The sequence below is a fragment of the Helicoverpa zea genome, chromosome 31 (assembly GCF_022581195.2).
Source record: "Helicoverpa zea isolate HzStark_Cry1AcR chromosome 31, ilHelZeax1.1, whole genome shotgun sequence".
NCBI lineage: Eukaryota > Metazoa > Arthropoda > Insecta > Lepidoptera > Noctuidae > Helicoverpa > Helicoverpa zea.
Genome location: NC_061482.1, coordinates 1,190,268 through 1,429,284, shown reverse-complemented (window position 1 = coordinate 1,429,284; position 239,017 = coordinate 1,190,268). Strand labels below are relative to the sequence as shown.

At 36.6% G+C, this 239,017-nt stretch overlaps 10 protein-coding genes across 20 annotated transcripts; 5 read left to right on the top strand and 5 right to left on the bottom strand.

The window, feature by feature from the left end:
• Nucleotides 1–3,630: 3,630 nt before the first annotated feature.
• Nucleotides 3,631–25,681, bottom strand: LOC124645417 (forkhead box protein F1-B-like). 2 transcript variants are annotated; one of them, XM_047185223.1, is made up of 3 exons: nt 24,803–25,681; nt 8,479–8,559; nt 4,887–5,020 (listed from the first exon to the last, which is right to left on the bottom strand). In XM_047185223.1, the coding sequence occupies exons 1-2, from the start codon at nt 25,521–25,523 to the stop codon at nt 8,510–8,512; spliced, it is 771 nt and encodes a 256-aa protein (XP_047041179.1). In that variant the 5' UTR covers nt 25,524–25,681; the 3' UTR covers nt 4,887–5,020; nt 8,479–8,509. The 2 variants fall into 2 exon arrangements, with proteins under 2 accessions (XP_047041178.1, XP_047041179.1); XM_047185222.1 differs by lacking the exon at nt 8,479–8,559 and having other exon boundaries at nt 3,631–5,020; nt 24,803–25,661.
• A 21,978-nt stretch (nt 25,682–47,659) lies between these two features.
• Nucleotides 47,660–50,408, bottom strand: LOC124645177 (zinc finger protein 26-like). The gene is made up of 4 exons (XM_047184942.1): nt 50,287–50,408; nt 49,362–49,535; nt 48,895–49,121; nt 47,660–48,626 (listed from the first exon to the last, which is right to left on the bottom strand). The coding sequence occupies exons 1-4, from the start codon at nt 50,347–50,349 to the stop codon at nt 47,789–47,791; spliced, it is 1,302 nt and encodes a 433-aa protein (XP_047040898.1). The 5' UTR covers nt 50,350–50,408; the 3' UTR covers nt 47,660–47,788.
• A 682-nt stretch (nt 50,409–51,090) lies between these two features.
• LOC124645308 (ubiquitin-conjugating enzyme E2 G2) lies at nt 51,091–55,618 on the top strand. The gene is made up of 5 exons (XM_047185108.1): nt 51,091–51,248; nt 52,403–52,484; nt 53,241–53,359; nt 53,855–53,995; nt 54,643–55,618. Exons 1-5 carry the CDS (start codon nt 51,206–51,208, stop codon nt 54,762–54,764), a joined length of 507 nt encoding a protein of 168 aa, XP_047041064.1. The 5' UTR covers nt 51,091–51,205; the 3' UTR covers nt 54,765–55,618.
• Nucleotides 55,619–60,757: 5,139 nt separating this feature from the next.
• Nucleotides 60,758–70,849, top strand: LOC124645273 (autophagy-related protein 13 homolog). Its single transcript, XM_047185070.1, has 6 exons — nt 60,758–61,196; nt 64,254–64,596; nt 66,801–66,987; nt 67,308–67,473; nt 68,253–68,399; nt 70,333–70,849. Exons 1-6 carry the CDS (start codon nt 61,023–61,025, stop codon nt 70,561–70,563), a joined length of 1,248 nt encoding a protein of 415 aa, XP_047041026.1. The 5' UTR covers nt 60,758–61,022; the 3' UTR covers nt 70,564–70,849.
• Nucleotides 70,850–79,340: 8,491 nt separating this feature from the next.
• Nucleotides 79,341–100,224, bottom strand: LOC124645124. The gene is made up of 20 exons (XM_047184875.1): nt 99,801–100,224; nt 97,900–98,051; nt 97,373–97,559; nt 93,986–94,231; nt 92,660–92,788; nt 92,117–92,246; nt 91,510–91,649; nt 89,290–89,444; nt 88,738–88,922; nt 88,135–88,298; nt 87,352–87,577; nt 86,869–86,980; nt 84,088–84,204; nt 83,586–83,697; nt 82,978–83,105; nt 82,443–82,550; nt 82,000–82,130; nt 81,837–81,897; nt 81,229–81,456; nt 79,341–80,612 (listed from the first exon to the last, which is right to left on the bottom strand). The coding sequence occupies exons 1-20, from the start codon at nt 100,222–100,224 to the stop codon at nt 80,511–80,513; spliced, it is 3,237 nt and encodes a 1,078-aa protein (XP_047040831.1). The 3' UTR covers nt 79,341–80,510.
• Nucleotides 100,225–100,517: 293 nt separating this feature from the next.
• LOC124644993 (nostrin) lies at nt 100,518–175,971 on the top strand. 4 transcript variants are annotated; one of them, XM_047184710.1, is made up of 14 exons: nt 100,518–100,710; nt 154,720–154,936; nt 165,251–165,336; nt 166,120–166,263; nt 166,351–166,432; nt 166,523–166,653; nt 166,851–167,051; nt 167,454–167,589; nt 168,166–168,330; nt 169,102–169,254; nt 169,762–169,914; nt 170,308–170,641; nt 173,799–173,954; nt 174,692–175,971. In XM_047184710.1, exons 2-14 carry the CDS (start codon nt 154,817–154,819, stop codon nt 174,805–174,807), a joined length of 1,977 nt encoding a protein of 658 aa, XP_047040666.1. In that variant the 5' UTR covers nt 100,518–100,710; nt 154,720–154,816; the 3' UTR covers nt 174,808–175,971. The 4 variants fall into 4 exon arrangements, with proteins under 4 accessions (XP_047040666.1, XP_047040665.1, XP_047040668.1 ...); XM_047184709.1 differs by lacking the exon at nt 100,518–100,710 and adding an exon at nt 107,019–107,163; XM_047184712.1 differs by lacking the exon at nt 100,518–100,710 and adding an exon at nt 154,095–154,114.
• A 3,110-nt stretch (nt 175,972–179,081) lies between these two features.
• Nucleotides 179,082–213,879, bottom strand: LOC124645182 (transmembrane protein 198). Of its 6 annotated transcripts, none has more exons than XM_047184951.1 (11): nt 213,776–213,879; nt 213,610–213,700; nt 210,445–210,680; nt 209,119–209,229; nt 207,831–207,982; nt 191,763–191,835; nt 187,295–187,386; nt 183,805–183,949; nt 183,034–183,170; nt 182,454–182,634; nt 179,082–181,580 (listed from the first exon to the last, which is right to left on the bottom strand). In XM_047184951.1, exons 3-10 carry the CDS (start codon nt 210,623–210,625, stop codon nt 182,458–182,460), a joined length of 1,068 nt encoding a protein of 355 aa, XP_047040907.1. In that variant the 5' UTR covers nt 210,626–210,680; nt 213,610–213,700; nt 213,776–213,879; the 3' UTR covers nt 179,082–181,580; nt 182,454–182,457. The 6 variants fall into 6 exon arrangements, with proteins under 6 accessions (XP_047040907.1, XP_047040910.1, XP_047040908.1 ...); XM_047184954.1 differs by having other exon boundaries at nt 213,804–213,822; XM_047184952.1 differs by having other exon boundaries at nt 182,446–182,634; nt 213,610–213,857.
• Nucleotides 213,880–214,132: 253 nt separating this feature from the next.
• Nucleotides 214,133–226,421, top strand: LOC124645181 (protein DDI1 homolog 2). Of its 2 annotated transcripts, XM_047184948.1 has the most exons (10): nt 214,133–214,639; nt 214,896–215,102; nt 215,741–215,807; nt 215,883–216,041; nt 216,828–216,926; nt 221,688–221,850; nt 222,405–222,594; nt 223,785–223,868; nt 224,512–224,606; nt 225,325–226,421. In XM_047184948.1, exons 1-10 carry the CDS (start codon nt 214,378–214,380, stop codon nt 225,403–225,405), a joined length of 1,407 nt encoding a protein of 468 aa, XP_047040904.1. In that variant the 5' UTR covers nt 214,133–214,377; the 3' UTR covers nt 225,406–226,421. The 2 variants fall into 2 exon arrangements, with proteins under 2 accessions (XP_047040904.1, XP_047040905.1); XM_047184949.1 differs by lacking the exon at nt 215,741–215,807 and having other exon boundaries at nt 215,912–216,041.
• A 944-nt stretch (nt 226,422–227,365) lies between these two features.
• LOC124645122 (breast cancer anti-estrogen resistance protein 3 homolog) lies at nt 227,366–231,553 on the bottom strand. The gene is made up of 6 exons (XM_047184871.1): nt 231,548–231,553; nt 230,511–230,738; nt 229,433–230,427; nt 229,192–229,360; nt 228,809–228,986; nt 227,366–228,622 (listed from the first exon to the last, which is right to left on the bottom strand). Exons 1-6 carry the CDS (start codon nt 231,551–231,553, stop codon nt 228,267–228,269), a joined length of 1,932 nt encoding a protein of 643 aa, XP_047040827.1. The 3' UTR covers nt 227,366–228,266.
• Nucleotides 231,554–232,864: 1,311 nt separating this feature from the next.
• On the top strand, nt 232,865–238,516 carry LOC124645179 (alpha-mannosidase 2-like). Its single transcript, XM_047184945.1, has 6 exons — nt 232,865–232,943; nt 233,053–233,861; nt 233,930–234,022; nt 234,936–235,130; nt 235,207–235,318; nt 235,412–238,516. Exons 1-6 carry the CDS (start codon nt 232,865–232,867, stop codon nt 238,078–238,080), a joined length of 3,957 nt encoding a protein of 1,318 aa, XP_047040901.1. The 3' UTR covers nt 238,081–238,516.
• The last annotated feature ends 501 nt before the right edge of the window (nt 238,517–239,017 follow it).

Sequence of the window (239,017 nt, the reverse complement as noted above, 5' to 3'; positions counted from 1 at the left end):
CCTCTATTTTTATAACTACGGGGTATAAAATTCTAAAAAAAATAGAGGTGATGCATGCTAATTAACTCTTTCAACGATTTTTGGTTTGATCAAAGTATCTCTTATAGTTTTTGAGATAGGTTGATTTAACTGTAATTTACGGAACCCTTCGTGCACGAGTCCGACTCGCACTTGGCCGGTTTTTAATGGTAGATTCTAATTTGTCTAAGCTCGTGGACGTATATACAGGTGCAAAAGGACTTGGTTGTGTGTGTGTTGCGTCACTGACCACTGCCGCCCAATCCCGTCAATCTCGAACGGGATCTCGTCATATGATGCGTCGGGATTGATCCCGAAAAATTACACGAGATCTCGCGAGATCGGGATCCCGCGGGATCGGGATTGCATTCCCTAGCCAGGATACAGTGGCTGCCTAGTGCGCCTGCTCCCATACAACGTCATACGTTTTACTGGCTGCCTAGTGCACGGGGGGCCTTACTCTGTAGATACTAGATACCTAAAGGTATGTTACCTCTTTGCATTCAGCTGACATATAACTCTTTGCGGACAGTATTTTACTAGGATTTTAGGATTTTATAACCAAGCGGGCCATGTCACAGTCACAAAGATGGGAAATATTATTGTTTTATTATAATATACTATTTTTTAGTACTTTTACCATTCAAGCTACTTATTCCTTTCCTGTTGCATAATACTAGTGCATAAGCTGCGTTACCAATGCGTGCTTTATCGAAGAAACTTTATTACGATGTCATGAAGAGCGGCCAAGAGGATACCATTCTGGAATCAGTAGGGATGGAGGGAGAGATTGCAAACGAAGCATCCCCAAGACCAACTACAGATGTGGGTTGCTCCACCAGAACCCACAGGAAAACGTACGCCGTACAAACTCAATGGAGTCGCAGTGACAAGAACTTTCGCAACGAGTACACGAACACAGAGAATGATACAGAAGGCTCAATAGCCAGCAGATACATTGCTGTACAAAAGACTGCTTGTTGCGCAAACTTGGCTATAAACAGAGTTCGCAGCGTTCAAACATCATCTGTAGGCTATCAGAACTCATTGGCCGAGACTCCACAAAAATCATTGTCAGACAGAAAGACACAAGTTAGTCAGAAGGTTGTGGAAGTAAGGGGTTTTCAACTCGAAAAAAGAGGTTTTGCGCAGCATACACTGTCAACCGCAAAACGTCCCATTGAAGTACCGGCACCTGCTGCTGCTGCACGGGCGGGACCTGCACCTGGACCTGCACCTTCACGTACACCTGTACTTACACCTGCGCGGACCCCTGCTCGCGCCTCTTCCCGAACAACTGCCCGTTCGCCTGCACGAACACCTGCTGCTGCACCGTCACTGCCAATATCACAACCAGCCACCATCAGGGCATACGATACAAAATCGACAAGGACGGAAAGGACGCAACTTCTAGAAGTTACAACAATGACTGAATATGATACAGTGGAAAGGGGCCATGAGACCTGTAACTGCGAAGAGTATCTGCCCATTCCTTGCAAGAGAGGACTGACTGCATGTCGCAACTTCACGCTAGGAACGGCGGAATTCCGCCGCAGTCAGAACGAACAGAATAGTACGAAACTCATTGGAGGGTGTCGTGTGCCCGTCACCAAGAACCAAAAATGCAGATTGTGACGAATTCAGTTATACATAAGTATATGACCAGCTTTTTATTTATTTTTTGCCTTATACCTAACTTTTATTTTTGCAAAAATGTGTTACAGCACATTCAATTTTATAGCACTTTAGAAAACTATAGTTTTCGTTAACGCATTTTTGTAAATATTGTTTATTTAAAAAACAAATCTATTAATAATTAGTTTTTTTTTACCCTCACCCTTTCCCTTACTTTCAAAAACCATGAGTTGAAGCATTCCTATAATGACATTTATTAATCCTTAATTACAATATTATCATTGATTCGGAGAGTCCTTGTGAGTAAATTAAAAAAACGAGTGTTAAAAGTACTTTCTCACTCCTTTTCTCAAAGTGTAAATGAAGTGTACTACTTACTGCCGGGTTGTTCGAAAGAGATACCGCGGCCCTGGTACATAAAGGCCTATGACGGAACACGACGGTTTTTAGTCAGTAAGAGTCTGACCTCACCGCTGCTAACCCACAGCGGGAGGGGGTGATTTGATGATTTTTGACGTCGTTAAAAAAAAAGTGTACTACTTACTCAGGAAGTAGGTAGGTACTTACCAAGTTTCTTACAAAAATACCAATAAAAATAGTAATTTTTAGAATCGACCGGCAACAAACGACTGCTCTGGTGTTGCGGGGAAGCAGCAACGCAAGCGATTATAATCGCTCACCATCAGGCTTATCTGCATATTTTGTCCCCAAGCCATTTGGTAATTCACATCACTTACGCTATAGTCATGGAGAACATAATCACTCGCGGAGGTGTCATAACGCCTAAAAAATTGACGCGCCAAAATGCGGATGAGCGGGGAATGAGGAACGATATAGGATACTGTTTCCGCCATTACACGCCTTGTTTGGACCCAACCATATTTTGTAATACCAAAAATCTTTGACAGATGTCTCAAAGAACGCGAACGCCTACTTAGTTCCCTTGTAACTGATCGTTTTGTTCATGCTCAACGTATGAATTTAAACTAGAAGAAGGCGCCTGACCTGCATGCATTACGGCATCTCTGCTCATATTTCCTTACTCCGTGTCAATTATTAGCTAGTCAACAAAACTAGCTCTGGTCTCTATAACTTTTTACTAAAAAACTTATAAGTAGTTAAAACTGGTTAAAAAACGTTTTGGGTTGTTGCAGCACTCATCGTTCGTTATCTTCGTTCCGTGGAGATATTTACGGCATGCCAGGGTGCACGGCCACTTATGACGCCCTGTCAACACCAGCCACTGTGGAACCAAACATAGATAATGTATTGTGCACTAATGGCTGCTCCTAATATTCTATCCATCCATTGAATTGGTTACTAGAGATAGAAAGACATTTACCCCCATGTACCACACAAGTAATGTCAAGTTCCTACACAGGAATACTTCGACGCCTAATCAATGTTCTTGTACCTACATAATTATGTTATTATTTTTTACATCGTTTTTTTAAAGATAAGTAGATTAAGTTTGTACCTCTATATATATAAGTGTGTACATATTTGATTTAACAAAATAAATGAAAGTTCTTATCTAGTAAAAGAATCAATAGATAGCTAGAAAATACGACGAAGACTAGTTTAAGTAACAGTGTTACTAAATTGTAAACACAAATGCTTGAACAATATTTATTTATACATTTTGTGAAATATCATAAATTCACAGTATTATATCATAATATGTTGTGTGTAAAAAAAAGTGTGTGTGTGTAAGTGAAGTTGGCAAGTACTGAAGATGTTAAATATTCGTATGTTTTAAGTATTTGTTGACTATTTTTAAGGGTGGGTGATACGCCCCATATTTTTTTAGGGATTTAGGTCATTGTAGGTATATACGGTTTCGTACTTTGTCCAATCTACGGATCACCTATCTTATTTATTAAAAAAATAATCTTCTGACCACAACCAACACCAAACGTAGTGTAAGGTGGTAATTAATTATATCAGAGAAAAAATAGGGACAATATAAAATAAAAATAAAATTATTAAGAGTTTATTTAAAAAAAAGAAACAGCTTACAACTAATAAAAATACACCGTCTTCATTTAGACACGAGAAAATAATACATACATATATATGAAATAATTAACATACTTAATACTTTTGTACGCTTACTATTATTATATTATTCTAGCAATTTACTAATGACTTTGATAAAATAATATCCTACTGGTTTAAGTTAACTCTAAGTCCTACTTAATGATCACTGCGAATATTTAAAATTAATTAAGAATTTGCAATTTATCATCTAAGTACATATATTAAAAAAAAAAAAACTAAAAATTTCAATTCAAAAATATCAAAGTGAAAACAAAATGATTTGGTCAAGTAACAAGCAGAAAATAAAATCAAGTTTACAAGTACAGTAGGTAGGTACCAATTTTCATAAAAAAATGGGTACCTAAGTGTCAAAGAACTCAAGATATTGACATTTTCGCACAACAGTAACCGAGCAACATTTTTTTTTAAACCTTTTATAAGTATTTATTTTTCAGTAATATAAAGGTGCAATTGAGTAAGATGGATAACCTTAATTATTAGAGTTGTACTTAAATTAAGGCACAATATTAGAGCCCTGAAAAGTCCTGTAATTTACAGGGTCTTACAGTATATTTTGCCTATTTATAACATTAAGCCAGCTATTCATTCTAAGAGTATAAAAGACTTTGAGAATTATTGAAAAGCATAAAGAAGTACTGTAAAAAACTAGCAACATAAAATGAATTCTGAAACCATTCAGTAATGATTCTTATGATAAATACTTCCATCTAAACTAAAATCTAAACAACTAACATAAAACTAAGCATAATTATGGTACACTAAGTAATTTCAAAACTGATGAAAAATACAAATAATAATTACTATAAAATTACATTTGGCGTTCATCTTAGCTATCGATGCGAGCGACGTTTTACCTTCAGTGGCACAAAGCTCCATTAAAGTTAAAACTTCATTAAATCTATTGCTGACACTTTTTATCTTGTTGACAAAGAAAGAGTCAGCAATAGTTAATAATTTAAAGAAGCTTTAACTTAACAGATATTTGTGCAACTGACGGTTAGACTATCTCATACCACCATACCTTTACAAAAGTTCATACTAGCGGTGATAAAATATCCATAAAGAATTAAGAAATAAAATTATTGGTAATAAGACGATGGAGGTGGACCGGGCGTAGGTACCGAGGCTGGTGAAGGCAGAGTTGGTAAGGGCGTCGGCGGTGGTGACGAGTAGACCTTGGATCTGTCAGCCGGGAGGGCTGGGAGTGATGACGACAGCCCGAAGCCTCCAAGACCGGTGATGGAGGACCCTCCACTCAGCATCTGGCCGTGCACCCCCCTCATCCCGGCGAACATGGGAGCTGAGCCTGGGGAACAAAGTTGTTATATCAGTGTGTGTCAGTTGGAGGCGCAGCGCATGATGTCATCACTATTTGTGGAGTTGATACATTTTTCATTGCACATTGTATGTAAAACAAGTGTTCGCTAAAGCTGGTTTACCTATAATATTCAATAAAATAAAGTTTTCTCGTATACTTTATGATGTTACAAGTATAAATGACAAGGGAACTTTATTTTTGTGACGCTAAAAGGGACAGATACATACAGACAGTTTGAAAATACTTAAAACCATTCTCAAGATTATTAGAGATAGAATTTTGACGTTAGCCCCATACAACTAATGTAGTAAAATATTGAAATTACGTATAACTAGCCCATTTCGCGCGGTTTCACCCGCGACCCGTGGGAGCTACTGACCGCACCGGGATAAAATATAGCCTATGTTACTCGCAGATAATATAGCTTTCTAATGGTGAAAGAATATTTAAAATAGGTTCAGTAGTTTTTGAGTTTATCCATTACAACCAAACAAACAAACAAACAAAGTTTTCCTCTTTATAATATTAGTATAGATAGTATAGATTATGAATTTAAGACAAATAACAAGCAGCAGAGTTGAGTTCGTGACGATCGTATTGTGAGAAAAAATCTACCCACGTACTATATAGCATAGTTAAAAAAGTGAAATTTAAGAGAATCGAAACACTAATGTTCGTTTTGCTATTTAAAAAGTTGTAGGCGTAGATACCTATCTGTAGCAAGGAAAACAACGGATAGATAGATAATTGGAAACGGCTGTTAAAGGTTAGAATCCCTCTTCTATTTTACGTACTTTCTGAATACACTAGAATCTATAGTGGTGCCAATATAGAATATAGAAGCAGGCCCGCCGTAAGCGGGCGTGCAGTGCGTGCACAGCACGCGGGCGGCACGTCCTAGGGGGCGGCAAATCTAGCGAGTTATCACGTAATATTTAAAAAATAAAATATCTTTTTACCAATGATTTGATTTCAATATATCCGAACACAGCAATAGCGCTAAGAATATTACTTAGGTACACTGTCGGTTTCAGTTAGGTACCTACATCTGTTGAAACTAGGTACATTTTCAAAATTAAAGATTCTTAAAAACGATTTAAGATCAACCAGTGGCGTAGCGTGGAGCAAATGCTATTTAGGGGGCGGCAAAATTAAACCAATAAAATTTCAGAAACAGCCGCCCTAGCTTTGGTCGTCTCCTATTAATTTTGACTGTTTCACCCTTTGCATACCCAAAAAAATTCGCGCTCGCTGCGCTCGCGGCTCCATGTCAGATATCGCATTTTATCTTTGTTTAATTGTTGAGGCATTCAATTCCGAAAAAACATTTTTCGCGCACGTCCATTATGGCTTTTTATGATATGTTTACTTCATGAAAACTCTAAGGAAAAAATCGCGCTCGCTTCGCTCGCGGCTTTTGCACTTCACTTCTGTGCACATTTTATTTTTTGGCTTTGCTTTGTTAATTTACAGTGGTTTTTATTTGTTTTGTGTCCTTAGACTAAAAAATTTTCGCGCTTCCTTACATATAAAATGTATCTTATAAGTTGACTTTTCAACGGGAAACCCACCAAATTACATATTTTACTGACTTTAACCATTGTTATAGACATTTAAGTGCGCTAGTTTAAGTTAATCACAATCTTTCAATACATAGGGGCCACTTGGGTAATGATTGCACTGCATTGATGCCCTAAGCAATTGCTTACTAATAATAATAATGCCCTAATTAATTGCTTAGTTTGCTTATGGGCTAATCCAGGACTGCTTAGGTTACTCTGAACATTTCAAGTAAATATAACGTATGTAGTCGTAGGGCGGCATAATCAGTTTTGCACGCGGGCGAACAAACAGCTAGCGGCGGGCCTGTATAGAAGCTTGGATGAAATACCGGCGCATGGGAGTGGTCAAAAGGCTATCAAAGTATTATTGCATATTAACGAATCAAACGCTAAAAGCTTATGTAAGTAATTCAGCAGTTAGGTACGAAGACACGTACATGAGTTTGCAACAATAAAAAGGGATCAATTTCGTAAAATAAATGATAAAATAACGACCAATTAACAAAAACATTTTCCATAGACAACTATACAAATTCGGTAAACGACGATCTCTGTGGAAAAAAATAACCAGTGCAGTACTGACAACACGATGATAATAAATGTGGAGCCGGCGTAAAACCTCACATACACGCGTGTTCTCATAAAATATGTGGATGTTAGGCTATAATTGCGCTTCACTGGTTCCCACCGCGGCGCCGCCTGTGCCTCGTCTGTTAGCGGCCACGTGCACCACCTAATCGACGTAATTTAAACAAACTAGCAACACCAACCAATTGCCCGCCTTTAGGAATAAAATTTTACTTCGACATAAAATTTTCTAAGAACTCCATCCAGTCTCACCAGCTATATGTATATGCAAGCAATAGTATCCCAATATCTCTCGATACAAAACTATTCTCAGAATTTTGTGGAAACCACAATATAAATTCTGAAATGAAATTGTTTGATTACGACATTCATCATTTCTACTTTGTTGAGTGAGACAGCAGAAGATTATCAATATTTTTCAATAGTTTACTTTTGATAATAAATATATTGCGGGCACTGTTTCGACTTCCGAGAATGCTAAAACTGTTTCTTATTTAACTGTTTATGAAAGACTTTTATAATGAAAAATAGAAGTGTTGTACTGTACGGACGATCATAAGCTCACATTCCGTTAGTTGTCATCGCTTTGTAGAGGCCATAGATTACGCCAGGGAGAGGGCCTCGGCGATGGGATAAATTGCTCTCAAGTTGGCAGGCGACGAGAGATGCGCGCCGGGGCGGCCGCACCCGCGCCGACCCGACACCGAATTACATTACTTTAACAGTTTAACTATAGATTTATTGGGATTTAAGTGGCACACGCAGGTACATACAGCGCCAACTATTCCTGGAGCAGATATAAAAGAATTCGCATAAGTCGCACAGCTATTGCACATAAAATTCATTTTACAAATGTAATATGTTCGCTAGCGAATTATGTGAATCCCGAATGCCGCAAATTTATGATAGTAATCAAAATATTTTTTATGTCATTGAAGCAATAAAACTGGATAATTCGTTTATATTAGTCTATGCATGTTTCCCTAATTAGATTCATTTACGACGTCGGATGTGTGTGAATGTAAGAATACTGTATCTGAAACGATAAGCGATCGATTCAAGTTCGTGAGTTAGGCAGGCATTAAGGATTCACGAAGACGCAATATTCCAGAAAACACGATGAACAAAGGAATCCGAGTTTTGTGCACTTCAGAGTAACTACTAACTTGCGTTACTGAAGAAAAGCTCCCACATAAGTTAATGTTTGTGAAGCCTAATGACGAATTACACTCGGATTGCTTTGAACACAGGATAGACACAATTCGCGGTGACACAAAGTTGAAGTTCTCATAATACCTGATAGTTATCATCGTAGGACGAAAATCTTTCAAGTCACAAACGTTGAAAGGTAATCTGGTATTGCGCCATCGATCCTCCCTAAATAAGAGAAATTATATCTTTAATATTAACCCTTGAAACTATCATTGAACATCTTTGGCAGTCGTTATGGTCAGAAGCCCGTAAGTCTGACAGCCAGTCTTATCAAGGGGTATTTGGTTGTCCGGGTAACTGGGTTGAGGAGGTCAGACAGACAGTCGCTTCGGGTAAAACACTGGTATTCAGCTGCAAACCCCAACATAGTTGGGAAAAGGCTAGGCAGATGATAAATTTTAACCCTTTAAACATAACGGCGGAGTTTACATGTGAAACGAAGGAAATTACAAGAAATTAAAAATACTGTAATGACTGTATATTTTTTAATTGCCGTTATAAATCTGTTTGAATTTGTAAAATTGTAGATATAAACTTTCGTGATACCTATGTATTTTATTAGCCAAGGAAATTATTGCCGTAGGGAAATTATACTGGTAGTGATTACAGTTATAAAAAAATGCTGAAAAGTCAATCGTAAACATTTTTGGTAGTACGTACTGGCAATTTTTTTTATATTGCTGTTTTTTGTCGGCCTGTTGTAAAAAGTAACCTCTTTTTTTTAAAGGTCAAGGTTGCCATATGAAAGGGTTGATTTTTTTAGCAAGTGTTAGGCGCAACTGCAATCAGAAATGTTCGGTTTTTTAGTTTTTTTTTGTCTTGCACGTTTATGGTAGAAGCTAAATCTGTTGGTACCGAGGGACCACCCATTAACTATGTTACGAATATTTGTGTCAAAATATTGGTGTTATTAAGTTAAAAGTTAGTGATGATTACAAGTAATAAAAAAAAAAAAACAAAATCTCTTTTGATAAGTACATTATGGTAGAAGGTAAAGCTACTAGAACTCATTTTGCTCTAGTTTGATCTGTGTATTTAAGGCAAGTTTATGTAAGTAGACCGAAATGTCCTGCTCTAACTTGAATAAAAAAAGTAAAAATATAATGAGCATATATGTGACATTACAGGAAACTGAAAGAATGAATATTAATGATATAAAAATCTACACAAAGTGCGAAGCAATCAGACAGCAATTTTCTTTTTTCTCATTACATTGTTACTGGATGCACCCTCGTTACCCGTCGGGAATCGATTTCAAATCGGACCGCACACGTCGAGTCAAATGCATCGATCTGTGTCAATTACAGGAGTTATTTATATCGAATACAAAATAGAACAATACTGAAGATGTGTTATTTAGAGAAACAACTGTTTTAACTGACACCGGAAAATGCTGTTCGGTATTTGAAGAATTCAAAATTAACTATGTACGATATGCGGCTGGTGGATACTTCTCGTGACCAAAAGGCTGGCTAATACATCGGACAAAGGATCAGCATGGCGATTCAACGAGGTAATGCTGTCAGCCTCTTGGACACGCTCCCAGTCGACAGCTGAAGATGAATTTTTTGACGGTTTTTTTTCTACTAACACTTACAGATGTAAATTAATGAACGGTAGTATGGATATGGAAAAAAATGACACCTGAAAAATAACTTTGTTCATGACACTGTGTGCTATGTGAAAATTAACAGGGCTCAAAAAGCTACTCTTTGCAACATGAAGCTTCGTAAATTTAACCTAGATACTATCAATCGATTGGCCTACTTCTGAAATGAATATAAACGTGATACTCTGACAGCAGTGTTTTGTAAAAAAAAATAAAAATTAAAGACAAAAGCTGCCTGTATCAGTAAGCCCAGTTATTACAGGTACATAACTAAAAAGAAAGAAATTGTTTAACAATAAGTTTGGAGAACTGAATATGTTGTGTGTATGAAAGAACATATGATCGTAATTCTAGATTCATTTGTTTCAAGAGCGGCAGAGCATGAAAACTTATCCAATGATAACGTTTTCACACCAAAGGGTTTTTCCATTGGGACTATTGTCGTCCGGAATGTGTCGCATATAAAAAGCCAAATGGAAAACCAGCTGATGTAAAAGTGTCTTTTAGGATAGGTATTTAAATATAGATATGGTATTTACTAATAAAGCTTCTCTCATAACAATAGACATAAATAGAATATCTTAATCTGCATAACAAAATTTGCATTATATTTCAAGTATCTAGCTCTAAAAGACTTTGTATACAATAAACGTTTAATCAAGAACAGGAAATCGAGTCCATTAGTGCGATCCAAAGTGACTACTACAAAGTTGGTTACTTCGCAGAAACAAAAGTAATCGCGATCGTACAAATAAACCCCGACTTCGCTCGCAATCGTAAATTAAAATGCACCTCATCTTTCGAGAAATTTGAGTCTTACTCATTCCCGTCAACTCAGTAGGGACAGCCCACCTTAAACCGTACAACGAATGTACTGAAATAAAATTTTCAAACACACGTCAGTTACGTTAAATCAAAAAATGCTCATAAACCGAGCACCCATAGGCGAGCATAAACACAGAATCAAGGTTGTCGTTCTTAAAATCATTCTCGATTTTTTTATTAAAGCCAGCGTTAGAGTTCCGCCGACGGCGATATTTTTGAAATACCTATTGCATTTATAAAGATCAAACGGTTTGAACAAACGGGCGTTCGTGTAAACACATCAGACGCGTAGCTGCGCGTACGCAGCGCCATTATCACACGTAAACTAAAATACATCACCACGCTCTCTCAGGAACTTTTATATTTTATGATCTTTTTGTGCTCAGGCGCGTAACTTTCAGTACCTAACGTGTATGTAGGTTCTATGCAATTGTGTTGTCTGGATTCAGGGACTGGATTTATTTAATAACTAACTAACGACCCGCTCCGTTATCACACGGGATAACAGTATTTCCCCACTTTTTAATGTATATTATTATGCATAAAAACCTTCCTCATTAATTACTCAATCTGTTAAAAAAACCGCATGAAAATCGGTTGCGTAGTTTTGAAGATTTAAGCGTACAACGGGACACGGGGACAGAAAAGGCGACTTTGTTTTATACTATGTAGTGATGACAAAATATGTGCACTGATATGTCTAACTAGCTTTTACCATAGGTTTCAGTATGGTCGTAGGGAAATTACTCCACCCTCCTATATAAAAAAGTAATCTATGTACATTCTCCATCAATAATAATAATTGTACTAGATAACACGGGAAGATATGTAGAATAATAATAATTGGGCTAATGTTTTTTATTTTTATATTTAATATTTAAAAATATAATAAATATGTGCAAGAATAAATAAAAAAAATATTGGGCTAGATAACACGGGAAGATATGTAGAATAATAATAATTGGGCTAATGTTTTTTATTTTTATATTTAATATTTAAAAATGTAATAAATATGTGCAAGAATAAATAATAAAAAAAAAATATTGGGCTAGATAACACGGGAAGATATGTAGAATCTAAGTTTTCAAACCTGTCCAGTTGTTCTTAGCGCTTTGAAACCTGCAGCTTTATGATGATAGTATAGATTTTTACCCTAAAAAAGCCTATGTCTATGTATGTGTATTTGGGACTGGAAATAAGTTTAACGATATCTCGCCCGATAAAAACAAAACTTATTATCACAATCTTCTTCTTACCGAGTGAGCTGCAGATTTGAAATGAAATGAAATACGTTTATTCACGCCTGTGACAAAAAAATAAAGTTTACAAACTTTAGAAAAAAGAAAAAAAAAGACGAATTACAATTAAAATACAGTAATTGGAAATATGTGTCACACCTCACGTGAAACGGCCCTCGCTCAGCATAATGCTGAGACCCTAAACGGGACAAAAGCCTCAGCGCTGATTTTCAGCGAGAGCCGATTTAATCACCTAGCAAGCCCTGGTGTCAAAATCCGGCTGACGGCCTCTGACAATTTATCACAATAAGGGTGGACTATACCTAATATAGTAAAATACTGATTAGCCTAGGGCCTAGATTAAGCTTTCACAATTATATGTAACATTCCAATGATTCAATTGCAAAGGCAATATTACAGCTTACAGCTAAAATGGTGTTTATTCTTGACTTCCATAAGTTCACATTAAGGTAAGTAAACCAGGAAACCAATTCGTAGGTAGGTACATAGGTACAAATATCGTAAGAATGTACCCTTATCTTAATTTATTGGGCTGTCGCTCTCAGCATTCACAATTTTTCACAAGGATGTGATAGATCATCTTACAACTCATTTATTTCATGTACTACTTAGTATTGGTACCAAAAATAAGAGGTCAAGACGTTCTTATCAGTAACTCGCTCCGGCTGGCGGTTTCACCCGCGTCCCGTGGGAAATACCCGCGCACCCAAATATAAAAGTAGCCTACAGCCTTCCTCGACAAAGTACTTTATGCTGGCTATAATGACACATAGGTACTGGTTACAAGGAGCATCATAGTTACACTTAGGGAATCAATATCTATTTTGTAAAAGAAAAACCTATTACAGACATTTTCCTAATTATATGACAGTAGGTATCATAAGAAATGCACATCAAATAGTGCTTATTTCAAGTAAAAAATACTACACAGTAAAATTATATTAACAGCTGTGGAAAACAATTTTTAACACACTTATATTAGCTTCACTTGTAACTAACTATGTATGTATGTAAGAAAATCTTGGAATCTTAATTCTGTGTACCTACTAGTGACCCAGTTGGCCACGGGGAGATAGCATAATATGATTGGGTGATCCGTGATATAAGGATAAACGCTTACCTATCCTTTCTATCGACATTTGAATTATCTGCAAAAACCAACTTCGAAAGTAAACACAAAACAATGATACAGATCATGTAAAACGAAGAACCGACCTTTAAGAGATGCATCACAGCGTCTGCCTTGCAACTGCACATGTTATACCACATTTTATGGGTCGTAAGGGAGTTCCAAGCTTCTAAGAAACCGGCCTGCGCACATGGGCGGCTATAAACTGGGCGATTATCCGGCCCTGCGCAGGAGTCTGTATTTATTGGCCGTCTATGTACGATGCGCCTTAATCGGACGCCATGCTGGCAGTTTGGCGATGTGCTCGGATTTGTTTGTGTTAATTTCGCACTGTATTTTCGGATGGTTTAGTCGGAATTTTGTAGTGTGTAAAAGAGTAAGGGTAAGATAGAATTAATCGTCTTTCTGTTTGTGGCCTAAAGACGTCAAAACTTCTTAACTGATTTGAAAAATTCTTTCACTGATGGAAAGCTACGCTCTACCGGAGCAACATAGGCTAACGCATAACCCGGTAAGTATAGGCTGTTGTTCCTACGGGACGCGGGTGAAATTGCGGGAAAACAGCTAGTATATTCGACAGTAAATATACTTATTTATTTTAAAATCAGACTCTTTCCGATAGTAGATTTTAAATTAATTTTGACAAAAGCACAAAGAAGTGTCGTTCATTACGTTTTGATTTACGAAACTCTATTTTTATACCTAAGCAAAGTAAGTTTGTAACTTTAGGGTAAGTTACAAACTTACTTTGCTTTTAAAAAAGGACTTAAATAGTTATTTCCAGAACTTATCAAATTACTTATCGACAAATTAAAAATAATCTTAATTACGTGACTGACTAATGAAACTATGTACTTGAAAGTTAACCTTTGAATTATTTCAAGACGAACTGAGCGCGCTTGAGAACATTTTCAAGTAGGTGCCAATCGTTTGAGGTTTTAAGTGGTAGTTATCGCTCACAGCTTCTAAGAATTAATATATTTTGTATGTTTGTTACGCCACCGTACAAAACCATGGATGGCAGAACATTGATCAATAAGTTTTGCAAACAGAGAAATAGGGAAAGTTTGCGGAATTAGAAAGCTAAAAGTAAAGCAGAAGAAAAATAACCAATGAAAACTGCAATTTTGGAAATAACTTACTTTAACCCTTAACAACCCACATGTGTCTCGCGGACACATTTTTGCGTTTATGTTTTCACAAAAACGAAAGTATTTATTTTTGCGAATCGGCCTTTTATCTAATTTATCACGGCTTATGTTTAAATGATCACCAGATATAGTAACAAATAGCAGACAAAAATAGTAAATGATCACCAAAATGAAACTCGCATTTTAATGTAAAACTATCACCAAAGTTTTAACACTTTGCTATCCTATTTAAGTGAAATTACTCCAAAATAAATCATGCGTAAGCCAAAAATAGTAAACGATCACCAAAATTAAACCACCATTTTAAAGTAAGATTACAACCAAAGTTTTTAAATTCTGCTATCCTATTTAAGCAAAATGAGTCCAAATAAATCATTGTTATCCCAAAAGTAGTAAATGATCACCAAAAGTAGTAAATGATCATCAAAATTATACCAGATATATTATATCAAAATGATAATCAAAGTTTTTACATCTTGCTATCCTGTTTAAATAAACTGACTCCAAAAAAATAAGTTCGGCCTGATACAATAAATGTAATAACATTATGGGGACCCTTTTCCTGCTCTAGGGTGGAAAATTGTCTATTGCATGCCTCTAAACAGTGCGATAAGAGTGTGTTTTCGAGGGAGTGTATTGAGAAACACATTCTTCTTCTTCTTTCTCCTGCCCTGTTCTCAATTTTACTTGGGGTCGGCGCAATATGTCATTTTCTTCCATTTTCCCCTGTCACTCGTCATACTGACACTCACGCATGCATTGCAAGCCGGACACATAACTTAATATGGCATCATAATACTTTATTTGGTAATAAGCCTACATTTTATGGCAATCACAGTGACTTATTTAGGCAAAAATAATACATTAATTTGGTCGTCAAGAGTTGGTGATCATTTACTAAATTTGGTGGTCGAATACAATTTAAAGTGAAGTCGTGACTAAAATAGCTGGTACTATTACATTTTTAGACTTTATTTTTCTGGTGTTCAGTAGATATTTCTGGTTACAAAACTTAGGGTATCAAAGCATTTTATGGTGGTCATTATATTTGTTCCCATTTATCACCAATGTTTTACGAATCTAAATGTGCAATGAAAATATTTGTAACACGAATAGTTTATTATTTTTGGTCAATAAACGAAAATAGTACTTCATCAACCCACAAGTGTCCAACAGACACAGTAACATTTTGTTTGATTCGAGTGTGAAGGTAAATTGTTTTTTATTTACATTTACTTATTATAATCTTATGGTGTCGGGTGCCATACAAGATGTGGCAGGGTCAAATCGGGAAGCTACTCAATCATCTGAACCTGCTGCGAAAAGGAAGAAACTTTCTTATATTTGTCCTTCGAAATTATCAAAGGCTTCTAAACAGTGCTGAGATAAATGCAATCCCAATGTCTGCTCTGAACATTTTGAAAATAAAAATATTTGTAATATCTGTAAGTGAATAAATGTAAAAAAACATTACTGAAATACAATACACTGTCTTTTTAATTCAAAATAACTTTCTTTTCTCTGTGATACCTACCTACATTTATAAAGTGTCTGTTGGACACTACTGGTCAGTTACGTCACAAAAGCATTCTGGATAGTTAAGGGTTAAAAAACGAACCAAGAGCATGTCGGGCCATGCTCTGTGTAGGGTTTCGTTTGTTTCCCATCCGACACAATAAATGTCACATAAATGTTAGACTTGTAGTAAAATTTTACCCACAATGTAATAGAACACTTAAATTACCACAATTATCAACTTTTCTCCGTACAAGTTAAAAATGTAACCCACAATATAATACAGTTAATCAACATTACAGATTCCCTCTGAGTACTTATGTATATGAGTAAGAACAAATTCTTACCACCGACCAATGTCAACGACAGGCCAACCAAACTGAATAAACCTCTGTTGATGGTTGATTTCCAAGACATTTCTATCAAAATGCAGCAAAATGGAGCAAGTACTTCCTAAAGTAAAGTACTAAAAAAATATATATAATAAAAAAACTATTTTAGTAAACCCCTATTATTTTTTTTATACACACATTAGGTCACTGAGACGAACCGTGGACAGACGGATAGACATGGTGAAACTATAAGCATTCTTATTTGACTTCGGACCCTAAAAAAAACATTAAAAAGTTTGACCTACTAGTAGTTGAGAAGTCGAAACACGCCAGAAGATTGTTGTAAAAGTCGCCAACTTGGTTTTTTGCGGAAAGGGTTGAAAAATGGTAGCTTCGGTTAATAATGCCATTTGCAGAAAATTGCTTAAATAAATTAAAAGGAATTTCGGAAGTTTGCTAACACAACTTAACTGGGTTGGTAAAAACATATAGGTACGCATTTGTGCTGTGAACTTGAACATCAAAGTTTCTGAGTAAGAAACCTTTTGTACATTTCAGGAATTTTCCACAGTTCAGCAATTTCATTTTTGTTTATTAGGTTTTATAAGCTGTCGTTATAAAATCATGATATCAATATGACCCATATTGATGGCATATTGGGCCGACAAAGTGTAGTCTCACTAAATGACATGTCATCGACACCAAAGAAGAAGAAGAATATAACCCAACATTTTTTTATAGCTATTTGAATTAAGAATAATAAAAAAATCGAATTATCTTTTTGAACAACGTGACATCAGGGTTCTAAATTCGAAAAAAATCGACTCACGCTCTATTTAAGACCTAACCAGCCAGTCAGAGACTCCAAATCTATACCCAGGGCCAGGATCTATGCTAGGTTAATATAGCCCTCGAACGCAGCTTTTCCTGCAATATTCTTACCTGAGATTTCCTGCAATATCATAGTATCCTAGTACCTCGGCCAGACGAAGTAATCAATACATTGCACGTTTTGGTACAGCGCCCCCATTAGTTTACTGCAGTATTGATTAGACTCAGTTATACAGAACCGAGATACTAGGAGTCTAGACTGATAAGAGCTAGATTTTATAAGCTAGAATTTAGAATGTGTGCGTGTACCATGTACGTCATCGTTGTCATATAATGTTAGGTTTGAATGTGTGGGTGAGGGATGTGACGGGTACTTTCACTTTTCTAGTCCAGTGCATTGTTAGGACTAGCTCCTTTTAGTCATGGAATCTGGGTGGAATTAGAACTGGCGCCAGATAAAATGTATCGTATATGTATAGGATATGATATGACAATGTTACGAATTTAAGGTTTTTTTTAAGGTTGTAAAAGTTGGGGAAGACGTAACTTTTAGCCCTTGAAATATGGTCTACAAGAAACGAATGTAAATACTGTACCAAAGTAGGTATAATCCCCCTTACTTATAAAAATCTCTAATCGCCTTCTTAGCAACATTTTAACTAATCACTACTTAAAGTCTTAAGTAGTGCTTAAATGTTAGTTAAGACATTCTTAAGCAACGTTTATAAGTAAGAATTTTCTTAAACAGCCCTTAAGTATTACTTATTATTTAATTCACGTTTATAAGTAAGGCTGAATATGTTTATAGTACCGCATACATAGTAATTTATTGCATTTCACTGATTAGATATTATTTACTAACACCAATCGACTATTAATTCATTAATTCGCATTTTTATATCGTGCTGTTAGACAAAAAAGAAACTCAAGCTAAGAACGGAAGAATCAATCAAAACTGACTGTTGATACCAAGAAAAGTCTTTATTATTATGCTTACATTATGTTTTCGTCTGAGTATAGTATAGTAGATATTGTATATCTACTTATATCCTAAGAGACAGATTAGTTAGTGTTCATCATTATCGTCATCTATCTTGTAAAATGATGTAAGGGTAGGCTGTCTAACCAAATGCAGCTGAGTACCAGTGGCTCACATGCCTGACTATCAAGCTGCCTCTACCCATTTACCTGGGAAACCTCCTCCTGAAATGTTCTTCAAGTCATCATTTAATTTCTCTACTGGTTTGTTTAATGTATTGAGTTTTTTTCTTTGAAAATATATCGGACTTAAAGGGCTAGACGGAGCCGGGATCATCAGAAGTAAGTATGTATATGTGTATGTTGAACATAATAAACTACATTACATAGATAAAAATGTTAAGGCAATTTTTTTCTTCTAACAGGCTTCTAACTTATCTCGAATTCGATTCCTGGGTTGAGCAGAAGAACATTGATGAGTTTTTAAGACACATCACAAAATAACCCGGAGTCTGGAAGTTCGTCATTAAACACGCGTGCTGCGGAGAACATATAAATGTTGGTCCTGATCTAGCGCCTAATCTGTCTCTGGTATGAGAGATCTGGTGAGATTACTGTTCTTGATCTCATCCCATTAAGATGAGATTGCACCAGCGCCTGCGCGTACGCTTGTCTACAATAAAAGGCTCTGAAACTACTGAACCCATTTAGGCAGCTACGCTATCCTCGAATAACACATGGGCTATATATGTACGTTTAAGGGAAGAAGTTCCCACCATAAATGTCGCACATATCATGGCAAGAACAGCCGCAGTGGCTTATCTGGAGCTGGTGGACACTATTGTTATTAATATGTACTTAATTAATTACCAACGATGGTCATATATATGCGTAAATCCAAGTTCTGTAACTTTCTAAGTGCATTGACAATATGACTAAAGATGAAGGAAAACATCGAGAAGAAACCTGAAATTAAAAGTTCTAGAATCATCCATCTGTGTTGATCAAGCGTGGTGATTAGTAATCTTCTTACAATTTTGTGTAACAAGAAGCCTTGGCCACTGTTGGTGATGAAAGAAATATGTCCAGGTTGCAGTAGCTACCAAACACAGCTAGTCGTACTAGGAAGGAGCACTGAGTCTATACCGTGAGTGTTATGGAAGGAGGTAGACACCTGTAATACACCTAAAACCTTATCATTTTAGTCAGCACTAAATTTCTCCAGTGTTTTCCCCCAGATCTCATGGGAAATTAGTTGCAAATCCGGATAAAAAGAAATCAGCCAATAACCTTTCTCGACAAATCGACTATCTATGTATACGAGGGCTGCCTTTTAAGTTGTGTCGTTTGAAATAAGTATAGATAATCCAATAGGTTATTACCGTTTATTATTTTTTTAAGAATACTTAGCGATATTTAATGCACTTTTGCATGCATTCAAATCAGTTTTTAAATATTTATTCCATTCCAAAGTGGGGGTAGTCAAAACGGCCGATTTGTATACGTCAACAGCTTCTTCAGGTGTGCTGAAAGGTAGTCCACGAAGAATTTTCTTAATTTTGGTTAATGTATTAAAATCATTAGTGCTTAAGTTACAGCTGTAAGGTGGATGATCCAATATTACAACATTTTGGGAACTCAAAAACATCGGTGTTTGGCGGGCGGTGCGCGAACTTGCATTGTCATGGTGCAGTATCATTCGAAGTCTTGGATAGTTTTTTCTAAATTCGGTGATGACTTTTGGCAAACAAACAATGGTATACGAGTCAGCGGTAACCATGTCGCGATATTTTAGTACAATAGTGGCGACACGATCACCCTTTGCCAAAAACGAGACAACCATTTTTTTTTTAAGTGCTTTGCGAGCGTACGACTTTGGTCGGTTTTGGCTCGTCTTGGAAGACCTAGACAGCTGACTGCTGCTTAGAATCCGGATCATAAGCGTATATCCAGGACTTGTTATCACTAACTATATCATAGACCTGCTTTGACTCTCCTCGGTCGAATCGCTGCAGAGTTTGACGTCACCAACTTACTAGGGCTGTTTCTTGGTCGTCGCTAAGAAAATGTGGTATCCATGGAGAGATCATCTATCTTACGCCAAGTTCTTCGTGTAGGATATTTTTGACTGTGGTCCCTGAAATGCCCACGGATGCCTCTATTTCACCATATGCTACATGTCCGTCTGCGAGGATTAGCTGCCGCACAGCCTCGATATAAACTTGCATCATGGCGGTTTTTGGACGACCTTCACGAGGCTTGTCACTGAAGCTAGAGTGCCCAGGTTGAAATTCTAAATATCAGCGTTCTGCGGTCCTAAGGAATGGTGCTACATCACTAAATACAGAATTAATCTCTTTCTAGTACTGAAGTCGCGACAATCCCCTTTTAAAGTTGTAGAAAATTATCGCACTCTTTTCCTTACACATTTCCATTTTTGCAACCGACCTGTCACCTTTGAATGGACGATACAATAAAACTATTCGACCTATTTAAAAACATTCTTTTGTTTTCGAATTCTAAATTCAAAAAGATTCAAATAGCATATATATATATTTTTAAAAATCGCGGGAGGTTACCAAACGACAGAACTTAAAAGGCAGCCTTACGTAATTGAAATATTTGTTAATATCGGATCAGGTTCCTGAGGTTAGCGCGTTCAAGCAAGCACACAAACTCTTCAGCTTCAACAAATACCGCTTAGGTCTGCTATGCTACATGAAATAACACCAATACCCAAGGAAGGTCACTAACTTGGTGTTCAACCAGGAGTAGTACAGCGAGCGTCTAGAAGAATATAACATTTATTACTAAATAGCAGCCGCAAGATTTGATCGATGGAAGGTTAAGCAACGATTGGTGCGGTTCATTCTGCCGTGTTATGGAAAGGTCAAATTGTGAGACCCGGCTGCAATTTATTCATCTTTAGTAGTACTTATGGGATGTCCGAATCTGGAGTGCCTGACAACCAATGTTATCAAAGTTGCTCAAGGTTGAGGAGGTTTGACAATAGGCAGTTGTACCAAGGCATAATATCCACCAGTGATCTACAGACAGGGACCGCTCTTACTGTCTTATGATACTTGTAGGTGCCTCATCCATTTCGTTCAACCAACAAAAGAATAAGGCTGGATATACTATTTTCAAACATCAACGTAATATAAGATTCATGTACCTAATGTGGTGTGCACCCTATTAAAAAAGCAGTTGGCAGTGTAACCGACTCATTACGATGGGCAGCAGGGTTATCGAGGCTGAAAAATATCCCACACTGTCATCGAGCTGATGTCATTGAAAATCTTTGGCAGCCGTTACTAACAGTCAGAAGCCGGTAAGTCTGACGCCAGCCTAACCAACGGGTATCGGCTTGCCCGGTTGAGGAGGTCAGATAGGCAGTCGCTCCTTGTTGCAACCGGTTACACTGGAAGCCAACCCCAACGAAGTTCAGAAAAGGCTCGGAAGATGATGCCACCAACACGTATGCCTAGTGCGGTAAGTTTTGGCAAATCACCGCAGCTGAAGACATCAGTCCAACAGTGGGAAGGAGACTCTCCAGAAGCCAGTCATACAAGTTTCTATCGGTACATGGCCCAGCATAATTGAACGCTTTGACAGTCGTTATTAGTATTCAGGAACTAGATTCTGTCAAACTTAGTACGGGTAAAGTAACTGGATTAAGAAATTCTGATATACTTAAAACCCAAACTCAAAATAATTTACTCTGTAAAACAGCACTTTTTGAACGTAAAAATGTACATAAGGCAGCCCCAAAACGGCCACCCTTCATCATATCCTATGTCTTTTTGCTGGGAAGTTACACTAAAAGGTACTTAGTAAAATTGAGAAAGAGGCGTATATTTTTTCACTAGCTTCATGAGACCCGAAGTAAGTTTTTAATGAATACTTTTGAGAACTTCGCTTTCTGGCTTGACCCACCAAGATGATGTCAGTAGCTTCGCTCAAGTACTCCACAAGAATTCCTGGCTAAGTATGTGACGATAGACAACGCGTGTGGTACTTATAGCGATTTTACTGGCCGAATAGAATGTATGTTTAACCTCCTTCGTTAGACTAATAGGCGAATTTAGTTTTTTTTTTACTTTTTAAATACCTACGTTCTGAATTTAAAAAATAATTAGGCCCGTTGGCATGTTAGAAATCATTGACGTGTACATATCGATGTTAGACGTATTTTATACCATCTCTTAAAAGTTTTCCAATAAGTTTACATACTAAAAGAAATGATTAAATAAACTTTTAGGATTTCCAAACTACTAAACTTTAATAAATAAATATATTTAACCTTCGTTACAAAAATTTAATGAGAAAAAAATCAAGATTTGACTTAACTATTTATAATTTTTTCGCTATACTTTATCAGTTAGCACTTAAATATCACAGGTATTAAATAATTAATAAAATGATGTGACAGTCTAAACATTAAATATTTAATTTAAAAAAAATCTCTGTAAATCTATGCGTAAAAACCAAAGAAACTTTCAAGTAACAAACCGCGACATAACTTGAGGAAACCTAACATAGACCTTCATGGAATGAACATCCATCATAGGTTTACCTATTAAATAGGTATTTTTTAGGTATTTCGGGACCGCCATAAGGGCGGTCAACTCAAAAATAGAAGAAAAAATAAAGTGGAAATTTCACATCGTAACCTACATAGTCAATTGGCGCCTAGATTAACCTAACCTAACCTACGACGTATAAAAGTACAAAAATATATCTCTGAAGCTTCGATGTTGCGTCGCTGGGGTCATGATTTCAGGGTAACGAAACCATAGCGTGATCTATTTCGATCCAAACGCCATCTAGAGAGATGAAATGCAACGGAGTGCAGAATACTGCATTATTATGACCAGTATAACAAGGCACACGTTGAAACTAGGAACTGAAGACTAACGTACTGAATTTCAGCCGTGAAAACCTTTTAGTAAGACAACTAGCGCCGCTTCAAAAGCTCAGGTAATTTAGACGCGATAGGACACACATTTTATTTATTTTAGTGGCTTAATCTACATTGAATTAAAGGTTTTATGTTTGGAATATTATTTTAGAAAGATAAAGTAATTTTTTGTGACATTAGCTTAAAGTTTGAAGTCCCTGATCGTTGTCTACGAACTTGGTAAAAGTCCAGCCGCCTCTTTCAAAGTAACATTGTATTTTGAAATGTTATCGTTCCTTCTATGAGTTCAGGATGAAGTCAAATGTATAAAATAAGAGGAAAAAACCAAAATATGCTAATTGACCTAAAGTATGTGTGATAATCATCCCCTTAGATTAATTGACGCTAAATTTTTAAGAATTATCACTCTAAAGTATAAGAAAATATAAACTGTCAACGTATTTCTTTTGTTTACGTACTAGTAATCATATTTTCTCGTTTAGATTCAAATTCTAAATCGAATTCAAAATCTTTGCCAATATTATAAAGCTGAAGAGCTTGTTTGTCACAATGTGATAATCTCGAGAACTGTAGGTCCTATTTAAAAAATATTTCAGTGTTATATAGTCCGTGTGTCGAAATAGGCTGTAGACCTCTTTTTGTCCGGGTGCGCGAAGTAGTTCCCACGGGATGCCGATGAAACCGCTAATGGAAGCCAATTCTGAACATTTTCTGCAGAATTATCTTCACATATAAATATTTATACGCATAAACATGTTAAATTACATTTTTTTTGTAATAGTATGTAAATAAATACGTGGTTTAACAACTTCAGAAAGTATATCTAAATAAAATCTTTCCCATTTAAAATAAAAATTGCAACTTGATTACTTAAAAGGTTATTCTAATTAAATAAAATTATAATTCAGTCTAATCCACAACAAAGGTGAAGTTAGCCTAGGTATACAAAATGAAAACAAGAACGTACGAGAACTTTATTCTTGGAAAAATCCTGAAAATTATTGATCCGAGGATCCCATATATCCTAGTAGGTTTAATTCTAGTTATTTTGACTAAAAACTTTAGATATTTAATTTAAATAGTGTATAAGAGAATGCAATTTGTCAATATAATTCAGAAAACATAGATGCAGTGATTCTGAAAGATTGTATCGCTTTTCTATACACGGAAGACTGCGCGCGCGCAGAAAATGATCTATGAAAACATAGGCTTTTTATTGAAAGTTTTTCTCAACTGAAAAATTATGTTTAGATTGTTGCAATTAGGTAAATGTTGAAAAATTGAAGAATCAGCTTTTTTGATGATTTTCACAATTAAATTGAGCACAAAATATTTTGTAATTGCTGGGCTCAGAACATTTTCATAGCATAAATAAAATATTTGTTTAAAAAGTGTGTGTTTTTGTTTACGAATGATCATAGTCGTCATCATGTGACCACAAACTCATTGATGCCTTTGTTTTCTCTTCTAAACGCATAAAAAATATGCGGTCCAAATAGTAATCAGTAGGTCAAATGTAAAACTCGTGGAGTTAAAGTACATAAAGGTAAGTTAGGTATGGTAAGCTAAGCCACTTCTGCGTCTACCACAGAAGTGTTTACCCAGTCGAACTGGATATGCACAATCTTTGATTAAATAGAAATAAATATATTGAACAACTATCGTAGGTCGTAGGTCTTATCTACTACCCCAGGTGTATATGGACAGAAATCAAATGATTTCCCATCTTTCAATAGGCAACAGCGGTCCACTGAAGGACCATTGCAGACACTGCTAGACAGACTCAACGCTAGGGTCTAGGCTGTTCCCTTCAGTTGAGATGCATGAAAGGAGAATAATATAATAAAGTGTGACTCACCATGTTCATTGGCTACAGCATACTGGTAGTTGGGGATGAGGTCGGGCAGGTCGTGGTGCGGCGGCGGCGACACGGGCGGCGGCCGGTAGCCCGGCTCCACGGCGCCGTACGGCAGCGGCCACTCGCGCTCGTTGATGGCACCGTACGCGCAGTACTCGCCGCCGTACGCCAGCTGCTGGCCCGAGCTCGCGTGCGAGTACGCGCACGCGCCGTATTCCAGCGACCCGCTGCCGCCCGCGCCGGCGCCGCTGCCCCCGGCCAGCTCGTAGCCCGGCGGCTGCGACGGAGGCAGCGCCGCCACGCCACCCCCGCACAGGTAGCTCCCGCTCCCGAACTGCGGCTTCAACGCCTGGCACTTCCGACGGAACCCGCGCGGTCGCCGCCTGAACGAACCCTCCTCGAACATGAACTCCGACGACGGATCGATCGTCCAGTAGTGACCCTTCCCCGGCCTACCGAGCCCCTTGGGCAACTTCACGAAACATTCGTTTAAACTTAGATTGTGGCGAACGGAATTCTTCCAGCCCTGGTAGGAGCTGCGGAAGAATGGAAACTGTTGCTGGAGGAACGCATAGATTTCGCTGAGAGTCAGCCTCTTGTTGGGCGAGTGTCGGATGGCCATCACTATGAGAGCGATGTAGGAGAAGGGTGGCTTCTCCTGGCGTCGCGTGGCAGGCGCGCGGCGCGCCGCCTCCTCGGTGGTTTGGTCCTCGGTCTTCATGCGTGCAGCGCGTGTGCGTCGGCGCGCGGGCGAGCTCACAGTGCGCGCGCGCCGCCTCCGGAGCCGCGCCGCGCCGCCTAGCCCCGCCCCACCGCGCGTCACCACTCCCACGTCCGCCTCTGCTCTCCAGCGTCTCGTCGAACCGAAGCTTACCGACGCGCGCAAACTCTCACACCTAACTGAAGCTTTAGTCCTAGTAACTAGAAAGTAATCTGGGCCTTAACGTTCTAACCGGGTTGAGCAACGAAATCATTTTAGGAAAACTTTCCTTAATACGAAGCCTAGTAAAGTTGAACTTGAATACTTTTCGTTGTGGCTTATTTGTGTAAGTATAATTTTTCTGCAGTATTGCTGAGAACACCTGGGCGCTATGGCTATAATGCCTGGTGGCTGGTGGTGGCGCGGTGGCTGGTGAGGCAGGCACGTATGTGCGTGCGGTCATTGCTCTGGCGGATCCCCGTCTGTATCATCCACAAACTCATACAAACACCCAAACAGCGGAAAACCCGCTTAGACAATAATATTTACCCGTCGCAAGGACGCCTGTCGAACGCCCGCTCTTGACCTAGCACAATTAAACCAAACATTTTACTAGAACTATAAAACAGTTATACGACGTACACCAAATATTTACCATAAAGCGTAAACCAAAAGTTTTGCATTAAACTTGCCGGATTTATTTACTCGCACACGTGTAAACTAAAGAGAGCAATCGAAAACAAACTTTATTGGAAGACCATACGACTCAGTTTACAAACCAGGAAAGTAAACAATCAATGGCGTTTGGCAGTTCCTCGGGCCATTGAAGAGGATCAAGAGGAAGACATTATAACAGCTTGATTACATAAACTTTAACATTATTGCCGAGATGTAAGTCACACATATATGCACTGTCATGAATGAGTTATGTTTTGATGCGACACTAAACCGAAACTTATTAATGAAAGGAAGTACAAGCAATAAGAGCTTTGCTTAGTAGACTTCGTGCTCAAAGAATAATTGTCAAAATATACCCGGGAAGTCCCTAAGCATTGGCAAGGTAAGATAAAAGAGATCAACCAATAAAGTTGCCTGATGACGTAAGAATGAGGCTTGGATCCTCATAAAATCGTTCAGTTTCACACGTTTAGATTTTTAACGTACACCCATTAAACGTACGTTATAGTGACGTCACGGGTATGTCGCGTATAATAAATAAATCATTATTATCGAATGGTGCTATAAATACGTGCAGAGGCAGGATGGCCGCGGTTGCTGATCTTTCCCATAAACAATACTGCCACTGTAGTAAACAACCACCATTGTATTTTTTGTTTACTACGATCAAACACGAAAACATAGTGCAGCTGCCATGAAATTTCATGCAATTTCCATCTAATTTCCATATCTACAGACGAAAAACTTAAAACATTATAGTTCCTCTACATACCTATAAAACCACATACTCGATTTGTACTTAACATTTTAGTAGATATCGTTAAACAGCTGCTTCCAATTTCAAAAATAATTCACAAGGTATATGGCAAATGTGTTGAACTCAACGTTCCAAAATCCGAAGCTACTCCTCTCTTTCCCACGCAGCGTTTTCAGGGAATACGAAGTAAAAAGGAAGATGAGCATCTGTGTGGCCCCGCCCATAAGATGGCGCGGGCGTTCGGACAGGCGCGCGCGCCGCTCCCGGAGCATTGCCTGATCTTGAACCCTCCATTCATCACCTTTTACGATCTAGAAATGTTTGCTTTGAGGTTTTTACGGTTTCGCCTTAATTTTTGGTGTGCAATTAGATATTTTATTGGTGAAGTTTAATTGATTTTCCGACCATTATTACGGATGAAAAATTCGTGAAATCGCATTGAGAGCGACGTGTAACGATTTATTCGAGTTGTTACATTGTTGGTGTAGTAAAAGTCGGCGTTTATTTGATTACTATGTAACGTTAGGCTGACGCGGAGATAACACATCCACAACAATTTGTGCTTATGTTTTGTCAGCGGTTTGGGCAACGCTTTTGATTGTATCTCACGTTTTGTTTTGCGTGTCGCCTTTTTAGCATGCATGCTAAATACAATGTCAGTTTTACAGTTCAGTTAATTAAATAAATACTAACTATATACAAACTATAATTAAATAGGCACTTTTCTACTCCCTACTTTAGCTCGGGTTATATTATTTTATTTTTATGAAAATTATAATTATTTAAGTTCAACCTATCTGTATAATGTAGAAAACGAATATTTGAATTCTAATTTATATTCATGAATATTTTAACTTTTTTTAGCTAACTACGTATAGCCTACGCGACGGTGCGCGTAGCAGTCGTAGCGGGCCACGGCGAGCGTCGTAGACCTTACGTAGCAAGTAATAAGTACATTTTTAAAATTATTTATATTTGAGACTTCTTGACCATTTACTATAATATATACTTTAAGATACTGCGGTTTATCTATAGGAATCAAAGGAAGGAGGGGAACGGGTCGTCCAAGGCATATAGCTTCATCAAGCAAATTAAAGAGAAGGTGAATGTTGTGGTTGTGACGTATAAGGAAGTTCAGGAGTTGACGCTAGATAGGCGCAAATGGATGGAGCTGCACCGACAAGAGCAGGGCCCTTAAATGATGATGATGATTTATCTATACCTACACTGACTACCAAACCGACAGATTGTCAAATTCACTGTCTGTATTTACTATTTACAAGTACAACTTGCTAGATCTTAATTATTATCAGATCTTAGCTGACAATAACAGAAGCGTTATAATGGCCGGATAATAAACTTTGTAGCGACAAGACCACCGACATAATAATATATGTAGTGTGCGGCCTCTTTTGTCACCTGACACGCACTGTTCGTCGAAACTTAGCTGTGACAATGACGATCTTGAACTTTTGTGTCAACAGTGTGTGTGAGTCTGGAATGTTCTTATTTTCGTTTTTGTAGGTATAGAATCAAATTTTATTGGTTTACACAATTACTGGTTTGATTAAGCAATTCTTTTTTTTTCATTTCAATTTAGCTTATTTAAGACACTAATATAACTGTCACAAATAATAATATTTTTTATTTTGTAGTAGAGTACACAATGTGCTGGGTATTATTTAGAAGCTTGGTAATTACTTGTACCATAAATAAACATAAAAATAAAAGACTGTCCTAAGAGCCAAATATCTACATTCTTCACGTTACGAGGAATATAAACCATTAAAAAATTCTTATAGTTCCTACACGTAGTTTTAAGTTCGCAACAAACCAACTTGTTGCGTGCTTCATTCATGCCTCGCACACAACTACAACCTTACACCTATCATACATGTCCTTCATACGCACGTATGTATACAACACACACAAACAAAATTAAAATTTCAAAAATATTTAAAAAATATATCACCGAACTACATCGCGCTACTGATTTACTTTAATTGTAAATTAAACATGTATAGTGATGGATATAGCCGTTGATTTTGACTGACGACTAGGATAGCATGTATGAAGAGAAGCTTCGACGATACTCGATCTCGGTTGGGTTACTACACCTCCTATGCGTCGCTGGTATCCTAGTACCAGGGTCTAGAAAAAGCGCGTTATTGACGTCTGAGTGCCGTGCGCATGCCTGTAGCTTGCAGCCGACAAAGACTAAATTATCTGCTATTTCAATTCTGCATCTCTTTCAGTGATATTGGAGTGCATTGCTCTCTAAAAGGGAGTTTTCTGTCTTTTGTACTGACAGCTCTATCGATTTTGTAGCCCGAGGTCCGGGCCGGAATATTATGATGATGATGTATATTAATTAAATGTATGACTGCCTAAGTTACCTTAATAATCAATCAGTTGCGATTTCTTGTTACGATTTAGCGACTGATTCCCGGGGGCCCAGTACCTAAGTGAGCTGGCGAGTCTCCACCTGCCATTTTTATATGTATTTATGTCATCGGCAGGTGCCATAGTTCTCACAGTTTCCCTCCCATACCTAATATACTAACATCCATCATAATAGCCCAAGTACCTAGTCTTCTTTTATAGTTAGCAATAATTTAGCACAGACACGAGGATTGAGTTAATAAAAGCTTTTGTATTTTTTAAATTATTAACAACGGGGTACTAATTAGGTCATTAGTTCGCTATACATGTAGCAAAAAACTCTCAAATGGGCCCCCTATATTCAAATGCGACTAAATCAATCCTCCGAGCCTTTTTTCCCAACTAAGTTGGTCGGCTTCCAGCCTAACCGGATGAAGCTGAGTATCAGTGCTTTACAAGGAGCGACTGCCCTATCTGACCCCCTCAATCCAGTTACCCGGGCAACCCAATACCCCTTGGTTAGTCTGAGCTTCTAACTACCCGTAACGACAGCAGACAAAGAGGTTCTATATTCAAATGCGACTAATTAACGATATTAGGGTTTTCAATAGGCTGTACAGATAAGCACCTAAGTTTCAACTCCCCCGTCATAATCAAAAATCAATTGTAACTTTTGTAACAAAATTGTTGTCTTTATAATATTAGTACCTACAGATTAGACCATTGTTTAGAAATACTCCGTCATAAACAAAGGATTTGAATTTCCTTTGTTTCAGGCTAGCTATTACATAACCAGGCTTCGAAATCTAGAGCAAAAAGGACGAGCATATTCAGGTCAATATACTTGTGTGCAACGTTTTTTGATGTGGGTGTAACATATTTAGACAGGTGAAATAAATCAATATTAAATTAATTTATTGGGCAAAATGTTGCCAGGTGCATCATAGAGAATGCATAATTTATGGCTTTTGCTTTGCCCTATGGTTTCAAACGAGGAGTGAGATTTTTCCGATAAAAACAAAGTTTGTTTAACATTTTTCTAATGATTAATCATGCGAATTTGTATAACCATTTTATTACCTAATTATGAAATTAACGATTAAATCTAGAATGACTTCCTTAATTGCATTGAGAATTTACAAATTATGTCGTTTTGGCGGGAAACTTTTTCAGGCTCAGTATTTTCAAAATACGTTTTAGAAATCTTAGTAAGCTAAGTAACTGCTTTTCTAAAAAATCTTAGACCTTTCAAAACTATTCATAAAATTGCAATTTATTACCATAAAATACAATAGTTAGTATAGCAACAATTTTGCCCGGGGCCCGGTCTGAGCTGAATCGAGGCACAGCCGACGCATGCGTACGGAGCGCACTGCACTTGCATTTTGCTGCGATTCCGTAATCGCGTCTTTTCCCAAGTGTTAAAGAAAACCGGCAAAATACAGTTCTTCAAGTGGGGTAACATGCGGCGCCTTATCGTGGCGTCCGCTAAAACCCTCTGGAGATGGTTTCTCCAACTGCTGAGTGACTTGAAGATGTTCGCAAGGATTGTCTTCATCATGCTCGAGATCCTGGTGCTGGCTGTGCTGGGGATCATCAGCGTGACCCTGCACATCATTGCGATCTACGTCGAGGAGCTGAACCGTCTCCTCCCTGCTTATTTCCGCAGCATCATACGTCACGTCTCCTACTACTGAATGGGCGGCTCCCCGAGGGTCTTCGCTCCGAGGAGTTTTCAAGATTGTGTTTGTTAACGGTTTCTTTCAAGTAGTGCGGTAGTGTTGTGATTGGTTATTTGTGTTCCAAATGTCGCATGTAAAACCTGTGTTTTTTTAAGACTTAAAAAAACCTTTGTTCAACGATTTGAAATTGAAATTGCCAGTAAAATATCAATAGTGTTTTTCACCCTTTTTGGAACTGTTTTATCGGCATTTTTTGTGTCTGACTGAGTATCGTGTATAATTATTTTTAAGTCTAAATAGTGTATGTATGGACTGTTATTATAATAGTATAATTCTGTATGTCAATAATGTGTCAAATGATAAATGTGTTGCTCAATTTTGGAACTGTTTCTATGTTTGAGACTGATTTTTTAACAACACTTTTAGGAATATCAAAATATCCATTTCGTCCATAGTATGATATCCAGGGTTTAAAATTCTTTAAAACTAAAACATTCGATTAACTCAACAAAAAATACTTTTTGGAAAAAAAATTGTAACTTAACTTTAGCATTGTTAATTTGTTTCAAAATCAGCTTAAAATATTAATGTAAATGGGTAAACTAAAAAAAAATATTTCTACCTTTACTTAGTTATAATTATAATGTATCTCTCTACCGAATTATATCTTAGATTATTTTGTATTTTCACAATCTATCTGTACCGCCTCTCTATAACTTAAAACGAATTTACCATTTACACTAAATTGTAATTACAATGTGACATTTTTCATTCATTTCTTTATTAAATGATTTGGTTATATTAACTCGTTTTATTACCGACTTAAAAAGACCCCTCCTTGCTACTAAAGGCTTTTCAATAAAGTCCTAGTACCTACAGGTACTTGGATGAAGCAAAACTGGCTAATATTTTTTGTGCGTTTATTGCACAGCAATTATTGTAGCTTTCCTGATCTTTTTGTTAGGTTGAACCACGTTAATCTCGGATATACTGATCATCATCTCCCGAGCCTTTCGGCTTCCAGTCTAACCGGATGCAGCTGAGTACCAGTGTTTTACAAGGAGCGACTGCCTATCTGACCTCCTCAACCCAGTTACCCGGGCAACCCGATACCCCTTGGTTAGATTGGAGTCAGACTAACTGGTATAATAGTTTAACGTGCCATCCTAAACATAGTAATTGGTGTCCAAAATATAGGTAGGTAGAGGTACTTAGAAAGTCTCAAATCTCTGAAACACTGAAACGACTTAAATTTTTTTCATGAAACTACCCAAGAATAAAAGAATACTAATCATAGGTATATTTATTGGAGAAGGCTTATAAGCTAGTAACCACTGACCAATAAAGGTATTGTTGCTACCTATTCTATCGTTACAGTTGCTATCTATAGTAGGTATCTATCTACCTGAGTACCTATATATCGGGTGTGTCGTTCATAATCACATTAAATGAAATGCGTTAATATACTGGTTAATATATGTCGATTAACACCAAGAAAAAAGAAAAATACGTGAAAATAAAAAAATGCATTTTTCAAACAAAGTAAATAGGATAAAAATGTGCGAAAATTAGAACACCATATAGAAGTCAGTCATTACAAACAGCTGAAATTCTTCCTTGAAAACTGACAGCTGTCAAGTGATCAAAACATTCGATACTCCTTACTTTATCTCTGCTTTACACATGATGTTATAAATTATGAAAACGAAAAATGAGTCCTGTGCCTAAACCATTGAATGGATGCTGTTATTTTTTTTACAATTCGCTATAGAATATCATGAAGTACATGTGATAGAATTAAATGTGATTATGAACGACACACCCGATATACATAGGTACATATTCGATTTATAAATAAAATTGGAAAAAATCTTTTGTTTTACTACAAAAGCTGATAAGTATAAACAAAATCTGTACGTAAGTTGCCATCTATGAAATGTTGGCAAAATCCAACGTAAGCAATGACCTTTGAACTTTCAGACTCTACGTTTGCAGATTTGCAAAAATAGTCTAGATGTCGCTAAAGCAAGACTGAAAAGTTCAATAGATGTCTCTGTTGTTGAGCCAAGCCTGAAAAAGTGCCTTTTATCATACAACTTAATAATAATAATGGCGGGACCTTTTCACACACGGTCGGTTAGCCCCATGGTAAGTTATTAATTAACTTGTGTTATGGGTGCTAACACAACTGATAAACTACATATGGCTACATATATACAAATTTATAAATACATATTATAACACCCAGACCACGGCCAACAAGCATGCTCATCACACAAATGTCGACCGAACCGGGAATCGAACCCGGGACCTCAGGTTCGGCAGTCCGGCTTGGTGACCTTTGCGCCGCAGAGGTCGTCAAACTTAATTACGTAGCATTTAATTTTAGAACTGTTTATTTAATAAAAACTGTCATCGGCACTTGGTCGTATGATAAACGCTCTCACTTGCAAAATAGTAATAGTTATTTGTTATACAAGAGTGCAAAGTTGCTTTTTAACCGCGGGCTCAATTTTGATGACCGAGCAAGCGAAGGATTCTAAAATTGAAACACGAGCGTAGCGAGTGTTTCAATAATTAGAATCCTGAGCGATAGCGAGGGAATCAAAAGAGCACAAGGTGAAAAATCTTTGCACTCGAGTGCAACACGTAACTTTTCATCCCACCTCATCGAGGAAATTACAAAATGCAAAAAAAAACAAAATGGCGCGCACAAATGAGTATCAAATTAAAAAGAAGTACCTATTAAAGTTCATTTATTTGAAAACTCAGTTTAAAAATTAAACGAGGTTAAAAAGCTATGTAAAAACAATAATAAAAATTACTTAATTATTTGAATAATTATTTTAAGCAGTATTTTATTTGTTTAATATGAATTTGTTTGAAAAATCTTATCAAGATTGTCACAAATGGAGTGTTGCACACGATGCTCTAAATTCAAATCACTTTGCCGCTCTAGAAGATAAAAACGGCTTTTGCGCTCAGATATCAAAGGGTAAAACTACTCTTTCCGAGATGGTAGGATGAAAACGTTATTGTCCGGCAAAATATATTTAGTTATTTATTTACCATCATTACCACTAACATTACAAACTTATGCATGAATGTGTGTCCTGTAACATGAATGTGTGTCCTAACGCGTTAATGAAGCACTTAACTAATTTAATTTAACTAATTAAACATTATTACAAACATAAAATACATATAAAATAAAAAATATTATATTAGGGTTATACAGGAATTTTAAGCAGTGCAAAAAATACTGGTGGTCCAGCATCATTAGCAGAACATATCTGCATCATCAGTAATATTTTTTTTGTTTTTTATCCGCCCTTAAATCAGGAGGAGGATAAAGGACGATGGGCGTTTTGGTACCCTGTCCAACAGTGTTGAATCTAGTACCATTGCGTAGGTCTTGGCAAGGCAAAAAATGTTTACTATGACGACTAGTCCGAAATCCTTGTCCATTTCCCGTGACATCGACTAATAGAATGTGTAATGTTCATAAATCATCAACGTAGATGAAGTTCTTAAATCCAACTGTTTTGAATAAAAACTGGTAAAGTAAGAAAAAAACAGGAATTTGGCCTTTTTAGAATGTTTGCCTGCCGATTGATTTAAAAAAAGACTGTGCAAACCTTTGCAGTTCACGCAGAACCAGCTTATGTATTTGATGAAAGTCTTTCAGTATTTACAATCAATTGAGGTTAAAAAGTCATCAGACGATGTTTACATAGTCCATATTACGACTCAATCTTGCTCCTCAAGAGGTGCTGAGATAATGGTGAATTTCTTCTTAAAAAAAGATGAATAGAAATGTTTTGAACTTTTGTCAAATCAGATGACGATTGTGTTTCCGTAGTATGACTCCATAGACTATTACAACCTTTAGATTATAATAGAGTGTATCAATCAATGTAAGATGTCTGTTAACTGAGTTTAAAATTATTACATTGACGGCATAAATGCCTCTTAATGAATTTGCATATATGGATGACATATTTGTTTCTATGTCGATTCAATTTTTATCGTTCTTGGATCGGACAGCTAATTGAGGCAAGCTCCATAGTTTTTATTATTCTTCACGTAAATACCTTTCTAATGATATATAATACGTTGCTGTTGGAGCGGGTACCAAATCCCATACAAAGTGCCCATTGTCCTTTAATGAGGTGTAATATATAAATCGTGTGATAATATAGCATACGACTATATTTCAGCCGAGTTATAATCACTTATACATATGTATATCGAGTGCAATAAGTTACTAAACTCGGAATAAGCACTCAGGTGCCGGTGCCAAAAAGTTACTAGGAGATCATAGGCAGTATGAGATGCTACTCTCTACTGTCCAATTTTAGTTGACCCCTAAAAGTTTGCTGATAGCTGTTAACTTTTTTTTATATTTTCGCGCTTTTTGGATGTGGTAAAAAAATAATAGAAATATGTATATATTAAACTGGAGGCCCGCCCAGCTTTGCTGATAATAAATAAACTACATTATACATATAAACCTTCCTCTTCAATAACTCTATCTATTAAAAAAAAAACGCATCAAAATCGGTTGCGTAGTTTTAAAGATTCAAGTATGCATACATAGGGATATAGGGACAGAGACAGACGACTTTATTTTATACGACTTATGTAGTGATAATAGTAAAAGTTTACTGACTGTTGGTAGCACGAAATACAGGATAAACCATCATGCTTTATTTCGTTCTGTAACTAGGTTGTTACAGAACGAAATGAAGGATGATATTTGACCCCTATACAGGGTACTATAGCTCTGAAACTACTGCACCGATTAAAAAAAACAAATGTACAGTCGGAAAGCTGCACTCTTTCCGAGTAACAAAGGCTATATTTTATACCGGTACAGGCAGCAGTTTCCACGGAATGCGAGTGAAACCGCGGGAAAACGACTATACCTAAATAATAAAGTGCGAGTCGGTCATGCACACCGAGGGTCCCGTGCACCCTCATCCTCCGAGCCTTTTTCCCTACTATGTTGGGGTCAGCTTCCAGTCTAACCTGATTCAGCTGAGTACCAGTGCTTTACAAGAAGCGACTGCCTATCTGACCTCCTCAACCCAGTTACCTGGGCAACTGAGGGTCCCGTACAATGAGCACAAAATATTTCTTCGCCGATAAATAAACATCACAACACGAAAATAAAAATTCTCCGTTGGCCTGCTCATAAACGATGACTTTTGAATCTTTTTAAAATCGTTCATTGTGTCTAAAGCCAGAGATCAGAGATTAAAAGAGATCAGCGTGTTCAACCAAACAAAAAAAATAAATTCTACAGCTTAGAAAGAAAAGTGAAAATGATTTTCAGTAAAAAAAAAATCTAATTATTAATTTCCATAACATCCATGATACTCGCTTTCATAAAAGTCATTTTAAGAGAAAGGGGTGGTGTGAGTGGGGGGGGGGGGTGCATTCATATGAATTTTGAGTTATATATAGCTATTCAGCCTAGTTATCAGGTACCAACCAAATTGCCAGGTTGGCACCCAGTAACTGACTGTCGTAAAATGCGTTGGTCCTCAGTTTTTAACCCCTAACTTGTGTATGTACTACAATATTTCCAAATAGATATATTTATGCAAGCGAGAGAGATAACCATTGCATCTTTGTTCAACGATCGAATACTTCCCCAAATTTGTGCGATCCTGGTAGATAGGAACGTGGATTGTATATACATTATACAATTTGTATATATTTGATTGGATATAGGTATCAATCGGGGTATGTTGCGCGCGTTATGTAGCTATAGCGTAAACATCACAATACGCGTTGTTACATGTACCCTACTCGTTACATTGTTCGTTCTTTAAGCTTTTAATCAGTATAGTTTTTTGTCTATTCTTTTTATACAATTTAACAAAATTACAAAAGGGGAGGTTCGAAATGACTAACAAAAAAATCTACCTGTAGGCAAGTAGGTATTTCTAAATCAAACCAAAGTAGGGCTTGAGATTTCCTTTCAACTCTCAGTAACTTACTAATTTATGGATATCTACTGTAATTAAACTACATAGCTTTTGTATTATTTATATAAATTCAGTAGTAGTTAGTTGGATATAAAGCTCTAGTTTAAAAGATGTCACTATAATCTGGTATACAGACAATGGATCCTAAGTTTTGAATGAATGAGGAAAATGATTAGGTATTTTAGGACGTATTGAAGCCGCTACATAAAGCTCTGCTATTGCATCAGGCCTGAAATTCAGGTGCCTCCCTAAAATACTAGAATTATCTAATATAATTTACCGGGCTGCAAATCAGAACTTTTCATTGTCATGAATGAGTTTGGCTATACACATAATGCCTTATATAATAAGTAGTAGAAATAGATAGCTGAGATAGGTAAGGTAGGTTAGCTGGAGATTCTAACAAGTAATTTACCTGCTATTACTAAGCAGCTAACCATTTAAGATAAAGTAAATGCTGAAACTTTTGAATGAGATGTAGAGCTTTCGTTTCATAAGACAATATGCCAAAATGTTGTGAAACAAGAGAATCAAACATTATTTACCCCCTAAATACCTCATGTATAAATATAGCGTAAACTCAAAAACGTGGTTTGTATTTCATGTCATACACTGAAACTTTTCAAAACTTTCCCGCCATTGAACTCTAGCACTTTGGCAGCTAGGGTCGGGCCAAGTAAGAAAAATTCCAGATTACGCATGCGTAGACCTAGGATACCTGAAGTTCGTGTATGACCTCTTCAGCACTTATAATGTCCTAGTAAGTTATTGTTACTAAAATCAATAAAGTGCAATTCAGGGCGTGGCCCAACCAATCAAAATTTTGTAAAAAGCTTATCGATGTCGAATCTGGCAACACTTGATTTTTTAATGTTGGCAATAATTAAAAAATCCTGTGTAATGGTTAAATTTTTCTTCATAAACATTATTTATTTTTATTTTTCGTTATAAGTAGGAAAAAATATTCGATTTTACAAGTGATTAATTAGATTTATTTTCAAAGCGTTTTAAGAATTTGGTTTTTCCCTCTAGCAACATTTAAGTAGACCACGCATGCGTAGTGGGGACTACATTGCCCAATATATCTAGGCACGTGGCAAAGTCTAGAAACTACATTAAGTCCCCCTATATTCCTATACAAGCGCCAGCCCCAAAGAGTTCTAGATATGCTAGACAAAATGGCGACTCAACTTTTCCCAAACAAATGAATGAATGCTCGTGTGATTTCCTATACTAAGTCTAATGATGTATTCCTTAGTTAGAAATCCTAGGGAATGATTTGTATCTCAATCAGTTGCATAGCTGTATTTTTACTGCATTTCTTAGCTCAGCCTGGTTGTCAGTGTTACGGACCCTACTTTCATTTTCCGATATCCTGGTTTTTGTAAAACTAACTTTAGGATCAGGATACTAGGTAGAATTCACACTATTATATACAAACGCAAGCTTAAATATTATTCGCAATGACAGCTTTATCTTAGGCCAGATTTTGCAAAAGCTGCGCATAGCACATAACCATATTAATACCCCAAAGAAATTGCCATTCTCTTGTCCCATGGGATTCCATCTTCATACACATAGAAGTTTTGGTTTTTAACACCATCACTGTTGTAGTCTCCTTGGTGGGAAAATCGATCGTAACCTCTACATTGAGTAGTCTATAAGCTCTATAGAGTCGGCAATGCTTGCCAATACTGGGAATTTGCCAGTGTGAAAAATAGTTGGTCTTGTTTGCCTTTTTCTTTTTTGTTTAATAATTAAAATTGCTTCTGCGATAATTTTAAAGAGCAATTTTTTTTGTAAGTATTGGTTATCGCAATCATAATGTTGTTTCACTTTGATACGTAACCATAATTTCAAGCTACTGACTAAACTGTCAGAAGTCATATAGGTAATATACTTACCTACTTATTCTATTCATTTTATTTTTGGTTTTATTCCAAAAGTATTATACTAACGGTACTCGTTAGTATTCGTAATTTTAAGTAATTATGCTAGATTAAAAGATTGTAAAACTGAAACTTACGTCATGTTTGTAATAATAGGTTCCTACATATACGTATGTTACCTACCTCAGATGCTGGCTAGCCTTTTCCAAGACGGCTGTCAGCCAACTTTCTTTCCCTTACGAAGTTGCCTTTAGGAATTGGCAACTATGGTTAATCTTATTTTTATATTCTGGAATAAGTTCTTATGAAGGCCTAAATGAATTTTTAATAAAAGCTTTGACTAAACGTGGCTGATCAGCCGACTTTTACCTACATGCCTATTTGACTTCCAGCCAACTTGAATACCCTCACTCTCGTTAGAATCAGTAAAGCCATTTTTAAGTTTGGTGTTTGGTGAAAAAAAATCTTACATAACAAAAACTACAACTTTGTTTATAATATTTTATCATCGATCTGTACATATACACAATGTTTTTGGCGGGAAAAATAACTTCTTTATTTTCACATGGCCGATACTTTTTACTGCATCATACTACGTGTAAGACCATGGCTAGACAGGACGTTACTTGTGAGATGACGGCAGACATAAGAGTATGGAAGAAGAAAACATGCTGCACCGATCCCAACAAAAAAAATAATGGGATAAGGGCAGGAGTATGATGACTTCTTGTAAGGCCAGTTTTTTTTATTTGTGTGCATAATATAATTACATAATTTAATTACACTTACTGCCTACTTGAAGATAAACAATATTACCAGAGTTACCAATGCTGCATCATTATTAAGTGGTATGAAAGCTTCTTTTCGGATTCATCATAAGAAGTTACTAATTTTCAATCAATCGTGGACATTTTTCATTGAAGAAATAACATGAAATATATATATAATACAGTTTAGTTTTGAAAGATCATAGTTTTTCCCACACGCTTTTACAGTAGCTCCACGCTCTCCACTAAGCGTGTAATTAAATTGTTAAATATTTTATAAAGTTATTTGAAAATATTCTATTGTTATATTTTTATTTTCAGTTTAACCGTGGTTTAACCTTACAGGCTTGAAAATTATTTAAAGCGTCGATATCACACAATAGCCCGCGGGAGACTCAGACAGCTGCGCAGTTTTCAATACAATTTTGAACAATTAAAACTCAAGACACTTAAGACCATCCCTAAGCAAAAAAAAAACTTCCCATTGCAGTGGGGGTAAAAGGACCATTTTTCAGAATAATAAAATCTACTATTTACCAAAAACTGAAACTTTTACAGGCATGTAGACTCCCTGAAACATGAAATATACTAGCAGTAAATAGTAGGGATGCATTTCCCACCCCAACACGCATGCGTTACTGACGCCGTAACCTAGGTTACCTGCATAAAATACTAAATACTGAAAGCACGCTACTTGTCATTTATGCTACCCTAGTACTTTCCGTCTTTGGAATGCAGAGGAATGCACTGAAGATGCACTTAGGAGACGGAAACGTGCTGCAACGAGTGTTGAAAGAGTCTTGTTTTATATGCTATTTTTTTTATTATTTTGTCATTTAATTAATCTAAGAACCTTGCTATTATCTACTACCACCTTATTTAATACACATTATATACCTACTTAATTATATTCGTGAAAACTTAAATTCGGTGACGCATCCCATTAAGTCAAGCGTAGTATTGAAAGTTCACGTAGCTTGCTTCATGCATGTATGTACGTAATTCGACGATCTCAGATTCAAGGACTGAGATTTCCGCAGACGTTGCATTAAAAAATATGTGAACCGTTCTACTGCTAAATTCTTATTTATTTATATTAATTATTTTAGAAAGAAATCTCAACTTAATTAGCAGGCAGTTTCAAATTGACTTACAGGTAATTGAACCATCTTGAAATTTGTATTGGCCAACTCTTGACCTAAGCAATTAAAGTAAATTGAGTCACCCAATGAGGAGTTAATCACATTTGGTATTTGATGTTTCTAAATAACGCTCAAGTGTTCACAACATAGGACTAGATGATAAAAATAAGCTTTAATTTCAAGAATTACAGTTAAATAATTTTTTTATACCTTGATGGCGCTGTCCCTTTAAACAAAATTGCAGTTTCTGACTTGCGTATAAAACACTATATAGCTACCAGGGTAGTATAAATGACGAAGAGGTGGGTGATAGCCCGTTTATACACAGGTAGTCTAGATATTCAAGGTTTCAGGAAGGAGTTGGGGGTGCATTGCGATTGCAATGTGTTGAAATGGGAGGGGCGGGAGCAACGTGCGAAAGGGAGGCAATATTGAAACATCCACCGTTTTATGATATCATAATACTATCCCTCTGAAACACGAGATATTGGTAGTACATTTACCTATGTTTGTAGTGGAAACTGATATTGAAACAAACTTGGTAAACTTTTCAAAACTTTCAGACTAGTAGCGCATAGTTGTTATGAAACTTAACAATAATTACGTTTTATAATGAAGTTGTTAAAGTTTACAAACTAACTTTAACTTAGGTATTTTCTTTCATAGATAGGTTCGTATATTATTCATACGCCTATTAGGATTACAGTTGCGTACCCGTTTGAAATGTTGTACGTTGAAAAATATTTACAATAACAGTGGCGTCGCAAGGGCACTTTAAAAGGGAGTAAGTACGCTCTTTTAGTAAAGGTTTGAAGGTCACATCAAGCGGTTCGAAAACAAAAGTTCATTGCATCTTATTAGTTAAGAAATATCATGCGTTAGTCTCGTCATCAGCCTTTTATCGTCCCACTGCTGGGCTGCGGCCTCCTCTCACACGGAGAAGGATTGCGCATTAATTATCACGCTTGCTTATTGCGGGTTGGTGATTTCAGACATTACCAGTCCAGGTTTCTTCGAGATGTTTTCCTTCAACTTTGTTTTCCTTCACCTTTCATCGTCAGTCATTCTACAGTATTGACGTACACCGAGTTTTCTCTGGACAAAAATAATGAATTCTAACTGCCATTATATCCAAAAAATCCTTTAAAATAAAATTGACTCACACCAAAAAAAAAATTAAACGCCCCCTATAAAACAACAACAAAAATTGAACAGAATCAAAAACCTTACTAAATACAATATTCCGACAATACATGAAAGCGTTGCGTGCGCGCATGAAGCTCGGTTGTAAATTACACGTTTATGACGCGAGGCCATGTGGCGATTGTCCGTCATGAGAAGGAAGCTTGGCCAGACAAATTTGCGCGACCAGGGCAACGAGAAACAGAGGCTGTTACGTTTCCATCATGTTTTATTGGGGTTTGAGGAAGCAGTTCACTGGTTTGGTTGGTTTTCGTAAGTGGTCGGGTCAGATACCTATGTAGCTGCCTAAAGGTATCTTGGTAGTGGTGCGCCAGGAACCGGGGATCCTCAGGATATTAAATTAAAACATTCAATAATAACTTTAACTTTGCGTTTATTCGCTGACTCGGGGGTGAAGTGACACACTTCAATATAAAAAACTTATTCTATGGAACAAATCGAATACATTTGAAATGATTGCCCGGTCAGTATCAAAAATATCTCACGAATAAAACCTTACAAACGAAAAAGTTTCTAACTACGTTACAGTACTTATTGTTGCATAAGGCGACTTCGAATTAATGAATCAGGAAAAGAAAGGCTTTCATGTTTAGAAAAGAGTTAACCAGATGAGTTATTTTATTTTGATTGTCAGATACATTTAATAAAACTATATTTCGCCTGCGGCTTCGTACGCGTCCTACACCAGCATAAAACTTTCATTCGCCGATCTCTGCCTATCTCCATGCAAGACTACAATATCAATCTAATCAGCAGTTTTAATTTGAAAGAATAACTTTCACTTGTAATGCGAATAAATATTAGCTATATAGATAAGGAAGGGCTGTTGGCTCGAACTTATGCGAAGTGAGACATGCTTAAAACTTATTTGATTGGCCAACATAAAGGATCCGGAAATACCAAATCCAAAAAAGTTTATTTACGCGTGCCTGAAGATACGGTTGTATTTCTTAAAAAAGCTATTTTCGACTACTTACCTGTTCCCGTATCGGACATTCTTAGCAATTTTCTCGCCTGTCTTATTTTAAACTGAAAATCAATCAAAATGGCTACTATTTTGAAAGAGATTTATTATAAATACCGAATGAGCTTTTTTCAGTGATCTTGGTATTTGGAAATAAAGAAAACTTCTACTATGCCGTGTAAATTGCTCTAAGAATATCAATTTGAAATAATGTCAGTACTTAGTTTGTGGCTCGACGTCAACTACCAGAACGTTGTTACTTTCTTGTGTTATTTTATTTTTTCATACAGCTGTTATCTTATATAGGAAACAGTTAAGTGTCCGATTCGATTTCTGACAGCAAATTATTTTCATAAATTCGGCTCTAGCACCTACATCATTACTTTGTAACTAAATATGTACTTACAAGAACATAGGCTCCACCGGACTTCATTCGTAGTGTGTTCCTTCCAAACTAATATTATAAATGCGAAAGTAACTCTGTCTGTCTGTCTTTCTGTCTGTCTGTCTGTCTGTCTGTCTTTTCTTCACGCCTAAACTACTGAACCGATTTGTGTGAAATTTGGTACAGACATAGTTTGAAACTTGAGAAAGGACATAGGATAGTTTTTATTACAAAAAATAAAAAAAAATAAAAAAATTATTCCGGAAATATAGCGCCATCTATTGGTCAAATCAAAAATCTGCTGGTAGTCACTATTCCACGCGAACGAAGTTGCGGGCAAAAGCTAGTAAGTTATAAACAACTCAAATTGTTGTATATTGGGAAGTACCTACTTACATTAAAAGAGTGTTACAAAACACAGAAAATATATACTCTTAAAAATAGCTGTATATGCTATATTATACAAAATAATTACCGATACATCTTCATCAAAGAGCAAACATTTTGATTTCTTAAGACCTATCTAGCATTCCCAGTTGATAGTGAAGAAAACTTAAGTACAAATTAAAAGTGCTTTCAACGTAACGTTTACGCATCTAGACTGGTTTATTTTTCTTTTCTACGAGCTAAAACAACTAACTAAAACCGATTTATTAAACACCTACACTTTTGATTACTTGTTTTGACTGCGTTTATCGAAACAGAATTTCTAAGCGTCTGCCAAAAACACAAAGTATGAGAAATTCTTACATTCTATTCTAGATCGTTGCATACCATGGCCATGGCAAAACTGTTGCTTTTTGTAACCCGACTGCCAAGAAGAGTTATTTCATTAGTTATTTAGTTCTATGTGAATACTGGAATATTAAAGAGAGATATATTTTTTGGAGGTATAGGGGGTGTCTAATGTCTATCGCATTTCAGTCAAAAAGATCCCCGAAATTCAGTGAAGAAATCCTTAGGATATAATAAGAAAAAAAATTAATATGGTTTTATCCTAAACGTGGATAATGGATAGGTAATGAATTCAGCAATTATAGTTCGGCCATTCAGAGAATGCGTTCCTGACACGTCGCGATTGAACTGACGACGTAATAACATTCATTGATTATTGATATAATAATGTTGTTTTAATGCTCCTCAATTGTTAAAACGGTAAACAACCAGCAAAAATATTTTTATCGTAACTGCAACGCCATTGCAAAGTTACGTCGTCAGTTCAATCGCGACGTGTCAGGAACGCATTCTCTGAATGGCCGAACTATAACACAATAAAAATAACGAAGATTTCACCTTAGTTTTCCACTTACAAAACTACACATCACATTCCCTCTAATCACACCTTATTCACCCAATCCCAGCAATTCAAAAAAGTCCGCGTTACCAACATCTAATGTCTTATGTTCCCGAGTAATATTAGACGTACTTCTATCAGTACAACTACATTTGCTGAGCTGCAGCCATTAACAGCCGACGAATGTAAACAACGCCGGACGCTGACGGCGACTTGAAAGGCGTTAGGGGGAATTCGAATCCCTAGTAACTTTTTGTTCACGCCGCTCGAAGACAATGTACCTACTTACGATGAATTACGAGTATTCATAATTTTAATGTTCGCTATTGTTATGAGAAACCCTGATAAGCTGTGGTAGGTGTTTAGCGGATGATTAAGCGTCATTTTGGTGACGTTTGATAAAGGCGGTTGAGGCAGTGGATTGGCACGTGATGATGCGAGAATGTTCTTTGAAAATGTACTTATATAACCATTCCGTGCTAACCCACAGAATCAGTTTAGTTACTGAAGTTTTATTTTCAAACTATTTCAGCTTCTTAAAAGACAACAAACAAACAGCCGGACAGACTTAAACGATTCCTATATCGGTAAAAAAGGACACCCATTTTTACACACACATTTTGGGAGTCATCCCTTACATAGCATAGGTAAAGTTAACCCTTGGACAGCGGATGTAAACAAATGTAAATCTCTGACTGCCACATGTGTGTCGGGGTTAAAAAACATACTAATTGGTATCTGATCTGACACGTACGTAAAAAATCTACGACGTACAACATGTCTGGTTGAAGATAACGAAACATCGGGTGCGAAAATATAAAAACCATGTTTTGGTAAGCAAAAAATGTTGGCTAAGATAATGCTGATCTTTTGCACCCTTTAAATAGTTTTTAAGCAGTTACTGTTATGCTTGTTTCACTACCGTATTGGAGATAAATTTTGTAAGAATGTATTATCTAACTTAGATTACAAAATTAATAAATTACTTGGTAAGTGTGTAAGTTACTAGAATGATGCATGAATAATATATAATAAGCCACTTTTTCTAAAAGCATAATGACAATAAGTGTACTTCATGTAAGTATTAAAAATATTTCAAATTAAGTTTGAAATACAATTTAGATATTGATCCAAATTGTACTACAAAGGATCTGAATACCAACTTTGATAACTTGTGTGACACTAAACAATGAAACTAATATCCAAAATAAACTAGAAAAGACGCATTAAAAAGGTCAGTTCAAAAACAAAAGGGTTGCCAGGATGCAGCCATCAGTTGGCTTTGTTTTCACGGCTTGCCATACGCGGCTCTAAGAAAATATACACAGGACCAAATTGTAACCACGTCGCGGCCACACGCCGACTCCGTGTTTTGACGAAGCGTCATCGAAGCCATACCTTTGTCTAAACCGAACGATGGTCTGTATAACTGTATATCATAACACGCTACACTGCTAACTTTGTATTGTATATATTTCCGCAATTTGTATTTCGGGCTTGCAATTTTCGGCGTTCAAAAGCTGGAAGATGTAGCTGCCTATCTATTTCAGTTACAGAAGCGATTTTGTTAGAAAGGGTTTGAGTACTGAAAAAGTTTTGCGATTGTTATCGAGGATCAAATAGTCAGTTAAAAATATAGGTATGAGAAGTTAAAGCTTTTTCATTTATACTTCTGAAAAAGTTTTGATATTGTTTCCAAGGATTAAAATGGAGTCAGTTTAAATATGGATATTAGTAGTTATAGCTTTTGCTTTGTTTACTTGGATTTAATAGCGACCAGACCCATTTTTTTCACACCTAAACATTCCTCACGATTTTCTCGGTCTATCTGAAAACCGTGAAAAATTTATAGACCTCTTAGTTCTTGAGTTTTTCGGGTATATAAAACGAGTGAGGCGAGGTGTTGTTTTTATAATAAAGAGTTTTTGGAAGAGTTTGTAGGTCTGCACTTTGTTGGGCTAAATATGCGTCTTGTTTTAACTTGTAGAAGAATACTTACCTACGAACCTATGCACTATGGGAATTTCTTTTAGGTATTTCCGTTTTAGGTACCTACTAAAAAGTTTGCTCGAGTGCGACAGTCTTGCATTTACAAGTTAATATAATTTACAAATAGGTCAGGAACCGTATCATTATTTACATAACAGAGTATGCATAAAGACCAATAATACGAATCATAACAATTCGATATCAATATCAAGACGACATTGGGAATATTATGCACTATATAGATAGATAATGATTTTCACGTGACACAAAAAAATTAAACTCGTATTTAACCGTTCAAAAAAATATGTCACAAAATTCCCAAACATTTCCTACCGAGGCAAAGAGGGCACTCAAAAAATAATTTAAGGTTAATTTACACGATTTACGGAACTTAGGTTCATTCTCAATGGCATGTCAGCTCTCTCCAGGTTCTGAAAATAAACTGTCATTGTGCGTAACTGAAGCTCTCACTGCGCATTCTCCAATGCACCCGGCAAATGGAAGTAGGAACTCCGAAACTAGTTGTATCCCCTACAAACGAGTAGGAAAGCCTAATTAACACATGTTCTAGTACTCGATGCACTGTTGACATATATTATCTCCTCCGTGATATGCTCGCCTAGTACTTCGGATGAAATCATTGCACTTTCGTGTACAATGTTGCATATTGCTGGTTGGTTGGTTATTGCCTTGATAAATCTAACTTTTTGTTATATTTTTTTATCAGTAGAGTACCTACTTTGTAATTTTAGTGCTTAAATAATTTTTAATTGGCCCAATCCAAAATAATTAAAAAAAAACACGCACACACTTAGCTTATCAAAAGCAGCAATGTTTTCATCGCCGTTTTTGTACCTATTAGTTGATCAAGATTTAATAGTACGTTATGTAAAACGTACCTATGTTAGTTTTCAAGGTATCCATGGACCAATGTAGCTTGAAAATAAAGGTTTGAATTTGATTATTGATAGTGTTCAGAAATAAAAAAAATACTTACTTCCTTATTTAATTGATTTATTTATCATGCAATCTTAAACCGTAATTAAGTAACTGAATCAAATTAAAAGTTAACAAGCTAAATAATAATATGATACGATGCTTGGTGCCTATTTCATACACATATTCATCACACAGGTAAGTAAAAAATCTGAATCAAAGTCACATCGAAAGTACATTTTCAGGAACAACTTGAGCTTGGTAAGAGAAAGGATTTTGACTGGACGCCGAGCCCACCGCTAGCTCAGTAGCATAATACAAAGTGTCGCCATCTTGCACTCGCTGCAAGTTAGCCAAGTCCAGGAAGTCCATCTGGGCATCTTGGCCCTCGCCTTGCACAAAGTTCGCCATAACGAGAGAATTCTCGGCAACATGCGACCGCATATGGAAATTCAAGTGACTGCTTTGTTTGAACCTCCGACCACACACGGTACACTCGAAAGGTTGTATGTTTGTGTGTGTGCGCATATGCTGACGAAGGTGCACCGACTGGGAGAAGCACTTGCTGCAAATGACGCATTTGAACGGTTTCACTTTAGTGTGTGTGCGCAGGTGCTGGTCCAGCCCTGCCTTCTGAGTGAACGCCTTGGGGCAGTAGGTGCACACGAACGGACGGACCCCGGTGTGCATCCTCATGTGTTGCTGCAGCCCGCCCTGCTGAGTGAACCGCTTGGCACAGATGGAGCACTGGTGCGGCTTCATCTTCGCGTGCACGATACGGTTGTGCTCATCGTATTCATTGCTATTCAGAAATATTTGGTTACAAATGCGACAAGAGAAGGTGAACCTATTGGGAGGCTGGTATTGTGGGGCGATAGTGTCGGTGGGGTAGAAGTCCCGGTCTAGCCGTTTCTCGCACACTTGACAGCGCAGCGCGGCCTTGCGTCTTTTCGTATGCTCTTCTCGATAGTGCACTGAGTAATCACAGCAATTGAAGAATATCTGACGGCACTGCAGGTCCGGCCGCAGGGTCGAAGGGAAAGTGCAAGTAAAGGGCCCCCTGGTTGAAACAAATTAAAAAAATAAGACCCCAGGTTTGTTCAGCACACCGTCTAGGTTGATAAAAAAAGTTTGCTAAAAGATAAAGCTCAATGATACCTACTAGTAAATAAACGAAATGTTTATAAAATTTAGCACTGCACAAATACGCTATGGTGTATGGTACCAAACCATATAAGTTTACCATTGTTAGTATTGTCTCTTTTCCTTATGAAAAAAGTTTTTACTTTAAGATCTATTACTCAAGTATAAAAACAAGACCTAAGTACCTCAAATCAATCGGCAGTTTTGGTTTCATCTGTGTCCTTTTGACGACACCATCTAGCCTGGACCGCTTTATCGTCTCAGCATCCAATTCGTTCCTCTCAATCTTGATGATCAAGTATGAGGTATCTTCGGTGAAACATCGAGTCATGAACCCGTCACTATCAGTGGTCACGCCATCCATGTTTTTATCTAGAGGAATGAACTTGAAACCGCAGAGGCCGTTTATATCCTGCGTGAGATTAAAGTAGTTTAGTAATATCCTTAGATTATTATTATTGTACAGTAGGTAACTACATAAGATCAAGATTCATCCCTACTAATATTATAAATGCGAAAGTAGGTAACTCTGTCTAACATAGGCTATATTTTATCCCGGTGCGGGCAGTAGCTCCCACGGAACGCGGGTGAAACCGCGGGAAAACGGCTAGTAAAAAATATACTTAAAAGGAAATGAAAACAGTTATCTTACTTGATCACTAAAAGGGGTTGGTTTCTGCTGGAATTCCCCATCACTACCGGACCCTTCTTCATCATGTTGTGTCTTTTTATGATTTTGCAAAGCCCTCCTATTGTAAAAAGTTTTCATGCACAGCTTGCAAGTGTAGTCGGCCGCAGATTCCCCCCAAATTAGGGGATACTGTACCTGGTGGTTTGATTAATTTATTTCGCTTTGTGGGTAAGTTTAGAAGTTGGTCATTGATACTTTCGTTCATTAATCGAATAAGTAAATGTCGGCCATGCGCCTGGGGCCCGATTCTCCTAAGTTAATAATGTCAAAATCGAGTAGAAATCGAATCGCAATAGCAGTTTTAACCATATCGGGCATTCTGCTACTAATAAAAGACCAATCGTATTCGATTGACATTTGATTGGTGTGCGATTGGTCTGCTATTTTGGTGATTTTCGGGATCGGATCTCAGTCGAATCGAGTCTAACGTGAATCGTATGACGCTTAAGTAAAATTAGGAGAATCGCGGCCCTGATCTCTCTCCGGTCGTGTCGGATTGCCATACTCGGGCTATGAAAATGAGAGAATAGAGAGTGCACCTGTGTCTGCGCACAATTTATCTATCACACAGCTGGCTGATCTCCTTAAATTAGAGCAGCCGCCGTGGGCTAGGACGCCATTATTCAATCATAATATTTTTAACTTTTATTAGAGTTAAGGTGAACGAAAACTTCTTGATGAAATCTAACTTTTAAGTCTGAAAGCCAATCCGCTTTGAACAAGCGCTGTGATTAACGTTCATTCCTTCTTTTTATAAGGAGAGGCCTGTGGCCTGCAGGGAGACTATGTACAGTCTGATGAACAGAAGATGTTAACTGGATTAACTAGTAGGTAAATTGTAATGCGTGTTAATCATAACGATAGTGTAATTAATTGTATTACTCACAGAAGATCCAGGCACGATTAACAATGGTTGCGATGGTGATACATTCTCTCCCACTTTTTCCATTCTTTAAATTGCTGCCTGCTTGGTACATATATATTACAGACTTTTATTCAACCGGCTAGCTAAAAACATCTGTTACCTGATAAAAACGTATGATTATTTGGTTAGTATTGAAGTGGGCAAAATACATTCTCACCTATTTTCTTAGAAAATTCTAACTTACCGTTGAATACTTTTTTAATAATCATACCCAAATTACATGCGATTAGGGCAAAACTTACGATTAAAACATAAATAAATAATTTTTTATTTCAATGACAGATTCATTTTTAAAATCACCGCTTTTCTTTTGATTTGTGTACAGATTAAATAATTTGTGCACAGGTAACATTTTTGCTGACCAACTGTGTGTTTCACGTTTTATTTTAACAACTAAAGTGTTTATGTGTATCAAAAAGCCACCCGGAACAAGTTTCACAAAAAATGAATTTCTCATAATCTGCTAGCTGACTTGAATCAGTGGTTTGAATCCTATGCTGTGCACTGCACATGGTGCAGTATGGTCACGTTGGTCATCAAAAAATATATTAAATATCACCGCCTAACCACCTAAAGACAAAAATAAAATGAGTCAATTCCTGCATAAACATTTTAAGCGCTAAAGTAGTTGTTGTTATTTTCCTTTTCCTTACCTTGCTTTTCTATGGCTTTTCTCACTAGTGACAACTAAACGTGATAACGTAGGAAAATTGTCATGCTTTATTTACCCACTTTGTGTAGCTGCAACGCGTCTATTTTCAGTAGTTGTCATTATACAGTCAACGCACTTTTCTGTCATCAGCTGTGGTCATCATCAGATTTTTGGGCAAAAATTTGATTCAATGATATTATTTACATTCCCAGCTAACGAATAAAAATCATGGCTGGATCAGCGCTAAGGCGCCTCATGGCTGAATATAAACGTGAGTACGCATAAAAAGGTATTCTCAATATTTCCTTATAAAGTAAATTTTCACAATCATCTAAATAATTAAATTGATAATTAGATGGAGATTGGTAAATTTTAATCGGTTCTAATTACTTATTGAGCATTCTTTTCTTTACTATAACTTATTCTCTTGAGTGAGCAGATAAAATATTGGTTTAATTAAAACTAGTTCATTGCTCCTTGCAACAGAAGGTTGTTAATAATTGATGCAATAATGGTTATTTTTATCGGTATCTGAACCTATGTGCATACAGGCGGTGTGACTGCAAATTATTGGCAATTCATTCTGTACACAGTACTTACCTACTATAATGTGACGAATTTGAAGTCTCATTAGCAATAAAATTAATTAATGATAATATTGGTCTTGATTACTTTTAATAATCATACCTGTCACACCATATCACATTAAATCATTTACATCTACTTAAAGGTTATATCACAATCTGGACTTAAGAATTCATGTCATTATTTAAGTCTAACATAGAAATTTATTCTTCAATTTGTGATTCCTCTATGTATCATTTCGATGGGCCTTGATACTCAATTTGTGATATAAAATTGAGTATCAAAGCTCATCAAAATAATACATAGATAATTAAACAAAACATACCAGTATTCTGGCCATAAACAAGATACCATTATGTTTTATAAGTAAAAATATTCAAACTCAGCCAAAGTAAATAAATTCTTGCATAACTTGACATTGTTTGACCCTAATAAAGGTCATTATACATTTGGTAATACAGATTGGTTTCAAGTACATACTCTGTTTACCTAACTGTTGACTTTTGTATGAACTGGGTATAGCCACCACAACATCAAGTAAATATTGAATAACTCGCTCGGAGACAGCCAGCAGCATCTCTGTAGCTAAGAAATATCCCTGACTGCGCTCACCAACATGCATACCCAGCACTGTGTGTACGAACATACCCCTAGCTTGGAGAACTGTGTATTTTGTGATTAATTTATTCTCTCTCAACTAGAAGTAGATTCTACTCAAAAAGGTTTATTCAAATTAAAGTTGGGCCTTTTTATGGTGACATGACTATGCACGTATCACACATCAAGTCATAAAATAACAGCTATATGGAACTATGTTAAAAACTTATGTTCTCATTTCAGAGCTAACCCTAAATCCTCCAGAGGGCATAATAGCTGGTCCTATCAATGAAGAAAACTTCTTCGAGTGGGAGGCACTAATAACGTAAGTTTCTATCTACATATTGTCCCTGTAGAGCGAAAAGTCCGAAAAACATCACGATGATGATGATGTCCTCCTAGCTGATTATTGGCTACGGCGGCTGTTCTCATGTAAAGAGATTAGCCAACTGCGCAGGACATATTATAGTGCACAAGCATTTGCGCAGACACAGGCGCACTCATTACTCCTCATCAAAATCACAATGCCATCAAGATGACAATGATGACTCATTTTCGACTTTTTCGGACTTATTGACTTTTCGCTCTCTGGGTACGTTATACTAATATTATAAAGCCGAAGAGTGCTGTTGGATTTTTGTTTGCTTGAATGGTGTGCAATCACATTCCAATAAATTTTTACTAATTTAATATTTAATCAAAATATCTCTGACCGTGTAAGTCAATCAATCACATATCACATATTATTTGATAAACATAGTGAATGAGGTCAATCACCTTGCTAAATTATTGACAAAGTCTGTTTTGTTTCTACTTTGAATTGGTCAGGTTTATGTCCCATCTACTTTATAAAAGACATTGTACTTACACAAGAGAGGTCATTGATTTTGCACAACCATTTTAATAAAAGTGTAATACATAAACCATCCTCTAAAATAATTTGTAATTTAAAAAAGAGTAACCATGGAGTTTCTTACCCGTTCTTCTCCATAGCATTGACGGCTCCTCTATTAGTATAGAGGTTTGGTTGAGAAATAATAGGAGAAAATTTTAAATATAATTTAACTTATATCTTTTGCAGTGGTCCCGAAGGAACATGCTTTGAGGGTGGAATATTTCCAGCGAAACTAGTCTTCCCCCCGGACTATCCTCTCAGCCCTCCTAAAATGCAGTTTATTTGCGAAATGTTTCATCCAAACAGTAAGTTAATATATTTGATATTTGTAATTTTATTAAGAACGTGAGTAGGTACATATTTATAAAAAATGCTTGAATGTGCTATGCTGCTTAAAATTGAGAATTTAATTTCACAGTCAGTCAACCCTTAAACACTACCCGAATCTGCACTTGTATAGAAATTCACTATAATACTTGCATGTAACTCTTTTAAAAAAACATGAAATCAGTACAAAATTACTATAATCCTACTTCCTACTAATATTATAAAAGTGAAAGTTTGTGAAAATGTATGGATGTATGTTTGTTATTCTTTCAAGCATAAACGGCTGGACCGATTTGGTTGAAATTTGGTATGTAGATAGGTGATACCCTGGATTAACACAGGCTACTTTTTATCAACACACCACGCGGGCGAAGCCGCTGGCGGAAGCTAGTATACAAATATTTTATTAGAAATAAATGTACAATGAATATGTTATTTTTTTTTCTAATTAAATTTTTTATTTGTTTTTGCAGTCTACGCTGATGGCCGCGTATGTATATCAATTCTCCATGCGCCTGGTGATGACCCAATGGGCTATGAGAGCAGTGCCGAGCGCTGGTCCCCGGTACAAAGTGTAGAGAAAATATTACTGTCCGTTGTCAGCATGCTCGCTGGTAAGAATCAAGAATTTGTTTTATTAAATGTAGAAAGAGACATATAGGGTAACTGGGTTGAGGAGGTCAGATAGGCAGTTGCTCCTTGCAAAAGACTGGTACTTAGCTGCATCCGGTTAGACAGGAAGCCGACCCCAGGATAGGATAAGGAAAAGGATAATATAGGAAAAGGCTCAGGAGATGATGATGAAATGTATTGATCAATATACTATTTTTGTACTTCTACAAACATACAGGTTGTCATATGTGATGTGAGTGTGTTTATTTGTTACTTGTTAACTTGCAAACAGCTGAATGGATTTGGATGAAACTTGGCAGTATGGTTGGTTATATGCCAGAACAGGCTATCTTTAAACCGGCTGCTGAAAGTATTTCGTTCAGGAAGTGGGTGAAACCAATGGCCTAAGCTAGTTTGCTTTGCTTATGAATTGAAAACAATTATATTCATATCCAAATCAAAATGTGTATCATGTCTTTACTCCTGATATGAGATATTTTCAATGAATTGTGTATTTTGCATTGCAATGTAGCTAAATACGGAGTCAGATCTATGTTTAGCAGAAACCTGAAGAAATTTAATATAATGATCTGAATGATCTTATTTATTTTAATGAGTTTAATTTTAATCAAAAACTTTGTCATTTCAGAACCAAATGACGAGAGCGGTGCTAACGTGGATGCAGCCAAAATGTGGAGAGAGGATCGCGAACAGTTTAACAAAATTGCTGAGCGACTTGTTAGGAAAACCCTGGGTTTGCCTCCGCCGTAATATCATAGCAATAAGGTCGAATTTGACCACTTTTCTGGGAGATGGTGATTTTAACTTATTGATTCTATAAGCGATGTTTAGAAATCTTATAGATAGCTTATATATACCTTTTAGCGAACCTATGGCGTTAATGTGAAATTATGCAATTCTGCCGTGATTTTACTGATAGGTATACTGGATTCGTTTTGTGGAAAATATTGAGTGTAATACGCCAAAGTAATCTTAAACGGCACAGCAATAACTTTATGACTGATATTAAAGCACTGAATTACTTAATTGTATTGAATAGTGAACTTACATAATACTAATTATTGTTAACTGTTTTATCCATTCCTATTATACCTGTTATTTTCCATAAAATATCCAATGTCAATTTTATTATCCATAGTATGATCGAAGGTCTTATTACGTGCAGTTGTCCATTGCAATCCTTAAACCATTTGGCGTAATATTTGGTAGCTTCCAAAGCACTATAGTTGTTTTATGATAATAGATGGGGGAAAGGAGATACATATCATACTTCCAAAATATGACAAAAAGATAAACATGGGAATATCCCATAGACAACGTGAGCTATAAGTATCTTCCTTTTTAAGTTATCCGGAGGAACAATGGACTACTGTATAAAATTATAAGCTATAACCATAGCGGCTCATAATATTACCTCTTCGTAGTTTCAATGATTATATCGAATTTAAATCTTTTAGCAATTTTATTAGAGGAGTAGGGGAGATTCCATAAACATGTTTTACAAATTGTATTTATTGTTTTAACAGAATCGACTTCCTATAAGACAAGGCATAAATGAATATGACTCTATTGTAAACTTTTTAAAAATAAATATTTATAATTTATTTAATACTTTTTATTGATATTTTGAAACCCAATCGAAGATCGTTGGACATTCCAAAACTGTTCCCTGGAAATGTCATAAGACCTCCATGGTATAGAATTCATTTGTTTATTCCTTCTGCCACGGCAGCAATTATTGTGAAATTACACGTCAATAACCAGAGTTCTCAATGGAGAAGGAACAATTCTTCTTCAGTGATGCATGATGATTTTTATTTATTTTCTTACAAGCTAACAGATAACACATCCAAGACGCTTATAGTAAAAGAAATAAGAATTAATTAATTTACCACTGCAAGTGGCTATTCAGTGGCAACAAAGTTGTTACTTCTTCGTAACAAAATCAACAATTTTGTCATTGGTTTAATATACATTGCTGGTCTCGACATATCCTATCTATATAAAGTCGGTAAGCGGTATTGAAACTATCCTAAGTTACCAGGACAACATGAATGAATAAGAGGTGTTTCTGCCAAACACCAGGATTATTTGCATAGAAAGCGACATCTAATGAGATGCACGTTTATCTTCGAGTTGGGTATCAATGTGAATCTGAGTATCAAGAGATGGCGCTAGATGTTTTTAATGCTTTATTTTGTTGGTAGAAAACGCACTGGCAGATAGAGTAGGTATTACCCACGAAGGAGAAAAGACTAGCGGAGATGCCCTAACGCAGGTAGGTCACGCGCCTTCAGGTAGGTCAAATACGTCACGACTACGTCACGGCAGGCGTGGCTGGACACCGCCCATATACCGTCCTTTACATCAAACTGACATCTTGTCATGGTTGTATTTTTACCACAATTTCAACAGATTTTATTTGTTACTCGATTAAAACGATGAAATGCGCTATCATTAGTTGTAGAAATTGTTCAGGATCCAAACTCAAACATACCATAGGATAACATTTCACGTGTAAGTAATATTTTAACTTTAAAACATTTTTTTTGCTAGAGACATCTGTCGTCGAATAGCTGCATTTCTAGAACCTCTAAGTGAATTTGTATTATTTTCGTATCAATCTTGTATCAATGTATATTATTGGTACCAATTTTTGCCTTAAAAAGCAGCTTCATTTTTCCTTGCATTCTACAAGTTTTTTTATAGATTATTTACAAACCAAAACATATGATATATTATCATGAAAATTTAATATTATAAAAACACCATCTTTCGGTAAGTAGTCGACTTACGTATATTTGAAGTAAAATTGTGTTCATCAAGACAGAGAGACCCGTTACTTAAGTGCTACCAGACATCGAAAATGCAATCACCCATTCTTAAAAAAGGTCTTATTTAAAAAAGCTGCAATTATCTTAAAATTAATCATAACTCTAACTATGTAGATTTATTTATATTCATTACTAGCTGTTTTCCCGCGGTTTCACACGCGTACCGTGGGAGCTACTGCCCGCACCGGGATAAAATATAGCCTATGTTACTTGCAGATAATATAGCTTTCTAATGGTGAAAGAATATTTAAAATCGGTCCAGTAGTTTTTGAGTTTATCCATTACAACCAAACAAACAAACAAAGTTTTCCTCTTTATAATATTAGAATAGATCAGCAATGTTTTACATAGATATATCTCTCTTGCCGTACATACTTTTTGAATGTACCTTTACTCAGAGCAACATCCGACTCACATAAAGTCTGCTACTTATTTAGTGGATGCGCCGTTATGATACAGTTGTGAAAACTCTAATTTGATAAACACTGTCCCTATAATTTTAATTCCCATTTTTCTTGGTGAATTTCGTAATGTGGCAACATCGAAAATAACAACAGTCATCGCAGCACGGTTCTAGAACAAATAGAACGAATTTTCGTGCTTGTGATGCCATAGTGGCTAGTAGACGAACTAACACAATGCCATAAGTTGATACTTAAATTACACCATGGGGGTATTTTAGACCCGTGGTGAATAAAAATGATTTTTCATCGAGTCTCCGTTTAATGGTTCCTAGATACCTATTTCATTTCTGGAGGAGTAAATAAATTGTTGTGGGGCAAGTTCTCTGCACAAAATAATACTTATATAACAATTAATTTTCTAACTTTTTTATCTCTCTCTTTTTCTTCGTTCATTTCAAATGAATGCTTCTTTAAACTTTATAATTGAATTACTATTTTAAAAGAATTATTAATTTTGAGTATTTACTTTACTTTTGAGTATGTCACTAGTGGTCGATGTTAGTTTAGGGTTAGATTTTAATCATCCTATTCCACGCTAGATGGATTTACAAAAATGGGTGGCTTCCCATAAAAGGCGTATAAAGGTGGAGCACGGGTGGAGACAGTAACGTTCCTCGTCCCCCGCTCACCCGAATTTTGGCGCGCTGCTTTGTTAGGAGATTTCTCGTTAGGGCATCTCCGCTAGTCTTTTCTCCTCCGTGGTATTACCAAAAGTAGCAATTAGGCCCAGGTTTCAACAACGACTAATCATGAACTAGCGAACACGGCAGAATAATGCAGTTGCTTAATGCAGGTAAATCAGCAAGGAAAGAAACCCGGTACAGCACATTCAATTACAAAATACTTTTAATCAATCATCTAATATAGAAAATACCTGAATACTACAATCTCAGATACGAAAGCTGTGTTTAGTTTTGATTTATCATGATATTTTTTTTTCTGTAATTTATATAAAAGATTTTAGACAGCAAGTATTTTTAAAATTTGCTTGAATTTGGTTACTGACTGTCCCTACTTTCTGTACAACTGCAGATTCCGTTGATTTGTCTTCAGAGAAACTGAAATAAAAACAATGAAGGTACCTACCTAGCTAGAAACTTGCTACTATAAACCTGTCGATGTCGTAGGAAGATAGATTGACACCGTGACATATCGGTGTTAAAAGCTTTATTCACATGGTAGGTGTACTTACTTTGTCTAGAATCCGACCCCAACCCAGTTAGGATAAGGTGAGGTAAAGGATGACCTTTTCTAAACAAAACAAAGGGTAAACTTTGGGGTTCTGCACCTCAAAACTTCAAACCCAAAGTCTAATCTTATTTTGGATAGGACCTACTACCTGCATACCTGCTGAGCTCAGTGATAATATTTTCGAAATTAAGCGCTTAGTTCTAAAGAGATGACCAAAACTTATCAAGTTATGAGTCAAGCAAGGCACGACAAGGCATAGGCATTTCAGTATCTGACTATACAATACGAATTATCTACTAAGTATTCATGGCACCTACTACTAACATTGTAGTCGATTTGGGAAATTGAATAGATTAGTCTCTTAAAAAACAAATTGCAGCCATACCAGCTTTTGCCACCCTATAAATTTCATCGCTAACGTATAGACAGAGTACCTACGGAACCTCGAATCGAGTTCGAAATGCTCTTAGCCAATTTATATCAAAGGGATTACTCCCACACATCGACAGCTTTATACATTGTCTCTTATGGTCATTAGAAGACCATCATTTCATTTCAACAGACAGCTACTTGCATTGTACCTAAGTACCTAGGTACTACTTACCAGGCATGATTATATAAAATCATAGAATGTGAATATATTTTTTAAATCAGTAGGTACTTCAGTTCATTGAAATAAAGTAAAAAACTGCCAATTAGCAGTAATTGGATACTTATGGAATATTTTCAAGTGGTCTGGCGCTCGAAAAGAGTATTATACTCCTGTTCAGAATATTATTCTATCAGAAAACGAACTATAAGTAGAGGGCCTGACATACTAATTGGAATCATTCCGTTTGTAAGACTGCCTGAGTGCCTTAAGTACCTTTCACTCATATTTTTTTACTTAAGTATCTTTTGTTGATGTTTACAGGCGTAGCTATTTTTAAAATGTTGTTGTTATTGTTAATGTCTCAAGTCCCAATTACGTAGGTATACCTACCCATTATCAAAATTCAATAGCGCTGGATGGCTTCACTTTCAATGTTATCTCTGAAATATTAGTTTGGAAGCCACAACATTTAAAATACCCCTTGCTTAGCCAGTCCGCATAGCTGAGCATTACAGTTAAAACGCCCCTAAAATTAGGTATGATTCAGAGTTTCCCTTTGCTGTTAGTCAGCGACGCCTTGAGCCGAGGCTCGTACTCCACAGGGGGTGCCCTTAACGCAGTCGCTTAGTTTGTAAGCTTTTTTGACCCAGGCTGGAGGCCTTAAATTCTAGGCATCCACTGGGATTTGTCCGGTTGAGCCGTCAACACTTTCCTAGGCTGAACTGCGAGACGCTATTCAAAAAAAAGGTCATCAAAATAAGTATAAACCAACATTTCACAAAGAAATCGTTTTTTTTTGGTTAGTGAATATATTTTTTTGCACGTGATTATACCTACCAAGATGGTTTTGAGATAGGTACCTACGCCGATTCTAAGTATTAGTTTAGGTTCCTAGAGGTACTTGCAAGTGCCTACCTATTTTATGTATGAACCTACAGGGTATCTAGTTTAAGTCTGCGTAGTTTGAACTCCCAGTGCGCAAGTCGCAATATATTCGATTACTTGCAGTCTCAGATACCAGGAGCGCAGACTTACTTAGGAGCTTGGTAGAAGTGGCCTAACACGAGACCTAGACACACGTCGCCAGCGCCCTTAGCATTTTCGATAAAGTCCAGATAACGAAGTGAACTTTACAATGTGTAAGTTTAAGTTCTATAATTTTTAAATACATTTGGTTATTATTACGTGTAACGATTTTTATTCGTAGTGCAACTAATTAAGTGTATAGTATTTCTAAAAAAGGGAAAGAAACCATTTTATAAGACTAGGCTCCTTAATATTCAGGAATCGCGCCAAATCCAAGTGCGCTGATTGGCCGAAAGTTAACACCGCGTAACTTTACTAAGCAGTGAGAGTTTATTTGTGTAACGAAATATCTTCTGGGGATAAAACAATAAATGATAGAGGCCGAGTAACGTCGCAATGTATTTTATTAAAGCTAATATAATAGTTTTGTACAAAATTGTACTGAATTTGTTAATGTCAAAGTTTAGATTACCGCATAGAATGAAACGTATACGGCATGGATTGACAAGTAGTTGCCCAATAACAAACAGCTTCCAATAAGTTTTGTCCAATCAGATAAAAGAGATTTGTCCACATGTGACAAATGAAATGATGAGATCTCAACAAAGTTTCTGTGTGATATGATTTTTTTTTATAGTCTGGTGGCGTTTACGTATCTGCAGTGCTTTGCGTTTCATAGTTTCATCTTCTAATTCTTACGTTAATTCGTTTCAAAATTGCAATTACACTATCAAAAACTATTGTTCGATTAATAAAATATAAGATAAATTATTTGAGACAAACAAGAACACAGTGTTTATTTGTAAAAATGTTACTTTACGATCACATATACTTTTTAACGCTGCGTAAATGATCGAAATAACATGAAATTGTTGCTTTAGCTGTAATAAATGATAAGAAAATGGCATCTTCTAACGCGGAGTTACAAGAAAGGAGTAAACTGTACTATAAGTTTACGAAGGTACTGACCCTGAAGGTTGCACAAATAGTGGTTCAGAGCAGGCAAGGGAAAAAAATAACCCACGAATGTAATGCCAAGTTTCCGGACAACGGAGTGGAGTCTTCGCCGCAATGGGTAAGCTTTGTTTTGGTACAAAACGTCGTAAAAACGCACGTCCTTAGTTATTCTCGTATGACCTGCCTGCATATGCATGGCACATGGTAATGTAATTGCAATAACATGTTAAAAATATGTGTGTGCTCATACTATTTGAGTTTTATTGTTTGTCTGTCAATTGTGTTTATTGCTCTGGTGTAACTGCTGTGCTACTTGTAGTCAAGTGGGGACAATATTCTCAAACATTGAGAGATGTTTGATTATCACTGAACAAAATCAAAAAATGTAAATATAAGTTTTGTAATAAAAAGTTACCACATCTATACTAATATAATGAAGAGATTTTTTGTTTCTTTGTACCCGCTCTGCAACTACTGAAACAATTTGAAAAAATAAAAAACCACTGTTGAAACTATGGTAACCTAGTCTTACATACTGAGACTATTTTATTATCACTGAACACAATCAAAGAATGTTAAAAGTTTTGTAATAAAAACTTAACACATATTGATAAATAGTTTTTTGACCCCAGTATTATAAAACAAGTAGATAATCCTTCACTTGATGTCAATGATAGCCTATTTTTATTTATTTACATAGTTGTTATATTCAATATACTTACATATTGTTTGCTTAGATTGTAAAGATGATTTGTCTAGAAGTATGTGATGCTACTTTGTTTTGTTCAATAGATAGGAATAATGTTGGGCATATCAATTCATTATGTTTTCTAATAAGTTGCGGTAGGCTCGTAATTTAAGTTGCTGATTGCTATTTTACTTTTAATTTATGCTTTGCTTGCTATTTAGCGACTTCTATTTACAATTTATTTTTAGTGTAATAATATCTTATTCTGACTTTTTTATTTTTTTGTCTTATGTTATTTACAAAATAATGTATAGTGTATGAATAAGTTACTGCTATGCAACCTTTGCTATTTACTCACAATACAAGTTTTTTTTTACATAATATTTTGTACTATTTTTTTTTTTGCGAAAATATAATATGTCTATATGTACTCGTAAATCACCTTACTTGTACCAAGACCTTTTAGAGTAATATAAGACTTACAAGCCATTTAACAGTTCTAATTATTATTTTTGTAACTGTAAAAGTCATAAATAAAATCAAATTGGACCAAGATTATGTAAGCCTTAAGAAAATCGCAGTATAGTTTTTGACGCATGTGTATTGATAAAGAAATCACAAAACTTAAATACAGCAAATTACCAATCAAGATTCTTGTACAGATACCAGCAGGTCAACCTACCTGAATCTGTAAAATATTGCCAATCAAGCATAAAACTTCCACTATTGTGATAAGGTCCAAAATCTATTGAAGAAATTTGACAGATTGAGGTAGGCTGATGTGCTGTTGTTTGTACATAAATAATGAACAAGTAAGAGCTTGCAAAAGCATTAGCGAATGTCATTTAACTGGCTCTTGCATGTCATAAAAATGTTTTAATATTTTAAACTGCAGAAACTCGTTGTCAACGTTAAATTATTAACTCCCAATAGTGCATAACCCAGAAGTGTCAACTTGTCAACCCGTTTTAAAATGTTATTTCCATTTTAAAATCAGCACTTTATGAGTGTTTTCATAAAGTAGGGCACAGCTTCAGGGAATTTATCTGTCTCTCAAAGGTTACTGAAAATGGGTGCCGCTGAAAATAGTTACACAAATATGGAACATTTTGAAGCCCATTATTAAATATGTATGTTCCTAATATTTGCTGGAAAACTGAATGTATGCAGAATTTAGTAACTCTGAAAGTCTGAATACAGTAGGCAAATAGTTGCAGGAGAGTATTTTGTCTACGAAAGGTTGTTAATAGTTGGAATAGTTGAAAACTTTGTTCGCTTGTTAAGCTTTAACAGTTTAACCACTTTGAAATCTGAGCCTAACTATTAAATGCGGGTTTAGCGAATTTATAGCTTGTATTCCGTCATAAATGGTATGATGTTTTGGGGAGTGGATCATACGGACTACCTTAGACTACTTCTTTTAAAAAGAGTAACCATGGGGTTTCTTGCCCGTTCTTCTCCATAGGAAGCTACTTTTGGAATGGGCAACTAGAATCAACTTTATTTATATTTTTTGACGTTCATAAGTGCTTGTGAAGGCCTAAATGAAATAAATGATTTGACTTTGACTTTGACTAGTATGACTAGTGATCATTGGGGGAGTCCTATGTTCAGTAGTGGACGGCAATGTGATAAGAAGTATTAGGTAAACAAGCATTTACGGGAATCATATATGCTGTTTACCATGATTTGTGACGATCTTTCTGTTTCGTCTCATCTTTGAAATGACTTGTCCAATTTTTTGGAACTCTATATAGTGCTGGGCGCCAAAACTGAAGAAACTGCACTGCAAGCTATTCTTATTTCGTAATCTTTGGATGTTTATAAAAAACTTATTTTGCTGCTGTGCATTTTTTATACTATTCTGCATACTGAGCGAAGTAGTATTTACTTTATGCCATGTGAATTTATTACTCATTGTGTGCGAGCATTGATTACTATTTGCTTATTGCATCATAAATTATAGATCATTAACTAGCTCCAAAGTTTACGCTGTGCAATATTTGTGTATGATTTACTATATAGCTTCCGCTCGCGGCTTCGCCCGCGTACAGTTCGATTATATCGCGTTTCCAAGAGATTCTTCAAAAGTCCTTGATAAAAACTATCCTATGTTCTTTCTCAGCTCTATCTCTTTACCAAATTTTCTTAAAATCAGTTCAGTGGTTTAGACGTGAAAGCGTAACAGACAGACAGACAGAGTTACTTTCGCATTTATAATATTAGTAGGGATTTTGAAGGGGCAATTCCTTGAATATAACTAAACCTAAAAACCATGTAATGGTCAAATCATTAGACCATTTATATATAATGAAATAGATATCTATCCGTCTCACTATTCTTCTGCATAGAAACTATTCCATAAAGGATTTGAGTTTGATACAGAGGACTATAAACTTCATCAGCCCACATCAATCGGTCACTAGACCTTTTGGTCCAAAAAGGCCACAGCGACCTCCCAACATAACATTCAATCTACTCTTCCAGTTCAATCTATCTATCCCCGACGAGCCTGGAGTGACAGAAGACACCAAACGAGTGCTCAACGGCGAAGTAGTGGACGCTCTTACCAAAGTCCTTTGCATCGAGATCTCTTTACACACAGTCGATGGAGACGATATGGTGCTGGAACTATGGACGGTCAAACTGTCTCCTGGCAGCGAGGTCTGCTCACCTTCCACCGTGTATTACCGCATGAGCGTGATGCTGAAGTCTACCCTGACTATATCCAGGATAACTCCGGCTTATAAGCTCTCGAGGTCACAGCATAATGAGTCGTACAAGATTTCCCATAAGATCTACGGCGGGGAACCTGATTATGATATTTTAGGTGAGTTTTTTACCGATTTTCTAAAAAGGAGGTTTTCAATTTGGATGTTTGTTTTTTTTTTCATTGTTTGGTTACCCATATCTCGGTCGTTTACCAACCGATTTGAAGTATTCGTTTTTTGTTTAAAAGAGTATACTTCGCAAATAGTCCTTTTGTCATCAGGTCTAGGATCTGATGATGGGAACCCTGAGAAATCGAGGGCTGTTTTCGAAAATTGTAGGCATGTTTAGGGTACAAACTTGTAAGGATGCTTAGAACTCTCAGAACTATGTGTAATAAACGTTATAAAACAGTCATGAAGAAACACTGAAAAGTTAACAATAAAAAGTTTTTACGAAAGCAACCTGACTTCTAGACCTGCGCACCTAAAAGTTTTTTTTCTTTCTAGTGCTTTTAAAAACAATAAAAAGTTTTTGTTATTGTACTAATTGTATTCACTTCATGTTGAAAACTGCGACTTGTATTTTTGAGGCTTGCTTCTTTGTCATAACAGGAAAACTTTGAACTTTTGTTTCTGAACTCTTTCGAGATGAATCCGTATAAAATGACGTCATGAAAATTCAAATATCTAGATTTTAGGTCTTTAACATACTAATTAAAATGTAATGCTTAGTTTTTGTAACTAAGTACTTACTAATCTATTACGTTCATTATTACTAGGCATTAAACAGCAGTTTAATATGCTAATAGAAATACCTGAGAATCTATGATATCCTGTACATTTATGGAAATAATTAACATGCCACGTTTTGCTGACAAAGATACTGTTAATTAGCATATATCCGTCTGTTTCATATAGTTGAGGCTTGCTTACGTAATATGTTATTCATAACATGTAAGCCTAACAAACTTCTATTGGCCGAACAAACTTAAAGTTGGGTTTAGATAGAGACTATTTTCATCCGCCTTAATGATGGCACTTAAAAAAAAACTGAGCACAATGGTTTCCCATTGTATAAGTACCTACTATAAGGATAATCGGGACCGGTGGGTGTAGGTCCATGAGAATATTAAATTCTTTAATACGTCTCCAAACCATGAAAGCCCTTACAGGTATTCGCGAACTTCGCTTAATAGCTTTGGTTTTCGCAAAACCTGAAATTTTCAGTATCTACGTAACTTTGGTCAAAAATTTAGGCATTGTAGACTTCCAAAATGATACAAAATCCATTCAGAAACTTAGGCATTGAAGAGACTTTACTTGAAAAACAATTACATGACATTAGGGTGCCTTTTAAATGCGCTTTCTATTCTTTTTTACGACTTAAATGTCAGGGCATCAATTAAACTAAATTGGATCTCCACAACAAAGTCTTCGATTTAATTCGAAAGTTTCGTAACAAAACAGTATCGATTATTGGGGCTTTAAATATTAATGAGAAAAGGCTGGAAGTAAGGAACTTTACTGCAGTCGTACATATTTTATTAGGTTTCATTTAAAATTATCATTAGAACATTGGACAGTTACTTAGGAGTTACTCCTTCTTACTTTACTCGATAGCTTTGAGTTTTGTTCCAATACGGCACAAAACTTTCTCGAGTGCCAGACTCGAGTGTTCAATATCAACTGTCATATAGGAATTGTAAGCATCTTAAATAATTTTATAGGCATATCGTTTTTGAAAGATGGTCATGAGTTCTTATTATGGCATGTGAAGTTGGATGTATTATAATGAAAGCTGTTGTCCTTGGTACCACCCGTGTCTCGGGTAACAACTTCCCGCACCCGGACAAAATATATGTATAGCCTATGCCCAGGCGCTAGAATATTTACCTCGATACCTTTCTTACATACGTCCAGCAGTTTAGACGTGAAAACGCTACATGGGTACAGAGTTACGTTTCCATTTCATCATCTGCCTAGCCTTCTCCCAACTATGTTGAGGTTGGCTTCCAGTCTCACCAAAATTTTTCAATATTATTAAGGATCATTCCTTTCCCTCGTCTTCTTCCAATTTTATTTGGGGTCGGCGCAATATGTCTTCCGCTTCCATTCTTCCCTATCACTCGTCATACTGACACTCACCCCCTTCTTATTCAAAGTCTTCTTTCAGGCAATCCATCCATCTTTTCTTAGGACTTTCTTTTCCTCTCCAACCATCTACATTCATACTTAAGTCACACTTTATTACATGGGTGTACATCCCATTCCTTTGTCACATATGTGGTGATGATTAAATTAAAAACTTTTTTACCAATTTCAGGCGAAAAACGCAAGACTGTGAAAGTGAGCGAACTACACACGCCGATAGGAACATTAATGATAGAGGTGGTATACCGGACGAAGATGACGTTCATGCCGGAGACCAGACAGAAGATTGAGTATGAAGCCTCGCCGGCCACTACCGGGATTATGGTTAAGAGTGACCATTTTTACACTGAGAGCCCCAAGTAAGTTGTTGACAACAAGATTGAAGAACAAGAAGAGTGTTTTTTTGTGTTGAGTGTAGGTCTAGAAATGATTCAAGATATTTTCCACTCGCGTCTTGTGGGGTGGGGACTACTGCGTACGGGATAAAAACTTTTTTTTGCCTTCCTAGGTGCATAGCTGTTGACATTGAAGTAATTTTTCGGATCGGACCAGTAGTTCCCAAGATTAGTACGTACAGACAAATAAACTCTTTAGCTTTATAATATTGACATAGATATGATTGTACCTATCGCTCTTTAATTTTCTTTATACCTAGTAACCTTAAATAATTTCCTTTCAGAAAAAACCGCAACGAGAAGAAAGAGTTGGACCTCTCGAAGCCGCTGACAGCTGGCGCGTTTGTCGACCAGAAGAAGATCCAGGAGTTACACAAGACCCTCAGTGAGCAACTGCCTCCGGAGCCGCCCATGGCCTGGCTGCTTGCTGAGAAGGAAAAGATGGAAAATGTAAGTTCATCATCATCAGCTTTTACTGTCCTTTCACTACTAGTCCTCTGTAGGTACTGTTTTCATACAGAGGAGTGAGCGTTAATCAGATCAATATCAGACTTAATCAAGGTTTCTTCCAGATGTTTTTCTTCACCTTTTATTAGGGTTCCGTACTCAAATGGTAAAACGGGACCCTATTGTTTTCGCTCCTCTCTCCGTCCGTCCGACCATCTGTCACCAGGCTGTATCTCATGAACTGTGATAGTTAGAGAGTTCAGCTATAACAACAAATACTGATAACTAGAATAAAATAAATATTTTGGGGGGCACCCATACAACAAACGTGATTTCAAATAATGGTACGGAACCCTTCATACGCGACTCCGACTCGCACTTGGCCGGTTAGTTAGCTATTGTTGTCCAAGATACCTACTGTCTATGTCGGACAGAAACCCTTAGGTATACTAGAACGCAATACGCGACTATTTACTTCTGGCTCTGACCGCTCACTGACATTATAGATATTGGCTGACGGTCGTGACGTAAGTAATTGTAAAATATTTTATTTTTCTTTTCAAGTAAACCTTTAAAGTAAGCCTCGAGGTCAGTCTTTTATTTATGTTTACATATTTTTAGTTTGAAAGTCCATATAACCGGCTGCGTATCATTGCATCGAATAAAAATCAGACTGACGTTGACACAATTTACTAAATTGATATTCATTCCTAACTTGATCTCTCTCTGTTTTTTACCAGAAATACTTCAACTATTTAACGCAAATTCCCTCAAAATTTCAGAAAATGAAAGCGCTAACGATATCAGACCACGAGAACGCGAACAAACCCAGCTGCAGTACTAGTGTACCGACTTCCTCAGCTCACGCCGTCAGCCGCGCCATCGAAGTGCCCAAGCCTAAGAACGGAGACAGATACTCTGGGCTTATGGTAATTATTATTAAATAATATTGATTTTTGACACTTATTATAGTGCTAGTATTAGACACTTCGCACGGGATAATAATATTTCCCCACTATTAAATAGGTGTTATTATACACATAAACCTTCCTCCTGAAAAACCGCATCAAAATCTATTGCGTAGTTTTGAAGACTTAAACGTACAAAGGGAAACAGAACAAGAAACACGAGACACAGGGGGTACAGAAAAAGCGACTTTGTTTTATACTATGTAGTGATTTAAATAAAACTACTTTCACGGATTTTATCGCGGGATCATTTCGGATCCGAAACGTTGGGATTTAATATTACTATAACTACCATAAAATCCGTAAAAGTAGTTTTATTTAAATATCTTAGAATTTTGTTTTTAGCATAGAGTAGCTCGGTGGTCTACAGCCATTTCCCATTATTCTATCTATCTCATAATTTCCCATTATTCTATCTATCTCATCATTTCCTGAGACTTTTACCAACTATGTTGGGGTTGGCTTCCAGTCTAACCGGATGCAGCTGAGTACCAGCGTTTGGCAAGGAGCGACTGCCTATCTGACCTCCTCAACCCAGTTACCCGGTCAACCCAATATCCTTTGGTTAGACTGGTGTCAGGCGTACTGGCTTCTGACTACCCGTAACGACTGCCAAGGATGTCACATGACAGCCGGAATATATAGAATATATTTAACGTGCCATCCGAAACACAGTCATTGGTGACAGAGTGCCTTCCAAAACACAGTCATTAATGTCCAAGATATACTTTGAAAGTACACACACAACCTTAGAAAAGTTACATTGTTACTTGTCTGACTTGGTACATCCTTTGTTTTGTTTTTATTTCTTTAGAAAAGTCGATTCCAGATTAGGATGAGTTTTAACAAACTTTCATAAAGCAGCCCATAGTCTGGAAGTTCGTGATTGATACAGCCGTGCATCAGAAAGCATGTTGATATCGGTTCTGCGCCTGATCTCTCTCCAGCAGGTGGCTAATCGATCTGGTCACATAATGAACATACACTTAGAAGCTGAAACCTCTAATTTCTCTCAAATGTTTAGCATGGCCCAACTCCTTATCAATAAATGTAATTACATACTATTTCCAAGTAAAACATTATGCCTTGATAAGGCGCGTAGTTGGAATTTCTGGCTGCCCATTCATACTTATACACTGCTCGCTGTGACGATCACAACTGCAAACGTTTTTGTAAGTTTTAATGTTTCTTGATGAATTTCAAAGACATAATATGCACATTATAAACTACTTATTACCGACCTTAATCTACAAACCATTTCACACTTGTTGACCATTTTGATACAGATTTCATACAGATGATTGGGATGATTGGAGTGGCATAAACCGCAATAACACTCACTAGCCGTTTTCCCCCGGTTTCACCCACTTCGCCTGCGAACTACTGTCTGTGCCGGGATAAAATATAGCCTGTGTTACTCGGGAAGAGTGTAGCTTTCCAACAGTGGAAGGATATTTCAAATCTATTCAGTAGTTTCACAGGGTACGAAAAAACAAACAAAAACCTGTTTCCTCTATTGTTGAGTCGTCCCACTCGCTTCGACCGCGTCCACGACAAGTGGGGCGACTGTGACGTCGTGGTACAACGGCTCGCCGCGTATGCGCCGAGTCCAGAGGTCAAAGCTTGCTTATGCGCACCGGCCGCGCGCACGCGTTCTTTAATTTTTATAAGCTTAATTGTATTACCTATATTGTTATTCTTAAAAGTCATTATACGTATTCACATGTTATACAGTCCACTCTTATTATTTACTCCACCTGCTGAGCTATCGTCGCAACATCTATATTATATTAATAGTATAGATTAATTTGTTTCTTCGTAATTATAAAGCTTAAATACTTACAGATAAACACCATACACCTCTCACATTAACATAAAAATTCACATATTCCAGGAGTTCCCCTTCGCCGATGGCAGCCCAATAGCAGAGCTAGCGAATTTCTACCAAGAATGCTTGCAAGCCAGATCCATTAGTGACGAATGGACGGACATTGTCATCGAAGCTTCTGGAACCGACTCCGAATCTTTGTCCAAACAACTGAAGATGTTCGAAGACGCTGTCCCCGAGTTCGATAACATGGTGGCATCCATGTTCAGCAACTCGGAAGGATCAGACCGCTCTTAAATGGCCCGTAAGACTGTTGAATGATATTAGAGTAAGGTATAGCAGTGCGAATGGAATGGTATATATATGTATATGAATATACAGATTTTTAAATGTGTTGCGTATTGCTAAATATACAGCTAAGTCTTGTACAGGGTGTCTCAAAAATCAGAACTGGTATAATTTGTTACCAGGTGTTGTGTTTTGGGACACCCTGTATGTTTAAGAAATGTATAGGAGAGAAATATAGTTTTTCATTGTCATTTTATACGGTTTTTCATCACAGTAATTAAATATTTTAAATCAAGCGACTTTATTTAATTCGCACTGCATTGATTGATATCGCGTGATGTATTCGAGGGTTTGTAGATAGCTTTATATTATCATGTTATTACCATTTTATTGTAAGCGCCATCTTCTTGTCTGACCTGAAACTGAAGTGTAGAGTAGTATTGTTTGTCTATGGTCCGGCGATATTCAACCTTTGCTGATTTAGTCTATGATAATATATCAACCAGTGATATCAATTTTATAGGCCTTAAACGACTTTGAAAATAGTTATTTTGAAGTAAAAATAAAAAAATTCCCGCAGTATAACGGGATCTTGTTGATAAATCAAACCACTCACGACATTGTTTGTCCTCACTAACAAAAAAACACTTATCACGAATGTTCTACAGTAATTGTTAAAGTTCAACACAAGATTAGACCGCTCGTATTCGGATCCGAGATGGATGCCGACCGTGCTAGCCGGGGGTGCGCCCAACTGCCCGAAACTGTTCCAATGGAAGCAGTCCGTGCTAGCCGAACTCACGAAATGAGCGCGCGCGCGGTCTTATATAGTCGTCGCGGGGAAAGTTAAAAACCACATAAAGACGAGCTAATAAATACGAAATATATAAAAAAAAAAAGTTTATCACATGGTTTCTTTATAGTAAAGGTTATGGCACACATGAACAGCATGACACGGGTCAGCTCCAACCCAGTGCTTCACTTGTCATTTAAATTTGTCCCTTTAATCGTATCTCATACTAACTTCAATTCTTTTGCCAGCGGTTTCACCCGCATCCTGTGGGAAACTCTTCACGAAATGGGGTATGTAACACTGAAACAATTTTTCAAATCGGACCAATGATCCATGACATTTAATTGACTAAGTAGAGCTACTTTTAATAATGTAAAACTGTATGTATGCATAAAATTTAACTCGTGAGATGAGTTGGTAAAAGTTGGCCGTTTGAAGAATTAGCTACTCTACAAATTCATCCTTTCACAAATTAGGCATTTTACTACTTAGTCCTTTTGAGAATTAGCCATTTCGGGAGTTAGTTTTTTCGTGAACTAGTCCATTCGCGAATTGGCCTTTTAGCGACTGTTTGCCATTTTACGAATTAGGCATTTTACTACTAAATGGGCCCTGAAATTAGCGTGTTCAAACAAACAAACAAACTTCAGCTTTACAAAATATATCAAGCCAACGGCGTTCATGTGTGCCAAGACCTTTAATATATTGTACAGTTTCAAAGGCCAACACTATATAGTGCAAATTAGTGTAACTCACTTCACAATGCTCATATTTCGACTGATGCTTCTAGGCTAGTTTTGTATCATAGATAGATATTTATACATACAAAAAACGCAAATTCTAACGAATATATTGCTTAGTGCAAGCTTCTATATAACATAATCTTTTAATACACAGTACGTTTGTATCTTTTCGCGTCTATAGTTAACGTTTGATCGGCGCAGTGATTTTTCGGAATAAATTGTCAACTGCGTCAGCTTTAATCTGAATTCACTGGCAACAGAAACATCCGTTTTTTTTAAACTTGGCAAACTATAAAATTTATGTATCTAGGACCCCTGTATCACCTGACGTGATTGGTTAACGCACAGGCGCCCGCGCAGCAGCGACATACCCGATCCGCTCACAGCTCTCGCGTTACTCGTGTATCTACTTAGGTACAGATACCACAAACACTACAAAAACAATGTGATTCATTATTGAAGCACAGAAAAGAATAAAAACGTCTATTTAAAAGAAAAAATAACAGAATACCACATACGCTTCAATCATAATCGATTCGTGATTGAATCTTAGTCAAATAGCAATCGTATGTCGTTTAAATAAAATTAGCAGAATTGAGCCCCTGTTTACTTTGAAACTTTTACGTGAAAATTCATAATAAGCAGTTGTTTTATGAAAACTGACGTTTTTTGCTGTCGGTGCACTCAGAGCTAGACGCGTCAAGATATAGTAACGTATATAGTGTAATAAACTGCGGATTGCAATATTCGATCCATCCATTGTTTCACAATCGAGAGATTAAATTTTGACATTAGCTTCATACAAATGATATCAAACTAGCTTCCGCCCGCGGCTTCGCCCGCGTAGAGTTAGGTTATATTGCGTTTCCAAGAGAATTCTTCAAAGTCCGGGATAAAAACTATCCTATGTTCTTTCTCAAGGTCAACTCTATATCTGTACCAAATTTTATTAAAATCAGTTCAGTGGTTAACACGTGAAAGCGTAAGACGTAAGACAGACATAGTTACTTTCGCATTTATAATATTAGTAGGGATTTCAATCTCTAATCGAAAACTGAAAGATAGAATGGTTATTGCAATCCACAGTTAAAAGACAAGTTTCAAACGCGTACGATATAATATGTAACGTATGTTCAAACCGCTTCAAAGTTTTAAATAATCGTTGATTAGATAAATCTTTTTACTGCTGTTTGAATCGATTTAATAGAAATCGTATGACATTTTATCGATGTTCGTGGATTTAATATAGAATGTTAGGACTTGAATAACGTAAGACTCATTATAACGCGGTGTCCTGCGTGAGCGACGAACGCGACGCGACGCGACGCAACACGACGCGACGTAATGCGACGCGATGCTATACGCGACAGATGTCCTACGTGATTTTGGTCATTACTTCTCAAATCATGGAGAAGTTGTGTTACAATTTTGCTTGAAAGTTCATATTTAAAGTACAGACAGCAACAATCTTCCAACTTGTTTGTACTAATAAACGATTTCTTTAATATTTATGTTTTTTTTGTCCCACAACAATCAACGCTTCTGAATAGTTCGCGGTGTCGCGTCTGGTCGCCCTCAAAACAAGTACGCGTTACGTCGCGTCTCGCCGCAGACTGTCACATAGGCCGCATGTAGGGAATTCCTTTGAGTTGATCGCGTTCGTCGCGTTCGCAGCGTCGCGTCGCGTCGCGTTCGTCGCTCACGCAGGACACCGCGTAAGACTTGGTTGGAAAAGCGACTGACATGAATTGACTTTACGATAGTCGTGAGGGTTGTGCTGAGCGCGATTTTATCGATAACCTTTATCGATATGTTAATCACTACACTACTGAATTATATACTTTAGTTCACACTCTATCTACACGAACCAGAGAACAGCCAGGTATTATCGACGAATTGAGGATCTCCTTTTTGGGGGAGTCGGTTAAAATTAGTTTATGATTTATTAGTATATGATAATTTAATTCAATGGTATTGTGATTTTCATATCGATAAAGTTTCTAGTAATATTCGCATTCGGATCTAAGAAGGCTTCACTCGATATTTGCACTTATTACGTTTACACATACAGTCACTCGTTCAAAGCGTTTGTGTAAAGTTTATGCGCGTTCATGTTTCATCAAAAAAATATTATTCGATTTATATGAAAATGTGAAAAATTCTAATATTGTTTATCGCTTTCCAAAGTAAATATGTAAAAAATATAATTATTTCGCTTCTAAGGCTCATCGGTATGTACGATATATATCATTAATTAGTGTACATATGAAAAATAAGGTTTTAATTTATTTGATAGTAGAGGTCACTGTAGACTAAATATCAACATTATCGATTGTTGCTTATTGAAACTTTTGTAGGGTTTTGTGTCGAGTAGTTTGTAAGAAAAAGTAACGTAAACGTGTAGATTTACGTACTCTGTATGCGGTTATAGTGAATTCGACTTATTCTTATAAACTTCTACCTATACACAAAGTGGAAAAGGTGGATCGAAAACTGATTTTATAAACAATTAACAGTTTTGCAACTGAAAAAGTCAACAGTGCAGTCGATATTTATCCGAGAAGTATCGGTCCGATGTAGAACAATTATTCACTTAGATGTTTAAATTGATAAATCTTAACTTCCTTGGACCGTACATTTCCAGATTTGGATCGAACGCAGTGTGAAACCTTCAGGCTTTAGGCTCTTACTGTCAAAAATATCAATGAAACATAAGCTAGCAATACTTCAGTAACTTTCTGCCTATTTATACCACTTTGATAATTCTACCTTATCAGACTTCCATACTGACAGAATAGTTCTAAGTTTCTCTAAGCGCCCATTCAATATAGCACGATAATATTTAGTTATAAATAAATAATCATAGAACTTTAAATATACATAACTCTATGGCATCAACAGAGGCCTTTTGCAACTGTAAAAATATAGTGCGGTGTAGTTTCCATTAAATAAAATAGTTCACAATTTAAGTACAGTGCCTTCGAACCAACGACTGAGATTGAACGTCTCAAAAAACGTGATAAGTGCCAACTCTCGTTTTTGATACATTTTTAAACTGTAAGGGATTGTTTCACTCCTTCAAATATATAAAATTCTGCAAGAAATATAATATTTGCCATAAAAACAAGGGGTGAAACAGACTGTACAAATAGTCTCGCTTACCATACATATGGCCATCTATACTCCAATTGAGTCAGCACTTAACTATAGCTAAACAATCTCGATAGTTTTATCACAAATATAACTTAAACATTAATCAACTGACAGCCAGTTTCTTTATCAAAAGTTAAAGCCAAAGTAAAAGTCAAAGTAATGTCTAAAGTAAAAGTAACGGTCAAATTCAATTTTTCTATAAGTTTTGCTGTCACTTTAGCCTTGAAAAAACGTATTTGACCGTTACTTTTACTTTAGACATTACTTTAACTTTAACTTTTGATGAAGAAACTGGCCGTGAATAAAATAAGCATTAAATTAACAGTTTTTATTAAAAAAGTGATCGCAAATACAATGATTTTAGCCGCATTTTATTTTTAAATATAAAGTTATATCAAGATTGAATATCTATAGATAAGTGCCGACTCCAATAGAGTATATTTAATGTATAGTGTTACATTGCATTTTATTACATTGGCAAATCAAATGTAAATAGTTTCGATTTTAGTTGTAACCAATCGTTTCGCTAGTCAAATCGTTTTGGTTAAATTACTGTAGTTTTTTTCATCACATGTTTGTTTAATGTATGTAAATCATAAGTTTTATTATGGCTACGCTTTCATGAGATGTGTATAGAGAAATATGTAGGGTGACCGGTAATTAGTAAGAGATACTTATAGATGGGTTTCTACCTATTACAATCAATTTTCCCAAGGAAACTTTTTATTGGCATATTTAGTTTTATCACAATAATGTAACAGCTGTTTAAACATTTGAACTTTGTGCTTCTTAGTTCTGCTTTTCCCAACTATGTTGGGGTCAGCTTCCAGTTTAACCGGATGTAGCTGTGTACCAATGTTTTAAACCAATTTAGTGTGATTGAACCAAGGATAATATAAAAGTTTATTTGAGAAAGTCGTTTGTAATCATGAGTAGAAACGCGTTCAAGTATCGTTTACTAATTACTAGTTAACCTATATTAGAGCATACCACAGTCTTTTGTGTAGGATTTAAACCACTCTACAAAAAAGTAAGTTGTGATTTGGCAATATTTGCTGGCGGGAAAACAAAACTTTTACTTAAAAGCGTAGCCTTAAATAAAAACTAAAGCTGCGACGTTGAAGTCCAAATTCTACCAAAGCGGAGTGTAGAAGCTTTTAACTGCTTGTATGTCGCTTATTATAGAACAATAGAATATCAACTGTGTCTCGCGTATATCTGCCCTGTACAACGGGTGCTACGGATACATATTTGAATAACGACATTCAATTGATATACAGTAAATCTATTGCTGACACTTTTCATCTTGTTGAAAAAGAAAGAGTCAGCAATAGATTTAAAGAAGCTTAACTTTAATGGAGCTTTGTGCAACTGGCGGTTAGACTATTGGTTATCCAAAAACGCTTTGGTCCGCTTTGGTGGAGTCTGGTTTTCATTAATACAATTATTTTCAGCAGTAAAAATCAAGACCTAAGTTATTTCAGATATTCCCTTCACAATTTTAAACTTTTTAGAAAAAATCAAATCCTGAAATTGCATTTTCAGTTTACGTTTTAAAGTAACAATCAGAAATTGCAAATCATACAACATAGTGTTGTTATTTATTAACTTTTTAAATTAAGTTATTGCTCACTATAGTTTAATATTCCTTTTAACGTTTATCATTCAAGTAATGGGTTAGCCGCAGTAGGCTAAAGTTTTCATATATTTTAGTAATAGTTTTAATGCGTTTTCAGTTTAAAATAGTGTAGTTTTGTGGGAGTTAGTCAACACTGAGTCTAAGTAAACGCCATATAAATAAGCAAAGTATATTCATTAAGACACACTTATCATTAATAATATATTCATATCTAAGACCAGAAGACATAAATGGCCTTACTACAAAAACTTTAGCAACTGTTTTACACTTGTCTAAAAAAATGTGGCTCCAAAATGAACCATATGTCAACGTCATAATTTGTCATTTTTTTAGACAAGTCTTAAACCGACGTTAAAAAGTTTTTTGTGGTAAGACGGGTAGTGTTCATGACTTTAAAACTATTTGCAAGAAATAAACCTTGAAGATACAGTTAGTTTTGAAAAAACGTTACATTTACTTCTGGCCAGGTATATTGATACATATGTATATCAAATAATAAATATCCCGTCACGTACTTATTTAAGCAAAACATACTATAAGTATACTAGTTTATACTACAAATATATAAAATCCTTACCTAACCATTGTGTGTATGTTATCTACTGATACCCATTTTCACCGACGACGTAACAATCAGTTTTCTTAAAAAAAAACTGTCTACTTTGAAAATGGAAAGTGAAAATTCATAGTAAGGGACCTTACTAAAGGTATTTAAATGAAGTGGACTGTAAATACTTGTGTGTGCGTGTACAAAGTTGTTTTAAGAAAACTGACGCTTACGTTATGAACTTGGGTTTAATTTGTGATAACTTTGCGATTGCATTTAATACTACAGATCATATTTATAACAAACTAAAATATATTATAGAATCCTTATCTATTTGTGACACCAACTTTCTGGGTAAATCGATTTAACCAATGTGAATGGAATTTGGATGGGTAATTTGCTCGTTTTCCTTCATATACTTATTAAAGGCCTTTTACCATAACTAGTATAGACTGGTATAAACCATAGATGTAAAAAAAATGGAAGATGCATGATTATCATTAAGACTTGAATATCCAGAGTGAATGAGATGTCTCTAAGAACTCCTAAATTGAGAATTACTTGTCTTAAATCTACCATTATCCATATTTAAAACATGGCTGTCATTGAACATCCTTGGCAGTCGTTACGGGTAGTCAGAAGCCAGTAAGTCTGACACCAGACTAACCAAGGGGTATCGGGTTGCCCGGGTAACTGGGTTGAGGAGGTCAGATAGGCAGTCGCTTCTTGTAAAGCACTGGTACTCAGCTGAATCCGGTTAGACTGGAAGCCGACCCCAACATGATTGGGAAAAGGCTCGGAGGATGATGATGATCTATATTTAAAACATTATAATTTACAGTTAATTATCATTTTGGAAGCAAAAGTGTTAAATCATGATTACACCTTACTTACTACTTTATAAGTTCTCCAACTTATATGCCACACTTTCTCGATCAATTACCGATTCTAGTACATCTTCCTTTTAGTTTATATTTATGGAATCACTCAATATGGCCGACAATACATTGACAAACATCGAAATAACAATAGTTTTATACTTACATGACTTTAAGTTTTAATTTATCCTGGTATAAGTACTATAGCGGGTTCATCTGTAGATTTTCCTAAACTTATATAGTAGGTGTAACGTAATGGCATTATAAATAATAGATATATTTTTCATACGGATGCATCATTATTTATATTTAAAGTCTGTTTCACAATGCTCGGATTAACAATATATCCCAAATTGTAAAATTCGCTTTCAAAATCAAAACAACCGAACATTGTGAAAAAGATTTAACATTGTATTCTCTGTGTGAAATAACAATTATTTAAAAACATTGTATAAAATCATTATACAGGAACATTATCATCCTATTTCCAATAATAAGGGAATTAATTTAGACGCATAATACATAAACATAATTTTGGGTGTATATTTTTTCATATTACTTACGTATTTTAGAACGGTACTCAAGGATAGGTCTTGTCATAAGACCCTTGACCCTAAATAAAATTACATACGTTAAGAAAAATTGTATCACTGTCAACTTCATACAATTAAGGTTATTTTTGAAAACTAGCTGCCGACTGCAATTGCCGACCGCACATGCTGCGACTGCATGAAGTCGGCCGCAGCTGAATTTCTGGTTTCTATGTATCTACATGAAACCGTTTTGGATCGAAGCGGCAACAACATGTGAAGTCGCTGTCAGATATCTGATGTCGACTGCATGTGCTGCTGCCGCTGACTTCATGCAGTCACGGCATATGCAGTCGGCAGTTGCAGTCGACTCTAACAGCCTTACTACAGAAACTTAAACATCTGTTGAACACTTAAACACACAAACAGACCTTATTTCAACGTCATAATCTTATTTTTTTTTAGTCAAGTGTTCAACAGACGTTTAAAAGTTTTGTGGTACGACGGTAAGAACTCAAAATAGTGTATGCACTTTGTTGCAGGCTCGATATCTTCTACCAGAAAAGCTGAAATTATTTTCTACATTAACCATGTGTCGCTACTAACTACGCGAGTCTGGCAGAAATTGCCGTTAATTGCGGCAGATTGCCATAAAAAAAGGATTCAATACGTTTTGAATCCTTTAAACATGATGTTTAAAATATATTTAGAAGTACTTTATGGCAATATCTATCCTTGTATCGTTCTACAATACTGGCCTATAGTAGGTAGGTATTTAATGTAAAAATCTTGAAACTTTATGTACCACCTGTAGCGGTTTGTATACCTATTAGATAAGTTGTGTCATTCTCATTATAATTAAATCAGTGTTGCAAACACCATTTCTATGTTTTGTTGCATAAAACAAGCTTCATTTAATTACGTTTGTAACTAAATGTTCACACATTGTCATTAACGGCTTCTGAAATAAAATACAGATGTTTTACAAAGAAAAACGTTTTATTTCGTTCGTCGTCAAACGAATTTTACAAGCATTACATAATTATTGCTTAATCTCTCACAAGTAAAATAAATATTATCAAACAAATGACAGAAATGTCCTAATATACACACTCACACACTCATCACCTCTTGTCAAGTCTAGAATATTTCGCTTTCCTTCAAAAACTTAAATTATACAGGAACGGCTCTAGCAAAGATGGATGTTGTCCGAAAAATGTCATAACTGGAAATAATGTTCTATTACATCAAACATAGAAGTATGGTAGAAAACGTGCCAATCTCTAATTAATAAATGTTAAATAGTTTGTAAAACACTAGAAAAACACGCTTTTAGCATGCTAATCGTGGTCAAAGTTCATTGCAAGACTTTTACAATAAGCCCAAACACAGCTATGATACGATATTCGTTCACGAAGTTCCAGTCCATCATCAGATCAGTTCGACAGTACCGTAGCATAGTTTTATCATCGGAACTACATACAGCTGCCAATTTTCTAGACGCTACGATCCTCGTGAGATGCTTAAATTGGTTACCTACCTTAGATTCCATTACACAGTTACATTACAGGTCAACCTATAAAAGCGTGATAATAAAATAAAACAATATCAATTAGCACTCCCTTAGAAAAACTGTTGCATCAGAAAGACTGGTCTATTATTCAATAGACGGTCTATTCGCTAGCCTGTGATCCAGTTGAAGAGCCGTGGACGAGAGCTTTCGGAACGTTCGGAGGGTGTATGCTTCTTATCTTCACGTTCTGTCCAGTTATATTCTGTAAGGAGAATGTTATGAAACTGTTGAAGGAATCGTTCGGTTTGGCTACATTTTGTTAAGAGGTTTTGTCCCAGCTGTTGCACAAAACTACGCAATACTGAATTCTTTAATGCATACCATAATGTTTACAGTTGTTGTTCTACAGGTAATTTATGTCACAATTATGGACCCTGTCGGGCACAGCACATACAATAGTAGGAGAGAGGAGGAAACGCACTGAGTGTTTCGTTTGTGTCTCGGCTATAGCGAGAGACTAATGATACTAGGGCACGGTTTCACTGGTTACCGATAAAGTGTCAGTGATCTGGTTGTTAATCCTATCTGCCAGATATTGTTATCTAATTAAAAATTATGACCTGTGAAATCAAGTCATAGTTTATCGGTCAGATAAGTTCCTGTTAAGTTATCAGAGACTATCATTAACCGGTGAAATCGGCCGTGGATGTTTTTGAAAACCGCTTCATAATTAGTAAGCTCACCCATGCAATAGGCATAATTACCAAAAAAGGTGCGAAAATCTGAGACATGAACCAAGTGTTTGCACCTTTCATAACAACACTCAACATTTATACTGGACTATTATTATCAACCCAGTTCATTTCCCTTCTACTAACCTGATCATCCAAAGGCGGGTTAAAAGTCCTCAATAGCGAAGTATTCGTTTTCTTCGCGAACACGCTTCGCCGATGATGAGCGAACACTGCGTCGTGTATCAAGGCGTGCGTCACGCGGTGTCGGTCCGTAGAACGCGACACGCAACGCACGGCGCGTAACGCGTCGAGAGCTATATTCAGCCGAATACGGCCGAGGAACGAGTAGAGAGAACATTCTTCTTCGCGTTCCTGGTGGAAAAAGGAGATTGGAGTCATTGGAAGACGCTTTGTAGTGTATATCTCCTATCAGCAATATATTCTACTAGCTTCCGCCCGCGGATTCGACCGCGTTGAGTTCGGCTGTATTGCGTTTCCAAGAGAACTCTTCAAAAGTCCGGGATAAAAATTACCCTACGTTCTTTCTCAAGGTCAACTCTATCTCTGTACCAAATTCTATTAAAACCAGTTCAGTGGTTTAGACGTGAAGAAAGACAGACAGAGTTACTTTCGCATTTATAATATTAGTAGGGATTTACAATGCATAGCAGTGAGTATTGAAAATACTGCGACCATGAAAAATGTTCCTTAGCACATATTTATATGGGTTAGATTTACTGTATATTATTTACCTTTTTCTTATCACGCGCGAAGACATCTTCTTGCTGTCGTTTTATTTCTTTGGCCCAACCTCTGAAACAATTATTGTCAAAACATCAGTTTCTGAGCCTCCTCAATTTTCAGTTTCTTCAGAAAATCCAGGGAAAGTTAATTGACACCTTTTAGAGAGCTTACCTGCCAACAGCTAAAAAGTCGTCGAGAAGTATGTCATCCTTGGCAAATATTTCAACGCTCTGGAGTTTGGTCTCCCGCCAAACTTCGGCTAGTTTCAACGTAAGATAGTGGGAGACGAGCACCAAAATCACCTGGAAAAACAGTATATGTCCTGCATTTAATTATGGTTAAAATACCTGTACCTACCTTTAGGTACCTACTATACTATTTACCGGTTTCGCTCATAGCAGCGTCTAAAAGTCTGACAATCAGTGTAACAAAGCGGTTAGACAGGCAGTCGCTCCATGTAAAATACTGATACTCGGCTGCATTGGTAAGCCTGGATGCCGACCATAACATAGTAACGATAAAATACAGATACACATTCCTTTAATTTTAAAACCAAAAACAACAATAAATAGCCTAATACTTAATAAGTTTTATATTGCACACGAAATACCAACCTCGTCTTCCATAGCCAATTTAATGTTCTCATACAGATTATACGCCTCGTCGGCCAGAGCAACTCTGTGTTCCAAATCCTCAGACAGCATGTGTAATATTGCAAAAGCCTGTTATTATGAAAAAATAGATAAACATATGATACACGTGTATGCACATAGATATAACAGATATGATACTTATACATAAAAGGATATAAAAGAAAAAAATCTGGAACCTACTAAAAGACTCATCGGAAATAAAAAATAAACGAGGCACCAACGGGCTGGTTGTTGCATACCAGCTTTTCCCCTCTGTTTCACCAGAGTCCTGGGGGAACTTCTTCCCCCTACCTGGGCAAAATGCTTGTAGCCCATGTTACTCAGGAATTCGGGAAGTCTAGCTTCCCAGCAGTGAAAGAATTTTTTATATCGGCTCTCTTGTTGAAACCTCCGAAACTACTATTTATACAAATATAAAGAAATGTCTTATGAGAGATCTCAACATAGTTGGGAAAAGGCTAGGCAGATGATGAGATAGCCGTAACAGGAAAATTACCTTAGGCATACAAGAGCCAGCCATATCAGCCGCTGCAGGACACTCGGGTGTGGAGTGAGAGCGCGCCAGTTCGTCTATCTTACCGACGGCGTTTCGGGCTTCCAGCGACACGATGGGACATTCCAAGTCTATGTAAACATGATATATTTGTATTTCTAACTCCTTTTAAGGAAGTCGTCAAAAAATGGTCAAAAAAGTAAGATTTTTTATTTACACGTAGTCAAAGTTGCGTCAATTTGCTTATTTCATCATCGGATTGCCGTCCCACCGGACTATGAGAGTAAAGGAATAGTGAGTGCACCTGTGTCTGCGCAAGTGCTTGTTCACTATAATATATGTGTATGTACTATAATATAATATGTCTTGCGCAGTTTGCTAATCTCCATACATGAGAACAGCCGCCGGAGTCGATAATCGGCTAGGAGGACATCATTTCATCATCGGCCTTTTTATTGTCCCATTGTTGGGCACAGGCATCTCCTTAGACAACGAAGAGAGTGATATTAATTATGCCTCTTTATCAAGGCGGATTGGCGATTTCATACTTATATTTCATTCAGACAGACTAAGCCAAATTTCGACGGTATGCAAGGACTTAATTCAAAGACCTTGTATGACTCCATACTCGTTCAATTTCACTCCTGAGGACCGACAGCTCTCGCGGAAGACAGCGGCTAAAAGGCTGGCTATAGTAGCACCACGCTTCACCACAGTAGGATTCTAGAATGAAAAGCTACTTTTAATCAACTTCTAGAAAAGAGTATAAATAGGGTCAAACCTTTTTTAATATTCAGCTAACGGCCTATTTTAAATTATTATTATAACTACTGCTATAAACGAGCACACGGCTCGCTTAGTAACGATTTTCGATACTAAATCCAAACCTTTTACCTATATTTTACCACACTGGCACCAAAATTAGACAAACCAGGCCAATTTCCCATTGGTCGAATGTCTACTTATTCATGTATAGTTTATTGTTTACTTTCCACAATATTTTGATGGGTGTAACAATGGCTTATAGCTAGGACAAGTCATGGACCCTGCTGAACGTAGTCTATAATATGTATACTTATAGTATACTTATCCATCAATTATTTGAATACTTACCGCATTGGAGGCACCAAGATGAGCCCGCCATGACACAAGCTGACCGACCGCATCACCGGCACGGGTGATGTCGCAGACCAGCGCTAGTGCGATACACTGGACTGGGGGGCGCGTCATCTGAAATGAATATTATGTATAGTTGACGATGAAGATATTTGAGAAAAAAAAAACAATATGATGGCTATATGAAGACGATATGGTTGTTTGCGAATCGTGCTAGAAGAATGCGGATTGATGCAAATGCGTTAAGAGATACAGCTTCGCTATAATGTAATATTTAATGCCAGCCTCTTGGGTATGCTCCCAGTCGACAGCGATGGGGATGAATTTTTTGATGCTTTTTAGTTTTTTGTTTTTACTAGAATAGTATTTTATCTTTAGTGTAAATATGTAAATAGGTATCTTTAAAGACCATTATTTAAGAAAAAATAAAAAAGCTTCCTTTATGCAGATAGTCCTAAGTCTTATCGATACCAGTAAACCGATAGTTAAATATTGCAGTGTGGGGTATTCTTTCCTCAATTTACCCTGTGTTAAAAATCGCAATGATGGCAGTCTGTCCGTTAGTTAGATATAAGTGACACGTGAATGTATTAGATCGTCCGTTCAAAATGTATTTGGGCTTCCTCTCGCGATTGACCTGTTTAGGTACAACCGTTGAAGTCCAGAGAATTTCAAAGTATTTAAGGCACAGGATTATCGGAATTATTTCTACAAATTACCACCATATTAACTGGCTTTTCCCTAGCCTTGGATGAACAGGTTTAAAACATGAAGATAATAGATAAGCTAGATTGCAAGATTATATTATTTAAGGGAGGTTTTAAAAACTATCTCATGTACTCTCTTATGAACTGTCTATGTTCTCATCTTATATACTCTCTTATGTACTACTCTTATGAACTCTCTTATGTAGTCTCTTATGTACTACTCTTATGTAATCTCTTATGAACTGTCTATGTTCTCATCTTATGTACTCCCCTTATCTACTCCCCTTATGTACTCCTCTTATCTACTCTCTTATGTACTCTCTTATGTGCTCTCTTATGAACTGTCTATGTTCTCATCTTATGTACTCTCTAATGTACTACTCTTATGTACTCTCTTATGTATTCTCTAATGTACCTACTCTCTTATCTACTCTCTTATGTAGTCTCTTATTTACACTCTTATGTAATCTCTTATGTACTACTATTATGTATTCTTTTATGTACTACTCTTATATACTCTCTTATGTACTCTCTTATATACTACTCTTATGTACTCTCTAAAAGAAGTGAAAAAACAGGTATCGTGTTGTTACAAAATTGGCATCAAAATTTTAACAACAAAATCTTACCCAAAAGACATACTTAATAATTCTTTTTAAACAGCCTTTCCTTTTGAGAACCACAGCCGAAGCCAGCAAAAGAAACGGTCGCCACAACGTTTAGCTCAATTGAATAGTCTCAGTAGGAAGTCACGATCCCCTAGCCAATGTACCACTCTTTCACGATATTAATAGCACTGTCCGTTTGTACTGAACTAGTGGTTCAAGAGCCCGTGGCCGCTGAATCTGCGTCAGTATTTTGATAAATTGAATATAGGAAAGTTATTATGTATTTAAAGCGGGCGTTTTATGGTCTAATTCCTTATATATTAGCGTATCAACAGAACTGAATAACTTGCAAAGTTTCGTATTTACTAATGCTAATAATCGTAGAGGAGTTCCCTCACGAGAAGACACTCCTGCACTCCTGGCTGCAGCGTCAGTTTAGTTCTATATTAATGTACTCCTAAATTGCTGGTCAAATTATTGATGTCTTACAAATTATAAGGTTGGCGTTACATAAAGTCGGTTAAAAATGGTTTCGTTTTTATATCTTTCAAAGCTACCTTCATTTAAAGTAATCAGTCATTTATCGGCTACCCAGATGCATTTGAGCCACTATAAGATTAACGATGCACATAAAAAATCAGCTTTAATACAAATACCTAAATCAAGCTGTCTCGAGCTCTCTGCCTAGTCTAGCCACAAGTAGCCCTCGTCCAGACTCGCAAGTGATTGCATCCCGTAATTACAAGATATTGAGAACTGATATTAGTTACTGCATAAATCAACCACGCTGAGAAAGTGCTGAACCTTCCACTGACGGTGGTTAATTTATTTAATTAAAATTTATTCACGTGAGAAAGGAGAGGTTCATGTTACAATGATATTAAAGATTGATAGAAGCATAATTTTGAAATTAAATTGAATCCACTCTTATTTTAACATGTTACGTATCGGATCGATCAAACACGACGTATTTGCTACACGGATATATCAAAACAGTATAATTTTAAAAGGGCTGAGTCTATTTTCATGACCTACGGCTAAAAACACTCGGATACGAAAGACGGATAAAAAAGAGGGTCAGATCATCCATTTGGGAGCTATGATACCACATACATATGTACACGGACAGACACTTTGAACTTATAACAACCCGTTTTTGGGCGAGGAGGTAGAAACCGTAATAAAAGTAAATAGCATATGGATATACATAGTTTATAATAAAGTTCGGCCATTCAGAGAATGCGTTCCTGACACGTCGCGATTGAACTGACGACGTAACTACATTCATTGATTATTGATATAATAATGTTGTTTTAATGCTCCTCAATTGTTAAAACGGTAAACAACCAGCAAAAATATTTTTATCGTAACTGCAACGCCATTGCAAAGTTACGTCGTCAGTTCAATCGCGACGTGTCAGGAACGCATTCTCTGAATGGCCGAACTATAATAGTTTATCTTACCGTTATCATGTCCAGCAGTTTGTAAATACCATCGTTAGCAACGAACTGCGCTCGGTACTCCGGCCTCCAGACGATTGCCTCCCAAATGAAGTTTAAGAGCGAGATTAACCACCTACAATGTTATACAAAATCTCAATTTTCAGAAGACGTTTGAAGGTTATGGTTACTAAAAAAGTCTGCCTTGATTACGTGAGTCTTAATTACTGCAATAGCTAACTATCAAAAATCTAAACCGATTATGTTATCTCTCCTGGAGATAATATGTTTTAGGAATGAATATACTTCCGTTCCATCCAGCTCGCATCTAAAAATGTAGCTAGGTTGGTTGATCTGTTTAAGAGCTGCGGTGCCACACACAGACGGGCATTTCACAGATAGCAAAACTGATAATAGAGATATTTCGTGCTTCAAATCGGGGGCTCTTTCGATCCTTCTAGGTATATATCAATGATCTTCCTGAAAAAATGCTTCGTACCCACTCACCTATCACTCACTATAAAATGCTTATCCAGCGAATACAGCACGACTTCCAACATCTTCTTAGCTAAAGCATTCGCAGATTTAGGCCACTTGATATTTGGATACACGCAGCAAGAAACTTTCTTATTAGCTATAACTCCGCTGGTTAGTAAACGTAAGGCAAGTGCTATGACAGCCTGACTTCTTTCTACTGGGGGGAGTTTCTGTTCCATGAGGGTGTAACAGAGATCTGCAGAAAATAATTAAAATGAAGGTGGGAGATAGGAGTGTAGGTAAAGATTGTAAGGCTAAAAAAGAAGTAGGGAAATGTGACAAGTACAAGTTCTTAGGAAGGTGTGTCTAAACTAAAGCAGCAGAGTACCAGTATTTTACTTAAATACGTTCAAATAAACCGACACCCCTTTCATTTACTTTCTGAAACATGGAGTAACTGGTCTAAAAAGGTTTGGAAAGTTGCGTCAAGAGTTGCTTAATAACTTCCCTGACCCATGCGTCATATACATACATACACACACCAATTCTTTAATTATTATGTCTACATCGTGGACAGTGAAGTGGTTAAACTTATGATCAATCAACCCGTTAGACTGAGGGTGCGTCTACACGATGCACGTAGCTGGAGCAAGTTAACACGCGCAAGTGACAAGTGACAAGAGCACGCGGGTGGGTATTTTGCTGTGGTACATGCGCGATTCGCTGAACCCGCACGTTTTTTAAATGCATCTAACCAGCGCATGTGCCTCAACATGCGCAAGCTACTTGCACCCTTAGCCTCGAACCACTTACGTATCAATATAATAATGCCATGCGTATTGAAGAGGTCCTGCATGACGACCCGTCTCTCAGGGTCGCGGCTGTGCAGCGTGGCTACCTGCAGTAGACGCACGCACCAGTACAATACGGGGAGCTCGTACGGTTTCTCTGAATACCATTCGATGTACCACATTAACCTGGAAGGTATCTTGTCTTTAGTAAAGTTCAACATCTTCTGAGCCTTTTCCCAACTATGTTGGGGTTGGCTTCCAGTCTAAGCGCATGCAGCTGAGTACCAGTGTTTTACAAGGGGCGACTGACTATCTGACTTCGTCAAACCAGTTACCCAGGCAACCCAATACCCCTTGGTTAGACTGGTGTCAAGCTGGATTCCCGTGAAGTGAGAAAGTTAGGAAATTGTTTTATAAATGTGGAGATGGAAAGAGCTTCAGACACTGAGCCAATGAGCAGGCCAACAACTATGGACGCTGATCTACCCTTCAATCAATCCTTCATTTTTTAAAGTTATTCAGATTATGCGATGCAAATCACTATTAGCCTAAAAACAATTATCATTATTGCGGTTCCAGATAAAAGAAAACCCTTCAACAAATTATTAAATTAGCCTCCACTTACCTTCTAATCAATCCATACTGCTTAACCAACTTTCGATCACACAACGGTATGGTACAGACCAGGGCTTGTAGAGCAGTTTTGCGCAACTCAGCGAACAGTGGCGGAGACCACCGCGACCTGAGGCTGCAGAGTCCAGGGTCTAGCAAGTACATGATGCCTAGCAACCAGTGCTGGGATACTACCATCTGAAAGGCCATGGAAAATATGGTGGCTTTTGTCAAAGTAGGCTCAGACTCTAACAGTGCGGAGTGAGGATTCTTAAAAAACCAATGGAATTCGTTATACAAACATCTTATCTTCACCTATTCAGTAGTATTCCTGAGTGGATAAATTCTATCAATTGTTTAAAACTTTTAGGCTCAGCACCTCTTGAATGCATAACTGTGAACCTATTTTGTAATTTTGGAAACAATATTTCAGTTCATCAATATTCAAAAGTAGCTATTTTTGAAAGACTCGCAAATAAAGGCGATGGAGAAGATTTTCTCATTTTTACAGTGAATTACTACTTCAAAGGATTTAAGTAAAGATTAAAATATTTGGTGCACTTACGAATTTATTATAAGGGAACGCTTTAAGCAGATCAACAACGAAGTAAATGAGTACTTTCTTGAACTGGACATCTTGTTGGAAGGTGTTGAAGTTGATGGTCGCTGTCCAGTCGTCTCTCGGAGGTAGCTCCGTCAGGACCGATAGTGACATCACATCTGTGGACACACACTGATAAAAAACATGTACAAATGAATAAAAAGGAGTGTCTGTTTGAAACAAACAGTCTCTTACAAAGTAATGATAACATTTTAAAAGTTAATACATACAGACTTAAGAGTTCCATAACGTCAATTAGTAATTCTAAAATGTATATTTGTATCTGTAATCGTTTGCCTTTCGGTCTGTTTGTTTGTTGAGACTAATCTCTGAAATGGCTAAACCGATTTTGACAGAACTTTACACCGATTTAGACCTAACCTACCTACCATTCGACCCATCATTGGATTTTTAAATCCACAAATCTATTAAGCTCGAGTCAGAGACCCTGTCCACAGCTTAGTTCAAAATATTTTAAGAAAGTTCTGGCTGAAATTAAGAAAAAAAGATTATATTATTATACTTCGGCCGTTCAGAGAATGCGTTCCTGACACCTATCAGTTAGTCACGACTAGTGATGGGCACAACATAACACTGAGTTCGTTACCGTTCCTTCAAAATGAACCGCCGCATTATTTTAAGATTATTTTCTTTTTAAATTGGCGGAATCATTTGTTTTATATTTTAGTTATTTAAGTGGAAACCAAAAAAAGGTAATATTCATATAATAAAATTGTTTTATTTATTCTTTGTTACAAGTACATTGAATTGAATGTGCGAACAGAATATTAATCAGACTCCGATTTGCTTGAGGAGGTGGTGTCTTCATCATCATCTTCGCCTACATGTATAATTATATTATTATCAATAACAGAATCAATCCTGATATCTCGGTCTAACAAAAGCCGGGTAATCAAATAAAAACAGATCGAAAACACTTGAAAAACGTGGTTTATGCGCACGAAACGACAACGGACGACTGTTTTAGCGTCACAAAATGGCGGCCCATAACGCCATTTGGGGTTACCATTTTTAATCTAAGTATAAAAATGCGGTTTGGTCATAGTTTTATTTTTATATTTCATAAACGTTATAATTAAGTCTTATAGTCCATTATTTTCCAATTCTTAAAAAGAAAATCAAAACGTATTATTTTATATTATAACTGTATAAGAACAGATTACGATACTTGCCTGTTATTTTTAGCACAGCACTACAAAATATAAACCGCTGACATAACCTTGTAATAGCGCAGTATAGATTTAGAAAAATATTGTTTACCAAGTTATTTGACACTCAGTTTGGCACAAAATTATAACATTCATTGATTATTGATATAATAATGTTGTTTTAATGCTCCTCAATTGTTAAAACGGTAAACAACCAGCAAAAATATTTTTATCGTAACTGCAACGCCATTGCAAAGTTACGTCGTCAGTTCAATCGCGACGTGTCAGGAACGCATTCTCTGAATGGCCGAACTATAACTGATTCATCTAATACTTGTGATGCAATTCTGGATGAACCGAATTCGTCAGCGTCCGTCGACGGGACACGGTTGAACGCGGCCCATTCTTCAGACCACGCAATTACATCCGACGGAAGTGAAAGTGTTCAAATTATGGCGACTACCCGCAAATGGAGCGGTTCCGAATTCAATATCCCCATTGATATAATAATAACGTTATTGTTTATGTTTTGTTTTTGGAATTGTCGGAATAAATTGTCGGTTGCAATTTATGAGCCGGTAGGTCGGACCCCATAAGGCGACAATTGAAGGTAATAAAATAGTCTTACTTATTATATTCTCCAATTCACAGGGACATATTTGCATTTCATCATTTTTAATGAAGACCATAATGGTGGACTTTGTCTAACCGAACTTATTTGAGACTAGTACATCCCTCTAGCCTAGTGGTTAAAGCTATAGATATATAGACTCTAAAGTAAGTGTGAGGGTTTCGATTCCAGGTCAGGTTTAGATTCAGTAACAATGCAACGTTTCTAAGTTATACGCACTATTGGCTGAGTAAAGGTTAAAGAACACATCCTGAATAAATCTGGATATTAAGAAACGCTCATTCGTTACTTAATATCCAGATTTCCAGATATCCAGATTCCATATCTGTATGAGAAGAGGCATGCATTGGGATTATAAAAAAGCTGATGATAATATTAGCTTACCTGGCATCAAAATAGAAGAGAACAACCGCAGTTTATCTCCGAAGCACTTGGTCAGCACAGCCGCTATGACTGTCAGCGTAGTTCGCTCGTGGCGATGTTCCCGCGTGCGACATTCGTAACGGTACGCCCATATGAAACACCTGAAAATAATAACTTCAATAACACTCGGAAAACTAAAGTAGTCGTAACATAATTAACAAATGTCGCATAATTTCGGAGATAGGTATGACATTAGAGAAAACCATCGTCTTCTTGTGATCACGAGCAAACAATCGATATATTTAGGTAATGATCGATAAACTGCCAAACATAAGTTGAAGGCGTAAGTTATTTACTATATTTTAGTTCGCCAAATGGCGAGATTCCACCAATTTTTTTCGCGTACAAATAGTATATATTCACGGATATTTCAGCAATGTTTACACATATTTTTTTACTAAATTGGTAACTATTTCAGTTCGAAATAAATTTGCGGTTCATTCAGTCGACTGATAGCAGTTTGCCTACATTCTTACTAGCTATGTACACAAGCTTAAAAGTAACTTACAAATGTTTAAATACTTTCAGACTAACTATCAACTACTATAATTGTGCTTTAAGTATGTACCTTTGAGCATAACAATCAGGATAAGGCAACACCTTTCTAAAGCTAGGATTTTCATCCAGATATTGTTTGGTAGTTTTCACGAGAACTAGTAGAAGTGACAGGGTCGTCGTCATGTTGACACTGCTGTCTCCTACAAGCACGTAATATTACATTAGGGTCTCGGCTTTAATTAACTTAATGAGTTGTGAACACTAATTGATTTGGAATGGGATTGCAACAAGCGGTCTTAGGCTACGTTCAGATGACAAGCGCAAAACGCGCGTTTTGATAACACGCTTGTCATCTGGACGTAGCCTTACGAGTATTTTCATTTATAAATGGTAACTCAAAGAGTATCGGGAAGACTAGGTAACTACTCAGATCTTTATAGCAAGGTGCCTTCTGAAACAGCCTAAGGTTAGTCTTTTGATGGGTAAAAGAAGTTGAAGTTATATGAAATCAAATCTAATTACAATCAGATCGGCAGTCATCCCCTGTAACTAATTAGTATTAAGATACATGATGAATGTAAAGGATGATGACGTTTAAACAATGTCAACTTACCCAATTTAAGGTTAGGGTCCTGACAATCCCAGGGATTAATATCGTAATTTGGTAGATCCTTTTCAGGAAAGTAAGGATTGAACCGATAGAAAATGTTTTCTATTATATTCTCTTTCATCATTTCTATGCCTGAAAAGGTCAGGTAGGAAGATCAGGTAAACCAAATCACATGGTTTTTGAGAGAAATTACAATAAGTGCGAGCTTCAATTTCCATTTAGGTTTTGAAAAGCATTTTCATTTGACCGATTATGTAATGACTTGTAAACGACAGTCGGGACTATTTTTATCACTTTTTTAAGCTTGAAACTTTTATATCGTAGACTATCTTCTGCCAGCGGTTTCACCCGCATCCCGTTGGAACCTCTGCACAAACCTAGATAAAAAGTAGCCTATAGCCTTCTTCGATAAATGGGCTATCTAACACCGAAAGAATTGTTCAAATCGGACCAGTAGTTCCTGAGATTAGCGCGTTCAAACAAACAAACTAACTCTTCAGCTTTATAATATTAGTATAGATATGAATGAAGCTAATTTTTATATGAATCAAACTGCCACCCTTTTTAGCATATTTAAGTAGCTATATAATATCACGGCTTTGTCACTACAATATCAACCCGTTTCAAGCTGTAACCCAGAAATCTAGATACCATAAAGTATATAATAGAAAGTTTTAACAATAGGAGGCCGATCAAAAACAGGACTGTTGGACGTTTATCATCGTCGAAGCCGCTATTGTAACCAGTAATAATTGGCTTTAATACATTATCTGGACGTGAAGAAAATGGTTCAGTTTGTGACACTGAAATGACAATACAGGCACTTGAAATAGCCAAGGACTGGTTTGACAAAGTTAATGTTAGGATCCCAGTTCTGAGATTACTGTTGAATGACCTTTAAAAACTGCTGACTTTCAGCCTAATTTAATAAATAACTTTTTGTGTTAATGAAGCTCTATTTCGAAATCATGGATGGAGAAGTTTTCTGAAGACATGAAGAAGATACAATATAAATCATGACGCTATAGATATTAAGTTAATGCAACAGGTAAATAAGGTAGTAGGAAGTTATTAAAAATATTCAATTTATATTTAATTATTATGAAGTAACACAAAAACAATAAAATGTTGCTGCAACCCTTTTTACCTACCACCAACTAATGTTCAACTTTTAGAACATAAATAAAGATTTTTTGTATTTTTGTATATTTTTTTTTTTTAGTCGACGCCAACAAGCCAAGACTTAGTCAAGAACGAGCATAGTTTTATTTTTATTTTTGCGCTACTCAAAGAGAATCTATAACGTTCATATAACTACAATAAACTCACAGTTCTCCACAGTATCACAGGCCAGCAACAGAGCAATCTCTAAGAAGGTCGGGAATCTATGCGACGAAGCCACGGCAAGCATTCTGACCGTGGTCTCCCGTAGCACCGGGGCCCCCGCTAGCAGGGAATATCGCAGGGCTACCGTCCCGGGCCCCCGGATATCGTCCGGGGCAGATAAGTGCCATATAATCGCCTTGGAGACCACGTCGAAGAGTTTGTCGTCTTCGATCTTTATTAGGAGGTAACCTGTAATTAATTGGAGGAGGTATGTTACTTTATCACTGTTTATCACTAACTAGCGAGCTATTATAAAAATTATAATATTTTAATAAACGTACACGACTCAAAAAAAAATCATGGACTTCGGTAATTTTACCACCCCTTACACACATAGACAAACAATATTTTATCCAAAATAGAGTGTTTAAGAAACAATTCCATTCGCATAAACAGACAAAGGCGAGTAGGTACAGACAGATGTTAATAAAGCAGGTTTCAGTCCATAAAGGCGAAGATCACTAGGCACTAGGTTAACAGTAAATAACGAAGTAATTAAAATAAACAACAACAACAATAGCTGTAACTGGATCCCAAACTTTCAAGCTAAGCTGAAGATACGAAGCGACGGCTTGCGATAGGGCTGACACACTCATGTAAAAGCATATCATTAGTTCTTTTTGAAACTATGCTGGAGTCTGAAAGTTGGTAGTTGATACACCAATTAGAGCCCGTGATCCTGTGCCTGATTTCTCTCCGCGAGAGCAAGTAAATGCTTGTTTATAATTTCCAGCAGCTGGATTATATTTTTCTATAGAGAACAAACGATAGAGACAATCAATCCATCTGGACGCGTCCGCCATGAAAGAATGAAACAAAACAAAAACATTCATTGACACAAGAAATACAAATTAATAAAATAAATAACAATAAAAAAGATTGTGCGCCATATGTATCCAAAGACATAACCGTATCACGTAAATTCGCAGCTCGAGTAAACTGCTTTGTTGATTTTTGCTACGCGATGGTTTCAGGCGGTACCTAACGTTTTAATTTATTCAAAAGGTTTCAACGTGTGTGCGAACAACATGTACTTATTGTTAGACTCGACAACGCATACAACCAATCCTAACTTTTAGGTCTAGTTTCGTACACCATTTCTCAAAATGCTCCAAAATTATCAGATTTAAAGTAAGTACGGCCCCATACTCTTCGCCGGCCCTAAGTCAATGCTTCGTGGCTACAGTATCGCATTTCAGATAAGTGTAGCCGCGATCCTACTGTACATTATAATCACCTTTAGCTGAGAGAAAGGGACCTAACACCCTTAAATTGTTCGCGGTTTTATATTACGTGCCTGTGCCTAATAAAATATGGAAATTCGATTTTATAGTGGGCTTGGTGAATGACTGACAGGTTAAAGGAGATCAAAAATAAATGTTCCTATTTTAATTGTTCTTCGGTTGGCTTTTTAATTTCATCATTTTTACAATAAGGATAAAGATGTATCATCGCAATTGTGAAATTAGTAGTGGTTTGATTGCGCAGTACAGAACATTTATAACAAAATTGCGCAGTTAATCTGGTAACTTTATACTTGCTAAGTTGCACCGTTTATAGTATGGCGGAAGAAACACAATGCTCAATATTTGTCATCGGCAGAGAAATCATTATTAACTGATAATAACATAAGTGACACTATACTTAACAGTGAAAATAACTTTGTCTGTGTGTTACGCCTGTCTAAATTTAACCTAGACATTTTACTACGAACAATATTTATATCTATTTGATACTTTGTCATTAGGTATCAGCTTATTAAGTATCTAACCATCTTTAGCCTGCTGCCTTATAGGATACCAACAACGCATAAATATCGCGCTCATATTCGGACATAAACCATACGGCCTTGCATATTAATCAAAAATCATTAAACTGACATCAGCTAGACACTAATGTCAGCAGTTTTCTCTTTGAATGACAATAAACATTTCAGAGAAAGAAAAAAGAAAGAAAAGCTTAATTGAGGAAATTAGAGCGTCTACCAATTGATTGATTCATCGAACTCCCAAAAAAAACTAGACAAAGACCATCTAAGTTTTGCTAGGAAAACATCTGATTTATAGTCTGTCGGAACAATTGATAATGGCACCCAGACCAATTGTCGGTCATGGCAACTGTTCTCGAATGATCAGTTGACGTATTATAGTAAACAAGTAAGTATGATTTTGACACTCATTATCCGATCAGGACAGAGATCTGAACCGATATTTATGTGTTCTCCGAGGCACGGATATTATATCACCACTAACTTCCAGACTATTTGCGGGCTGCTTTGTGTAAATTTCTTAAATCCTAGTGATAACATGTCATACAAGATACTGGCGTGCCTAGTTTGGGGACAATCTTGAATTTTTTTTACTTAGCATTTGGAAAATATGATTTTGTTTGGTAGCTTCACAAAACAATATCTCACTCCACATATTTCACGTATCGTGACATATTAACCACATTTTTTAAGCAAAATTATAATGTTTATTCGACCTAGAAAGACGATTTTTAGGGTTCCGTACCCAAAGGGTAAAACGGGACCCTATTGTTTTCGCTCCTCTGTCCATCCGTCCGTCCGTCCGTCTGTCCGTCCGTCTGTCACCAGGCTGTATCTCATGAACCGTGATAGAGAGTTGAAATTTTCCCAGATGATGTATTTCTGTTGCCGCTATAACAACAAATACTGAAAACTAGAATACAATAAATATTTTGGTGGTCGTATGCGATTCCGACTCGCACTTGGCCGGTTTTTTTCACCTACCAACGTCGAAACATTGATATGTGAATCACGCGCATGCTCCATAAGTCACAACTCCTCGAAAGGAGTAAAGTTCCCTGGAGTGACGGTGACATTGTCCTCTTTACCGGCTGCCGCGAAGTGGCGTGGCGATATCGACTTGACCCCAATGCTGTTAATATTACGAGCACGACACTCTACGTAATAGTAGTTCGGTTTCAATTCATTATCGAGTTATTGTGTACAGAGTTTCTTTTTTTACAAGATTTTATTTCTTAAGTATATATTCTACTATAAAAATATATATCAGTTTTTCATAAATTGAGAAACAATATTTTTGAATATCACGGAAAAGGTTTGTGTCATCTGAAGACATATTTTCCCCCCTGAAAAATGTTAAGTCACGATATCTAGACACTACCGAAAAGCATGTATTTAAGCAATGGATATGGACTGCTGAAGATTTAGCGAAGTGGTCAACTACCTTACCTTTCGGCTGAAACAACGACTGAACAGCAATAGGCTCCTTAACACCTGGTAAGAATTCAGAGTGAAAAACATACAAGTAAAGTTAATTAGTGAATAGTGTGTCTACAGCTTACCAATGTACCCCAAAAAATCCATGATCATTTCGAAATACTTCCAAACATCAGCTGAAGCTGTGAGTATGATGGGTTTCTTCAAATTCTCGAGCAGCATGGTGCGTTCCTCTTTTAGTGTGGGATTATGGTATCCTTCTTCCATCAGGTAGTCTATTATGATGCAGAAACTCTTCAGTGTATCAACTCGCTGATGGTAAAGTTAAGGATAAGTAATATGCTTGATTATCAATCTAAACTAATACTGATATAAAATTACTCAAGCGATTTAAAAATTATTCCACCAGCACACCGTCTCCACTTAACATAGCCTATATTTTATCCGGGTACGAAAAGTAGTTTTCAAAGGATTTATTCAAATACACACCAACAAGCAAAATTAGGTACATACAATACGATTGCGGAAAATGTTTACCGAACCATATGTACAGGCCAAAACATGCATAGGACGTATTTCCCTAAATGCGCGGGAGGCTCCGAAAAAAAAACTGCTACAAATATTTTCAATTCTTATCTATAGAAAAGGATACATATCCCTCACTGCTGGTCTTGGCGAAGTCTCTGAGATGTGACTTTAAGCGCTCCATCTGAACAACTACAGTCGGACTCTGCACCATGTAGGCCAGTTTCTCCGCCATCTCCCATTTGAAGGTTGAGGGACATTCTTCGCGCCATTTCGGATCTAGAAGAAGAAAAGAAGTGAGCATCCTTTAAGGGTAAAATTTTCACCTCAGTTTTGGTGTTTCAGTGATTTCTAGTCCCATCAAGGGTAAAAGAAATCATCTATGAATTTGTTGATGATGATAATGATAAAATACTGTTATCCCTCATCAGGGAAATAGGATTTTCAGAAGACTTTTCAATACTAATATATACATATCAATAATAATACAGAATGTTGTTAAGAATCGAAAATCCCCACAAATAATGTAACGCTTTCATTGATTAAAAGAAATTGTGTTCATAAAAAAGAAAACTAGAGATGAACCATTATTTTTATTACGTTAGTCACGATATCGTAAACTATAAACATGCTATAGTCATTCCGTCTAGTTTTAACTATCGGAATAATTGTTCAAATGTCGTGTCCTCGACAGGAGAAGAAATCTAAATAATTATACAGCCTCAGTATATAAGATAGTATTGTTAGTAGACAGACAAAGATAGTTATATTAAACATCAAAATACAATCCATGGTTTTTCCAAGCCACATATTCGGATATAGAATCTATTTACAGAATTGTGGAGACATCAAAAACATGTAGGTACCACAAAGTGGCTTATCAAAAACCAGAAGATGTTAGAAAAAAACAATTTTAAAAATACTTTACTAATTCCAAATAAATTACACAGTTAAAACGAGAGCATAATTTATGTAGCTGTTCAGAGTCTAATGGTATACGCGACTGCAGTGAATGACAGTTGAATATACTCGTGATTAGTCGCGATGCATACTTTATTTCTCTGAATGGCTACCGTTTAAACTAATTAACATTACTTTGTAATGCACAATCTGTCTAATAACCGTACAAATACCGAAATACCTAAAGATGTCTTTAAGCTAAAGGTTTAACATACAATCAAAGTAGTAAATGAAAATGTAACTCAAGAGATATCATCTGCCTAGCCTTTTTCCCAACTATGTTGGAGTCGGCTTCCAGTCTTACTGGATGCAGCCGAGTACCAGTGTTTTACAAGGGGCGGCTGTCCATCTGACCTCCTCAACCTAGTTACCCGGGTTTCTCAGACTAACAGGCTTCTGACTACCCGTAACAACTGCCAAAGATGTTCAAATGACAGCCGGGACCCACAGTTTATCGTCCCTCCGAAACACGGTCATTGGCGACCAAGATACACTTATAAAATGTCACTCAAGAGACAATAGTACATCTTTCAGGTCAAGTCGAGAAATTATTATGATAGCTGATTATAAGGTTAACTAGGTGAGGGAAAGCGTACTTCAATAAATAAAAGGACGATTGTCCTATATGTTTCGTTGCACTTTCATAAATACTGTGCCGATCACTATTTGGAGACATCGCGACTAAAATAGTTTGACTTATGCGGGTGTCGCGTACATGGTAGTGTAAACTAGCTCCCAGTAACAATTATACTCAAGGAAACGACACTGGTGACTAATGCTTTAGTTTTATTTATTTTATGAAAGAAAATTTTATTTAGTTGCAGATTTTTGCATGTTAGTCTTCATTTGTGTTTGTCCTATAAGATGTCTAAACTAAACTGTAAATTCAAAAGATTCCCGGTCAAAAATATAAATCGTGGGATTGCAACGCTTGCTTAGTTCAGTATATGTTTTAAGTACGTCAGATTAAGTCCTAATTCGTATATGAATTTGATATAATCTAGAATAAAAAATACCTGTCTTATTTTATAAATACGGCCTGAAATATCAATAAAATCGAATATTTACCAAGACGAATAGGATCTAAATTCTTAACGATATTCCTCTTCAGTAGTCCCTTTTCTGTGTATTCTTTTCCTTCTGGGCCATGCAGACACTGGAAGGTATCTGATGACCCGGACATCGAATCCGAGATGCTCAGATACTGCTTCCTCGTCACCTGCTTATATTCCTTGTCAATCCTATCTTTCTTATAGAACTTCGTGTGAGAAGACTCCATAGATGGCTCTCTCTGTCGCAATTCCTTCCAAGTTTTCTTACTTCTAAACACAGATGGTTTGTCACTCTTAGGAGGTGATTTATCAGGGCTGTCGGGTTTTTTGGTGGCCCGCACAGATTCTTTGCTCTGTTCCTCCTCACATGTTGTGAGAGTGAAGGACTCTCTTTCAGTTGGCGCGGGATCTAAATTAAATTGTCCGTTGGGTGATGCCATGTTTTATTCTAATTCAACAAGGGAATAAATTAGACGAGATCATAGCTTTTCAAATGACATTGTCACTTTTTGATGTTTCATTTTTTTTCTCGGGATTGAAAAGAGGCTTGATGTAATACAAAAAGTCGCCGTCGTTATTGAAATTGGTAAAAATTACAGTATTTAGTGGCATCTTATTGTTTTGAGTGTCCAACAGCTGGCGAGGCGAATCGGTCAGCCGGCGCGGACGCAGCTTCGGCTGAATTTATCCGAGAGTGGTGGGACCAACGGACGGGCACGCCGCGCTCACTCCGGCGCGTCAGTCGCACCACCACGCCCGCGGAGTGAGGTCGTGTGTCGCACATACGCGCGCAGTTCGTGTACAACGTACTTCATTAGTTTTCCCCTCGAGAAAACCAAGTGAAATAAAACAATTATATCGCGTCAGTGGACAGTTGTGTGTGGATTTGTCGCTTGTGTAACATAAACAGCTGTATTTCCTCACCGGTGAGTGTTGTCTGCATAAGATTTTCCTCAAATCGCGGCCAAACGTTTGTTTTGTTGACATTGTTACGTAGCTATGATAATGGAAATGCTGCGAGCGGCAAATGCCACAGACTGCTTTATTAGATATATAAGTTAATCATATTACTTGCTGCGACTGTACAGAAGTCATAGAACAACAATAATACCCTTGTTTATCTGTTTGTTTACTCTTTACATCTAATTAAGAAAAGTGCATATTAACTTGTAGCACATAAGCTCATACAGTTTAGTACGTTCACTTATTTGAACTAGAATTTAGACGACAAATAGCATGATAGTCCTAATTAACAACATTATAGCAATTGCGGCTCTAATGACAGAACCAAAGAGGGGGAAGGGGGACGGTATTAGTATTACTAAGTACTCATTCCACATGACCAAATAAATGAGACACACTCATCATGTAATTTCCTTAACTTGTCATAAATATTGACACGGTAACAAGTGCGCAGAACTGTAAAACTGTGTAAATATGTGTCATTATTTACCTACATAAGTCTTACACAGTGCTGTGTAGTGGAAAACGATGTGTTGTGTATGCAACATACACACCTGCTCTTAGGCTATCATAGCTAATTGCTGTGTTACGTAAAATTCAAGGTATTTTATCATAAGGTATCATTACGCCGGCATTCCCCGGAGGCATAGGCTGATAGGAAGTGACGTGTGATCTGTATACATATATATCACATTATTATCATTCATCTCCTGTGTTGAAAGTTTCATGTAACTGTAAGGAAGTAAACTTATAGGAGACAACATCGCTGCACGGTTTGGAGATCGAATCTGGGACTTTCGAAGGTAGCAATTACTATAGTGACCAATACAAAAGCCTAATTGTAGTCGTAAATGAACTTCCTGGCTATTTTTAATTGCGAATGTCAGTGTGTTTGTTACACTCACTTTGACTGTTGATAATTGAAACAATTTAGATCAAGTTTGTCATGAAGATAGTTTAGATACTGAAGACGATTGTAGACTTTATCTAGCTGCTAAACACAATAATCAGCTATCAAAGTAATAACCCTAGTTCAAACTTACTTTAACTAAATATAATAATAAAATAACCGGTACTTTTAGCCCATCACCTTACTAAGTTGCAAATTGTTGGTCTCCATTCATTATATCGAGGTTATGCATTCGAAAATTCTAATTAATTAAAAAGTTATGTAAATGTAACAAATTAAGGCCGCATGCGCTGCTGTTTATGTTAAATTTTAATAAATATAAACATTATTATGAGTTTAAATAATTGAGGAAATGTGGAGTTAAAAAAGTTGTAAATTAAGCCAAACTGCCTTGGGCCAACGAGGTGATCATTTTGAGAATTCTTTGTGGAAGAAGAACCAATGAATAATGATAGCTTGGACAGAAATCCCGATAAGTAAAGAACTCAAAACAAAATTAACTATTACTTAATACAAATAATGCTTAATTTACCATGTCATAATAAGCCATTTAAACCAACACTCGTTAGTTAACGATCATTGAGTTAACCAGTATTTTATTGGAGCAATCACCAAGAAATAGTTGCATAACTTTATTATTTAAACTACGGCTACATAGTGCCCGAGAAACAACAACTTTGACTAAAGTAATCAGGACATGACATTACTTAAGTTCTGTTGAACTTTCTCGTTTATTACTCAATTAGAACTGGAGAAATCTGAGAATTAAATTAATGATAAATGTGAGATCAATCTGTTTCACAAACTCTATTTTGTTTCCTTAAATAGCCTGAAGCATGGGTATTTGGTTCCCCGGGTAACGGGGTTGAAGAGGTCAGATAGGCAGTCGCTTCTTGTAAAACACTGGTACTCAGCTGCATCCAGTTAGACTGGAAGCCGACCCATCATTGGGAAAAGGCTAGTCATATGGTGACGATATAAATACTCCATCTTTGAAGTCCCATAAATAATTTCGCCTGGCTACCATTTAGCCACATTTAGCTATCATAAATAAATAGTTCAGTTATGAAGCGAGCATATAAATAGTTTGGCTTACAGAAGCCATACTCAAGGGGTTACTAGCCGAATAATCTTAGGATCAACATTTAGATGGATGCTTCTAAAATACATACTCTTGACTTCAAGTACTTGGGCTAAAGAGTAAACACAATAAGTATTACATGTATCTATGTGAGTGGATAAGTACTACTGGGTAAGTTCGCTAAGGCGTATTATTTTTGTGAAAAGGGTCGGATAATTTTACTTTTTATCATAAAAGTCGGGATACATGGCTAATCTGAACTAATATTATCAGGCTGAAGAGTTTGTTTGTCTGCTTGAACGTGCAAATCTCAGTAATTATTGGACCGATTTGAAAAATTATTTCAGTGTATGATAGCCCATTTTTCGAGGAAGGCTATATCTAAACTACTGATGACGTCATGTCGTCATGTAAAATAAATGTACCCAGGTACACGGAGTAATTCCCTCATGACGCGGTTGGAATGGCTGGCAGAAGGTAGTGCTATCACAGATTGCCCCAACATACCAGATAGCCAGATATTGACATCTAAGAGTGGTCTCAATTACCTCAAATAAATAAATATCTCAAGTAATCTAAATGGCAGATACTAATGACTCCAGTGTTCTGATTCTTCAATGAAATGACTTACGAATGACTTTAGCATCATTGACTTATTTCCCATAGCTGTCTACTTATTTTACTGACGATGGCTTATTTGAAATAGCTACGTGAAATTCAACCTTATGATCAGAAGGATAAATGCTAAAATCCTGTGCCTCTGTGGTCGATATGACCTTGTGGATATAACTTATTATCATCATTAACTGGCTTCATCGTCATCTGGCCGTTAGAAATATCAATTGTTGAAATGATTTTGAAATGTATATTCACGACCCGGGAGACACACCGTGGGTCCCCTTCAAACTGCGAACTGGCGATTCTTGGAGGTCTTTGCCCAGCAGTGGACGTATTTAGGCCGACACGACGATGCTATAATTTGAAAATATTATCTTATAAAGTACAAATAAAATTCTTGTTTCTCTAAAAAAGTGTATTTTCCAAATCATGAGACATTTCAAAGAATAGTTTATCGGTCGAAATAAGATAATTCATTTATTTATATTGCATTTCTATAACGATGAATTACTACAGCTATTGTTCTGAACAGAGTCAGTAGTTATATCATCAATGACAAATGAACGTCATTCATTATATATAACGTAGTTGTAGAGGAAAAACTGAAACGAGAATACCTGTTATTCAATTACGCTGACACGAATTCTTTGAGGAATTGTGAATTACTGAAAAATTATAATGGTACTTATGATAGACGAAAAGACAAATGCAAAATTTCATGAAATAAGTATTTCATATCTATGCTTAGGGAAAAGCAGATTCTTTGGTGGCAGAAGTTTCGTCCGAAAGAAAAACTAAGAATTATTTCGCGTACTGAAATTAACATATATGTGACTGAACAAGTCTTTTAAATGGACCTGTAGTTTTAACTCTTTCAAATCGGACTTGTAGTTATTAATAGATATTTACTTTTGACGGATTCTAGCGTTAGTAAATATTTTCTTTAATTTTCTTAGCGGCTTTATGTGGAAATAAAGGGCACTTAATTTAACTAAGTAATGCGAGTTGTAGGTAATTAGACCTTCATCTCATCACTCAAATCATTGGTAGTGAATAACCATCACATAATGTTTGCAAATATTTCTTTCAACCAGTTACAGCCTTTTTCATCGTCCCACTGCTGAGCACAGGCCTCCTCTCACACGGAGGATTGAGCGATAATCAATCGACTTCTTTCAACCAATTTAAATATAGCTGACCGCACCACCATGCATATGGGATACATAGCAGGAACAGAAAGAGTGTGATTGAACTATAATTAGTCAACAAAAAACCACGATCAGGGAAAAGGGAAAACTGATAATGTTAACATAATATTTCCTGATTTAATATAACAGGGATAAATAAGTCAAAAAATATTAGATATTATTTTACAATTAATAGCTACAGCTATTTGTCCACTAATTTGCACAATTCATTATGCAGCATTTGCTGCCCGATGGACTGAATTAATTGAAAGATGAATTAAAGTAGATAACTATATCTATATACTGTAGTATTTAGCTTGATTCATTAGCTACTGGCTACTGACTGTTCGCTCGGCGCCATACCTCCTAATAATTTATAGAACGCCGCAGATTTATCGATGTAGACTCACCTAGTTTCAGACCATTTCAAATACTAAGTAAGTCTAATATATTTAGTGGGAATATCTAAACATATCCTCCTTTTACTCTTGTTTGAAATACAGCTTAGTATTCTGTTGGATTTAACGAAGATAACTAGGTATATCTAGATAGCCTAGTTTATGTTTCCAAATCTCCGGTAGTTTGTAAGGAAATACATCAATACTACTAATTTACTAATATTTCATTGGCTGCCAAAGAATGTTACTTGTGAGATGACGTCTGTTAGCAGAGTATGGAAGAAGAAATCTTGATGCGCCGACCCCAAATAAAATTGGGATAAGGGTAGGATGATGATGATGACTAGCAAAGAAAATGAGCAATGCCTTGTCTTTTCTATTTGTTTAGAGAGTTGTTTTTTATCTGACCTGAGTATGAAATCTTAAATTAATAGGTAGTCACTTCACCAAAACATCTTCCTGACCTTTCTTGTCTTGTAAAAGTAATTTCGTCCCCAATTCATCAGCCATAACCAGCTTAACAAAAATAAATCAAACTTACCAAAGGTACACAAAAAACTACAATTACCTACCTTTTAATACAAGTTAAATATTAACCAGATAACAACTCGTGGCCTTACAAAAGTTCCTTCACGGTCGCTTTGAAGGTACGAGTAAAAAATGTCTTATTTATTGCACAGCTATTCAAAATATTAGGGAAATAGCTTTGTAATGTGCAGTAATTATAAATTCAATAAACAATTATATTGGTTGAATTACTTATCTATACTTCTACTAATATTATAAAGAGGAAAACTTTGTTTGTTTGTTTGGTTGTAATGGATAAACTCAAAAACGACTGAACCGATTTTAAATTTTCTTTCACCATTAGAAAGCTATATTATTTGCGAGTAACATAGGCTATATTTTATCCCGGTGCGAGCAGTAGCTCCCACGGGACGCGGGAGAAACCGCGGGAAAACGGCTAGTTTGTTACTATAGACACTTAGGTATTTTCTGTGTCTACACAGCTATGTTATAAGATATCAGATTGATCCGGTGTTTTGTTACAATTCCTTGTCTTTGTAGTATATGGAATAAGGTTTGTTTATGAAGTCCAGTTTTCAAAATCTTTGAAGACAAATAGATTTTTACTTAAGCTCTCCGTATGCCATTAAAACAAATAGCAACTGCCAGTAATTACTCATTTATCCAACTGTCTCAAAAGCCTAATTTTCCGAAGTTATTTGACTGTTAATTCTGTCGATTATATAGTTTTCAGTCGTTCGGATCCGTTCGATAATAAATCCCTTCAAATAAATATGAGCTTAATAAAACTACTCGAGCAATTTTTTTACACTTCAGATACAGATTAAACTACTACGTAATACGTAATATCATATGAATCCGATTACTCAAATAATAAAAAAAACACAGAGTTTTCGTCATAAAATCATGATGACAGCTGAATGCATTGTTTTGCGTACACATGATATCATGGCAATATGCATTTGCATGTATACTTTCAGCCACAACTGGTGACAATGAAAATGTATTATATTCCACCGCGCCGCGTGATATAACGCAGTAAAGAACAAAAGGACTATTTATTACAGCGATAGACTACATACTGAGTAGACGTATTTACTGAAAAGATATCGAAAAATACGGGAAAATATAACTCACTTTTTTCGCGCCATAAATCTTATATTTTTATTTATCTGTGTTCGTGTCAATTGATTCCAAATTCAAATCCGAACATTTGAATTTAAAATAAAAAAGTGAAACCAGAGACAATTTCGCAAAAAGTGCGTGTCAATATAGACTGACCTTCTTTCTGTATGTTTCATAGTGATATTACGAAGAGAGCGAGATAAGTGCGGTGTCTGAATGATTGACATGTTGTTCCAAGATTATATATCTGATAAACGTTAAGAATACCCCGATCTGTCATGATAACACCTTCTCTTAGATAGTAGGTATACGTTAGCAATGGACTAAGGACGGATTGTGTGTACTTAGTGGTAATTTTCAACAAATATATACCGTCTTACCACAAAAACTTTTAAACGTCAGTTTATGCCTTGTCTAAAAAAATGTCAAATTATGACGTTGACATATGGTTCATTTTGCAGCCAAAATTTTATTAGACAAGTGTAAAACAGGGTTTAAAGTTTTTGTAGTAAGGCCCTTGATGTTTGAAGTTTTTTTACGCGAGTGGCCATGGCGAATTTGTTAAAAAGGTAAGTACTTTATTTTTATGGATACATTAATCATGTGTGTGTGACATTCTGTTGTGATGTTTTCGCTAAATCAAGTTGTAATAATTGTATCATCGTTCTACACTTTTTTTCACAAAGTTGTGGCTAGATAAGTGGATAGATTCCCTTTAATGAGTTCTGGCTTTGACCTGTTTATAAAATTATTATTATTGATGTAATATTACCTGTACCGACTTTTTAAATGATGTTAAGTCGTGCTTTGGTTCAAGAAGTAAATGGATCAACCTTTCACACACAAGACCACATATGTAGATCAACTAAAAAATCCTACCTCGCTTAGTCGTTCCATACAGTCTGGTCGTTAACCAATAAATAATTAAAAAAACATAGCAAGCATTTAAAATTAAACGTTTTCAAGTATAACTTTAAATAAATTTGACCAATCACGATGCAGTATTTTATTGATTTTCAAAACTTGTTTAAACTGCATGAGATACATATTAGCATCGCCTGCCATTTACATTAAAAATGGAGTTAAACTAGTTGTTGAATATTATGTTTTAATGATCGTTTTATATGCATTCGTAGGTTTCCTAGTGACCTATACACTGATATTTATTCAAATCTTTTCAAACCCTAGACAATTTTTGCCATACATAGAGGTTTTGCTCAAACTTTTTAAAATGGAAATTTTCTATGAGCCGTTAGTGCAATTTGGAGTTTACAATAATAAGCTGCAATCTATAGAGCTAAGGACGATCGCAAATATTATTGTCAACCTTGATGATAAGAGAGAGCAAGTTTTTTCGTACACTTTAGTACTTTTCCACACATCCTTCTTGCAATACCTTTTATAATCTTTTACGAGTACTAGTAGGTATATTCGGCAAATGTTCAAGAAATAATAAACTTAAGAAAAACAGACGGACACATTATGTCCTCCCATTGATACCCCACTGAAAATAAACCCGAAAGCTCCAATAAAAACGTTAAAAATAACCGTAGATGTCCACGGCAATGCTATTTAAGTCCGTCGATCACACGCATCTGCCTCGCGTGGGCAACAGACGTATAAATATCTTGCCATGCTAAATAAATAACACTTACTAATTAATTGCAAAACTCACTTACCTTTGTGGAGGTTACAGTATGGCCCAATGCTTAGGGCTGTCAAAATTTGTTCAGCCTATTTTGATGTATTTATGTAACTTTGTATCGGTAACTATCTGCGATTCCATTCGGCACTTGGATAAAAGGAAGCTTACCTAAGTCCTTTTTTAGACTCAGCAGCGTACGAATTTCATTTTAAACAGTTTAGTAGCTTTGGCGTTTTACCACGAGAATTTTGACACTAGAGCGCAAAAAGTTGCTAGGTGGCCCGGTGGGTGCAAAAACTGTTTGGTTGATTTTCACCGGTTTAAATGAATGTGTAAAATGCAAGATATGTGTGTGAAATCAGAGGAAAAACACTCCCACTATTTATAAAGCAGTTTATTTATGCTGTGAAAAAAAGTGCGTCAAAAATAATTTTAAAAGATTTTTTAGCAACCCTAGCTGAGTAGGTAAGCTTCATACATATCTTAGAATAACTAATTAAGTTTTTATGCTGTATGTAATAATTTTATTTATATGATAAGTTTCTCCAAAGTGAAACGTTGAAAGTAAACGCTAAGGTCCAGATTACATAATTATTTATAAATGTTCTAAAACTATTCATAAAACATGTTAATTGCTTTCAATGTTAGGGGTTTCGTGACGTATCAAGACCATTTATGGTATCTTTACTTGTCATGCATACTTTTTAATTCAGACTTTTCGGTACACATCGATCTCTCTGTTTTTTTGTTTTCTTTTAAATATACCTACACATTTATTGTTATTTTTAATCATGTTATGAACTTGCTAATCTCAGGAACTATTGGTCCGATTTGATTCCTGCAGTCTTAGAAACCGCTGGCCTGTCAGGTTACTCTACTCTTATTAGACACAGTATATTACACTTATCATTCATATAATTAACACTTACATACCCAATAAAAACTCACACCACACACCTACCTACTTACATATTTCAACAACCAATTTGTACTAAAATGCCTTTAAACGTCTTTCAATTATGTCAAATGGTTACAAAATACACACATCAAAAGTGTCTAGGGATCAACATATATTTTTGCAATAACTTTTCTCCTGATTGATATTAATTAAAATTTTCTTTAAGGATTCATCAAATAAAGTGTTTTCGTTTGTCACAGTAACGATAAACCAAGTCACCTTTGCACTAATAAAGAAATTTGCCATTTTCCTAATAAAGGGATTTTTGACATTTGAAACACTAACACAAAAGTTCGAAAAAAAAGACTGAAATAACAGTTTTCTTTAAAAGTTTATTGGGTAACTTAAACAATTAATAATCCGTGTTTCTACCGCGAACACTAACAACACAAGAACATCGGTTTGGCATACTCAAAATGAGTTCATCCAAATCACGATGTGGAATGGCCGCCCATGTTCGTTGCAACAACAAAAAAAGGTCTTCTTGCGACTGGATACCCTCCATATTCGGCAGAGCTCTTCTCTGTAGCATATCCCATGCATGCTCAATCGGGTTCAAGTCTGGCGACTGAGCAGGCCAGGGCAGGACATTGATGTTAGCTGCCGCGAGAGTCTGTCTTACAACTCTTGCGGTGTGCGGTCGTGCATTATCATGCATTAACTGAAATAAGGGACCGATTTGCACTTGTAGAGGAACGATGACGTCTGATACAATCGTCTCAGCATAAATTTGAGCGTTGAGGTTGCTTCTGATCCAAATCAACTCAGTTCTTCCGCCGATCCAAATACCCGCCCATACCATGATGGTTCCACCACTATAAGGATGGACTTCCTGGCAGGATTTTAATCGCTGTTGGCGTCCAGGGGTTCTCCAGTGTCGTATACGTCTTGTATCCGGTCTCATACCAAAACGAGACTCATCAGAAAAGCACACGAAACGCCATTGTTCTTCTGCCCAATTTCTGTGTTCAAGAGCCCATTGATATCGAATCCTACGATTGTGCATTGCTATAGGTGGTACCCGTAGCGGTCTTCGGGAATGAAGGTTCACTTCATGCAAGCGGTTTCTGACTGTTTGGTCGCTAATTAAGTTCCCTGAAGAGTGATGAAGCCTCACGGCTAACATCATGGCGGTTATTGTTGGAGCTCTTCGAGTTAAGATTTGAATGTATCGGTCTTGTCTCCGTGTGGTGCAGCGATACCGTCCTCCATGGCGCTCAGCTACGGTACCAGTGCTTCGGTAACGTGTCCAAAGTCGACTGATAACACTCTGACTTGTATTCAGAGCTAAAGCCACAGTACGTTGCCGGGAACCAGCTTCTATCATTCCCACGGCTCTGAGCATTTCTTCCCTGCTTAAATGACGTCGCCGCTCCATAATAACGTTGGTTTTAATCAGTAGTAGGGAAACAGTAGCACTAATAATGTCTTCAATGCGTTGTATGTGTTTATAGGGAAAATATTGACAGCTGATTTTCATCTTTTACTCGAATTTGATTCACAGTTCCTGATTCAAATTATGAAATGCACCAAAAAGGATCCATATAAATTTATAAAATCATAAATTTATTACAAAGCCACATCTCAATCTCAAGAAATCCGCATAAAAATGCTTGATCCCTAGACACTTTTGATGTGTGTATATTGACGACATAGTTTATGTCGCCTTTCGTCCAGCGCCGTAATATCAAGTTGCTTATTGAGAGTGTAGTGAGATCAGTGTTCTTGATACTTGTTCGGACAGTGATGGTGAAAATAAAACGTGGGGCCCATTAATTATTGCTGTAGTACTTTCTTCTAGAGGTATAATAGGTGTGGATTGCATCGACTTACTATAATCGTAACTGGAGATTTTGACAATCAATAATCAGCCGTAGCAGCTTCACCGGCGAACGCCGAGCTCATGATCTACCAAAGTATAAAGATATGCTTTGCCATAGGTAGGATTTCACAGGGGCCCCACGTTTTTATTTTAGTTTAATATGACCGGGACCACCTACGTAGGTTGACAGGTAAGTAACTATTTTTTTATTTTCTAGTTTTCAGTGCACATAAGATAAAACCGTTTAACTTAAAAGTTTTTTTACCGATTTTTTATTTTCTAGTTTTTAGTATTTAATGAAAATGCGTACCGAATATTCCTCATTCTATCTAATTCATTTAGTGTATCATTATTACACGGTCTCTTACCTGACAATTTATTACAATCTAATTCCTCAATACATAGCCCTTCCAGATACTTTTTTTTTTAACAACCCCAAAAATCATCACATGACCTCTCCTGCTGTGGGTCAGCAGCGGTGAGGGAGTGTCAGACTCTTGACTAGAAACCGTTTTGTTCCGTCGTAGGCCTTTTATGTACCAGGGCCGCGATAACTCTTTCGAACAATCTCGCAGCCCAGGCAGGCCTTGGCCCTGTTGGGCCCCGCTGGAGTTACTGACAGTTTTCTACTTGTGAAGCCCTTTTATTTCATACCCGTATTGGTGGGATTGATAAAAAATTGTTATCAGCCATTTGGTAGCGGCGGCCATCTTAGATTTCAATTTTGCATAGTAAATTGTATTCTACTTGTTGAGACCTTTCATTTGATACCCATGTTGATGGGATTGATAAAACCTACGTTATCCGCCATTTTATAGCGGCCGCCATCTTGGATTTAATTTTTTATAGTATATTGTATTCTGTTTGTTGAGCCCTTTCATTTGATACCCATATTGATGGGATTGATAAAACCTACGTTATCCGCCATCTTAGATTTCAATTTTGCATAGTAAATTGTATTCTACTTGTTGAGACCTTTCATTTGATACCCATGTTGATGGGATTTATAAAACTTAAGTTATCCGCCATTTTGTAGAGGCCGCCATCTTGGATTTTAATTTTATATAGTACATTGTATTCTACTGGTTGAGAACTTTCATTTGATACCCATATTGATGGGATTGATAAAACCTACGTTATCCGCCATTTTGTAGCGGCCGCCATCTTGGATTTCATTTTTTATAGTAAATTGTATTCTACTTGTTGAGTCCTTTCATTTGATACCCATGTTGATGGGATTTATAAAACCTAAGTTATCCGCCATTTTGTAGAGGCCGCCATCTTGGATTTTAATTTTATATAGTACATTGTATTCTACTGGTTGAGAACTTTCATTTGATACCCATATTGATGGGATTGATAAAACCTACGTTATCCGCCATCTTGGATTTCAATTTTTTATAGTATATTGTATTCTGCTTGTTGAGCCCTTTCATTTGATACCCATATTGATGGGATTGATAAAATCTACGTTATCCGCCATTTTGTGCCGGCGGCCATATTGGATTTACAATGTTATTGATATTATATACTATATTGTATTGTCATCGGAAATAAAGGTGTGTACCAAATTTCAGATCAATCTGACAACAGGAAGGCACTGAAATTTCAATTTCTAAATTTGACCCAAGAATGAATAAAACAAACAGGGTAAGCTAAATAAAACCGTTTAATAAAAACTCACACCACACACCTACCTACTTACATATTTCAACAACCAATTTGTACTAAAATGCCTTTAAACGTCTTTCAATTATGTCAAATGGTTACAAAATATATTGACGACATAGTTTATGTCGCCTTTCGTCCAGCGCCGTAATATCAAGTTGCTTATTGAGAGTGTAGTGAGATCAGTGTTCTTGATACTTGTTCGGACAGTGATGGTGAAAATAATATCACGATTGGGAAAAGGGTCCGGGAGATGCCCGGGCCCTTGTCCCAACTATTTTGGGGACGTCTTCCAGCCTAAACGGAAGCATCTGAGTAGCAGTGTTTTACAAAGAGATATCCGGCAATCCAATTCCTCTTGCAAAGACTGGTCGTTAGACTTACTGGCTTCGTAGATCTATATTATAATATACAATGCGAATAATGTATCTCAGCTTGTCTATCTACAGTGGGTTATACATTTAGCTATAATGATAACCAAAACATTTTCAGTTGTCAAATCTCCGATTAGACCAATGGGCGGCGGTATAGCCTATGGTATAGCTGATTCATCATCATCATCATCTCAGCCATAGGACGTCCACTGCTGAACATGATTGCATATAGCTGATTATGATTCAGTTATCTTTATACTTAAACAGTGCAATAGTGCCGTTGGAGTTCATAAGTTAACTATTTGTTTACACAGTAGAAGTATTAGGAACAAAGTAGTCCAATATGTATCGGATAAGCTAACTTCATACTTCCTAAGCCGTAGTGGGGGGTAGGTTACACGTCTCATACCACAACTATCAAGACATGTTACTCACTCTATAACTTACAAGGTGGTTGAGTGATATTTGGACCGAACTATAAACACATAAGACGGCATGTAGGTACTGCTTAAATTTAATTAATCTTCGATACTTAATCCTTACTTAATTGGGGTCTAACCTTGGGTACGATTTACGAGGAAATTGCTTCAATCATTACTTACCCGAAATTATTATTTGAATTTACTACGCTATTACCTACAATAAAATGTACGTGCATAATAAATAAATACGTATTTATTTATAAGCGTCAATTGCTAAACTTGTGTATATGATACCTTGTGGATTGGACTTTAAACATTATCTAATAAAATGAAATACTATTAGGACCTGTACTTAAGTAGCATTCTAAAAAAGTCGTGGTGGCCTAGTGGGCAAAGAACCAACCTCTCGAGTATGAGGGCGCGGGTTCGATTCCAGGTCAGGCAAATACCAATGCATCTTTTCTAAGTTTGTATGTACTTTCTAAGTATATCTTATACACCAATGACTGTGTTTCGGATGGCACGTTATACTGTAGGTCCCGGCTGTCATTGAACATCCTTGGCAGTCGTTACGCCGGTTAGACTGGAAGCCGACCCCAACATGGTTGGCTCGGAGGATGATGACTTAAGTAGCATTCTAAATAGTGTTTTTCTTAGATAAATCTAGACAGCTTTTTTAAGCAATATACTATCTTCTGTAAGAGTACATTTATACTAGAAATATGACCAGATTTCCGTACCTATTTCTAGAATAAAATCTCTATAGCTTCAACCTTTTTTTACCTTGAATAAATACATTCGCAAATCCCAGTATCCCCACGATATGTGTTCACAGTCAAAATAATTAAAAATTTCAAAATATGATCTCGTTAAGTGCACGATGCAAGCTGATGACCATTGCACTGCCGTTGTAACATCTCTCTGAAACAGTTCAGTCTATATCGAAATGTTTGTTTCAAGTCCTAAGTAATGGTAATGTTCTTTAGTTAATGTGTTTGTCTGTCTGTTTGTTTATTTGACTTTTATATGGGTACTAGTGACCCGCCCCAGCTTCGTTTGGGATAACAGTATTTCCACACTATTTAATGAATGTTATTATACATACCTATAACCTTTCCTCTTCAATCACTCTATCTAATAAAAAAAACGCATGAAAATCGGTTGCGTAGTTTTGAAGATTTAAGCGTACAAAGGGACATAAGGTCAGAAAAAGCGACTTTGTTCATTCTGAATTGATTCAGACCGCAGGAAAAAATAGTCTTATACCTATTTCAAACCTAGCTTCTACGAGCGGTTTTAGCGGCGTCCTGTATGAACCTCCTTGATAGATAGGCTATCTAATACTGAAAGGTTGATTTAAATCGGACTAGTAGTTCCTTAGATTAACACGTCAAAGCAAAAAGCAAAAAAAAACTCTTCAGCTTTATAATAGATATGTATCTATTTACATATGTAGTTGATATTAGTACAGATTTAAAGAACAATGGCTGCCACAATTTCGATAAAATTCAGCATATAAACTTGATTGTACCTCAGGGCAGAATATAGGATACTCCTTACCCATGATCGTCAAGTAGCTACCTCAGTTTTATGAGCAAAACCGCGGTAAACAACTAAAGTTAAAATCCGATGAGAACTGACTTACGTAATAACACATTGCTTTCACCGACAAAGTATTTTGTTACAAACCATTGCTTCTTACTTTATTACTACGAGTACAGTTAACTTTTAAACATACAGACTCCAAACTTTTTGTCGGCCGATAGTTTATTCGGGCTCATATATCAGTATGAAGATGAATGGTAGTAGGTACGCACATTACAAAGATCAGCAAAATTACTACAAACTTAAACATCTTTTGAACACTTGTCTAAAAAGTGTGGCTGCAAAACGACCTTATTTCAACGTCATAATCTGTCATTTTTTTAGAAAAGATCAACAGATTGTTTAAGTTTTTGTAGTAAGGCCATATGTGTATAGCAAGATTTTCTTTAAAAAACAATTGCCAATCATCGGGTAAACTATAGGCCGACTGTTTAGCCTGACACTCATGTCTTTGTAACGGTACTGTACACTAACGTGGCTTACAATTTTATGACAACTTTTATTAACTTTAGATATTATTCGCTATGATTAATTCGTATTTCTATGATTTTATATTACTTATTAATATCAATACCATGCTTGCCATTTATGGCAATAAAATAGCTTTCTATTTAATATCTAAATGTATAGAGAACCCACGGCAGTTTCACTCGTGTCCCGTGGGAACTACTGCCCGCACTAAAAAATATAAATATACTCCTATATAAATCCTAAATATACTACCTATGTTACTCAGGGAAAACGTAGCTTCACAACAGTGAAAGAATTTGTCTGGTCAGTTTAGCGATTTCGAAGGCCTGGGGTTGAAACAATCCTACAAAAAAAATCATCTTTATTGTGTTAGTATCTATAGAAAGATCATGACTTATATCACCCGACACAACAGCAAAAAGTGAAAAAAAAACAATTGACAATCCAAACTTCAAAAAATGAATAGTCCATTAGATAAGTTGATATGTCTAAAACAATAGTTACCTAATAGTAAATACCTATACAAATAAGCTAAAGAATTTGTAAACCAAATATTACGTAAGCCAGTGCCGGTAGTAGACAATAGGTTTTAGTTTGAAAAGGGCACACTTGTGTAAATTTCGTTGACCCGATCTTGCTTGGCTAGGCGTAATGTAGCCTCCATATCTATCTGTCAGTTGTGAGTATACTTTTTTAATAAATCTTGTTCATTCACTTAAGTAGTACCTACATTATTATATCTACTAACTGTATTGTTTATGTTTACTAATATTAGAAACGCGAAAATAACTCTGTCTCTCTGTTGCGCTTACACACATAAACTAAAGAACCGATTGAAATGAAATTCGGTACACAGATAGACTAGATTCTGAGAAAAGACATAGATTCATTTAAGGTTTCTTTAGAAAAATATCTTTTATACTTAAATCAGTAAGTTCTCCTCCAAATTTAAGCCATTTACAAACTTGCAAAAATATCCGATACTCCAAATGTCAAGACTTACATATTACAATGCAATTTGAATAGAAACTGCTTGCATCTCTTGTTCCACTTATCGGAGCGGTGGACCATGATGGGGCAGATAGTTGCGAGCTGGTGGACCGTGGTAAATACCTCACATGTCATTACAGTATTCACAGACACCGTTACTTGTCTATGTGCTGGATGTACGCTCCAAAAATCTCCTGAAAGATAATCTTTTAATTGTGAAAGAGATAGAATTTTTTAGTGTAACAAGTAGTGTCTTCAAAGACAGTTTTGAGGGTCCCGTAGAAAAGGATGAAAAGGGAGCTATTAAGGCCAACCTACTAAGACTTCGTTCTTCGTCTGTCATCAGGCTGTACCTTCCTCGTGAACCGTGTTAGTTCTAACATCGACATTTTGGCAGACGTTGTATTTGTTTTCCTGCTCTAGTAAAAAATACTGAAAAAGAACACGATAAATATTTTAGGTGGCTCTCAAACACTAAACATAACTTTTTGGCCCTTTAAGGCCTCGCACTGGGCTAGTTTTCAATCCACTTCCAAGTTAATCACGTTTAAAAAAGCTATATTATTTTAACCACTGTAAAGTGTGACATCATTTGAGCCGCTTCAATAAAATTGTTAACTCCCCAATTGATGTCCTTCACAGGTTTTATATAAGCCAAGCGGCTTTATTTCGGCTTAATAGCCAATAGCCACCCTTAAGCCTCGCTTACCGCCGACCGTCTGGCCGTGGATTCCTAATCGGTGAATAGTCTATAAATAGGTGAGGTTTGATGGTCACTTTAAAATAAATAAAATTTGCGGCCGAATACTCAAAGAACACTTAATTTTAAGGACTGCTTAGATCTTAAATATTATACTACCAGAATTGAAAGTAACGTTTGGGTATTTCGAAGTCAGCTAAATCCATCAATCCAAATCAATTGAAAACCAATCTGAAACTGTCCAATGTGATTTCGCAGGTTTTCATCTCCTTCCGACGCTGAATCTAAAAGTAAACAAGATATTTGATAAGACTTCGCCTTTCTACTATCAATTACTCAATCTTTTATTCTGTTTCTGTCACATATTTACAAATCAATTGAAGAAATCAGCAGCTCCATGTCAAATTCCTTAAATCAGTCTGATGTTTGCGAAATACTCGATATTAGACTCGATTACACTCCTAATCGATTCGACCATTATACGATTGGCGCAATAAAAATAGTTATTCAACCATGACTGTGGGCAGTAGTTTGTGGTTCTGACAAAAGACAATCGCATGCATCAAGTTAAGGAACTTTATAATACTTTGGCAGACTTTAGTGAAGACTGCTGTGTATTTGATTTGACTGCGGGTTTTTTCGAAAGAGTTTCAAAGAGTCATTCTGAGATCCGTTTGATATGGTAGATGTTAAAGGAGAGACTCTCGGGGCTCCGGGATTGTTCGAAAGAGTTACCGCGGCCGTGGTACACAAAGGGCTCCCGAATGAATAAAGATGGGTTTTAGTCAGTAACCACCTTCATATAAAACGTGGTCCCAAAAACTACGGCTTTAGTACTAGGTATAAACTATCGTCTAAAACAAAGATAATGTTCTAAACCTAGTGTTAAACAAAGCACTTTTTTAAATCACGTTTTACGACAGCCGATGTTGTCATTTGGTGTTTTCCCACCCTAAAGTGAGAGGAACCTTATAACATTAATATCTTTTAAAACTAAGTATTATAATATCATAACACGGTTGACGATGATAATATAAAATGCATGCTACTACTTACTTAGAAGTCTAACAGTTATAACTGAGAATAACTGACCAGCAGCTATGGGTTGCAACGGCATATGCATTATGCAAATGAAAGAAATGCTATTGTCATGGTTAAACTGTGCCATGATTATAACTTTTATAACATTATGTATATTATCTACGTTAAAGCCTCGTCACATTGGGCTAAATTACTGTAGACATTTTTTAGGTAGGTAGGTACTAGCATAGGATAGTGTATGCATAGCGTAGGATCCTGATACCCTAGCGTGTCCCCTGCTACAGTTCTGCTCGCGTTCCGAGGGAACTCCTTTCAGAAAATAAAGCCTATATGTTATGTTATTCTAAAGTCTAAACAACATTATGGTCTCTCAAATGTTTTGACAAACAAACATGTTAGTGTCAGTTTATAATATCAGCATGAAAAATAAACTCGATCTAGCTACAAAGCCGCTAAATGGAACACTGGTCGGTTTTTCTCTAGTCCAATTACATAAAAACTAGGTAAAGAAGTCAACGAGCCCTATAATCCACTGCAGAAAGTGAGGGTGACAATCAATTTAGCGAAGACACGACCTGTCCTACTGGCCTCCGATTACGTCAATTATGTAACGTCAAAATAATCTGCTGTCACAAAACGCTAGATTATTGTAACAAAAAAGTAAAATTTCTGCTCTTTGATAGATGTTTCGTAATGATAATAAATGCAAATATAGTGTTAAATAATGTTGCGCGGAATAAATCATTGTGTTAGGAACAAGTTTGGTGATTTTCCTTCACATTTAAGTATTATTTAAATGTGTATTTTGTATTTTATTTATGGTATTTGTCATTTATATATGTCTTATTTTTATTAATACGTTGATAGGTTATTCCAAAGAATTCATTTGAATATCTTTGGCAGTCATTATGGGTCGGCAGAAGCCAGTAAGTCTGACAACCATTCTTACCAAGACGTATTGGGTTGCCCAGGTAACTGGGTTGAAGAGGTCAGATAGGCAGTCGCTCCTTGTAAAACACTGGTACTCAGCTGCATACGGTTAGACTGGAAGCCGACACCAGCATAGTTTGGAAAAAGCTAGACAGATGATGATGGTTTCAGTATTACAAAGAATTACACAAAAGTTGGAGTTTAAACTGGAAATGTTATCTATGAAGAGGTTTTTACCAAACCTCATATGAGTAATTTAACATGATAATGAATTTCACGCGTTATCTTTCTTTAGCAATGTTTACCGAGTTAAAATATCTCTGTGTAATATCCGCGGTATTCTGACTGGCTGGTCACCGCGTCATACTAATTGTTTCTAAAGTCGTAAAGACACAAAGATGGCGACGAGTGACGTGACTTTTATGTTTTTATTATTTGCATACGTGTAATTACATGTCTGTATAATTTTCATACATTATGTTACTCTAGTGTTACGTGATTTTTTATGTTAGATACATTTTTGAATACTGAATTCATAGCTGAGGTTAATAAAATTACAGCTCTCAAAAATGGATGTTTTATCAGCTTTTGTTAAAAACAAAAGTAGGTACCTAGTTATTATTAAAAAAAAAAGTTGCTGGACCGCTTTTAATGTAAATTTAGAATGTTTTTAGGTGTACTATAATTACATGTGTTAATTACACTCCACGCCAGAGCGCAGTTTTAAAATAAAAACGCTAAATATTTAGAGCTGGACTGTATAAAAACAGTCTATAAATATATTCAGTGTTTCTAGACAGGTCATCGTCTGGCCTAGATGAGATATTTGCTAATGCAGTAGCCAATATAAATATATTGCAGTGAATAATGTGTCTACAGATAAATTCAGACAAACAAATCTTTTATTAAAATTCAGAAACATGATATAGGTTTTATTGTAACGTCAATAGATTTTTGAAAGTAGTTCATTGTAGACCTAAGCCGGAATGTCTCACAATAGATTTTGGCGAACAGTGTCGGGTTACCCGGTAGCTGAGTTGTGACTTGTTATGGGGGGTTTACACGGGTGACTAAAGCCGCACAATTTTGGCCGCGCGGCCATGTCGGATGCTACCCAACTTCGGGGCTTGCGGCTTAGTCACTTGCGAATTGCCATTTAGATGGACGATTTACGCCGCACGACAAAAATCGTGCGGCTTTAGTCACCCGTGTAAACCCTCCATTAGATAGACAGTTGTTCCATGTAAACTATTGGTAGTCAGCTGCAACTTGTCTTTCTGTAAGCCAACGCTAATATATTTGGTTTAAGAATATGCAAATAATAACACCGAAAGAAGCCGACATAGTTGGGAAAAGGCTAGGCAGATGATGATCATGAGACGATAACCCTAACTTTGGCATGTTTCAGTTAAAGATTTCTTTTGCGTTGGAAATAATCACCAATGTGAAACGAGCTCTGGTGCGTTCACGCTAGTCAAAGTGTACGAACAAAATATTGCTGACTTCAGGTCGGCAAACTATCTTGACAAGGCACCGATACATTTTCTATGAAATAAATTAAAATTATGTATCGCTTTTGTTTTTATAAGAATTTATTTTGCTCGTTGCAAGCATTCGTCAAACATCTCTGTACAAGCAAGCGTTGCCTAAGATATAAGGATGTGTGCAAATAATTACTATCCGCTCCGTAAAGCCGTTTATAATGATAGCGGATGCTGGATAGCTTCCCGTATGGCTTGATGCTCTCGCGTATTAGTTTTTATATGAAAGTCTATTACAATTTTTGTTTAGTGTTTTGTAATGGGAGAAGGCTTGAGGTGCTCAATTAAAATAGGAAAATAAATTACTTATTTACTGAAATGGAACAATGCTAGGTGATATTGAGATTTAAGTACTTTAAGTTATCTGAGATAGGAAGAAGAAGAACTGTTTGACTCCAAATAAAAATAGGTAGAAGGAAGATCGTGAAAATCATGATCATCCTCCTACCTGTTTTTCTCATCTCTCTCATCCAAGAATCAAACAATAAGAAAATTTTTAGATTCATAAGAATAATAGTATAGATGAATTGATCTTTTATTATCAATCATTAAATAACGCTGGTTTCAAAAAAGGACCAACAATTACTATCTACTGGAGTACCTAGTTAATCATGTAGCATCAAACCCATATTGGACCCATTTCTCGATATAACTCGAATGTTTATCACAAAAATATGGTACCAGTTGATTTCTCTCCACTTTCCATTCATAGGCCTCTGGGCGTGTCGCTAGAGTTTATCTCATTTAATTTATCTTTATTAAGATTTATTTATCAGATACTTAAACTTGAATGTTCTACTACTCACCAATATATTCTACACCTAAGTAAAATACATATATAGGTATACTTTAACCATCAGTTTCATACAATAATTAAATAAAAAAATATATAAAATACGAGCTTTTGTTACCGGGATAAAACATAGCCCATGGTACTTGAAAAGAGTGTAGCTTTAAAGCAGTGAAGGAATCTTCAGATCGGTTCAATAGTTTTGGAAACTTTAGGGTACAAACAAACAAACCATTTTTTCCTCTTGTGTTAGTAGATATAGATAGTATATTTATATTATTTATAGGCATGAAACCTATAAATCATATACATCGACATATTTTACTGCGTATTATGGCAATCATATTTTGTAACATTTCATTTTATGATAGTTACATTTATTATTTAATCAAAAGCTGTGTGTAAATATTACGCTTATTATCGATTTCAAATGTGCGAAGAACCTATTTCGTTGTGAACCGATTTGCAAGAATCACAATTGGAAAACTACTATACGAGTAACATAGGCTATATTTCACGGTACGGGCAGTAGTTCCCACGGGATGCGGGTGAAACACTGAGAAAACGGCTGGTTATACCTAAAATTATTTTTACTACAACAACTACAACTTAAGCCTAAACCATTCGAACAATACCTATCTATCCTCATTATTAATTCATCCATTATTTAATAATAAAACAATTAAAACTCTGTAGGCGTTACGACGCATAGCAGGCTCAATGGGTCACCATTTAAGATTCGGTCGCCCTTGACATTCCTATACGTATAAGTTGACAACGACAGGTGATCCACAGATAATATAATGTTACTTAACTGGTCTTAGGCCTATAACGACAGCTTAAACGTCAGATTAAAAAAACTGTTTTTATTGTCAGTGAACTTAGGCCTATAAGGTTGCGCGTTTAGAGAAACACAATATAAAATGATACATTATTTATTACGGTAGATAGATAAACATACATATATAGGTAATAGGTATTCATACATACATAACATTATAAGAGTGATGTGTAAATTAAGCGTTTGCGTTTGTGAATGCGAAAGTATTTTTTGTTTGTTAAACTATTACTGCGGTACCAAAAACTGATGATAAGATTGGTTTCAATCTTTTTTGAAGACATACAAAAAAAAAATTAATGCTAAGGCTACTCAATAAAATACAAAACACTATTAAAAATAAATACTTAACAGTTTGGCTAATATAAATTATTGTAAAAATAAGTGGCACCTGCCTATATTTTAAACAGTTTACAACATAGACAAGACATTATCAACTTATAGTACTTATTGTCAAAATAACTTTGAAATTATTGAAAAGTCAGAAGTCAAATGTCTTTATTTCAAATAGGCCTTTGCATGCTCCTATGAAACGTCACACAATTTGCACGGTCCCAAAAAGTTGGTCTCATGGAGAGGAGCCGGCAAGAAACTCCATAGACACTCTTGTTTTTATTGTACGTCTAGTTACTAGTAGCTAGTGTTTTAAATTTTAGTTTTAAAGTTAGTATATGGTATAATGAATGAGTAATATACGTATGTATACCTCATCAAGGCTATCACACACCTCTTTTCTTTAAACTAAGATATAAGACGACCCGCTTCCCAAGAGTTCATTTATGTCCATAACTGTATTTTTGCAAGTTCTCATGTGCCATCCAAATTGTTCTAAATGTGAGATCATTTAGAAGTACATAATTGCAGTACAGTGTAATTTACCTATTTTACAAGGTCACGTAGCAAAAATCTTTGGGTTCTATGTTTTCTGCACTATTCCTACATAATGGAAAATTAAAAAAAAACTATTTTGCACATATTTGGTAACTATAACTTCCAGAGCTTGAAGAGGTAAGAAATAGATGTAAATTCAAAAATTACCATTAATATACTTAATTTATTTTCATCAGGTTTTCGTCTCATACAGCCTATCATACTCACAAATTATAAAAAAAAAAAAACAAAATCTTACACAAAACAATAAAAGATAAGTTATCAACCGTCAACCAAGCAGCAAGGTTGCTGTCTGTTTTGTAAACACAATCTCACAAACCCCTCATTGTCTAACATTTTCATTGTGTTCTACACAGGAAACCCGTGTCCATTGGCTGGCATTCGCACGCCTCTTTGAACTTAGCAAAAAACACCATCATATCATAGCCGACACCTTTCTAAATTGCGTTTTACACCTCGTTAAAACCAGTTGCGGCAATACATTAAATTAAAACAATACATTGTAAGTTGACAAGTATCGGCGACGTGCCCTAATGGTAACACCATTTGTGTTTGCTCAAGTAGTGAGTCTAGTGACCCAGTTCCTAGCATTAGCGTCTCCATACCACCAGCCATCAGTCAACCAGTACAGTTACATTGCAGCCGAGGAATCGAAACCCGATGTAGACCAGACTCGATACAATGATACGCCTAAACAACTTTCCACTTACGAAATTGGTGCTATTTTCTCTGTGCACTATATTTTCTGTCCCCGACTCGATAAACTTTGAAAATCGCTATAATCTACAAACAGTCTGTTCTATTTTTAATGGAGTACTAGTAAATCACCTTTCTCCGTCTACCGTTGGTACTGCGGGGTCAGTGTTACACATTAAGAGAGCGACGCTAATGTAATTACCGCGACCTTTCTATTGGAGTCAATTGTCCATCGCAATGTGGCTTTATTACATCTGTGTATTTTAGTTTTATTGTGAAATGAGCTGATCTGGTGCTGCGCGTGACACAATGTCGTCAGCGCTCATTACACCAATTTGCAGGTGATTAGGAACACAAAAGGCTTCGAGCATTCGATTGTTCGCTGTGATCATCTCTCGGGCTGCTATTAATCACGAATCTTACATAAAGGCGCTTGAATTATTCAATTTGACGTAGGCACGTGTATTAGCATAGCTGAGCCGTGCTCTAGTCTAACAGCACAATAATTATAGACCGTCGCCGGCCACCCAATTAACTTGGCATTAAAATACTTTCCCCTAACGCAGGTATTATTGAGGTTTCATAATGAGAGAGATAATGCAGTGGTGGGGGTTACAATAACAATAGTGAAAGCATATTTGGTTTATTGCCCTCACGAAAATAGAGGTTTGTTGCTTTTTACTCTTGATTGTTCGGCTTAATTTTGCCGTTGAACATAACTACAGAGGAAATAGGGAAGCCGTGGTAATCAACTAAACATCTAATCGCAATTACGGGTAATATGAATCTAACTAGTTTTAATAGCATGCAAAATGGTGAACTGAAATTACAGGCGGGTTATATAAGGTCGGAAGTGAACCCGGAGCCGCGAACACTGATCATCAGACTGCCGTTGAGTCGACCACAAACTAAATAGGAAACCGCATACGAAATCGTGATATTTCACCTCAAAGAAATATATTTAGAATCCACAGACGTAATGTATTTCCTAGTATTTGTGCCTGAAACGTAATTACGCTGTTATTCTTTCCTGTTTTCACACGTCGATCGATTTCTGTGGAATTGTAATTGTAAATGATCGCCTCTCTATTTGGGTTTTGCTAGAGCTATAGGGATCAACTTCCCGTACCCGAATAAAAAGTACCTTATATGATATTCTGATGTAGGTACCTTATATGATATTCTGATGCAGGTACCTTATATTATATTCTGATATACCTGTATTCGCCGTAATACTGTAACGTTTCATCAAAATCTGTTTTGTTTTTGCGTAAAAATACTTACCTCTATAACCTTAAATTAATCGCGGTAACCCTATTTTCACTTATAAAAGACGTTAGACTGAATGCGTTAAAATCAAGAGTAACAAAATAACCGTTAGTCATAATAAAACCGAAAACTCGATTCGTAGCAGAATTATATTCGTATTACGATCACTTTCGGTTTCACGATGTTACTCCGCAAGACATCTGACTGGTCTTGGAATCAAAGAAACGTTTCAGTACTATATAAAACGGGTGCTTTAAAATAGTCAAAGTCAAAATCATTTATTACATTTAGGCCTTTACAAGCACTTATGAACGTCAAAAATATAAATAAGTTTGATTCTAGGTGCCCATTCCAAAAGTAGCTTCCTATGGAGAAGAACGGACAAGAAATTCCATGGTTACTCAATCTAGCTTAAGTGTCATCACTTAGTAACTTAAATTGGTTGAGATTGATACGGGTATCTTAAACTATACATTTTATATTGTAGTTGCTACAGCAGGTGATGGTTTAAAGTAGTTTAAACCAATGATGTGTTCAGGTCAGAAATATGATCTATCTTCACTAATTGAAGCAGATGGTTGGGCTGATTATTTCCGGGGCTGCGGGATTGTTAGAAAGAGTTACCGCGGCCCTGGTACACAAAGGGTCCCAGAAGGAACATGGGTTTTAGTCAGTAAGAGTCTCACGCTCACGTTGCATCCACAGCGAACGGCGACTAATACCTACCTAATTGATATAAATATGTTCATAATTAACATTATTTTTACATAGAAAAAATATCCATATATTTTCCCTTATTTCATCATTCTATAAAAGTATTTTAACGATTATGTTAGTTTTGACGTGATTAAAGTGCTTATTTGCAAGCTGAAAATTTTTATACGAGTATTACGCATACATAGATTTTACAGTGACGTTATTCGTAATAGATATGCATAAAAGGAGAGGAGGAAATGCCCAAAACAAGATTTTACATAAATCCATAAAACTACACTTTATGTTAGTCATCGTGTCATAATACTCATAATTGTTAATACGTGATATTAATATCACTCGGAATTACCGCTAAAATGATCCGTCGACACTTTAAACTACATAGAACAGTTATGATTATTAAAATAACTGTAAAAGTCATGTTTTCAGAGAACCTTTTACGTATGATGACGTAAAATATTTACCTTAGAGTATCACTACAAATAAGTCGGCCGATACTTTGTTTGGGCTCAAATCAGTATGGAAATGAATTGTAGGTGCACATTGTTACTTGTATTTATAGGGTACTAGCGACCCGCTCCGGCTTCGCACGGGATAACATTATTTCCCCACTATTTAATAGATGTTACCTATACTATCTATACTAATATTATAAAGCTGAAGAGTTTGTTTGTTTGTTTGTTTGTTTGAACGCGCTAATCTCCGGAACTACTGGTCCGATTTGAAAAATTCTTTCAGTGTTAGATAGCCCATTTATCGAGGAAGGCTATAGGCTACTTTTTATCCGGGTTCGTGCAGAGGTTTCCACGGGATGCGGGTGAAACCGCTAGTTATACATATAAACCTTCCTCTTTAATCATTCTATCTATGTATTAAAAAAGACCGCATGAAAATCGGTTGCGTAGTTTTGAAGATTTATGCGTACAAAGGGACGTAGGGACAGAAAAAGCGACTTTGTTTTATACACATAAATATGATACAGAATACGGTATTTGCCGGTATCAGATCGACTAAGACTTTTAATTGAATTCACGAACAACAACAAAAACTTTCTTAAAAAACAGCTGTCGGGTCAACTTACTAGGTACTTACTTACTCTTAGGTTGCGGGTGAAACCGAGGGAAACGACTAGTAGTTTTAATACAAAACGGAGGCCAAACCAATACGTGTGCCGATACAATTTCTGTTTTCTCATTGAATTCTTGCAACTGTCAAGGTCGCTTCATCACGTGGGCAGCTGTTTTTACCATTCCTAGTGGGTGGCACCCAAATACGAACTGTTGTCCAATTTTCTATGGCCAACACAGGTTTCTTTTAAATGTCAAATCTTAGATTGGGAGTTAATTATTTACGTAATCTAAACACTCTTATATAGAGACAAAATAATTCGCTTTGATCAAAATTTTGCAAAAATATTTTTTTTTTTTGGTAATGGCCTCTCGCAGTTCAGCCTAGAAGGCTGATGACTGCTTAACCTCCGTAAAGATTAAGACCTCCAGCCATAAGTTCAGGCATTCAAAACACAATTTTAAAAACATTACCCTTTCGGCAGTCGGGTAAATACGGTAAGGATACCACCCAATTATTAATGTACCTATCATAACCAGCATAAACCCCGCTATAGCTAAAGTGTCAACCACCTCATGAAACGAGGTTATGAAGGTGTTCTGTCCCTGAGCGCCACAACAATGGCTGACAGGCCACTACAATTAACGGAAAGGAAAGACCTAGTTGTACCACATTAAAAACCGGTACAAATGAATATATTGTTAACTCCCGAAGGTTCAATGTATTGAGAGCGAGTGGTCGTGTTACGGTGCCCTTAATTTGACGGTAGATTAAAAGTGTGGGTTACAATGACGGTTGTAGTGTGCGGTTTAATGCTGGCTTTACTGTGGAGGTGAAAGACTTTTTAAATGGTCAGGGTTTTAATTTGAGGCTTTGTTTTTGATATCAGATTACTCACGGGAAGTCGTCGACGGTTTGTTGGTCAAATGTTTATTGAGCCTGAGATTTCAGTGTTGATAATCTTGAGTGGACCCTTTCTGAGACCATTCACCCACTTACCGAATAGGGAACTACTTCCCGGATAATAAGTAGCATGCGTCCTTTATCAAGATAGTCTATCTTAGAGCCTTTTAAGTTGGTTCGGTAGTTTAAGCATGAAATCACTATACTTAAAAATAGCTTACTTATGCCTTTATAATATTGGTAGAACTTTATAAAAGCTCTCTTGAGCTTGTATTTGGGCGTTTGGGAGCTTGGTCTATATTATACCTAACTGCGTTAATGTTGATGTATCTTTTTACAATATCTAAATCGAACCGTAATGAAAAAATACGTATAGTACCCATGATATAAGACGCAGGAACTTTCATCTTATTTCATGACGTCATACAATTCCCTAGGGACATGCTGTTGCGGTTACAACCACAAGCGAGGCAGATGCTGCGGTGTGTTGTTCCTTTTATCTCACTTGTTTTATTTTCCATCGCTGGGAGTACTTGCCAAGGAAATAAGACAACCACAACAGTTGGCCATATTTTTACTAAGTTATGTATTCTTATAAAACTGAAGGGTTTGTTTGTTTACATGCACTAATATACCTAATACCTAGACGGGGAAACCTTAATATTTCAGTGTAAAATAGCCTACTTATCGGGGAAGGTTATACTTTTAACTGGTTGCACTAGACGGGTGGTTCTCACAGGACGCGGGTCAAACTTCTGGCGAAATTAATCATTAACACATCATTCTAGAAACTAGCTAAATCCCGTAGTCGCAATATTAAAAAGCATTGAAAAGATTAGATTCATATGACTACAACGTTTTTATCATCTCGGCTTGTAAAACCTAAAGAAAAGAAAATAACAAACGTGCGAACAGCTTCTTGACAAACATTTTACAATTGACATGTTGTTATGAACGTGTATTTTCAACGAACACACAACGTGCAGACAGGTGACATAACGTGACTACAAAACGTTATTTTGACTACGAGTAGTTTCACGATTTTTAGACGGAGTCTTTATCAGATACTTAGTTAGACTAGCTACTTTGGTGTACTTGCGAATAAGTAAAGTTGTTTCTGGCTGTCACTTCTCACTTAGAATTTTTTCTTTATAAAAACAGAGTCATCCAACCTTTGCCTTTCATAATAACTAGGTTTTATACGCAGTTTCACCTAATAGCAAGAAAAGGCCTTCCTTGATTTGGAGAGTTAGCTTGCTTTTATAATTAATCAGTTCTTGTTAAGATTCTAAAACATGCAACTTTTGACATAGAAGATTTTGGAATGTAGTTCTACTATAAAGAGTGTCGGCGATATTTTTTTAAAATCAAATCACTAGTTCTTTCGGCGCTCAACCAAACTAATTATTATTCTTAGTAGAGTATAAAGAAATATCCATATTAACATGACAGAATTCTATCGCATATAAACACTACTCTAAAACTACTCAGCAATTCACAAGGAAGTAGTTCGCTATAAGCTGTTGCCCTGAACTCGTTTATGAAATGACCTCAACGTGTTCTATAATAGAAAATTTTGATTAAAAGATTTGTGTCACATACTTCCTGTTATTGGCAATAGAGATAATAATTAAATTAATTAATAATTTAAAATCTCTATTTTAGTTGTAGTTACGCATTTACAAAATTAATTATCAGTGTTCTCAGGGCCCTTTAAAAAGTATGGTTAGCGGGTGGTAAGCTCTATGCCTAATAAAAAAAAAATTAAGGGCAAGGGATTGTCATAAAATGATTGTCACCAGACTGAAGACTGAAGTTATTTTTATCACAAATTACTTTATAGTTTCTATACCTTAAGCAAACGCTCTTTTTTATGATAAAATTGTTGTATTTTCTCTTTATTAAATAAATATTACTCAAAGAGGAGATAAGAGATTTAGTTATCACAGATCAGGCTAAAAACTTCAGAGAATTTCACAGACAAACAAACAGACGAACAAGGCAATATAATGGCCTTCACAATTATACAACGATCAATGATTGAGTTCACCTTACAATTTTTTTACCAATATCAATCCTTACCTACTACAACTGGACAATTGGCATCTATATTTCGTATTGTCACAGCAGTTTTTTCAACAAATTAAAATGTTTTTTTTTGTGCAACTCTAAAGCGTAGATAATGTATATTTGAATTGCTATCTTTAATTGGAAAATGGTATCAAAGGCTCATATCGATAAACGGAAGTGTTTTTGTGACTGATCAAAACTTGTTCACGACTGCCAGTGACCACCTCTTTAGTACTATTGAATCAGTCCTTTGGCACTGTACATACAGCAATGTGACAGTCAGACAGACGAGTAAATTAAAGCCTTTAGACCTTTTATACGCCTATAGTAGTGTAATAATGCTAGTAGTATAATGCTGAAGAGTCTGTTTGTTTGCTTGCAAGCCTCAAATCTCCTCAAAAAGAATTCCTGTGTTTGATAGCCCATCTATTGAGGAAGGATATGAACGCTTTTTACCAGAGTATGCCCCTGGATTGCTAGTGGAGCTAATAGTCTAGATTCTAGATAAACTAACATCTTAACTCTAAAACAATTAATATTAACCAACTTCTCCAGAAACAAAAATCAAGTTTGTCTGATATATCTTTCATTAAAATAATTAGTATTAACTGCTTGTATGTCGCTTATTATAAATCAATAGAAAATCAATTGTGTCTCGCGTACATCTGCGCTCCGATACACAACGGGTTAAGATATCCCGGTATAAAACAACAGTCTCCTTCATACAAATTACAGTCTTTAACAAAGTCTACAACATTTCACATTTAAGTGTTATTTTTAAAAGGAAATTCGAGACGCCTACGTCACTAGGTTTTTAATTCTGTTCAAGGGCTTCCTCACCTTCTTACTGCTTATTCACATATCGATTTACATATTTAATAACTCACATTTCCGAGTCTAGACTGTATTGAATATATTTAAAACTAAAACGATGAATATCTTGTATAAAATCTTCTACTCCACGTAAACATGTCAATCTTCAAAAACATGCTTCTGCCGTAGTTCAGCATCCCGTGGGACCTACTTCCCGCACTCGCATAAAAAGTTGCCATAGCCTACCTAGATAATTTTGTTAAGTATCTAAAACTGCAACATTTTTTTCAAATCGGACCAGATCAGATCAGATTCCTGAAGTAATTCCTTCAAACAAAATCTTCAGCTCTATAACATTAGTTTACTTATTACAAGTCATCTTGAAGTGGCACTGTTGGCAAGCAGATATTTATTTCAAATGTGAGACATATCACATTTGCTGATCTTTGATAAGATACTAGAGAGATATATTATGATCAAACAAACTGATGGTTATTTCCACTGGCTTCAATTTCTCTGTCATATTGTCTTGTACCATTAGTGTCTGTACGTACGCACCTATAGGTATAAGAAGGAGATAAAATATGAAAGCTTATGAATTTAGTAGGAATTAGGAATCTTACTGTCTCTATAATATCGTAAACGTGAAGCTACTTAGTAGGTAGGTATGTATGTTCGTCTTTCACGTAAAAACAACTTAATAAATTTTGATGAAATTTGGCAGTAATGTAATAAGAATAACATATATGTAGGTTACTCCTCATCTTTGCAGTTTGTAAGTAGTTTCCTCGGGACGTGGGTGAAACCGCAGGCGGAAGCTAGTTCTAAATAAATTATTTTTTATCAATATAATTCGTTATATGCCAATAATCTTTAACAATTCAAACGTGAACTTATAACCATTTTTTTTGTATTGCCATAGTTCATACTACATGACACGCACTGCCTTCACCAAAATATTACAACACTTATTTTGTCCAATTTGTATAGTGCACGCACGCTACAATATAACAGAGTGACCTTTAAATATATTCTAAATATTACTACAAAAATTGAAATTTCATTTAACAAGGTTTACCTTCGATTCTTACGGTAAGTTGCACCATTTAACTATAACGATAACCGAACCATTTACAGTTGTCAAATCACCAATTTGACCATGTATTGGAGGCAAGTATACAGCTGGTTATAGTCAGTCTTACAAAGAGGCGTTGAGTTGCCCGGGTAACTGGGTTGAGGAGGTCAGATAGGCAGTCGCTCCTTGTAAAACACTGGTACTAAGCTGCATTCAGTTAGACTGGAAGCCGACTCCAATATAGTTGGGAGAAGGCTGGTTACGACTTGGTTATCGTTATAGTTAAAAGATGCAACTCATCCTAACTAAGAAAAAAACAATTGAAAGTTTAAAACCGTCTCATTGATTGTTCGAGAACGGATAAAAACAAAACACACTCACTTTTTGAAATACTTACGCGGTTTTTGTGAGTTGTAATTATCATAGAGACAATTGATGCTCCGGCGCAGCTGTAAACACGGCGTCCGATGACGTCATCTCACAATGTGCCATTGACAATCATTGTGTGTATGATGAGACAGCCTTACGCGATGGTCGGTTTATTTGTGCTTCTATGGAGATTGTTATAATGACTAGATTTTGAGATACTGGTAGGTAAATAGAGAAGTAATTGGAAAGAGAGGAAAAAGGACTAAAGTTGGAAGAATTTTTTGAAAGATGTTTACTGCGATACACAATAATCATCTGGATAAGTCTGTATAAGTTCTCCAATAGCTTATTCTGGGCCTAGCCTTCTACCTCCTTGTACTTAAGGCTTTTGTTTATTTACTTGAATGCGCTTATCTCAGGAACTACTGGACTGATTATAAATTCTTTCAGTGTCAGGAAGCCTATTTCTTGAGGGAGTCTACATGTTACTCGAAATACAGGTTCGCTAAGTCATTTCCACAGGAACATCATTAAATTTAAGTTAATTTTACTAGGAAAAATCCGGAAATGTAATAAAGCAGTAAACTGCCAGTTTCCTTGGTTAGAAATAATTTCCTAATCATATCTAGGAAGTAGTAGGTGCAAGATTATAATTATTATATAAAATATTCCAGCCAGATAGTCAGTGAGGGTATTGAGTAATCTGGAGGAAGATAAACTAATAAGCACCTTCCTCTATCATAAAACTTGTAAATTATTGTTTGTAGGAAATTATAAAAATTACACAACAATAAGGATAAAAAATTACGTCAAAAATGTATCGTAACAAGAACTTTAGCAGGTCGATTTGCAATATTCTTTCCCAAAATACACTAATTACATTATTTCAGTAAGAAAAGCTTACGAAACCCAAAACTGTAGCAATAATATTTATTTTTACATACATATCCCTTCACAGTCTGTCGATACGTATACCAGCCGCCCTTGAGTCGGGGATAAAAATAAAATGTGCAATTCGGACTTTCACGTTGCATTATAGGTTCAGTTCCTTGGTTGCACAGCCTTTAAAATAACCCACACGATTTGTAATATCCACTTTAAACGAATAAAATATGGCTTCCGATTAATTTTGTAATTATTGTTGTTTACATACATCTATAAAATAAAATATTGTGTTAGTTACACCACTTATAACTCAAGAATGGCTGAACTGTTTCAGCTGAAATTTACAGGGGATGTAGCTTAGACCCGGGAGAAAGACGTAGGATTTTGTCATCATCCGGCTACGGAAAACAGTTACCCCGGGACGCGGGTGAAACCGCGGGCGGAAGTTAGTAAAGAATAAATATAAGGAAATGCTTACGTAATCGCGATTTCTAAAAATGTTTTAATTATGTCGTTAACACCTATAAAACTGAATGACTGGAAATATCGGTAATTTGAAAGTAAGTGCTAATTATGTAAGGAAATCGTAATGACAAATTCACTTATTTCATTGCGTTATTTTAATGACGGAAGACTGAACAGCGAAACATGACGATGCTCTTATTTAAACTGCGAGTCATTGCAATAAAGTCTATTACGCACTATTTTCCAAGTTCAACGTCCCAAAAAAAAAAAACGTTAACGAAACGAACGAAAGTCATCTTCGAAATACTCAAGCTCTAACTATAAGTTTTGCTTAGAAGTAACTCTCGCAGAAAACTTTAGTAGATAGTAGAGATCGAATTTTGACACTAGCTCCATATGATGATGATGCGCAGACACAGATGCACTCACTATTCCTTCACTCTCATAGTCCGATTCGACACGACCGGAGCGAGCTCCATTTACATTATGCACAATCTCTAGTCAAAAATTAACGGATAGATCGCATATAGAAATCTACCACGAAACCACCAAAGGCAAGGTCACATCGCAACACAACTGTCAAACAATATTTACAAAAATTGGTTTAATTACATTAATCACACATCGCTTGCACATGTCAATAACGTGTTATCAGACACATCGTGAGAAATAACTGAACTTCATCTGATGTATCTAATAACATACTTTAAAGTATTGGTAAATCGATATGAGGAATTATCGATACAGCTCGGTCAATATCGATTTTGATGACTCGTTGAATTTGCAAACGATTTTTGTATTTGATTGCTGTCAATTGAATATCCTTGGCAGTCGTTACTCGTAGTCAGAAGCCAATAAGTCTGACACTGATCTTAGGGATACTGCCCGGGTAACTGGGTTAAGAAGGTCAGACATGCAGTCGCTCCTTGTATAACACTGTTACTCAGCTCTATTCAGTTAGACTGGAAGCCGACCCCAACATAGTTGGCAAAAGGTTAGGTAGGTGTTTGTTGATCAATATTATTAGGTTCAAAATCTTTTATTGTTTTTGCTGAAGTATAGCGGTCATGATTAATACAGAGGTCATATCTTGCTCTATCACTGATCATTTCTTCTAAATCTTTGCCTGCCCCAAATAAAATCTAAAAAAATAAACCACCAAATAAAATTAAGCAGATAACATCTTAATCACTAATTGATCAGCTTTCAATGCATTTTTAACCAGTATCTTGGCCAATACAATGTTGTTATCGCATACTTGCCTGTCAATTACACGGTACACTCGATATACGTATGTAGGTATCGAGAATTTTCATGATTGTATCGATTTAAAATCGACCTTCGGAACGAGCGAGTTTTCGAGTTGCTTAACCGAGTATGGAAGGTTGTTCTGTAGGTATAGATTTCGATGAATGGACCAATATCTGGGCTACATTATTGGAGATATTTTATAACTAGGTGACGTTTCAGGGATAGTGTTAATAATCCTTACTTTTTTTAAATAATAATGCTAACGTAACTCTGTCTGCCTGTCGCTCTAAATCTCTTAATCGTCTACTAGCCGTATTCCCGCGGTTTCACTCGCGTCCCGTGGGAACTACTACCCGTACCGGGATAAAATATAGCCTATGTTATTCGCAGATAATGTAGCTATCTAATGGTGAAAGAATATTTGAAATAGTTCCAGTCCTGCGATTCTATAAAATTCGAACAACAATTTTATAGAATCGACGTACAGTAGTCCATAACAAACGAAAACAAATATGTTTTTTTCCTCTTTACAGTAATAAGTATAGCTATGTTCTCTTTTATAACAAGTCCCATAGATGATTTACGATCAATTTATCTGCCGAGAGAAGATTGGCTCGGCTTCAGTAGACTGTCAATAGCGTTGCACAATCTCTTATCACAACGTACTCTGTCTATCAAATGACCTATTTTCTATGAAATATCAACAGTTATTTTTATTTCACTTCGTTTTACATGAATGTTTTGAAATAGCAAACTTAACATTGACCCTAATTCAGCCGTCTGGTTATTTTAGGTAGCCATTTACAAAATGTTTCAAAATATTTCAGTGGAATCATAATGATGGTTCTTACAAAATAATATTTGAATAAGTACTACATATGAACTGCGCGTGATCTCTCTCCGGTCGGATTGCCGAATAGTGAGTGCACCTGTGTCTGCGCAAATGCTTGTGCACTATAATATGTCCTGCGCGGCTGGCAGATCTCCTTATTTGAGAATAGCCGCCGTGGCTGACAAGCTAGGAAGATATGAACGTATGAACTCCTTGTTTCCAGCCACAGGCTTACTCCTATCTCGATGGAACTACTTCCCCATATGGATAAAGAGTAAACTATAGCTAATTTTATAGGTAATTAAGCAATTGAATGGTTGCCCGATTGACTTAGAGGTTATTCGTTGATATGACGTTGTTTGATAATATTATACAGTCGGTTATTGTAATGATAAATAAATATACTTGTGTTATAGGTTATTGTTTCTTATGTGTTACAACGAACACCTTGTTTTCAATAACAGATAGGAAACATGCTAAACGTGTTAATTAAACAAACTATATATAATTCTATATATAAAGGGCAAAGACCTCTTACCATAGATAAATATACATATACTGAAAGAACACTTTCATACTTCAAGAAATTTGAAATGATTTGGTGTGATAGATTTTTCAATTTTCACAAAAAAAGTATGACCATTTAAAATGGTATTTCGTTTTATGACTTTTGACTCAACATTTCAGAATAATGACTAACTGACAAAAAAAAGCATTTTTTTTTTCTTTTTTTAAATAATACAATTTGTACTAGCTATATGTTTAACTCTGTACCCCTTATCAAATCTTGGTAAGTTTGAGTTAGTAGTATTTTACAAAACATTAGTAAATATTAATAACAAATTATATCAATGACTGTCTGTATGTTAGTAAGCTATCTTCAAAGTTTACGATACGGCACGTTCTGTTATTAAAACAAGTCGGAAGAAGAAACTAAGCCACTATAATTGTATATAAACAAATGTACAGCACGATTGAAGTACTTATATTTAATTTTATTCGTTATTTGTTTAATCTATAGGTTGATAATATTATCGTAAGCGTGGGAGAAAATGGTAACTGAGCTTGAATGAAAAGTGATTATTTTCATTTTAACTGAGGAAATAGGCATGGTTAAAGGTTTTATGGGAATCTAATTTTAAGAAAATTTAAGACTTTATTGGAAAGATTAACTTGGGTGTACTATATGTATATGCTCAATTCATTTTTGTAATCATTTTCTTCCTGTATACTGGTGTTCACAAACAAAATAAATACAATATGGAGAATTCCGAATTGGCTTTTCCCGAAGTATTCTATGTATGTATACCGCAAAATTGAGCAATAGGTATTTACCTATATTTCCAATAAATATGTATGAAACATTTAGGTTACATACTTGTTGAAAAGCAATGAAAATGTATGAACATTAGCACGACAGTTTACACAATTTAAATGCCTTTAATAACTGCTGCTTATAACAAAATATTAATAAATTATTTCGAAATTACTTGCGTACTTAATGTTAAGTTTATCGTATCGTGGGAAAATGAGATTGTTTGAGATATATATCAATCAGTGTTTTAATATCTGTATGAGTATAAGTTAGTGTATAAAGTTGAATATATTCTTAATCTGATAACGGTGATCCCTTTTTGATTATGTTTTTTTTGTTTCAACGGTTACTGATTAACTCTCTGTTAGCCTATCTGATAGATAGCATTAACTAGCAGATAACTAACTGACACTTTACCGGTGACCAGCGAAACTGGGCCATTATCTTTTTCTTTCTACACTTTAAACTTAGAACACTTCCCAACACCTTCCATAGACAATTGCGTATGCGCAGAGAAGTCGTTCCTGACTACGGTAATTACAGGATGTGACGTCACTGCCCCGCTTGACATTGACACACACTCGGATGCACATGACCCTAGTTTTTTTTCTGACCGTGCATCCGGAAACATGTTTGAGTTTGAACGATAGTTTTTTTATTGTGGTGATTAATAAATTGTAATGATCTTATTAGTAGCATTATTAATGAAATCTAGTGGTCTTGTATCTAAATAATATTATTTTTATGGCCCAGTAAATACCAAAAGCTTTAAGGTTGTCCAAGTTATCTCTCACTGGTAATGATCAGTGTTCTATATTACATTTTATTTGGGTTCGTAACCACATCCCTTCTACATTTTTCTATTTGACATCATCTCACAAGTATCTAAATATATGTATGACGAGTTTACTTTCTTCTGCAGAAATAAAGTTTTTATCATGATACATATTTTATTCAAGAACTGAAAAAGTCATATAAGTAACATATTAGGTACTTACTTGCCAAATGAACATTCATTTTTCACCGCAAAGACTACCGATATTGTACTGTGTGTAATACCCACTATAGAAAGCTAGCAACCAGCTATTGACAGACAGATAACATACCAATATTGGACATGACATAAACATAGCATTCAAACCACCATGTTTTCAGATCATAAGCTCGCATCACCAAGCGTGACAACGCTTTATGTAACGTCACAGTCTAACTAACTGCAGTGGGACATTACCGAACTGTCCTGTAATGTAGACTGTCATCATATTGGTACATATAAAGTGTCTGTTGGTAATGTCAAAATTATAGCTTTCGGTTATGTCCTAACAGCCAGTTTCTTCATCATAAGTTAAAGCCAAAGTAAAAGTCAAAGTAATGTCTAAAGTAAAAGTAACGGTCAAATTCAATTTTCCTATTAGTTTTGCTGTCACTTTAGCCTTGAGAAAACGTATTTGACCGTTACTTTTACTTTAGACATTACTTTAACTTTTGATGAAGAAACTGTCGTAAGTGTTATAAAGTATGTCTCACTAGCCGTCTTCATCCGCATCCCAAGGGAACTGCTGCCTCTACCTGGAGAGAATATGATCTAAGTTACTCGGGAAGAGTGTAGCCTCCCAACTTTAAAAGAATGTTCCAAATCGGTCAGGTAGTTTTCGAGCTTATTCACGTCAAATACACAATCAATCAAATCTGTCCTCTTTACAATATTAGTGTAAATCATGGGTGTGATTTTAATTTTTGTTTTCTCGTTTGTTTCAGGTATGTATCTCCAAAAACTGAAAAACAACTTTGATGGATGGGTCACCGATTTTGCTGATTCCAACACTCAAAAAAACCTGTAATTGCAACGAGCAGCTGCTGTTTTGTTGATATCCAAGTATTTTCTTTGTAAAAATTAAAATGCTTTAAAAATGTACGAAACAAGCGAAGCTCCGAGGCGTTACTAGTCATAAATAAATGATATAGTGACAGTGTATCGTGCTGGACGGCCGGTTCCGGTAGCGGTCGGTTCTGCTCCGATACCCAGTACGGAACACCTAGTGTTCATGCTGATAGACATTGAGACATAGAGTACGTACATAATAGAGTGCTATCTATAAATAATCTAGTCTATAAATCTAGATTGTTATTAATCCTTACTAATGTTATAAACGCGAAAGTAAATCTATCTCATGCAAAAACTACTATCCGATTATGATTTTTGATACACTACTTCAGATGAGAAAGATCCATAGACGTACAAAGATATCACTTACAGATGTGGTCTTCTAGACGAAATATTTTTTTGTTATTGCAACCTTCCTGAAATGAAACCTGTGGTGAAAATAAAAGATTATTTCCATAATGGCAGGTATAAAAAACAAAAGATGAGGAAAAGTAATAACGATTCGATTTTCACCACATAATTTTCTTCATACATTTATTAATCTGAGTGTAAACTAACAAAACGGTAAGGTGTGCAACTGTGCGCTTGTAATAAATTGCGGTTTCACAACGTCTAATCCAATCAGTCGATGCATGGCAACATAATGGACTATCTTAGCTAACTAATGGAGTCATTGATTCCGATTAAAGTGATTATAATTTTTTTTTTTGTTTGCGAAATGGATTGTGAAAAGGTTGATCTTCTTCTTCATCTTATTGAACTTTGTAGTCTGATATTTGGTTATATGGACACTGAAGAAACTTAAGAATGACAAATCAAACACATTTCAACTTACAGTGATTTTTTATATTCGATCTATCCGTCGTTAAGAGATTAAGTTTTGACATTAGCTCCATCCATACAATAAGTTATGTCAAGTCTCTAATCGCAATTGATAGGTACCTACGTTTTAGAAATTCGTGGTTAGTAATAGTAAATGTTAAAACACTTTTTCATATGACGAGGTTCCTAAAACAATTTAACCGATGATTTCACTTAAGTAATAGAATATCATCATCATTTTGCCGCCATTAAGAGTTGCCACATCAAACGCAACAGTTAAATCTGTAATCCGGTTAACAACCCAGCGTTTCTCTCCGCACAAAAACTAGTCTATCAAGAGACTATTATCGAGATTGCAGCTTCCAGTTTCCACGTAGCCATCTCCAGGTATCATGTCACCACAAACTTCCTTAATGAGTCTACTGGTCTTACAACACTGTGACGCACCTATGGATTTAAAATCATACTTCACCAAGTTTCCAAATATAGATGTACTGCCCTTTATGACTCATGAATTAAAGGCTCTTTAAATTAGTGTTTAAAGATTGGTCAATGTAAGGATTGTAGTGACCTTAACTGGGATTTTATAGTGTTCAACCTTTCATTCTTTCAAGAACTATCTTGTCGGTACAATCACGTAAATAAAGGTATAAGATCGTTGATATAATAATCTACACAAATTAACACTCAATAAGTAAGTAAACTGTAATAACGCTAATTCCTTCTCTTGCGTTGAGTTCTGCATTGGGGCAATAACAAAAGACGATGGCGGTCAATATGGACACATAACTTCATTCTGCAAAACAGATCAAATAAGCACTCTAAACAACTAGGTATGCTGAAAAACCCAAGGTTATCTCTAAGTCCCGATTCAAACGTATATGTACTTACAACTCGCCAGCTAAAACCGAAGTGCTAATCAAGTAGTCAGGCTTAAAACGTCACGAAGACACATTTGCGTCTGTGTCTACATATAACTCTTACTGTCTACAACTTAAAGATCGGAACACGGATAACAGAAGGAATACTCCGGTCATAGATTAAGCAAAGATGAGTGAAGATCCCATAATGCAGGTAGGTCTGGTGCCTTCTACTAGGCCAAATATGTACGGTATGGATGACCAAAATGATGAAAAAGGACCCGAACACCTCTTTATTTCACCCAGTTACGGGTGAAATAAAGAGGTGTTCACCCGTAACTGGGTGAAATAAAGAGGTGTTCGGGTCCTTTGAGAATCCTGTCAACGATTTTTGGTAATACAAAAAATGGGCGGGTTTTAAAGGCGTATAAGGGCGGAGACAGTAACGTACCTCGAATCGCCCCCCGTACTTCCTTAAGATAGATTTTCCGTTATGGCATCTCCGCTAGTCATTTTGTTCTCCATAACTCCGATAGATCGAATCACTGTGATCGTTTTAATGTGGTATTGTTCTGAAGATCTGTGTCGCGCGGGCGACCCTAAGCCGTCACGCGATTCTAATACCCACTACTGTCAGTTTGTAGGTCGATATTTGCACTACGATTAATTTCTTTTATTAAAGATCTTGACAGGGATTAGGCTTTCGTTGAATTGTCCGACACTCAGAGGTGCCAATTTCGAGGAAGTCGGCGAGAGTATATAACAATGAATGAAATTCTTGGTATTGTCCAATGGTACGTTAAGAAATAAGAGCCTTTACCAGTAAGAGTACCCGCACATTGAAGACTATACATATAGTCAGCAGATAATTGTTTTTTCTCGTGACAAAATTCAATCAAAGTTTTTAGTCGGTCTGATATCGGACAAATACTTACCTAATATGTGCGTACTACCATACATTTCCAAACTGATTTATGAGTCTTAATATACTGGCTTACTAAAAGTTTGTGGTGTGCCGGTAACAGCAGTCTTTGCTCGTTTGTCACATTATAAACTGTTGAGAAGAAATGTCTAATGCGGCCATTTATTTTGAAAGTGCAGAAGTCGTGGGAAATGGTCTGACAATCTCTGTAAGTGCTCTCGCCGGATAAAATGGTGACGGTTGAATGCATCTATTATCTTACCAGAATACAATGACACTGTGGAACCCAAGATAATCGATATGACTCTTTGAATATGGAGAGTTCAACTTAAATTGGTTACGGCGTTCGGTCTTTTTAATAATGCGTGTTCAATTGTCTTTTGTATTGTTTTGTAGGAAGTGGTAGGTGTAGCGAGCGAAGTTTGTCATTCATTTGTTTCTTTGATTTGAAGTGTTTACCATTTTCAGTTGCATATATGATATGGCCGCATTGAGCTAGCGTGGTGATTAACGCTCAATCCTGCTCCGTGTGAGAGGAGGCCTGTGCCGAGTAGTGGGACGATAAAAAGGCTGTAACAGATATGATATGGTAATCCGAAACGGTCTCTTCATAACTAATGTATCGATTCAGAAAACTGCGATTCTTCTAAATAATAGAGTCAAAATCGAGATTTTACTTTTGCATAATGCATAATAAATATCATTCTATTATGCATGCACGTCTGTTCCATTTTTATAAAAACTACTGATATTATTTCTTTAATTTAATCATTGAAACTGTCAAAGGCCAAACTTGTAAAACTGGTGCTCTGATAAACAAAAATATGTATCTCTTTAATAAAATCATAGATTTAACTTTCGATTTCATATTAATTAATTCTAAGGTCCTATGTCAACGTGACAAGAAGTTAATATGCCATTGACTCGAACAATTTTGTAACTGCACGGACCTAAGTACTTCTTGTTTTTAATTAAATCCAAAAATATATTGCGTGACCAATCAAGGCAATAGATTTTCGCTCAAACTTAATTGTTATGCATTTAAAGTAATTTTATGCAATGATTTGATTAAGACGCGTTTTCCTGTAATAAAGTCATAATTGTTACCAGTTTAAGATATCTATTATTAAGTAGATGTAATTTACATATCACGCTCCTTTGAATTATTAAGTCAATAGAAACTTACAACCTTTAAAATGAAACCTGTATCGATGAATCTAGGATCGCATAATTAAAGATCGCTACAATCGATCTTCAATATCGATAAGCCTTTAGTTAGTAACGCATGTCAATAACAGTCGAATTATCAGAATCAGTAATCAGTATGTCAAATACAATAAAATAATTCAAGGCTTTAATTTTAATTTTACTAAAGCATTCACAACGTGACCATCGAACGTTTTTCGAATCGATTTTGTAACGATCGCTCGATTGCGTGCTCATCGATAAACTGAAGAAAGCGGTTTACTGTTGTCGATGACAAAATGTCTATTTACTGTTGACAAATGACGTGAATATATTACGATTATCGAATTTGGAATGTGTATAGTGATGGCGGGACGGTGTGGTATCGAGTATCGATACTCGGGTACATGCGATCGATCAGTGTCTCGAGATGACTCGTCACGTCACACCGGTCACTGGCACTTAGTGAAAGTCTCCAAATCGACGCTGTGGAGGCATCAATCTGCAACACTTTCGTCGCAGTAAATCGATTGTCATTCGGAGGCCGATCCTCACGACCGATTTCCCTCAGCTAGATCGGACCAGATAGCTCAGACCTACTTGTGTTCACCTCCCTATCTAAATAAGAGGTCTTGTTGGGATGGTCAAAAAAAGTCTTACATGCTTGCATGTTTTATTGTGTGCCGGCATTCCATAGGAAGGAACTGACAATGTCATGATTATAGCTACGTTTTAATTGTTTTAAAGCAAGGTTGTGAATAAGGTAGAGTATTACAAAGTCAGTTAATGTGGTATCATAATGGCCGGCGCGGGCGCCTCGTTGCGTAAATTTGGACGTCTCACATTTCTTGTTGGTTGTCTATTAAGAAATTAATATATTCTGGTGTGAGTTACGTTGGTGTGATGTCACAACGCTTCGGTAGTCGATAGCTATCGCTTGAATGTATGTTTGGCAGTAGTTTGTATAGAGTAACCGCGAGTATTTTAGTTGCGTTGAAGATTTTAAGCATTATGTCTATCGTAGATGTAATGCAAACAATAAGTGCTTCGAAAAGATTACTGAACCTTTGGCTAACGGCCAGACGTTTCAGACGGTGTTACGGAATGTAAGAACTATAGAGCACAAACATATTATCTATACTACTTAGTAATAATATAATATATGAGATACATTTGTTTGTTTGTATTCTCTGAAACTCCTGAACTGATTTGAAAAATTCTTTCACTGTTGGAAAACAAGACTATCTTCAACTAACGGAGGCTATGTCTTGTCCGGGTACGAATTCCCCCAAGAGTCGGGAGAAAACGAAAAATAGCTTCCTAGTAAGATTTTGTATGTAATTTCATAAAGCGCTGAATTTAAGTACCTGTATCTAATAATGATGCTTAACTACACAAATACTGATTAACTATTGAAATCTTCATTGTTAAAGTATAATTGATACCACAAGCCACAAATACGATCGGAGTACAAGATTGCCAATCTTAGGGTGCGTTCACATCTGGCGAATGCGCCGCGAATGCGCAGCACGCGAGCCGATCGCGAGCTGTCCGCGAGCTGCGCGCGTGCATTTTTGTTCGTGCGCCGCTTCTGCGCCGCCCGCGCGCAGCTCGCGCGCGACCTAAGCGCCGCACGCGAGCGGCGCGCAGGCGGCGCGCGACGTCTGACATCTTCGATAGTACTGAGCCAATATACGGAACTGTAAGGGCGAGAACTGATTGCGCGCAGATCGCGCGCCGCTCGCGCGCCGCTCGCGCGCTCTATACGAGCCTTGCGTGAGTTGCGCTAAAGAGGCGCACCGAACTATTGCAGTGACTGCACGCGCGCAGCTCGCGGACAGCTCGCGATCGGCTCGCGTGCTGCGCATTCGCGGCGCATTCGCCAGATGTGGACGCACCCTTAGCTTTGCAAAATCGAAAAAAGTCAATAATGGCATTCGACTTACGAAACGGATCTCAACAAGTTTGTAAATGCATTAATTGTTTTATTACATATTGAACTTTATGCCTAAAAATATAAGGATCTAATTTGCATGGGATGTAGCATGTGTGTAATATAAAAAGGTGTATATTTAGAAGTTTATTCGCAGCGGGATCGTATTTCCAACATTTGTTAGATCTAGTGCAGTCGGTGTTAAAGTTGTAATATTTGCACAGATGGTTATTGTGGTGTCCTCTTTAGATCGCACTATTTACAAAGTACACCATTCGTATAGGTCCATACTTACTAATAGTTCACAGATGTACCAACTCGTTCGATATGTGCCCTACATTTGAACTGAACTGTCTGTCTGTATGTTCAGCTTTGAAGCCAAAACTACTGGCCCAATTTAAATGACAGGTACTTAAAAGGTGCACCGTAGGTTCAGAACCTGAGTTAGGACATAGAAATACTTTTTATTCGGTAGCGGGAATTGGTTCCCTCGGGACGAGGATGCAACCGTGGGGAACCTTAACAATTTACCTATGTTTATTGGAATTCAGAAATCCTTCCCTATGAGTTCTGTAGTCGAACTCTCGGAGATGATTATAATAATAAGAGCGAGAGTGTGTCACCATTTCATTAAAGTTGACTTCGGCCCGGCGTTCGCCTCCCAAAATTCCAGGATTCTATAGTCCCGTGGTCTGGAAACTGAAAAGTACTCAAAACTGAATAAGCAAAAACAGAACCTTACACAGATAATATTAGTACCTAAAGATGTGTTGTAACAAAGCAATTGCATTGCATTACCAGTAACTAGTTGTCTGCCTACATTCGCCTACGGAGTCTCGGCTAACTCCTAGGCTCCTAGGCAATCCATTTCGCCGAAGTATCCAACGGTTTGTTAAGGTAAACGCTTAACACCTAACTTAATGGATATTTAGATACTAAATTCATCCCGTAGAAGGATGCTTTTTCACAACCGTGGTGCAGTAGAAGGGATTATAATTTTGGCTTTGATTGGATATTATGGTGCATTGCGTATATTGTTTTACTTGGATTAGGTATTATCTTGGTGATTTTGAAATTAAGCCCACAGGGTGCGGGCTGGTTCGAAAAAGATGCCGCGGCCTTGGTACACAAAGGGCTCCAGTGGGAGCATGGTGGGTCAGTAAGTCTGACTCTTCCTTACACTTCCCCGCAGTTAGATAGGTCATTCGAAGATTTGACATCTCAAAAAAGGCCTGATACAAAAAAGCATGACTAAAAATGTATCAGTCAATAATATTTTTCATATACTTTGGTAGGTATATTATAAAGCTGGATGGTTTGTTATTTTGAACCGTATCCAATTTCAATATCAAATTAAGTTAGAAACGTCATAATAAACGTTAGTCTTTTATTTTCGATGACCTAGTTTATTTATATCTTAATACAAACAGTATCATTTTACTTTTAATTAAGATGCTCGCTTTTAGTGAAAGTAAGTATATTTTTGACCACAAAATAACACCGCATAACGAATTAGATGACGTAGTTTTTCGTTCTCATAATTAGTAGCATAATTAGTAGTATAATTAGTAGTATTTAGCATATTTTCGTAAATTAATTATATCATAAGATAAAAGGAAATACCATTTTTCTAACTCTGCACCAGAGTATCACTGAACGACTCCATAACTGTCTCCTCAACTCAGTCACCTGGGCAACCCGATACCTCTTGATAAGACTTGATGGCTTCTGACTATCCGTGATGAATTCCGAGGATGTTCAAATGACAGCCGGACGGGACCCACCAATTACTCAGTAGCATAATGTTAATTTTGTTTACCCATACTTATCTACCTATTTCCAAAAGTCGAAATCATCGTTTCTAGTGTTACTTATTTACATTTTCATAATAATTCGTATCAACTTGACATGTCATTTTTGAAACACAAGCATGTCAAAAACATTGGTTTTGTAATCATATGTATGATTCAAAATTGTTCCTATCTATAAAATGGATCGTTACTGCAATGTCATTTAGGAGACCTGATATTCCTAAATAAAGCCCTGGGTGACATTATGACAGCCAATAAGTTTAAGAGCCGGCACCTGCTAAATATATTTAGCATCGTTTCAGGGTATGGACATACGATATTATGCTTATTCAAACCAAATACAGGTTTTAAATATCACAGAGTTGTGATGAAAGTCAAATAGAATGATTCGATGATATAGGTACCGGCTTAGGGCTGACGCGCACATTAAGTAGGTACTTTGTGATTCCAGATTATTGAGTACTAGCTTTTGCCTGCGGTTTCAATCTTTTCCTGTGTGACTACATCGTGTGTATGGACACAGAATAGTCAATAGCCAACCTTGATACATGGGCTAGCTAACACTGAAATAATTTTTCAAATAGGGCCCGTAGTTCCAACTTAAGCAAACAAAATGAAAACAATATTCAAGTACATATTTACGTAATAAAAGATCTTAAACTTACTATGGTAATGTCGTTAGTATGAATACCTGGCTATTGTTTTGAATATAAAAATGCTGTAACATTGGCTCCAGTCTGACATTTAGCCTCTAGGCACCAACTAACATAAGTCATAAGTCAGCAAAAATACAATGCTTAAAGCTAAAAAATAATTAACCAACAAATTACTTTTCATTACCAATTCACTACGGCATTTGAGTGCAATCATTATATTGCAACAACAAAATCATTGTTAAACGTAATCTGTAAAACATTACTTAGAAACATGATTATCAATGAACGTAAAACATTTAATACAGCATCATTATAATTATAAATATTAATAGACAAATAAAAAAGAAGCAAAAAGTTTATCGTCATACCATTAATCATTGGCATTTTTTGTCGTTGGCAACCCTAAGTTCAAATGGTTAATAGTGGGCAGTGACGTAGTGTTGCCAACGGTCGCGGCAGTTATGTAACGGCCTGCTGCGAAATATATGAGCAATAGCAACTCTTCGCTGTAGGCTAAAGTGTGGTAACTAAGGAATCGGAGAAGGTAATGAGGAATTTGTAATGTGTACCTACTGCAGTTTCCTGAAAGTCAAGTTAGTTTTGTAATGAGAACCAAGGTTAGAGTTGACCTACAAAATTTTGGCAGAGTTTATGCTATAGTTATTAGTTCAGTTAATTAGGCATAGATATAATTTTATTTCTGCTAAATGATTTACAATAAGACTTAATAGATAATCCTGACACAAAAATACATAATATGTATACATACAGAGTTGTCGCTTCAAGACATGCCCTTTCAAGGCCTTTATCACAACACCATTAATACTTATAAACATATACGTTAGAACAAATATCTTGAATTACAAACAAGAAACGAATATACTTTCCATTTATCCTTTTGTCCTGTAGAATCTGGAAAAAATCAAGTCATAAGATGTGAATTTACTACATCTCTATGATAGAAAACGGCATTCGAATCTGCCTTTTAACTGCATCATTTAGAAGTCAGATGCAACACCACAAACGGTGCCACCGTTCCAAATGAACTGGCTCCGTAACCTATCACCTTCACAGCATAATAGTAGCTTCCGTACCAAATGAAAAGCCAGGACACAAAGTGTGCATTCACTGGAAAGGCTGAATACACGTCATTGTTTCCAAATCGTAGCGTCTATCGTTCAAAATTGTGAAAAATTGCTTTGAAAAAATGTGAAATCTTTTGTCTCTAGGGATGAGGGAAACGCAATAAAATTAGTGTTCTATCGATATTGATGTCGACATTAATGCAAAATTGAGTGCAACGTGAAGATGATTTAATCGATTCGAAATTATTTTCGCAAATCTGTTTTAAGGTAATTATACCATCACCTTCAAAATACAATAAATCTTAGATGCTTGGCAAACCGTAAAATTATATTTTATTACGAAACCTCATGGGAAGATGCAAGTAGGTAAACACAACATATTACGAAACAAACACACGTAGGAAGAAGGTCAAATCTTTACAAATCATTTCGCTACGTTTTGTTTTGTTTGCTAAACAAAAAAGTTGTTACAAGACGATAACTCAACGGTTACATTACACACAACAAACTTATAGATAGTGTATAGCGATTCATACCGAAGCATTAAGTTACGATTACATTAAAAAGATAAATACCTCGTTACGAATATAAATTGGATAATTTAGCTGAGATTGCTTTGCCTAAATGCATGCACTAGAATCCAGCTGGAGATTTAGGAACTAACCTATCGTTAAACTGACTATCGATAGACTCCCATCACTAAAAACTGTTTACTCGAAGTCATAACAATTGTCTATCAGTTTCGCTACTATAATTAGGGTCATGGTAACTTTCATACTTAACTAACTTTATGTTTTTACTCGAATACCTTAACAGGAAAATAAAGGCTTGGCTGAAAAGATACAATTCTAACTAGTTTTTATATCACAAAGTTTTTGCCCGTTAAAATCTGATATTGAATTTTAATGCCAACTGTATTAAAATATTTTAATCCATTGTCATTATCAAAAGTAATAACTGCAAGATTTATTTCCGGGCTGCAGTATAATTTTAGATAAATTGATATTTCATTATTCTATTGCGTTACTAATGTCAAGAGTATAAAAATAAAGGTACTGGTACATTTTATCTTCTCGCCAGATGAAATCGCTCCAAAATCGGAGTCTATAATTAAAATAATCGATTATGTTTTATGATTATACGAATTATAACAAAGATAATGGTGTCCGACCTTCACAGGTCCATAAATGTTAGAGTGTTGTATAGATGATCATCTGAACATCTGTGCTAAGTGCTATTATTTATCATTAAGAGGTCGTGTGTCTGGACGTTACGAAATCGAGTACTTCAACCTGTTTCTATTGCTTACGTAGTATTCGAGTTATTCGAACGATACCTAGTGAGTCCACCAGTAATCGAGTATGAGTATGGGACATCATGATAGCACGTTTTTTATTAAACGGTTTTATTTAGCTCACCCCGTTTGTTTTATTTTATTTATTATTTATTCATTCTTGGGTCAAATTTAGAAATTAAAATTTCAGTGCCTTCCTGTTGTCAGATTGATCTGAAATTTGGTACACACCTTTAATTCCGATGACAATACAATATAGTAATATCAATAACATTGTAAATCCAAGATGGCCGCCGGTACAAAATGGCGGATTACATATTTTTCCACAACCCCCTCAATATGGGTATCAAATGAAAGGGCTACTCAAGTAGAATACTGTCAGCAACCCCAACGGGGCCCAACAGGGCCAAGGCCTGCCTGGGCTGCGGGATTGTCCTAAAGAGTTACCGTGGTCGTGGTACATAAAAGGCCTACGACGAAAAACAACGGTTTTTAGTCAGTAAGAGTCTAGCACTCCCTCACCGCTGCTGACCCATGTATAGAATGAAGAATATTCGGTAGGCATTTTCATTAAATACTAAAAACTAGATAATAAAAAAAACTTTTTACAAAAAAATAAAACCGACTCCCAAAAACACTGAAAAGCAAAAAAAAACTATTCTTAGGTGCATCGGCCTAGAAGTCGGTGTCTAATGGATGTAACTAAGTTTATAACGCCACCGACTTCTAGGCCGATGCACCTAAGAATAGTTTTTTTTTGCTTTTCAGTGTTTTTGGGAGTCGGTTTTATTTTTTTGTAAAAAGTTTTTTATTTTTAGCTTTTCAGTGACAAGCATAGTTGTCACTATCCGCATGTCATATCCGCAGTGGAAAGTTCTCATCAATACGAACAATATAAGCCCAAGCACGAGGTAGTTTACATATTCAATTGTCGAGTTCCCTCGACCTTCGCTGGTCTCCATCATCAGGTCAGCTTCAAACCTTCACTGTTGCAAAGGTCTCGTCAATACGAACAAAATAAGCCCAAACACGAGGTAGTGTTTTACACATTCATTGTTCAAGTTCCCTCGACCTTCTCTGGTCTTCATCATCAGGTCAGCTCCAAGCCTTCACCATTGCATAGTGTTATCAGACATGCGCCTTAGTGTCAAGTTTTTACCTACGTATGCCTACGATTTTCGAAAGTTGCCCTCGATTTCTCAGGGTTTCCATCATCAGATCCTGACCTGGTGACTATGGGACCACCTGGGAGGTAAACCCTATCAAACAAAAAAAAAAATCTTGCAAATCGGTCGAGGCGTCTCTGAGTAATCGGTGAACATACATAAAAAATAAAAATAAAAAAAAATAAAAAAAAAAAGATCCCGACGAATTGAGAACCTCCTCCTTTTTGGGAAGTCGGTTAAAAATCGGTAAAAAAACTTTTAAGTTAAACGGTTTTATATCTTATGTGCACTGAAAAATAAAAAATAAAAAAACAGTTACTTACCTATAAACCTACGTAGGTGGTCGCGGTCATATTAGACTAAAATAAAAACGTGGGGCCCTCTGAAATCCTACCTATGGCAAAGCATATCTTTATACTTTTGGTAGATCGTGAGCTCGGCGTTCGCTGGCGAAGCCGCTACGGCTGATTTATTGATTGTCAAAATCTCCAGTTATGATTATAGTAAGTCGATGCAATCCACACCTATTATACCTCTAGCTAGAAGAAAGTATTACAACAATAGTTACGGAATGGGCCCCACGTTTTTATTTTAGTCTAATATGACCGGGACCACCTACGTAGGTTTATAGGTAAGTAACTGTTTTTTTATTTTTTATTTTTCAGTGCACATAAGATATAAAACCGTTTAACTTAAAAGTTTTTTTTACCGATTTTTTATATCGATGTTTTTTTTGTAAATTGCATTACATATTGTAAGACATAATCATTTTCATATCGATTAAGTGTTTAATCGAGTTGGTTATATACTCGATTGAATACATAATTGAGTGTATGCGAGCGATTTAATCGAATAAAGAGTGATTACTGTGATCAGTATTTAGTTTTAGAGAATGGGAGCTTCTCTACTTAATCATCCGTCTGAATATTTAATGTGCCCATAGCTTTAATAAAAATTTAATCAATTTGGTTGCACTTTTGTTTTGTTTCTTTATCCAGCAAATATCACTTTTCATGAATATTAACGATTTAATATCGATTCTTGAATAAAATCTGTTTTAAAAAATATACGAAACTAAAATTAACACCACACGCGTAGTGCACTTTGGTACGAATCCTATTTTTATAGCTTATGTATTTGCACAAATATAACCTTTACGCTTATTAATTTAGAGTTTAAATTAGCGTGTAAGACATAACTCAGTGTTGATTCTCATCATCCGCGGTACAGCGAAAGTGTATAAAATATCTGAGAAAGAAAAATTGTCAGCGAGTCCACGATCATTAGTATATATTACGCATGAATAACTTGCATAAACATTTAATTTTTGCGCTATTTTAATCATTAATTATACCTACTTTCTTTGGTGTAGAAAATTTTGGTATCTGTTAAATCTGCATTTGAAAATATTAGTGTTAATAAAGTATTAATTTGCATTTTGCGCATGCAACTTAGGTAATTATAATATACTAAACTGCTTATAAATAGTTTTAATATAACAAGCCATACGTTGTAATTTATATTCAAAAAAATGCTGTTCACCTCTCAGAATTATTTAATAAATTAAAAATCTTTAGCTGTCAATAGCTGCAGAGGGTGACTAGACGACATTGGATGGCTAGACAACACAGCTTATTACAAAAATTATGTCAAAATCAAAATACTAACTAGTATGTAGATCTATAATGTACAGGTAAAGACTACATCCCAAAATTAAAATATTTTTTCAAAATGAATGACGAGCGATAAAATATTATGGCTTATGTTTAACTGATCACCAGAAATAGTAACAAATAGCAGACAAAAATAGTAAATGATCACCAAAATGAAACTCGCATTTTAATGTAAAATGATAACCAAAGTTTTAACACTTTGCTATCCCATTTAAGTGAAATTACTCCAAAATAAATCATGCGCAAGCCAAAAATAGTAAATGATCACCAAAATTAAACCACCATTTTAAAGTAAAATGATAACCAAAGTTTTTACATTCTGCTATCCTATTTAAGCAAAATGAGTCCAAATAAATCATTGTTATCCCAAAAGTAGTAAATGATCACCAAAAGTAGTGAATGATCATCAAAATTATACCAGCGTTTTAATATAAAATGATAATCAAAGTTTTTACATCTTGCTATCCTGTTTAAGTAAACTGACTCCAAAAAAATAAGTTCGGCCTGATACAATAAATGTAATTACATTATGGGGACCCTTTTCCTGCACTAGGGTGGAAAATTGTCTATTGCATGCCTCTAAACAGTGCGATAAGAGTGTGTTTTCGAGGGAGTGTATTGAGAAACACATTCTTCTTCTTCTTTCTCCTGCCCTGTTCCCAATTTTACTTGGGGTCGGCGCAATATGTCATTTTCTTCCATTTTCCCCTGTCACTCGTCATACTGACACTCACGCATGCATTGCAAGCCGGACACATAACTTAATATGGCATCATAATACTTTATTTGATAATAAGCCTACATTTTATGGCAATCACAGTGACTTATTTAGGCAAAAATAATACATTAATTTGGTCGTCAAGAGTTGGTGATCATTTACTAAATTTGGTGGTCGAATACAATTTAAAGTGAAGTCGTGACTAAAATAGCTGGTACTATTACATTTTTAGACTTTATTTTTCTGGTGTTCAGTAGATTTTTCTGGTTGCAAAACTAAGGGTATCAAAGCATTTTATGGTGGTCATTATATTTGTTCCCAAATATTATATCTCAGCCTGTTTTATTTAGCCAGCTGTCAACTGTAGAAAACATTCGTTATCATACCTAGGTATATAATTTTCATGAATGGCATCAAGACTCGATCAGTCGATTGCACCTTTATCATATTGCTTAAATTGCAGTAATCACTAGAAAACTCGATTTTGTTTAATTCACTTAAGTTACCGTTGACTCACGAAGCCACGGCGTGTTATACTTACGTCATATTATTACTTAACTTATAATCATTTACTTACTAATGTTATGATTGAACAATACCGTTTTGGTAGCGTCTTAGTAATGAAGCGTAATTTTGGCTTTGTTTATTTTTATCTATTGTAGCGTCTCTGATTGTTTTAACTTACTTAATGTGTAAGTAGCTTTATAGTAAGTAGTTCTTTTTACTTCAGAGTTTTCATTTTTACATCTCTTTCCCACGGTGTCACCTCCTATGGAAACTAATTCACGTACCTAGGGTAGCTTCCAAATGCATATTCAACAGTGGTTCCAAATGGTTCAGCAGTTTCGGATCCTTCTAAAAGGAGTGTCCTCTTTGTAACATTAGTACAAGTACAGACTAAGGAACCATTCATAAATAGTCAGGGCTCCAAAACATTTTTATTCGTGCGGTAACTTCAGAAATGTTTATAAGTCTATAACGGAACTGAAATACGCAAACGTCCGCTTTTCAATCGAAAATCACTTAACAAACATCAATGAAATCCTATACGTTAATACGTTCTCTCAATTCGCACAAATGCTCATAATTATAGGAAACGGTGAGTAAGAATGTTACGCGTCCACAATAGGAAGTGACTCACACATCTTGAGTGCCTAACTGACTATGGACGCGTTTGACGGAATATTACTAGTTATAGTAAAACCATTTAAGTGCCGTATAAAATTTTGATTAATTAATTGCCGAAGACAAGTGATTGTTAGTAGTTGATAAGAATTCATTCATAAATGTGCGTCAATTAAGATTATTTGAGTGCTCATTAAACGGGTGTTTTTATCAACAATCGATTGTTTTGTTGTGGTAGTGGTAAACATCGCTTCTTAAGTGTTTTTGTGCAAAACCAGGTGCCTATGTAACTTTATAAAGTAATACTTCATAAGTATATTTGACTAATTGTGAAGGAAAAACATCGTGAGGAAACCTGGACTTATAAAGCCTAAAAATGATAATTTGTCACCACGGTTCCTTCTTTGTACAAAAACTACCACTGGAAACCAGCTAGGTAGCATCCAAATCGGTGCTTTTGTTTAAGAGCTGCGATGACACATACAGGCATCCATACAAAACCCCTTTTTCAACGACAGTTCTAAAAAAATCAAAGTATTTCAATCCAAATTGCTTACCGCCATCTTTCTCTCATTTCAGAACGTTCAGTGCAATAGGCCGCGACAAAGAACCGTCTTCTAGCAGCCAGGCCACCAGCAGTGATGCATCTCCTCAAGACGAAGAAGCCGAGGGTACCATGAACCGGGAGAACGTCTCCAACAAGATAGCTGCCGGCATGGACCGGTGGCAGAACACTTTGGAAGACATGATCAACCTTCGATCTTCTAATAATACCGTCTTTAAGGATTATTATTGGGTAAGTTACCTTATATTACTAGCTTCTGCCAGCGGTTTCACCCGCATTCCGTGGGAACTTCTGCACGAACCCAGATAAAAAGTAATCTGTAGCCTTCCTCGATAAATGGGCTATCTAACACTGAAACATTTTTAACCGACTTCCCAAAAAGGAGGAGGTTATCAATTCGGCCGGTATGTTTTTTTTTTTTTTTTTTTCTATGTATGTACATCGATTACTCCGAGGTTTATAGACCGATTTACGTGATTCTTTTTTTGTTCGACTCGGAATAGCTGCCAGTTGGTCCCATAGTCATCAGGTCAGGATCTGATGATGGAAACCCTGAGAAATCGAGGGCAACCTTCGAAAGCTGTAGGCATACATAGGGTAAAAACTTGACACTCAGGTGTACGCCTAAAAGCACTATTCAACTGTGAAGATTTGGAGCTGATCTGATGATGGAAACCAGAGAGGGTCGAGGGAACTCGACAACTGAATATGTAAACTACCTCGTGTTTGGGCTTAAATTATTTGTATTGACAAGACCTTTGCAACAGTGAAGGTTTGGAGCTGATCTGATGATGGAGACCAGAGAAAGTAAGTCGAGGGAACTCGACAACTGAATATGTAAAATACCTCGTATTTGGACTTATATTCTTTGTACTGATGAGAACTTCTCACTTGTATGGATAGTGACAACTATTCGTATCACTGAAAAGCTTTAAATAAAAAACTTTTTTACAAAAAAATTAAACCGACTTCCCAAAACACTAAAAAGCAAAAAAAAAAACTATTTTTAGGTGCATCGTCGGCCTAGAAGTCGGTGGCAAAATTAACTTAGTAACATCCATTAGACACCGACTTCTAGGCCGACGATGCACCTAAAAATAGTTTTTTTTTTGCTTTTTAGTGTTTTGGGAAGTCGGTTTTTTCAAATCGAATTAGTAGTTCCTGAGATTAGCGCGTTCAAACAAACAAACAAGCTTTATAGCTTTATTAGTATGTATTTATTAGTTCCGCCCTCGGTTTTATTTGTATTCTAACGTGACTTCTTCCCGCACCAGGAATAAAATGGGCAATGGCAAAGTGCAAAAATGGGCAATATTTTGAAAAATACATACTGAGTTACTTTTTTGCTAAGTTTCGTGCTAATAATTTTGCTAGGTAAGATCTAGGGGTCCCAGAAATAGCTCTTTCTTGAGCAGTGATAATTATTGTTCATACCCTAGTCATTCAAATGATTCTTCGCGCAATCCATTCATCACTAATTTCGTCTGCCTTCTCACAAAATGTGTTGCCTGACATGCAATTGAGGTACTTTCGCTCTTAAACGATTCAAATCTATGACTTACACACTTATATAAACATATAAAAAAACTTTGATTCATTCACTGACTTATAAACAGCTTTTTGATGACACAGAAACAGGAAAAAAAATAAAATTATACCACGATGATGCATAGGTCCGAACTCCGGATTGGCAGTTTGACTAACTACGGCGGTTTTAATAACCTATCTATCTATTGTTTTGCTAATTTAGATAGAATTTTGACATTAGCCCCGTACCTACACCCCATATAATACAAGTAATATCAAAATATATCTTGTGAGTTTAAAGCAACAGACATACATGGCCTTACTACAAAAACTTTAAACCCTGTTTTACACTTGTCTAATAAAATTTTGGCTGCAAAATGAACCATATGTCAACGTCATAATTTGACATTTTTTTAGACAAGGCATAAACTGACGTTTAAAAGTTTTTGTGGTAAGACGGACATTGTTTTGATCGGCCGTAAATTAAGTATTGTTGTTATATATGAACCTACGTTTGCCAATAAACTTACGTGCATAAAAAGTCGTTAAACAAACATCGACACGATTCGATCAAGAGGTAAACACTTGACTTGACCTCAGAGGTCAATAATTAAAGGTCAATGTCACGTTTACTTAAGATAATATCTGGAGCATGAGAACTTTGACAGAAAGTGAAAACTATGGCATCTTCACGCTATGTAAAGTGTGTTTTGTTCGTCATCCCGGAAAACCTGAGGAAAAATAACGTATAGGTGAACAAAGTATTGACGTAAACTATTAAAGTTATATACGTCATTACCTAATTTTAATTAGGTCATATTTAAACATGGCTAACTGTGGTTTGGCGCTTTATTGTTTCAAATGTAGGTGTTTACCTATGTTAAAAATAAAGTTTGTAAAAATCCTTTGCAACCTTTGACTGTTAGATCGAGAATAAAACCTGTCTTTTATTACGGAATAAAATGTGCACTATTGGCACACTACATTATTCTAGCTATAATAATATTAAATGACTTATTATAAGTAGCGTCTTTAGACCGCAAATGTTGAGGAACCAACAAAAAAAAACAGAACTGCCATTCAATTATCAATTCAATTCACTGCATAAAACAAAAAAAACTTCAGTTGATGACTACAGAAAAATAAACAAACCAAATTGAAGACATGTCCAAATGTATGTAATACGTAATTTCTGTAATAGCGTGCTCGTAACGGCGTGCAATCATTGTCTGTATGTACGTAACAACTGCATGCTTCACGGGTTGCTATGGCAACCGATTGCAGTTTGCCCAAATTGCTATTGACTATATAGGTACTTAAGAGCACACTGCATACTTTTAGTCGGCCGATAGTTTGTTAGGGCTGATAAATCAGTATGAAGATGGACAAAGATAGGTACTAGCGAGCCGGTATCAGACCGATTCATTCGGTACTTTGGTTAGAATCTGAATATCCTTTAACCGTCGGTCGACTAAAAGTTTGCAGTCTTAAAGTAACGGTACGACTTTTAACACATACTACATACTCATAATTGTAAAGCAATTGGGGCAAGAATATAGATTAGTTGTTTTTGGACAGGAATTTTGTATATTTAGAACCTTAGAACGTTGATTTTCATTCATGTACTTACATGATGATAATTATGAAATCCTGTTACTTATCTTCCTTCAGGAACTCACAGAAAGCTTTTCCACTCCTTTCGACCTTGATCAGCCAGCTCCAATCTTCATAGATATACTCATTCTTATCAAAAACAGATTAATTTGCAAAATCTAAATATCTAACTATAATTAACTAAAACTTAATCAATAATTAACGAAAATAAAAGACTTCAACCAGTACCGTTAAACAGTAAACAATTTGACAGTCCGTTTGCCGCCTTTTTATCCATGACCATAGACAAAATAAATGAGTTACCAAACTCCATGATTATTACAGTTGAATGTCTTTGACCACAGTTCGACTCTGACTTGATGAAAGTGAAATCACTCTAGGTAATTGGGGTAATAGAAAGAGTGAAGTTTTTTACTTGATTATCAGAAAAACTATGTGAAAGTGTAAGTACCACCATGGATTGCTGAGTATTTATTGCATTTTGATAGAGCGACTAAAATATTGTACCGTAAACACAAACGTAGGACTTTTTTATGTTTTCTTTTTTCGGAAAGTAAGCATAGTTCGTTTATCGTGTTGTTTTAATAGTTTAGTCCTTCTTGAGTCCACTCCCTTCTTTAAGTTTGTTTAGTTTAGGTTCAGCACTTTAAAATATAGGTTAATGACCTGTAGTATTTATACAGCAACAGGCTCGTCTAAAATGGTTCATAGTAAAACAGAGCCCAGTGACATCCCTCCAATTTATATCTATAACAATAAACATAGTTTAGTGACCATAATTCACCTAATTCGGGTTCGGTCCGTTTCCATTTTATAATGCGCGCACTTCCCGGGGCTAGCGGAAGCGTGTGCGCAGTTCCACATTCAAATCAGGCGCACCAGCCATATTGAAATCGATACCACCACACGCTAAACTAAAATGAACCTTATGTGGAATAGTTAGGGTATGTTTTTGATCGTAGTGAAAGCACTGCAAAGAAAGTTATTGTGCGTTTAGTAATGTATGTGTAGGTATAATTTAATTCATTGATGTAAACCACTGAGGCGCGTGACTTGTTCATAAAGGAACGATTTGTTTGTGAACGATGGCTCGACGGTGTAAACTTTTCATTACGACAGCTGATAGAAATTCTGGTAGTAATGTGTGGAGGCGGACGATGAATAAATAAGCATAATATTTTCACTTATATAGCTTCGGTGGTTAAGTAACAGTAATGTTTTAATACTTCTCACGTAGCGCAAGTTAAGCTTAGAAAGATGGCTGTTTCAACTCTCTTTAATTACAACTGGCGGTTCCACTCGTATAATTATTAACATTTCCTTTACGTACTAATACCGCAGAAAATGCTATAAAAATACTGCCTAACTCCGTATTATTTTTTCGCTACACAGGCTAGTCAAATAAATCCTTTTCAAAAGTACGACAGCTGCGGAAAACGGAACGCAACTGCAATGCATCACCTCGTTATCTTTCCGCGAAAGCAGGATTTAATTGAAGGAAATACACGTCGGTAATGTGTTGGCAAATCATCATTATTTACACACCAAGCCGCAAGAAATCACTCGTAAATATATACATGCTTTATATATTGTAATATTTATTTTCGTGTACTGGGCTATGCAATTTCGACGCCCCCTTTTTTACGGGAAATCATAAAATGACTCCTCCCGCTGTTGGTGCAGCTTGATGGAGTCTCTGACTCTTATTGAATAAAACCCACTATGTTACTTCTTAAGCTCTTTTTGTACCAGGGCCTCGGTAACTCACGCGAAAAATCCCACAGAACAAAATCTTCGACCTCTGTACTTCCTTCTCTTTAAGCAGAAAAAAATATATTATCTTAATCAAAAATACATAAAGAAAGGACACATCAATTATTAAAATATGTATTTTCAAAACCAAATCATGTCTCAATGAAAGTTAGACAAACAAACTGAATAAATTAATTATGTATCCATTATCATTAAATACTTAATGAGTGTGAGAAAAAAATCTTTGATTTTGAGGTAACATGCTCAAATATTTATTAACAGTCTACTTGTCCGTATTATATCTTACTTTAGGAAATCCTGAATTACCAAGTAATATTCAGTATTTCATATTGGGGAAAGGAAAATACTTTAGCACCTTATGCACACTTTCCTTCACTTTCTTTCTTTTAAATCCTGATATTTAAAAATAAATAATTCTTAGTCAACAACTAATTTAAGTAAGGTATATACATCATCCTCCCGAGCCTTTTTCCCAACTATGTATGTTGAGGTCTGCTTCCAGTCTAACCGGATGTAGCTGAGTACCAGTGCTTTACAAGGAGCGTCTGCCCTATCTGACCCCCTCAACCCATTTAAGTAACGTATATTGTTATACTGCTTTTTCCTAATATCAGCCTTATGGCTCAATATTAGTGAATAAATCGATCTATTTCAAGAGACCAGGAACTGGCCGCTAACCTAGACATTGTAAACTGAAGTTCATATTAATTAACGCACGCTACTAATTGTTCTAAACAACCCGATTTAGCTGATAGTCCTAATTATTCCGAACTTCCTTCCTACTGGTTATTGGTTACTACAAATTTTATGTTGTAGATAACAAACAGTTAATGTTGTAAGGGCTACAGCGGAAAAATATTTTCCTTCCTCATCATCCTCCGAGCTCTTTTCTCAACTATATTGGGGTCGGCTTCCAGTCTAGCCGGATGTAGCTGAGTAACAGTGGTTTACAAGGAGCGACTGCCCTATCTGACCCCCTCAACCCGGTTACCCGGGCAACCCAATACCCCTTGGTTAGACTGGTGTCAGACTTACTGGCTTCTGACTACCCGTAACGACTGCCAAGTTCAACGACAGCCGGGACCTACAGTTAACGTGCCATCCGAAAAACAACATTTTCCTTCCTAAAGGATATAAAACACAATAGAACATCTATGGAAACTTTTGCCATTTCAGATAAACTAGCCACATATGGGTTTCATTATTTGTTTTGTAATGTAAAGGAAGAATAAAAAACTTTTTACAAAAAAAATAAAACAGACTTCCAAAAACACTAAAAAGCCAAAAAATAATAATTTTAGGTGCATCGGCCTAGAAGTCGGTATCTAACGGATGTCCTTAAGTAAATTTTGCCACCGACTTCTAGGCCGATGCACCTAAAATTATTATTTTTTTGGCTTTTTAGTGTTTTTGGAAGTCGGTTTTATTTTTTTGTAAAAAGTTTTTTATTTTTAGCTTTTTAGTGATAAGAATAGTTGTCACTATCCGCATAACTGGAAAGTTCTCATCAATACGAATAATACAAGCCCAAACACGAGGTAGTTTACATAATCGGTTGTCGAGTTCCCTCGACCTTCTCTGGTCTCCATCATCAGGTCAACTCCAAACCTTCACTGTTGCAAAGGTCTCGTCAATATGAATAATATAAGCCCAAACACGAGAAAGTTAAGATGTGCCGTTTAGGAGTTCCCTCGATCCTCTGTCCTCTCCATCATCGGATCTTCCCTAAACCTCCATAGTATTGTAGTCTCATCAGATATACACATAAATGTAAAGTTTTTACCCCATGCTTGCCTACAATTTTCAAGAGATGCCCTCGATTTCTCAGGGTTTCCACCATCAGATCCTGATCTGATGACGATGGGACCAAATGACAAGCATACCCTTTCAAATAAAAAAATAATTTTTGAAATCGGTCCAGCCGTCATTGAGAAATCGAGTAACAAACATAAAAAAAAAAAATACAGCCGAATTGAGAACCTCCTCCTTTTTTTTGAAGTCGGTTGAAAAGTAGTATTCATCTAAAATCACAACGAAGAAACTGTCGGAATTCAGAAAGTTACGATGTCTGTGATTCTTTGACGAACTCCTGTGGTAAAGCTACAATAGTATATAATAGACATATAAGACATAAGCTAGAATATATCTAGTATCTATTAAATTCTTTACACGTTAATATACAGATTCTTCGTATATTGGAGAGCACGATAAACTGTAGGTCAATCTTTCATTGATCATCTTTTTCAGTCGTTACGGTTAGTCAGAAGCCAGTAAGTCTGGCAAAAGTCTTGCCCGGGTAACTGAGTTGAAGAGATCAGACAGGCAGTCGCTCCTTGTAAAACACTGGTACTCAACTGCATCCGGTTAGACTGGAAGCCGACCCCAACATAGTTGGGAAAAGGCTCGGGAGATGACACGTTTATACAGACCCCAGAGAAATTGATAAGATAAAAACAAAATTGATAAAATTCACAAGTTTGTAGATTTATACATACAAAAGAATCCTTAGGAAGTCAGTAATTAACTCCTAGTACATGTTAAGGTATTAATTTCAATATACTTAGTTATATTCTATAGTAATAATGACTTGTAGCTATCATTATCAGTCTAACTCACGACATCTTAGAACCGTGCCATTGAAATCTCTACCTTATGACTTAGGAAATAGAATTGGTAATCGTTTAATTTGTTGTGGTTTGTGTAACAGCTGGAAGGAAGAAAAACACGTGTAGGTACAGTCGCGGACATTAATAGTTGTGCTATTTGCCACTTCGCATTTGAGTCGTGTAATGTAATCGGTTGCAAAAAATATATGTTCAACATAAAAAAGTCCTAAATAAACTTATAGATTTATCTTTAACTAGCTGCTTTCAAGAGGTTTTACCCGGTTCCGAGGGGAACTTACTCCCGTACCCTATAGGTTACGCACTGTATTTCGTCTCCTATATTGTGTATCCATGATAGTCTAGCTAGCAAATTGGTACTTTAGTTTCGGAGCCTTTAGGGTACAAAAAATCTTTATCCAATATCAATATCCTTAAGCATCCAGTAAGTTTCTCGCAAATATAATATGTACATAAGGTACGAAAGTGGTAAAACCATTATTATCCGCGACTGTCATTGATGGCGACTGTACATACAATGAATGTCGTGATGACGGCAAAGTTAATTGCTAGTGTTGTCGCCGATGTATCACTTTTTACTTGGCTAGCTAACCGAAGATCTCGGTCTCAATGGAAGTCAACATTATTATCTGCGCACATGGAGAATAAAATCACTAGCAGAGGTGCCATGACGAAAAATCGCTAAGAAAGCAGCGCGCCAGTATGCGGATGCACTAGACTATAGTTCGGCCATTCAGAGAATGCGTTCCTGACACGTCGCGATTGAACTGACGAAATTATAACATTCATTGATTATTGATATAATAATGTTGTTTTAATGCTCCTCAATTGTTAAAACGGTAAACAACCAGCAAAAATATTTTTATCGTAACTGCAACGCCATTGCAAAGTTACGTCGTCAGTTCAATCGCGACGTGTCAGGAACGCATTCTCTGAATGGCCGAACTTTAGGAACGTTACTGTTTTCACCCTAATATTTGAACCCAATTATTTTTTGTCATACCGCAATAAAAACACTGGTATCAGCCGCATCCGGTTAGACTGGAAGCCGACCCCAACATAGTTGGGAAAAAGGCTCGGAAGATGATGATGAGTTTTTGTAATACCAAAAATCGTTGACAGATGTCTCAAAGAACCCGAACATTAGTTCACTCATACATAACTCATCGTTTAGGTCATGCACGAATGGTACGAATTTGACCTAGAACTAGCCACCTGACCTACCTGCATCTCCGCTCATCGTTCCTTACTCCATGTGAACTCTGTCATCTAACTTTCATAGAATCGTCATTGGGGACACTGACAACCGTTGGGTCATTTTAGATCTGTGTTTGATTTTAAATGGCTTTTTCTTACTATGTCGCTGCTTCAATTCAAAACTACCATATATAAAAATTACACTTTTTTACAGAGGAGCTCATTTACAGACTTACGATTGCATTTTTGCGATAAAAATACTTTTGTATTTTTTTTATTTGTGGTACTTTTGAATTGAAGCAGCGATGTGTGTGATGAGTTTGTTTGTGTCCCGTTCTTTTGTTTTTGCTTGGTTTCATATCAAACTATCTAAAAGTGTTAAGCGAAGTTTATGCTGTTAAAAACATTATCAAAAATCAAGTACCTAAACTTAAAAAAAATGTTTTAACCTTTTACAAATTGTTTTACATTCCCGATACTTTTATCAAACATGATCGTCAATTTAGATTCGAAATTTATTTTATTAAGATTAACCAAATTACTTTTTGCCTACCTTAGTTAAACGGCTATCTTATTTGTACTTTCCATCTGAAATCCGCGTATCTACTCCACATAACATCTTATACATCTGTATAATTATGGGAAAAAACAAGCACAAAACACATTGTTACGTCGCAGATCTATAGAAAAAATAACATGATGCTCTTTGCTCTAAGAAAACAGCATCTACGTATGATCTACGTTGATGGGTTGCCATGACAACGTAATAAAGGATAATTTGTTACCTCCTTGTTACCACTCGCTATTGTATTTAGACAATGCTACAATACTTTGCTAATTGGGGATGAAATTTTATGGTGAGTTGCACTATTTAACTATATAACGATAACCGAACCATTTTCAGTTGTCAAATCGCCGATTGACCAATGGGTGGGGAGTGTAGGTACGGCTGGTTATGATTTGAGCTGCCTCCGATTAGAATTTAAGCAGTTGACAAAAAGGCTAGGCAGATGATCATAGTTAAATGGTGCGACTGGGTCTTCGTTACAGCCTCTTTGTCGTCACACCGCTGGGCACAGGCCTCTTCTCACACGGAGAAGGATTGAGCATTAATCTTGACTGTATTAAAGACAGATTCCAGTTCGGCTACTTTTTATCCTCGTGTGGGGAGTAGATTCTTCGGCCCAGATAATAGTACTGCATAAAGTCATTACAAGACTACTAAATTGGTAATCTATCCTAGACGGTTCACACAATCTTTTATTATTCTCATATTACAAGTAGTATAAAAACTGTAATTGTGACAAAAGAAATACAATTACTAGTACGTACTTACTTGTCTCTCAGAATTGTGGTGTCACCGTGACGTGCTCTGTTGTAGAACTTGAAGAACAAAGTTCTAGCTTACGACATAAACGTCTGATATGAAGATATGGCTGTGTTGCCAAATGGGAGAATATCTTTATCGTCTTTTAAACTTTTATCTTAAAGAACTGTCTGTTTAGAAGCAATGTTCTTGTGCAAAAATGTCATTTACGTTTCTTAATACGAGGTTTTTCTATTTATTCAGTGCTTACTTACTTGCAATGATAGCACCGAATAGATTTAAATATGAGCCCAGATATTCTAGAGCCTGCGACAGGACGTATAGGCTAGGTACTTTTTATTCTGGTGCGAGAAATAGTTCCTTCGAGACAGGTGGAATCTTTTTTACTGGTCCTATGAAAGTCTATATCGGACGAGCTATTACAATAAAATATAGCCTGGGTATGGTGATAATTAACTAATGTTAGTGTGTTTTCCATTTCAGGCCCAAAACGGTTTCGATGAGCTCCGTCGCTATGTGAAGCAAGGAAGCGACTTCAGCAAAGAACTCTCATCCATATTACAAGAGAGGTATTTACACCTACCATTGTTTGTTTATAGTCTATTGGAATTTCATGATGTCATACTCCCAGACCGGGAGTTACAATGTACTCACTACGTTGTTTCAACCTTCAGCCACAAAATAAACAAGTAATCCATCACGATAAGAAAGCCTATAATAACGTGCAAGCACCGTAACAATCTTCATAACTGTTTTATAACTTTTTTAATAACTGGTAAATGGTCGCGCATGATTCGGTCGCCCGTCGGCTGCCTGAGCGCAAGTCGTGCACGCACCAGATTACCTATCTTATCGGCCTTTCTTCGTAACGTTAACTTTCCAGACATCGCTATAAAACAATACCTTATTGTTTACGAACAAATCGCTCGAGCAATCCTGCGTTATTCGAGACAACGCAGGCGCAGGGACAATCCGAAACTTCTCGTCATGCTGTATAATTGAAATTACATTGTTCACATGCATAGCTTTCCCCGCGATACACAGATATCGAGCACGTCGTTAAATATTGTTGCATACGAAAGTAAGGGCACGGCAATGGCCACAAAATTAAAAATAGCTCGTCGCGAGGTTCCGCCAAGTGGGCCAAGACGCCCGCCATAAATAACGCGCGCTCTAAAAATTGAAATCCTCCCATTGGCCGAGAATGCATTATCACTGCTTTTACACAACCACAAAGACGAGCGTAAAAACAAATCGTTACGCCACTGCGATTATTTCCTACGAACGTTCGCTTCCGTCACAGATTGTGAAACTGCAGATACCATTAACTTTGTATGATTTGTTCTTTGTAGAATTGAAGCAGAGATATACTACTCAAAATGCTTGGCCAAGCTTGGCACGAAGCTGACCAAAGCCTGCAAGGAGAGCGTCGGCTCCTGCGCAGAGGCCTGGAAACATGTCGCGCTCGAGATGGAGAAACGGGCAGAAATACACAGGTAACTAGTCACTAAGCATTAGATTAAACAACCGCTTATTTCACTAACATGATAGCATTAGTAACGCTGCAAATTGATCTATTTCAGAAATTACTCAAGCGCTTTGTCTGACGAACTAGTGAAGCCAATGAAACATGTAATCGACAATCAGCTGAAGCTTCGGAAGAAGGTGAGTTACAGTTACCCAATACTGGCGAGACGGATAAAAAACCAGACCATCTTGAAGAATCTTTAATCACTGATGTTAAAACAATTTCAGATCGAAGGCAACGTTGACAAGACCACGCGATCTCTGAGTGACTGGAGAACTGCGGAGGCGAAGTCAAAGAAACACTCTCACACCGCGGCTCGAGAGAACGAAAAGTTACAGGACGCCACGCTGGACATGAGGTCTGCCTATTGCGATACACTTGACGATGTTAATGGCCTGTGTTTTATTTGAAATAGTAGTTTAAAGGGACATTACATCGGTCAAGTCATTAGAAGGATCCTTCGTTTTGCGATTGCGAATGGCCTGGCGAGTTTCTGTGCTGTGTACGTGTTTTAGGGAGTTGGGGATATGTTACTAGCTCCCATTTTCTTTGCAGCCGACTTTCGCGAAGTTCGAGTGTTGGTCACATACCTCATGCGCATTCGATCCTGAGTGCCGCGCGGGCGGAGCGACTGCCCAACGCGACGAGTGAGAAGGACGCAGCTAAGCTTCAGGTGAAGAAGAGGAAGACGGAAGATGCCGTCAAGAAAACTGAAGTGGAATATTACAATGTGTGCGTGCATGCGGAACGAGCTAGGTAAACAAGTAATAATGCTTTAGCGCTAGGAAGTCAAAAGATCAAATTGTTTTATGCTGCTTCAATTTTTTGTTGATCTTAAACGTGATGTATAATTGAGATTTGGGGAACTTGAAACTTGGGACACTTGAAATTTTCAACAGATTTTAACACGCTTTTATTAGCTTCTCTTGTAACTATGTATGTAAGAAAATCTTATAGATCTTGGAGTGATTAGGATGAAATTTTGCACGAGTTCTGAGTTCTGATCACAATACATGACTAGCTAAGAAACGATTACAAATCCAATAAATCCAAAAACATTAGTTTGTGCTAAAAGCGTGTTATTTGGTTTTTAAAATCTTTTTTTTTGAGTTTTCCTTGAACTCAAAGTCTATAATTCCAATGTCGTCTTCTTTGCAGATTGGAATGGGAGACGAGCGTCGTAAAGGGTGCTGGTATGCTGGAGTCTCTCGAGGAAGAGAGACTGGCACAGCTGAAGACCGCAGCCGATTGCTACCTGCGGCTCACGGCAGCCGTGCCGGCACAATTAGCAGAGGTGATTAGTAGCTGTAGTATGATCTAATATGTTGTTTGTTTTGGTTCCTTGTTTGTGTAGTGAGTGTTTTGTTTAAACAAAAGAGTAGTGATGATTGGTGACATCAGTCTATTGCTATCTATTGGTTAATATCTTATAATTGACACAGAACCCAAAATTCCATTTTGGGTCTTGAATGTTTGGCACACATTTCTTGGTCAAAGGACGTCACTTTTGTTTCGCATTTCGCGAACAAAAAGAACAATATCTGTTTGCTTAATTGTGTCGGCCAAAAGAAACAATTGTACTGCACAGTGGGCCATGGCACACTCAGGTTGAATTTTACCACAAAAAAAACTTATCTGTCTAAGGCCAATTTCACAGGCAATATAGAAATGCGTTTTTTCTTAAAACAATTCCTTACTAATTAATTACAACTAATTGAACGTGAAAATTCATGATAAACGGTTTATCATCCTTGTGCTCTCTTATCTCAGAATGATGATCATGATAAATGGTTGTTTTTAAAAAAACCTTGGGCCTAATCTGAAAAATTACTAAATTTTTAATCTTAATTTGATCTTATTACCTTCCCAGGCCACAAACATACTTCTAAACCCAATAAAGAATGCGAACGCGACCACAGACATGCGAGCGGTTCGCGGCGTGCGCTCAGCCCAGACGGGCGCCAGTGAGCAGCTGCTGCCAGACTTCTACTGCGAGCATACCACGCTGGCTATGAATAGGGAACGACGTAAACAGGTACGTAGCTAAGTGAGGGTCTTGGGTGTATGAAGATGGTATAAGATTCGTGAATAAGTATGTAGGTTAGTGAGGGTCTTGGATGTATGAAGATGGTATGATAAGAGACGTAAATTGGTATGTGAGGAGCTTGCTTCTACTGCGAGCATACCACGCTGGCTATGAATAGAGAACGACGTAAACAGGTATGTGGCTAAGTGAGGGTGTTGGATGTTCATGTATGAAGATGAGTGTGATAAGAGACGTAAATTGATACCAATAAATCATGATGATCAGCATTTGTATCGTCCCACTGCTGGCCCTGGGCACAGGCAAACTCTCACACAGAGAAGGATTGAGCGTTAGTCACCACGCTTGCTTCAATCAATCAACTTTTATTTATTTATAATCATCAATTACATGAATCAAGTAGTTACAAATTGCATTAAGCTGGTGTAGGTATGATGCAACTAAATGTATGACAGAACACCAGGCTTACCCGCGACTGAAACATAAATCTTAAAACTATATCCGCCGTACCACAAAACCTTTTAAACGTCTGTTGATTCAGAAAAATTCAGATTATGACGTTGAAATAAGGTCCACTTTGCAGCCACACTTTTTTTAGACAAGTGTTCAACAGATGTTTAAATTTTTGTAGTAAGGCTGTATAAGTCTATGATAATTATTTTTCCCGAATTAATCTACCGAAAAACCAAAATCTCTAGATATACCTCTGAAGTCGTATTCTTTCATACAATAATAAATTATTCTGTACTATTTCTTTTACAGGCGCTGCTGAAGATACTACAACTAGTAAAACAAGACATTGAAAGAGAACGTAAATCTAAGCAAGGTCTCGAGAAGCTGTCGATGGCCATCAAGCAAACCCCCACCTTCGGTAACGACGACTCGCAGCAGAATGTCGCTGATAAACTATACCATGTGAGTATGAGAAACATATGCATATTTAACTTTTCCCGTCTGATTGTCTGTTAATCCAGCTTTCACGCCAGAACTACTGGATCGACGTAGGTAATGGGCTGAGAAAAAAACATCTACTTCTATTACCGAAAAACTACTTTTATCCGTATACGGGAAGATGTTCTTTCAGGACGTAGGAACAGCTAGTATAAACTAAATATTATAATACCAAAAAGTGTGGAACTAAACTGATTTTATAGAGCCCAACCATATTTTGCAATGTGAAAGCTCTCAATGATCATTGTCAAGATCTTAAGGGTGTCATTGGAATTGTGGTTAGGCAGCAGAGACATACTTATCCTAGTGAAATCTCATGATTATTCTATGTCCAAACGAAGATTCAAGTTGAACTGCCTATTCTTCTATCTCTTCAGAACAATGCCACTGATCCGCTAAACCTATTTGTAAGACCTTTCTTTCTTTGTCCAGGCAACGAAATATCCTTTAAAGCAAGCTTAACCATTTCAGATGAGGAGTATGCTAACATATCTAGAAGCAGTCCGGTACAAGATCACGGCGAGCCTCAACGAGCTGGACAACAGGCCGCCCGCCCAGCACCCTCTCGCGGCGCACATACAGATCATACGCGACAAGCAGGGACTGCAGCAGAGTATTCTTAAAGTGAGTAAAATTAAATAAGAGCTTGATAGGTGTATGCTTCTTGTAGCACCATGTCTTCGCGTGACTTGATTCCTACAGTGACATAGAGTCCAATGTAGAAGTCATCCACAGTGCTACACCGTCGCATTTGGTCATGAGCTTCGCACTTCATTTTACAACAGTCTGCAGTTGCCACTTTGGCGACGACAACGTTTAAGATTTTATGAGAAGGTGACGAAATACCGAGCTTACAAATGGAGCTCGGTTGCAAGTTTCGGTTAAATAAATCTACCTCATGATGATTCTTTTGCCGATTGTACTGATAAGTACTTTAGAAAAAGTTGGATGCTTTTGTCTAGTACCTTACTCAAGGACATAATGAGAAGAACCTGCTAAAGTTTTATCTCTCCCCAGGTACCTCCATGGCTCCAAGCGGACTACCAAAGCGAAGTCAACAAGAACCTCACTCCGAACTACACAGCCTTAACGAAAAGCGTGAACGGAGGCGAAGAGAGAGAGCGGAGGGACTCCATCATGAGCCGAGCCTCCAGCAAGTTGAGGATAGAACACCTCTCCTTCAGAAGAAATGCTGATAACAAGAGTGCGCCAGTCACGCCTGTGGTAGACCTCCCCACGCCTACCTTGCAGACGCAGACCTTGGATGCTCCTCATCCGCCTGAAAGTCCTCTGGATTGGAGTGAACGTGGAGCTGGTGATGGACTGTCTAATCAACAGGATAGTGACTTTGGTAAGACTGGTTTATTTCTTAGACTTATTTAAGACGGTTATTTTCTCAAGGATTAAAATACATAGGTTAAAATCTCGATGTGAGAATGTTGCGGTTCTAATTTTTATTGTTAAACTGATCGTCTTTAAATAAAATAAACTGAAAGTCTTAACTTTATAGAGTTAAGTGCGAAACGCACAATAATGTGAATTGCAAAAGAAGTCACTAAAATATAGGTAAATTACTTATCAATAACGACTTCTTTACAATAAGCACCAACACTACACAAACAAACCAACTTTGTAAAGCAATAAAAATAAATACCAACAAACAATAAAATACTCAATAACGCAACAGCAAACAAAATGGTCGAACGTATGCAGTTAAACGGTGTAGGTCAAGCACCTCCAACCACTAGCCAGTCATGCTGAACAAAATAAAATTATAATACTAACAACAATGGCATTTACGTCCTTTGTTAGCTGTTAGTACATGCCTTTTGAGGGAATTATGCCAATCAGTTTTGGTCACGAAATATCTGTAAAAAATCATAAGAAATATTACAACACTAGCTTCTGCCCGCGACTTCGTACGCGGATCCTGTCCCTTATGCCAGCGACTACGGGGTCAGCAAAATCAAAGATCTGAATTGTCTGATATTGAATTTTAAGGGCCCGTTGACTTGAAAACAACGGAATACGCATAACCATTAGAAAAGTTCCATATATTTCATTTTTGTACTTTAACGGCAAAAGCACAGCAGACTAAACAAAACCCTGAGAACTGAACCGCAATAGACGTGACCATAGGGATAAAAGTAGTGATTCTAATTAGTCCGCATTTAAGTTGTGTGTGGCAAAAATATTACACGTATTATTACGCAAAAAAAACATTAAATAGATGACAAAGTCGTGGTGACTTAGTGGAAGTCGTGGTGGTTTAGTGGGTAGAGAACCAATCTCTCAAATATGAGCGTGCGTCTTTGATTCCAGGTCTGGCAAGTGCCTGCCAATGCAAGTTTTCTAAGTTCGTATGTACTTTCTACGTATATTTTGGATACCAATGACCGTTATTTGGAGGGGATGTTAAACTGTAGGTTCCGGCTGTCATTGAACATTCTTGGCAGTCGTTATGGATAGTCAGAAGCCAGTAAGTCTTACCAAGGGGTGTTGGGTTGAGCGGGTAACCGGGTTGTGGAGGTCAGATAGGCAGTCGCTCCTTGTAAAACACTGGTACTCAGTTGCATCGTCACTGGAAGTCGACCCTAACATAATTGGGACAAAGGCTCTTCAGATAATAACGACAATAATAATGAGATATAGGCACCGCAGGACATCTGAGGCTGATGACGGGGAGTAGCGACCCCGCGGGGCTATATATACTGAGTTCTCCAGGGAGAGTATACTGCCCCCATCTCCGGCCGGTCGGAGTGAACCATGACGGGGGTAGGTCTCACGCCTCTGGTTTGGCTTGGCCGTCCAGAGTGGAGTCGCTAGAGCACTATTAGTAGCCCTGCTCGGAGGGTGGGTGCCTCATGGTAAGCACAGGGAGCGCGTAATCTGCGTTTAAAGTCCGCCGAGGTATCCTCACCCTTCAGCCGCTCATGTCCCTGTTGCCCTCTTGTTGCTATTCAGTGACTGGTTCCCGGGGGCCCAGTAAGTGAGGTGGCGAGTCTCCACCTGCCATTTTTACATGTACCTAATACATTGTCATCCACTAACATCCCATCACAATAGCCCAAGTAGTTTCCTCCATAGTTAGCAATAGTTTAGCACAGAACCGGGGATTGTCTTTTTTTTAACGACGTCCACCGGGGATTGTCCTTGGGTTCATTTCTATAGTGTATAAAGGGATAATCGTCGGTTTTGTGTCACCATTTAATAAAAGTTGTCTCAAAAGGGCTTCAGCGTGTTGTCTTCGGCCCTACGTTTGCCTCCCAAAAATTCGGAACTCTGTAGTCCCGAGGTATGGAAAGGACATACAAAATAATAATGAGATATAACGCAACAAAGTGGGGGCTCGTGACGCCAAGTGCTTATCAGATTGAACCACTTTTGCTAAAACGTCATGTCTTCATATGCTATAGTCTAGCTGGGCTCCTGGAGTTCCACATCAGGTGTTTTAGAGAGTGCTTATCAGATTGAATAACTTTTGCTAAAACGTCATAGTTCTATATGCTATAGTCTAGCTGGGTCCCTGGAGTTCCATATCAGGTGTTTTAGATCTTCAATTTGTATAAGTCAATAGAAAGTGCTTATCAAATTGAACAACTTTTGCTAAAACGCCATACCTGTATTTGGTACAGAGAAGCTGGGCTCTTGGGGTTCCACATCAGGTGTTCCAGATCTTAAAATTTATTATCTCAGCTGAAAATGCTCATCACATGAAACAATTTTTGCCATGGCATAATTTTTGTATCTCTTATAGTTTTGTTGGTCTGTTGGTGTTCTGCATCAGGTCTTCAAGTTTCGAAGATACATTATAGCCTATATGTTGACCAGGCTTAATACTGATACAACAAAGAAAAAATCATTGAAATCCGTCCAGTAGTTCCGAAGATTAGCGTGTACAAACAAACAGACATACAGACATACAGACATACAGACATACAGACATACAGACATACAGACAGAATTTTTTTTTTGGATTTGTGCTCCATTACTGTTTCTAAACCCCACCCAATTATTATTTTTTTAATATATTCAATGTACAGACACAGTTTTTTTACAGATTTATTATATTACAACATTATCGTTTACCAGCGGTTTTACTGGCATCCCGAGGGAGTTACTTCGTGATGAATAAAAAGTAGCCTATAGCCTGCCTCAATAAATAAGCAAGGCTGTACAACTGAAAGTTTTTTTTTTAATTGGACGAGTAGCTCCTAAGATAGGCGCGTTCAAACGACAAACGCAATATTCAGCTGCATAATATATAGTATACCTAGATTATTACTTATCTGAACTCTCCGGTCTTGTCGGACTGCCGTCCCATCGGGCGCAGAGAATGAAGGAATAGTAAGTGCACTTGTGTCTGCGCAAATGCTCGTGCACAATAAGATGTCCTGCACAGTTGGCTGATCTCCTCATATGAATCGCCTCCGTGCCCGAAATCAGCCTTGGACACCATTGTAGATTATTATAAATGTTTTGAACTAATCTTTTTTGTACATTTACAGATGAATTCTCATCGCAGAGTGATAGCTCGACGGATCTGACTGATATAATAAAGAATGAGAACGGTGACGCGGTGCCACCGACGCCGTCGCTAGGCAAATGCAGAGCCCTCTACACGTACGAGGCAAGACTGAACGATGAACTTAATTTGACGCCAGGTAATTTTAATACGCGAATAATTAATTAATTTATAGTAGGTACTTAAAACATTATAAACTAAAGGCCCAAGTTGGCCGAAAACATAAAGGTCAGTGTTCTAAAAATCTCTGGTTACTATGAGAAAAACGGACGTTTATGTAATCGGTGAACTTGGGCTTCAGACTTGAAAATATTCATATTGTGAGTGAATTGCTAGTGTAGCTTTCTAAGAAACTGTTACCTATTATGTACATAACGTAATGAAAAACATTAGGTGCAGATACCTAATATTGATTAATTCTTACTTTACTGTTTGAATGGTTTGAATTTAAAATGTTTTTTTTTTTCTCCATTTTATACTGAAATTCCTGCATGTGTAGTTATTATATTTATTTCTGTGCGCATCTTATTTACCTACTGCTCAGCGATTTTTGCATACTTTACTAAAACAGCCTTTTCACACCAGTGGATTTTTCGAGCAGGCAAATCGTTGACAACTGTCGATACGAAAATGACCTTATAACCTTATAACTCTAGTTACAAACCAAACGGTGTCGCTCGGAAAATCTGCTGATATGAAACAATGGAGCTCTTATAAATTTTGTAACTTAAACTTACCTTACCATGCCCACATAATAAGCTCACTACAGAACGAAGCAAGAAATAAACTTACCTCTATCGATTTTCTTCATAATTATGCTAGCTCATATATTTCTCTTTATTGCTTACCAGAATATCTAATTGCCAAAACTTTCAGGAGACATAATAAACATCCACGAGAAGCAAGACGACGGCTGGTGGAGTGGAGACCTGAACGGCATCTACGGCATCTTCCCCTCATCTTACGTCGAGGAGATCACCACCTGTATATAGAACTGGAAACATCCGGACTAGACTGGTACAAACCGGAATTATGCTGTCAAGAATAGCGAAAGTTGAGACTTACCTATAGGTAAAACTCGCTCGAAGGTCCATTGACTGTTGAACAGGAATTGCTAGAGAAAAAATGTTTAATGTTTTTTATACCTAAACGATGAAAATTCTTGAAAAATCTGTAGTTTACGCAGTCATTTTGTAAATTAATTTTGGATTCATTTTAATATGATTTTTAAAAGAAGTGCCAAAATAATAAAAAGATTGCGTGAAACGTTGTTTGTTGCTACATAATTATTAGAAATATCATGAAAAATATTCTATCTACTACTGTTTAAAATTTATTAGAAAGAAAATCGCGCAAACCGTGTAAGAATATTAGTTCAATTTGTATAAAAAATGTTGTAAATTGAATTCATTGGACTCTTTAAAATATGTAGGTAGGGTTATGTAGATACTTTGTATGTTTATGAGTTGAGTCCAAAGATTTAATACTTACCTACTTAGCAGCATATTGCAGGCTTTGGGAGCTTAAAGAACATCAACTATCATAAAATTATTTTTCAATACTATATATAATAGTGCCTGACTGGCGTCCAGTTTTACCTACATCTTTTTGTGACAGAATGATTAAGCAATGCGATATGATACCTAATGTAAATGCATTTCATTTTGTATACATACTGTAGGTATGAAATAAAAATAACTGATTTCTTAAGCAACGACGATTTGATGAAAATAAGTAACCACTGCTAGTAACGGTTTTATCCACCCTGGCAATTTATTTTTTCGGCGACCTATGTTCAAAGGGTCCACTCTGGCGCCCTGAGCAATCACAGCTTAGACCAACATTGATTTTATTTTTTGACCAGAGATGTTATCATAATAACAGTAGTAAGCACTGTGTATTTATGAATATTACCTACACGAATATTGAAAATAAGTGATATTTATCTATTCATAAGACACGAAAGAATATCTAGACTAATAAGTATTATAAAATGTAAAGTGTTGGAGTTTATGAAATGTATAATAAGTTAAATTAATAGGTATATAAGTCGAGGAAGTCGCTATAACATATACACTGAACATGTAAATTATTATCATATAAGTATATAAAATTAAACCAAAGTGTTGTTATACAAATAAATTGTTTAAGAATTATATTTGTGTATTTATTCACGAAAAACCGTGAAAAGTCCCGTTGACAAAAGCAAAATAGGTACATGTTATTATATAAAAATGAAACGCAAATGTCGTGAGATGACAACAAATTATTTATTAAAATAACGTTCTTACATTAAAGTTTGGCAAGAAGGGACGCTAGTCCAAACATATTTACTTACTCCTTGTTACACTAATCGTTATTATCGTCAGACATGTTCCATGAGACCAAACAGACCATACTTTCATTCATATTCATGTTTACAGAATAACTTTATCAAGACATACACCTTTGTTCCTTGATAAACAGTTCTAAATCAATTAATCCGTGTCTGAATAATGTCCCTTCCAAAAATTCTATGTATAGTATGTTTTGCTTACCCGAGTTAAGACTTTAACATTACTAATAAGGGGCTAATGTCTAGGTAAATTCTATCTCCAGTTTGCAACAGGCAGATAGAATATGGAAACATCCGTAAGACATCTTCACAAAGTTATCCTGAAACACGAAACGCACCACAATTCTTTATCTTAATAACATACTTACAATAATATGTGCGACGACACAATTTTACATTCCTAATTTTGTTCCAAATTCTTTGCTCCACGAGACATTCTTGCCTTTAAATAAATAATATTGAGTATATATAATATAACGCCATGTGAATAGGATTATAGTGGCATTTGGGTAAACTGAAAAGTTGTCATGGTTTGAATCCTATAATTATTGGCAAAAAACTATTGAATCCATCATCGTTGTACCTCAACACCCTATATATGAGAATATGGGAATCAAATGTCCACACCATTCCCATAAAATGTAAGAAAAAATCTCAAGCTATACCACGTTAATCACCAGCTTCGTTTCCAAAAGAATATACTTACCTATTTTTAAGACCGAGTAAAACGATGATGAAATTCTTTTACTATTGTAACACAGAGAAGCAGAAAAACATGGAAGATCTATAATAAAGTAAATAAACCACAATTCCGTTTGAGAGTTATTTAGTTATATCTACATTTGCTAACAATAGCGGCTTGAGCCAGATACAGTATTTTTACAAACATTTGAATACTACGACACCTATCTACTACTTATACAAATCAAAATTAATCCAGACGGTATTTGGGCTGGACCGGTTTGTATTATAAGCTACATTTGTAGGTACCTCAAATGTTTTTAATTTTGCAAAAAGTACCTACAGTGTTTTTTCTGTTATCGTATGTATAAAAAAAACACTTGAGTTCTTCAATCGATGGGTTTTCTCATTTCACTGTTATTATCTTAAAATCTGAACCCCCAAGTATATACTCTAAGGTATTATTATTGAAACGTACCATTATTTATCTCAGGGATGATATTTCAATCTCAGAACTCGTATTTTAATAAAGATGCCATTGAATTAATTTTTAATAATAAATAGGTATAATACCTTCATATTCTATTGAAAATTTTAATGTTTCGTGGACCTAATTCGCATTGTTGTCCAATTTTATTCGAAAATATAATTTTTAGTACGTTATCTTTCCTATGTACAAAAATAGCATTACGTGTTTAATTCTATAATTAAGTCCAGCAATGAGCTTAGTGTGAGCCACAGGCTCCACTCGGACATCTCAAAATAAATTACCGATAATATTCATGAAAGCTAAACTAAACCATACTTATTTCAGCGACCTTGCTAACATGGCGACTTTATTGTTTCGGCGCCCTTTTGTAACCGGGTGTTTCGATAACTTAAATAAATATGACTCTAAAATTAATATTAATTATTTAGAACAATAAAGATATTGAAACAGTAAAGGAATAAAAATACGTCAAGAGACGCCCGAGTCATACTTACACAATGTCCTACTAATTTCGTGCCCAAAACTACGCCGTGTCGTGGACCCTATCTTAGCGACCCTATTCATTGTACGCTTAACCTTTAAACTGGTATATCTAGTTGAAACGACAACCACCAAACTCTCCTATGTACCTTACCTACGTAGCTTAACCTAGCGTCCTAGCCGATTAATTCAAACAAAATGCCAAGTTCTAAATATCGGGCTCTTTATTTTTGAAGAACGGATTTCAGAGGATGTTTTCGGGGGCTAGGCCCTTATCCTATAAAAGTATACATATATAGATTAAGTTAAACGAAGATAATTAAAATCAATCATTTTGTGTCAAAGGCCCGTTGTCTATCATTAAATATTCCTGTTCTTAATTATTTTAACCTTAGGGGTAGGATTTTTTCCAGCATAGGTTATTTTCACTTAAATGTATTCCCAAGGGAGGCAGAATAAACATTATTTTATCAACTAATACATTTAATAAAACTGTGGTATTTAAACCTATGTGCTTGTCTAACTCAGTCTAGTTCGTGCCTCGTTTGATCTACTTTTTATTCGTCAGTTTATATTGGGCAGTGTTCGTTACCAGTAATGTCTCAGCTTCTTATTAATACAGGCGTTGGATGACACGTCGAGAGGCATTCATGAGTCAGAAACTACTATTAAGACTATAGCGACAGAAAGATTACAGGTATTGTTTATTTGTATATGACTGCACAGTTAAGGTATGAGTTTCTCTACTAGAATGAACCGCCAAGGGCGGACGCACATTGAAGGCAAGAAGGTATTTCTTATTGTAAATCTTAGGTATCGACGTAAAAGTGACTATTTTGAAGTATGTCTAATACATCTTTTGACCGCTACATAGTATAGTTATAAAACATTGACAACATCAGCCCACTACTGCAAAAAAGCTGAATGTTTCATTCATCTACTATATAATAACATTTACTTATACTGCTTATTTCGTTATGAGACATTTTCATTTTATTATGATTTTTGTATGTCATCACAAAATGAGTGTAGCGGTCAAAAGAGTAGTGTGGAAGTTTCTCAATTGTGTTTGAATTTATTAGTGTAGCGCCCTTATTATAAACCTGGCGACCCATCTTATTCTAGCGCCCTAGTCGCCGAGTTGGATTATTGGGTCGCCAGGCTTGGACAGTAGAGCGCTAAGTAGTTGCGATATTTTACAGGGCAATATTTAATACTCGTTACATGTATGTTGTATTAGTAAGTGTAGAATGGGATGGGAAGAAAAAAAACAACAAACATAAATCAAAGAATGTCGATTACAAAATTATATTAGAAAAAAAACAATAACAGAAATAATAATTTGCATCGATATAAGTGGAATAAATTAGGAGTCTTACAAAATACAAATTAGGAAGTCGATAAATTATGCAATTATTAAAAACTAAACAAAGATATTTAGTGTAAACAATCTCAAAATAATGTAGGTTGATAACAATGGAATAGATGTGGAAAAAAATATATAATAAAGACTAGAAATTGAGCGTTCAAGTGGACTATGTTTATAGAGAAGGGGACAAAGAATAAAGTCATCTCTTAAACGCGCCACGTATTTCCTAAGCTAATAATATAAACCCTACTTTATGCCTACAATATATACATGTGTCCCTTTCGAACTGGCTGTGACTTTGAGGTCGGAAAACAATGTTTTACATAATTTAGTAAAATAAACTAACCTTTTGAAGGTATTTACAAATGTATCAATTTCGCCATAGCTGCCAAATTGCTTGTATTTTTTGAAATCACGACTCAATAACGACGACACAATAAATTCTCGTTGTTCATATCGTCATGTTGTTAATTTTGATTGGAAATTAACAAAGTTTCCGAGCCTCGTGGTCACGATCAATATTTACTTACAAATCATTACGCCTGTCCTCATTAATTACAAATCTTATACATTTCTCTTCAACACAGTCATTAATCATTACAAAGTTTATCTCGACAATTTAATATTAAATACCTGTTTTTAACAATAATACGCGTATATACGACAAAAATAACATTCAAGATAAAAAATAAACTTACGCTTTAAGCCGTGTAACAACTAAAATAAACTTTGGCCAAATAATTAATTAAATTATCACACTGTGCGTAGAATGTACGATATCGACAACTGATCATTTGAGCAGATCTAATGATTGCGCGATCGCTTTGAGCATAACTTGTTCCTGTAATCAATTCTAGAATATTCTGCGTATACGCTCAAACGATCAAGTTCGTTAAACACAAAAATAAATCTTTAGTTTGATCAAAAAGTATGCTTTGCATTGGCCGTGAGCCGAACAACGAATGAGCAAAACAACTAATAGTACATACAAAGATATTTTATAAGAAATTCGATCTCTACTTATACACTTTTAGTTAATAATCAGTAAATCTAAGCTTAACCTAGACTCTTCAGAAGAGTTTACCCGTTCATCACATCCAAATCGCATTGTGCTCTACAGTACTCACATAGAAATGTATTAAACACTCAAGAGTTGGACAGATCCATACTCCCGTGGAGACACATATTTTTGGCAAGAAAATATAAAAAAAGATATTTGTGAGCCTGGCTGCCAACGTTTGGAAAAAGCATTCGTAACGTAGTCATTTCAAATCGCTCACATTTATGATTCTCTCTTAATAAAAGATGCACTTTCCCCCAAGAATAATATTATCCAAAACTTTCTCAACAAGCGCTTCTTTAGAATTTTTATCGGAGTTAGAACAAACAAACTATTTAGGACAAAGTTGGAAGCATTACAATTCAATGATGGTTTAAAATCTATCTCCTTCCCTGGATGACACAAATTATTTTTGTCAATTATATATCTTAGGTTGGCTACCCATTTTCCACTTACTACCACATTACGAATTTTTGGAAAAGTTTCCAAAAACGTGATTTCATAGGCTCACTACACGTACAACTGGTTATCACAGGGTGATGTGTTTACGACGGCTTCATGTCACAAAGTTACGCATTGTGATGAGCAACTATATCATACTGTGATGACTGATATATTATTAAATAGAATAAGGTTCAATAAACTGTTATCATTATATGGAGATAACAGTTTTGAAGTCCAAGTTATAAATAATGTCAACTACAAATAAATATGTCTGGTGAAACAGAAAATTAAATTCAAGTCTACAAATATGAGATATTAATCAATAAAATGCGTAATAAATAATTCTAGTCATAAAAAATTAGTCTAAACTTACGAAGCCGTCGCTATGAGTAGTCAGTACTTTGATACAAAAAAAAATATAAGAATAGACGAACATAATACAACCATACCGCAAGGAGTTCAAGACCATTCACAATTTTCAGGACAGTTTTAAGATGGCAGTGATTTTTATACGGACTATAAAAAACCCGCATTATATCTCTTCAAAATAAACTCTAATAAAATCTTAGTACTAACTTATGCAAACTTTGGAATGTTCTGTGTTCTTTCAATATAAAATCCACGGTTTTATAACGTTAAAAATCTTTCAAAAACTGACATAAAATACTTAATCCTAACTTATATTTGGCAATAAATAAACTTAGGCCTTGAACCCCGTCTCTAACACACTAAATTCAATTTTAATGATAATACAACAATAAATTCACATTAATTACAAATATACGAGTAATGGTAGACACTACTGTAATATAATATGAGTGGATTTCGCTTACAATAATACTGGGTACACAATTATAATAAACACAATCAGCCAACCTTGTTACCTGCCTTCTTGCACCTTACAACCTGAAACCAGAAAAAAAATGTTAGGTTTTTTTTTAAGTTTGTCTCTGGATTTTTGGCGGTTCTTCTCTATGACACCAACTCTATGGAACGGTGCAATTAGTTTGACGTTTCGAAGGAGTTATAGAGGATTATTTGAAATGGAAAAAAAGTTCTTTGACATTAATTAAGTGCGTTTACTTTTGTGATGTTGACTAGTATAATGAAGTATATTTTGAAAGTGGGTCGGAGAGAGAGGCCCGTATAGAGAGGGATCCAATTTCGAGGATATTGGAATAGACCGTATTGAAGTAATAAATAGGTCGATACAAGAGTTGTCGTGAGTTACACGTGAGGGTCCGTTCAGACAGACCGGCTCGGAGAGGAGAGCAAATTCTTAACTCATTGAAAATCATGTACTTAGTATTTGTAGTAAGGTTTATTTTTGCATGTGCACTGCTTTTGACATTAAGAGTGCTCGAAGGCGCTTTGTGTGAAGTAATAAGAGGAGCCGACCGGTTCCGATCGCGTACTTTTTCTCGGTCACGCAGACTTTTGGCTCCGATTGCATCTCACGCAGCCGATCGGAGCCGACTCCGGTCTGCGTGAAAAGAAAAATGCGCGCCGATGCTCTCCGAGCCGGTCTATCTGAACGGACCCTCACGTGTAAATCACGACAACTCTTGTATCGACCTATTTATTACTTTAATACGGTCTATTCCAATATCCTCGAAATTGGATCCCTCTCTATATGGGCCTCTCTCTCCGACCCACTTTCAAAATATACTTCATTATACCCCTGAGGGGTATAGCCGGTTCGTCAGCTGCCCGATCAGCGGCATGATTCTGCCTTGTACGAAGCTCTGACGACAAAAAGTAACTATGGGACCTTGTTACCTGCCTAGTGCGCGGCGCGGATCTGGTTGAGGTCGTCATCGGAGTCGGTGGGGGGCGCGTGCTCGGAGCCCGCCAACACGGTGAGGTGCGTCGAGTCGCTCTGCAGCGTGCTACATTCCCCACCGCCACTGCCGCTCCAGTTGCCGCACTGGGCCTTCTTCTGAAGAGCTTGCACGTATGACTGGGGAATTTGAGAGGAATTCGTTAAAAAACTTTTTTAAAAAAAGAAGTACCTACATTTTTATAGAAAATCTAAAAACACGCTTTTGATTTTGATTGAAGTCCGCCATTTTGGGGACGCCGCCATATTGGATTCGTAATGACCTTTCCTAGCCACTCATGTATTGTCATCAGACCTCAGAGCGTTTCCATAATTACATCCTAATCGAAGACCGGAAAGTGAGTGCGTAAGCGTGCAAACTCGCGATGAGAATGCGTGTTGGTGAACACATAAGTGAGACGTGAGATGTTGGGGTCGGCTTCCAGTCCAGTTTTTTACAAGGAGCGACTGCTTATCTGACCTCCATTATTATGCACCTATCTCATGTAAAAATAAATTCAATTCCTTCAGTGAATTTACCTGTGATATAACATCGCCATGCGCAGTCCTCACTTGGTACAGGTACCGGTACTTGCGCTGTTTCATCTCAGCGCGCTGCTCGCGAGTGATCGGCCGCGTCGCTTGCACTTTCAAGTGACGCTTCTGCGCGCTTATGCCTGCGGAAAAAGTAACGTGATTTTAGTTAAAGACTATGAAATGACGAACGAAAATAACCTTAGTCTAAACTTAGCATAATGTTTGAGAGCGGGGGCACACGATGCGTTGCGGCGGCGGTGCGGCGCCGGAGCGGTGTCGCTGCGTCGTCTTACATAGAAATATCTACGGCATGTCACACGATGCGCTCCGGCGCCGCACCGGACTTGCAACCACCAACACGAGGCGGGGAGGGGTAAATGCGTTGCGACGTCGGAGCGGCACCGCTCAGTTGTTTTGCGTCACGAGGAAGGACAACAGACTGTCCAACGCTACGGCGCCGCTGCGACATAACAACGTTACGGCGCCGCACCGCACGTGTGCCCACTGACACGGTGAAATCTTTGCGGTGCGGCGCCGCAACGCATCGTGTGCCCCCGCTCTGAGAGATAAATTCGACGAGATCTTTTTCAACAGGAAGCTATTTTTATAATATTTCAGAGATTTTGTTGCAATGGGAGGCTACATTGTGCATAATTGTTTTCTTGACAACGCCATATCATAAAAACCTAGTGACAGCGTCAGCCACGACAGGCGGCACGGCGGCGCCACCGCGGGCTCTAGTGCCCATAGCTGTGGGGCACAAGTAATACTCACTCTGCTCATGATAGATGCCGGTAGCAGTGAGAGCACACTGCGCGGTCAGGCCGACGATGGCCGCAGCGGGCCACGCCGCTAGCGTCAGCCACGACAGGCGGCACGGCGGCGCCATCACGGGCTCTAGTTTCGCACGTTCCCATAACTGTGGGTGCAGAAGGTTTTTCTTAGAGTGCGTCTACACGATGCATGTAGCTTGCACATGTTGAGGCACTTGCGTTTGAAAGACGTGCGGGTCCAGCGACTCGCGCATGTACCAAAGCAAAAACCCACACGCGTGCTCTTGTCACTTGCGCATGTTAACCTGCTCCAGCTACTCGCACCGTGTAGATGCACATTTAGGATTCTTAGAATTAAATGGTCATTCGAATTGAAAGACCCTCCTTGGTGATTAACAATTTATCCAATTTTATTAATTCGTTTTAAATCCACGCTCCAGCCCCGGATCTTCAATTTTTTTTAGGCGGGGCAAAATCTGTAAAATGCCACCCCGCCTACCTACTTATGTTTATTTTCACCTTTATCATCCATATAATTTTAGCTATCAATATGTAGGCAGGCAGGGCCGTCTCTAGCTCATGTAGCGCCTTGGTGCAATCATCACCCAAGCGCCTGGCTGCAATCGTCACCCAAGCGCCACCTATGTATTGAAGTACTTAGAGTAGTTACAAGGAATATAAATAAGAACGTTCGAATGAAGTGCACTATTTGGTAGGTAAAGGACTTCAAAAAATTTGTCCAATTCATTGTAGGCTCAAACTGTTGGCGGTCTAAGTTATGAAAGTCGAGACAGAACGATGTAATTGTAAAAAGCAGCGCGAGCGAAGCGAGCGCGCAAATTTTTTAATTTGGGACACAAAAAGTTAATTAGTTTAAAAAAGCGCTGTAACAAGCAGCAAGCAAACTTTTTTGTTTTTGAGGACTCCATAAATATATATTTTTTACTACATTTGACCAGTGGCGGCGTAGCATCGGGTGGCACCCGGGGCGGACTACTTATCGAGCATCCCCCACCTCCCCAAAAAAAACGACAGAATATAATCACGTAGTAAAAAAAAAACCTACAGTGAGCCCCAGAAATGTTCGAGATGTAGGACACAAAAGATCCCAATTTAAAAAAAAAAAACGGTAAATGAATCCGCGAGCATAGCGAGTGCGAAATTTTTGAGTTTGTTAACACAAAAGTACCCAAACAAGTTTGAAAAAAAGCACTGTACAGTGAAGAAGTCGCGAGCGTAGCGAGCGCGAAATTTTTGAGTTTTGGAACACAAAAGTACTCAAACAAGTTTGAAAAAAAAAACCACCGGAAAGTGAGGCAGTTGCGCAAAATTGTTTGGATGTGGGATACCAAAGTCCTCCACCTCCGCTTACAAATAGCGCCTAAACAACTTAAAAATAACCACTGTAAAGTGAATTTTTTAAATTGTTACTTTTGAGGACATTAATTTAACTCTGAATTAAGCACAAATAAAAAGAAACCGTGACTGAAGCGAGCGTCAGTTGTTTTTGCTACTTCGGTGCTTTAAATTTTTGTTAGATTGAGTACTCAAAAAGCAAGGGCAGAACAAAATAGAAATTAAGAAAGAACCGCGAGCGAAGCGAGCGGATTTTTTTTTTCTAACTTTGAGGAATTAATTTAAGTAATCAGATAAAGCAAACAAATAAGAGAGGGGTGACAGTCGGACTGAGAGGGGTGACCGCCTCGATGTCTCGCGCATGCTCTGTCGTAGTTTTGTTTAAAATTTGAATATAAATAAAATGAAACAGTAAATGGTAGTGAACCTAGGCTTCGCAGATAAGAATGTGACTTGTCCCTTCTGCCCGCGCCATCCTGGTCATGCAGATATGTGTCGACCAAGATGGCATCTCCCGAGATGTGGTACCCGGGGCGGACCGCCCCTTCCGCCCCCCGCTTACGCCGCTACTGCATTTGACTTATAAAAGTTAAGGCAGTGTGGACTTGATTTATGAAGTCATTGAGGCAATGCATGTATAATATTGCGCGAGCGAAGCGAGTGCGAAATTTTTTGAGCCCGCGACACAAAAGTACCTGATAAAGGACATTGTAAAGCAACAAGTAGCTGCGAGCGTAGCGAGCGCGAATTTTTTTAAATTATTTGTTTGAAGACTCACAAATTAAACTGGGAATTATGTACAAATAAAAAGAAAACGTGATTAGAGACTGAATCAATGACCGACGACCGAGTCAATAAAAATAATAAACAATCAGAAAAACAGCCGCGTTGTCATTTAGCCGCGAGCGTAGCGAGCAAGAATTTTTTCACTTAGTTGGAGGATGTTAAAAGTAAAAAATAATCAAAATGATCAATCAAACAAAGCGAATGCGACTTTTTTAGAAACTGCTTGTCAGTATCGAAATGTAATTTCATCGAAATTTCCTGGTGGTGGGGCGTCCCGTGGCGCCCCTGAGACCGAGCAAGGCGCCCGGGTCATGCGCACACCCTGCACCATCGGTTAAGATGGCGCTGTAGGTACCTAACCATTACAGTAATCTGTGATGTAGGATTTAAAACAAAAATAAATATATGCGATAAGCGTTCCTGGCTCATCATCTATGAGCCAGGAACGCAAAATAATTTTTAATCAGTTTTAGTTTGCTAAAACTTCGCCTCGTGAATAATAAATGTTCGTGCAGTGATGCAGGGTATCGCTCAAGTTGATATGGCCATGAAATTGCTGTACTTGTGCTATTATTTATTCCGTGGTCAAAGTTAAATAAATGATGAGTTATCCATCTATCTACTACTCTGAACCTACAACACGTTATCCATTGGTCTGTGAAGTGTGAATTTGGCAGCCGCCTGATTTTGCCGCCCCCTGAATTTGCCGCCCGGGGCACAGGCCCCGGCTTGCCCCCCCCTAGATCCGGGGCTGCCACGCTCAATGAAAAAAACTAACTAATTTTGCTAATTAAATAAGTAAAATAAGACTGAACAACTCATTAAGAATTCCGTTCAATCAAAAATTCATCCATTAGATCATTTCTAACTAGAGTCAGTTAACTAGGCCGTCCGTTACATCACTATTGAATAATTAAGTCCTTTTCAACTTCCTAGAAAAGGCCTGGAAAGTCTTAGAAGTCAATCAATAATAGGCATGTCTATTTTGATTCTGATGTGGCTCAACAGGATATTTATACCGTCAACCAAAGGTGAGATAAAGTTATTTTCTAAAATATCTATGTAACCTTTATCTTTTATTTTATCCTCACCTTTGAAGAATGTCATATTTTTTTTTAACTGACCTTCCAAGAAGGAGAAGGTTGTCAATTCGTCGGAATCTTTTCATCATCATCTCCCGAGCTTTTTCCCTTTCGAGCCTTTTATTTTTTAACTTTTGTTAATTTTGTTCACGATCTAAAAATCCGTTATGACCACGAGGAATATCCAGAGGATATCTAGAAGAATATCTATATAACCTTGCTGTACTTTTCTTATAAGTAAGGCCAAAAGTACATAAAGGTACTAACCCACTTGAGCATCATCATTCGCTCGAAGAAGTAGTCAAGTGACGTAGCGATGACAGCGCCCCCGTACACACTCGTGCCGAAGATTGTCAGAACTGAAACAGATGGAAAATACTCTTAATATTCACGAGTAAAACTAAGTTGCAATAATATGGTCTTTAGAACGAATAACTTATGAGTATGACCATCCCCTATATCCCTTGGTAAGTACTTCAAGTACCCCGATAAAAAGCCTTGCAATGGGTTATCTGACACTGAAATTATTATTTTATTAATTATTTTTTCTGTAAGTTCCTGAGTCGCTTTTGTTCAATCAAACAAACTTTTCAGCTATAATTTTGTGTGTGTTTGTTTAAAAGGCAGCTAAATATAGGTGGCATTAAACTTATAGCACTGTTCTTCTGAAATTAACCTTTTCTAAAATACCTAGCAAGGTCTAAGCTTTAAAACTTTATCAATCAGTAAGTATTAGCATATTATATAGGTATAGTCTCTCTGAAATTCGATTATGTAACCAAAACAAGTACAAATGTATTGGATTTCAGCGTCAATTCTTTCTAACCTAATCGTTTATTTATTGCGTCGAGAAAATGCGCGACTGTTTTTCGATTGTCTGTACATAGCTTTATATTTTACTTTGGTGTAGTTCTCTACATGTACGTTGACATTAAAGTATCAATCGAATACAGAAAAACTTGTAGTAACGTTAATGAAATAATGTCGACTTAAAATGTTTTTAAAACCACCGCCGGAAACCAGCTTTCATGTAAAAAAGCATTCAAATCAGTTAACCAGTTTAAGAACAACTGTACATACCACAGACATACAGAGACTCACAAAGCGATCAAACTTAATACACCCTTTTTAGTAAAAATTAGGAGCAGCACATTCGAAATTTTCATAATACGTTGCGAAATACCTCTGTATCCAACATTTACCGAAATTACTACTGCACAAAACAAACCAATAGTCAAAGGCATACCGTTCAACGGAATTCATCATCATCATCATCATCATCATCATCATCATCATCAGCCTATCGCAGTCCACTGCTGGACATAGGCCTCTCCAAGTGCACGCCACTGAGATCTATTTTCGGCTTCTCGCATCCAGCTCCTGCCAGCCGTCAATCAACGGAATTCATCAACCGCACAGTATTCCTGTGACCATCTCATTACTATTTCCGACGAACAAACACTAATTTCAAATAACATTGATTCACAGAAACCATTCCAAACTATAACCACTGCATTTTACACTAATTTGTGCTCACATAACTCAGCTGTACTTGTAATAGAAATTAAAATGAAAATTCATTACCAACATTCACCAATAACCACAATATTTAGTGTTGACGCAAACTTTGACAGAATCGTATTGAAATTTTGCACAACTTTTAATTCGTTTTCGAACAAACAAACGGTGCAAAATCAATGGTTCTGTAAAGGTCCTATACTTATAATAGTACTGGAAAAACTTTCAATGCAATTTCTAGTTTTTCAATTACTATTTCATAATAAAGTTTTGCAAAGAAAAACTTTAACTTATAATTAGGTACGTACTTATTTCTAAAACTTTATAGACCGTGAAGGATTTTAATCGCTATCATCATTTGCCTAGCCTTTTCCCAAGTATGTTGGGTCGGCTTCCAGCCTAATCGGATGCAGCTGAATACCAGTGTTTAACAAGGAGCGACAGACTATCTGACTATCTCTACCAAGTCAACCGGGCAACCCAATACTCCTAGATAAGAGTGCTTATCAGACTTACTGGCTTCTGACTACCCGTAACAACTGCTAAAGATGTTCAAATGACAGCCGGGACCTATAGTTTAACGTGCCCTCCGTAAAACGGTAGTTAGTGTCCAAGATATACTTAGAAAGTACATACAAACTTAGAAAAGTTGGTACTGTTCTGACCTGGAAACGAACCCATACTCATACTTGAGAGGTTGTTTCTTTACCCACTAGGCCCGCACGACAACATGATTGATTTTAATATCAACAATAATACCCACTACATTACGAGGCATCATGGCCAATAAATAAATGAAAATCACTCAAACCGCAGATATTAATTGAGAGCGAGCGGAGCGATAATTACACAGGCTTGCGATGAAGTATTTTTTAATAATAAGTTCTGGGAAAATTGGTGTTATTACGTACTTTGCGAATATTAACTTATTTTATCATATCGAGTGTCATTTATTACCCGACTTCAAAAAAGGGTCATGTTTTCACTCTTTTCTCATAATTATTTATGCATGTATTAATGTTTACTACTTCCTATCTTAAAATGTTAGAAAAAAACAGCGCCTATGGCCCGCCATTGACTTCGAAAAACAAAGGTATAATGAATTTTCTTCTTTAAATGCGCGGTTGTTATTTATTTTTATGGCCAAGGACATAATAAAATAAGTAAATCATCCTCTCTCTACGACTCTATTGAGTAGAATACAGTTTTTTGAAAAGAAATAATTTCAAAATTATTTAAAAATTTAATTTCACGGAACTAGTTATTTACCACTCTTCTCTTTGTAGAGTATTATTACGAACCGATAATATGGAAATAAACAATTATATGTAAACCTCAATGCAATGATGAAGTGCTTTTCAATAATTCCGCAAATTATATCAATAATTGAAAATACCAAATACGCGAATTCCTATTGTCCTCTCAATTGAATGTGAAGTATTATATTACATTTCCACTAATTATAGAAACATAATTAAGTTAATATTCAAAGTATTTGTAAACGCAGACACTACACAAATTATGCGGTGCCATCCGCTTGTAAACGCTTTTATTAGGTCGACCAGTATAGTTATCGGCACGGATAATGAGCTCTCGCCGGAAGAGTGGGGATCGCTTTGCGCACTGTACACTTATGGCAATAAACCAATAAATCACTTCTGCACAGGTGAAGGTTAGGGCTCAATATCCTTGCCGATGATTATAACATCATCTCTAAGGCCTCTGCCTCGAATTTTGCGGGCAGCGGGGCGGCAGCGGCGGCGGCGCGGGAGCGGGGCGGGCAACGCATACCTGTTCTCGAAACTAGCGGGCAGATCGCGCGGCACTATAGCAGTTTAGTGTTGTGTTCTGTTGTGTTTGCTGTTCCATATGGGTGTCCTCTCAAAGATGGCCAAAATAATTAGCTCTTGCACGTCCGAGGACATTTTGATACGTCACAAAAAAAAAGTATAACACTATGCCTACAATGCAGACGCCCAACGCGGGCGGTCACCGCTTGACTGGAGCGCACCGCTCGTTGCCCGCCGCCGCGCCGCTCCCGCGCCGCTGTATTCGAGGGCCGGTCCATTTGATTGTACGCGCAAGATCCTACCGCTCCCGCGCCGCCGCCGCTGCCGCCCCGCTGCCCGCAAAGTTCGAGGCAGAGGCCTAAAGCCTTTTCCCAACTATGTTGGGGTCGGCTTCCAGTTTTACCGGACGCATCTGAGTACCAGTGTTTTACAAGGAGCGACTGCCTATCTGACCTCCTAAGTCCCGCTAACCAAGCAACCCAATAACCATTTGTAAGACTGGTTGTCAGATATTTTTATTTATTAGGTCGACCTGTATGTAACTATGTAATGGAATCTAAAGTTTACTAATTTAATCACCTTCCAAGGATCGTAGCGTCATGAAAATTGGTATTTGAATATAGTTCTGATGACAATACAATAATATGGTATTGTCGAACTGATTTGATGATGGAGCCGATAGATATGAACTGGAACTTAATTATTGAATATCATATCATAGCTTTGCTTGGACTTGTTTGAAAAGTCTTTAAATGATCTTTACGTGAATCTATAACATAGTGTTTTTCTATTGTCTTTTAAACTATCAATTTATTAAGTAAGTACCCTCTGCAAACTACTGAAAGTCAAAAGTAATCTCGGGAAACTCGGATAAGACATTAGTAGATTGAATACGGTATTTACAGAGCAAGTTAACTTATTAGAAGTTCACTCCAATATAGTGGTTGGTGGCACCAAATATTACGAATCTAGTAATTATATTGTGGTCGAGAATATGCTAACATTGGACTTTAAACTATAGTAAAACTGTGGTGTAATTATGTCCCTTTCTCTTATCAAGAATCTGTCGCGTTCTCACGCCAAAACGACTTAACTAATTTAAATACAATTTGGTACACCGATAGTCCAAACCCTGAGATAAGACGTAGACTATTTTCTATAAAGGTGCCGGAAAGTAGTTCCTTCGGGGCAGGGGTAAAACCGCGTATCATATAACTTTGCCGCTCTAACGTCGGCCATAAGTGCGCTTACGTAAGTCATCAAATGGTTGTCAAAGCGATAGGTTGTAAAAACATGAGCGACTATCAAAAAACAATTTTACCGTATAACTATCACTTATTACTTTATTACCCGTTTAGACATTACGAATAGGTATAAAATGCAAGCACTATCAGAATGTTATCTGTTAGATAAGATAGCGGCCTTACCTTTCTTCCAATACAAATTGATGACGGCGAAGAATATGCCTGAACAGAGCAACACGACTACACACAGCCAGTACTGAAACAAATAGAATAACATTTATTTTCTTAACATTTTTAAAACACTCATTTACTAACACAAATAACATTTATCTCCACCACTAGTCGCAAGAAGGAGAGATTTATATGCACGCACGTATGCATCAATCATATTAATAACTAGTGAAACGATTTTAAGAATTCATTTAATCGGTCCGTTCAGACAGACCGGATCGATCCCTAAGACCTCACACACGTATATTATAAAGGCTACTTCCATATACAAAAAGCTAATCGGAATATGTAAATACTGGTCAGTAAAGTTCATCAGATCAAAATATTCGTAGGATACAATTTATCCGAACACGGTAAATAGTTACCTCTGCACGCGGAGTACAAACGCGTGAAAACCGCTGGTTATAATTCCGGCTTTCCGGCTTTAATGAACCGTAGATGTATTCGGTACAGTTATGCATCAATTATAGTTCGGCCATTCAGAGAATGCGTTCCTGACACGTCGCGATTGAACTGACGACGTAATAACATTCATTGATTATTGATATAATAATGTTGTTTTAATGCTCCTCAATTGTTAAAACGGTAAACAACCAGCAAAAATATTTTTATCGTAACTGCAACGCCATTGCAAAGTTACGTCGTCAGTTCAATCGCGACGTGTCAGGAACGCATTCTCTGAATGGCCGAACTATAGTGCACATATTCTGGATCCCATCTTCATTTCACCCAAATTAACCAAAGGGAAACTATTACACGTAATACAATGTAACATCATCATTGGCCTAGCCTTTTTGCCAAATATGTTGTGGTCGGCTTCCAGTCTAACCGGACGCAGCTGAGTACCAATGTCTTACAAGGGGCGACTACCCTGCCTGACCTCCTCAGTTACCAGAGTTACTCAACTCAGTACCCCTAGGTAAGACTGGTTGGCAGCCTTACTGGCTTCTGACTACCTGTAACAGCTGCCAAAGATGTTCAAATGACAGCCAGGACCTACAGTTATCGTGCCTTCCCAAACACAATATAAAGTAACACACTTATGTATATATATGTGTACAAAACAAGCTATTTTTATCAAAGCGTTTATTTTTAAATATAGTCATGGAACCTTTGCGATATTTTTAAAGTCAGTCTATGGCATTTAAGATGTTTCCAAGTTGAGTAGCGTGATGACGTCAATCTTAATGTCAGGTTGTGGTCAGTAGCTTTGTTACGGTTCAAGAGACAGTTATAAGAAGAAAATATCAATGCCTGATACGTATATACTAAAAAATTGGACCAAAGAGTATGTTTGAAGGCGTCAATCTCTAAAATTTCCAGTCGTACTTGCAACTAAAAGTCGATTTTACAGAACGTCAATGAACTGGGTGACTTATCTGATCTCGCAATGACTATTTGGAGCCGAAAACAATATCCAACACTACGTCTGGCCGATGCAGCCGAGTATGCCGAGACTAGGGGAAGGGTGAAACCGCAGTTCACACCTAGTACATACATGCTATTATCCTGTATCCGCTCGAAATTTCAGCGTATCGATCGATCCTTTCCCTTGTTTAATGAATTAAGAGCTCGGAACAACACTAGCATAACGAATGCAGTTACGACGAACTCAATTCAAAAGTGATGCATAGCAACAACATGTTACCTCAAGTAATTAAGTAATCAAAATATGGACTTTACAATGTTACATGAAATAGTAAAAAAAGTGTTATACTTCATTCGCTGCGAAAACTAGTTCGCGGTAAAAAAGCCAAAAACTTGTAGACGCCAGCAGGTCAACTTACCCGAATCTGTCAAATTTTACCAATCGAACACTAACCTTCTACAATTGTGATAAGGTTGAAAATCTTTTGAAGAAATTTGACAGATTGAGGTGGGTTGATGTCTGTACATTGCCTTTTAGTACATTCGCTTCGAAACAAAGGAAAGCTAGGGGCATTGAACAGCATATACGTTGATAAGCTGATTACTTACATAACCCATTCAACATTTCCATAATGGACAGGAATATTAACCATTGAACACCATTTTGAAATGTATTGGGTAAGCCGACGCACAGCACTATAAGCCTAACTGTGAATTAATACTTCAATTTCAGAGAGACAAAATGAATGGCAATTCAAATATTAAAATTCGCAGGAACTAAATATATATGAAACTGCACAGAACTGTACTGTGTAATAAACAGAACCCTCGAATATTCGAATAAACACAGAATTATTATATGATAAAATTCTGACTAACTCCCATTTCCGCAAGCGCAATAAAATAAATTAAATTCACGTGAATTTTTTCCATAGAAATGCACTCATAAAACGAATTTTACATAATAAAATTTAGTTTGAAAAACAAACGTTTAGTTTCACATTGGCATCGCAATCATAGGAAACAGGAAGCATTATTTTGAGCCCACAATAGTTGTAGGTAGGTACACTACACGCCACAATTACCAACCCACATGGAACAAAGTGGACAGTCACAATATAATGAGTTTTACAAGTTACTAGTGGCTCGCGGTATAAATGCCCTCATTTTGTTAAAAAAAAAAAATAGTAAAATTATAGATGAAGAACGGCACGACCGATTTTGTGCAAACTTCGCGTAAACCATCTACTAAATAGTCCGAACAAAGCTTAAACATTTGGTTTGGATAGGTGAGACCGTTCCAACGAAAAGTGGCATTAATTATACATATAGAATTGGTAACGCTAATTTCTAAAGAATTAAGCATTACCAATTCTATATGTATTACTTTTAATTCTTTCTTTCCTGTCCTCATGTGTGTGTACATAAATTGTAAATAAATAAATAAATAGATTTGACTGACGTACAATCGGAAACATCGGTTTGTAACAATATCCTGACGTCATTGTATTGTATGCGTGCCGTCAAATTGTGCATAATTCAATGCCGCTACAATTTCCGTATTCATGAGTTGTGACTGTTTTTTTGGAAAACAATGCACTTCAGTGTCAATTGTTATTGAATACTACTTCAATGAAAGTGTGTGATTGATTGTCAAGTCATAAAATAGAATCATGTTTCATGTTTTATCTTGTTATTCAAGTTGCACTCGTACGAAATGCCTAATTGGTATAAATTATTTACATAAATACATTTAGATTAATTATTAATTACTTTTATCTTTTGTTCTAACTCGGTGCCTACTCAAAACCAAACGTAGAACCCTTAACAACAATAACTATATCCATAGGGTTCAAACTCCCACAAAATCTAGCCATTACACCACAAACTCGAACCATAACAGACAGACAGACAGACAGTTATTTTTATTCCATCTTGACCAGCAACACAAACCGTCGCTCAATTTTCGGATCAGTTACTAAATGACATTAACAGCCCGCCGTTCTGAGGCGTATCATTGAATTGCAAAATTGCATTTGATTGCAGGCCACCGTACGGTGACACAGTGCAATCCACGTAATTGCTTTAAAGTCAATCAGGTTAAGAGATTTAGCTGAGCAAGCGACCTAAACGATCTGTTGGGATTACGCGAAGCTATATTTTTTAAATAGACGTAGGTGTTTCAGGCTCCCTAGGGTGTGCGATAATTCTAATAAAATCAGCTTTGATATCTGTGTAGACGTGAAGATGTAAGTATAAGTTAATGGAAAGCGATTATTGGGCCAATGTCAATAAAAATCTCGTATCAAAACCTTTAAAAATCCTCTCTTATATAATTTTGCTTAAAACTAGCTTTTCTTTGTGGTTCCAACCTCACCCCGGGGAACTACTAGCCGCATCCCTATGTCCTTTTTCAGGATCTAGAATTCTAGATTATTTGTCTATGTCTATCTATGTAGGTATTACGTTTCAATGGGTTCAATAGTTTCAGTATGAAAGCTGACAGACACGAGTTACTTTCGCATTTATAACATTTTAAGTAAGGATTAGTAGATGCGCACTAAGCCCCATATTTCTCAGAATTAAAATATATCCAAAATCTATTTTCATAACTAAAGCCGATTACCCACTTAGGCCTAGAATGCCAATGCGCAGCAGACCGGAGGAGGTTTAAAACAACCAATAGAATTACTTCACAAGAGAGACCACTCCGTTCGATGGAATCTAAGCCTTATGCACTAATACACACATCCATTATTGTAGTGGTATTTGCAAATTGATTTACATACAGGTGGTTATTACCCATTTCAAAATTTACCATATATAAATGTATGTATACAGTTCAATGCACATAGCTGAATCATGGTTTTATCCGACCATGGCTTTACCCTCTAGCACTATGCAGTTCTCTAAGTGCACTCTATCTTAGGCTCCTAAGGAAATGGGCTTTCAGATGCAACAATATTGACGCTTCCAGAGATTAAAGCAATGCTATGTACGAGCTAGTTGTATCCTGCGGTTTCACCCGCATTCCAAATAGAACTAAATACCAATTAACCAGGATCTCTGCTTTGTACGCCCGCATATTCAATCGATCCAACCGTTTTACCGTGAAAGCGTAACAAACACGCTTCCCTTTCGCATTTATACATTTGTAATTGTAACCACACTAGCTATTCCCCACTGCGTTACACGTCCCGGGAAAACCGAGTAAAAAGTAGCATATCGGGTGTGTCGTACCTAATCACATTAAATTAAATAAGTTAGTATACTGGTTAATATATTTCGATTAGCACAAAGGAAAAAAGAATAATACGTTTATTCTTTAAATAAAAAAAAAAGACAAAGTAAACATAATAAAAATGTGCGAGAATTAGAACACCATATAACAGTCAGTCATTACAAGCAACGGATATTCTCCCTTGAAAACTGACTCCTGTCAACTGGTCAAAACATTCAATACTCCTAACTTTATCTCTGTTTTACGACACACCCGATATATCATTACGCAGACTCTAAATTATCTGTATTCAAAATTAATATTACGGCGTGAAATTGGTAGTTATGGCGTGAAAGCGCAACAGACATACAGAGTTACTTTCGCATTTATAAAATCAGTAAGGATTAAAGTACGAGCGCACAGATAACATAAAGTAAAGATGAGTGACAGTTGTTAATAGCAAATCGCTACAGCATTTTATAAATATTGATTATAATGTTTACTTTCGCTTCCATATTCGTGTACGTTGCTAACACGTGCTCGTTAAATAAATCATTGAGTTGATTTCACTATCCTCACCGCTACTTTCACTAGCTTGATTGATAAATCTCTATCAAGTTTATACATTAACTTTATAACATGCCTTCAGGCAAAAATATGTCTAAGAAAATCTCATCAGCAACACAGATAAATTTTCCAGCCATAATACTTGAAAATCTGGAAAATTCCATGAGGAAAAATTCAACAACTTGGCCTAATTTGGGGATCGAACCCAAAATATAACCGGTACTAATTAAAGTCGTAATCTGGTTTCCAAGGACGATTTAAAAAATACAAAACAAAAACAGCAGAGAAACGTTTTTGCAGTTATTTTTAACATATAATTTGCAATACGTAATTATTTGTCTAAGATTGCATCCGCAATGTAAACTAGTCATCATTATAAGTATAGGTACAATTAGCCACAAAAGTGCTTGAACACTATTAAAATAACAAAAGACGAACATCCATCTTCGATAAGTAACTATAGTCGACAACTACAGAATCAACAGGACATCAGAAGACTTCCGGTGTTGACTGTACCAAGAGCCAGCATGTTTATAAAAACAAAAAAATGTTTATATTTTCATTCGCCAAGCATCAAAAATTACACAATCAAGAAATTCGCAATACAAGACACTACTTCTGTGTAATAGTAGTATGATCTCACCCTATTTATCAATATTGAAACGTGTGATATAGATAGATAGACCGGACGTGGGCATTATTGGTGAAAAAAGAAATATGAGTACATCCTCGTTGTTGTCAAATATCTCATTAATTTCCTGATTTTAAGTGGCTGCAAAACGGTTGCAGCCACACTTTTTTGTAGTAAGGGGTATAAGTTTGTCTTCCACAACCTAGCGCCAAGAGAATGAAATCAAATATACCACAGAGCTCTGCAAACGAGTAGACCTGGCATGTAAATAGAAAAGGCTAACAACATTACACACGGTACCGAGGAAGATAAACAGACAAGTGCAGAGACGAAGCAACGAAGCAACGAGCAAACACTTGACATTGAATACGTCTGCCATTGCACGGATGTCAAACATACTCTGTAAACCTAGTTAAAATTGAATAAACTACCTACTACTTGAAAAATATATCAAGGAGATATCAAATAAAATTCATGGAGATAATTAAGTTTCGTATAACTAGAATCTATAGACGTTATTGTAATGTTTTTGTCTATGGTGTACCCTAAAGGTACCTACGGACCAGACTTTAATAAATGTTACACTGTTACCAAGCTACACTATCCCTGGGTGATTTATCTATTTCGAAGTTCCCCAAAAAGGGTGAAACCGGTCACAAAAACCATAAGAAATAGCATGATTACTAATCATTGAAATTTGATTTTTCTCCAAACCACGAGGTGTTGTGTCTATCTACGCCATCATAACTCTACATTTGACAGGCTTCAAAACATTTCCCCGAGCAACATTCAGGGAACTTCCTAAACGTTTAATTTTTAAACACTATCGAGTAGGTAAGTGTCTTGCCTTGAAAGACTTACAAAGACATACTCATGAATATTATAAACTTAAATAGACTGTAAACGGAACCTTTGTAGTAAGTAATGTAAAATCATAACAATTTTAAAATATGTACTGGGAAATATTTGTTTTCCTTCGCTTCGCTACATTAGGCATTAGGCATGTATTATTCGAGTTTAACTATTGTTTACTCTAATTCTAAAATCGGTTTTAAAACTCACACAATAAAATAAATTAATCTCAAAATTAAATCATTTGATTATAATAAACAGCTGTGTTGCTGGGAAGTTTGTTCATCACGGTTTCTTCTTTCCAGCCATCACACAAAACGATGGTTTTTGGGGGTGCTATCCAATTTAATTTGACTTGAAAAAGTGCTAATTTCAATAAACGACTTTTACTTTATAATAACGGAGACTTTTATAACGGTGATCCTACACTATACATATAATCAAATTCTCGTAATCCAACTCGATACACAATGTACGCTAAATCCGATATTTTTTTCTAATTTCATCGATACCTACACCCATAACAGTACAACATAATCAGTACAATGACCCCTATTCAGGTTTTAGGGTAAACAAACACCATATAGGTATGTACATAGTATTTGTATATGGCGTACGGCATATATCGGCTACATTGTTTCACCTAATGTACAGCCTTGGCCAAAAGTATTGAGCACCCATGACATCTTTCAGTTTTATGCGGAGTATCAAACAGAAATAAAACAAAACTTTTTTTTTATTTGTAATTTACTATTTATTCATTGAAAATTAATATTTTGTGGGTCCACCCTTTGCCTTAATTACAGCAGAATTTTTTTTTGGTAAACAGCTAACAAGATTTTTACAGTCTTCAGCAGTAATCGCGTTCCATTCTAGGCGCAGGTAGCGTTTCAATTCTTCTCTGTTGTTAATTGTGTGGCGCCTAACTCGACGCTTTAATAAACCCCATAAATGTTCTATGGGGTTCAGATCTGGCGACTGGGCAGGCCAGTCAAGAAGCTCTATGCTATTTTCCTGAAACCAAGTCATAGTGCGGGCAGATTTGTGGCAAGGCGCGTTATCCTGCTGGCATTTATCACTATCCATGTTCGTGTCACCGAAAAGTTTCGTGAATGAAGGCAGCAACGCAGTTTCTAGCACATTTATGTACTTAGAAGAGTCCATGCGGCCCTCACACACGAACAATTCGCCAATTCCAGAATCTGTCATGCAACCCCAGGCCATTATACTGCCGCCGCCGTGTTTTACGGTTGGGACCACACTGTTACTGTTACTGTTACAGCCTTTTTATCGTCCCACTGCTGGGCACAGGCCTCCTCTCACATGGAGAAGGATTGAGCATTAATCACCACGCTTGCTCAATGCGGGTTGGTGATTACAGACTTGATAGTCCAGGTTTCCTCAAGATGTTTTCCTTCACCTTTATATCAGCCATTGGTGTCTAAGATATACTTAGAAAGTACATACAAACTTAGAAAAGTTGCATTGGTACTTGCCTGACCTGGAATCGAACCCACGCCTCTGGATCGGGACCACACACTCTGGCTTAAATTCTTCGCCCACCCGGCGACGCACAAAGGTCACACCAGGTGTACCAAAAATCTGCAATAAAGAGAAAAATATTGAGTTCCGGAAATAAAAAGAACTTCCTCTGTGCGTTTAGAATTTAAACCATTTCATATTATTTTGTGAGGGCATTAAATTGACTTACTCACCTCAAAGTTTCATTCGTCTGACCACACATCATTTGACCAATCTTCAGCGGTGAAAGTTCGGTGTTGTAAGGCCCATTTGTACCGAGCTTTTTTGTTGCTCTCGGAGAGCCATGGCTTCTTCCTAGCTTTACAGCCTTTCAGACCAGCTTTCTGAAGCCTTCTACGAGTAGTTCGAGCAGAAATTGTTTTCTTCATTTGTTCTGAAAACTCAGCAGCGAGCTCTGAAGATGTTTTTTTCCTATTTCTTAATGACTCTCTCAGTAACTGACGATCCTGACGGCCTATGGTGATGCGTTTGCGCCCGGTTCTCGGTGTATTTTGATGTGATCCGGTATCAGAGAATCGCTGAATAGCATAATGCACGGATCGGCGCGAACATTTCACAGTTTTGGAAATCTCTACTTGTGATTTCCCTTGCCCGTACAGAAGCTGTATCTGCACTCGTTATTCTAAATAAAGTTCGTTTCATTTTGGCTTATCGCAACTATAACACTTAAAACTTTGAAATAAAATACCAAAGGCGCACTAGATCACTGGATGTTGTCTCAACGAGCGATGGTAGCGAACTAGAAAATAAATTCAAAAATTGTAAAAGACACATTTTCTTGCACCCAGGTGTTTTATTGTCAACTGCGGCATAAGTCATTGTTTTAAAATCTTTATAGATAACCGATAAAAGAATACTTCAACGATAGATTCGGGTTTCTCCCATAATTACCGTGATCTAGCGAAATTTGTAAGGTGCTCAATACTTTTGGCCAAGGCTGTATAATTGTCACTATCTATTGTGTTGGCTTCGAAGGAAAACATAGCATACAATGTAAGGAACAATACGGGTTACTGTAGCATAGGTCTATGATGTATATGTAATTAATTACATTAAGTAATATTTCCTACCATCAGCGAGATCTTGATCAATCTTTACCATTATAATAGGTAAATGTGAATGTTAATCTAACTGTCGCGCTTTCACGCTAAACCGATTTAACCCCTCTGCTCGACAAGGTTTTGACATATGACTTTACCGTTGATTCGGCGGGATATTTTGAATCGCGACATGGAACTCAAAAATTTGTACTAACTTTCAACACATAAATTCTAAGTCCGTAATGCCTGATCAGAAGTATTTTAACTATAACTTTAGAGCTCACTTATTTGACAACAACGTGCGAAGGTCAAATGGGGTCAGTTAATTCAGAAATAGATAATAATTACGGTGTTTCTAAGTCTATCGAAAAGTTAGGCATTTCAAATTTGGTGAAAACTTACCAATAAATAATCGCATCACTTTCTCAAACACAACACAAACGTCATATTTATAACATTTTCAATCCGTTGCAATACATTTCGTGCACTTATTTATGATTCATAACTAAAAAATCAGCACATAAAATACACAATAAAAATGAACAATTTACAAGATCAAAGTCAAGTAGAGTTTGGAACAGAGTACATTTTTTTTTTCAATCAGCGGTGTGCATTCGATACCTAAATCGGATGTTTATTATAAATAATCGAATACCAATTTTATATATATTTTTTAATAGAAACTTATTTCAATTTTATTTCTTAATTTTAAATTATAGGTTCAATTTGTTTTTGTTGTGAAGAAAAAATATTAAAGTTTTATGAAAGTTTTTAGCATAGGTAAAATTTTTATACTGGGTGTCCCATAAGTCCTTTGAATTTTAAATTTCGAATAAAATTCAGATGGCGCGCCGGAATGGCGCGCGGGGTGCGGGGATAGCATCAACGGTCTTTCAGGAAAGTTTTATCGGAGCAGACCGTGGTTTTTGTGTGCGTGAGTCACAACAATGATTCGGCCACCATTGCGCGGCGTAAAGGACATTGGGCGAGATGTTTGAATGTTGGTCTACTCCCCCTCTAGTAATGAGTCATACATCATTTGAAAGGTCTTTTTAAGCGTTACATTTTGTACTTACATACTACTTACCAATTCTTAGTACTTTAGATGTTAGAACATGTTTAAGGTTTTTTATCGATAGTTAGTTTCAAGTCCTTAGATTCCTTCTCTAGTAATTAATTATATATCACTGGAAAGGCCTTTTTAAATCGAACATTTCGTACTTAAATACCTCTAACAAATTGTCAGTACCTAAGAAGCTACAGTAGATTTTAGACATAGTTATTATTTCACTAAACATGGTCCAACTCCCTAAATACTAACAAATGACAATCGCCGCCGTACAAGAAAATACTTTATATAACATAAGCTTTCTATTGATGTATTACTTAATGCTAGAGTAGAGGTAGATCAAAACGCTCATTGTCCTTTGGTGGCGAAAAAAAATTGCTTCATTCCTCTAGGCATCGACTTAATATTTTTGATCCTAATGATCCCGCAGGACTTCTGAGGATCTGAGGCGGATGACGGGGAGTAGCGACCCCGCGCTTCTTTATAGCTTGTTGGTCAAAAATAATCTTTCTTGTTCTACTAGTCAATGCAATTTATTTGATACCCGTATTGACAGATTTGTGAAAAGAAAAATAAGTCAGCGGCGGCCATCTTTCTTCCATCTTGGACCAGCTTTCGATGAACAGCGAGTAGCAGTTCCGACTACCTATTTGCCCTTTCAAACAATAAAATCGTCATAAAATTTTGCGATAACTACACCTAACTACAGCTCTCGTCAAATAGCTTTGCCGCTCAGTTAAAAAGTCGGAAGTAACGAACCGCCATTAAGTTTGGCAGGACTACAGGAATTCTGTACATAAAACACCCGAAAAAATAAATAAGTCTTCAAAATTTGCGGTCTTCAGAAATCCTAAAAACCGAAAAAAAAAATATTCCGGCTACAACGTATTTTCTACCACTGATTTTCTAGCATTTTTTCAAAATAAATTAAGTCATTTTACTTTTCCTAATTTATTTTCAGATTATAGTATACAAAAGTGCAATTTAGTAATATTATAATATCAAATAATATAAAATTATTAAATCGATTCTTTATTTTAACGAATCGGATCATTCGATGCAAAACTTCTATCACCGTCGCCATCTTGTCTATGCGTCTTCAAATTTAAAAAAAACAACAAATGTAAACAAACATGGCGAGTTCGATCAGAATTCCCGGTAATTACGATTGGATTTTCAAAAGGTATATTACTAAAGGGATGCTAAATATGAAAGGTTTGAATGCGTCAAAATAGTTTAAATTTATTTAGTTATTTTATTTAGTACTCACAAATACGGTTTGATTGGAAAGAAAATAAATATGAGCGTAAATAATTAGGAAAGTGTATGACTCATTCGCAGACCCCGATTGGGGTCTAAACCGAGCTTACGGTGACATTGATGTTCAGACCCCAATCGGGGTCCGCTACGGATTTGACGGTTAAGTGTTTAGTATAGACAGTTTGGAATCTTATTTATTGATTTAACAGTTTATGTACACATAAAAACACAATCAATAATATATAATAGAAAAAAAATTACAAGGGCACAGCTTATTTCAAAAGAAATTTCTTCCAGCAGGCCCGTTAGAATGGACCTTCGACAATTTTTGCCCGATTGCGGTGACTAATTTTCTGGGGATACAGGTTTTGAACATATTATCATCATTACATATCTTGTATGGGGCCAATGACATAATCCTATCTCTACTAAGCAAAACAAGAGATAGACAGCTTATTGAAACCGGCCGCTAATTCGATTCAGCTCTCAGCACAGTCGACAGATTACTATCTTTTCCCTCACCTCTGCCTACTAATTGTCGTGATTATCACTCAGTGGAAGCAGTCACCAGTGACGCCATTATTGACTCATCAGCGTTTCTTTTCTAGCGTAAGACTCTATTTTTAGTCTAGAACTCAGGTGGACAGATAAACTTTTAAATACGGGTAAAAAGGAATATTTATATTTTGCCCTTTCTGTAATACCAACTAAGTACCTAGCTTTTGCCAGCGGTTTTATCTACGTTCCGTGCAAGCAGCCAGATAAAAGTATCTTATAGATTTCCTCGATAAAGGACCGGGCATCAATTTGTGTCCATTTTTTTACATTGCAACTACGTTATATGAAAGCTCTTAACGAGCACTTTATTTTATCCTGTACCTGTAAAGTGCAAACTTAACGCGAATGTGAAGTTCGATAATTTAAAATATAATTATATTATTATAGTTTTACAACGGGGAATATGTAAATGGTGGAAAACACCATGTTCGCGCTGGATTCGAAGGTGGCTGTGATAAAATGAAATAAAGTGCTCATTAAGGGCTTTCATATAGATACTATCATTAAAGAGCAATTTTCAACAGTGGGCAGGTAGTGTTCATACAAAAGTGCTTCTCAAATGGGCTGTATGTATAACCCTAAAGTATTTTTTTCAAATTCAACTAGTTGTAACTGAGCGAGTTCAAGCAAAGCAAATAAACAAAGTCTTCAGCTTCATAATATTAAAATAGATTATCTAGTCAATCTTGTAATAACATAACATTATTATCTAAGTTTCTCATATACTCGGGGTCACCTTCCAGCCTGCCTCATTGCAACGGATTTTTATTTCATTCCGTGACCGTCTATCCGATCTTCGCAACTCAATTACTGGCTATATCATTTTACTTAAGGAAGACTGCATTTTATGAGCCCTGGACCATCATAGTTTACAACGTTTATTTTTTTATTTTATAGATGTATCTGATACGACAATATGAAAATTCCAATAATTCAATCTTTACTAATATTATAAAGAGGAAAAAATATATTTTTGTTTCTAATTGGTAAACTCCAAATCTACCGGACCGATTTCAAAAATTATTTATCCTTTAAAAAGCTACAGTCTTCCCGAGTAACATAGGATATATTTGATTCTGGCACGAACAGTAATTCCCACGGGACGCGGGTGAAACCGTGGGAAAATGGTAATGGATTCATATTTGTGTATTTTAAGTATGTATCATTAGAAATATAAATCGCAGCTACATAATATATTGTTATTTCAATAACTGACTTGTTCGAAGAAATTACAATGAGTTATTAAATCTAAATCGATCATTACACCTATCTACATGAACACCTAATCGATTGTTTTAACAATTACGATTCGATTGTATGAATACCGATTACAATACTTTCGCTAATTAGTTAATTAGCAGCAATGTTAATCTATAGCAATTACGTATTTATGCGTACATTGAATCATGGATTCACTATTGGAGAATCCATTACGATGTAAAATGAAGTCTTATTGAATTGGAGACACAATAAAGTCACATTGCTTTATTCTGAACGAATGAAACTGATTTCGAAACAAACCTTAAATGTATTTAAAAAGAGTGCTTTTTAGGGTTCTGTATCCAAAGTTGTAAAACGGGACCTTATTACTAAGATCTGACTGTACATTTGTCTGTTACCAGGTTGTATCTCTTGAACCGTGATGGTTAAACAGTTGAAATAACAAAAAATACTGAATAAGATTTTAGGGGGGCCCATACAAACAACGTGATTTTTTTTTGCTTGTCTTTCAGTATAATGGTACGAGGCCTTTTATTCGCGAGTCCAGCTCACACTTGGCCGGTTTTATTTTATGGTAACATTGACTGACAGAAAAAGGTCATTGTCATAAACACGTAAACCTTTATGTTACCCTATGCCAAAAATAACGGTCACGTGCGATGCCCTACAAAAAGACTGTTCAATTCTTTCAGACTTTTTGCTAAAGGTTGCCAGGCGAGAAAACCTGAGAATCATGTTGCCAACTTAATAAAGCTATTGATAAAAACATCTTGACATTGAGAGCGAAAAAGGGCAAGTTTCTTTTAGCGACTATTAAATTCAATTAAATATTGCCATTTCTTCTCAGGGCCTATTGTTAGAACAAACAATTAACCTAACAGGTTATCATTTACATACGTACTTTCTTGTGGGAAAGTAACAACGGCCGAAACGAACGGGCCCACGTAATACTCTTTATTTTCGTACAAAACATTTATTTAAGCAATAGTACTTGAGAAATTCGGTCATGTTTGTATTCAGAAAATAGGTAACTGGTATAAAATAAATAGTGGAAGAGCGTAGCGGTGTGCCGTCCATCTGAGAGTGAAACACATCGGAGCATGCAATTGAGGTCACATTTGTTAGATGCAACTACGGCTCCGACGCATCCTATTAATTTAATCGCTAGCTTTTCCCCGCTGTTGCACCCGCGTTCCCGTAGGAACCGTTCACGTTTCTGGGACAAGCCCGTACCTAGGACACAGGACACTTTTGCAGCAGAAAATCAGGTCAGACCGTACCTGTGGAATTACTCTACCGGGAGAAGTAGCTACCATTTATCATCGGAACGTCAAAGGAAGTTAAAAGTGTAAATTACTGCAGAAAAAAGAAATGCTCTGGAACGAGACATTGCTTTTAGCGACCTGAAAGAAATTCGCAAACATTTTTAACGACACTCTTTTCAGATACGTCCGTTTGCCAGGATATTAGGGCATTACGACTCTTTTCAAACTGGGTGATGGCATCAGAGGTTTTAAAGAATATTTTTATAATTTACCCAGTACTTTTGCAATGAAATTATAGCGTCAAGTACGCTTCGCTAACATAACACTAACCGCAAAGACGATTTCCGCATAACATGTAGTTCGATATCTTTAAAGCAAATAGATGACTCCACCATACCATTTTTGCATTGCATTTTTGGTGCTACGCGGATATGACGTTATAAAACGGACGATTACCAAATACTGGGTATTTTCCGGTATAATAGGTGCGTTAATAAACAAACATCGTATTCGGAAACAAAACAACCCGTTACCATTGTCTGCAGTACAAACAAATATGGAATCGAATGCGAGCACGCACGATAAAAAGCGCTCAATCAACCACGTAAAAGGATTATCAATAAATATTTTATATTATAAAGAGGACATGTTTGTTTTAAAGGCTCTGAAACTATTGAACCGATTTAAAAAAACCTTTCACTGTTTCTTTATATTATTTTTGATCCGGGTACGGGCAGAAGTTCCTCCGTATTTAAAAATATTCAAAAGAGGATTTGTTAGTTAGTTTGTACCGTTAAAGGCATCGAAAATACTGGATTAATTTGAAAAATTCTTAACTGTTGGGAAGCTACTTTAGTCCCGGGTGACATAGCCTATATTTTATCCGCGGGTGAAACCAATGGAAACTGCTAGTTATAATAAATTTAAGCAATGTCCTGTATGACTCAGCTCGCCATATTTCTTTTGGATGAACAAAGTTTTGCGAAATCGAATGTGTGTCAAGCGACTGACGCGAGATAACAATGAATCATTTACACCGAATCAATAGGTTCCATGACGTGTAAGGACGACAAATACTGAAAATTCTTCAAAAATATACATTAAAATATAATTTAGTTTATTTTATGACTAAATTCGAACACGTTATAAATGAAATGCTCCGTTGGTATGATGCATTTTCCCGGCGTAAACGGAGCAAAATGAATTGCAAAAAAAGATTAGACTTGGCAGTCTAGGAACCTAAATAGATAATTATGTAAAACCTAACTGTAAACCAACAAACAAAATAAAAGACAATGTTATCCATCAATCGCTTACAAGTCATTGCTATTCACTGCGATCGTGACCCAAATAAGCATGGCTGCGATATGATCACGCACAGAATATTCTAGAAACACACACACACAGACAGATATGTAAATACTTACAGTAGCGGGTCGGGAGTCCAGGAAATGATCGTAGATGGCGAGGCCAGCGATAGCCAGCAGAACCCCAGTATGGAAACCCGTCATGAAGAGGCCGACGTATTGTATCAGCATGGTGATGAGGCCAAACAGCAGGCCGGCACACAACGCCACGCCTAAACACACAACACTTCATTAACTGATGGCAGCGACATAGATAGATTTTCTTCATTACTTAGCGTATTGATTTTATGAAAATAGAAAGCATTAGTGCATTGCACCTTAAACGGTAGTCAGCTTGTTAGCCCACACGTTACTTAGTTCGTATTGACGCATGTGGATGAAAAAATGGGTGAATGACATGCTATCATTTAAAATCGTAGAGAAAAAACCGGCCAAGTGCGAGTCGGACTCGTGCACGAAGGGTTCCGTAAATTACAGTTAAATCAACCTATCTCAAAAACTATAAGAGATACTTTGATCAAACCAAAAATCGTTGAAAGAGTTAATTAGCATGCATCACCTCTATTTTTTTTAGAATTTTATACCCCGTAGTTATAAAAATAGAGGGGGGGGGACATACTTTTTACGACTTTGAGAGCTGATATCTCAAAAACCGTTCACTTTAAGAAAAATGTTTTTTAGAAAACTTTATATCATTTTAAAAGACCTTTCCATTGATACCCCACACGGGTATGTACATCGAAAAAAAAAATTTCATCCCTCAGTTACATGTATGGGGGGCCCCACCCCCAATTCTTTTTTTTACTATTTAGTGTCATATTTTTGTAGCGGTTCATACAACACATATTCCCATCAAATTTCATCACTGTAGTACTTATAGTTTCCGAGTAAATCGGCTGTGACAGACGGACAGACGGACAGACGGACAGACGGACATGACGAAACTATAAGGGTTCCGTTTTTGCCATTTTGGCTACGGAACCCTAAAAAGTTCCACTAAGTGCACTCTTCGCAACTAAAGAAAAAAAATCAACTAAAAATATGCTCTTCGCAACTTCCTAAATGTGTTATACTTTCTGGGAAAAAGAATGATAGTGACCTCACCATTGCGTTAAATTCAAATATTTTTCATTGCAAAATACCATCATTTTACAGGCACTTTTACACTGTCTATTAAGTCACAAATAATTCGACGATACTATGTATATGTACTAGAAACTAGGAGTTCTCCTAAAAGCTATCAATATTTCATGAACAAAACAACAATAATTGATTACCCGGTACAGGAAAATTTGTGCTCCAGTTTCAATGTAACTAAATCCCCTCGATTAATAAACTAATTACTCACCAACATTTCCATACGGAGGCATCAGGTATTCCTGGAGGCAAATTAGATAAACGATGGCCGATCCGAACGTGAATCCCGTCAGAAACATACTCGCTTTGAAACATCGGTATCCTGAAACACGTGCTAAGTGTTAAAAATGGCTAAAAGTTTTAATAGACTATGCAACTTATAATTATATATTTTTTTCTGTTTTAACTCAAAATCTCAAAACCATTTATTCAAACTTAGCTGTAAAACAGCACTTTTTGAACGTCAATAATTTAGTCGAACCCTAAAACTCTTCACCATTGCCTGTATGTTCCTTTGGTCAGTGATTGAGTTCAAATCATAATAAGAACACTATGAGCGCCTAAACATTTCATAGAACTAGCTAAAAAAAAGAAATGTCTATGTCTGCACTAAAAGTTGCATACCCGTTTAAAACTATGAAAAAAAAAATTACATTAAAAGATTATTTTTGTTGAGTGTGCTAGATAATAAAGCCTAAATTAGCTAAAAATGCTCAATTTAACAAAGAGTTACCATTAACACAGATAGATCTCATAAATAACAGCGGGATGTCAGTTACATGCGCGAACGCATACACCATTCAATGTACTGCAACGTTTTTAGAACGTAACTAATGTGAAGAGATTTTAATTAGTATCGTTTTTTATCTCCCGTACTTTACAGTATTTTAAAAATAAAAATAATAAAATACTTTTTTAAAAGACCATTTCCGTTCCAAAGATAGCGCGTGTAAGCATAATCTGTACTGAAAACTTTGTAAGCCGAAATAAAACTTAATTCTAAAACGATTGGGGCCTCATTAATTTAATATAATATATTCATCATTCTGACGAAATGTTTTCGTTATAATATGATAGCAAACAAACCGCGGGCCTTTCGTGGAATAATTTCGCCTATTTGTTATATCATACATACAACATACTGAAACAGGTTTATTTTATCTGATGGCTATGCAAATATACAAACTACTTATATTTTAAGAGACGTTATTGGAATTTAATAACACGAGTATTCTCGCGAAAACTCAAGACTTTAAAATCAATAGCCAAATTTTTAGTACAACCTTTGAGAGCTGATCAATCTCTCAAAGGTTTTGAATTTTTATATCAGAATAATGTTTTATTGAAAAATTACTTTGCTTTTAAATTGCATATTTGCAGAGTCGCAGCCAAGTAGCTATTTCAATACAAGTTTGTATGGTATTGAAAGCTATGGCTTCTATCGCTGTATGGATCGACAGAATGCGTCCACCCTGTTATTTCCCATCGGTATTGTGCAAGATGACTGCAAGTTATAATACATTCATGACAAACTCACCGAACAATGTATAAACAATCCCGAAAGCAATGTACATAGCGCAGAGCACGCTTATGATGGGGTCATAGTTGTAATCGATGGATGTGCAGAATGACCCCTCGACGTGGGGGCCGGGGAACTTGATCGTCATGTTGGGGGGGCTCCGAGTCACTTGGGGGACCAGCTGTCCCACTGATGACATGTTTACAACTCGCTGATAGTTAAATACTTTTAATTGACTGGAGTAAGATGGAGTTCTAAAAAGAAAATGCAATTATATAGATAGAATATTTATTGGTAGTTACTTTAAACTATTTTATCGGACGAAAACGGGTTACCTATAATTGTGTGTGTCTCACCTGTCTGATTCTCTTTGTATGCATAAGCTCAGGTACGCTCTATAGTCGCCGAGTTATACAAAGACAACGTGCAAGTGCATTTACACACACTCGCACAGATATAAGACTGACATCTTTGAGCAAATATAAATTTCATTTTGGTGGGCAGCACACAAGACTTGCTCAAGACGAATACGCGAATTCATAACTTTCGTATCAACTCTGGTTTCCTCGAGAAGTTTTCTTTCATCGGTATGGAACTACATTAATATTTTCGAGTTACGAAGTCGTAGACGTACTTGTGAAGTTCAATTCTGATAATTTTAAGCTACTGGTTTCAATCAATGGATCTATATTCATGTATGTTGCAAAATTATTCGGAACCTTGAGTGTTGTTTGTTTTAAATGGTGGTGAAGTAAATAGCATTGTAAACAGATTGAAGAAAAACAGATACTATACTCCTTTGGCTGTGGTTCAATTATGGGAAATGAATGTTATTTCGTTATAAACTAAGAGATATCTATTTTATAGTCTCACAGTGTTTTAATTATGTTAGGAAATTGGAATATCCAACAACATTATTACAGTTTAATTAATGAAAATACTGCTTTAATGAATTGCAGTATGAGCTCCCCAATTCCTAGTATTTTAGGAAAATACATGTTTGAGATACAATTTTCTGAGAGACTATTTCATTTTACAAGGTATTGAGAGTACTAAAGGACTGTAAATGACATACTATGAAGGAGAAACTTTATGAAAAGAACAGTTTATTTTGTATTTAATTACTGTTATATTATATTTAAATATAACAAATTACAGTAGTAATTGTTTATAAGGGCCATAAGGTCTGACACATCATATGCAAGATAAGAATTATGAGTAAACCATGGCAAGGAATGCATAATTGATGGAACATTTATGCAATTTTCCTTTTACTGTGAACATTGCATATAATTGTAAATTATGGTTCTTTATATAATCAAATCCTATTTCATAGTGTCAGCCAAAGAACCAGTTATATTTGTGTTTCATCTGGTCAACAAATATTATGAACACCATTACAAAGTATAATAACAGTTTTTTACGGTAATGGCAGAACATAATTTCTTTTTTTTTTGTTTGTGTTGTCATGTAATTACTGAATATGTTAGCTACCTAAGAACATAGCTAACTTACAAACTTCTAACCCCTTTTTTACCAAGTTTGATTTATTTCTACTTTGATAGGATTGAACATTTTATTTATTTACTAGCTTTTGCCCGCGGCTTCGCTCCCGTCAACTGACTTCTCTACTTTACCCTATTTTTTTTCATAAGAACCTTCTCCTGACAATAACAGACACAACAAAAAAAGAATTAGCCAAATTGGTCCAGGCGTTGTTGAGTTATGCGCTTACCAACACATTTTGCGATTCATTTTTATATTATAGATGAGTATGGAAGACTTACAGCTAAGTACAATATAATAGATGATTGTGTGACTAACTGACAGCCAATTACAAGTCTTCACTTCTAAAACTAGTTGGTACATAAAAATTATATGTATTATGTGGTTTATGGCTTATCTTTGGTACTTATATTTATGATTTTCATACTTATAATTCCTACATAACATATTTATAGAGTCTGTTAAATAAAGCCTGGAACATCTCCATAGTGAATATTATCTGACACTATACTCACTAACACCTATGCCCAGCGCAGTGAGTATGGACAAGTACCCCCAGCTTAGGGGTAGCCTTTGTCCAGCAGTGGATGTTTTAACACTGTGACATTGAGGCCTGGATAGCCATATCATGTTGTTTATTGCATTCCATAATGTAAATTACGTGGAAAATATAAAATGATAGTCACAATTATGGACCCTGATGGGCACAGCAAAATAGGAAGAAGAGAGGAAGCCAGTTCAACAGTGACAGTGAATGAGAGTCAGAAAGTCTTCTGATAGGAAAATTAGAAGCTACTGTTGTTTTTATTGGGTGCTTTATATTGCAATCCTGTTATCTACTTGGAAACTGCACCTGACTTGAATAATGCAGTGGAAAGTCCAAACTTTCCATAGAAATAAAATAGTCAAGCATGGCCTTAAATATGTTGTATAGTGGGAGTGAATTACCATGAGGTTTGCCTTGGTTGGTTAAGGAGTAAATAATCATATCTTCTGAAAACTACTTTAGAAATTTATGTATAGTACATAAAATATTTCTTGTTTGTTTCTGAATAAATTTTTGGCTATGAATAATCATAGCAAAAATGTTTTTTGATATGAATTATCTTAGTATTTACTTTAAAAATATACCTATATATTTTTACCTGAATCAGTTTCTCAGAAATCAAAGAAATGAATAAATGAGTAGGTTCTTTGAGATATTTCAAAGAACATTTGTTTAATATTTTAAAGCAAAGACCTATGAGTAATTCTAATTAGGCATTCAGTCAATTACTAATTTATGCATGAATTATGAAATTAAAGAAATGGTTATTTTTTACAAAAGGCTCAAATTCATGATAAATTCGTAAGTAGACAGACACTCAAGGGAATTGGCTGGCTAGAACGTTGGATCATGATTATTTCCTTGCAGCCGTCATAGAACACTTTATTTTTTAATAAGAATCATATTAGAACCACCACCAAAGGGCAAGGAATGGCTCCAAATTAGTCAATAACAAAAACATGATCTATTCAGACATCGACTTCTTCACTTAGTTTCGTCAACACGCTTTCGCTGTAGAAAAAATCTATGACAAGGTAAAAACGAACAAAGAATACAGTTCCATTGACTAGCATCCAGTTAATGTATCAACAAGAAATATAAGTAAATAAGTGTGTAACAAAAAATCTTACCATTCTACGTCATGTGTCGATTTCACATTGTAAATTTATTAAATCCAGATCACTTTTAGCTTATAATCAAGAATCACGAATATGTCCGCTTCTAAAACAAACGCATTGTTTTTTTAGTAATGTAAATAGCCAGCAAAACCAACAGTCCGCACTCGCGACTACCTACGTAAAAAGAAAATATAGCTGCAACTAACAAAGGACTCGTTTCCACTGGTTTCCCCACCGAGTTTTCTCTTCGACTATGTACAAAATGAATCTTTTTAAAATAGTGATGGCCGCTACCACAGATACCCAAAACCGATTTGACACAGAGCATGAAGAAGTATGTCATAGATTTGAAAACCGATATATTTAAAAAATATAAGAAAAAAAATAAGATATGTCAATTATATAAACTGCAAAAATATCGGAAACATACCTATTTGAAATTAAAAATTAATTTGTGACATTAAATTGAAAACATGGGTGTTAAAATAAAAAGACCGTTATCAAGACACAAAGCGTAGAGAGGAAGCCAGCAAAACACACATCCCTAGCTGAGTCCACCTTAGTGAATGCCTTTGTAATTTTATTTATCGCAGGGAACAGTTCCAAGAGTTTATTTGTGCTTGTGTTAGTAAGTGGACACAAAAAAGTGTACTCAAGGGGGTCAAACAAGATTTAAAATGAATTGGCCAGTCATCCCCGGAGTGTAAATCAAATAGCACGTATTTACTTACCTTAGTGAACGCAGCCCATTCGCTGTAGCCGCATCATCCTAATTTCACAATGAAAGTCACGATTACAACCCTAAACGACGAAATCTTCGTTTTAGACGTTTCGGAAGATTTGGAGTTGGAAAATTTTAAAGCGTTTTGTGAGATTGAGTCCGGGTTCCCTGCGAAAGATTTTATATTGAATTACAACGGCAAGCCGCTTCTGGAAGATAAGAAATCGCTGAAAGAGCACGGTGTCCGCGATGGAGACGTGATCGTGCTTCTGCATATGATGCAGACAGCCTCCAACCTCAACCAGACTGATTCTAGCCAAGGTACGTGTTGATAACGCACTTTACGTATTTTCACTGTGCATTTAAAATTGCATTGTCATGCTTATTGTCACTGATGACAGAGGGTATTTTTGACTTTTTATACCTGGCAGCCAGTATGAAAACAAAGAGAAATATTTCACCTTCATTAAAAAAATAATCATGACATTTAATGCCAATTTGACTGCATATTTTTTGATCTTTTAGAGGTTGAGTTAATTTTTTAGTAAAATAAATTAAAACGTTATCTCCCTTGTAGCTTTGCCTACAGGGTTAGCTAACTTAGACTTCAGTGGCATCAGAGTCCCTCCGGGCGCAGCAAGCACCTCAATGGCGGCTAGGAACCCACCCGTGGAGGAGGACCCTCGCATCATCAGGGAGATGTTTTTAGCCAACCCGGACCAGCTTGCTCTGCTCAAGCAGAACAACCCAAGATTAGCCGATGCACTCCTCAGCGGCAACTTAGGTCAGTACCACTGTTGTTTTGATTATGTTAATGTCAATGTTAATAATTACCGGTGCTTTTCCTTATTTCCAATGCATACCTGTTTAGTTGAGTTCTTTAGTTTCTTATTGCTTTCATATTATTTTGCTGTTTTTATTAAGAAATGTAGTATTGATTTATAGCTTTAATTATAGTAATAACTGTAGGCAGAAGAAAGTCTATATTTCAGAACAACATTCAAGCATTGGTGTTTGCTTCACTTGAAAGAGTCAATTGCTCTTAAATTAGTCAAAACTATGTTAAATCTTTTTAGTAATGCTTGGGTGGAGTTCTAGCATATAGACTTAATTATTCTTTCCTTTCTATCTGTCCGAGTATGTAGTATTATCTTCTGAAGGGAACATATTAAATAGATAACAATGTAGCTTGTAACAGGCTTAACCTCTGACCACAAAATGACACAAACTACAACTATTAGTCTAAATTCACCCAATTGGTTTAACAAAGGGTATGCAGAAATTATTAATAATAACTGGTAGTAGATCTTAGTAAAACAAAGCAATTTGTTAAAACTACGCAACTAACAGCCGGTAATTATTAATAATAACAAAATTAACCCTTACAAAAATAAATATTGTAAATGTAAATCTTTTTCATAGATACATTTGCTTCTGTGCTTCGTGAACAAATCTTAGCTAGAACGGAACGCCAGCAACAGCGTATAAGGTGAAAAATTTCAGATTGGATTGATTGAGATAGGTGTTTCATAGGGACTTTTACTTAAAGCTAGACTTATTTCAGGATGATGAATTCAGATCCATTTGATACAGAAGCGCAGCGAATGATTGCTGAGGAGATCCGTCAGAAAAACATCGAGGCTAACATGGAGGCGGCCATGGAGTACAACCCGGAAACGTTCGGCACGGTGGTCATGCTGTACATCAACTGTCATGTTAATGGGTAAGTGGTATTTTAAACCCCCTTCTTCCCTACTCCTCATGTCATGTTCTTCATTCCCAAGTGTGACTGGTGAAGTCTTCATTCTTTATTGTGGTGCTCCAGTTGCTCTGATGTTTGACTGTTTATAGGGCTGCTGTCATCGTTTTCTTGGCTTACCACATCATCATCAGCAACTAAGATGTTTTACAGGCTAACAGCTAATCGTCAACAGCCAATGGGCGATCTACATTGAATATTTTATGAGGATTACCGATTACTGCATATTTGTTTAAACAACAGTATCTTCTAACATCAAATTATGAAGGCAACATAAAAGTGTCTATTGACCATTTTCAGAGTCCACGTTTCTACCGACAGGCCCCCTCATTTTAAATGTTAATTAGAATTTACATTTCAATATCAAATAAACATCAGCCTAATTCTGCCGTTTTTAAATTCATTGATTTGCATGAGATAGTTTGTTCACCTTTTTGATTACGTATTAAGTAATCAATTGCGCTTATGTTCCGAACATTTCGAAAAATATTAAAACAGTATTTTCCAAACCTTACAATTTTCTCCCTTAGAAAGACACTTTGACCCCATAATTCAATTATCCTATTGATGGGAATCAAGAACCTTTACTTAAAATGGGCGCAACCACTTTATTTTACTGCTAGAAAGAAATAGTCGAACAAACTTTCTCATTACCAGTGTTATTAGAAGTCGCAGTGGTAAAAAAGCCTGCCCATTCCCGTTGTGTCCCAGTGATAATAATCATTTACAAGCACTGTAACTTTGTTCCAGATTCCCAGTTAAAGCATTCATCGATTCCGGCGCTCAGACCACAATCATGTCAGCAGCTTGCGCCGAGCGATGCAACATTATGCGACTGGTGGATACTAGGTATGTAATCTAAAATAATACTTTTTTTTATCGTCCCACTGCTGGGCACAGGCCTCTTCTCACACGGAGAATGATTGAGTCTTAAAATAATAGATATTATTGTAGATTTGTAGCTTCATTTCCTAGCGATCGTGTGTCTAGCAAGGCGAAAATAATAATTGCATTGCATTGTTACTAATTGCGTAAAAAGAAATGTTTGATTTGATGAACAGTAAATTAATGATAAGTATTGATAGATGTCTGCAATATGTGTGAATTTGATGAATTTTCTTGCTTAGTTAATGTAACATTTGAGCTCTGCGTGTTTTTCAATTGAAACATCATTATTCGATAGCAGACTGATTGATGGCACTGTAATAAATCAAATGTCAAACCAATATATTCAATCAGGCGAGTGCAAGCTTGCTTCACTTTAACGATGTACCACGATTTATGATGCCACTGCAGACTTTATCTTCTCGTGTATTTGATCGAAAGACAGATCGGCGCAAATTGTCTAATTTACGCAGTTTTATTGTAGAACTAGCCGTTTTCCCGCGGTTTTACCCGCGTCCCGTGGTAACTACTGCCCGTACCGGGATAAAACATAGCCTATGTTACTCGTGGATAATGTAGCTTTCGAGTGGTGAAAGAATTTTTAATTCGGTCTAGTAGTTTTTGAGCCTATTCATTACAAACAAACAAACAAAGTTTTCCTCTTTATAATATAAGTATAGATGAATGTCTTTAATGGAATACACGTTTAGATTCAAGTTAAACTAAATTTTAGCCGGGGGACCACGCCTTACATACCACTGACGTGAAGTGGTTTTGTTTCTTTGTTTTGTTAGGTGATTGAGGGTACTGGACACCCATTCTCTCCTCTCCTAAATCCCCTTGCTTTCATTACATATTCCAACTCCCGTCGGTAAATTTCCCATGTATTCCGAAATATCGATGCCGCCCGGCCACGCCCTTGCAACACCTTTGTTGCACGTGTCCAATACAGACAATTATCACTTTCCGTCAGGATTCATATGCTTATTTCCCCCGTATCACATAAAAAAGTAACTTTGAAAGCGAAGTAGACAGAGGGGAACAATATAATAATATTGTACAGTTTTGTTATATTGAAAAGAGTATCCATGTAGATTCTTGATAATCTTTCTCCATGGGGTTAACATTTTTGGAACCGTGCAACTAGTGGCTGATTTTTTATGGCAATAATCTATATGATCCATTTGAAATAAAAACTTATATTCCTTTTTGGACAGAGTCATTTTCGCGTTAAAGATATTTGAACGAATAACTTGTGGCCTAGCGTGGAGTTACCAACGAAATTAGAATTTCAATACTTTTGAAATGTTTTATTCAACAATAGTATTATATTTGTAGATTCTACAAACAAGCAACAGTTTGTTAGACCGTTATCTCGAAATATGTAGCCAAACGATTTTGTGATCGATATAACAATATTTCGAAATAGCCTGATGGGGTCGGGAATAATTTTATGGGTTTGTATTGATATAAAAGAATTCAATTAAAAGAAAACCCGTAAAAATATAATTAGAAAAATTTACTTTCCCCGAAATTTCCCTGTTTCGTAAGAAGGGGAAAAAATTTATACATACCTACCAGGATAAAAATAGAATTGTTTCTACGTCCCCCATGGAAAAATTTACAGGGGTACGACTAGATACTGTGAATGATTTTTCGGCTTTATAATTGGGTGTATAATTTTCGCGAAGCTTTTGTATGTAGTAAAAAGCTTATAATATATTTATTTAGTAGCAGTCATCTCTCAAGGGAATTACTGGAACTAGAAAAAAGTCTATCACAGTCAAAAAAGTACCTATCTCCATTTATCAATTTCAGCAGTTTTAACTTGAAAATTGTAACTTGTAACGAAAAAAAAAGTCGTTTTGGTATTCATAATATTAGTTGGAATGATATACTTTTTTCTCCCTAATAATAACCTTTCTTTATCCTTGCCTGATGTAAATAAGAAAGAAAGAAAGAAAGAAAATACATTTATTCACATGGACATAACGCATAGACAAATACAAACAATAATACAAACAAAAACGAATTAATAATAAAATAGAACTACAGAAGGCAATACACAATAGTGGGGGAAATATGCGTCACATCCACGCAAAAAGGCCCTTGCTCAGCATGTTGCTGTCACTCTGTTGGACAGAGTCTCAGCGCTGGTTTTCAGCAAAAGCCGAAAGCTGACGTGTTAACGTCCGCCGGCAATTTAAATAATATATATTAAAAATAAAACAAAATTTCACATCATAACGTACAAATAATTTGTCCGTGCATTGAACTCAAATGTTGTTATGACTTTAATCCTACGTATATTGGCTTATTAATACTTTTGTAGGAGCATCGTTAATATCAGTTTTAACACCCACCGGTGTTCTTTTGTTTACTACTACTCAATATAAGGCTGAGAGTACAGTAGGCAGAGATTTGCGATGCGATTGGAGCGATGACCATGCTATGGCTACGTTATAAGGGAGAACATTTGACGTATATACGCTTTAATTTTGTCAATACGTTGATGTAGCCGATTACAGTAATGTTTTTACTCCTTCAATCGCATAAAGGAATCAAAGCTTCAAAGATAAAAACATCAAAATCGTTTATTTTCCAAAACTTTGTACAAGAAGTTGTACTATTGGCCCCAAACCAGCCTGAGTCTTGGGCACCAGTTTATAGTATACAGTCTACAGCTCTTTGGGTATAATCCAGACTAACCTGAAAGTAAAATGTATGATCGCTAGTAGGTAATATTCCATGTGCGGGGTAGCCATATTACAAGATATTCTCGCAGGTAATGTAGCTTCAGCCTTAGAGTTCACTTATACGGACTTAATAAGCCACCCTCATGATCTCAACACAGGTATTGTTGAGAATCTATTTAGAGACGCCGTATTCAGTTTCACGAGAAATCTGTTTCTTGTGAAAAACATATTTGTTTAGAGGATTATTCTGTTGTTGTTATTGATATGTATTTTTTTCCATGCTTCCTACAGGAAAATTTTATAGAGTATTTTTATTAAACCTCGCAGTAAACAAGTGCTTCCAGATTGTTCCAAATAAAATCGAAAACATAACACTTCAGACAACTTATACAAGAGAAAAAATTGAGTGTTTATTTTAGTCAAAAAGTACCCTTTGAAAATCATTGTTTCCATAGTAGTTAGCTAGTTAAGTGGTTAGTCCGACAGCTGTGTACTGTGCTGTGTGCCTTGGGTTCGATTCCCGAGTCAGTCACAATCGCTTTATGGATTTTTAAGAAATTCATGAAAAAGCCCGGAATTTGAGTTAGTGGTTATACACCTAAGAGACCACGTAAATGGGCAAATGATCTCTGGTCGTGTCGAATTGCCGGGCCCGCAGTCTATAAGAGTGAACACTCGTCGAAGTAATAATAATACAGTGTGAGCCTTATTTATGTGCACATATCTGAATTGACAATCTATGCTTAATCTATCTTCTATCTTCTATATAAATAAAAATGAATTGTTGTTCGTTAGTCTGATTAAAACTCGAGAACGGCTGGGCCGATTGAGCTGATTTTGGTTTTAAAATGTTTGTCGTAGTCCAGGGTAGGTCTAAACGGTGAGCAAATAAGGAAAAATTGCGAAAATTAAAAAAGTATTGTGTCGTGTGTTTGTGACTTACTAAATATGCCTCCAAATTAGGCGGTACAAAGTTCGCCGGGTCAGCTAGTTTAAAATATTAAAGAATCTCTTAACTATATACGAATGCATTGATATAACATCCGTGTCTGGGCGTAAACTGCACTATAATATGTCCTGTGCCGATGGCTGAGAAAAGATAATTAAAGTCAACACCAGCCAGGTATGTTTTTAGGCGGCAAGAAGAGTCAGGTACACCCCTTCACCGTGCCCAGGTGGAAGATAGTCTATGACTATTTGTCATGCTATTTAGTCAGATAATGGCTGATCTTCGAGAACAGCCGTCCAAAGAAGAAGGACATAATATATATAGCCTATCTTACTTGGAAAATTGAAGCTTTCGCGCACTGTAATAATCTTTCTTATCGGTTTAGTATCGGAGCCTTTAAGGTACAAAAAAGCAAACAACATTTTTTTCCTGTTTATTATATTACTATAAACATACCGTCAACTCTTTCTTGGCAACAAGATAAGTTTTAGCAATAGATTTAAAAGAATCTTTAATTTTAATCGATCTTTCTACAACTGTCTGTAAAGCGGTAGCCAAGTCTTCCCACTCAATATATTCGCAGTATTCGAATCTGTTATAGCGTGTGGTACGCATAGTATAAGTTTCTGTGCTCAACGAGTGTGTCTGACGTTTTTATTGCAGTTAATTGTAAGGCAGGTCAATTTGTGCATGCGTTATCGTTTACAATACTACGTTTTTGTTGTGATGCCGCTCGCGTGGTTTCGGAGTTTGTGTGTGTAAACGGTATAAAAAAATCCATCTATTTAAGTTCATGTAAATTTTATTTACTTATCTGCATATTACATATAGAATAGATAATACATTTTGTTAAGTGTGTACTTGTTAATTATAGTATATTTGTTAAGTAATTTAAATATTTAAGAAAATGTGCGTTTGTAAGTGTGTTTATCTACTTAATTTCCCTTCATTTTGGAGGGAAATAAATGGGAATAGGAGGTACATATATATCATATATCTACCTACAAAGAGCTGATGCTTCGCGCTAATATAGCTTTAAAAAATACATATCTCTGATGTCTGATTTCCCTTCTTCATCAGATGGGCAGGTATAGCCAAAGGGGTCGGTGTGCAGAGGATCATCGGCCGTATCCACATGGTGCAGATGAGGATCGAGAAGGACTTCCTCACCACATCGTTCTCCGTGCTCGAGGAACAGCCGATGGATATGCTCCTCGGTTTGGACATGCTCAAACGACATCAGGTAATTATAATCTCTTCAAATGTCCATCTCCCGAGCCTCTTCCCAACTATGTTGGGGTCGGCTTCCAGTCTAACAGGATGCAGCTGAGTACCAGTCCGGGCAGCCCAAAACCTATGGTTAGACTGGTTCCGGTAACAGACTTACTGGCTTCTGACTACCCGTAACGACAGCCAATGTTCAATGAAATTTTTTTAATCCTTACTAAGTAATTGTGTGTGTCTGGCTAGTTATCAAGCCAAACTATTGTACTGAATACATTTAAGATAAAATTACACCGTTTTTTTGAGCCAGAGAAAGGCAAGAATCTCGGGGAACAGCTAGTATAATGGTTTTGAAGGATGTTAAATATTTTTCTAAATGAATAATTCCAAGTAAGTAAAATAATTTTTATTCATATCTACCTGCTAGTTCTAAACATCTCATCCGTAAGACTGTTTCAGAATTGTATAATATACTTAGATGTTTTATTATATGTGTCATAGAAAACGTACCTACATGCAAAGTTTTTTAGTGTCGAATAAAACAAAAATTCTTAACTGTCCTATTGTACACAGTGCAACATTGACTTAAAACGCAACGTGCTCCGTATCGGCACGACCGGTACCGAGACCCCATTCCTGCCCGAGTCCGAGTTGCCCGAGTGCGCCCGACTCTCGGGCTACTCCGAGGACGAGATCGTCAACCAGTCCATGCGAGATCACGAGGAAAGACAGGTCAAGGAAGCCATGGAGAAGTCCAAACAAGGTGGGCGACCAAAAAACAAATAAAACGTACCAAATCAAATTGTGCCGATGTCTTTTTTTGCACCGTAATAAATAGTAACGTTTTATTTTCAAAAAACAATAAAAATCGTAAAACTAATGTGTTTTGTTTCTGTTGTTGATTGCATGCGGTAGGTTGTTATACGCGCGCATTTTTGTCGGGAAAGTCGGGTCAGTGAATGGGAACGAACGTTGAGAAACTATGAAAAGGGGACTTTATCCAACTGATTTGTATTAAGAACTCATATTTTCTGAAGATTTTTTAGTACTACGGACGTGTCAAGTTGTTTCGGTATGTGCGCTTGATTTTTAAGTATTTTTCTTGATTTCATTGACTGCACTTTTTCGAGTAAATATGCACGAAAGAATGGGTTTGTGACATTCTACTGAAATGTTATTCGGGCCCTACGGTGAAAGCGCGTTAATTATTTTGTTTCAAGTACAATAAATTGTTGTTTTTTGTTTTCTTGATTTTCGTTCAACTATGCGAATTTAACACATTTATTTTAACTTTTGTGAATATTCGTGTTTGTTAGAATTTAAATTAGAAAAATGTCAGAAGCCCTTTCTGTTACAAGTTGTTATTAGGTAATATAGTTCGGCCATTCAGAGAATGCGTTCCTGACACGTCGCGATTGAACTGACGACGTAATAACATTCATTGATTATTGATATAATAATGTTGTTTTAATGCTCCTCAATTGTTAAAACGGTAAACAACCAGCAAAAATATTTTTATCGTAAATGCAACGCCATTGCAAAGTTACGTCGTCAGTTCAATCGCGACGTGTCAGGAACGCATTCTCTGAATGGCCGAACTATAGTTACTGTATTTGTAAGATCATACTTGAATCATTGTGTAATTTAGAGTAGGGTCGGTTGTAGGCGTAAAATAAGTATACAGAAACATTATTGTAAAATCACTACTGTACTGATGTAACGTATTTGGCCCAAAATCACTGACAAAATAAACGGCAGTTTTTCGTCAAAACTTCAAACCATATTTTACTTAAACTTGAAAATTCATAGCAAACTATTCTTTCAAGAAAACTGTAATTTATGTTATTAGTGAACATGGGCCTAACCTGTTGTCTTTTAACGTATTGTGTGTGTATTTAATAATTTATTTACACATTAAATGCTACATGTAATAACATATTGTACGTTACACAGAGGCTGGCGGACTCCTGAGTCTTCGGCCCACTACTAGCGGCCAGTCGGCCCCGGTGCCCATGCAGATCAATAACCAGCGAATGGGTAAGTTAATTATTAAATTATTTATTCAAACTTGTGCAAAAACAGCACTTTTTGAACATCACAAGTGCACCTATCATATTATCTGGGGCCTTTGTTGCGCCACTTCTTCTTCCCAGTAAAAACACATTGCAAGTGGTGACGTTTTGGGGGCTGTCTTTTGTAAATTCCTGACGTTCAAAAAGTGCTGCTTTGCAGCTAAGTTTGAATAAACGGTTTTTCATTTTGATCTCTGCATCGTCCTAGGGTTGACTGAAGAGAATGCCTGTGGCATTAAGCCCGTCTATGTAATGTAATGTTGAATAAAGTTAAATAAAATTTACAAAAGATAGCCCCTAAAACGATCATCCTTCACTGCTGGGAAGAAGTGGCGCAGACTAACGTAACAGTAGTCCGTTTAGACAATTAACATACAAAATAGCTGAACACTTATGAAAGACTGTGTTCAGCGTTTACTGTTATTCTCTGGAAAAAAAACAAAGTTATTTAGTGATTGCAATGTTGCTCTTTTATTTAAAGTTTTTCAAAATGATGAGTTTTTTGTTTTTGTCGCTAAGTTTATATTTGGCCCAATTTTATCTCCGTCCAAATAAATATAGTACTTTTAATGTATAAAAAGCTTAATATATATGTTTTCTGTTTTCAGTTCTGGGAGATCCTAGCCAGACTATCATGCCGAATGACAACTTCGGTGAACCAGAGGTGGAAGAAATAATGTCTTTGGGCTTCACCAGGGAACAGGTATGTTAATGCTTATTTAATTATTTTTATCTTAATAAGTTGATCCATTGAAAACTAAACAAACAAAACAAGTTAACTGGCCAATACATTTTATAGTGCCATCCTCATCCTCCGAGCCTTTTACCCAACCATGTTGGGGTTGGCTTCCAGTCTAACCGGATGCAGCTGAGTACCAGTGTTTTACAAGCAGCGACTGTCCCATCTGACCTTCTCAACCCAGTTACCTGGGCAACCCAGTAGTACCCTTGGTAATACTGGTGTCAGAATTACTGGCTTCTGACTACCAGTAACAACTGCCAAAGACAATAGATCAGAAATGACACCCAGGACCGGGAGTTTAACATTTATAATCTAATCAGTTATTTGGGAGCCAACCATATATAAAAAGTAATCAAAAAATGCTTTCTCTTCATAATACATCCTACTTCCTACTAATATATATTATTATAAATGCGAAAGTTTGTGAGAATGTATGGATGTATGTTTGTTATTCTGTCACGCAAAAACGCCTGACCCGATTTGGTGGAAATTTGGTATGTAGTTAGATGACACCCTGGATTAACACATATGCTACTTTTTCTCAACAAACCACGCGGGCGAAGCCGCTGGCAGAAGCTAGTATTAGATAGTATAAGCCTGTGCTTTACATTTGTAATTACCCTAATAAATGTATAAAAATGTAAATTATAGTGACTGAATAGAACCTTTCTGATTTCAGGCTATTGTGGAGCTCCGGCGCTTCAACGGCGATAAGACTCAAGCGACTGTGGCCCTTTTCGCCAAATCCCTCAAGTTTTGAGCATCAGACTGTCGACTATATAAACGACTTGATATAATATACCATGAATTTAATATAAACCTTTACTGTAGTCAACATAAACAAAATGGTTATGTATTTTGTTCTCGATCGTTCCAAAAAATGTATATTTTGTTTTATTTTTTTTTCTTTACTTTTATGGAAAATTCAAAATCGAAGTTGCTTTTTTCTACTGAGGATTTAAAGTTTATTTACAGATTTTTCTTTACTGTTGTTTTTATTTTATGTTTTTTTGAAGAGTTGTGCATTTGTTTGACTGACCTGGCCTGGTAGTATTGGGTGATTCTTGTTCCGTTTCATTGCAATCATCATGGATTCGCTCCGATATACTTTACTCTGGTGTCATTTAATGGAAACTAATGATTATACGACTTTTTCAATGCTAGTTATCACCGCCATGTATTAGGTGTTCCAATATTAATTAAGGTAATGTCTCTGACTTGGATTAAGTGGATCTTCCTATGTATTTTGCAAGTTGCCGAACTTGGATTAGTGCTAAGCCCGCTATCAAGCGTTATTTATGCATTACATGTAATCGTAAGTAATTTTGGCAAAGATCGTGTGACATGAAATATACCCGTTTACAATGACCTATGAAATCCGTCTTCGTAACAACCGATCTGCCACATGACTATATATTTGAACTTTTACATAAATAGTTTTACTGTCACCGAATTAATATTTAACTTATAATAATACGTAGAAGCATAATGTGTAAGACATAAGTTTACTACTCCAGGAATTAGCTTTTGGCTATTTATGTAAAATACTTTAGTTTCTTACTTTCTTATTTTCCTTTTGTCTTTTTCTTATCCGTTTTACATTTGGTTTCTAGCAGATGTAAATTGCTTTTGTACTGGGTAACCAATGGTTTAAAGGTATTTAAATTTATAAAAAAAAACTTCAATTTTGTACGAGATAGGTTTTTTACCTAGTTTAAGTTGATTTTTGTATGTTTTCATCATTAAAATGATTGAAATAAAACATAGTTTACGTAATCAAGTGTCGTTTTATTAATATTTCTAATTACTACTAAGTTCGATTCAGCCCTTATACCTTGAATCCTTAAAAACTCACGATTTGTAAAAGATTCAGTATATATTCTCACTACGGTACCTAAAACAGGTTTATAATAGGCATGTCTGCCTATTTGAGCCAAACTCAGTCTCTGCTCTTTTATAGGCATGTCTGCCTATTTGAGCCAAACTCAGTCTCTGCTCTTTTATAGGCATGTCTGCCTATTTGAGCCAAACTCAGTCTCTGCTCTTTTATAGGCATGTCTGCCTATTTGAGCCAAACTCAGTCTCTGCTCTTTTATAGGCATGTCTGCCTATTTGAGCCAAACTCAGTCTCTGCTCTTTTATAGGCATGTCTGCCTATTTGAGCCAAACTCAGTCTCTGCTCTTTTATAGGCATGTCTGCCTATTTGAGCCAAACTCAAAAACTACTGAACGGTTTTGCCCAACCGTGGATATGTAGTTCACATGATTGCACGTCGACTGCAATTGATCTGCAATCGGACTGCATTCGTGTCAACTCATTGTGTCAACTGTACTTGAACTGCAATTTTCTGTTGGATTAAGGGCTTATTACACTTGACTTGGTCTAATTAGGTTTCTATTATAAACTAGCTGGTCCCGCGAACTTCATATCGTTTAAACCTTCCCTGGACGTCTAGAAACATTTTAAAACCAAAATCAGCTCAATCGGCCCAGCCGTTCTCGAGTTTTAATCAGACTAACGAACAACAATTCATTTTTATTTATATAGATATATGATTTAATGAAACCTACCTTCCTAAATGCGATTACATTTGTCTGAATTTAGTCAAGTTAAATAAGCCCTTTAGTTGAAATGCGGTACGTATGTTTAGAGCCTTGAGTTAGTTTAGACATTGAGTTAAATATTGTCTTTGCAAAAGCGGGGTAAATAAACACAAGTGAATGTTCAGATTGGTATAATGATCACGTTTTACAAATGTATAACAAACAGGGCAGTACAATTAGAGTGTAATATGGCATTATCTTAACTATTCTATAAATAAATACATTATTTAGATCTAAATGGATAACTAATGGTTGTTGGTTTACTAGATAAAATTCATAAGGGTTGGCAGGGAATCAAATAAAGTTACCGGCACGGATATTGAGCTCTCAGCGGAAGAGTGGGGATCGCTTTGCGCACTGTACACATACCTAAGGCAATAAACCAATAAATCGCTTCTGCGCAGGTGAAGGTCAGGGCTCAATATCCGTGCCGATAACTATACCTCCCTGCAAAAAATTCAACAAGCCAGTAAAATTATCTCACGTTCATAGTACACAACTATATGGAATTCGCAATAAGTAATACTTAGTACTAATATTATCATCGCTGCGTTATGTCTACAACAAAACCATCACGATAAACAAACAATACTTATTACAAAATTGGCGTTTTGATTAAAAACTGTTCCCAATAATTTATCTATCTAATGATTTGGTTACCAGACATAGGATTTTAACATTACCCATATCCCTACTAATGTTATAAATGCGAAAGTAACTCTGTCTGTCTGTTACGCTTTCACGTCTAAACCACTGAACTTATTTTAATAAAATTTAGTACAGAGATAGAGTTGACCTTGAAAAAGAACATAGGATAGTTTTTATCCCGGACTTTTGAAGAACTCTCTTGGAAACGTGATATAACAGAACTCAACGCGGGCGAAGCCGCGGACGGAAGCTAGTAAGTAATATAAAATTAATATCTCCGGTAAGCGAAACGTAGGATAGATAGAATATCAGGAATGGCCTTTCGTAGATAACCTACTTCAGTGATATGGTAACATTTCTAATATTAACTTAAACATCGTCATCGGGCGGCTGACTGGCTAATTTAGTCGCCATAGCTGTCAATATATCGGTAAGTCGAGCGAATCTCTGGTTTGGCGTTGTCAATGCCCCCCTCTCTCCCCACAAGAAGTTTATATGGAACTCTGTTCTGAACAGCTCGAGGAGTGTGGGGTCAAGCATTGGACCTAAGGAAGACATCTCTTGTACTACTGTTCTGGCGTTGCGTTTGAACATGTCCAGCTGGTTAGGGAAGTGCCTAGCCGCGTCGAGGTGAGCTGCAGTCGCGTTGAAATCGAACTCGAGGCTGTTCATCAGGCTGGCGGGGAATGTGTCGTCTGGTTGCATTAAGCCTCCACCCTCGCCATCTGGGAAACAAACGCCGGTCTAGACAACTATGTCAAATAATAGGACATTCTAAGAAAGGTTCCAAACAAGAGTTGAACCGTGCCGCAATTAATGAAGCTATTCTTTCTATCCGCATTTTCAGAACTGGCTTCAAACTATGGTACCTATTTTCATCATTGTTAACTACCTCCTTAGTAGAAACTCACCAAATAAATGGAAGCACAGAACTGGCGGTAGGATGTAAGGCGTGGTGGTATTCGGCGGCAGCGGGTTCGTGCCTTCATTCATACTCTTAAAACAAGGCCTCAATTTCGCCTCGAACATAAACGCATTGTCCGTATACACCCGCCTTAAAATGTTCCACGCATTCTCTAAGCATTCCACCTGAGAAAGTAATTATACAATAATGTTATTTAAAAACAAAGGAAAGACTCATCTGCCGAATTGAAAAAACAAAAACAAATTGCGTGAAAAATTCGCGTGAAATGCATGACAATACTCGGCAATCAGTTGAATACATACATACATGCATACATTTCAGCAGCCTCATAAACGTACATTATATTATATCAACTCAAATAATAGCTACCTGAGGCATACAAAGTCCAAACATGATAGCCGAAAACCCATACAGGTTCCCCAAAGCGGTCTTCGTTTCAACCGCCAGCAGGATCCAGTCGTTAATGGTGTCAGCTCGCTGCCTGTCTGTTTGGCAAGTCAATATTGTCACCGCTATCAAAAGGCGGAAAGTTTCGATCCTGAAAACATAAATCTCTTAAAATACTGCCCACTATTTGTGAAGATTCTTTCCCATCAACAGTTTCCCTTACCTTTCTATGACATCTAAACGTAGTGGTCGGCCTTGTGGAAGAAACAATAGCTCCAATCCCGATGCTGTTTTGTCCAGACCCTCGATTTGTATAGCATCATCAAAAAAGAAAAACAATTCAACTTTCGTCATGTGGTTCGCTAAAATCCTGGGCCCAGAAGTGCGCAGTAACAGCTTAATTGTATGTAATGTTTCAGATTCCAGTGGTTTTGTTAGCCCAGTGGGTATGATTTGCGATTGGAAGTTCTCTAGATTTATTCTGGAATCTACCACGTAATCCAAATTCTCTGACTGTAATAGCCGCGCTTCAGTTTGTTCATAGTCAAATTGTTGCTTTATGGTGGGTGTCACCAGATTGTAGTCCGATTCCATTCTAGATTTGTTCGGATCACTGTGCGCTGAACTCTGCGTGGAATCTCCGGATCCGTTTCCAGAATCTGACCCTGAAACTTGGTAGAGGCGTTGGAGTTCTAGTCGCCTTTCATCAGCCTTGGGTCCATCGTACCTGGCTGGCTTTGCTGGAGGACTAGTGGGAAGGTTAGCATCCCAGGTATTGGACCCGGAGTTAGGATCACTGCAGAAGTTTTTGCCATGCATGCTAGTTTGACTCTGGATGACGCCGTCTGCGCTGGCGCTCTTCCCGTGAGTGACGTGTTGACCCATATCGATAGGGGTAAGTGAGTGGGATCTTTGTTTCTTAAAAGGCACTCTGAGCTGCATTCCTGGTTTTGCTGCAAAATGGCTGTACAAGCTGTACGGGTTACAGTAAGACCCATCTCCTACGGGTGAAACGACGGAGCTAATATCATCATTCTGAATGTAGTTGGTGAGGGGAGTCACCCGATTGGCTGGATACTGTATCCTGGCTCCCGACGCCGCTGATATCGGCTTCCCAGATCCCACATAAGAGGTGATGAGATCAGCGACCGTATCATAAGCTTCATCTTCAAACTGGTATTGGTGTCGTTCGTACACAGTGTCAGGGTGTACGACAATCTAGAAAGCAGTTCACACAAATCATCATAATATTTTTCCAGTGAAATAAATGAAAGGTAAACAGTGCGTGGTAACTGACTTACCCGTTGTATAACGAAATGCAAATGTTGTCCGTTTGAGCGACAGCTGAGAACGTAGTTGTCTGGCTGTGATGAAGAGTCCCTGACGAGGAACTCGCGGTCCTGTTGGAGTAGGCTCTCAGCAGCTGTTCTGCTGAGGGCGCCGTGGTACCAGCCATGGGAGATGATCTGGTCGGATGGCAAGGAGAACTCCCACTCTAGGAGTCCCGACGTGGTCATCACATTGGGATCCTAACAACCAAGCAAATATAAACTTTAAGTAGGTTTTTTAAGGTTCATTTGTCCTTACGACACTAAACGTCAACGAATTAAAAAAATACGATTATATTAAAGAATCGGACAGTGAAGAAGCAAGCTGGGAAAGTCTTTGCCTATCAGTGGTAAACTAGACTACTAATAATGAAATCACACGTCTGGATGTGATGATCTATCTGTGTATATTAGATAGTAAAGACAATGGATTTACAAATACAATTTCAAAAACACCGATAATTTATGTTTATACGGAAGTAGAACTGTTACGTTACTAATTACAACTTCTTAAATCACTAAACAACAATAACAGAAGTTTTCCTGAATGAAATCCTGACGTCAACAGTACTACTCACATTGATTTTTACATTAAAATATTAAAACTCAAATAAAGTTCTCGATAAATAAATAAATAGTCAACATTTTCCCTCAAATCAAACGTTTACTTCTCAGAATACTTTATCTCGCCATTCAATTACCTATCTCCGTCCACAGTAATAGATTTCCGATATTCCAGGAAGATAGTGACCTAGAATTTACTGGCTTGTAAACGATGGTACTTCAAAAGACTCTCGGAGGCTGTCCCGTAATATAATTTCTCGTAACCCACCTAGTTAACACAATTATTCCTATACACACTGAATACACGATAAACCAACGTTTTCATATCATATTTTCGGACATTGCATTAAAAAGTGCAGCTAAATCCTTCTTTTATTTGAACCTCCTTTTATAATATTTTGCGATTCGTTGCAAAAATAAGTAACGAGCTCATATTGAATTCATACAAACATATCAACAACTCCCAGTTTAGATTCCTTATTGTAAATTGATTAGGCTGATATATCACTAACAAAACCATAAGAAATAATCTTAAAAGACACATTTAAACTTATAACTTACCATTTCTTTAAATCACTTCATAGATAATAATAGAATCGTGTTTATATTTGGCAGTCACGTTTGTGCGAAGCCGGCGTTTCACCCCTAACTTAGGGGTCGCGGCCAATCGATAAAACACCTCCCATTTTGAAGGGTTGCTAGCTTTTTAGTTTCTAACTTCATTGTTTTCTACCGCGCATGCGTGTGCGGTATATTTATTTTGCGAAGATAGTACGCAAAAATACCGGTAAAAATAATGGTAGCCGACCCCAACTTAGTTGGGAAAAAGCTCCGAAGATGATGAATACGCGAAATAGTTTCATAATAATTGGGTACCCAGGTACTCTAATTTTGGTTCCACTGACTTTACGAAGAAACTTTAGCTAGGTAAAACCAATTTTAAATTAGACAATCTCTTATGATATTTTCTATATACCTTACAATACCTATGGTCGTTTTAAAATAGTATGGTTACGGTTAATGTACGTGGGGAAAAACAAACAAACAAACAATTTATACACCAATTGATTTTTTTTCTAAAAAATGTGTGCTTTAAAAGTTGCTACACTTCCCAGGCTAGCACCTTATTGGTCTAGATCTAGGGATTTAAAGGTCTAGGCAGTTTTAGATATTATTGATTTTATATATTTAGAATCGCCTGCCAATTCCTAAATTTGTAACTCTGTTAAGATATACCCTCTTCCTTCTATCGATAGAATATCGTCGGAAATAGCACTGTCAGCGATTCACATTCAATTCATTTCATTAATTCAATTTTCCATTTGACGCTGATCTGTTTCAGTGTTTACATAATAAAGATATTTTAGACCATCAATGATGAATACTTCAGCAATTCCCAAAACTATTCATGGAAAGTTGCTTCCTTATGTACAACCGAACATCTCATCATCTGCCTACTCTTTTTCCAACTAAGGGGTCGGCTTCCAGTCGCACCGGATGCAACTGAGTATATCCATCCGTTATACAAAGTCGTAGTATTAAAATGTATGTCAAGCATTGCTTATATATTTATCAAAAACATTGACAATTACCTACTGTTGAACTGCGACCTTTTTCAAAACATATAACGGTGAGTGTAGAAACCAAAAATGTTTGCAAACAAGTATAATGTGACATGAGACTGTAGGTAAACTATCGCTGAATGAATATTTTTCAAACAAGCGTGATGATGTAGAGCGCTTCAGTCGTCCACTGGCGAGGCAATGGCCAGTGTCGTCCGAGTGTCGTGCGTACTCGCGATCATTTTACTTCTCACCGCCAAAATCACGTGCTATGAGAAAAGTAAGACAAACTTACACTAGTTTAATTAATAAAGTGTTTATTTATCAAAGTGCACTAACAAAATATTTTTAATTATAATATTAAAATTAACCAAGGTTGCAACTTCCAGCGCTGCGCAAAATCGTTCGTAACCAATCGAAAATGGTGCAAAGACCGTTCAGTGAGAATTCTGGGCCAGAAACTATTTGGAGGAATATGAGTTATCCACACTTCGGGCATGTCAACCAAGCATTACTGTTCCCGGGAATCGCACAAATGAAAACTGTATTCCACAATATGCAAAGGCCTAAGATATCGACCATCCTGACGTCCCTCGAGACAAATAAAGGCAAAGCTTCTTACTCAAAAATGAAGATAACGAAGCCAGACAATATGCCAAATGAACTTAGACTGACCAGAAATACTTTGACAGAAACTAACGTGACTGCTCAACCACCCAAAGAAACACGTGAGCTGAGAAAACCAGAAGCACGTAACATGAGCACCGTGAACAACTTAAAGTTGTCAATTAAGAACTACTATCAGATACCAAATCCGTCCAGGTTCTTCCCGCCAATTGAGGAACATGATATACAAAGCGTGGAACAAAAGACAACCAGTAAAGAGAGCACAGTTCTCATCCCTGACTTTCGCGAAACAACTAAAGATAAAGAAGATTTACAAGTAAAAGGTATTTTAATACCAAAAACGAAAGCTAAAGAACCAATAGAAGATACAGTCGTTCGAAGAGAAATGATACACAGTATCATTGAAATTGATCCTGATAATGAAAAGGCTGACTTTCTTATTGAAGGGCTACCTATGGACAGTACGATGTTCAGCTATAATTTGACAACAGACCCTTATACTTGTTCCATTATTAGGACTACATACACTGACATTGATGCACAGGAGAAATTCTCTACGTTAAACATAGAGGTAAGATTAACAGACCTGTGAGGTAAACGATAGTTCTACAATTGATTAAAGCTATATTCAAATTGCAGCCGTTCTGGATACCCAGAAGACATTTCTGGAATCACATTTTTGACAGTCGCTACGAATCTCTAATGAGAAATTCGAAATGGCCCCCACTCAAGGTAATAACGAACTCTGTTAGTCATATACCTAAGCATTGTCGAACTGCGATTTATTAAAGATGTAACGTAATTAACGCACACCCTCAAACACCCCAATTAGAATATTATGTTGTAATTCATATCCTATTTTTTTTATTTGACATGCATTGTTAGTGACTCAATTAGTGAGAACTTAATTCGTTTGCGGAAAATACGACTGGCGTTGTCGCTCCCATATAGCCCTTGTTAGCCATCAGCGCCAGTGCTTAAATCAATCAACTTGACATGGATTCCGCTTAAATCATCTTTTATAGATGTTAACAACACATACAGTTGTCAAGAAAGTCGATTTTAAGTCTTATTACTTTGACTTACGGTCCATTTCAATTTGATTTGACTGCACGGTGTTAACTTGACAATTATTTCCGTATTTTTAATTATTTTTGGGAAAAAATACCTATAAGATATTAAAAACAAAAATCGATTCAAGTAAATAATTCTGAACAACCTTTTTTCAGGATCTGCGTTAATTAAGTTACTTTTTGTAGGTATATGTAGACCTTACATAAGCCAGTATTAATTTTTGGTTCGACTATTTCACACTTGAAATTATTATACTTTCCCAATTTGATTCCATGACATTGAAAAATTATATGTTAAAACTAAAAAACACGCATTTAGCTCGTACTAAAAATGACAAAATAATGCGGACATTTAGTTTGATGAAAGAAAGCGTGGAGCATTACGTAATCATCATCTCCCGAGCCTTTTTCCCAACTATGTTGGGTTCGGCTTCCAGTCTAAACGGATGTAGCTGGGCATTTACGTAATATTAACTGTTTTTGGACAAAACGCTCCACGCCTTCTTTACATATGTAGTTAATTACAAGTGAAGCTAATATAAGCGTGTTTATAAACGCACACTATCTTTCAGGTCATACTAGTCCCTCGCACGCATATTGATACAATTTGGAGGCGAACATTTGAGCAATATCATAAAGACAGCGTAAGTAAGATCCTGTCGAACATTGTGAAGAAACTACAATTCTACAGTAACTTAACATTTAGCTGGAACGAAGTTTCTCACTTAAGTTATTGGTGGAGAACGACCACACACAGAAATCGCGCGGTAAGAAAAATAATATAACTTCCAAGTCTAACATACTGTCAAAAACGTTGATAATATTCATTTTTTTTTTATTCAGGCGTTTAGAAAATTATTGAGACAAGGAAGACTTGAAATAACAACGGGAGGGTGGGTCGAACCTGACGAAGCAACGTCTCATGTATTTGGACTCGTGCATCAACTGATTGAAGGTGATTGTCTGTTTATTTACTAACACGGACAACACAAACACATCATTACATAGTAAACAAAAGCCGTAACTACAACAACTCATTAATTTTCAGGGCATCAATGGCTGAAACAACATTTAAATTATACCCCAAAGGTAGGCTGGCTAACCAACAGTGTGACCCACAGTCCAACTATGGTATACCTCCTCGCCTCATCGAACATCAATCAAATGGTCTTCACAAATGTTCATTACGCATGGGAACAATATCTAGCGGAGTATCAATACAGCGACTTTGTTTGGCTTCAAAATTGGGATGATGATAAATCGTTTCCTTCGAGTCTGAATGATGAGTTAGGCAGAATGGGAAGTGAGCGCTACCCGAAGCATGCAGTCTTAGCTCACTATCTGCAATTCAACTCTGCTGGGTTTAAAGCGTGCGGACCAAATTCCGCTCTCTGTGTTTCAGAATATAATTTTGCTACAAACCACAAAAACCTTGATATAAGTGCATACAACGTCAAAGAGAAAGCAGAACTGCTTCTAGAACAATATTCTAAAACAGGAACTATTTCACCACACAATAATATAATAGCACCCCTAGGCGGAGCATATCATTACGAAACGCAATCAGAATTTGATTTTCAGTATAATAATTATCAGAAAATAGCTGATTTTATTACAGCCAATAAAGATATTTATAAAGCCACAATAGAATTCGGAACAGTGAAGGACTATTTTGATAGTGTAAAAGAAAAGTATAAAAACTTTCATAGTCTTAAAGGAGACTTTTTAAATTATGCTGATATCGCTAATGGAAGCCCCGCGTACTGGACGGGCTTTTACACATCTAGACCTTTCACTAAAATTTTACTGAGGCGTCTGCAGGCCACCCTGCGTACTACAGAAATATTATTTTCTTTTGCTTTAAATTTTAAAGTTTTTCGAGGCACCAACATTTCCCAGATATATGACGTCCTTATAAAAGCAAGGGAGACAGTAGCGCGTCTTATTGATCGTAATGCCGGCAGTGGCACAGTATCAGCTAACGCTTTGAAATACGTTCACAACCAGATCCTGGTGACCGTCAAAGACTGCTGGTACATACAGGAACTGGCGGCAAGCTTCCTCAGTCTCAAGCCTGATACACACATCCCTTATTTACAAAAGTATGTGTACAGAGACGGTGAGTTCACTTCAGTATTTAGGTCAGTTGCACCTGGAGATCAAGTTTATATATTTAACTCCTTAAGTCACGAACGGACGGAAATTGTGGAACTCATTACTAGATATCCAAATATCAGAGTAGTGGATCACAATAAAAAAGATGTAACTGTTCAGATAAATCCCGTCTGGAAATATACTTCAGACAACTTGATTAAACTATCGAGAACGTTTTACAAAATTATCTTTGCTGTTATGGTGCCTCCAATGACTCTCGAGCTATTTAAAATTAAAGAGACGTACGATGCTTCGCAAAATGCTGCAACATTATATTGTTTATCTTGTCATGTTGACGATGTCGTGAATAATGGTTCGATATTTCCGTTTACAATTCAACCAATACAATCAGGAGACATACAACTTGAAAGTTACAAACATCGTCTCTTATTCGACGAATATACTGGCTTTATGAAGACTGTTATTGAGAAAGAAACAAATATTGAGAAGTCTGTATTTGTTGACTACGGAGCATTCAGAGATTCTGATGTGAACTCGGGGATGTTTCTATTCAATACAAATCTTAGTAAACCACTGCAAGACGTTCTCACGGGATACAGACTGGGGGTTAAGAAGAAGATTATGTTAATTGTATCAGGACTGGTGACGACGGAATTGACTAGCATTTACGGTCGACTGTTACAACACACAACCAAAATTTTCAATCTTATAAGAGGCCCATTGTCAAATGCTATTTACATTGAAAGCAAAGTTGACTACGACGTGTCCCCGAAGAACAGGGAGCTAGAACTATTTCTTTCCATTCAGACAGATATAGGGAATGGTAACCCACCACAGATATTTACTGATAACAATGGTTTCCAATACACGTCGCGCGTTTTGAATATAAGTAGACGCATTGAATCTAACATGTACCCAATAACAAACATGGCTTTTATACAAGATAGAAAGAACCGGCTAACTTTCATAACGGATCATGCTCAGGGAGTGACTGCTCTGCAGGAAGGCCAGCTGTTGTTCATGCTGGATCGACGAGTCCTGTTCAACGACGGCCGAGGAACTCACGAGGGCCTGGCCGACAGTACCATGACCTGCCACAGGAATTACATATTACTGGAGAATCTCATAGACTCAAGCAAGAGCTTCACTCGGTATCCCCGAACTGATGAATTAGTCTTACCCAGTTTATCAGCGTTGTATCTCGCCAACTCATTAGATTACTTCCTGGACATATTTATTATTGACAAGAACCACACAAATCTTTGCTATTATACATTTTTGCCGTTGATCAAAACCGCATTTCCATGCGATATTGCTTTGATCAACTTTAGAGCAATTTTGCACAGGGGTAGTCCGCGGAATACTGATCCGAACGGCGCGCTCATGATACTGCATCGGCAAAGTTTCTCCTGCCAAATAGATAATCCTGCAGACTTACACTGTAGCGGTGATCCTAATTTGACGATAAAGAAGATTTTACGTAATACAAAGTCGGTTCATCAAACAAATCTGCCGGGCACAGACGAAGGTGTGCCCATCTACGTGCTTAGTCATTCCAACTTCGCGCCTATGGAGTTAACCACGCTTAGGATACAGTTTTAAATGTGTTTCAACATAGCTGTTGATCTCTTTTGTCTGTTTTTAAATACACACGATCAAACACAAGTGTGGAGTACCTGATATCATGTATCCTGTCCCGTGGGAAATCGGACTGTTGTTGAAAGAAGATCTTATTCTGAGCAACTCACACACGGAAGTAATGAAGTCGAGATTCAATTTCAATAATCTGTTGATCAACACAAAGAAATGCATTTCAAGGCGAAATTAATCTGTGTGAAAGATTCAGCTTCCACCCGTGGGAACTTCTTCGTGCACCTGGACAAAGTGGCCAAAAGCATTTTTGTTAAAGTAGTCCTTCTCGATAAATGGGTATCTGGCACTGACTAAACTTTAAGAGCCATGTGAAAGTTTTATATTGTCCCTTTCAGTGTTTTATGAAGTCTGTTTCAGTTTTTTTTATTAAAATTATAATAGTGTGTTCAACCAAACAAACAAACTTCAGCTTTTAGTAGGTATAGATTTAGTTTGTATAATTAGTCTGTAAGTTACGCTTCTGTAAGTCTGATTGAAATAAATCTGTGTTTGTATGGATTTTGGGAAAATAAAACGAAATAAGTACCTACTTGCCTCGATCCTAGTTCTCACTTTATTTACCTACATTTTCATCATTTGCCTATCCATTTTCCAACTATGCTGAGGTCTACTTCCATTCTAACTTAATGCAGCTGAGGACCAGCGTTTTACAAGGAGCGACTGCCTATCTGACCTCCTCAACCCAATCAGGTACCCGGGCAACCCAATACCTCTAGGTAAGACTGGTTGTCAGACTTACTGGCTTCTCAATACCCGTAAAGATTGCCAAAGATGTTTAAATGACAGTTTAGCGTGCCCTCCGAAACTACCGAAGAAACCGAGGATAAAATATAGCCCATATTACTCAGGAAGAGTGTAGCTTTCCAACAGTGATCAATATTTTTTC

What these genes read in the sequence shown, in the direction of transcription:
- LOC124645308 (XM_047185108.1), top strand. Translation starts at nt 51,206, where the DNA reads ATGGCTGGATCAGCGCTAAGGCGCCTCATGGCTGAATATAAAC. An exon ending in CCTCATGGCTGAATATAAAC is followed by an intron (nt 51,249 to 52,402) that starts GTGAGTACGCAT and finishes TTCTCATTTCAG; the next exon opens with AGCTAACCCTAAATCCTCCA. An exon ending in CGAAATGTTTCATCCAAACA is followed by an intron (nt 53,360 to 53,854) that starts GTAAGTTAATAT and finishes TTGTTTTTGCAG; the next exon opens with TCTACGCTGATGGCCGCGTA.
- LOC124645181 (XM_047184948.1), top strand. Translation starts at nt 214,378, where the DNA reads ATGAAAGTCACGATTACAACCCTAAACGACGAAATCTTCGTTTTAGAC. An exon ending in ATGCGACTGGTGGATACTAG is followed by an intron (nt 216,927 to 221,687) that starts GTATGTAATCTA and finishes CTTCTTCATCAG; the next exon opens with ATGGGCAGGTATAGCCAAAG. An exon ending in CATGGAGAAGTCCAAACAAG is followed by an intron (nt 222,595 to 223,784) that starts GTGGGCGACCAA and finishes TACGTTACACAG; the next exon opens with AGGCTGGCGGACTCCTGAGT.
- LOC124645273 (XM_047185070.1), top strand. Translation starts at nt 61,023, where the DNA reads ATGGCATCTTCTAACGCGGAGTTACAAGAAAGGAGTAAACTGTACTAT. An exon ending in ACCTGATTATGATATTTTAG is followed by an intron (nt 64,597 to 66,800) that starts GTGAGTTTTTTA and finishes TACCAATTTCAG; the next exon opens with GCGAAAAACGCAAGACTGTG. An exon ending in ACAGATACTCTGGGCTTATG is followed by an intron (nt 68,400 to 70,332) that starts GTAATTATTATT and finishes CACATATTCCAG; the next exon opens with GAGTTCCCCTTCGCCGATGG.
- LOC124645177 (XM_047184942.1), bottom strand. Translation starts at nt 50,349, where the DNA reads ATGGAAAAAGTGGGAGAGAATGTATCACCATCGCAACCATTGTTAATC. An exon ending in TAATCGTGCCTGGATCTTCT is followed by an intron (nt 49,536 to 50,286) that starts GTGAGTAATACA and finishes TCAAACCACCAG; the next exon opens with GTACAGTATCCCCTAATTTG. An exon ending in CAACCCCTTTTAGTGATCAA is followed by an intron (nt 49,122 to 49,361) that starts GTAAGATAACTG and finishes AATCTCACGCAG; the next exon opens with GATATAAACGGCCTCTGCGG.
- LOC124645182 (XM_047184951.1), bottom strand. Translation starts at nt 210,625, where the DNA reads ATGTCATCAGTGGGACAGCTGGTCCCCCAAGTGACTCGGAGCCCCCCC. An exon ending in GAATGATGATGCTCAAGTGG is followed by an intron (nt 183,950 to 187,294) that starts GTTAGTACCTTT and finishes CTGCACCCACAG; the next exon opens with TTATGGGAACGTGCGAAACT. An exon ending in ATGGCGATGTTATATCACAG is followed by an intron (nt 182,635 to 183,033) that starts GTAAATTCACTG and finishes CAAATTCCCCAG; the next exon opens with TCATACGTGCAAGCTCTTCA.
- LOC124644993 (XM_047184709.1), top strand. Translation starts at nt 107,144, where the DNA reads ATGGCGAATTTGTTAAAAAG. An exon ending in ATGGCGAATTTGTTAAAAAG is followed by an intron (nt 107,164 to 154,719) that starts GTAAGTACTTTA and finishes CTCTCATTTCAG; the next exon opens with AACGTTCAGTGCAATAGGCC. An exon ending in TGCAGCAGAGTATTCTTAAA is followed by an intron (nt 169,915 to 170,307) that starts GTGAGTAAAATT and finishes ATCTCTCCCCAG; the next exon opens with GTACCTCCATGGCTCCAAGC.
- LOC124645122 (XM_047184871.1), bottom strand. An exon ending in TGCATTTCGTTATACAACGG is followed by an intron (nt 230,428 to 230,510) that starts GTAAGTCAGTTA and finishes ACTGCTTTCTAG; the next exon opens with ATTGTCGTACACCCTGACAC. An exon ending in CGTTTAGATGTCATAGAAAG is followed by an intron (nt 229,361 to 229,432) that starts GTAAGGGAAACT and finishes TTATGTTTTCAG; the next exon opens with GATCGAAACTTTCCGCCTTT.
- LOC124645179 (XM_047184945.1), top strand. Translation starts at nt 232,865, where the DNA reads ATGGCCAGTGTCGTCCGAGTGTCGTGCGTACTCGCGATCATTTTACTT. An exon ending in AATCACGTGCTATGAGAAAA is followed by an intron (nt 232,944 to 233,052) that starts GTAAGACAAACT and finishes TGCAACTTCCAG; the next exon opens with CGCTGCGCAAAATCGTTCGT. An exon ending in CGTGCATCAACTGATTGAAG is followed by an intron (nt 235,319 to 235,411) that starts GTGATTGTCTGT and finishes ATTAATTTTCAG; the next exon opens with GGCATCAATGGCTGAAACAA.
- LOC124645417 (XM_047185222.1), bottom strand. Translation starts at nt 25,523, where the DNA reads ATGAAGACCGAGGACCAAACCACCGAGGAGGCGGCGCGCCGCGCGCCT. An exon ending in TGCTGTAGCCAATGAACATG is followed by an intron (nt 5,021 to 24,802) that starts GTGAGTCACACT and finishes TTTGTTCCCCAG; the next exon opens with GCTCAGCTCCCATGTTCGCC.
- LOC124645124 (XM_047184875.1), bottom strand. Translation starts at nt 100,224, where the DNA reads ATGGCATCACCCAACGGACAATTTAATTTAGATCCCGCGCCAACTGAA. An exon ending in AGACCAGCAGTGAGGGATAT is followed by an intron (nt 97,560 to 97,899) that starts GTATCCTTTTCT and finishes CTTTACCATCAG; the next exon opens with CGAGTTGATACACTGAAGAG. An exon ending in ATCTTGGTGCCTCCAATGCG is followed by an intron (nt 83,698 to 84,087) that starts GTAAGTATTCAA and finishes TTTTCATTCTAG; the next exon opens with AATCCTACTGTGGTGAAGCG.